Consider the following 288,358-nt stretch of genomic DNA (forward strand, 5'->3'; position numbering starts at 1 on the left):
CACATGTCACGGTATGATATGCAGTGAAATGCTTTTTGCGACTACTACAGACCACAGTATTGCAAATGTTGCAAGTAAACAATGAACCAATATGCAAATATTGCAAACATAAGTGGTGGCCTAACGGTTAAGGAAGCGACCCCGTAATCAGAAGGTTGCCGGTTCGAATCCCGATCCGCCAAGGTACCACTGAGGTGCCACTGAGCAAAGCACCGTCCCCACACACTGCTCCCCGGGCGCCGGTCATGGCTGCCCACTGCTCACTCAGGGTGATGGGTTAAATGCAGAGGACAAATTTCACTGTGTGCACCGTGTGCTGTGCTGCTGTGTATCACATGTGACAATCACTTCACTTTATTATTATTATACTTTATAACCAAATATTACACTTTAACGTCTTTAACATAAAATATGTGTAACTAGTAGGGTGAAGGTGTGCAAACGAGTTAAAGACAATGTTTAAAGAAAAGAGAAAAGAGACATTTAAAAAAAAAAAAAAAAAAAGAGCGCAGAGTGATTTTGTGCAAAGTGATTTGGTGCAAAAGAGTCCGGAGTGATTGGAGGTGAAAGTGAAAGTGCTGGAGTTCTATGTACTGTTGTTGTTGAGAGCTCGGATAGCCTGCAGGAAGAAGCTCCTCCTCATTCTCTCTGTGTTGGACTTCAGGGAGCGAAAGCGCTTCCCTGATCGCAGCAGAGAGAAGTCCATTGTTGGGGTGGGTGAGGTCCTTCACTATCTTCCTGGCCCTGGTACAGCACCGTTTGCTGTAGATAGATTGAAGGTCAGGGAGCTTGGTACGGATGATTCGTTCGGCTGATCGAACCACCCTCTGTAGGGCTCGCCTGTCCTTCATGGTGCTGTTCCCGAACCAGGTAGAGAGAGCATCCTGACGGGAAATCTATGGTGCAGGAGTAGAAGTTCCCGAGCACCTTGGAGGGCAGTCTGAAGTCTCTCCGGTCTGAGGTGGTAGAGACGCTGCTGGGCCTTTTTCACCACGGTGTTGATGTGACAGGACCATGACAGGTCCTGTGTGATGTGAACACTGAGGTAACAGAAGTGGTCCACTCTCTCCACTGGGCTCCTGTTGATAACAGGGGTCTGGTAGTTCCTCTCCTGCTTTATACTGAAGTCCACTATTAACTCCTTTGTCTTGCTGACGTTCAGGTGGCGATTGTTCCTCTGGCACCAGTTCGCCAGATTTCCAACCTCCTCCAGGTAGGCCGTCTCATCGTTGTCAGAGATCAGGCCCACCACGACAGTGTCGTCAGCAAACTTGATGATGGTGGTGGAGTTAGTAGTGGCTGTACAGTCATGGGTGTACAGGGAGTACAGCAGGGGGCTCAAAACACAGCCCTGGGGGGCTCCAGTGCTGAGAGTGATGGAGGCTGAGACATGTCCACCCATCCTTACTGCCTGTGGTCTCCCGGTTAGGAAGTTTGAGATCCACTGACAGAGAGATGAGCTGAGTCCCAGGTGCTCCAGCTTGGTGGTGAGTGTGGAGGGGATTATTGTGTTAAATGCTGAACTGTAGTCAATGAAAAGCATTTTAACATAATTTCCCTTCCGAGTGTCCAGGTGGGTGAGTGCTGTATGGAGGAGATGTGAGATGGCGTCGTCTGTGGATCGGTGGGGACGGTACGCAAACTGTAGTGGGTCGAGTGTATCTGGAAATGAAGAAATGATTAAGTCTCTGACCAGCCGTTCAAAGATCTTCATCACTACTGAGGTGAGGGCTACAGGGCGGTAGTCGTTGAGGGAGGCAGGATGGGGTTTCTTGGGGACCGGAACAATGATGGACTCATTTACATTTACGGCATTTGGCAGACGCCCTTATCCAGAGCGACTTACAACGTGCTTTCAAGTTACCATCGATGAAGAGATCAATTCCGGTTCACTAGGACCCCAACTATGAATATATCTATTTTATTCACTCTGTTGTAGATTCTGTACACAAGTTTGACAACAAGAAAATTACAATTTAATCTAAATATTCTTTAAAGAGGAAGGTCTTGAGCTGTCGTTTGAAGGTGCTCAGTGACTGAGCGGTTCTGACCTTGAGGGGAAGTTCATTCCACCACGAGGGGCCAAGACAGAGAAGAGTCTAGATGAGCGTCTTCCTTTTACCTTCAGAGATGGAGGGACCAGGCGAGCAGTACTGGAGGCTCGGAGTATACGAGGTGCAGTGCAAGGTGTAATAAGGGCTGTGAGGTAGGATGGTGCTACTCCATGTTTGGCTTTGTAGGCCACCATCAGTATTTTGAACCTGATGCGTGCAGCTACTGGGAGCCAGTGGAGGGAACGTAGCAGAGGGGTGGTGTGGGAGAACTTGGGAAGGTTGAAGATTAGTCGTGCTGCTGCATTTTGTATGAGTTGTAGAGGTCCGATGGTACATAGTGGTAGACCAGCTAGAAGGGAGTTACAGTAGTCCAGTCGTGAGATTACTAAGGACTGAACCAGTAGTTGGGTGGCCTGGGTTGACCGATAAGGGCGGATTCGTCTGATATTGTAGAGAAGGAATCTACATGAGCGGAGTCCTAGAGTCACTCTGTTCGAGTTGCGACTATAGTTTCTTCCCGTAGCGCTGCTTCGCCTCCTTCACCGCTTTCCTGACACTGTACGACGCAGCCTTGTATGGTTCCATGTCCCCGGAAGCGAGCCCCGCGTTATAGATCACAGTGCGAGATGGTTTTATCCACCCACGGCTTCTGATTGGGAAACGTTCTGACGATCGTTTTCTGAACGGTGTCGTCCGTTAGTTTCCCATGAAACTCACAACCGCTTCCGCAAACTCACTGCTCTGGAACATGCCCCAGTCTGCGTCATCCAGTGCGTCCTGAAGAGCGGCCACCGATTGGTCCGTCCAGCGTGCCACCTCCCTCTGAACCGGAACTTCCTGTTTAAGCCTTTGTTTGTATTTAGGCATGAGGAAGCACCAACATCCAGTATGACTAATGCAGAAGTGTCTAGCTGCAGAAGCGAGCATAGAATGTGTTCAGTTCGTCTGCCAGAAAAACGCTAGCGATGCTACGCCATACAGCCGCGGACAGGAAAACACTGCCAGCACAGAAAACGTTTTCATAATCACCGAGCATGATGTGAGGAGAGCCTTCAAGAGTGAACTCCAGGAAAGCAGCAGGACCAGATTGCATCTCGGGGAGAAGCCTCAGAGATATTCAACCTCTCAACCAAAAATCTGGTTTTTAATCACCAGGTCCTACCTTGTCTGTAAGATGCTACTTTCCCAGCAGACCACACCATAAAAGGTGGCTGAGGCCACCACAGAGTCATAAAAGGTCTTCAAGAGTGAGCTCTTTACTCCAAAAAACCTGAGCCTCCGCAGCAGGTACAGCCTGCTCTGCTCTTTCCAGTGTTATAAGTCCAGTCCAGTTCATTGTTCAGATGAACAACCAAAAGTACCTGTAGCTCCACAGCCTCAATGTCCATACCCTGGAGGATGTTTGTTTCTGTGGAAGTCTACCGCCAACTCCTTGGTCTTTCCTGTGCAGCTTATTTGGTCTTTCCAGTACTGATCTGGATGTAGTTCTGTTGGCAGCAGTCCGCAAAGTCCTGGGTCAGATTTATGTGCTCCTTGTCCCCATTTGTGATGAGGCTGACTATTGCAGAGCCATCAGAGAACTTCTGTAGGAAACAGTTGCTGGAGTTGTAAGTGAAGTCTGCTGTGTAGATGAAGAGGAACAGTGTCAGAACCGTTCCCTGTGGGGTTCCTGTACTGCAAACTATCCGACACACAGCCCTGAGTTCTCAGATACGTGCTGTGATGTGATTTTATTATTATTTTTTTTTTTTTTCAATCCTGTGTGCTCCAGCTTGTCCCTCAGGATTGTGGGAACAATGGTGTTGAATGCATGATTCTCACAGTTGACCCAGCAGTCTCCAGGTGAGACTGGGAACGATTTAGGAGGTGAATGACTGCATCATTCACCTTAGTGAATGCAGAAGTGGGTCCAATGATGAGCTCACCAGGGGCTGAAGCTAAGCCAGCAAAAGGTTCTTTCTATAACCAAAAACTTATTATAGAAGATCCTTTTAAATTAAGACTTGAGATTAGAGGTATCAATATTAATATTATAATACATAATCACAGCTTTTACAGAGGTGTTAAATATAATCTCCAAGTACACGTTTACACATTCCCATAAAACTGTATTGAATGATAAAAATAACTCTGACATACCTAGACTATGTTAAACACAGCACTGGATAAAAAGACTGGCCGCAGCACGTGTGGGAGAGACTGAATACAGTGACTCCCCGAGTGGCATGTTACCTTCCATTTTGTATCCTTGTATCATCGATTCGGATCACCAATGTGAAAGAACATCCTCTTCCTATAGCAGAAATGTTTTAGATGCTGAGATGTTAATTATATTTTAGATTTATTAATCTTATCGGATAGAAGATATTGAGTTAATGGGAGTGAGACCAATACATACTGTACCCAAATCAATAAACCTTAAGGAACACTTCTGCTTCTCCCCAGAAGAAACAGAACTTTCCCGTCCTTGTCAGGCGTGAGGAGTCTGTGGGAGAGATCTTATTTCCAGGTTCTCGTGGCCATCTGGAAATGAAGTTTTGTGAAGGGGGGACCACCTCTGCTTCGGTCAAATGACCATTTGGTAATGATAGTCTATGGGACACATTACAGTTCCTGGTTCTCATGGTCCTTTGGAGGTGACTGAATGTGTCTCTCTGTGACTGTATTTTTGTGGCAGAAACCTTAAATTTGCACACAGTAAGTCTAAAATTTTATTGTCTGTGGTGGGGCATGCCACATACTGGATGAAGGTGGGTAGTGTGGAGTCCGGTAATGCATGCTTAAAATCACACAATATAAAAAAAGGACTCTTGGAGATTGAGTTTGTAGTCTGCTGACTACAGAGTGGAGAGAGTCACAGGCTGCCTCCGCATTGGCCAAAGTGGGGACATGCGCAGTTATCATGTATAACTGCAGCTGCAATCTGGGCAATGCCACGCTCGTGTCCAGAGATAGCGGTGTTAGCCAGGTCTCTGAACTTTCAATGGGGGTGGTGTATGTAAAGCAACCTTAGGCATGGCGGTGAAGTTCTCTGCATGTGGAAAAATAAAATCTTGAGAAAGTGACTGAAGAAAATTTACAGCAGTACAACATGCACAGAAATACGTCCCGAACTACTCTGTTTTGACTGCATAGTTAAGTAATAGAATTAAATAAACAATTATACAAGGGGAAATAAGGCTAGTAAAAATTTGCAAAAAAGTAGGCAAGCTATAACGCAAGCAAGATATTGTGTTCAATGAGAACATGCAGATATCATGGGTAGTGGATACGTGGATGTCAAGGTGTGAGGTGTGGTGGCCTGTCCTAAGGCTAGAAACTCCTCCTGAGTCTCTGTCATGGAAAATTAATTTAAATGAGGTGCTTTGTGACACTGTGCATTGTAAAAAGCGGCATATAAATAGATTGATTTGGTTGAGGGTCTTGAATTAGAACTTACAATCCAGGTATAGAAGAGGACTAGATGGAATTTCATTGTGTCACCTCTGAACAAATTCAGCTTGTAAGACATTCCTTTAGGGCCAGAAATCATTTATGTAGCCCTGTGTTGAACCCTCTTAAAACAGCAATGTACTGTAGCTTTTGAGGTAAGAGGACTACACATGGGAAAATGTATATAATGCATAAAGTGTCTGTACTTTTATTTTTTACTTCTTGCATGGATTCCTTTATCTGGCAAATATCACATCAGAGAGCCTGAAACATACCTATAATTTCTTGTTAAAACATTCCTCTTCACACATTTGAAGACTGTTAGAATGATCAATCTTTTTGAATGTTTTTATTATACAGTATGTTATTGCATTTGCACACTTTTCTGTCACAATCCAAGAAACTTAACATTTGAAATCAGCATAAACAGCACTTTTACGAACTGATTCCAATTAACTGATTACAAAATCAGCACTTTTATCCATATATTTAATGATTAGTATTTTGGAAGCAAATCTTCACTGAGGCTCCAAACCAAATCAGAAAGCCAGGATAGAGAGGTTGAGTAAATGTGGTCTGGACTTGGTGAAGGAGGGTCATGACTGCGTCTGAGACACTGTAGAAGGAAAGTGATCCGCCTCTTTGGTCTAGATAAACTCCTAGTCTGGACTCTTTTGGGATTATTGCAAGCTTGGTTACATTGTTTTTGTGCCTAAATGAGCACCAGTGCGGAAAACATTCCAGAGCCCAGGAGTATGGGTTGTTTCCAAACCTCTGCTCATATCCGTGTCCCTTCCTGCCAATGTGTTTGTAGGAGATGGCAACAGAAACCCCACCCTTCTCCTCCCATTCAATCTCCCAGTAGCAGCGGCCGGACAAGGCCTTGGCACCCAGCACCTGAGGAAGGCCGTCAAACCTCTCCGCATGATCTGGACGTGGCTCCACCTTGTCAACATGGGTGACCTTTGTGTTTCCCTCAGACAGGCAGAGATTCCGGTGTGCAGTGTTTGGATCCAAAGTGAGCGGACAGGAATCTGAGAGATGGAATAAAAATGGACAACTTCTTTTCACCCCAAATCTTAGTCTCTGTGTGTACAATTATGTATGTGTAAGTTTACTGCTTACATTGTAAAAATTCGTTTCTTGTTTTAGGGTCAGAGGAAAGAATGATCTGAACGCTGTTCACTGCAAAATCAATCAAACTGGCTGTAGTTTCAAATGTGAATGTAGTTTTCTTTACTCACCTGTCACTATTATACTATTATATATACAGTACAGGCCCACATTGGCTATTACATTGGTAGATTCTCACTGAACCCCACATGAACACATGTGAAGTTATGTACTTAACAAAAAGTGGAGACCCGGCCTCCAGTCACCGGACCTGAACCCAATCGAGATGGTTTGGGGGTGAACTGGACCACAGAGTGAAGGCAAAGGGGCCTAAAAGCGCTAAACACCTCTGGTAACTCCTTCAAGACTATTGGAAAAACATTTTAGGTGACTACTGCTTTGCACACTCTTGGCATTCTCTTGATGAGCTTCAAGAAGTAATCACAGGAAAGGACAACTTTTGAACTATTTTGAAGAAACTGGAATATAAAACATCTTTTTAGATATTTCACCTTTTTTAATTAAGTACATAACTCCACGTGTTCATTCATAGTTTTGATGCCTTCAGTGAGAATCTACCAATGTAAATGGTCATGAAAATAAAGAGAAAACAGAAGGTGTGTCCAAACTTTTGGCCTGTACTGTATATAATATATACATTAAACTTTACGTCTTTTTAACTGACACCTTTTATTGGATTCCTGACTTCTTCTTTCTTGCAGTAATCCTCCATGTGTTTCTTCAATTCAATGACAGATTTTATGACATCTCCAAAAGCAGAGTTTGGATTGGCAATGATGGGTAGGTCCTCTCGCTCACTGGGAGTCAACAGTTTTAGAAAATTCTGCAATGTGTGAACACACAAATATAAAGCACAACTTAATTCTTCAGCTGAGGACTTCATACATCTGCAACACACTTTGCTTTAAACTAGAGATCATCTCCAGGTCATATTTTCCAAAAACAATATTTCATTAATAGCAGCTGTGTTTTCTGTAAGCTAGATCAAAGACCTGTAGTCTTAAGTGAACAGTAACCTGGAGAAACTTAATGTTGTCTTCCGTGTGTGAAATCTGCTCCAGCTCAGCATCTCTCTCCCTCATCTTGATTATCTCCTCCTCAAGTCGCAACAGGTCTCCTTCAGCTTGAGCCACCCCAGCCCTCTCCTGATCTCGGATCAGTTCTATAACTTCACAGCGTCGTTTCTCAATGAATTTAATCAGGTCATGGAAGACTCTCTCACTCTCCTCCACTGCAGCCTGGGCAGAGCACTGGTGTGAAACAAGTGCCATTCAGTATCAGTATTAGACCAAACTTAAAGAAATGGATCTTTCTTTATCTTACCTTGAGACTCTTGACAGCCTCTTTCAGATCCAGAAGCGCCTTCTCCCGTTCCTGGATTCTCTGCTTAGATTTTTTTTGTTTTGCACACAACTGCCTCTGTAAAGTTGAGTTTTGCTATATTTGTCATGTCCAGAAATCGTCAGTTATACACTGAAATAGTCTAATGACGAGTTCATATAGCAATTACATATTTAAAAGCTCCTAATCATAAGAAAAATACTTTTTAAAATGGTCTTTGACTTATCAGTTCTAAATAAATATCCATTCCTGCTATTCTTTACTGTTAAATTTTTGTACAATATACAAAAAACTTTCTACAAAAAGTTACAACTGACCTTTTTGATGTACCTATGTATTGCAGTTTTAAACATAAAGTAATCCTGAACCCATTTTTAGGCTTGTGAAGCTGAATTGTGAAGGTCAGTGTTTAAATGGGAACAAAAAAACTAATTCTGCATGGTCACATTTACATTTACGACACTTAGCCAGAGCGGTTTACAATCAGCGGTTAAATCAAGAGCATCACCCCACTCACCTCTTTCTCAGTTCGTTCCGTTGTAACGAAACAAGTTTCATGGTCTTTGTGCTCCGTCACTTTGCAGCAGTGGCAGATGGACAGCTGGTCAGTGTAACAATAAAATTCTAGCGCCTTGCGATGGTGAGCACAGATCTTCTTTTGAAACACTGTCCCTTCACAGGAAGCCACAACTTTGCAGATTCTTGCCTTTGTGGTGCCAGAAGCTATTTTCCCAGGTTCAGCAGGTTCTTGAGACTGCATACTCTTCAGGTTCTCCACTATACCATTGATGAGGGTGTTTTTCTTAAGCACAGGGCGCAGAACAAAAGTTTCTCGACACTGTGGACAACTGTAGAGCCCATTCTGATTATCCTGGTCCCAGTAGCCCTTAATACAGTACATACAGTAACTATGTCCACATGGAATGGTGACCGGATCAGTCAGGAGGTCCAGGCAGATTGGACAGTTGAACTGCTCTTGATCTACAGAAACTCCTGCTTCTGCCATCATACTCAAAGGACAGAGAAAGACCAGACACAGGGCAACAACTCTGTCTGAACAGTGTTGTACTGGCTTTCTTATATCTTAGCCCTGATACAATGAACACTGATTTTTCCAGTTTGACCCGTTTGCTGTGCAAACTGATCCAAGATTGATAAACTAAGAATAAAACTTTAAAAGCAACATTTCACAATGATTCATCATTCTAAAGTCGTGGCTGTATGCTGATGTTATATTTAGTTTAATAATAAATAGTGTTTTTATATATTACTTCTACTAAGGAAGACATCAGTCATTAATCTAGAATTTCTGGGTTAACATAATATTTCAGGAAAACATTTGAGGTTACTATAGTTAACTGAAACAGAAAAACAGGGTTTTGATTTCAGCATTTTACTCCTACAACACACAGGATGTGAAACATTCAACATTTTAATGCGATTTTTGTTTGGGGGGGATTAGAATTTTAACTTTGAATGAGGCCGACGTGCTGAGGGTGTGAGAGTGCCTATGTCATAATAAGAAGGAGAAATAATGCTGCGACTATCAGTCACCTGTCATCGAACTCTGCTCCAATAACTGTCATTACTTGGACTTGTCCGCCCTGTCTACCCTGCACCACCACAATCCTTTGCCGACTTCCTGTTGATCAAATGTGTGTGACCTGAGCTGCAAGTGCATTATTCGGAACTCTGTGTGAACCCTTTTTGTTCCCTTCTGGATCTGAGACTGAGATTGTCTCTGGTCTTGTGGCCTTGACCCCATTTTATATTGTCAAAAAAAGTTTTTTCTTAACGCTTGCACCTGGGTCCTCTGTCTCCTATAGTGACCGGTATGTCAGCATTCAGCATGAGTTTGTATGCAATATGTGCACTGCTATGTGAACTACATTTTAAAATTGTATAAGTCTCCATAAACTGCAATGTCACAGAAAAATACTCATAAAAATGTATAACTAGTGTCTAATGTAGCAGTGTCATATATAAAATTAGTAATAATGATAATAATGCTAGAGAAATATTTCGATAAATTTATGTAAGTAAATTTGCCATTTAAAGAGCCAATGAAGTGTCTTTCTTGCAGGTATCTGAAAAAAATGAGAATTGGGTAGGTTAAACCTTTCAGAAAGCTGTTCAAACGATGGTCCACAAACAGATCTTTGCAAAGCTTGATGCCCTTATTGTACCATTCCTGAAACACTGAATCATGTAGAGAAGGTTGGAAGAGGTGGTTAGAGATTATAGGACTGGACAGAGAGAAGCCCAGAAGACCGTTGCACTCTCTGAACTGAGCCCATACTCTCAAGGTATGCCTAATAACTGAATTGTTGATTGATTTAATTGAGGAGATGGGTAGTGCAGATCCAAGGAGTGCCGAGACAGATTTTTTTTACAGACTTTATCTCCATTTCCCCCCAGGCAGGCTGATTAGGTTGATTATGAAAATATGCCCAAAAGATGACAGATCGAATGTTTGCTTCCCAGTAGTAAGAACGAAAATTAGGCAGAGCCAAGCCGCCGTCTCTTTTAGATTTTTGAAGTAAGGACTTATTCAATCGTGGATGTTTACCTTTGCAAAGGTAAGAAGATATAATTGAATCTAAAGCGCCAAAGTAAGATTTGGGAATAAAAACAGGTACAGACTGGACAAGATATAACATTTAGGAAGAGTACTCATTTTAACGTCATTAATGCGTCCCACCAGGGACATGAACAGTGGTGACCATTGTCCCAAGTCCTTTTTTGTTTGGCTCAACAACCTAATGAAATTTTCTTTGAAAAGGTGTTTGTTTCCTTGTTATTGTAATACCGAGATAGGTAAACTGATTTTTCACTATGTTGAAAGGAAAATTGTGCATTCCAGTTGTTAGTGCTATTATTTTGCAGAAAGAGTTCACTTTTGTGCAAATTCATCTTATATCCTGAAAAATAGATAAATTCTTTGAGCAATGACAGCACAGGTGGCAGGGAGGAGATTGGATTTGATATAAAAAGTAGAAGGTCATCTGCATAAAGGGAGGCTTTATGTTCTTCTCCCTGCCTCCAAATCCCAGATCAGGTCTGATAAGCACATCTACATAGAAATAATAAATTCTGGAAAAAGTATGAACATGTGAGAAAAAGGAGTGCTCTCTCTTTTTTGGATTAAGGAAGCGCCATATGTCAGAAATACCAAAGCTGCAAAGATAGGACTGAAGCAGCGTGACTGATTTACTCAGAGGTATAGGATTGGGAGATGACCTGTCAAGTGATGGATCTAAACAGCAATTAAAGTCTCCCCCTAATATGAGAGCGTATGAGCTCAGATCTGGTAGAGCAGAGAAAAAAATGTTCAAAGAAGGAGACATCATTATTAGTGGTGCATAAATTAACCAACACTACATTAGTATAACTTCCCTGAAACAATGATATAATGACCATGTGCATCCGCAATAACATTGTGATGCTCAAAATAAATGTTTGGATTAATGAGGATTGAGACACCCCTCGCTTTGGCCTGAAAGCTAGTGGTAGTGCTGCCCTCCCCAACGCGACATAAGATGAGAATGATCAGAACTGCGAATGTGAGTTTCTTGTAGAAATGCGATTGCAGTGTTAAGGTGTGAGAGCACCTTCCTTCTCTTGACCAGATGGTTTAAACTCTTAACATTCCAGCTCACAAAGTTTAAAGAACTATTCATTCTCCCTGAGAGGAGATGCAGGTAGATACACAGATAATAATGAAATGCCAGGCGTCAGCCTTAAAACAGAAGTGTATAACGCAGAGCAACCTATTGAAAATATACCATGTACACTGAACTAGCACAATACCGGCTTTGGAGATATAAAGTTATTGTAAACTAAAGATTTAATTTAACATTAAAGACGAGTAAGGGAGTTAAGAAATCAAAAATTGTCGGAGCATCCAGGTCACATGTCTACTCCATGTGGCTGCTAACCGGAAGTCCTTATGTAAGTATTTTGCTTTTATTAAAATATTTTTGTCATGCTTAAAACAGAACAAGGTACAGATCATGTCCCTGCAGAAAAGACTTCTGAAAACCAGCATATGATGATATCTAGTATGCAGAAGCATACCTCAATCTGGTCCAACAAGCTCATCAACCAACTTTAAGCTTTTCCTGGTATGATCAGCAAGAAGAACGCAAAATACACCTTCAACTAGATGGTCGTGTTTGTTTAAAAAAAAAAAAAAAAAAATATATATATATATGTGTATATACACACACACACACACACACACACGCACACATTATGGCAAGCCAAACAGGAAATAAATTATATATATATTGACAGGGAAGTGAATATATGGAATGAAATCTGACGTCACCAAGCCGTTGGCGGCATTTTGAGAATGTTAGTTCGCTAAACAGGTGAATTGTTCCTCACCACGAGTGATTCTGCACTAAACCCAGTGGCAGCAGTTTTAAGCAGCGACGACGTAATAAACACTCTGGCTAATGCTTCCTACCTACAACCTCCGTCCATTAATACGGAAACGGAGGTAAGTAAACTAACTTCAGCATTTTAAATCCGATCCTAGCGCGCCATGCAATGTTTCGATTCAGGCTGTACACACAAAGTTTATTCTATTCTATTTTATACATGAATGTAATCTGCACTTTTTAAAGTTAGCAGAACCTTTGTGTCTTAAATTAACTCACTATAGAGCAGAATCAGCCACAGGGACGATTTTACACAAATTACAGCGCGGTTTAGCGTGTTTGAGTTTATGGTCAACCCGGTGTAGCTGGTGAAATGTCGTTGGTACAGATTTTACACGTTGAAACGGCACCGGAGATACTCGCAAGGGCAGCGATGAGTATAAAATAAGTAAAGTGAAGTGATTGTCACATGTGATACACAGCAGCACAGCACACGGTGCACACAGTGAAATTTGTCCTCTGCATTTAACCCATCACCCTGAGTGAGCAGTGGGCAGCCATGACAGGTGCCCGGGGAGCAGTGTGTAGAGACGGTGCTTTGCTCAGTGGCACCTCAGTGGCACCTTGGCGGATGGGGATTCGAACCGGCAACCTTCTGATTACAGGGCCGCTTCCTTAACCGCTAGACCACCACTGCAAACTTTGTTGCATGGCGCGCTGGGATCGGTCAGCGCTGGTATATCGTATTTAAAATGCTGAAGTTAGTTTGCCCTGTAATTCCTCCCTGTTTACTTACCTCCGTTTACGTATTAAAAGACGGAGGTTTATGTAGGAATGGCTGTGGGAAGCTCGTCTGATATGGAAATATTGAAAAATCTCTTCATCAGTAGTCCTATGCTGAATGTTGATAGAATTATTAGCGGTGCTACTACATGACGTCAGATTTCATTCCATTTATTCAGACTTTCATTCCATATATTCAGATCCCTGTCAATATATATATTATTTATTTCCTGTTTGGCTTGCCATATATTAATCATAGTCCTCATGTCCATCATGGTCCTTTTTTATATAACATAGTAGTTATATTGAGCATATGAAAAACAATATACCTGACCTATTCACAATGTGTATAGTAAGCAATTACAGTTTTTCCTCAGTCGCTTTGGTGTGTTTCTTAGAACGCTATTACCATTTGCACAGCAGTTGGTGCATTTCTCAAAACAATTAGTGCAAACTGCAAACCTAGTGGATAGCCTGCAAAAGCACGTCACATGCTAAAAATTGATAATCCATTCCTCAAAAGCAAGTATTCATGTCAATGAAACAGTCAGTGCCATCAAAATGAAAAGTCTTGACACCGTCTTTATGAACAAGACAGTCAAATGGCTTTGTCATGTTTTCACTATGACAGTTTATAATTTCAGTGTTTTCCATTGCAAAAATATTTGGTGACACCTGAAAATGCCCAAGACAGCACTACAGGGAGTGCAGAATTATTCGGCAAATGAGTATTTTGTCCACATCATCCTCTTCATGCATGTTGCCTTACTCCAAGCTGTATAGGCTCGAAAGCCTACTACCAATTAAGCATATTAGGTGATGTGCATCTCTGTAATGAGAAGGGGTGTGGTTAAATGATATCAACACCCTATATCAGGTGTGCATAATTTTTAGGCAACTTCCTTTCCTTTGGCAAAATGGGTCAAAAGAAGGACTTGATAGGCTCAGAAAAGTAAAAAATAGTGAGAGATCTTGCAGAGGGATGCAGCACTCTTAAAATTGCAAAGCTTCTGAAGCGTGATCATCGAACAATCAAGCGTTTCATTCAAAATAGTCAACAGGGTTGGAAGAACCAAGGCGCAAAACCAAGGCGCAAAATAACTGCCCATGAACTGAGAAAAGTCAAGCGTGCAGCTGCCAAGATGCCACTTGCCACCAGTTTGGCCATATTTCAGAGCTGCAACATCACTGGAGTGCCCAAAAGCACAAGGTGTGCAATACTCAGAGACGCAGCCAAGGTAAGAAAGGCTGAAAGACGACCACCACTGAACAAGACACACAAGCTGAAACGTCAAGACTGGGCCAAGAAATATCTCAAGACTGATTTTTGGTTTTATGGACTGATGAAATGAGAGTGAGTCTTGATGGGCCAGATGGATGGGCCCGTGGCTGGATTGGTAAAGGGCAGAGAGCTCCAGCCCGACTCAAACGCTAGCAAGGTGGAGGTGGAGTACTGGTTTGGGCTGGTATCATCAAAGATGAGCTTGTGGGGCCTTTTCGGGTTGAGGATGGAGTCAAGCTCAACTCCCAGTCCTACTACCAGTTTCTGGAAGACACCTTCAAGCAGTGGTACAGGAAGTCTGCATCCTTCAAGAAAAACATGATTTTCATGCAGGACAATGCTCCATCACACGCGTCCAAGTACTCCACAGCGTGGCTGGCAAGAAAGGGTATAAAAGAAGAAAAACTAATGACATGGCCTCCTTGTTCACCTGATCTGAACCCCATTGAAAACCTGTGGTCCATCATGTGAGTCCAAATGTGAGATTTACAAGGAGGGAAAACAGTACACCTCTCTGAACAGTGTCTGGGAGGCTGTGTTTGCTGCTGCACGCAATGTTGATGGTGAACAGATCAAAACACTGACAGAATCCATGGATGGCAGGCTTTTGAGTGTCCTTGCAAAGAAAGGTGGCTATATTGGTCGCTGATTTGTTTTTGAATGTCAGAAATGTATATTTGTGAATGTGGAGATGTTATATTGGTTTCACTGGTAAAAATAAATAATTGAAATGGGTATATATTTGTTTTTTGTTAAGTTGCCTAATAATTATGCACAGTAATAGTCACCTGCACACACAGCTATCCCCCTAAAATAGCTAAAAATAAAAACAAACTAAAAACTACTTCCAAAAACATTCGGCTTTGATATTAATGAGTTTTTTGGATTCATTGAGAACATGGTTGTTGTTCAATAATAAAATTATTCCTAAAAAATACAACTTGCCTAATAATTCTGCACTCCCTGTACTGCACATTTCAAATGGCTGTACAAGTAGGGCATAAAGTTACTGTAGATGTTATGGGAGTTTTGGGAGTAACTGAGACACTGAATACATACATTTTACATTTTTACTGTATAGAAGTGTTTAATTCTACAGCATTGTGCAAAAGAAAAATATGCTACAGTCACTTGTTTACTGTAGAATACATGTAAACATAAAATCACCCTTTTGGTAGAGCCGTGCACAAATGTGAACAATATACAGTACATGTAACAGTACATACAGTATTGTACAGTACTAACATACAGGTACAGTAAATCATTCTGGCACATCCAGACGTTCCTGACTGTCCACATTTTCATCTACATTACAACGGATGTTATCCCTCGCAATGCATCTCCTGGAGTGGTGAATCCATCGTCTGCAGGACACTGCTGTGATGTTAAATGCTGCATCCATGGCTGCTAGCAGGACCATTAGCTCATGTGGATGCCGGTCATAAACTTTCCACCTCCAGGCAGAGAAAAACTCCTCTATTGGATTAAGGAATGGGGAAAATGGAGGGAGATATTCAACCAGCATTCTTTCATGTGCTGCAAACCACTCTCTGACCAGATGGGAGTGGTGAAAACGGACATTATCCCAGACAACAACATACTTGCTGAGTTGGCATCCACCCCTCTCATTCTCAGGGACTAGGTCCCTGTAAAGAGTGTCTACAAATGTCTGGAGATGTTTGGTATTGTATGGATCAAGAAGGGGGATATGGGTGAGGACGCCGTTGTCTGAGAATATTCCCTCCGTGCTGACCAGGGACTTCAGTGATTGCTCTCTGTCCAATGCGATTTCTTCCACGCCTTCTGCCTTTTGGCCAGATTGAAACCTGCCTCATCAACATATATGAATGTGTGCAGTGGTTCCCTGGCTTCCAGCTTCAGTACACACTTTAGAGAGAGACAGAAATGCAATGTCACAATTGTCCTGTGTACAGTAACAAACAGTAATGCATGCATTTGGTAAAACACATTGTAGAGTATGTTTTGTAGAATTGCCAGTGTACTGCATGAAACTACAAAGTACTGTAAAGCAGTTTACAGTGCTGACCATAGAAGACCTGCTTTACCTGCACATACTGGTGACTGATCTCCTTCACCCTTTCACTGTTTCGTTCAAATGGCACTTTATACAATTGCTTCATGCGGATTTAAGTTTTTTTGACAAAACTGTCAATTTTTGAAATTGAAACATTCAATATTGCCAAATACTGTGTTATTCTCTATGACAGCGCTTTGTATTTCTCTCAACTTTATTGCATTGTTTGCAATGACCAATGCACAAATGGCTTCCTCTTGCTGTGGGGTAAAAAGGGGCCCTCTTCCATCTCCGCAAGGTTGTCTTTCAATCCTATGTGGTGCAGAGTAAAATTACAAATACAGTACAGTAACATGAGATGGTACAGTACAGTAAATTACTGTATGCATACCTGTTTTCCCTACGGAATGTTTGAATGATTGAACTGACAGTAGTTCTTCAAATATTGGGTTGCACCCTTCGACCAGCCTCCTCCATGGTGAGGCTGTGATTGACAACATGGTCCACAATTGTAGCCCTAATTTCATTAGGAATTTGCCTATATCTGCCTCTTCTCCCTCTTCCCCTTCCTCCCCGCATCCTCACCCCTCTTCCATGATACTGACCTTCCATTTTGTGTCACAGAAGTGTAGAAATGGTACACACTAGCTCCTGCTCAGTTCATATATGCTTGCCAATTGAGGATTCACAGGATTCATCCATGATTGACAGTGAACAAGTTGTTTGTCATCGGTTACAACTACAATTTCACACACCTCCTTATGAGTGACAGCTGAAATTCACCTGAGATCAATTGTTCAATTTAGGAGACATTTCCAGGAAAAAATGATAAAGGTATAGAATTTGCTTGACAGATGACTAATATTTGACATTTGATAACTAGTTCAACAATTTTGTGTGTAATGATTCAAGCAATGAAAGTAAGACTATTAGTTTTATTGAGAGCGACTATTCAGCATCCATAAGTATAATTAATTTTGACTGACATGACATAAGCAAATGGAAATGTCAAAAAACAGCAGAGAAATGTATGAAAGCAACTGATACATGTCCAAAATCATTTGCAGTTTATTCAGAAAAAGGAGAAATTGCTACGATGTGCACAAATGACTAAATGTTGTGGAGGTTGAACTAATAGTTATGAGAATTTTAATTCTGATCTGAGAAACGCACCAAAGCGACAGGGAAAAACTGTATAATGTAATGAATTTCTCTGGAGCTTTGCTTGGTTTGAGGAATGGACCTTCAGGTAGTATTTGCCTGGAGACCCCACATTGCCTTGAAACAGTCCTGAACTAATCAGTTACTCTGTTTTCTTGAATTAAAAAAGTATTATGTAGCAGGCAAGGCTCTGGCATCTTTGACATAATGTCAGATTTGTTAACTAAAATTATTGAAAGAATAATTTGACATAGTTTTTGAAAACAAAATATTGTTCAAACCATGTATACGATTTGGTATAATTCAAGATGTATTCAAGATAAGGAAGAAGAAGCACATAGCCACACAAGGTATAGTCGCTATGATTTTATTGATTTGTTAATACATTTGTGTGAGTGTGTGCGCTGCACTGGCTGAATGTGGACCCATCCTCAGAGCAGTGCAGTGTTTTGGGTTACCTGGGTGATGCCCTGTATTGAGCCAAAGCACATGACTGCACAGCTGATTTATTGCAGGAAGAAACGAAAATTGTGAGAATCCGAGAAGATGGCTAAAAGGGGGGAGATTTTTGTATGTGTAATATTGAGGGATTTGTGTGTTTTGGAACCTGTGTGTGTTAGGGAGGTTGTGCTTGACATTGGTTTATGTGTTTTATGTGACTGTTTTAATGGAGACATCTGTGATAACCGATTTTCCTTCCAATAGTTTTGAGTAACCACGTTTGGAAGATTTCTAATCATTAAATGATCTATATTTAAAAAAGTCATGTACTGTCAGTATAGTTGTGGCCAAAAGTTTTGAGTGACACATACTGTTTTTCACAAAGTTTGCTGCTTTTTATTATAGTAATTTGCATATACTTCAGATAAGTTATAAAGAGTGATCACAAGTGAGAATGCTGACCAGCAAAAGGCAGGAGATCATTCTGTCATGCTGATTGATTTCAAGCATCATCCTCCTTTTAAAGCATCCAGTCTGCTATTCTAACTCATTGTTCTTCCTCTGTTAACCATGGTTACCTGCAAAGGAAACATGTTCAGTCATTATTGCATTGCATAAAAAGGGCTTCATGGGCAAAGACGTTGCTGCTACAAAGATTGCTCCTAAATCACCTAAATTTATCGGATCATCAAAAAATTAAAGGAGAAAGGACTGGGGTAAAGTCATTTTCTCTGATGAAGCCCCTTTCCGATTATTTGGGGCATCTGGAAAATGTGTTATCCGGAGAAGAAAAGGTGAGCGCTGCCATCAGTCCTGTCTCGTGCCAACAATAAAGCGTAATTGTGTGGGGCTGCTTCTTATCCAAGGGAGTGGGCTCACTCACAATTTTGCCTAAGAACACATGAATAAAGAATTGTCATGAAGCGAATTCGGTGACGCACTTGCAGACATGGTATTGTCTGCAAGGGAGAGGACACTGGACGAGCTGGGGAGGAGGACCGGAGGCGTTTGGTCTGTGAGGGGGAGGCTGGCGGTGAGTGAGGAAGCAGTGGACGCGCTGCAGTGCAATGGGGAGGGAGTTCTGGATCCGCAGGAAGTACCGGGCAGAGGAGAGCAGGAAGACGGCGGGTTTAAGGACTGTTCGGGAGCGTGGACTGGGCGGGAGGACGTCTTTGGCGGCAGGAAGGTAGGGGAGCATGAATTCACGTTTTCACACAAGGGGCAGGAAGGTTCAAGGTCAGGGACTGGCAGAAGTCAAAGTGATAAGTGGCTCGGGGAACAAAACATTGAAATTTTGAGTCCATGGCCAGGAAACTCCCCGGACCTTAATACGATTGAGAATTTGTGGGCAAACAAAAACCCAAAATTCTGACAAACTCCACACACTGATTATAAAGGAATGGGTTGCCATCAGTCAGGATTTGGGCTAAGAGTTGATTGACAGCATGCCAGGGCGAATTGCAGAGGTCTTGGGAAGAAAAAAGGGCCAACACTGCAAATATTGTCTCTTTGGAAAAATTCTCAATAAAAGCCTTTGAAATTTATAAAACGCTTGTAAATAAACTTTAATACACCACAGAATTAACTGACAAAAAAAATCTAAAAACACTGAAGCACCAAACCAGTATTTGTCATTCTCAAATTTTGGCCACAGCTGTAATTTATGGAACATTGAGCTGTCACTCAAATACATCTTTAGATGATTAGTAAGATGTCAGACCACCTTCCATCAAGTCTTTTGCAGGAAAAAAAAAATGTGCAAATGAGGGTGTCTAATTTATCAATACGAGCATATATTTGGATGTAAAAATCATGGTAGTTCCACATGTTATTCATGACCCAGCTGAACCTGTGCCTATACGTGGCTAACCTGTGCCTATCCGTTGATAAATCCAGTGTCCATAAACTCTCAGGGTGTGTTGACTTGTGCCTCTAACGTCGACAAACTGGCTTTTTTTCTGATTTAATCTCTTCAAGCTGAGACAGATGCTTGGCATAGTTCATTTAATATAGTTAAACTCAAACTGTTGTACTGGGAGGGAACTTTGTGTCTCTAGGGGTAAACAGGGAGTTTAATACATTATTAATACATTCAAATGTGCTTACGTGTGTGTTAATGTGTGTGAAAATAATACTAATGTAAGGTATAATGTTTGAAGATTACTAAAAAAAAAAATTAAGTCCTTTCTTGTGCAAAAGTCTATTTTTCTCATTTAATCTATGGTATTGGTTTTAAATATTCTAAAAATCAAATCAATGTTGATAACAAATGTACTAAATTATTGATCAGACTGGTGCTATTTATTATCATTTAGTGCAACAACTTCATAAAGAAAACAATGTTACTTTGATGGTTACAGTTGCAAACCCTCAATGCAATGTAAAGACATTAAGAAATTGCATGCGTTTCAGAATGTCATGTCCACATTCATCTTATAAATATGATATTTATAAGATGAATGTGGACGTGACATTCTGAAACGCATGCAATTTCTTAATTACATTAAATGAACATCTTCTTACCCAGCTAAACACATTGTCATGTACAAAATTCAGTATGTAAAAATAAATTATTGGTGGTATAATGTTCATTCTTCTGTGTAATGATGTAGGGATATACCCTATTCCTGCAGAGTGCACCTTATTTGCACTTTTTGCTGTTTCTTTGTGCGTGAGGCTGTGTGAGCTCTCTCTCTCAGGACACTCAGTTTGTAAGGACATTTGAAGTGCTGTTGAAGTAAAGGCTCTCTGAAGTGAAGGGATTAGGTCTTCATGCAGACCTGACAGCGGCTGATGACATTACCAGGACAGACTTTAGATGTCTGAGGCTGTGGTTTACTGTAGAGAGACAAATACACAATAAGTTAACAATTTTGTTTTGCAATCAAAAATCAGGAATTCCTGGAAAACTCAGAGCTATTAAAGCTGACACAACCTTAATCCTGAGATTTGAAATATTTGAATGAATTAGGAAAAAAGCAACATATTGTCCATCTGCACCTTCCACAGTATTACCACATAATTTGAGAGTCTAGGCAGCAAGACGAAGTGAACTGCAATGCAGTGTGATAACCAATCAGAAGCTAGTTTCATATGACCCATACAGACCCATTACCAATCACACACACACACACACACACACAACACTAACATAGATAGACTCACAGGAACAGCCAAAGAACACTCACCCAAACATGTTGTTAGCGTCCAGTGCAGCAAGCCAGTAGCTGTAAGAGTCTGTGTAGTAGTTGCACATCCCCCGGTCATGACACTCGATGAAGGGAACCTTGCGGAACTCCTCCAGACAGGAGCCAGGGGAAGCCAGAGGTTGACCAGATCCTTCTGCACCTGCCCCTAATTGCTATAGGGAGAAGAAGAAAATAATTTAATTGCAAAGTAAACAAAGTATGAGTTTTTTTTCATAATCATATGGGTTTATATGTGTACTGAATGCACGTGTGTAGCATTAAATTCTGTTGGTGAATTTTTTTTGGATTTAAATTTACCAGCTTACGTGAAGAAGAAGATATTTATATCCATAGTCATTTACCATGTTGGACGCATAGCCAATTTTACATATGTATTAAGCAGAGCGTGTGTGTAAGTGTGTAGATGTGCTCTCACCATGACGAATGAATAACCATGCCAAAGAGACAGCCACCCTGCAGGACACACTGGAATCTGGCTGGTCTGGCTGTGAACAGCAATGACGTTTGCTTTGGCCTCACACACTGAGCACCTGGCAGAAAGTGAACTTCTGTAAACTCGGCTAAGACTTAGCATGATAATGCAAAAATACATAAACCATAGAATGTTAGTGTCATTTAGACATATACTTGTTGTAAATGAGTACCGTTAATTAATGCAATAGGCCCAAACTATTTTATTAATGAGTTCCAATGTGATGTTGTGTTCACAAATGCAAGTCTGTTATTAACTTTCAATTATCCCGGTACAGCTGAATGCAGCTTCACTGGTTTAAAAACCAATGAAACTGGCCTTCACAATATATGGTACTTTCGATTTAACTTGTTTTAGCAATGAGGGCTGTGATTTGATCTGGGCACTTTCAACACAGTGGGGATTTTTTTTTTTTTCAAACTTCAGCCAACAAAAAGGTCTGGGATTTTGTTTCAGAGCATAACTGAAATCTGGTCCTAAGTGGGTTAAATTATTAAACGTGTACAAAAACACAACCGATTCCACCATGCCTTTCTTTTTAACAGAAAAATGTGTGCAATGTGCTTTTACTTTTTTGCCCTTTGTTTAAATTGCTCTCAGAGCCACAACTGCTGTTTTTCAAAGAATAGTAACTAGACTGGATTAGCCCTGACTGGTTTGTTTTATACCGGCCTATACCTCATCGGTGAGATGGCACACCTGCTGATATGTTTCACCAGTGACGTTTCGGAGATCTGGCCATGGTTGGCAGGCATTGGCTCATCAGTGGACAGCCAGTAAGAGTAGTCATTTCTTGAGGCATAACGGCAGGTGCTGTGGGTGTTGCAGAAAAGGAAGGGCATACTGGAGAATCGCTTTAGACAGCTGCCCATGGTACCTGGGTGCATGAAAGATACAGACATTGCAGAGTGGGCTGCACTTAGGCTGTATGCTCTTGATGAGCATTTTCTGCTACCAAAAGGACACAGTCTTAATCAATTTAGTATTATTTAAAGATTGAAATCAGTACACTAGAGCAAATCAAGCTAAAATACCACTTATGTATATTAAACATGGTTTTAAACATGACCTACCCAAATCTTGTCCATATCCTCTGTTGTTTCCATTGATGAACAGTAGAGAGTACCCAGAGTACAGTGGGGCAGTTCCCCCAGGGCATAGAGGGATATTCTGAGTCTGGCTGTGACGTGTGAACAGGAAGCCTTCAACTCCATTAACTTTTTCATTACAGGGTAAGGAAGGTCCTGGAGGACCCCTGAAACCCTTCTGACCCTTGGCACCCACTAGTCCCTCCAGGCCTAAAGGTAGATCCACACTTAACATAAATGTACATAGACATGCAGAATAGATAGATTCATGTGGATGTACACTCACTTGGACATACATACTAACAAAGAACAGGCTCCTCCAGTGCAACATAGTTTTAGGTGTATAATTTGATAGGCTTTTGGGGTCAAATGATTAACAGGTGAACTGATATTCACTACACAGCACCACTTTCTAATACCCGTATATGAAGAGTTAACTGTATACAGTTTATATCACTGACCACCTGTAAACTCACCTTGTTGACCAGGAAAGCCCATGTCTCCTTTCAGGCCTGCTTGGCCTTGTTGGCCCAGCAGACCTTTTATACCAGCTATACCACTGACACCAGGGTCTCCTGTCAGGAAGAAGATGGAGGATACAGACAGGACTTACTAATATCAACGGGGGGATCTGGATATAAAGCTTGCGAGTGGATCATTTCTAATGTGTTCATGTGTGTCTATGAACATGCATGTGACTTTGTATCACAGTACCTGAAGGTCCAGGCTTTCCTACAGTTCCTGTTTCTCCTGGCTGTCCCTTAGGTCCTCGGGGTCCTGGGAGGCCCTGGATTCCAGGCAACCTCTGCATGCTCACAAAAACATTTATCCCTTTCGACCCTGAAATCAAAATTATAAATGCAGCGTTGAACTACTTGGCCTATGTTAATTCCACTGTGATGGATAAGTATTAGGGTAGAATTTTTGACTCACTGCATTTCAAAAATGATGAAAGAAGAGTAAACTTTGAGCCTGGGCCTCATCTGTGACTAGAACTTCACGCCCAGCCTTGGCCACTAGGGCTACTATCCTATATTTGCTGTTCCTCATGCTAATTTTGCCAGCTATTTAACTTTGCACTGGCAAATCAATCCGCATGTCTCAGAAGTTAGAAAATGAGAATAAACATAGTGATCGATTTTGAGCGCACCTTTACGACCCTTCTCTCCTAAAGGGCCGAGTTTTCCAGGCTGACCTGGTTGCCCACTGTCTCCCTTCAGTCCTGCAACACAAACTCCTTACATTCAAAATCAAATTCAAATTTTATTTGTCAAGTACAGTCATACACTGTATGATATGCAGAGAAATGCTTTTGCATCTGCTATTGACCTCAATATTGCAAACATTATAATTTTATGTTTTTAAACAAAAAATGTGTAACAGGTAGGGTGATATATATTTGCACTGGAATTGAGTCCAGAAGTGATTGAAAGTGCTGGATTAGTGTTCTGTCCTATGAAATGTTGTGGTTGTTGAGAGCTCGGACAGCCTGCAGGAAGAAGCTCCGCCTCATTCTCCCTGTGTTGGACTTCAGGATAGGAAGCGCGTCCCTGATCGCAGCAGAGAGAACAGTCCATTGTTGGGGTGGCTGAGGTCCTTCACTATCTTCCTGGCCCTGGTACAGCACCGCTTGATGTAGGTTGATTGAAGGTCAGGGAGCTTGGTACAGATGTGTTTAGCTGATCGAACCACCCTCTGTAGGGCTCGTCTGTCCTGCATGGTGCTGTTCCCAAACCAGGTTGAGATGTTTCCTGTCAGGATGCTCTCTATGGTGTAGTAGTAGTAGAAGTTCCTGAGCACCTTGGAGGGCAGTCTGAAGTCTCTCAGGCGTCTGAGGTGGTAGAGATGCTGTCGTGCCTTTTTCACCACGGTGTTGATGTGACAGGACCATGACAGGTCCTGCGTGATGTGAACACTGAGGTAACGGAAGCTGTCCACTCTCTCCACTGGGCTCCTGTTGACAGGGATCTGGTAGTTCCTCTCCTGCTTGGTACTAAAGTCCACCATCAACTCCTCTGTCTTGCTTACGTTCAGGTGGAGATTGTTCCACTGGCACCAGTTCTCCAGATTTCCAACCTCCTCCTGGTAGGCCGTACAGTCAGCGATCAGGTCCACCACAACAGTGTCGTCAGCAAACTTAATGATTGTGGTGGAGTTAGTAGTGGCTGTAGAGTCGTATGTGTACAGAGAGTACAGCAGGGGGGCTCAAAAAAAACACAGCTCCACTGCTAAGAGTGATGGTGGCTGAGACATGTCCACCCATCCTTACTGCCTGTGGTCTCCCAGTTAGGAAGTTGGAGATCCACTGACAGGGAGATTTAATTTTATTTATTTAGCTACAGAAAACTGGTTATTGGTAGAACACAACCATTCTAGCACTGAAGCTGATGAGGTAAATTTGTTGAATTAACTTAGTGAAGAAACTGTAACTAATTTCTATACAGGGTGGGCCATTTATAAGGATACACTTGAATAAAATGGGAATGGTTGGTGAGATTAATGTCCTGTTTGTGGCACATTAGTATATGTGAGGGGGAAAACTTTTCAAGATGGGTGGTGACCATAGTGGCCATTTTGAAGTTGGCCATCTTGGATCCAACTTTTGTTTTTTCAATAGGAAGAGGGTTATGTGACACAGCAAATGTATTGGTAATTTCACAAGAAAAAACACAAGGTGGTTTTAACGTAACTTTATTCTTTCATGAGTTATTTACAAGTTTCTGACCACTTATAAAATGTGTTCAGTGTCACCAACCATTCCCATTTTATTAAGGTATATCCATTTAAATGGCCCACCCTGTACTTAGATCTTTGAATCATCTTAAACGAGACAACTTCAATTTGTCAAAATAATTTCCTCACTTAAAATTATTCTATTAGGCAAAAATATGCATTTGTGATGTAAATAAAGGTCTTTATTTCTTTGTTGTTGTCAAAAGAATTTAAATATAAAATTCCTAAGTGAAAAAAAACAACTTTCCAATCGTACTGCCTTAAGAATTAAAAAACGAAGTCTATAAAGGCAAGATATTCTAGACCAGGGGTCACCAACACTTATCTTAATTTAGCACACCTGATTCAACTTCTGTACTCCTTATTACTCAGTTCTAGAGTTGAATGAGGAATGATGGAACATCAAAACTGCCCTCCGGGACCAGGTTTGGTAACTCCGGTTCTAGATTATGTAATAGTGCCAAAGTGTGTGCAGATAAGTGATCAAGCATAATGAATTGATTCCAGGTAGACAAGAACTCAGGATTCATGTCAAAAGTATGCTATGGATTCCCCCTATACACTATACAGTGTACTTATCCCAGCACATGGTGACGCATTGGATTTGTTTTATCTTCTTTTCTTGCAGATGTAGAGGGTTTAACCCATTGCACCAGACGCAAACGAGATTAGTATTGGCTGGTAACACAATGGGGAACACAGTGGATCTTGCGAGGGCGTGGCAAACCTGACGAACTCCTGGAACACTGAGTGTAGGCCACAACCCTACAGCCCCTTGATTTTTTTTGATTCCCTACACCTGCAGCCTATGCTATAAAAGATGTCTTGTACCAGTGTTCCAGGTTCCAAAAGTAAACATGGGACCAATAAGTGAAGGGAGCAATTGTGTGCAGCCACTCCATTGATTTAAATCTTGGTCTTCAGGGGAGTCGGTGTGACCCCCTTTCTTGTATGTGGCATTCATTCTATGTAAAGGCTGAAGTGTACAGAAATATGCTGGTATTGACATTATAAGTTTGGTAAGTCAGTTCTTGGTTTCTCACCCTTTGGTCCTGTAACTCCCATTTGACCCATTTCACCTTTCTGTCCCATTTCCCCAGGAGTCCCAATCTCCCCCTGCAGACAGAGAATGGAAACAATCCTGGCTGAACTGAATTTGAGTTAATTATGTGAAACAGAATTTAACTCATAGCTGAAAGTAAGTTTATTTTATTTAAACCAAAATATCTACTAATATTAAAATGCCCTTTTCACTTTCTATCTATTGAGACGAACAACGTACATTTCTTCATTTACTATTTTTATGAACCGTGTCCCTTGTTCAAGCCTGAAACATGCTTGATTTGGATGTGACCCTTCTCACCTGCAAACCATGTGGCCCTTGCTCTCCTGGGTCTCCAGGCAAACCAGCAGCTCCAGGAGAGCCCATGCTTCCTTTATCCCCCTTCAAACCAAGCCCATAATCACCAGGAGGGCCCCGAGGGCCTTGGGGCCCTGAACACAAAAAGGGTAAATTTGTCTGTGTAAGCTTCTGAAGTTATTAAATTTCAAGTGTAGTTTACATGACTGTACTCACCTCTTGATCCTCTGGCACCAGGTCCTCCACGATCACCTTTCTGACCATCCACACATGTTCCCTTAGAACCTTTTGGCCCTACTTGGCCTCTTGGGCCTGTTTTGCCTGGTGGACCAACATCGCCTTCATCACCCATGGGGCCTGGAGGACCAAATGGCCCAGGGAAACCTATATCCCCACTGGGACCTGATAACATCATGCAAAATCACACAGAAGTGTAAGAGAAAATAGATTATTAAAGGAGTTTGGTCTATCACCAAACTACTGAGGTGCCTGACACAGGATGTGGCCTGGCTGACGTGCTTGATGTAATATTGCTAAACTCTCTGGTTCCATTTATATGCTCCACAATTAAATAACTCTTGATTTCAAATACAAAATGTCCATTTATTCCACTCCAGCACATAGCAGATATAACCAGTTAGGTCAGCAGCACAGCAAACAGTTCTCCTTTATGGGTTGCGTGAGTGTTGATGTAAGCTCTCATGCTAGCAGTCCTGTAAGCACTGACGTAGTGCTTTGTGTAAGCGGTCAAAAACACCTACCAACAACATAGAGCTTGCTACCTTTTATACCTGAATAGTTGCATGCTCCACCCTGAGTTCCACCGAGGATATTTGGCGCCTACATCTATGATTTAACTTCATTTCACAGTGTGTACAGTTACCATACAGAACATTGCTAAGTGTATTCTATGCATCTTAAAGCATTTGGTTTAGGTCTAGAAAAAAGTGAGTGAGACGTTTCACTATGGGAAAGTCACCCTGGATATTCTTGGGCAGGGGGACAACTGGTTTTGAACCAGTGAATTTGTGGCCTTCTGGTTCATGGTCGAATGTTAATCACTAGGCTACTATCCCCTTGCATGGCTATTTGCTGCACACTGCACTCATTATCACATCCCAGGTGCTAATCTTTACTTTGCTTAGCAGACGCTTTTATCCAAAGCGACTTACAATGAGAAGACACCAGCGATTCTCATTCAGTTTCCATAGATTGTGAGTTACAAAACTAAGAGCCCTGATAAGGCCTAACTTGTCAATAATATGCTAGGGAATTGTTAGGTGCTAGACAAGGTTTTTTTTGTGTATATGTGTGTGTTAGACTCGTTTGAAATACTTGAAAACAAGTGGGTTTTCAAACTCACCTACTAAGCCCTTCATTCCATCTTCACCTAGTAGTCCAATCCCAGTTCCTGTAAAGAGAAACCATAAATAGGATGTATCAGATGGTGTACATATCATAAGCACAAGCTGAACTTTGAACACTGGGATATTAGGCCCACCAGTTCCAGTGACTCGATATGAATCGGTGATCGTACATCATGTACACTATACAATACGTCGAGCACGACCAAGCTGCGAAATTTACCGGACTCAACGACTCATGAGTGCTCTAAAATCCCACGGTGTATGCCCAGCGGTAAAGTTGCTAAAACTGTAACAAGCAATGAAAAAAACAACTTCCAGGTCACATAAACCCATTATGAAAATCAAATTCAGTCTTGCGATCCATTTATTCATTTCGTAGTTTTGATCAAGTTAAACATATAATACTTTAACAATACTTTCTTTCTTTTTTTTTTTTATCTGATTCACAAATGCATAAACAGTTCCTTTTTTATTTTTGATTTTCAGTTGAAAATGGAAAGAATGAATAATACACGGATTATCAATGACCGAGGATGAGGCAGAGAAGAACACTGAGTTAGTCTCAAAGATGCAAAGTTGGTGTTGCAGCCTGGTGTGGGGGTTCTGCACACCAGTGGAACTGGGGTCCTCCTTAGCGGGCAGGGAGATTAAACATCTACCCTACAGGCAGGGGGGTCCTTAGGGATGGAGAATAGACCCAACCTGGGTGTCGATTGTTTTAAGTAATCTGGCAGTTGACTGTTGGGATTGGTGTAGTTTTTCCCCTGTGGTGGGGTCTGGAGGACTGACTTGGGCCCGGCGGGCCTGGTGGTACTGCTGCCATGGACCCCAGTCTGGATAGACCTAAGCTTTCCATTTCCCTCCCCTCAACACTCTCTGCTGGAGGATGATGGCCCTGACTGCTGGTGGGTTGGTGGTACCTGCAGGCCACCAACACAGCCCCCTGTGATCAAATTTTATTTGTCACATACATAGTCATACATGGTACGATATGCAGTGAAATGCTTTTTGCGACTGTACAGACCTCAATATTGCAAATGTTGCAAGTATACAATGAACCAATATGCAAATATTGCAAATATAACCAAATATTACACTTTTATGTCTTTAACATAAAATGTGTAACTGGTAGGGTGAAGGTGTGCAAATGAGTGAAAGACAATGTTTAAAAAAAAAAAGAGCATTAAAGGGCTACACAAGGGCTCACAAACACATACTCACAGACACATTGTATGGAGCAGCTAAAGATGTCTTGTATTATTATTACTATGTGCTGTTAAATAATGTTTAATATTCATTATTTACTGTGATTTATACAGATTTTGCTGTTTTTTTTTTTTCCCCGCTTCCCCTTCCAGGTCCATGACTTTTTGTCTATTAATGAATACCTCCACTTTATATCCAAACTGTGGATGACCACTGTCTTCCTGTATCAGGGGTTCTGTTTGAATAAGGCAGAAGCATCAAATGACAATCTGACTGGGCTGTGGCAACCACTTTGGGAGTCGAATGTCCAGTGTAATGGATTTTCTCTTCACTGCTGCCTACTGTCAAATTTGGTGGAGGTTCCATCATGATGAGGTGCTGTGTGGCTACTTCAGACACCGGTCTACTTCAGACACTTGTTAAAGTCCTATATCAACATATTCTTCAGGATAATACGCAAGCATATTATGTCACAAAAAAGTTGAAATTGGATTTTAATGGTGTTTGTGACTTCAGGTGAGCGCGGACTGAACATTGTAGCAAATCAAAGCATCTACACATGTGTACGAGACCTTAACTCTTGTATTTGAAAACATCATGTGACCATGTAGAAACTTTATGCCGTGCATCGTGATCGCATTGATAATCGTGAGACCAGTGAAGGTTCACATCTCAAATTATACGTCAAATAGCTAACTTTGACTAGATGTAATGGCAGGTATTTCTTACTTCCTTTTTCTCCTTTTTCTCCTACACGTCCTGGTATTCCATCTTTTCCCTGAGTTCCTTTGATTCCAGGAGGCCCATGGTCTCCTGGACGGCCAAAACTACCTGAGATAAAGACAGATACAGAGAGAGCAAAAACATCAGTACACATTGCACACTAAACATACCTATTCAAACCTTCAAATCCCACTTACTACCATTGTGTCCCTGAGACCACCTAAGTTGCAGGGGACTGTCCCTGTAACTACTGATTGTAATTTGTGCTGGATATAGGCGTCTGGTAAATGCTGTAAATGTAAGGTCCTGTTAGGGATTTTGCTGTAGGTGCCATTCCAACCAATAAAAAATAGACGTTAGATATTTAGGCACAGATATTTTATCTATTTTATCTAATAATGATGCCAATATGAAGTTGATAAAGGTCTGAAACAGGGGAGGTAAGGTCCAAACCACAATGGTATCTCATATTACAGATAGAAGAAAATAAAACAGTCATTAATATGGGAGTAGACCTGGTAAATGGAGGAGTAATAAGAACGATCTTTAGTCGTAGGGTAAAAAAAGCACCAATTTGATCAGCCAATTTAGAAATTAATCAGTCATTAACACTATACTGAATAACCAGATTACAGAAAGAAATTTCAGTGCTTGATTTTGGTGGTTAGTTGGATAGTAGTTTGGTATCCAGTACTAGTTGAGGAAATAATTGTTCACACCTGTTTCTAATGGGACTGGGCTATTTATGATGTTTGGAACCTCTGGGGTGCCTCTTCCTTTTTTTCCAAATAATTTTTAAAGTTTTTAAATTGTCACCTTGTGAAGTACAATATTTGCACACACTGCCTTTATGCATTTTTAAAAAGGGATTCACCCACCTGGAGGGCCATCTGTCCCAGGAAAGCCATGTAAGCCTGCTAGACCATCCATACCATCCTCTCCTGGCTTCCCTGGGTCACCTAGGAATGAAATGTCACAGTTTCACCCCTAATTTGTGTGTATTTACATTGGTAAGTGTGTTTATAAATCAAGTTGTATGTGGTACCTGGAGGTCCAGCTGGTCCCTTGACACCTGCTTCTCCTATGATGCCTTGAAGGCCCTGGGCTCCTTGGTTTCCTAAATCTCCCCTAAGACCTTTAGGACCCCTATGGCCAGGGACACCTATAAGACCCTATTCAAAGTAAAATTGCATCATATTAAAATAGTGACCAGTAGAAGAAGAAGTAAAAAAAAAAAAATGTATATATATTTTATTTATTTATTTTTTTTCTAAAAGGTGACCATAAAGCCAAAGAATCTTTTTTCTTCATAACTGGATTTTAGAATTACATAAAGTTTGAATGAATATGTAGGTCCTGTACCTTGTCTCCCTTATCTCCTTTTGGTCCTATGCCAGGGTAGCTGGTATCACCCTTCTCGCCCTTAATTCCACATGGCCCTGAACTCCCAGGTTTGCCTTTAAGACCATGAGGACCCTGGACACCTTTAGGACCCTTCTCACCTGTCAATATTGACCATTTCTAGTTTGACTAATGTACATTAACACATTAGCACTTCCCAAATAAAATATCTCTACCTTTTTTCAATTACATTACATTGACATGACTTAAATAGCACAGTTATTTACCACAGTAAAATAAACCAAATTACATAGGAAATTCACAGGTGAACAATCAGTATTATTGAAAAGTCAAATGTTTAAGGACATAAAGCCCCTCCCAAACATACAATAAACAGTCAAATAAAATATATATAAAATTATATATATATAATATATATAAAATTTTATAAAAAAAAGAGTACACCTTATCTTCTCAACTTTAACAAAAGACAGAGTATCCTTAATCCATGAGGAATGAGAAGTGGGAACAGAAGGCTTCCACCTCAATAAATGTCTAGCTATTAATGTAACAAATGGCACAAAATCTGCTTCATATTTTGGAAGCAAAAAAAATTACCCACAAACAATGCTGTCAGAGCTACTGGTTCAAAATGACTCAAAACAAAAATAGTAATGGAACAAAATATCTGCAAACAATAATCATGTAAAGAAGTCCCCCTCTCACCGAGCTTTAACATTATCTAGAGACGATGTGGACGAGCTTATATAGATGTGAAATCAGTCCCTTCATGGGAAGAAGTGGGGTCCCCGGGAGACATGGAAAATGAAAACTTAAATTAAGGACATAAAAAAATTGTGTACTCCAATAAGAACTTTTGTGAAAGCTGCTGAAATTATGCAAATGTATTATTGATATACAATAATGTCCAACGATGGAAATCTTCCTGAATCAGAGTTATTAATGGAACAAAATTGGAATGGGACTAAACTTATATTTGGCTCTCATCTGAACACCTAGGTAAAATGAATATAATGAAACACAGGAAATTAGTCTGAATGAGAGTTATAACTTATAACTGATGCCATAGGGGAACAGAGGTTATCCAGGAAATTAACCTCGGACCAAACCCAATTCGCTCCAATATATAACAGATAAATCCACTCCACCCAGTCAAAGGCCTTCTCTGCATCTAAAAAAACCAGGGCTTCAGAACCAAATGAAACTGGAACATTATACTCCGGAGGTTATGAAAAAAATTTGTCAATTCTGAATAAGCCCTGTTTGGTCAGGAGAGATATACAACAAAATAGCTTCCAAAAGCTAATCATTTCGATAAGTGTTGCATCCACTAACTTAACAGCCTATCTAATAGGGCAATAGTTTGAACACAGCAATGGGTCCTTGTCTTGGTTAAGTGTTGGGGGCAATTTAAGCAACCCAAACAATTCATTAAAAATTTCAATCAGAAGATTTATCTAATTTATCAAAACTCCACAAGAAAACAATCCAGACCTGGACACTTTTCAGTTTGCACAGAGAGCGTGGCTCTTTTAAGCCCATCCAAAGTAACTGGCTCTTCCAGCCTCTAAACAGAGACCGTGTCCAATTTGGTCAAATCTAGTGAATCATAAAAACTGTAATATGAAGATGGACTGGCTTCAAGCCCTGAGGTTTATAAAGAGGAGTAAAAATGTTAATTCATTTCCAATGGATCAGTTGTTAGGCCACTAGACATATACATTTGTAACATTTGTTGAGAGGACGACACCTGCCGCAGCTGATGAGGTAGGAGTTTGCCGGATTATGAACATGGTGACCAATGCAGGTTTTCTTAAGCTAGTAACAGGTCCTCAACTTCATTAGTAGAGAGAACTCGGCTCGGAGAGACAGAAGACTTTGAAGTTTGAAGATGGAGAAAAGGCATAAATATTATCCAGCTGACTAATACACTGACTTAATTCTCCTTATCTTAAAACTGTAATATGAGAATTTCACCTCTTATCTATGCCTTCAACGTTTCCCAAAGCAGAGAGTCCTATTAACAAAAATGTAAATTTGAGTGGAGATAAAATTAACAAAAGAGTATTGTCTTCCAGATGGATTAAAGAAACACCAAGGATCGGAAACAGAATACTCATCCATAAAGCGATATATAAAAATGTGCACAGTAATAAATAATAAAAATGTATTACTGTCTGTGGACACACGCTCGAGTACCGTGATGAGCTGGTCATGAGAACAGAGGTTTTGCTGCTCAATGGCATGTCTCAGCTCCTCTCTCACAGAAGAAATATCTGCATGCAAATCAGACGACAGTCTACCTTGCTGCAAATGTCGTTCTTCAGTACGTCCAACATGGAGCTTTAATCCAATTTGCAGCTTTAGTCCAGTTCTGACCAGAGGAAGACTGGTTCCCCTTTCTGATTCTTATTCCTTTGGCTTACATATTAGAAGCCTTGAGCACTGTTCTAATGTGAGGTGCTTTGAGTCTATGTACATTGAAAGAAGCGCTGTATAAATAAAAATGTATTAATCTATCATTCTTCTTGACCAACTCAAACGTATTTCACATTGTGTAATTGTATTGAAAACTTATTCTAACTGAAGATGTTGTCACGTGTTCATCTTTGGAACACTAAGCAGACTGTGCAGGAATTTGTTTAATTCGCTAAGATTTTTTCCTAACATTAATTCGTTAGACTTCCATAATCAAGAAATTTATTCTGAATACTATGTACTGTTCCTATCATACAAAATATTATGCATATTATACAGAATATTTTGACCAACACTAAATGTACACAGAGACCAAACCAAGCAGTAAGTGAAAGGAGCTGAAGCCTGTATAAAGGCTGAGCACAACATAACCCTTCAGTTCATATGAGTTCATCCCCTTTTCAGTTCATATGAGAGATGGTGTTACCTGGAATGCCTAAGCCTCCAGTGGCTCCAGGCTCTCCTGGAAAACCTGGATTTCCAGGGGATCCAGTTATGCCCTGTTCACCAGGTGGTCCTAAATTGAGGAGAGTATGGTGTATAACATGCATCTAAACTCTTTTGGCTCTGTGCACTGGGCTTGTGCCAGAGATTCAGTAGCATCCTGGTTACCTTGTAGGCCAGGAGGTCCGGGTTCACCATCTTTGCCATTTGGTCCACAGGAACCTTTGCTCCCCATGTACCCTTTGGCTCCAGCATAACCATCATTACCTTAAAGCACAGAACAATAAAGATACAGAAGAAGACTTCACTCACATCAAGAGAACTGAAATTTTGCATCACCTTGTGGTCCAGGTTCTCCCGGGTCTCCGACAAAATGAACATCCGTTCTGGGACCTTTTGGCCCAGGGTCACCAGGTTCTCCTTGTAGCCCTTGGACACCACAGAGACCCTGTGTTCCATCGTTACCAGTTATTCCTGGAGAATGAACATTATTATTAATATGCATTTGTATTCAGTATCATTTCTAGCATACTTGCAGTATTAGTGTACAGCACAAAAAAAGCAACAGGGTGGGGTGTGTCTCACCTTTAGGTCCCGGTGGTCCTGCTGATCCTTGATCTCCATCTGGTCCAGGTGGTCCACAGGAGCCTTGAGGCCCATCATCACCCCGTGCACCTCAAGAGCAAAAAAGCTAACAGTACATCAGCAGTAGAGGAACAGGCACAATGTCCATCCTGCTGCACTTACTGTGTGCATGTGCAAGTTCAATATAGAGAGTGAGAGAGTGTGTGTCTGTGTGCATTAATGACTACCTGGCATTCCAGCTTGGCCATCATCACCCCTGAATCCCTTTGTTCCTTTTGCACCTTTTGGACCAGAGTAGCCAGTGCTCCCTGGATCTCCACTAATACCTCTTACCCCAGGACCACATTGAGCTGGATCTCCTGGGTGTCCATCTGCACCAGCTGGACCTTTCAGTCCTGAGGAGACATTCAATTTAATTTTGGATAATTTTGGTTCACAGTCATTTGAGATCTGAGCAATAAAGATATTTACTTTTTCCACATTTCTGAGAATAAATGTCTAAGGATTCCTCCAGGTTCGAGTACCTGCCACTAAATGCTTGTTAATTTCAGGAGCACTCTGCTTGTAAAATGCTGATGGTGGGTGTTATTTTCAATATTTGGACCCTGGGGCTTCTTCTCTCTTTGTACTGTACAACAAATGGGTCAGCTGAAAAAAGGACCCATTTGTGTCAATAAACGAGCAACTACTAATTTCTCAAACTTCTTTGGTGCCATGTCTCTGCTTGCTTAGGAAACATCAGAAGGTCAACAATGATCTGTGATGTCCACCCTCCGTTGATTGGTTAGATAACGTAGTCTTTACAAACTGTTACCTGGGGGACCATGAGACCCTCTACCACCAGGACGTCCACGCTGGCCTGGGCTTCCAGGTACACAATCCCCAGGTACACCAAACAATCCATTTTCCCCATCTGGGCCAGGGTCACCTACAAAGGAGATAAAGGGCACTGATTCTGAGTGTGCTCTTTTTATATATACAGTACAGGCCAAAAGTTTGGACACACCTTCTCAGAAATTAGAATATGTGTATAGTGCCAAACACATTATTACTGAAGTCAAGCTTTCCTATATATGAGAATATAAATAGGTTTTCAGTTATTTCACCTTTTTACCACCTTAGTACCAACTTTTGGCCTGTACTGTACACACACACACACACACACACCCACACACACATCGATAAGACAATGTTAGATAAGATTCTATTCTTTCAAATGTTTAAAAGTCTGTCTGGTATAATAACTTTACTTTACTTTACTTTACTTTATTTAGCAGACGCTTTTATCCAAAGCGACTTACAATAGGAAGACACCAGCAATTCTCGTTCGATTTCTATAGAATATCGAGTTTACAAACTAAGAGCCCTGATAAGGCTTAGACTTGTCATTGAAGAGCGTGCTCGGAGATTGTTGGGTGCTAGACTAAGAAAAATTATAATGTATTTATACATTTTGTATTTGTTTGTTCAATGTGTACGCATGTGCTTGTGTAAGTGTTAGATTTGTCTGTAATATTTTTGGAATAAGAGGGTTTTCACCTTCTTCTTAAAAGTGGTGATGGTCTCGGCTAGTCGTGTGGAGGAGGGCAGGTTGTTCCACCAGCCAGGGACAACAACGGAGAACAGACATGATTGGAATCGGAGACCCCGTGAAGAAGGAATTTTTAGTCTCCTTTCGTTTTCCGATCTGAGAGAGCGTGCAGGAGTGTAGCTAGGTAGTAGTGTGTTGATGTAGGAGGGCGCAGTTCCATTTACAGCCCTGTAGGCAAGCATCAAGGATTTGAACTCAATGCGAGCAGCTACCGGGAGCCAGTGGAGGGAGGTAAGAAGAGGTGTAACATGGGTGTATTTTGGCTGATTGAAAATGAGACGGGCTGCAATATTTTGGATCATCTGGAGTGGTTTTATGGTGACTGCAGAGGCTCCAGCCAGGAGAGAGTTACAGTAGTCGAGTTTGGAGATGACCATTGCCTGGACAAGGAGCTGCGTAGCTTGTTGTGAGAGAAAAGGCCGAATCTTGCGAATGTTGTAGAGAGTGAACCTGCAGGATCTGGAGATCGCAGCAACATGATGGTTCAAACTCAGTTTGTTATCTATCAAAACTCCAAGGCTTTTTGCAGATGCCGTGGGTGTTAACAATAGCGATCCAATTTGAATTGAAAGGTTTTGCTGAGGAGAATTGTTGCCCGGAAAGATAAGAATCTCGGTTTTGGATAGGTTGAGTTGGAGGTGTCGCTCAGACATCCATGCCGATATGTCTGAGAGGCAGGCCGAATTTTTTTTTTTAACTGACATTATAGTGGTGTCAATTTCCAGTTTCTGTAGATAAAGGCATTTATTTCATACAACAAAAGTTAAATTTTACTAAAATAATGTCTTTTTTTGTGTGCCTGGCAGACAAAATGCAAGCTTTCAGTTGCAATAAAAAAAAAAAATCCATGATTTTTATATCTATACTTGATGACTAAATAAAAAATACGAAAAAAATTTTGCCCCATTCACAAGATTGAGTGATGTGCAAGGATAAACCAGCATTTATTAATTGTTACATAACACACACACACACCTCTAGCTCCCTGTGCGCCGTTTTGTCCTCGTCTCCCAGGGCTTCCATCAATCCCAGGATTTCCAGGGTCCCCCATAAGACCAAGCTTACCAGGATTTCCTGGGAGCCCCGTGCTGCCCAACTTCCCTTGTAGACCAATTCCTGGATCCCCCTGAATTGCAAAAGCCAGAATAGTCTCATCGTTATGCTAACCACACTTAACCCCATAATAACTTAACACACTCAGACGACCTGCTCTCCTGGCATTCCTGGATATCCAGAAGATCCTGGTCGTCCTTTACTGCCAATCACACTCTCACCCTGAGGACCTGGCTGGCCCTTGATACCTGAATGAGGCAGGAAAGATCACATCCACACATGTACATCAAATATACAGTAGCACATACATACACTATATATAAACATGCATGACTGTAAATTGTGCACACATGCATACGATGGTGTTTCTGAAATACCTTTTTGTCCTTCTTTCCCACTGAGGCCTGTATTGGAATTTCCTTTTTCTCCTTTCAAACCACTCTCACCAGTATTACCCTTATCACCAGAAAAGCCTGTCACACCTGAAGAGATACTGCACTGTAATGATTTCTGTACATCTGGTGCTGTATCATGTTTACCTTCTTTTATCAAAGGAAACCTACAGCAATATTATAATAAATTAATGATGACTACATTTATTTTACTGTATTGAGCTCAAGGGGACATCAGTGGCATCTTGGCGGTTCAAGATTTGAACCTGCAACCCTTCGGTTAAGAGTCCACTTCCTTACCCACTAGGACACCATTGCCCCGGTGAATAAAATCTTTTGTGAGTGTGTGTGTGCCGAGGTTATAAGGTTGTTTCTGCAAGAGTGCCTCTCACCTGAGAGGCCAGGGGTTCCTATGCTACCTTTCGATCCAGGTAACCCCCTATTTCCAGGTATGTTAACCGCAAGACCAAGATCACCTTTCTCACCTGTCCGATAGAATAGAAACATAAAAAGCCTGTGAGATGTGACAGCGTATCATTAGTAAAATAATTAAAAAACAAGCATGACATGTTTTTCCTGGTGATCATTTTTTTGTCTTGTGTTGCTGATTGTGTTCATCTGTTGTCACGTGTATAAATGTCTTGTCCTCGTTTGGTCGAGCCCAGTTTATTTCTTGTTAAATCCCTGTGTTTATGAGTTGTGCATTTGCATAATTTTCATTGCCTCACATTCCTGACACATTTTATCTCCAGTAGTGTAGTGTCACTGTAGTGTCACACCGTAATATTAATTTTTAAGTGCAATGTGCTACAGGGGCAGTGTCCTATTGTTTGCAAAGACTTCATTCTGAACAAAAGAAAAAGAATGAATAAATCATGCAAGAGGATTTTTTTCCAGGGCAACACAACTGGGATGCATGAGTTAAGCATTTGACACAGACACCACTCATTGGCACCTCAATGTTTACCCAGTCATGAGTGTGATGGAAACCCCAGCAGCGGCACAAGATTCTCACCCTTCCATATAGTGAAGTGATTGTGTACTGTGCTACAGTGTATCACAAGGACAGTCACACAGTGAAATGTGTCCTCTGCATTTAACCCATCACCCTTGGTGAGCAGTGGGCAGCCATGACAGGCGCCCGGGGAGCAGTGTGTGGGGACCTTGGCGGATCGGGATTCGAACTGGCAACCTTATGATTATGGGGCTGTTTGCTTTAATGGCAGGCCAACCCTGGGGCGCAATGGTGGCCTGGCCCCGAAATCAGAAGGTTGCCGGTTCAAATACTGAGCCACCAAGGTGCCACTGAGGTACCATTTAGCAAAGCACCGTCCCCACACACTGCTCTCCGGGCTCCTGTCATGGCTGCCCACTGCTCACCAAGGGTGATGAATTAAAAGCAGAGGAGACATTTTGTTGTGTCACCGTGTGCTGTGCTATGTATCACAATGACAATCACTTCACTTTCACTTCACTCTTCACCCAAAACGTGTTACAATTTCATTCTGAAAAGTAAACCACCTCCACCTAATGTTTTCTAGTTAGTCTGTGGGTTGTGTGAATAATCCATTATATGACATTTAGCTGAATTCCCAGCATACACTCGCCTCCTAGTTAACATCGGGACACATATGCATGCAGCTACCCTGGACTCGTACATGCACACACAGCCACTGTTAATAACACTGTTGTTATTTAATGCTGTTGTAAAAATTGTCGTGCACTTTATTGTAACTGTCCTATATATGTGTCTTTGGAGTGCAATAACTTTGACCCAATTTATGTTTGAAATATACTAGACTTGTATCTTTAATTTAATTTCTACTTAAAATCTATTAATCTTTTTTGAAACCCTATTTTAAATGTACATTAGGCAGTATGTTATATGATACTTAATTTGATAATTGATACAGAATTGAGGAAAGAGACTTTGAATATGGGCAACTGGAGAGGGAGCTGCTGATGTGAGAAGAGAAAAAAGGTTGATATACCGTGTGTGCAAGAGACCTTTACATTTACACAATTTATCAGGCGCCCTTTATCCAGAGTGACTTACAATCAGTAGTTACAACGACAGTCTCCCTGGAACAATTTAGGGTTAAGTGTCTTGCTCAGAGAAACAATGGTAGTAAGCGGGATTTGAACCTGGGTCTTCTGGTTGATAGGTGAGTGTGTGATAGGCTACTGTGAGGTTGAGTTCAAAGAGGAGTTAATGCAGGCACAGGGTGGCAGGGCTTTTACCAGATAGTTGGACAACTACTGAAGAAGTGGTGAGGAAGACCGCTAGAAAAGTGATGCCTGGAAAGAGCAAAAGGAAACCTGGTGGTGGAATGAAGTAGTAGGACAGTATCCAAAAGAATATGCTGGTGAATAGAGAGAAGGTAGACAGGAGTAGAGAGAGATAATCAGTCAGACAAAGAGAGATGGTGAAGGCTGAAGCTCAGGCATATGATGAGTTGTATGAGAGGTTGGAAACTAAGGAGGGAGAAAAGGAACTGTAGTGTTTGGCTAAGCAGAGGGACTGTGTTGGGAAAGATGTGCAGGGAGAGTGTGCTAAGCAGATGGAAATTGTACTAACGAATGAAGATGACTTTTTTTTTGCTCTCAGAGTGTTAATAGATGAGAAAAGATAAGATCAGAAAGGAGCTGCACTGTGTCTTTATGTGCTTAGAAAAAGCATATGACAGGGTGCCTAGTGAGGAGCTGTGGTGAGGTGAAGCAGAGAGGTATGAGGGCAGTGTGACAGCGGTCAAATCCGCAGTAGGAATGACCAATGTGTTCAAGGTGGAGATGGTTCTACACCAAGTATCAGCACTGAACTCTTTAGAGTTTGCCATAGTGATCGACAGTTTGATTGATTAGATCAGACAGGACTCCCCGTGGACTATGATGTTTGCAGATGAAAGTGTGCTCTACAGAGAGAGTAGAGTGCAGGTGGAAGAGAGGCTAAAAGGCGGAGATATGATGGTGGAGGAGAGAGTGCAGGCAGAGTGGAAGAGTGTAAGGAGTGATTTATAACACCAGAGTGTCTCCACATTTATGTGCAAATCCTCTTCAACACAGCAGATGAGATAAAGCACAGGTGCATTGCCCAACAGATCAGTTATATAACTAAACTCAATTCTCGGTCTATCCATCCATGTTGTTAACCATTAATTACATTTCATAAATTGGTAACAATTCATAGCATTCGGGTGAAAATATAAGGACAATGGGAACCACAGTAAAACTCCATATAAGAAAAATGACAAACTTTCATCACCTACCTGAATCACCAGGTGGTCCTCGAAATCCTGGAATCCCAAGGTTGCCTTTTGGCCCTGGAAGCCCTGGCACCCCAACCCCAAAAGTGCCTTGGATACCATCTGGCCCTTGTGTTCCTCGAACTCCATTTCTGCCTGGTTCACCGGGGTCCCCATTTGGTCCAGTTCTCTGGAGAACACCTCAAATGAAGCCTTTGTCACCATAACTACATAGACCATTAAATCTGTTACGAGGTGTGTTGAGAGGCCAATTATTATAGTAATTTAATTTAGTTTAAATTGTTGTTTAATTATTATTTAATTTAATAATTCTATAATAAAAAAAAAAATCAATATTATGATTATCATTTGGTGGCCAGATAAAAAATCTGTACTCTCTGTCTTTTGACTTAATGCACTGGTTTCGGGATTGTAACCTTTGCTACTGACCGGATCACCCTTTGGGCCATGTGAGCCTCTCAGTCCACCTGATCCAGGGGGTCCACGTAGTCCATCAGCCCCACGTGCCCCTGGTTGTCCTGGTGGTCCCATTACTCCTTTGTTTCCTATGTTGCTGGTGAAGCTATGATCTCCTTTTGGACCTGGAGGTCCTCTGACACCTGGGGTCCCTCTATGGCCCTAGTGACAACAAATTCAGTGTTACCACAGATATATCCATAATTATATTACAATTTAAATTTCAAATACAATTTTACCTTTTATTACTTTAAGTCCAAATATCTTCACTTTTATTAGCTAACGGTCTAACAAATTTAAAGGGCTCAAAAAGTATGCAAAAGCATCAAGAAAACACAAACACTCCCCCCACAAAGCACCACTAGTGACTAAAAACTATTCTAAAATCACTATACGGTTTACAAACTACACTCCAAATTAGAATAATATATGTTTTTACAAAGTTTACAATTTTATAAGGTGGAAGGGAACATGCACACCCAGGTTTCACCTAACCACCCAAACTCTATAAATTTCACTCTTGGCTAGTCTTTTCCTCAAATCTATCACTAGCCAATCCAAAAACATACATACAACTATGATGGCTTCATACTTTTGCATAACATAATAAGGTCGCTAAGAAGAAAGAAAAGGTGGATAGAAGGAGAGGTAAAAAAAATAAACTTGGTCATACATTGTGTGATTTGTAGGGAACATGCACATGATTTCATGACTCTGTAATGGATTAAAAATTACTCCACTAAGCATTGAATGTTTGAACAAAGCCTCCCCATCTTGATCAGAGAACCAAAGGTAAGGAACCAGCCTTGACCTATCTCTTCAGACAATTAACGACTCATGGGACATCCTGTGGGCGAAGGGTAAAACTCAGAGATGAACATCACATGAACTAACCATAAACAGATCACATAAGATAACGGTAGAAATCCTTCCTTCCGCCCGTTTTGTAGTATGCCAGCAAGGAGAACTTACACTACAGACCCTCATCATGATCAGATCTTCAGATCTTATTTTGTGCTCAGGATCACTGTGAATAGTGTTTTTATATAACTGAAAACAATCTTACAAACAGCAATAATAAGTGAAAAATATTTTCATGAAAGTAAGGAATAGTGAAGAGCTAATGTACAAGAAATGTTTATGAACTCACTGGAAAACCACGAGAACCAGGCAAGCCTTGGTCTCCCTGGCTACCTTTAATTCCATGGAGTCCCAATGGGCCTGCAAACAGACAGATGAAATGCATATCACAGTATAAGAAAAAAGCACTAAAAATGCTGTTTTCTCCTATTCTACCATCAAGTCCAGGTGGGCCAGGATCTCCATGTGGTCCAGGAGGTCCAGGCTTAGTTGGAAAACAAATTCTGCATGGTACACCCTTATCACCTGAGTGAAACAAAAGATAATAATACTTTTAAAAGGTTCTTGAGACAAAAAAAAGAAAAAAGAATAATTGCTCTGTACCTCGTTCACCCATATCACCATTAACTCCTGGTGAACCACTTAAGCCCTTCAGTCCTTTTGGCCCCTCATTCCCATAAATGGCATCTGGAAGAATACATAAATTCTGTAAATGAGACTGAATGAGCCTTATCTGGGTTGATTTGATCAGATGCATCTTCCTGGTGCTACATTTTCCATATGGCATGGGGCTCCAGATGTGAAAGCTGTGTTATGTGATGGGGCAGAGCGCCGCTCACATTGTGTTTACACTTTTAACTTCAACAGAACAGTAGCAGTCATTCAAATGGGCACAGTACGTTTGAAATACCAGAGGTTAATAAATGTCTCCTTCTGTCCATAGTCCGCGAGAACTGTTGCACCCCTAATTCACCAGTGAAACATATGATGCCACACCTCACAATTTTTTTATTTTTTTTTGTTTTGTTTCTTTCTTTGCTTTAGCACCATTTATGTTTCCTGCCACGTTTCTTGCACCTATATATAAATTGTAACTAAACTTTTTATTAAAAATCTTAAGTGCTGTGACGAGACGAAACAGCTAATGTCGGGGGGTGTAACCCAATTGCGAGGCAGTTGCACCATTTGATCTGTGAGCGTGATCATCTGTTGTGGTCCTGGATGTCGAGCTACACTGTCACCCACCCAGAATCGCTGTCTGACCAGGTGTCGCCTGGAGGAGGACTGAACGCGGTTTGGCGGCAGCCCCGAATAAGCTGATGGTCGGAAGGGGTCCTTGGAGAACCCATCCACGATGGTCAAGATGGTGTTGAGGCACTCCGCAGCCTGCAGACCAGTGACTAAATTCAGGGAGATGTGAGTCCAGGGACAACAAGGTATGGGTAGAGGGAGGATCTGCTGCGAGTTCATGTTCATCTATTTGCGCTAGACTTGGCCTCACACAGTTTAAGATCTTACACCGTTCATATTACACTAAGGTGCGGTTGTCACGAATCTATGAGGGCATCATTACATTGTGTGACCGATGTCCAGATTTTGTGGGGGAAATAATAGAGCCCAACCCACTTGGGGCATTGTTTGGGGTTTTCTCCTCGCCTCCTTCACTATCTGCCCATCAAAGGGATGTGCTGACCTTTTACTGGCAAAAAGCTTAATTACGATGAACCGGAAATCCTCTAAACCTCCCAGCCAAATTCACTGGATACGAGATATTCTTTAGTTCGTTAAACTGGAAAGGATAAGACTTTCACTTAGGGGTTCCCTTATAAGACATTTAAAAAAATTTTGGGTTCTTTTTTTGACCTAGTTAAGAAGAAGAATTTCCCTTCTGTTCCTGGGTGATACAGTTCATGCCTCGGTGGTGCTCTGCAGTGGTGGTTTTTTATTTATTTATTATTTATTTTTGTATAGGTTGATTGTTGGGGTGATTATTATTATATTTTTTGGTGTAGTATTTGTATGTATATATTTTTTATTTTCCTTTTGATCAGTTTTGTTTTTATTTATTTGTTTGTTTTTTTGGGGGGGTTATTATTGGGGTATAGACTGGGGATTGTTTGAGCTGTTTTCTTTGGTAACCTTTTGAGTATTGTTATTGCTCATGCTCTAATTCCAATAAACAAAGTTAAAAAAAAAGGGTCAGTGGCCTGTGCTTCCTGGATCCAGGTCTCCAGAGACCCAAGAAAGGCCCCATGACACTTTCTGGAGGGAGGACAGGAGATGAATTGAATGGAGAGTCAGGAGTTGGGCGAGGGCATCGGCCCTTGGTGTTTTAACTACCAGAGCGAAATAGACGTGGAAGCTGAACTAGCACCCATCTGGCCTGTTGTCACACCTCTAAAGACCACTTTACCACCAACAGCTCACGGTCCCCCACCCCATAACGCTTCACCCCATTACAAGAGAAGTAACAACTCTGATGGAGCTTCTGGTCCAAAAATGAGTGTTCTGTTCCAGTGAAAATACTGTGTGACACTGGAGTCATGTAGTCCTTAATTTTTCAGTTTGTCCAAGAAAATGCCTTGTGGGACATTTGCTTTGTTTTGAGGTTTGAAATATCTACAACCCTCACATCCACCACCATTATTCCCCCCTGACCCTAGAATTTAGTTATTTCTGAATAGAAAAAAATGTGTTACTGCTTTTAACTACTTTGCATTATGCCAAATACTTTCCTTTTTAATCCATGACCAGATAACAGGTCAAAACTACGAAGTGTGAAGAAAGTTCCGTACTCTTCTGAGAAAATACATGTAGTTATGGTTCATATTTGAGAATGACACAAATACTGGTTTTCACAAAGTTAGCTCCTTCCGTTTTTATTATGGCAATTTGCATATACTCAAGAACGTTATGAACATTATTTGATTAAGTTCATTTTCATGGCAAAGAGGGAATTTGCAATTAATCCCCCCAAAAAACTTTCCAAGCACAAGGCTGAAGATCATTCAGTCATGCTGATTGAGTTAGAAAAGCAGACTGGACGCTTTAGAGAGTGATGCTCTCTAAACCACCACCATTACAACTACAGCTTCAGAGATCTTCAAGTGGACCAGTAGCATCATTATGGACACGTAATCTAGACCATGACACTGGACTACATTCTGGACTTCTCCAACCCTACAACTGTAGGACTTATTATTATATGGTACAAATCATCACCAGCCCTGCACTGACACCATTTGCAGGCTCACTCTACCCTGGAAGGGGGTCCCTCTCTGTATCACTCCTTCCCAAGGTTTCTTCCTTTCTTTTTTTTCTTGTGTGCAGAAGGGTCAAGTGTGGGGGGTGTCAACGGTAGGGCCTGTCAAAGCCCATTGAGACATACTGTATGTGATTTTGGGCTATATAAGAAATAAATGTTGTTGTTGTTGCTTGAAATCATTGTTCTTCCTATGTTAACCATGCTTCCTGCAAGAAAAACATCTGCAGTCATCACTGCATTGCATAAAAATGATTAGATAATCATAAACTTCAAGGTAAGAGGTTCAAGTGTTGTGAAGAAGGGTTCAGGCTGCCCACAAAAGTGCAGCAAGCGCCAGGGCCATCTCCTAAAGATGATTCAGCTGCAGGATCGGGGTACCACCAACGCAGAACTTGCTCAGGCAGCAGGCAGGTGTAAGCGCACAGTAAGGTGAAGACTTTGGGAGGATGGCCTGGTGTCAAGAAGGGCAGCAAAGAAGCCACTTCTGTCTAAGTAAAAACATCAATGACAGACTGATATTCTACAAAAAGTACAGGGATTGAACTACTGAGTACCGGCATATAGTCATTTTCTCTGACAAAGCCCCTTTCCGATTGTTTGGGGCATCTGGAAAAATTATTGTCTGCAGAAGGAAATGTGAGCGCTACCATCAGTCCTGTCTCGTGTCAACAGTAAAGCATCCTGAGACCTTTCATGTGTGGGGCTGCTTCTCTCCCAAGGGAGTGGGCTCACTCACCATTTTACCCAAGAACACAGCCATGAATTAAGAATGGTACCAAAACATCCTCCAACAGCAACGTATCCCAACCATCCAAGAACAGTTTGGTGAGCAATGTCTTTTCCAGCATGATGGAGCACTGTGCCATAAGGCCAAAGTGAGAACTAAGTGGCCCGGGGAACAAAACGTTTATATTTTGGGTCCATGGCCAGGAAACTCCCCGGACCTTAATCTAATTGAGAACTCACCCTGGTCAATCCTCATACAAAAACCCACAAATTCTGACAAACTCCACTGATTATGAAGAAATAGGTTGCCATCAGTCAGGATTTGGCCCAGAAGCTGATTGACAGCAAATTGCAGAGGTCTTGGAAAAAAAGGGCCAACATTGCAAATATTGACTCTTTGCATAAACGTTATGTAATTGTTAATAAAAGCCCCTGAAACAACTGACAAAAATTCTCTAAAAACGCTGCAGCAGCAAACTTTGTGAAGACCAGTATTTGGGTCATTCACTAAACTTTTGGCCACGACAGTATACAAATGCAAATTAAATTGTTATTCTCATGTGTCTGAAATTAAATAAACATCAGCAGTCAATGTGATTTTATGTTGATGCACAACAGAAGCAATATAATAAGAGAAAACCCCTTTGTGAATAGGTGTTTAGTCTAATCTATAGCAAGAAGATATAAAAAGATTCACATGACCTAAAACAGGTTTTTCCCCTAAAATGATTTAAGCAAGAATAAGGTTATAAAGATAATAATATACGTGTGTGTGTGTGTGTGTGTCTATATATATATATATATATATATATGTAATAGGTAATTATCTTTTTTGCCATTTGATTACTATCACAAATATGCATGTAGAAGCTCATAACGTTGCAAATTTTTAATGACCCAAACAATTCTAAAAACACAGCCAGACACGTCCGAGGCAAAAAGGGGATCTGGTCACACTAACTTAGCTGCGCACAACTTACTTTTAAGTCAACATATGCAAATCATTAAACACTAAATCTTGCATCTGTTTACTCACCCCAAGAGGCTTCAGATTTTGCAACGCTACTCCAATTGAATAAACCGATTAACAACTCTGGCAGTCTTTTGTGACATATTTTGAGCAACAAAAAACACATTGCATTTTATTATTACAAGATCTTCAAATTTTGAACTACAATTAAAAAATAAATACAAATTTATTAAACAAATATTTATTTATTTATTTTCCAAAGCCACAGGAAGCCACAGTGTAAAGTTTCTGATCCCTAGTCTATGGCATCTAGTTATGCATAAAATGAGAAACATGCTGTAGAGAGATCTGCCCGAGATTCAAGCATTAAGACACTACCAAACACTTGGTGCTGCTATAGGTAGGCCTCTTTTTCTGTGTGCTAGATGACCTCTCAATATGACTGAAAGAGAATATTCTTATTCTTTATTCTATTCTTTATTTATTTTAGAAAATATATATTGTTTACCAGGAAGTATTAATGTTGGAGACAAGAAAATCTCGAAATTTCTTACGAGAGAGGTTTCTGGTGTGGTACTGCCCTATTTGATGCAGTATAAATGATGCCAAAATTGCACTTAACCTTTAAGTAAAGCTGGACAGAAGCATAGATCCGTGCAGTTTTGGTTCACATTTGATGACTTCAGTACAATCATAAGGTGCATACAATGTCACTAAAAGGCACAACAGGCAGAGTACCTAGTTCCCCTTGAGGTCCAGGATCACCAGGGGCTCCAGGGTCTCCTTGTGCACCTTCATCTCCTGGGGGCCCAACGTAAGTGGGGCCAGGATCCCCCCTGTCCCCTTTCAGCCCAGTGGGTCCTGGGTGACCAGGCCAACCCTTGTGACCAGCCAGAACAAGGGCTAGAGAAAGACAGTGTATACACAGCAGCATTTGTTCAAAACTGTAAAATAGACCTAAAATAAGTGTTTTTTTATCACTGGCTTTCCTAAATGTCTTGGAGAGATTGAAATTCTTTAGTTTCTCATCATCACCTGACAATTCTACAGTCAATATACCGTCTTGGTGTTTTGATTCTGTAATTTTTTCAGCACGGTTTACTTTTTACCTGAAAGATCAATGAACCCAGGAGGGGGTGTACCTCGAACCGGACCTAAAATTGCTGAAAATACATGTAAGACAAAATTGTAAATTGAAAAAATATAAATATATATTGGTGTAAAATATAGTATAAAGCATCACCTGGTTTTCCCTTCATTCCAGGGAATCCTCTAAAACCTAGTTAAAGAGAAAAAAAAAAACACCAATTTCACATGCAGAGCAACTCACATTAACACAACACAACTAGTCAAAGTCAAGTTTATTGTCATCTCAGCTATATACATACATACATACATATAGGTGGACGGAATACCATGGCTCCAGATTTCAAAGTTACAAAAGATTATACATATGAAAATAGAACTATATATAAAACTCTAAAGTACAAGAAATGAAAATTACAAGCTATTGTAAAGACCCAGAATTTGTGCAAATAGTCTAGTGGACAGTAGTCAACTGAGAGCGCATTCCTGCAGTGGACCTGTGTTCAGTCTGATGGATATTTTGTTGGTGATACGGATGAACTCAGGCCTCTCTGACAAAGTCCAGGATCCAGTTGCACAGAGAGGTGCTCAGACCCAGTTTGCAGTTTCAAACTTTTTGGAGATTTGGAAGATTCTGATGTAACCGTCTTGCTTCTCTTGGTGAGATAAGGATGTCTGCCAGTCTCTCTAAGCCCTTTATGATGACAAGGGTTAGTGAGACAGGACATTAATCAATCATTCAAGCAGGTCACTGAGGATTTATTTTGTACCAAGGTTATGGTGGTGGACTTTTTGGGACCATCCTCTGGCAGAGTGAAGATATCTGTAAAAACCTTGGCCAGCTTATCAGCACTGTCACTGACCAGGAAAGCTGTCTAGTCCAGCAGACTTTTATGGGTTGATCTTGGTCAAAGTTCACCCCTCCGGCAGCTGTGGGCAGATGATCTGGTCGGATGTGGGAGGTGTGACTTTCCTCAACAGGCTCTTTGTTCAGTGCATCAAACAATGCATAGAACCTGTTCAGTTCCTCAGGGAGTGCTACTCTGTGAAGGCCTGAAAGCATGAATGCCTTGCCATAAGATCCGTGTCTTCAGTGTTGTGGAATCATGCTTTACCTGTCTGATGGCATGAGAGATGTTGGTCCTAGCTATCCTGAGAGCATCTCTCTCGCTTAGCCATGCATGAACCTTTGCCATGAACCAGGGCTTTTTAGTTGGCTTTCCGTAACTGTAACGGCCTCTATGCATTTGCTGATGACCAAATGAATGCAGCGGTTGTAGGTAGCATTGCAGTTGAAACAGCCCTGAAGTGCCACTTGGTCAGACTGATGGTTTTCCTTTCTGGTTGTGTGTTTTTGAAAATAGAAAATGAAAATTAAAATGTATATTTGGTGCATTCTGGAATGCTGGGACCTGGACCTGGGACCTTGACCCTGTGATCTTAGAGATGCATAGTGTGTTTAGTGTAGTGTGTGTAATTATAAATGCACATACTAAATTCATTATTCGACATTTACTGGATTTTCATTCCAGCTATTGCTTAATTAGGATCAGGTGTTCATTAAAAACCTAATCATGTATGTTTCAGGTTGAATGCATGCATTTTTGATAAAAAAAAACTAATATCAATGAACAAGTCAAATTTAAAATGTGCATAAAAATATCAGTAACTACATAATTTAATATAGCTAATTTAATAATAATTTATTATACTGCACAATCACTTTCATATTCATATTAAAGGGCAGTGGTAGCCTAGCCACTTTTCATTTACTTAACCCATTTCACTGTTTAGCGTCTCACAAAGCACAGTAAATACTGGCACAGTTAACCCCATATTTAACCCAATACATACACACAGTAATTCAGAGTTTAGAAAGAGTGATGATAATGATGATGATTATGATTTCTACCTGGCTCTCCGGGTTCACCGGGAACCCCAGGAATCCCTTGAGCTCCTTGTTGTCCTTTATAAGGTACATATTCTTCAGCCAGCTGTATTAAAGTGCAGCCAGTTTGACAGAGAAGACACACAATAAGAACAAGCTGTAGCTGCTATAGTTACAATATTATTAGAAAGATTTTATAGATGGCTGGTTATCAGTCATGAGCATGATTTGAAATTCTGCTCAATTTTATTTGAATATTCAACAAAACATATTATAGTTCATATTCTTCAAAGTTGGATGTACTTACATCCCCAGGAGAACCAGGCAGGCCCCTGTCACCTTTTTCTCCCTAGAGAGAGACAGAGAAAGAGTTGGAAAGGACAAGAGACTAATCGATGGACTGATGGATGATTTCATGGACACGTGTAAACTCTCACCCTTGTCCCATTGATGCCTGGAGGTCCATAGATCCCAAAGAGCCCTTTATCTCCCTGAAGAACAAATCGGTTACAGTTTGTTTTTATACACAATGGTTTAGAACACAATTTTTTATTAAACCTAAAATTTGAGAACGTTTTTTTAAAAATTGAGAAAGTGGAGCAAAAAATCATTTGGCAGCCACCGATTGTGAACGTTACCCCACTTAAAAAGATGAGAGGTCTGTAACTTACATGTGAAAGTCTCTGTCTTTCATAGTTTATTACTTTTAAATAATTTATTTGTATATGGTGCAGAAAATAGGTATTTAGCACTTTCAAACAAGCAAGAATTCTGTTCCTCACAGACCTACTCTATCCACTCGTTCTATCCTTCACTTGTTACCTGTATTAATGGAACCTGTTTGAACTGGTTATCTGTATAAAAGACACCTTCCCACACCTTCAAACAGTCAGACTCCAACCTCCACCATCCAGGATTGGGAGAATGTCATGTGATCAGATGAGACCAAAATCGAAATCGTGTTTGGAGGGGGAAGAGTTGCATCCCAAGAACACCATACTCACTGTGAAGCACGTGGGTGGAAACATTATTCTTTAGGGGACAGGATGACTAATCCGTATTAAGGAAAGGTTGAATGGGGTCTTGTATCATGAGATTTTGGGCAAAAACCTCCTTCCATCAGTGAGAGCATTGAAGATGAAACGTGGCTTCCAGCATGACAATGATACCAAACACAATGCCCTGGCAAAAAAGAATGTCTACGATCTGCATGGAAGAATGCAAAATAGCAGCTTACAGTGTGTGCAAATCTGGTGAGGACCTACAGGAATTGTTTGACCTGTCGTTGCCAAACAAGAAAACATTACAAAGTATTGAAATTTGCACACTCTTCACTGTGTGCAAATTTCACTTAAAATAAATTTATTCATGACACAGTGTATCAAATTTAAGACGTTTGCAGAAAGTGAAAAGAAGCACAACGCTCTCTTATTTGTGTGACAATCTAGAGGGAAAATCATGAGATGAATAGCTCTTCAGATAAAAGATTACAGTGAAGGTCTTCTGGTAAAATTCTTTGCAATGGTTGACCTGACCTTGGGGAGTGATGCCAACAAAAGAAGACACCAGGTTGACAGATTTGTTGTTACACCACCGGACAATTGTCGATATTTTGGTTCACATTATGATCCATAGACTTTTTCCCCTGTTTGAGGTCTTTTTCCTCCATCATCTGCCAGTTGTGTACTGAGTGGATTTACCACTAAATCTCCCTTTATAGCGGCTTCATACATTTTGATACAAACATTTTCTGCTCGATTTTACAACATTAAAAAATGTAATGTAAATCTATATGTTTTGAACAAAGTAAGTGCTTATTTTAAATTGATAGACAAGCATCAGTTAGTACACAAAAGGGATTTATGCAAAGTGTATTTCTCATGGTAATGAAATGGATCTTGGAAATGCATTTGTCAAATATGACATATAAAGGGTTAAAACAGAGACTTCATAGAATGGAACACCATGAAAGAGGCTCAGTAGAATGATTCCCTTCTTTAATGAAGGAATTGTATTTTGTGCAGAATTGTCTTAGTCAAGATTCTGCCCATTATGTGTATATGCTTGCAGGCATGTTCATAGAAGTAATCAGTTATTTTAAAGCCATTTAAATGGTAGCAACAATGCGCTCAAGGACTCACAATAAAGTTTATCAAATGTTCTCACTATGATGATGCTACAAAGAAAAATATAATGACAACAACCTAATAAACTTAAGTTTACGTATAAACTTAAATAAGTTTAACTTATAATAAACATACACCCAGGTAACAGGGGATTAAAAAAAGTTACCTTGAAACCCTCATTTCCACCGAATCCATTGCTTCCACTTAGCCCCTAAGTGACAGAAACAGCATGTAAATATTTTTAGAGCAGATATCTAAAGTTTTGTTTAATTCGGTACAGCAATTCAATTTCAGATATTTGCATACAGGGAGTGCAGAATTATTAGGCAAATGAGTAGTTTGTCCACATCATCCTCTTTATGCATGTTGTCTTACTCCAAGCTGTATAGGTTCGAAAGCCTACTACCACTTAAGCATATTAGGTGATGTGCATCTCTGTAATGAGAAGGGGTGTGGTCTAATAACATCAACACCCTATATCAGGTGTGCATAATTATTAGGCAACTTCCTTTCCTTTGGCAAAATGGGTCAAAAGAAGGACTTGACAGGCTCGGAAAAGTTTTTGCAGAGGGATGCAGCACTCTTAAAATTGCAAAGCTTCTGAAGCGTGATCATCGAACAATCAAGCGTTTTATTCAAAACAGTCAACAGGGTCGCAAGAAGCGTGTGGAAAAAACAAGGCGCATAGATATGTGTGTCTATAGATGTGTGTCTATTTTACCTGACTGCCATGGTCTCCTTTGTCTCCTTTCTCAGCAGGCCTATTACATTGTCCTATAGCACCCTGTGAACAAAGGGTTTGTCATTCATTTACATTTACATTTGAGGCATTTGGCAGATGCCCTTATCCAGAGCGACTTACAACGTTGCCAACCACGCATTAAAATAAACAGGCTACAGGCTGTGAATTTGAAAGTCACAGAGAACTGTATGAAATTAATCTGTACAATGATCTGTGCAAAAAAAAAGAGGCTCTAAAATTGTATAATATCATTTGTAAAAAGTACCTTTTTGCCGTGACAACCAACTTCTCCAGGCTCCCCTGGTTCCCCCTGCAAATCAAATGAATGTATTGTTAATATTTTTATCATTATTGACTAGTACATTGTATACTCTCAGCATCAAAAAAGAGTGACTGTGGGTCTAAATGTGTCTATATGTGCTAACCTTCAGTTCTTTAGGTCCTTCTGCATATAGCTTTACACCTTTGTTACCAGGTATACCGGGGGGGCCACTGTTGCCCTAACAAAAAAAACGGCATAATGGATCACCCATTATTTAGTCAAAATTTACATAAACTTGCATACCACATTAGCATACCACATGTCTCAGGATGGAAGTGATAGAAAAGAGGAGACCACACCTGCAAGTGTATAGAGGGGAAAGAAAAGAGAAGGACAAAAAAAACCTGTGCAAATGCTGACCTTTAGGCCTTTTCGACCTACAGTAGAACGCTGACCCTCTATACCCTGTAGGACAACCAACAGTGTCAGCAGTGTCAGACACAGATGCACATAGACTCTCTCTCTCTCTCTCTCTCACACACACACACACCAGAATTTGAATTTGAGCACTTGAATTTGAGTACTGACCTTCGGTCCCATTGGTCCTGAAAATCCCAAATTCCCCTGAAAACACATGAAAGCAGTGGCATGAAGTAAACAACAAATTAAATGTGAGCTAGACTGAGGTCTTACACATTTCAGAATTCAGGAATTCTTGATGGATTTTTCAGGTCCATCAATTTGTATTATATTTATAGAACAAATAAAATGTTTTTCTCTGTGATTCCAACTTCTGTTTATGTGTGTAACAGAGTTATGTATTTTGAATGATGGGTAATAAGAGGTTGAGGTTCAACATATTGCATTAATACGTAGTTCTTGATTCTTCAATTAACCCAGCCACTGGGATGCATGTGATCGTGCATTTCTTTATGCCCGTCGCAGAACCAAGTAAATGGGGAGGGTTATGACAGGAGGGCTATCAATTGTGCAAACAGACCAGTTGATCTTCTGTGGCAAACCCTAACGGGAGTATGCCGAAATATGCAGAATTAGTAGCTGTTGATGCTTCAATTATTTATTATTTTCAGTACCATATTTTAAATATAATTTTTTTTAAATTTATTAAATGTATTTAAATGTCTGCTAAATAAAGTAAAGTAAAGTATTAATTTATCCAACTTTGTTTATTCACTCTTTATTAATGAAACCATTGTTTTAGTCATGCAGAAAGGTATATAAAAACAAAAGTGAATGTAAACTGATTTTTATTAATCTAGATTGCTCAATAAGAAATTCCATTACTTTTTAAAGACTAATGGTAGTGGGTGGTAGTAGCCTAATGGGTACTACAGGTTCAAATCCCACGTACTGCCATTGTGTCCCTGAGCAAGACACTTAACCTTAAGTTGCTCCAGGGAGACTGTCCCTGTAACTACTGATTGTAAGTCACTCTGGATAAGGGTATCTGATAAATGCTGTAAATGTAATGTCATAAATGTAATTATCATTTTCAGTATGATTAGCATGATTATCATAATTAACATTTCACTCAGCATGACCTTGTTCAGTTTAATAAATTATTAATTAAAACAATGTATTCCATATTTTCTTCCCACCAAATCCCACCAAATATAATTGAAAATGTTTTTTTACAGTCTTGGTAATCTATGAAATTGAGTGGATGCAAGACAAATAGTATGACAAAATAAAAATAAATAGTTAAAATGTCTATGCAGAACAGGTGACGATAAACAGGATGAAACAAGTGAAAAAATAAACAAATTTTAACCACACACCGTTTCTCCACGTTTGCCCTGTGATCCAGTCAAGCCTGGAAGTCCCAATGACCCTATCATCCCCTAAATCCAAGAAATAAATTATTCACAGGATTGTCATACAAAAAAAAAACAAAAAAAAACCTAACCATTACATTGAAATTTGATATTAACAATACTTTCAGTTCATAAAATTAATTGTTTTAGTTTGAATTCATATAATGTTTTAGAAGTTAATCTGAACTTCCATTGATTGAAAGGAAAAGTGGATTCATTAAAATCGTAGATGTCCACTACTCTTCAAAAGGTTGGATGCACCGAATCATTTATTAGTCTAATTTGTTTTTAATATTATATAACAAAACTGAAGACACAGGACTATGAAATAACACACATGAGGTTATCTCATAAACAAAAACACAACAAACAAGGCAAGTCTCTCCAAATCAGAGAGCTTTTGCTGTGATGGCAGCATTTCACACTCTTGTCTTCTCTCCAGCACCTTAAGTTGGACAATGGGGACAGTTTCCAACAGTCCTGAAGGTTTATGCTAAACACTTTCTTATCATTCATTCATGTTTATGAGCATTTATGAGCATCATGATTGGCTTTTTTTAATGATGACAATACTGAAAAAAGCAGCTATGAAAGTAAAAAGACATCCTCCTGCCAAACTATGTTTCTTCCATTGGCTTCATCTTAGTCTCCTTAGCCACCACAGAGTAGGTGCGTCCAAACTTTTGACTGGTAGTGTACTTTAGACTTTTTTTTTTTAATGACTACAAAAGGTACGTAATGCAGATTCTAGAACAACATATATTTACTTTCAACAAACTAACAACAAAATATATTTACTTTCTCCCCCTCTATGCCTTGGAGCCCTCTCTGTCCCTTAGCTTCTGGTGTATATTCATCAATGCATTGCTCTCCCTGTGGATGTAGACACATACAACACAAAATAATTTAAAAAAACACATTTAAAAAGTATTAGGTATTAAGTATTAACTAATCAGTTATTCATGATCTGCCTGCACAAACACACATCTATTCCTGGTTCCCCCTGTGGACCCTGAAAAAAGAGAGATAGACAAAAATGATTTTCCCCATCTTGTCTGAATATTAATGCATTTGTTTTAAATTAATCACCTAAGAGAGACAGAACTATATTTTGTCAAATCATTTTTGGTTTTCAGTGCTTTTGTGACCAAATTCAATTAGTCAGTGCTGACATTACTAAATTGAAGATTCAGTTCTTACTGGTGGGCCACAATTCCCTGGTATTCCATTGACTCCTGGGGATCCTCTTTCACCCTAGACACCAAAGAAATTATGAATGTACAAAATATCGTAATGCACACATTGTAAAACTATTATAGTTACATCAAACTCAACAATATCAATATGAGGGAGAACACCGTCTGGTCCAGGAAATTGCTTCTGTAAATACTAACTGTAAGTTGTTCTGGATAAAAACATAAAAACATGCTAGATAGTATTATATAATCGTGAGTAATTTATCTATACTTCATAACAAACGTGTCCTGTTTCTCTGTATGAGTGTTGTTGATCTCATGTGTGTTGTATCGTTCGGGTGTTGAGACCCACATTTTGGCTCTCCGGCCCTATTTAAGTGGAGGGCACTTGTGCCTGATGCCCCCCCTTTTAGCATGACAAAAGGAAGCAACATTAACATACTATGAATTTTAATTGAACAAAAAGACCTTATTTTATTACTGTATTGCAGCTTAGTGGGTAACACACTTGCATATAAACCAGACAGCCACAGCTGCAAGTCCAAAGCAATTGATCCCTGAGCAAGATGCTGGACCTGGCGTAGCTCCAAGGTGGACTGTCCGAGTACCTAGTGCTTTCAAGCTGCTCTGGAAATGTACGCTAAATATCACAAAATCTAATCTTTTGTTGTAATGCAAAGCAATAAAATAGTCATCTGTTTCTAAACCAAACAGATTAGTAAAACTATCAAGATGATGATGGTATTCTGACAGCAACAATTACACTGTCCTACTGCTGACCTGGATACAGCTGCTATTCTAGAAGTAAGACTTATGTAAAATCATAGTTATGAAATTACATACCTTGGTGCCATTGCATCCTGGGGTACCAGGGAGCCCTCTTGGTCCCTCATGTCCAGGGATACCCTGAGAAATAAAAAATCAAAGCATATAAATAAATCACATTTCATTTTTTCATTTATGGTATTATCTTTTGGTTTTGAATCCAACTGAGAAAATGTGTCTTCCAATAGAACTAATGGTTTTCTGATGCATAAAGAATCAGAAAACCTTTCTGAGTGTCAGAAAACCTTTCAGCACTGTACAAAGAATAGGCATCTATACAGTCCAAATTTAAGAAAAAAAACACAACATTGATCTACCTCATTTCAAACATGCTAATGAATGGTCAGTATAGAAGGCACGCTTGGTTCCGATTATTAAAGCTAAGGAAACAGTATTTAACTTCTAATTTTAATGTCAACTTATGTTAATACATCAGTGCACATCAGAATAGTGTGCTGAGTGCAACATTCCTGACAACACACAACATTGAAAATGTCTTACTGGCAGTCCTGGAGGTCCAGGGAATCCTGGGGCTCCTGAAGGACCCTACAGAAATGTAAAAGAAGAGCTTGTTATTTAACCATTTCACAGGTGTGGGTGTGGACAATCCTAATATTTTATGTCTCTTAGGACATACATTTTCATTTTAAAATGAAAGTGAACACATTGTCACTTGTGATACACAGCAGCACAGCACACGGTGCACACAGTGAAATTTGTCCTCTGCATTTAACCCATCACCCTGAGTGAACAGTGGGCAGCCATGACAGGCGCCCAGTGGGCAGAGTGTGGGGATGGTGCTTTGCTCAGTGGCACCTTGGCAGATGGGGATTCAAACCGGCAACCTTCTGATTTCGGGCCACTTCCTTAACCGCTAGGCCACCACTGCCCAAAGTATTTGAAGGCTTCAGTGAGATTGTAGAGTCATCATTAATTCTCAACAGGGTCCCAGTGAAGAGAGCCAGTACTGGTGAACTATACTCAACAAATGTCAAAGAGCAGAGGGGCAGTGGTGGCCTACCGGTTGCCGGTTCTAATCCCGAGCTGCAAACGTGCCACAGATTTGCCCACACACTGCTCCCCGGGTGCCTGTCATGGCTGCCCACTGCTCACCAAGGGAGATGGTCCTTGTGTGGACTGTGTGCTGTGATGCAGTGTATCACAATGACAACTACTTCACTTTCACTTTTCACTTCAGAGTACACCAGGGCAGTGATGGCATAGTGAGTAAGGAAGCAGACACATCAAAAGGTTGCAGCTTCAAATCCCAAACTGCCACTGAGTTACAGTCCTTACACACTGCTCCCTGGGCACCTTTCATGGATGCCCACTGCTCACAAATTAGTTTTTGTCATTGTGAGATCAGCACAATGAAGGGCATTACATGCAAACATGCGAACCTTGGCACAGTTTACTGTTGACACATGCAACTGGCATATTTGTACTTTAGAACTGTATACTATATTTTACTCTCACATTTAACTCACTTTTACAATCTCAAAACCTGTTTTCTCTGGCTTTTTGTTAAAGTCCTAGACACTCATTTCACTTCACTTGGACACAGTGTCAATTATAAAGTCCAGTTTATCACAGAGTCCCCCTGTTAGACACAGACAAAGTTAAATTCACTCTAGTTAGGCTGTCCTATTTAGGGTACCAGGCCACTGTAGCACCAATATACCACTATAACCACATATTTCAGTATCGGTCGTACAGTGCAACCGTCTGCCGCTGCTTCTGTTTGTTTTCTCCGAGACACGGAATCAAGCGCCCAGACTAATGGCAGACCCCAGTGATCAGACCAGCAAATAAATCCTGGTTCCTGACAACTGCTAAATGAGGACATAGCATGAAACGAACCAGATGGTCACCACAGCCACCACCGCCATTACAGCTACAGCTTCAGGGATCTTTGGGTGGACCAGTAGCATCATTGTGGACACGTGGTCTGGACCGTGGCACTGGACTACATTCTGGACTTCTCCAACCCTACAACTGTAGGACTTATTATTATATTGTACAAATCATCACCAGCCCTGCTCTGACACCATTTGCAGGTTCACTCTACCCTGGAAGGGGGTCCCTCTCTGTATCACTCCTTCCCAAGGTTTCTTCCTTTCTTTTTTTTCTCTCTCCTAGAGTTTTTTTGTGTGGAGTTTTTCCTTGTGTGCAGAAGGGTCAAGTGTGGGGGGTGTCAACTGTAGGGTCTGTCAAAGCCCATTGAGACATACTGTATGTGATTTTGGGCTATATAAGAAATAAATGTTGTTGTTACTGCCTGGTGTGTTTATATTATTATTATATTTTTAATATCAGTTTACTTGAGTTAATTAGAATATTACACAATGAAAAGAGTTATCCAAGAAAAATTACCGGTTAAAAAAAAAAAAACAGAAAAATCCAAACTTACCCGTGACCCCTTCAGACCAGGTACTCCGGGACGTCCTCTGTTGCCCTGTACAAAGCAAGCAAAAAAGTTACATTGCTCCATGGTGAAAATGCTGGTGTTGGTAATTGTTGTTGGAATGGTTGCAGATATTTTATTGATATTTTTGACTCCGTAAACATATGAAACATCTAGCATATACATAGGAAATTAGTATATTTACAATAATAATAAATTAATATTTCAATGTATGTTGGCTTTCCTTCTTACCATACTGCATCCCAGTGCACCTACACCTATCAGCCCTAATCATCCCTTGCATTACATGGCACCTCAGTGGATTTGAAGACTGGCTTTGTTCAGTTCTGGGCAGATCGTTGTTAGTGCCATATTTGTCAAATTTTTGCATACATGTAAAAAATATGAGAGAAACCTGTGATTCCTGAGAAACCTGCGTTAAGGACCTATATCTCTTTTTGGCTTTTAATAAAACATTCCTTTGTTCAAGCATTCACACTTGGGTCCTCCATTACCTGTCCCGTGACAGCTACAGTAGACCCATCTGTCTAACCGTCACAATTTCAAATCAGTGAATGCCTATAACTTAAAGTAGTGATACTAACAAATGTTACTTTTAAAAACTAATCTTAGTCGTGAGCTTGTACTGGTGATTACTTGAGGGCCCCCTGTGTTTTTGAGGCTTTGGTGTTTCTTTGCCCAAAAATGGTTTTGACATGTTACTCCAACATGTCACAATAAAATCAGTGTGGTATGTCATGCAGTTTGATAATCTGGTGAGACTGGTCAACCCCAAACGCTGCTCCAGGATATGTTCAATGCATACACTCATAAAAATGACATTTTGCACACACCTGAGGTCCTTGTAGCCCCGATTCTCCATCAGGTCCTCGAACTCCTGTAAATCCTATAAATCCAGGATATCCTTTCTGTCCCTGAGAGAGAGAGTGAGAGAGACTAAAGGTCCATATTCGGCCATATCACTATTGATCATATGCAAAGCCATTTTCCTTTAAAAAAATGTTATCGGCCCCCTTCTCATTCATTCTTTTACTAAAAATGGTCAGCAGTGTGTGCGAGATGGCTGTGTGGGGTTGTTTATGTTAGAAATGAATAGAACTGCATACCCCAGACTCCTCAGACATCCAATATTTTTGAAATGGAATGAATAGTCTTTGGCCACACTTGCATGGCTGCACATATCTACACACTCCTCCCATGGACACATATACACACACTAGCAGGTGCGTGACCGCTGCTGATTTTTGGAACCAGCACCATGAATGTGCTTATCTGATAGCTGCCCTCACTTGAGGTCCCCAGCACCTGGGTGGCCAGTCACTAAGCCGTGGCCACACAGGCCTTCAAACTCACAGAAAGGGTCAGGTAGTGACTTCAAAAGATCTTTGCAGAGGTACAAAAAGACTTGAAAAACAATTCATTACATTCTTTAAATTATATATAATATAATTATTAAGCTTTAATCATTCAAATTGTAATTATCCCAGCCACTGGTACGAGACAGTGTATTTCTTGGGTCCTGTCCAAATCCCAAGTAAATGAGGAGGGTGCTGCCGGTCACATGCACACAAGGGTTCTAGTCACCCCCAGCTGATGATCGTTTGGCATGGGTGATTAGAACCCTTTTTATGCGGGTTTTCTCTCTCACTCAATGTTTCGCCATTGTTCTGTTCAGTTTCTGGCCATCGTGCGGTGTCTTTGTTTTTCTGTTTGTTAAACGTCACATTGCATATGTTGAGAGTTTGTGCCTCCTTCACACCCCGTGGCATTACAGAATGCAGGACTTCTTCAAAGATACGCAGCTGACGGCGGAGTGACCAGTGGAGATCAGGGAAGACTAATTTCCCTGGTCTCAGTATGGATTGATTCCAGAGGATTGCCCGGTGGTGAGGGTCAAGCCGCAAAGATGCGAACCACACCGCTGCTACACCCCGCAACTTCATCGCACCATGGGCATGTTTTTTCCCATGGGTGGATTTCTGGAAGTACGAACCTGACCGAGACCACAGTGAAGAGGAGGCAGCTTGGAGAGACTATGGCGGTGCAACAGTGACACCCACTTTCTCACACTTTCCAGTCAGGAGTTGTGCGGCATCCTCCTGAGAGCTCCAAGGACGCAGGAAGGGGCTGAGAGCTGGAGGAGTCCAGCAAGAATGAGGAGTCGAGTAGTAATGAGGTAGATTGGTGGTGACCAAAAGAAAAGATCTCCTGCCCACTGCTCCACACCCAGCCTCAGTTGAGCAGCCCTACCACCCGAGTGCTCCCCAGCATGTCCGCAGCGTGTTTCTAGCGCCACGTCTGACCATAGCGAGCCTACGGGTCCACACTGGTTACAGCACCGAGGTGCCACGAACTGCCCGCTTCTGACTCTCCAAGTCCAGAGGAGCTGACTGTGGCCACCTGAAGCCACTACGCTCTCCTACGAACCAGCAGAGTCGAGCCAGCTCCTCAGCCAGACTCGTCTGGAATGAACTAGGAATGATCCAAAATTACCCTTTTTGTTTGTGTTTTTTAATTAAAAAAAAAAAATAAAATCCTGTTCCTCTCTTCCACATTTTCTGAAGCACTGACTGAGTATTTGGGATTCAGCCTTGCAGTCTGTGTATTCATGCTGTAATACCCCAACACGGCAGCAGGGGGCAGCAGATACTTCACAGCCATAGACAAAGCACCACCCATTTGGAGATTTCCACTCATCCTCAGTGGACAGACCTTTAATTTGAATAAGGAAGAAATCTCCAATTTTTGTTATTTAATTTGAACTGGATAGGTCAACTTACAAAATATGGGGACACATATTTTGCATGTACACTAAATTTAGTTCTTGATGAGACATGGCTGCCGAAGTGCTTGAAAAGTGCTTGTGCGATCACAAAAATGCACAGTCACATGACAAATTAAATCAGGCTTCATGTGGTGACATGTAGTAATACTGTGATATAATAGTAAAAACAGAGAATGCATGTTAATTGAATTCGTGAGAGTGATTGGGTGTCCCCATATGTGACAAACTAGACTACAGTAACTGACTTGGATGTAGGCGGCATGTGGGAGAGTGTGTTTGTGCCTTTGTCTTACCTTATCGCCTCTGTCCCCATAACAGAGGCACCTGGAGTGTCCGTTACAAATACACTCCTGAAACACAAGACAGAATGTCAGTCTATACACACACTCTCACACACACACACACACACACACACACACACACACACACATACAGTACTTATGAGAAGATAACTGAAGCTTGCATTTTTCCAATTACATGAAACACATCATGATATCTGTTGTTAAAATGTATCTTTGACATTCACATTCAAACTGAACGTTTTATTGCATTTACATTTATGGCATTTACCAGACAACCTTATCCAAACCGAATTACAATCATTACTTACAGGGACAGTCCCACTGGAGACACTCAGGGTTAAGTGTCTTGCTCAGGGACACAATGGTAGTAACCTGGGACTTCTGGTTGATAGGCAAGTGTGTTACCCACTAGGCTACTTCCACCCACATTGCACTAAAAGATGTGGTATAAGCAGACTCTTGCTTATGCTATGTGAAAGTGACACACCACAGCACCCAGCACACACAGTGAAACCCTGAGGGATGGGCGTGCAGCCATGAAAGGCGCCTCAGGAGCAGTGTGTGGGGATGGTACTTTGCTTAGTGGCACCTTAGTGACACCTTGGCAGTTCGTGATTTGAACCCGCAAGCTTCAGATTACGAGTCTGTTTTCTTACCTGTTAGGCCACTGCCCAATCACCATAAGCACAGTGTTTAAAAATTCACAGGATAGCAATATAATGCAACATAATATAATTTCCCAACATGCATCGAGATAAAAACAACCTGAATGCTGTTTTTAATTAAGTTCCACCCAGTCGGAAAGGCGGAATTAGACGGATTAAATTGATGCTGCATGATATTGCAAAAGATATGCATTTAAATCATTTTCCTCAAATAAAGCTGAAAAATGCAGGACTTAGTTTATAAACCTGTCAAATGCAACAGTGGTCCCGTCAGTCTATCTAGGACGACATAGATGAGATGTTCAGGACAGTGTGTGTGCATTTAATTGTGATTGAATGCTTAACTAAAAAGGTGTATCATTCTTTGTACCAGTAGGAAAATTTTAATTTAATTCTCATCCAGGCCAGTAGTCTATTAGCAGGTCACTCAAGTATTCTGGAGCCAACTCCCATAAATAGGCAAGATGGCTGTAGCCAGCCAGCTCAGTCATTATTGGGGCAGTGGTTGGCCTAGCGGTCCTGCTCATCCCACATCTTGTTTTTTTCACGTGACCTTCAACATATGTGGATGCTGTGGCTCATGCCTTTCTCACATTTGCAGATCAAAGTGGGGGAAACTCGCCGATTTCCTTGAGTCCCTCTGCACCGGGGTTATTGTTTCTACCTACACGCGCTCACTGTCCTGTTCTGCCTCATTGTTGTGACAGTTTGTAGTTCAAAATTTTACAGGTAACGGGAGTAATGTGTCCAAATTTTCTTTTTCCTCTTAGGATTTAAAATATTACTTAAATCTACCAATGTAAATGGTCATGAAAATAAATAAATCACATTGAATGAGAAGGTGTGCCCAAACTTTTGGCCTGTACTGTATAGTGAGTATGACTACTGCATGTGTGAAATGCTTACTCGGCACACCTATTCTACTGGAGGCTGCACACTGGTCCCTTTACACACCATACTGGTTGCCTTCAATAACCCTAATATGAACCTGAACACAGCCATATTGTGTCTTCTAAGGGTTTGTAACCAAAGCTAGTTGTTTGCTTGTAAAAGCTCAGAATTTAACCCAACAGAATAGTGGAACCTCATATTGCACAGGTCACATCAGAGTACTAATTTGATCTTTTTCCCCATTCTTGAGTCTTCACAAAATGATTCAAAAGTGGGTAGTTGAGACAGAAGATGTAAAGATGTCTTGCTCCCCAAGAAAGATCTTTATCTTGTTTTTTTTGTTTGTTGTACCACCCCTGTCTTGTATCTGTACCTGAATGCATACAATCCTTTTTCAGTGCTGCAGACTGCATGGCCCTTCCTCTGGAAGGGGGACAGACACAACAAGGATGCAGACAATCTTATATCAGGCTCTTGCAGGAGCTGTCTGTAACAGAACTGATGCCTTTGTTGGCGGGCTGTTACTAGTTCTTGACGAATGAACTCAGACAGCGATATCACGCCCTGATGTCGTTATTGCCCATGGGTGATGATCAGAATGGCCTATCATGTAGATGTTCCCCGATAGACACTTAGACACTTGGTCCACATCGGTTGTTTGGGTTTTAGCACTATCAAGGAATGAGAAAGAGAGAGAAGGGCACTGTAAGCCCCAACACGTTTAAGCATACACAAGCATAAGTAATAAGCGGCCTTCATATTTTACAGTCACAACCCAGAAGGGCTAGAACTCAAAGTATCATATATTTTGATTTGTACATCATATATTTGAATTTTCAATTTCAAAATGAATGAACTTATAGGAATACAAATGAGCAATGATGGCCTAGCATGGGCAGTGGTGGCCTAGCGGTTAAGGAAGTGGCCCTGAAATCAGAAGGTTGCCGGTTCGAATCCCGATCTGCCAAGGTGTCACTGAGTTGCCACTGAGCAAAGCACCGTCCCCACACACACTGCTCCCCGGGCGCCTGTCATGGCTGCCCACTGCTCACTCAGGGTGATGGGTTAAATGCAGAGGACAAATTTCACTGTGTGCACCGTGTGCTGTGCATCACATGTGACAATCACTTCACTTTTTTTTTTACTTCTGCCACGATTTCCAAAGCATATTGTATGCAACATACAGTGCATCCAGAAAGTATTCACAGCACATCACATTTTTTCCAACTTCTTGTTCTGTTACAGCCTTATTCCAAAATGGACAAAATTCTTGTTTTTTTTTTTTTTTTTTTCTCAGAAGTCTTGACACAACACCCCACAATGCCAATGTGAAAAGTTTACTTTTGGCAAATTTATTAAAGAAATCAATTCACAATCTTTGCCATGAAGCTCAAAATTGAGCTTGGGTGCCTCCTATTTCCTCTGATCGTCCTTGAGATGTTTCTGCAGCTTAATTGGAGTCCGGCTGTAAAAAAAACTGGACCTTATTTGGAAAGACACACACCTGTCTATATAAGGTCCACAGTAAGGTTGACAGTTCATGTAAGAGCTCAAACCAATTATGAAGTCAAAGAAATTGTCTGTACACCTCTGAGACAGGATTGTCTTAAGGCACAATTCTGGGGAAGATTACAGAAATTTAGTATCACCAGGCCACTACCATTCCTACAGTGAAGCATACTTTACTTTACTTTACTTTACTTTATTTAGCAGACGCTTTTATCCAAAGCGACTTACAAGAGGAAGACACCAGCAATAGTGGTGGCGAGCAGCTACCGGGAGCCAGTGGAGGGAGGTAAGAAGAGGTGTAACATGGGTGTATTTTGGCTGATTGAAAATGAGACGGGCTGCCATATTTTGGATCATCTGGAGTGGTTTTATGGTGACTGCAGAGGCTCCAGCCAGGAGAGAGTTACAGTAGTCGAGTTTGGAGATGACCATTGCCTGGACGAGGAGCTGCGTAGCCTGTTGTGAGAGAAAAGGCCAAATCTTGCGAATGTTGTAGAGAGTGAACCTGCAGGATCTGGAGATCGCAGCAACGTGATGGTTCAAACTCAGTTTGTCATCTATCCAAACTCCAAGGCTTTTTGCAGATGCCGTGGGTGTTAACAGTAGCGATCCAATTTGAATTGAAAGGTTTTGCTGAGGGGAATTGTTGCCCGATTGTTGCATAGTGGTGGCGGTATCATGCTGTGGGTTTTTTTCAGTTGCAGGAACTGAGAGATTAATCAGGATAAAGGGAACGATGACTTCAGCAATGTACAGGATGAAAACCTCTTAAACTCAGACTGGGCCGACAGTTCATCTTTCAGTAGTACAACGACCCTAAGCACATAGCCAAGATATCAAAGGAGTGGCTTCAGGACAACTCTGTGAGTGGCCCAGCCAGTGCCCAGACTTGAATCCAATTGAACATCTCTGGAGAGATCAAAAAATGGCTGTGCACCAACACTTCAAATCCAACCTGATGGAAATTGAGAGGTGCTACAAAGAGAAATGGGTGAAACTGACCAAGGATAAGTGTCATTATGGGGTGTTATGTGTAGAAAAAATGCACTTAGTCCATAAAAAATGTGGAAAATACTTGTGAATACTTGGGGTAGTAGTAGCCTAGAGGGTAACACACTCATCTATGAACCAGAAGACCCAGGTTCAAATCCAGCTTACTACCATCGTGTCCCTGAGCAAGACATTTAACAGGACTGTCCCTGTAACTACTGATTGTAAGTCGCCCTGGATAAGGGTGTCTGATAAATGCTGTAAATGTGAATGTAAAGGCACAACTGAGTGATTATTTCTAAAGGTGCACATGTAGCCTCAGCTGCACCTTCTTGAGCAGCATGCATCTGTAACATCAGAATGTAAACTTCCACATTCCGTCACGGGTGAAGGGTTGGGATCAATCTCGACTCATACCTGGCATGTCTCTTTAAATATCATTCTCCCTCATTACTTTGTTCACAGTCACGCCGTGACACGACAAGCTGTTGCCTGAATGATGGAGTTTAGTGACAACACCAACAGCTGGATCACATGTTAACTATTTCATTACTGGAAGCAAAATATGAAGTTTAATACAGGTTTATTAGAAGTTCTTCATGTCTCAGCAGTTCTAAATGAATATTAATAGGTAAGCAATTGAAGGCTGGTGCCTTGAGACAGACACATGGGGTGGGGTGGTCTCAGTATACTTCATTTTCCCATTATGATTACAGCATGGTGTGGTTTGTGGGCCTGTGTGATCCTTGTAGCAATCTTGTCTGGAGCTCCTGGCAGGTCACATATGTCAATCTGGTCTGAGGTGGGATGACAGACCTCTGGACTGAGCTCCCTACTGGACAGATTTATATCTCCAGATTATCTGGGGTACCCCTGATAATGAACCATTTCAGCAGTTCCCAGAGAATCTCAGTGTGGTTAAGATTGAGAGACTGTGATGGCAAATCCATGTTAGACTGATGTCTAATGCTCCCTCAACCGTTCTTTCACAATTACAGTCTGATGAATGCCTGAGAAATCAGGAAAAACTATCAATAGCAAAGCATGTTCTTTCAGAATATACAGTACAGGTAGTCAAGTGACTTCAATGAACCTGGAAATTAACAGTTAAAGCAAACATAGATCATAACACTGCATCCTTATGTTTGTACAAAAATGAGTAGGCATGGTTATTGTTCAAGTTCAGATGTTCATTTCGTGAGCTTGGTGTGTCTCAAAGTGTCATCAGCGGACGCAGCAAGACACAGAACTACTGGCAGAGTACATGACAGACCCAGGAGTGGAGCCCCACAATAGTGACCAGTACGTAATGTCCTGTGCACTAAGACATTGTTATGCAACTGCCACACAGCTGCAGGCCCGTTTACGAGATGCGAGAGGTACCAGGGTTTCCAGACAAACCATTCGCAACCAACTCCGCCACTTTGGCTTGAATGCCAGATGACCATTGCAGGTGACTCCACTGACACCAAGTCACCGCCGTGAACGTTTGCAGTGGGCACAATATCATGTGACCAGGACAATGCAGCAGTGGTCTACTGTCCAGTTCACTGATTAGTGTTGCATCAGTGTTGCTGGAGAAGGCGAGGTGAGCGATATGCTGAGGAAAACATGGTCCCCAGGGATTGCTTTGGTGGAGGAGGTGCAACAGTCTGGGCAGGCATAACCAGTCAGTGCAAAACAGAAGTGCATTTGACACTTGTGAAGAGTGGAACACATTTCCTCAGAAGAACATCATGAGGCTAGTGAGGAGCATTAGAGGTTGCTGTCATTGGTGGAAACAGCCGCTACTGACATTGTCAATTTTTGTTATTTGGTGATATCCCTGTCATTGTTTACTTTTTTGGGTAATAAATATTAAATTAATATTAAACTAATGAAAATGGTGTTTCTTGACATACATTATTAGTAATACTTATTTAATTAAAATTCACCTCAAGAATTTGCAATAACCTCTTCAAGAAATCAAGTGATTGAAAGATTGTGCAGTACAGGCTGTGGTTTCATTCTTATAAATAACAAGACAACAGTGTGGATCACAGCACCATGGAATTCATGACAGATGTATTTACTTTCCCCATAATTGTGTGGATTTTTTTTTGGGCCACAGGATCAGTGTTTAACATTTATAGACATTAATAGATACATAATTGCTGACTCCTAAAAATAAGGTCAACTTACAACATATTAAATAGTGCAGAGCCTTTACCTTTTAGCAATAACTAATTTCAACAAACCTAAACCCAAAACTAAGTTCTGCAGTAAAGGTAAACGAAGGCACCTCAAATCATGATGATTTGATAATTTACAAAGATGCATGCCTGGCTGAAAGGGTCACGACTTTTACATGACAATTTGACAAATGAACCCTAGTCAAAACCAGACAACATGTTGTGAAGTGAGATTCTGTCTGTCAAGAGACAAAACACATACAGACTGTTCAACATCAAACTGCTTCAGAATTCAGTGTACATTCCAACAGGTAAACTCTCTCTCACACGCACGTACACATGCACATTTTTAAGTCATAATAAGTTGACAAGACATTCAACTGACTTTCTTATGTACAATTCAGCAATATAGAGTCAAGCAGGCTTTATGAAAAATGAATAAACATTTTGAACTTAGAACTGATTAGATCAGATTACAAATAACTATCAATGAAAGACATGCACACAATCATGCTTAAAGACACACACTCATACACATGCTAGAAGAGAAAGTATTTAAAATACCTTCTTAACTATTTTTGACCCAGATGTGCCTGTCTAGACACAACACTAAGCAGGCACAAAAGCACACAGACACATGCAAACAAGTGTCATTTAATATCTCCTCAAGCCTAAATACATAAGAGCAGGCATCAATAAAGAGCCCAGAATGGGGACACAAGGTTCAGGGTCTTCTGTTCAAAACACAGTAAAGGAAGCAGCTCATGGACCTACTCTGCCCTTACACTAAATCCTGCTCCTGAACACATTAAGATGAACACTACGAATCCACAAACAGATCAATCATAATAAGAAAAAGTGAAGTGATTGTTACTTGTGATACACAGCAGCACAGAACACGAGAAACACAGTGAAATTTGTCCTCTGCTTTTAGCCCATCACCCTGAGTGAGCAGTGGGCCGCCATGACAGGCGCCCGGGGAGCAGTGCGTGTGGACGGTGCTTTGCTCAGTGGCACCTCAGTGGCACCTTGGCGGATCGGGATTCGAACCCACTTACGGGGCCACTTCCTTAACTGCTAGGCCCCCTCTATCTTGAGTTTGTTCAGCTTTAGATTGTTCTGACTACACCAGTCGTTCAATCTCCTGACGATTTACTGACTCATCACCATCTTGAATGCCCAATGGCTGTGGTATTACTGCCCTACACGAGAATTATGCTCACAAGATTCTTACTTAATTGCAATGAACAAAATCTCAGCAGGTGGATGAGCTTTGTGCTACAGGGCTGAGCTCGCTTGATTTGGAACAACCTTCCTGCTAATATTCGCAACTCAGATACAGTGTCAATATTTAAGTCCACGTCTTTTAATATTAAAGACACATCTTTTTAGCCAAGCATTCCATAACAATTCAAACTAACAAATACTATGATGCTCAACTCACCTAGAATGTCCTGGTTAGTCTACCATGGCCATTGTTGTACTCAACTAGTACACAGACATCTACCATAATCATACAGTCCCATCCAGCCAAGTCTAATCTGTTTCTCTCTGAGTTACTCTACATCCTGGTTCCTGGTAATGAGTAACGACCCAGCATGAAATGTACCAGAGGGTCACCACAGCCACCAACCGTATTTAAAGCTTTAGGGATCTTCAAATAGACCAGAAGCATTGTAACGGACATGCAGTGTAGACCATGACACTGGAGTAAAAGCTACGTCCAGTACCTCCAAACATGGACAGGTGGTCTATACTATACTTTGGTTTAGTATAGAGCACCTTTGGTTTAACACCTGTTTGCCTTTTATTCTTTTCTATACCAACTCTGCACTGACACCAATTTCAGGCTCACACCGCTCTGCATCACTCCTTCCCAAGGTTTCTTCCTTTCTTTTTTTTGCTCTCTCCTTTTTTCCCTCTCTCTTCCATTTTTTCTTACACATCTGATTGGTGAGCATGACTGTCTATCATACAGGGACAACACAACATGATCCCACTATGAGGTTTCCCCAGGACACATCGCTTAGGTGTCTGCAGCTTTAAATACTAGTGAGGAGGAGAGAGGCGGGACGAGGAGGAGAGCGGCCTATAGAAATTGAGCAGGCATTCGTGGAAATGACATCAACACCATTCACCAACCACAATGTTAAGCAAAGACAGAAAGTCATGTCAAAAATAATGCCCCTTGTGACAACATAATGGGCTAAATTCCAGATCTGACCGTCTGAGCTGCTGCTCACTTAACGGCGAAGCAGAATGGCCAAAGCACTCTTTACACCTATTGGCTAAGTGAACTTGTAGTAATGTTAAATAATCTAAAAAATGTTCATGTCAGGGGACATTTAAAACTGAGGAAAAAGGTGGCAGTCCCAAGAAGTTGGAAGGGAGAAGGGCAATAAATAAATAAATAAATAAATAAATATATATATATATATACACACACACACACACACACACACACACACACACACACACACACACACACTCCTCTCACTCCTCTGTATCTCTCTATCAAACACACACACACACACATATTCTGCCCTGACTTCCTGGCTGTCTGTGATCCTGTGTGTGTGTGTGCCTATTGATTGGGTAAATCACGCAGAAACAGAGCAGACGTGGCGGGCTCAGCCCGGACCACTAAATCCCCCCACAGCAACGCCAGAGCGGGGGGCTTAAACTAAAACAACAGTCTCAGCACTGCAAAGACAACGGGCCAGCAGCAGTGCTCTGAACTTGTGTGTGTATGAGAAAGCGGGTAAGAGAGAGGGTGTGTTTACAAGACAGGGGATTACAGACAGACTAAGAGTAGAGCGGAACAACTCTACAGAAATGGAGACCAACAGTGGGCTAGCAAGATTAGTCTTATAGACTCGCGTCTCACTTTCCTCAAACTCATGAATAGGTGTAGATCAGTGGCATTCATGGACCAAAGACTGCAGACACTGTGCCATGTGAGCGCAAATGCATCCAATGCACTGCCAAGACTAACACTGAATGAAAATCATTAATTACATCAAAGCAGCAGTTTATGGTTTTAGAATGTAGGTTTGGAATCAGTGGCATAGATTAATTATGATTCCCCAATGATTATTCATGCTTAGATTGATCAGATTTATAATTATAATTAAGTGATTTATAACTTATAATTAAGTGTTGGAAAGATGGATGTGGAAGACCAAAGAGGTCACTACAGTGCAGGATCCCTCAATGTGTGTGTGTGTGTATGTGTACAAGCCTGGGGGATGGCTACAGATGAACGGGATTTATCCACACCAGACTCTGGCATTTTGCTTCTGACTGAATGACCTGACTGAACTCGATACTTTTAAAGTCCAGCCATTCCAAACAACAGAAAAAAATGAATCCTGACCACAGGATTACCTTTGCAAAACTTTTGCAAATTGTACTATATATTATTCAAATAATATGATGCACTGAAATGTGCAACTCAAGACATGAACCTTTCACTGGATTTTCATGCACTTTGACCTCAGAGTGCCCATTGTGCTCAATTCAATGTGACTTCAAAGGATACACACATTCCTCTAAACTGTTGTGTGTTGAGTAATCTAAAAAAAAAAGAAAAACTTTTTTACCTACATATTATAAAGCTGTGTAGTTTGATAAATGTTGTCCTGCAGCCCATGTTTTTGAATATATTCTCATGATGTCCTCATACACATACACACAGGATTTATGAATTTAATAGCATGAGGTGTTGAAAATACTAATGAGTAAGTATCCATCTTCTTGCTCTCAATCTAAAAATGAGCCAGTTTTAGACAATAATACAGAAGCAAAAAAAAAAAACATCAGCTTTCACAAAGCATATCTGTTTGCTCCTGCCTCAGGGATGGTTTTCTGAGTTCATGTCTGACAGCAGAATGTAATTTCCTTTTTGAGATTCCTCAAGTTCTTCCGACTTCAGATCAAACTACTGAAGATATAGATCGAGACAAGATCTGACACTCATGAGCCTTACTGTCGATGTACACTTTTTATATCCACTGTATGACAAGGGTAACTGCCCCAATATCAAGAACCCTGTTGGGCCAAATGGTCATTACAGTGCTACAGATTACCTAATCAATCAATATGACAATAAAATACATTGTTCTATCACATAGTGGTGCGGTGGTCAATAAGTTAAGGATATGGTTATTTACATGAGTGCTTTTCCTATTTGCTTTGAAATAAGTAAAACGTTCCCTTTGATATTACTAATACATTTCGTTGCCCTGTACTTGTACATGTGTAATGACAATAAAGTTGAATCTAATCTAATAATGTATGAGAAAAAACACCATTTTCATTAGTTTAATATTTATTACCCAATGAGAGCATTACACGGAAAACACAAAATGAGGTGTGTCTATCACCCCATTAAAACTACCTACCTAAACTAAATCTCTCACAATATTAATTTATTGTGAGTAGTGTAAATGCTGTTTACATGTGCAATAGTCACTTAATCACTCGAACTTTGTATTGAATTTCATAATGAAACATAATAAAAAAAATTACAATTAGTCAAAATGTTATTGTTCAATATTGGTCAAATTTACGGTACATTTAACTCTATGATAGCACATTTTCTTGAAAAGTATAGTACAATGAAAAGTATAGTAGAATACATACTAAAATAGTCCTTCAAGCAAAAATAATTTAATTCCACAAAATCAATATTATATTTCTGTGATCTTCAGGTGTCACTGCAGGTTTTTGTCACATAAATGATTGCATGGGCCCTGGAACACTTTCAGAAATCAGAGTGAACACAGTTCTTAGTGCAATCCACAAACAAACAGAACTAAAGCTGTCATTCAAAGAAAAAGCCATTTGTGTTCATGATCCAACACCATCTGCTCAAAGATAATTTAAATGATTCAAACTCTGTCCTGAGAAGAATCTAAATTTGAAATTCATTTTGGACATCACAGTGACTTCAGGACTGAAATGTTGGGACCTCCCAGCTTGTTATCAACTATAAAGTAAGGCTGCATGATGTTAGCGGAACAACAAAAATTCCCTCCCATCAATAGTACAGGGCAAAAGTTTGGACACACCTTCTCATTCAATGTGTTTTCTTTATTTTCATGACCATTTACGTTGGTAGATTGTCACTGAAGGCATCAAAACTATGAATGAACACATGTGGAGTTATGTACTTAACAAAAAAAGGTGAAATAACTGAAAACATGTTTTACATTCTAGTTTCTTCAAAATAGCCACCCTTTGCTCTGATTACTGCTTTGCACTCTTGGCATTCTCTCGATGAGCTTCAAGAGGTCGTCACCTGAAATGGTTTTCCAACAGTCTTGAAGGAGTTCCCAGAGGTGTTTAGCACTTGTTGGGGTCCAGCTCACCCCAAACCATCTGGATTGGGTTCAGGTCCGGTGACTGTGGAGGCCAGGTCTCCAGTTTTTGCTAGGTACATAACTCCACATGTGATCATTCATAATTTTGATGCCTTCAGTGAGAATCTACCATGTAAATAGTCATGAAAATAAAGAAATGAGAAGGTATGTCCAAACTTTTGGCCTGTACTGTATACTGTAATACAAAAAATACACTAAATTATAAAAAATGTTATCAGCTAACTTGAAAAGCTCCATCTAAAGATAATTCATTTTAAAATATTTTCCTGATAAGTTTATATAAATGCAAAATGTGAAAAAATACATTTAGTCTTAAGCCTTAATTAGAAGCAACTGGTTTGGAGGGGTGTGCTGATTTACCATAACATTAGTCAGGATCTATGATAATATTATTAAATAGTAAAAATGACTATGTTGCTAAAATAACAGGGCAATTTTCATTTTCTTTTTCATCAAATAGCAAAAAGGATTATTATTTCGCTGTGACTTCCATGTGGGGTACATTGCGATGGTGCCAAAACAGCCTGACTACAGGGGATCTTTTTCAAGGAAGGCCTTGCATGTTTCCATAAATTGCTAATTAACAGTCAAGTCCTTTCTCCGGGCATCAAATGCATCAAATTCAACATGACAGTCTTACAAAGATTTGATTGTTTTCTATGTTCTAGTGTGAAAAATTCCAGTGTATGCGATTTGCAAATCACTGCATTCCGTTTTTGTAATTGGGGTTGAATTTTTCTCCTGAGTCCCCCCTGCCGACCCTGAGTGTTTTCCGCTTTTATGACACTTGTACAAATCACCTCATGGGAAGTGGCATACATGCACTGCTTGAAAAATTTAAGTATTAAAGTTTAAAGGTGTGTGCGTGTGTGTGTGTGTGTGTGTGTGTGTGTGTGTGTGTGTGTGTGTGTGCGTGAGTGCACGTCTAATTGGCAGAAGGTTGAAAGACAGAGACATGACTGAGCCTGCAGTGAGGCCACAACAGATGTGTACCTGAGATAACTATATCTGTAAATCACCACAAACAGAGAGGGGTACAAAGTGAAGACACCAGCAAAACCATGCTACACACACACACACCAAAATCACACATAAACCCTTTCATTAAACTGTCATTACAATTATTTACAATCAGTCTCGGCATGATGACAAAATAACCCATCATTAATCTTCACATTTCCTCCGTGTTTTACAGTTATGACAGGTCAGATTGAAAGGTGCTTCTTCAAAGTGTGTCTTAGGCTCCTCCTTGTCCGAGCCACCCCACCCACACACACTCACACCCTTCAAACGACAAATCCCCCATACATGACATGCACGCTCAAACTCAGCCTTAAAGTGGCTTCCACACAACACATCCTTACAGCCCAACACATGCACAGTTTACCTGGCCACTTTATTAGAAACACCATGTTAAAGGACCCAGACCGGACCGCCCGTCTCCCATTTCACTGAAAGCACTGCTGTGGACTCCCAACTCATTCTTCATTATTATTCATTAACTCGCATGGCCTAAATCTACAAACACAAGCAGGGAAGAGCGGAGGAGTGGGACATTTCATTACAAGACTTCTGGGGACCCCTGACCTCCCTCAAATTCTTCTCACATCCCTTGAGACAACGTGGGACCTGACACAAACGACACAAACGACACCTGACATGCTCCAGGAGAATTACGCATGAGATACGCGTACTTCAGGAGAATTACGCATGAGATACGCGTACTTCAGGAGAATTACGCATGAGATAGAGACCCGAAAGCGTTGGAGACGGGGGTCATCCTGTGCGTAAAGTACACCGTTATACTCACGCCGTTAGTCCAGGCCGGGGTCAGCAGCACGACGAGCAGGGTCCCCAAGAGCGCATCCCGCTGGCTCCACGATTCCCGCATCCCAACACCTGCCAGGTGTCTGTGGGCTTTCCACGCGTCCTCCTGTCCTCAGCCGTGAACGCGTCCCGCCGCGACAGGGTCCGGGGGTCAGCGAGGTGGCTCCTCTCAACGCGATGCCCTTCCCCGAGCCAGGTAAACTCGCTGCCGGGAGGAATCAACGCAACGCATCCTCCACGCACTTTCCACGCACCGCAAATAGGCTGCAGGGCGCGCAATTACCAGGCGCAGGGCTCCCGTTTACCGTAAAACACGCTGTAGGCGCCCACGTAAAACTCTGCCGCCCGGCGCGCACCGGGCGTGAGACGGGGCGCGGGGCCGACGGCAATCCGTGGTGCGCCGCTTTTAGGGGACTTACGCCGGCGCGACGCGAGCCCGTGCTCTCGGGGGGACTCCGCTCCGAAGCGCAAAAAGCCAACCGAGTGTCGCCCGAGGTCGCCGCGCCGCCGCTATGAGGCCGGTGTAGCGCCGTCAGGAGCGTCGGGAGCGCAGGTAAGCGCTGCTAATGTCCTTCCTCACGACCAATAAAACCACGTTGCGCGTTTGTCACGGCTGCGCGCCTTTTTTTTTGTCGTTCGTCCTGTCTGCTGACTCCTGGACAAGCTGACCTTTTTTTATTTTTTTTGTCCTTATATTTTGGTGGCATTCGCTTCTGCAGACATTCCGCTGCCCGTACGCATTTTGCTCAGTTGAATAAGTTTTGCGTAAGCTTAGCAGTGGTCTTTTGTAGAGTTTAGTAGAGTTTTAGCAGAATTGTCCACTTGGTTGGATTTTGATTTTCTTTTTTTTGTCCGGTCGTGGTTGTCGCAGTATGAAGTCCCCGTTGGCCTGGTTGTGATGCGCTGGCCTCTTCATCCTCAAACAACACTAATACAGTTCGTGGTTCGAGGAACTTGTGCATTGCACTTGCCCTTGAGGTCTGTGTGTGCGTGTGTGTGCGTGTGGGTGTGGATTGTGCGTCTTCTGCCACTGGATCTTTCTGTCCCCTCAACATCAGTCTGTCCCCACAGTCGGGCTGACACTGCGGCACCCGAGCCGCATCCCTGACCCACCAATCAGAGCCAGACCGGGGCAGTTGTGTAGGCCACCTGCGCCCCAAGGGGCATCCTGGGAATGGCGAAGCCCCGCAAGAGTCCCTGGCTGAGCCTTCCGCTGTGGTAAGAATCGTTGTAGCTGTGTAATAGATGTGTTATTGAGCCTTTGTCACCTAAAGCCCTTTCCTACCCTCTGTCCCCATGTTGCGGTAAAGAGGTTTCAACGTGTCCCTGTATCATTAATAATGTATAAAAAAAACTGAGGCACTGGCAGGGGTGTAGACATTGTGAACAGTTATTTTCAGATGTAAATCCGATGCTTGCAGGGTAAACAAATGTGTAGGAAAAATAAATGTATTGTAAAAATTGTGATTGTACACCTTCCATCGACACATGGAAAAGTCACAGATACAAAGATGTAGTTATATGTAATTTTTACAGCTAGCACTTGTATATAAACTAAAAAAAAATGTAGTTGTGGCTTAGGCATGACGTTGAGAGAACTTTTTTTCTTTCACAGTGTACTTAGTTATAAGTCTTTCCAAGCATGGGAAAACTAAAATGAAACCTCAAAACTATAAATGACAAGTTAGTTAACATAATATGAAACAGAGCAAAATGTTTAATATTTTCACTGTGAAGGAGAGAATTTAAAAATGTTTGTCTGACAATCGGGATGGTTTTCCAACAATCCCGAAAGAATTTCCAGAAGATGGTTACAATGATCAAAATAGCTTGCAAAGCAGATATGAAGATAAAAAGGCTCCTGATTCATACTTAATAAAAATACTGCTTTTGGTTTTATAGTCTCCATAGAGTAGATTTCCAGAAAATTTTGACAGTTTTTTTCTGCTTAAAAGTACATGAAGTTTGTAACTTTTTTTAAGGCTTAAGTCAAACCCATTGAGAACTAAATGTGGTTTGGTGTCACATGAAGCTTCAGCAGGCTTTAAGCTGGTTAGTAGCTGGTTAGCAGTCTACACTGACTGACTGTTCACTGACTGATTTGTCCTCTGCATTTAACCCATCGCCCTTAGTGATGGGTGGCCAGCCATGACAGGGGAGCAGGGCAGCAGCTTTGCTCAGTGAGTCCTCAGTGGCACCTTGGCGGACCAGCAACCTTCTGATTACGGGGCCAGTTCCTTAACCGCGGGCCCACTGCATTTGTCATAGATCGACCGAGATTATTTCACACTGTCAGATGGCTTTCACCATAACACAAAGCAAATGTAAATGTTCACATTAGCCACTGTATCTAAAGCTAAAAACTTCATTTTCTGTGATTGCAGCTGTCTTTTCATGGCACATATATCCGGACACACAGTGCTGGGGGTGAGTAGACGTTAAATCTGATCGGACCTTTTCAGCTACATGCACACATACTAATGGAGTGTGTCTCTCCAATACAACACGATCTGTTGTGAATCTATGAAACACATTTTTTTCAGGGAACAATTCAATTTCATTCAAATCATTTTAATGTGATGTCTTACACAATGGAATTTGCTATTGAAGACAATTTATCCAAGTGAGACACTGAGCAGGCCAGTAACATAGCAAATATATTAAATTGATTCATAGCTTTGTTGTGGTCCAATTAAAACAATTGGATTGGTTATTTGTTAAACATTAAACATCCGTCTTTATTCAGAATCAAAAGGTTTTACATTTGAAATTGTTTAACCGTTTGTCTATGTGCTTGTCAGAATGTGTATATTTCCGAGTCAAATCAGGCCTGCTCACTACCCTTACTTGATTTTTAATGTGAAAATATTGCTGCATATTTACACAAGCAAATATAAAAAGAAGGTTATCAGTTTTTATTTAAATAGGAGAGTAATGATCCAATACATGTATTGGATATCGATCAGTTAATTATTCAAATAATTGGACTGGGTCCCTGATCCTTAGTGATGTTGCATCCTTTGGGTCTTTTCAGAAAAGGTGTTTATACTGACGGATCATGTGACATTTTGATTGCACAAATGTAGATAAATGTTATTACGTGATTAAATGTTTGCACCAAAACCTAGGAGCTTCAAAATGAAGGGGGTGAATATATATGCACACCAAGTTAGACTATTTTGTGTAATTCATCACATAAAATAAGTTGCAATAATAACAGTTCAGTTAGAAAATAGGTAAACAGCCAAGGGGGATGAATACTTTGGCAAGTATGAACTATCTAACAACCAGCAAGGCAGGAATAATGCTGGCAGTATCAATTATGCTGCCTAGTTCTTTTTGTTCTGGTTCCTGGAACCCCCTCTGTTGCCCCATGGTTCCCCCTCTATCCATGGCTCACAGTTTGGCTCATGTCAAGAGTTACTGAAATCATATTAAAATATTGGCCCTCTTTTTCCCCCAATGCATCAACTGGAATTGCTGAGCCATCCATCAATTGTGCTGATTTTATGGTTCATTTCAACAAATAATCATTAAATTACACCTTATCAATATTTGGTGTGACCCCTCTTTGCCTTCAAAACCGCATTCATTTTTCTAGGAATGCTTTTAGAGTAATGCTTTCTAGAGTAATTTCTTAATGGTGTGGCTGAAAAAATGCTACCAATGCAATGACCGGCCATTTGGGTCTCTGCAACTCTCACTGTGGTTCAAACAACAGACATATATTAGGCCCATATCGTATTCTAAACCAATCAAAGGTGAATGGTGGAGCCCGCTTCTTGAAAGTGTGCGTGCGGCAGTCAGACAGAGAAGTGAGTAGCCTGGACCAGTCATGGATTAGAGCTTTAATCAGGCCTTAAAAGTCAGACCCAAGACCAACATATTTTAAAAGACATTATTGTGGTGGCGGATGCCAGCCAACATGACTGTACCAACATGCTTTGTGCTGGTCTTTTATGCATTTTTTTTACGTCATTTTTCATGGTCCGCACCTCAGACTTGCTGGTAGTGCAAGCTAGCACCCGTCTCACCTCCACAGCATCCATTTTCACGCTAATCAAAACACATCACCTGACCACTTATTTACCACCTGAACATGAGTAAAATGCACAATGCACAATGCATTTACAGTCCCTGACAAAAGTCTTTTTGTAGAAACACCTGCTATTAATCTGACTTTTAATTAATCAATTGGTGTTAGAAATAGCTCATATGAAAAGCTAAAACCCTACCAAATTATGTTTAATGCATTGAAGTGAATTAGTTTCACTGAAAAAATATAAGACAGAGAGGTCCAATTTTGGCAAGACAAATTTTTTTTGTTTTGACAAATTTACTGCAAACACAAAAATATATCAGCAATTTAAGTAGTGGTGCTGTGAGATCCAAATGTAATATCTTGTATGACTTCCATGAGCTTGAAAGACTGCATCCTTGCCGTTTGGGGGTTGAAGTCATCAGGAATAGCAAAGAAAGCAGTCTTGCAGGCTTCCCAGAGTTCATCAATATTCTTTGGTTTCATCTTCCATGCTTCCTCTTTCATCCTACCCCACACATGCTCAATGATGTTCATGTCTGGTGACTGGGCTGGCCAATCCTGGAGCATCTTGATCTTCTTCGCCTTGAGGAACTTTGATGTGGAGATGGAAGTATAAGTGATCAAGTGAAGTGATTGTCACTCGTGATACACAGCAGCACAGCACACAGTGCACACTGTGAAATTTGCCCTCTGCATGTAACCCATCACCCTGAGTGAGAAGTGGGCAGCCATGACAGGCGCCCGGGGGACGGTGCTATGCTCAATGGCACCTAAGTGGCACTTTGGCGAATCGGGATTCGAACCGGCAACCTTCTGATTATGGGGCCGCTTCCATAACCGCTAGACCACCACTGCCACCACATACAGTATGTGATGGAGCACCATCCTGCTGCAGAATTTGGCCTCTATTAGGGTTGGGAATATAAAAAGATTTCAGACTATTGATGTTGCCTTCTCTCGCACACCCCCATACTGGATGTAACCCCACACCATGATTTTTCCTGCACCAAACGTCACTGTTGTCACTGTAGGTCCCCTGCAATATTTGCGGCGACTGTGGTGTAATTCAACAGAAGATTCATCTGAAAAATCTACCTTCTGCCACTTTTCTAGCATCCATCCTTTCAGCAGGCTGTGGGCCTTGGCAAATGCCACACAGTTTTTCAATTGTATTTTGTTTAGTGCTGGTTTCTGGGCACTGATTTGACCATGGAGTCCATTTCGAGACAGAATCCGACAAACTGTTCTGGTTGACACAGGGACTTCAGGTGACCAGGTCTCGTGGAGCTCTGCTGCAGTGGAAAATGGCCTTGGATTTTCGAGCCAACAATAGGTCCTCTTGAGCAGTTGTCTTGCGGGGTCTGTCTGACCTGGGCTTGTCAAAAATGACTCCAGTCTCTTCAAATCTTTTTTTTTTATCCTCTGTACTTGACTCTCAGACACATTGAAGGTGTCTGCCACATCAGCAGTGGATCTGGTCTTCAGCCTCTTGATAATCAACACCTTAGTCTCAGGGTGAATCTTAGGCCTGTTTGCTGCAGTCTAGTTGCAGTTGATGTGAAGGTCTAGTGTACTGGGGTTCTTTTTATACACACCTGAGACCTAATTTATCCATTATTAGTCACAGGTGAAGCTCATATGACAAGGCAACAACACTTATGTCTTTGCAAAAATGGACTCAATGGGCTTTACCAAGCTTTGAGTATTAGAAAACTTTTTGACAGTTTTGGACTGGCCCACTGTTCCCTGCTGCTTTTCAGCAACAGGCAGCAGCAAACACATCATCAGGCCGAGATGATAATCAACTCCAATGTGTTCCTACAATACTGAAAAGACATTGTTCAGTTTGTAGCTCATTTATTTTTTCTTTTTTTTTTCATCTATCTTGTTGTTTTAATTTCATCTCAGTGAAGCACTTTAAGCACCAATATAAAAGTTACTTTTCTTGTAGATTTCAAGAAAAGAATCTGTTAACCATTTACAAGTCAATAATGCCTATATGGACCTGTAAAACTGCATTGATAAATGCGGTGCTGTCAGAAATTTGGTGCCCCGAACTTTTGGTGCACCAGTGCAAAAAGTTAGGAGCCCTTATCCAGACCAACTTACAATGAGTAGTTACAGGGACAGTACCCCTGGAGACACTCAGGGTTATGTGTCTTGCTCATGGAAACAATATGGTAGCAAGTGAGGTTTGAACCTGTGACTTCTGGTCTTCGTAGGTGAGTGTGTTACCAAATAGGCCACAACCACCCTGAATCTAATCATGCAAAAATTGTGTCCCGATGCTGGTTTGAAGGGAAATAACACCAAATAATGATTTTACTTTCCACCTCCCTTACTCTCCATAACATGTAGTCATACTCAGGGACACTGGGTACAGGACAGGGAAGTTTTCTTCACCCATGCTACAGTGCTGGAGTTGTTGTGTTTCATGAGATGTTATGTTCTGGGGTAAATGCAGAGAACATGCTGCTGGTGAGAGCCAGGTATGGGGCTCTGGGTTAATTGCTTTTCAGGGGCGTTTGATGTGTAGACATAGGGGTATGTGGGTTTAAAAAAAAAAACACCTTTACCAGCCCTTTCCATGTACCCCTCTTATACCTTTAACTGAGTTGTGTGTAGGTGTCAAGTGGGATATGGCAAAGAAAGTATAGAGAGTAAGTTGAATGGTGCAGTGTGTCTTGTCCTGTGCAAGTGTGTGTGTGAGTGTGACCTACAGAACATTGCATATCGCTCTGCCATAACTTATCAGCCATCAGATGTACATTCTTTTCCTGCAAAATAGGAGATGGAGATAGAAGGGAGAGGGGCGGAGAATGAGGGAAAGAGACTGAATGAGAAGATAAGAAAAGTCTGTCTGTTAAGGAATGCTTATACTAAATACAAAGCATATACATGCAAATAGATTTTTTATTGAATGCTTGAAAGAGGCAATCTGTTCCCAGTTATCAAGTCCATACATGCATATAAGGCTGACATTGCAACTGCAATTTGATTTGTCATGCCACACAAATTTTGATTTACAAGAATGACCAGAGTACAGCCAAAAATCTATTGAGTGTGACTACGGCTGCGGTATAACGGCGTAAAAGGTATGCAATATGAATTTGGCCAACGGTAGAGATTTTGATCATTACGGACTACCACAGAAAAACTCCCTGCTCCCTGCAAAAATTATAAAGTCGTTTGACATGCGCGAAACCACACCTACACAGCACGAGCCATTAGTTTTGGGTGAGAGCAGGTTCCTAAATTCGAATTTCCAAAAAAAAATGTCTTTAAATATCATTAAAAATGACTAGTAATCTTTACATCTAGAATTTAAAGTTCTTAAAAATACTACAGACCCAATAGATAAAATTAAACAAGCCTTCAATCTGTCAGTAATCTGCCTTTTTGGTGCCCTGTGCAAAAAAGTCATTATGATTTTAAAAATCAGAGTAAAATCTTGGAATCCTGGAGGGACTGCATGATAAAATATGAACAAGCATAGTGTTGTTTAAATATTTTCTGACAATATTTGTAATGTAAACTCTACAGCTAAATACAGTAAATGGTAAAATTTTATATAATCACTCATACAAATAACTGGTATTTCACTGGCCTTATGGCTGTGACAGAAAGTCCACTTTTAGTAGAATTGCCCAGATATTGTTTCGTCTGGTATATGGTTATGCCATATGTTGATGTTTCTGTTGCAGTGTCTTTGCTATGGACACACTTTACCCTTTCAAAAACAGTTATATTCCAAATTATATATACTGTATGATTAATTAGACTTTTTATACTAATACAACAGGTGATAACACCTAACATGCGATGGACACAAAAACAGCAGGAAAATCTGGCCTAGAGTGCCAGGACTGGTTCCGGTCATGACAGATTTTGTTTTAATGCAAATGAATCATATACAGTCATCAGTTAAATTACTATTGCTGTCACTCAAATTAAACGGTAAATAAAATGTCTGAGGAGACGTCTCCTTGTGTACGTTTTGGGCTGGGAGCTGAGCAGGTTGTTAAATAGTTTTGGTAGGTTTAAAAATGAAAGTGAGAAAAAAAAGTTTTTAATGGTTTTTACTGGCAAGCTATTATACAGGGTTCAGAAAAAATACTATTTGATTTGCAGCTTTTGGCACATTCTGGCTATGTGTGTGGTTGTTCTTGTTGTTGATTATGTGTATTAGTTATTTGCATGTACAGTTATACAGGGTACAACATGAAGTGAAATGTATCCTGAACCACTCTTATTGGACGGTGCAACTCCAAATATGCACAATTTAGTTAGGCTAGATTTGCTTAATTCACTCATAAACTGGATTAAGACAAATTAGATAGAAAATAAGTAAAGTGCAAGTTAAAGAACAAGCAAGAACTGTATTAAATGCAGTGATTAGCAACGTCCAGTTTGAAGAACTGCAGAAGTATGTGGGGTGTAGAACAGCAGTGTGTGTTCACGTCAGGATGTGAGGTGTGGTGGCATGTCCTAGTTGAGAAGTGTTATGGCCTGAGGATAGAAACTCCTCCGGAGTCTCTGTCCTGACCATGATGCTTCTTAGTTTCTAGCCTGATTTCAGTTTGTGTGGGATCTGTCTTGCGATCCTCTGGTCCTACATCTCCTGGTGTAAATGTCCTGCAGAGATGGGAGAGGTGACCTGCAGTAACATTCTGGATCACTCTCTGTAGGACCAAGTAGTTACCAAACCAGGAGGTAATATTTTGTGTCAGGATGCTCGCCACAGCACCCGCATAGAAAGTCTTTAGGATCTCAGAGGAGACCCCAAACTTCCTCAGCTATCTTAGGTAGTACAGACGTGGACGGATCGGGACACCCAAGCACTGGGTGGAGAGTGTAAGTGTGTGTGGGTGAGGGTGTCTGGTATGCATGTCAAGCACCTGTATTTTCTGACACCTGGTCATTTTGCCTAATGTTTATGACCACTTCACCTCACCCACCTTTTAACTGTCACACACTCTTTCCACAGCTTAGTACTTAGAATATATTAGTTCCTGATCTAGTAAGGCCTTTCAGCATACTCATCATCTAAATCCCTAGAAAAAAACACAAGATCTCTCTCACACACACACACACAGTCCCCTCATATACATATAGAGTGTAATATTTATTTTCCTGTCTTCACTAACATACCACGTGCACTGCCAGCAGCTATAAAGTGCTGCAATCCTGTATTGAATTAATAAAATGTTAACTAATTGCTAAATTGTTGACATGGAAACTATTTAATAATTCAACATCATTTTATCAAAAGACATGCATTTCTGTTGCACTAAAATGGAAGGAACAAACTACGGCTGAACGACATGCCGTAATCGAACCGAAATCGTGATTTGAATAAACGCAACTTTATAAATCGCAACGGCGTGGTTTTGCAGCCCCAGACTCCATCGGTTAATGTCAGGGTTGCTGCGAGAAGACGCATGTGCAAACATGCTGCTTTGGCTGGAGACAGTCAGTGATCGAGAGGCTGGAGCGCTGGTGACCCCCTGGGGCGTTGGAGAGGAAGGCAAAAGAGAAGTGAGCTGCAGCGATGGCACGGTGGGGAGAACGGGACTGAGCGAATGATGCCGAATGGGCATAGTATAGGCAGATGACGCTCTGTCTGTCCAAAGTTAAGACAGTAAAACAATGTTTGCCTCACTCTCCACAAGATTTCCTGTCAAAATTCAGCAAGTGGCTCAGTGCAAAAAATAGGTGCGGTTTTCTAAACTCCATAATGTGGTGTTGTATATCTCTGGACACTCAGACACTGATAATATCCATTCCTGCTAGGATGTGTGTTTCGGAGGGGAAGACCACACACTGCCCGCTTCGACGCTTTGGTTCTGTTTGTCACGCAAAAATGCGTCACAGCATGCAGTGTTCACAGATAGCAAACTATATTGCTATCTGGGAACTGGGTCTAAATCCATACAATACAGACTCTCTGCAACGCTTTTCTCCAAAGACGTATTCTCTGTTTTTACTTCCTGCCTTCCTTTAGAAACCGCATGTCATCATAGCCATGATTAAAACCCACCTATTTCAACTTTGACCGTGGTGAGCACGCAAGGGTGCGGAGTGGTGCACGCGAAACCCTAACCATTGCGCATGCATGCAACTGATTGGGCAAGTGTTTTGAATTTGGCACGGACAACCGCTCTTGCTAGTATGGAAGCATTGAAGTAGAAGACTGATTGTAACTGCTGGATGTACAGTGGATACGGAAAGTATTCAGAGTATTACATTTTTCACTGTTTTGCTCAAATCATTTAAGTTTATTTTTCCTCATTAAATGTACATACAGCACTCCATATTGACAGAAAAACACATAATTGTTGACATTTTTGCAGATTTACATGGTCTTAAGTTTTCAGACCCTTTACTCAGTATTTAGTAGAAGCACCCTTTTGATCTAATACAGTCTTTTTGGGAAAGATGCAACCAGTTTTTCACACCTGGATTTGGGAATCCTCCTCAAAATTTGGAAGGTAACGTTGGTGGACAGCCATTTTTAGGTCTCTCCAGAGATACTCAATTGAGTTGAGGGCTCTGGCTGGACCATTAAAGAACAGTCACAGAGTTGTTGTGAAGCCACACCAGTATTTTAGGTGTGCTTCAGGTCATTTAGGGTCACCGTGGGCAGTGGTGGCCTAGCGGTTAAGGAAGCGGCCCCGTAATCAGAAGGTTGCCAGTTTGAATCTCAATCCGCCAAGGTACCACTGAGGTGCCACTGAGCAAAGCACCGTCCCCACACACTGCTCCCCGAGCTCCTGCTACACTGTATCACATTTACATTTACAGCATTTATCAGACGCCCTTATCCAGAGTGACTTACAATCAGTAGTTACAGGGACAGTCCCCCCCCAGGAGCAACTTAGGGTTAAGTGTCTTGCTCAGGGACACAATGGTAGTAAGTGGGATTTGAACCTGGGTCTTCTGGTTCATAGGCGAATGTGTTACCCACTAGGCTACTACCATCCTCTACCTACCATTGTGGCTACCATCACAATGACAATCACTTCACTTTCACTTCATTTCATAGTCATGTTGGAAGGTAAACCTTAGGCCTTAGTAATCCTGAGCACTTTGGAGAAGGTTTTTGGCCAGGATGTCACCCAGTTGTCCCGTCCCTGCAGCTGCAAAACACCCCCACAGCATGATGCTGTCACCACCATGCTCCACTGTTGGGACTGGATTGGACAGGTGATGAGCAGTGCCTGGTTCTAAGCAGTGCCGCTTAGAATTACGGCCAAAATGGCTTCCATCTGGCCTCTCTGCCATAAGCCCCAACTGGTAGTGATGGTTGACTTTCTACAACTTTCTCCCATCTCCAGACTGCATCTCTGGAGCTCAGCATCAGTGATATTTGAGTTCTTTGTTACCTCTCTCATCAAGGCTCTTCTCCCCCAATAGTGCAGTTTGTGCAGTAACAAGGGTTCTTGTCGTCCCAAACGTCTTCCATTTAAGGATTATGGAGGCCACTGTGCACTTAGGAACCTTAAGTGCAGCAGAATCTTTTTTGTAACCATGGCCAGATCTGTAACCATGGCCAGATCTGTAACCATGGCCAGATCTTTTGGGGCAGTGGTGGCCTAGTGGTTAAGGAAGCGGCCCCGTAATCAGAAGGTTGCTGGTTCAAATCCCGATCTGCCAAGGTGCCACTGAGGTGCCACTGAGCAAAGCACCGTCCCCACACACTGCTCCCCGGGCGCCTGTCATGGCTGCACACTGCTCACTCAGGGTGATGGGTTAAATGCAGAGGACAAATTTCACTGTGTGCACTGTGTGCTGTGCTGCTGCGTATCACGTGTGACAATCACTTCACTTTCACTTTCACTTCACTTTCAATTCTCTCTGAGCTCTTCAGGCACTTCATTTGACATCATGATTCTCATTTGCTCTGACATGCAGTGTGAACTGTAAGGTCTTATATAGACAGGGGCGTGGCTTTCCTAATCAAGTCCACGTCTTATATAGACAGGTGCGTGGCTTTCCTAATCAAGTCCAGTCAGTATAATAATAAACAGCTGGACTCAAATGAAGGTGTAGAACCATCTCAAGGAAGAAATGGACAGGACATGAGTTAAATATATGAGTGTCACAGCAAGGGGTCTGAATACTTAAGACCATGTGATATTTCAGTTTTTCAATGCTAATATATCTGCCAAAAATATATATTTCGATTGTTGGCAAATCTTTGAGTTTTGTCGAAAACTCACTCATCTTCATGAGATACGGGTCACTTGCAATATGTTTTTTAATGAACTGCTTTTATTGCTGCCTAGATATTGGGTTTCCTCCATAGACTTATTCTCCATCTTTGCTTCCTGGCCTCCATTACAAATCGTGCTTCATCCTAACCACAAAACTAATACCCTGCTATTGTCATTTTTAAAAAAATATTAGTAATGTGGGTGGAAGTAGCCTAGGGGGTAAAACACTTGCCTATGAACCAGAAGACTCAGGTTCAAATCCCACTTACTACCATTGTGTCCCTGAGCAAGACACTTATCCCTGAGTGTCTCCAGGGGGTGATTGTCCCTGTAATTACTGATTGAAAGTCACTCTGGATAAGGGCGTCTGATAAATGCTGTAAATGCATGAAATTAATAATGTCCTCATATGGACCATGTAATTTAATTTATTGGACTGTGTCATCATTCTTAATCTGGAAACATGAGGTAATTGTGGATCAATTACAGTTGCAGTCATATCTGAAGCATGGTTACAGTTTTGGGAAGGGCCTATATCTGTGCCTAACATACTTAAATTGACCTTAACCATGCTTTGACCTTTGCCTAACAGACTTTGTGACTATAATTTGTGTATTTATGTGTTCCAGTGAACTGATTGCATTACTTGTGTGTCTGTGTGTATTATGCCAGGTTATTTGTGAAGGCAGTAAAAGCATGTCTGCTAGTGGTACGTGAGGCCTCAGAACCCTTGTTTTCTAGGCATGCGGCACACTCAGCTACCAACTGGCCAATCAGCACTCTCATCATGTCTCCTCCACCAACGATATCAACACCCGGTGCTCTTTATACATACACCATGCATACACATGCTCATGTGTATTGGTGTATGCATGAATAAGCATGTGTGAATCCACTTCTATTATGCTGTGTGCCAAACCCTAAAATATTTAGATTTTTCTACAAAAATTGTAACTGGACAGTAGTGGATCAGTAAAAAAAAAAATAAAAAAAAATATTGTATTATTGTATTGTATTGTATTAAAATATTTTGTATTTAATTCAGCAAAATCCCTTTTTCCTTCATGTTATACAGGGTTACCTCTGATCTTTAAAAAGTATGGAATTTCATTTTCCAAAATGAAGGCCTTAAATATCATTAAAAATGTCTAGTAATCCTTAAATCCAGATTTTAAGGTCTTAAAATACCTGCAGACCCAAGTAATCAAATGAAACCAGCGTTCAATATGTCACAATCTGCCGGTTTTACTATCTGCCCGTTTTACATGCATGGAAGTGACCAGGGACAGTCCTAGCCTGCTTGGTGCCCGCTCAGCAGCAGGCATACATCACAAATGGAGGGTGAGGGTGCATTTTGTCTCCCGCTAATGAGCAATAGAAAACACTCGGCAGGGGGCAAGGATGCGGGTCCATAATCGTTACTGAGGTGCCACTGAGCAAAGCACCGTACCCACACGCTGCTCCCCGGGGGCCTGTCATAGCTGCCCACTGCTCACTAAGGGTGATGGGTTAAAAGCAGAGGACACATTTCCTTGTGTGCACCGTTTGCTGGGCTGTGTATTAATATGACAATCACTGCACTTTCACTTATCTGACGCCATCCGAATGCACAGCTGACCAAACGCTGGTGCTGAACGCCATGAAGACACTTTGATTTGCTCCAATGAGCAGAAAAACAACTGCGTTCAGTCCGCGCTCACCTGATACCACGAACAGCGGAAAAACACCCGGTTGGGTCGTCCGAGGGAATGAGGCCTTAACACTCATTTAAAGGATACATGGAAACATATGTGAAGTAATGTAGGAAAGTTGATGGGACGCATCAAATCTAAAATAATACTATACTCTGGGAACTCCTTCAAGACTGTTGGAAAAGCATTTCAGTTGACGACCTATAGTGTGCAAAGTAGTAATCAGAGCAAAGGGTGGCTATTTTGAAGAAACTAGAATGTAAAACATGTTTTCAGTTTTTTCACCTTTTTTGTTAAGTACATAACTCCACATGTGTTCATTCATAGTTTTGATGCATTCAGTGAGAATCTACCAATGTAAATGGTCATGAAAATAAAGAAAACACAAGAAGGTGTGTCCAAACATTTGGCTTGTACTGTGTGTGTGTGTGTGTGTGTGTGTATGTGTGTGTGTGTGTGTGTGAATATAGTATTGCTCCCTCTTTTTCCAGCATACAGTCGGCCCCTTTTGAGGATGTTTGAGGTTAGAGTGGAAACACAATGCTTATCAGAACTACTAGATGAAATGATTATGTAAATGATGTGTCCTTCAGCTACCTGTACTTAACTTAGCACCTATAGAAGATTTTGGATCAATGTCAGCATCTTCACCAACTTCAAAACGCCCAAAAAAACTTTTTCTAAGAATGGTGTCCACCCCTCCAGCAACAGAGACTGGAGAACAAACAGCACTGAACTGTTCTGGGTGCTCACGTCTCTACCTGTGGGGGTTTTGTTATAATGGTACGGCAGATCGGTGTGTTGCATTTGGCACGAGACACAAGACACTGAATTTCTGTAATTATAATCACTGTGTAAATGACTCTGTTATTTTCTAGCTTATGTGTGGTCATTGTCCTCTGCAGTCTTACATTAGCACGCTCATCAGGTGCCTAGCGTCATGCAGCGGCTTATTATAAACCTTTATCTACCTTCATTCCCTGTTAAACTGTTGTGTGCAGGTTTTAAAACAATGTGTGTGTCTTCTGCTCATGCCTCGTGCTGTAATTAGACTGGCATTTTGCACGGTGGGGTTGGCCCTGCCTTGTGTTGAAATGCTGGCAGTTTTTTCCTTGATTTGGCATAAATGGTTATATTAGAAATGAATAAAAAAAAAAAAAACCCTGCTGCCATATCCAGTCACATGCATGAGAGTCCATGTGTCAGCTTAAGATTCAGTGTATGCGTGTGGTAGTGCTTGGACAGCAGGGCATGGTTATTAACTTTTTCATGCTACTCTGACATTATTGCCTGCCATGGAATGACGGTAAACAGCAATTAACCAATCACAAGCAGCCCAGCAGGTTTTATCTTTGACATACCCAGTGGCTGCTTTGCATTTACAATTTCTTGATGAGTTCAAACATGTTTAAGACAGAAGAAAGGTCTTAAACATTAAGTTAATGAAAATGCAGTGTGTTATGTCATTGCATTTCTTTGGTAAAGGCTGTAGTAAATATTGCAAAACTGTATATTTGTCACCTTGTCATCCACGTTAACCTTTTGCAAGGATAAATGGACAGTTAGTGACTGATGTGTAAGCATGCAGTCCAGGATAAAATCCTTCCAACCAGCCCAAAAAAACATCCAATGTGCGTTTTACCTTTCTGTTCACTTACTTCACTTGCACACGTTGTATATGCGTGTGTGCGCAGGTCTGGGAATGTGTGTGTTAGTGAATAGACTGTAATTGCAGGCAAGTCTTATCAGACGAACACTGCCATTAACATTTTTATCTCTTGGTTAACTGCATACCCAGCCACCTCCGAGAGACATAACATACACCCCCCGCAGCCCAAGTTCTTATCACATGTGTTTTACTACACACATAGTACACGTAGGTTATTAACTAAGGCTTGATGAAAAAATATCATTTGTTGATATAAAATTACAATTAAGGCACCTCATTTGAAATGCTGGATATACTAAAAACATGTCAAAATTCTTTATACCAACAAAAGTTTAAATGAATGATTTCTGGGTTTATTGCCATATCTAGCAGTGTAGCCTTTAATTTCAAAACATGTTTTTATATACTTGTACTTTTATGTATCTTTATATGTGTACTTGTGTTGCAGGGGGGTCTTTCAGAAGACTGTGGGGGAGTAAACTGCGATGGATGCCGATGTTTTCAGGTTAAAGGAGCCAGGGTAAGTCCTCTCTAGCACATCTCATCACAGTGATGTAGATATTGGGGCAGTGGAAGCATACTCGTAATCGAAACAGCTACTTTCACTTTTATACTGCTTTTTGGGCACAGTGGAACATTAGAGGGGGTGCCACTGACTTCACACGCGTCGGAACGCCTTGTCCATCACATACACAACACAGCTCTGTGCTCTGATGTCATATTTCATGATCAGCGGATTTTCAGCAGTAATAGCACTTGCCTTATCATGACATCATGGTGCTGGCATTGCACGTGAGAGAACATGATCCCCCAAACTGATGTGGAGATGAAAGAGAGGGAATGGAATGAGTGGCACAGAAAGGGATGTGACAATTCTGTAGCTGGGTTATTTAGTCTGCTCTGCTGATTTAGAGTGATCTGTCATCTCAGATATAGAATTTCTACAATAGAAAAAAATGCTCTGCCTGGTGAGTGTACAAAATGATATCCTGAATTTTATGGCTTTCACTCTTAATTTTTCCTGCAGACACACACACACACACACACACACACACACACAGCACACCTGTCAGATGTGTACTCTGTAATCTGTGTGTTATAGATGTCCCCCCTGGGGGGGGACCTGAGCTATCCTACTAATTCCTGGAATGTGACAATCGTAATTTATTAGGATGCCATGGCATACACCCTCTCTCCCTCTCTCACACACAAACACACTTACACACTGAAAGACTCCTCCACACTCTCCCTCTCCACATTATTATTGCTAAAAGAGTCTAAAGTAATAAAGTTCATTACCTAATGAATAAGATGCCAACTTTATTACCAGCTCTGAACTTAATTACCAGCTCTAGATGAAGTGCTTATGGATAGTGACCAGCGAAATCTCCTAATTTTACAATATTTCTCAGCAATACGTGGTCTTAGTTTGCAGAATTTATCTTGACAACTTTTACTGGTTGGCTTCTCTCCATGACGCAGCAGACTAATGCTAGTCTTGGCAGAAACAACGCAGCCACCACTTTAAACCATTAAAATCAAACAGACAATATAAAGTTATTGTTGCTAAAACTGTATTACTGCTTTGAGAGAAAAGTAAGTGCTAAAAGACTCTTAATCAATATTTTGAGGCTGTAATGCATTTTGTAACCAGCTGTATTGGGAGAGCAAACTTTTGCTTAATTAATTCCTCATAGGAACAGGACAAATTAAGTGCACACATTTGCATGCCACCGTGTTGATAGAATTTCAGTTTTCAGAATTTCAGTGTTTTCTGTGGTTTGGGCCAGTTGGTTTTGGGTCTGTGTCCGTGCAAGACAATTATTGAAAAGGAGGTCACTTAACCACAGAGTTAAGACCACAGTTGTAGCTTATGGAAGTGTAAAAACCATTAATGTCAACTGTTGACTGACTGATGGATATGAAAAAGAGTTTCAGGAATTTACAAGGACAGGAGTATGAATATTCGGGAAATGCTCTGAAATACGGATGAATGTGCACTGCCAGTTCCTGCTGGCATGCTGTAAAAACTGCATCCTGATAAAATTGTGCAATAATGAAGACATAAAATAATAAAAATCCTGTTTCTTATAGAGCATAGATAATGGACATTGACCACCTACCAAGGTCAGACGTTGAGAATGTGTGTGGGGCTGCAGATGTGACAAGAGCATCCTCATCACCGAGACACACGTCTCATAAATGTTGTGCTATGTGAATTCTAATGGTTGAATGACCTTATTATAATATTTTTTGCTTTTTATGTAAAATTAATGTGTGCATCTGTGTTTAGAATACTATCACTGATCACATCAGAGACACAAAAATGTTTTTTAGCAAGTCAATATTCAGTGTTTTTCCTGACAGCATGTAGATGTACAGATATAATTGCATAGTCAGTAATAGAATCATGTCTCATTCAGTAGTTCATCGTTCAGAATTCTGGAATGAAAGTTTGAATAATTTATCTAGAATGTTTGGTTTGGTGCTGGGCGTAGTGCCAAAAGGACAACAACTGAGATGGTGTTTGTCTTGTCCACTGACCCCCATGAACAAGGTGCATTGCCAGAATTGAGGAGAGGGGCGTATGTGATGTATTGAATGTCTTGAGGCTCCATTCATCCAGAATGAGGGAGTAGGGTGAGTGACACCTGTCAGTCATCGGTATGTTCTTCTCTCGTTTTGAACATCGTCAATGTTAGTTAGTTAGTTCCTCGTCTCCAGGGTACAGATAGTTGACACAGACAGTTCTTTCTGGTTTGGTGTCTGTTTATTTCTGAAAACCCTGAAGCTGTACATGATGTGACATTAGCAAATTCTTCCCATGTGCTTATATAGCACTGCAAAAATCTTGTGTGTGTGTGCGCGTGTGTGCGCGCGCGTCAGGCCATGTCGAAAGTGGCAGTGACAGTCTGTGATCTCCCTGGGGGCGGTGGGGCTGGGGGGCTTTCAGAGCGCCTGCTGTGCTGTAAAATTACTAAGACCTTGGATTCCCCCAACGTCACACACACTCAGGCTCACCAGTGCTTTTGTGTATGAGCAGCCAGTCAGAGAGGGACGGTGCTGCCCACCAACTACAGCTGTCTAAATAACACACACACAGTGTCACAGAAGGACACAAACATGCTCTTTTTGGACATACTTTTCTTTTGTGTGTTTGTTAGGACCCACTTAAAAAGAGAAGTGTGTATCTGCTCGCTAACAAGACTTTTCTCAGCCTAAACTTAACCAGATATCTAAACTTTTTCACTTCTATTATGTAAATGAGGATTTGATTTTATTGTATTTGAAAGGACAGTCAGCCTTTATTAAAGTATGAAGTCGCATGCTGGTGCACACACTCATCATCGAAATAGTCACACAAGTACATCAGCGTACACACACAGAGTTGTATGTATTTACAGAAAGATGCAGACAGGCCTTCCTGCGTGATTAATGTCCCGGATCAAAGTCAAGACCACCTCCTTTCACTTGGTTTCAGTTAGTTGTGTGTGTGTGTGTGTGTGTGTGTGTGTGTGTGTGTGTTAGGATTAGCAGTCGTGTTTTACTACACTTACTGCCCTGACCTAGTGACCCCTGTGTGTGATTGTGTGTGTCTCTGTGTGAGAGGATGAGCCCTTTCGTCGGAAAGGACGTGCTCCTGGTATTTTAATTGCACTTTGTAACTGTCTCAAAGCAGCTGGGGGAACGTAAGCTGTTAACCACATTTTCTTTAGTTTTTTTCTTCCCCGTGTGTGTGGCGTGTGTGTCTTATGTGTGTGTTATCCACAGATCGCCACATTTCCTGGTAACTACTGTTGTCTTAGTCTAATCTCTTTTTGAAAGTCAATCACAAAAGTCTCCCAGCTTTCCCCCCGTTCTCACGCATCGAGCGGACAAATATACACAAATATTAGTCATCATGCAGATGTGGGTTCAAAACGCATACATAACTGATAAATTATCCAAAAAAGACTTTAAAATCAGACATTTCTGGAGCACAAGATTCTTCAATAAAGCTCTCTGGTGCCATCATGTGGCAAGGCTATGTTACAACATTTAAATAAAAATAATAAAAACTGTCCATGTGGCTGTCCATGTGTTATTCAAAATTTTAAGTCATGGAAATAATCCGATGTTTTAAGTACTGATGCCATCATTGTGTTGAAACAGGGTGGTATTAGCCTAGTGGGTAACATATTAGGCTATGAACCGGACAAACCATTGTGTCCCTTAGCAAGACACTTAAACTTGAGTGTCTCCGGAGGGACTGTTCCTGTAAGGCACTCTGGATAAGGGCATCTGGTAAATGCTGGAAATGTAAATGTAAAGTAATTTGGGCATCTTTAAAAATTACATTATATCCCTCACAGTTGCTTTCTTGACACTGAACCTTAAAATCATATTGAAAATTGATTCAATTTACTGTATCTGTCTTTTCAAGGGACATCCTGGGGAAACTGGAAATCAAGGAAACCCAGGGCTACCAGGATCTCCTGGGCTGCATGGTCCCAATGGAGACAAGGGTCCTCGTGGCAGTGAGGGTCACCAAGGGAACCAGGGCCAAAAAGGAGATATGGTAAAAGGACTGTGTTTTAAAGGTCACACAAATACTGGTTTTCACAAAGTATCCTGCTTCCATTTTTATTATGGCATATACCCCAGAATGTCAATAAGAGATGAATTGCAAAGTCCCTCTTTGCCATGAAAATTAAAATATTTCCACTGCATTTCAATTCTGCCACAAAAGGACCTGCTGAGATCATTTCAGAGATCTTCTTATTTACACAAGTGAAAGTGGAGATCATTCTGTCATGCTGATTGAGTTAGAAAAACAGACTTGATGCTTTAGGGTGGGTGGGTGACACTTAAAATCATTGTTCTTCCTTTGTTAACCATGATTACCTGCAAGAAAACACATGCAGTCATTATTGCAGTCATTAATATCAGGGAAAGGATATTACTGCTTCAAGTGTTGTGAAGAAGGCTTCAGGGTGCCATAGAAAGTCCAGCAAGCATCAGGACCATCTCCTAAAGATGATTCAGCTGTGGGATCAGGGTGCCATCAGCGCAGAACTTGCTAAGGCAGCAGGCAGGTGTAAGTGCATCTGCACGCACAGTGAGGTGAAGACTTTGGGAGGATGGCCTGGTATAAAAGTCTTTTATTTTTTTTTTTCTAATGAAGCCCTTTTCCGTTTGTTTGGGGCATCTGGAAAAATTATTGTCCGGTGAAGAAAAGGTGAGTCATCAATCCTGTCTCGAGCCAACATGAGACCATTCATGTGTGGGGCTGCTTCTCTCCCAAGGGAGTGCACTCACTCACAATTTTGCCTAAGAACACAGCCATGAATAAAGAATGGTACCAAAACATCCTTAATCCTTAATCCAATCGAGAACATCAGGCCAATCCTCACAGGTGGACAAAAAAAAAACCTCAGAAATTCGGACAAATTCCAAGCATTCCAAGGAATGGGTTTCCATCAGTCAGGATTTGGCTCAGAAGTTGGTTCACAGCGTTCCAGGGCAAACTGAAAACCAATACTTATCATTCTCAAAACTTTTTGCCACGACTGTGGTCAAAGATGCATTGGTGGCCTAGTGGGTAAGGAAGTGGGCCCGTAATTGCGGGTTCAAATACCGAACCACCAAGGTGCTACTAAGGTTCCTTTAAGCTATTCATGGCTGCCCACTGGATTAAATGTAAATGGCACATTTCACTGTGTACACTGGGTGATGTGTCACATGTGACAATTAATCACTTTCACCTTTCATTTGGTAGAAGTACTAATTTGTTGCTGTTTTCTGCAGGGTGCTGATGGTTTGTCTGGCTTGTGTGGACTTGATGGGATTTCTGTGAGTACACCTTTTGTGTTGTATTGTATTTTAGCTGATTGTGTGTATGAGGTGGGCTGTGTTTGTATTTAGGGGCAGTTGTTTTTTTCTTAACTTTTCCTTGTTTGTCACAGGGTCACCCTGGTCCAAATGGTCCTCTCGGTTTCCCAGGATTAGATGGATGCAATGGAGAACGTGGAGATCCTGGTTCACCTGGGATTCCAGGTCATAATGGTACACCTGGGTCCAAGGTAAGAATCAAATACGGATATGGAAAAAATAAATAAATTAACACTTTTCAGTTAATTTCTTATTCTGCAAAATCACATCCTATGCACAATACAATTTACAATTAATCATTCACTTGTTCTGCAAACAATGTGTCCTTGCTGTCGTCGTTGTTTAGCTTTTTTAGGTAGTGCTGTTCAGGTCCTTGACGTGACCCAGGTCATAATAAATAGAATAAAATTGCATTCTGGTTGAAGATTATAACTTGAATTTCTTAGTATGTAATTAGTTATTGTAATATTTGTACTGCTTTTGATTGTACACATTCACTACTTGTTACTGAGAAGAATAACAGGAATGTCTTGAAATGCTCCTCAGTATAATAAAGCAGACATTTAAAATCTAGGACTGAATATTGAATTGAAGTTTGACTCATATTGCAGATCTTTTTAATAAAAATAATTAACCAGTGTTACAATTAAAATTATTAAGTATTCCACAATTAAAGGAGTTAACATTACAATTTAGCATTCAATTGCTTTATTTCTAAACGTCTCCACATTCAAATAAATGTATTTATCAAAATAAACTAATGCCAACATTTTTTTTTTATTTAGAAATAATGATCATGGGAGCAATCAAATTCCACATGATCTACAAAATTCTTAAGAATTTTTGATTGCTCCCATGATCATTATTCCCATTCAGAAAATGTTTTAATAATGCCCAACAATAATATTGTTTGTTGTTCAAAATGTTAATAGCCAAAAATTGATATCATAAATAATGGCTTACATTGATTAATTGATTTCATAATGCATTAAATGATTCCCTAAACACAGTAACAGGTGGGAACACTCTAAACGTGATTTAGAGTACTGTGAAATGAAACAATGCTTGTTTTTTTGGGTTATGTGCAATTTCACAATTTACACTTGCACAAAGGCATTTAATAGGATTATATTCACTCTTATGACCAATCGATTATACCAAAATTACAAGTTGATTACAGATTACAGTATTCAACACACAACACCCCGTAATGACATAGTGAAAAAAAGTTTACTTGAGGTTTTGGCAAATTTATAAAAAAAAAAATGAGTAAAAACAGTTGATTGGACCTGATTTGGAAAGGTACACACCTGTCTCTATAAGGTCTCACAGTTGACAGTTCATGTCAGAGCACAAACCAAGCATGAAGTCAAAGAACAGGATTGTCTTGAGGCAGAAAACTGGGGAAGGTTACAGCTCCAGAGGTCTAGAAAGACAACCATCTCTGCAGCAATCAGGCCTGTATGGTACATTTGCCAGACAGAGCATGCCTGGAGTTTGCCAAAAGGCACCCGAAGGACTCTCAGACCAAGAGAAAACAAATTTTGGTGTGAATGTCTTTTAACATTGTTTTTCATGGTCAAAGTTTTTTTCCCACACCTCAGACTTTGCTTTCATGGCCAGTGCCAGAATGTAATTGCCAGAAGATAGCGTCAACCAAAACTCTCACCTGACTGCTCAGCCAGAGTAAATTGATTAATTAAATGCTGAAAAAGCACAATGCATCTATAAAACACGCAGTGATAAATGTACTGGCTTATTTTCCCCTCTCCTCACTGCCTTTCAGCAGCAAACAGATGTTCAGAGTGAGGTGATAATCAACTTCAAGCCCTTAAAACAATTCCACTTTTAATTTAGATGTTCTTTTTATTTAATTTATCTTGTTTTAATTTCAGCTCAGTGAAGCACTTTAAGCACCAACACAATTTCAGTAAATTACCATTCTTGTAGAATTGTGCTTCAAACTAAGAACTACGATAACCAGATTGTTAGTTAATCATTTTAAAGTCAACACTGTCTATATGCACAGCAATTTAAAATAAAAAAAAGTCAACCTGTAAAACTGTGTTGTTAAACGCTAACTTTTGTGCTAGAAAAAAGCTAGGCACACCAGTGCAAGAAGTTCTTATTCATTTCTCACTAATCACTAATCACTAGTCATGTCATAAAAAACACCCAGAAGACCCAGGTTATGTGTGTGTGTCCCTGTCTTAATAATGTGTTCCATTGTCTGTGTTATCTAAGTTTTCTGCAGTTGATTACAATGTATCAAAGGCTGCTTTAAATGATTCACACTCACTCCCACAATTCTAGCTCTGTCACGTCAGTAAGCTGACAGGGGAAGGAAGCGCAGAGGTGTGATATAATGTAAACAATGATTTATTAAATGGGAATCAAATCCAGGCTCGATATCCAAAAACTGGGGAAACAAAAGGGGAAAAATCTAGAAAAAACTAAAAAACGAGAAAAACCTAAATTTAAGTGTGCTAGTTTAATGATTGTAATCACATTGCTGTTATTATAACACAACTCCTGGCTGCTGAGGCCTGGCCAGTAAACAGTTCTTATCATTAAGCATTGTGCACCCATCTTGTGATAGTTGGTCATACCAATCCTCCCCATAATTTACTGGACTTTGCTGGGCCTTGATGGCCTTATCTCATTTCTTCCCATACCTCCCCTACCTTGGTTGGCCTTCAGTGTTCTGTAGGTGTGCATGTGAGTGGATGATCGAAAAGGCATATAAGGTTTTAGACTGAACTTGGGTGGAGGCCCTGCTGCAAAGGCCCACAAACATACAATGTTATTCAAAAATATACCATAATGGTATGGTATATTATGGTATATTATCAGGATTGATTGCATTAAATGCAGAACCATAGTCCAAAAATCAAACACAGTGCACTTGAAGCACTCGAAAACAGTGGGAACTATGAGAGAATGTTGAGTGAATAGCTATGGTAACGGCATCTTCTGTAGACCTGCCCTGTTTATAGGCAAACTTATATTGGTCAAAGCCAATATAAGCCAATATAGACTAGATGTTAATGCTAGTGCTCTATAATGGACTGCCAATGGTGTATTCTTTTAGAAAGGGAATGATAACTGCTACCTCTAGACAGAGTGAGACAATGGCTGGGTCAAGGACATATTGAAAATGTCAGTAAAAACAGAGCATAGCTGATTAGCACACGCTCAGAGTACCTTCCCTGGAACTCCATCCAGGCCAGCAGCCTTTCCTGTTTGTGTGTGTGTCTCACCTCATATTGCTGTAGGGTTCTGTAGGGTTTAATTGTGTCAGTAGATCTGAACAGGAAATTTTCTGCTCAAACAGTGCAAAGAACAAGTTCAGTTCTTCCTCAAGTGAGGCCGGTGTGTCAGTGGAAGTGGTGCTGCTGCCCCTGCAGTTTGTGATATGGTTTATATTCATACATCAAGGTTATACACAAGCTTTTTATATATCTGGGACCAGGTGCACAAGTTATGTGTTAAAAGTGTGTTGGGCACATAGCATCTTCACCCCTGCTCAGCTCGTGGGCATGGATTACAGATTAGTTCTGTAATCAGGTCCGACACCAGTATAAGGCACAAAGAGCCTCTGCACAGGCCATAGGATAGAGATACTTTTGTTCACTATTTTAAGGAAGAATTGTTTGTGACCCTGAGACAATATGTTCACTACAATAATTAATAGTCATTGTAGGACTATGCCATATACACTGATCACATTATGACAGGTGAAGTGAACAATATGGATGATCTGATTACCAACCTTTCAGTGGGTGGGATATTTTGGGCAGCAAGGAAAGCAGAATGTTTGTAGTTTTCAGGATCTACCAGCAGTCATTTCTTTTATACAAGTGTCATTGATGTACATAATAGTATTCCCTAAAAATACAGTATAAAAACTTATATGTATGTGCATCCTCAGGGTCCACAGGGGCTGCCCGGAAGAAAAGGCTGCAGTTGCACCCGGATTGTTAATTGTCCGGGCCCTACAGTGAGTTCACAATGCACAGCACAATGTCTATAAAAAGAAATGATGATATTGATCAAATATCTGTAACACTTTTTAAATAAGCTATTAGTACAATTAAGGCTGTTTACAATTCTATAATATACAATGGTTATCTAATTTTAGCAAACCCTGTCAGTGCCATTATTTACTGAACACACTAGTGCAAGAGACTCAAGTCAGTGCTTTGTGTTCTCTTATAAAACCTGTGAGTTTTGAGTTAAGATTTATTTTTAACTTTGTAGTTGACTTGTTAATACTTTATTCATTTGAAATGCAGATATCTTATTTTTTTCAATTTGACATATAGTTAACTTAACATTTCACTTAATAGTAAAAAAAACCCTTTAAACTTGACAGAAATTGTTGTCGTGTTTAAAAGAAGATATATATCAGCATCCTTGATATAATATCCACCAACCCCAAACACAAGAAAACATGTTCTCTTAGTGATGCTCATGTGAAAGGGTTGCTCAGGGTTGAGAGTCACAGCAATCCTGTCAATCTAAGCACCATGTTTTATTCAGTACTGATAAAATTGACACTGACATGGATATTTTTTGCATGAATGCGTTGATGGGTTTTATCCAAATCATACATACATATAGACCCTTCTTCTTCCTTCAGCTGCTCCTGTTAGGGGTCGCCACAGCGGACCAGCCGGTCTGGCTGTCTGCACAATTGTCATGGCAAAAGTTTTACGCTGGATGCCCTTCCTGATGCAACCCTCCCCAGGCACCAAGAAATACACTGTCACCTGCATCCCCAGTGGCTGGGTTATACATACATATAGACCAGTTTTCCAAATGAACAAGTCTAGAAAGTAAAACTTTTATTGCTATATTCATCATGAAAAAAGAGTTGAGGGGTAAGTGCCAGTGCAGTTTACTTTAGTGTGATTCACTTTGTGTTCAACAGGGAGACCCAGGAGCACGTGGTGAACGTGGAATGCCAGTGAGTGTGCTCACTATACTCACACACACAGACACAAACTCAGTTTGCATCAATTTCTTGTTTTTCAAAATGAGTAAAGATCATTCCACTATAGAAAAGAATGAATTGAAAGGCAAAATTACCACAACAGTTCATATCCACAATGAAATGATTTTGGCAGCATTTGGCAGATGCTCTGATCCAGAGTGACTTATATGTGTGTATGTCAAGTGACCACAACTGTATAAAGACACGTATGTGTATGTCCATGTCAGGGCAGTCAAGGTCTGTCTGGTCCACCGGGCTACATAGGACAAGACGGAGAATACGGAATGCATGTAAGCTCTATCTTCCAACGGCAATTTTTCCTAATAAATGAGAACAGTATGTAAAGTACTAATTAAAGACATTTGACCAAATAGCCTGATCTCAGAGCATGTGCTGTTCGTATGCCTTAGCTAAATCATCCTTATCCTCACTTCACTTGTGTTCAACAGGGAAGTCCTGGTAAACCTGGTGAAAGAGGTGAACCTGTGAGTACACACACACACAGTACCACAGATGCACCACACACACTCACACCTTTTGTTTTGTTTTGTTATTGTTTGTTTGTACTCTTTTATAATTTTATAAGAATACCTGAACAATGAACAATGAATTACTCCCAATGAGCAGTATGAAGAATAGCACGTTGGTAAAGAGGAGGAGCCAAAGATATTTAAGCCGTACCTTTTACATGTTGCTCACCTTCATGAGTCCTTGGAAAAAAAATTGTATGTTATTGTTTGTAGGGAGTAGAAAATGCAACAGTGTTCACTAGAAACTTGGATCTTTTCACCACAGACAATTCAGAAGGTTGTTTCCGATGACCTGAAGTTTGCAGTTGTGTTTTTTGCTTAAAGCTATTGGCTGTTTCAGCTTACTTCAACCCCTGCTTACTTGGAGTGCCCATTTTTCTGAAAGCATATATATAACATAACGTAATGATGTACATTATTTTTTCAAAACTTGAAGCCTTTCAGTCAGTGTTACGATAAAATACAAGATGAAATTGTTTATTGGGTAAGGACCCGTAATTCGAACTACCATGGTGCCACTGAGGTCCTTTTGATCAAGGAACTATCCCCACACTGCTCCCCGGGTGCCTGTCATGGCTGCCCACTGTTCACTAAGGGTGATGGTTAAATGCAGAGGACATTTCTTTGTGTCACGTGTGCTGTGCTGCAGAATTTTTGAACTTGCATTTGAATTTCATCAAGATCGCTGAAAACGTAACATGTCACCATTTAGACTTATGAATGGTGACCTTCAAATGTATAAAAACTAAAGGACAACTAATTTTGGCATAATTGATATCTTGCTGTATTTTTCCTGACAGGGTGACCCTGGAAGATCATTACCTGGATCTCAGGGAGATGAGGTCTGTGTTAGTTGATGTTGTAAGGTTTTATGTGATTTTGGTCCTTGTGTGTGAGATATTGTTCTGCATCTTATCAGGGTGAGCAGGGAACTCAAGGACCTCCAGGACCTTTTGAGCTTGTAGAACCTCCAGAAGATCTTTTTGTTAAAGGAGATAAGGTAATAAGGAGAATGATGGGAAATGAGTTAAATGTATATTTAAAAAATAGCACATTCTTTTGTTTTTAACCTTATATATGGTGCTGTGAAAAAAACCTTTTAAGGACCCCTGACATGAAAATTTCACTTTGCCATATAATTTAACATTATTACGTTAACATTATTAGTCTGTCTATGGTCTTGCCGTTCCTAGAAATAGCAATAGGTGTAAAGAGTGGTTTGGTCATTCTGCTACGCCTTTGCGTCAGTTCAGATGGTAGGATTTGGAATTTGGTACATCCTGGGGAAATCTCATTGTGGAACTGGCTGTAATTGTGCATCAAGGAAGAAGAGACTTCAGATACAATAGGGGACTACTATTGTACTACTACTAAGACCTATATAAAAACAAAAAAACAGCATGTCAGGGGACCTTTAATGGCTCTGTCTTTGTTCTTGGCACCTCACAGCCTCCAGAGGGCATTAACTGCATACAGATAAGCTCTTGTGTGTAATGTAAATTTTGCCATAGATAAAGTCTGGTTAATCAAAAATAATAACTTATCTACAAGGTATCAAGTGCAGCATTATGCCCTTCTCATTTCTCGCTTTCAGGGAGATCGTGGTTTGAAAGGCATATGCGGAACAGATGGGCTTCCTGTATGTAACTATGGGTTTCTCTGTCTGTTTGTGTGTGACTCTTATTTTGTGTTTGTGTGTAATATGTCTGTTTAGGTGTTCATGTAAGTGTGTGTAAGTTAATCAGGGCGTTTGTAATTCCTCAGGGCTGTGAGTGTCCACCTATACCAAAAGGAGAAAAGGGTCCACCTGGGTCTCCTGGTTTCAGGGTAATGGATACAAGCATGTACACACCAAACCTCACAAGCATGTACACACCATGAAATACGCAGTGAGCTGGACAATACATGGAATGAAAAAGATGTGTTTCAGATCCCGGAGTGTACACTCAATTTGACTATCTACAGCTTGATTTATTAACACACTGCTGCTCAGTGTGTGAATGATGTTGTCAGTATTGGTTATTGTCACATGAAAAACACCTCATGACTGAAAATGTATCTTTAAGAAAAATGTTGAAATGCATGTCAAAATATTGAAAAATTCTAGTGTGGGGTGACTGGTTGTGTGTCACCTTTGCTTTCAGGGCCACCATGGGCAACCTGGCTTTGATGGGATCAAAGGATTTAAGGTATGTGTGGTGCATTCATTTACAGCATTTATTAGACACCCTTATCCAGAGCACATTACCATCAATAGTTACAGGAACAATTGTTCAGGGGCACAATGTTAGTAAGTGGGGTTTGTACATGTGACTTTGTGGTCTTCCTGTTCATAATTGAGCGTGTTACCCACTAGACTACTACCCCATTTATAATATATATCATGCTTGTGTACAATGTATGTGAAATCTGTGCTTTAGCATCTTCTCTCTCATTATTAGGGTGCTAAGGGAGTGGAGGGTTTACCTGGCCTCATAGGTCAGCCTGGCCTCAAGGTTTGTGCTTCTTTTTATGGACAGGTCTTTTTTTATACTCTATTAAAATATATCCAACGCAAATTACAACTCTGTGTGACTGTACCACAGGGTTTTGAAGGAGAAGAAGGCACCAAAGGTAGCACAGTGTTCAAGTATTTAAAAAACCCAGGTAAGTGCATTATACACCCATCTGCCATAACAAGTGAATACCTGCCTAACATTAAGTATGGATGGATATGCTGTTGGATATGCTGTTGTATCTGGCATCTAGTCTTGAACCATTTTTTGCAGTGTGCCTGGATGTGTAGGGCACTGCCAGCAAGTATGATGTGAACCCTGACTGGTCTGTAGCTATGCTGCTCAATAAAAAACTAATTTTGATGCAGTGTTTTTCTGACACCTTTCTGCTCGAACCAGCATTTTTTTTTTTAAAGAAAATGAACTTTTCTTAGAGGCCTCTATGGGATCACAGATTATGGGCCAGCCTGCTCCTGCTGTGGTGCCATTTGGATGGTTGAAATTGAAATTTGATGGTAACACACACACACATACGCAGAATTCAAAATATGATACCAAATATACAATTAAAAGGTGCGGTAGAAACCTTACTGCACATGAAGAAAAAGAAATTGAATTGGAGGTGGAGGCTATTTTACTCAAGCTTGCGGTTGCACGGGCTTGGAGGAAGAAACACTGTTGAAACACGGTTTAAAGGTCCACTGATTCACTTTGTGAGATTATTTAACATAGCCTGTCTATGGTCCTGCAGGGTCTAGAAATGGCGATAGGTGTAAAGAGGGCTTCGCCATTCAGAGAGCAGCAGCTCAGACAAATTTCCCCTCAATCTACAGACACTGAAAGGGCGCATCCTGGGGAAATCTCATTGTGGGAGAAATCTCATCTCAAATTGGCTGTAATACTGCACCAAGGCTGAATTTCAAGAGATACAGTATTAGGGGACCACTAAGATGGATTTAAAAGCAAAATGTCATTGGACCTTTAGGTTGAGCTCTTCAGGGTTGTATTAAGTTTAGTTTTAAGGTTGGCTTTTTGTGTTTTTTTTTCCACATTTGCACAGGAATTTCAGAGAATATATGGTCATGAAAATTTGCCTTAGAGTAACTGTAAAGTTATAGAAAAGTAAAAATGTGTAAGAACCCTGTATATACTACTCACTGCCTGTCATTGTGACAGGATCAATGTAAATGATCTTTTGTTTTTGTACATGTATCTGTTTGCCTGTGTTTTGTAGGGTCACCTGGTAATACAGGCTCCCCTGGTCTATATGGCCCCAAAGGTGAAATAGGTGATATGGGTATGCATGGCCCAGAGGGTCCTCCTGGGATTGCTTATCCAGGTATGATACGTATGTTTTAATGATGTGGATGTGTTTTTTCCATCAATAAAATAACATGCATGTCCCACTTTTCTCACACACAGGAGAGGATGGTAGCCCTGGGTTTCCAGGGGTGGAAGGATATAAAGGAGTTAAGGGAGAGGCAGGTGTTTGCCCAAACCGCACACCAGGAGAGCCAGGTAAACAAGGATGTCCAGGATTGAAGGGAGAACAAGGACTTCCGGGCTGCAAAGGTACTAATTTCTTTCCTTCAGAATTGGCTTGCATTAGTCTAATTTAATTGAGCCGTTTCCATCACACCAGGGGTTGTTTTTTCTGTCAGCATTCTTATAACTTTTTTTTTTTACATATATTTATGTATTTATAAACATTAGTTACTTCAGATATCTTATAATGCCATCTTGCATTTACATTTACATGTACAGCATTTACATTTACATTTACATTTATGGCATTTGGCAGACGCCCTTATCCAGAGCGACTTACAACGTGCTTTCAAGTTACCATCGATGAAGAGATCAATTCCGGTTCACTAGGACCCCAACTATGAATACATCTATTTAATTCACTCTGTTGTAGATTCTGTACACAAAGTTCGACAATAAGAAAATTACAATTTAATCTAAATATTCTTTAAAGAGGAAGGTCTTAAGCTGTCGTTTGAAGGTGCTCAGTGACTGAGCTGTTCTGACCTCGAGGGGAAGTTCATTCCACCACCGAGGGGCCAAGACGGAGAAGAGTCTAGATGAATGTTTTCCTTTTACCTTCAGAGATGGAGGGACCAGGCGAGCAGTACTGGAGGCTCGGAGTAAACGAGGTGCAGTGCGAGGTGTAATGAGGGCTGTGAGGTAGGATGGGGCTGCTCCATGTTTGGCTTTGTAGGCCAGCACCAGTATTTTGAACCTGATGCGTGCAGCTACTGGGAGCCAGTGGAGGGAACGTAGCAGAGGGGTGGTGTGGGAGAATTTGGGACGGTTGAAGATTAGTCGTGCTGCTGCATTTTGTAGTAGTTGTAGAGGTCGGATGGTACATAGTGGTAGACCAGCTAGAAGGGAGTTGCAGTAGTCCAGTCGTGAGATTACTAGGGACTGAACCAGTAGTTGGGTGGCCTGGGTTGACAGATAAGGGCGGATTCGTCTGATATTGTAGAGAAGGATTCTACATGAGCGGGAAAGATTGCTGATGTGAGTTGAGAAGGAGAGTTGGTTGTCTATTGTTACTCCAAGGTTGCGGGCTGTTGCAGAAGGAGAGAGCTGCGAGTTGTCCAGGTAAATAGCAAGATCCTGATGTGGTGAAGAATCTGCTGGAATGAATATTAGTTCAGTTTTGGTGGGATTGAGTTGGAGGTGATGGGCTGCCATCCAAGACGAGATGTCTGTTAGACATGCAGAGATTTTGGAAGCAGCATGAAGATCAGAGGGAGGAAAGGAGAAGAGGAGTTGTGTGTCGTCAGCATAGCAGTGGTAGGATAATCCATGTGAGGAAATGACCTCACCAAGTGATCTCGTGTAGAGGGAGAAAAGGAGAGGACCTAGCACTGAGCCTTGAGGGACACCAGTGGAGAGTCTACGTGAGGTAGAGGTGGATCCTTTCCAAGTCACTTGGTAAGATCGCTCATCAAGGTAGGAAGCAAACCACTGCCATGCTGAGCCCCGAATTCCAAGCCTCTTCAGGATTGACAGGAGAGTCTTGTGGTTAACGGTGTCAAATGCAGCAGATAGGTCGAGGAGAATAAGAACTGATGACAGTTTTGCCAATCTGGCTGCATGTAGCTGCTCGGTAACCGCCAAAAGGGCAGTCTCGGTGGAATGAGCTGTTCTGAAGCCAGACTGGTTAGGATCCAGGAGGTTGTTCTGTGATAAATGGAGTGATAGCTGGTTGTAGACACAGCGCTCAAGGATTTTGGATAGAAATGAGAGGAGGGAAACTGGTCTGTAATTGTTAATGTCTGTAGGGTCAGCAGTGGGTTTCTTTAGGATTGGAAGAACCCTGGCTGTTTTGAAGGCGGATGGTACGTGGCCAGATGAGATTGAGCTGTTTATGATATAAGAAATGAAAGGGATGAGGTCAGGGGAGATAGTTTGAAACATTGCAGAAGGTATTGGATCTAGTGGACAGGTGGTTGGGTTGCCTGTGGATATAATCTGAATGATTTCATCAGATGTGATCTTAGAAAATTGATTTAGAGTAGTTGTCGAATTTTCAGAAGGAAGAGTAGGATTAGTGGTGGAGAATGTCTCACAGATTTTTTCAATCTTCCCTGTGAAGAAGTTGGCAAAATCATGAGCTGTTAATGAAGTTGGGGCAGGGGGAGTCGGAGGGTTGAGTAGGGATAAGATGTTGTGGAGTTTTTGAGTGTTGTGGGCAGAGGCTTCTAGTTTTGCTTTGTAGAAAGCAGTTTTAGCAGTAGTGAGGTTAGTAGAAAATTTGCGCAGAAGATTCTGGTAATACAGTAGGTCTGAGTCAAGTTGAGATTTCTTGTATTTTCTCTCCGCTGCTCGAAGAACTCTTCGATTGCTACGCAATGTATCGGAGAGCCAGGGCGCAGGGGGAGAAGTCCTTTTGGGTTTAGTTGATATAGGACAGAGTTGATCAATGGAAAGGGAAAGTGAGGTGAGGAGAGAGTTAGTAGCGGTCTCTAGTGGTAAGGAGAGGAATGAGTCAGAGGTTGGGAGATGTGAAAGAATGCAGGAAGATACAGATGAAGGTGAGACAGTGTGAAGGTTTTGTCTAATGAAGGATGGACGGGGGACAGTTGTGGATCCTGTAGGTACAGTGAGTGTAAAGGTCAGGAAGTGGTGGTCAGAGATGTGAAGGGGAGTGGAAGAAAGGTCAGAAGTTGGAGAAGGACGACTGAAGACCAGGTCCAAGACATTCCCTCCTTTGTGTGTGGGAGAGATGTTGCTGTTGGTCAAGGAAAAAGAGTGGAGAAGGGGAAGAAGGCAGGATGATTGGAGCTGGGCTGATGGAAGGTTGAAGTCACCAAGGATAGTTATGGGGGTTTCTAAAGAGAAAGTGCTGAGGAGAGTGTCCAATTCATCTATAAAGGGCCCAAGTGGCCCTGGAGGGCGATATAAGACTATAAGAATGATGTTCACAGGAGAAGAAACGGAGACTGCATGGAATTCGAAAGAAGAGATGCTAAGATGTGTCAGAGGCATTGGTGTGAAGGACCAATTTCTAGATATTAAAAGCATTTATCAGATGCCCTTATCCAGAGCAACTTACAATCAGTAGTTACAGGGACAGTCCCCCCCTGGAGCAACTTAGGGTTAAGTGTCTTGCTCAGGGACACAATGGAAGTAAGCAGGACTTGAACCTGGGTCTTCTGGTTCATAGGCGACTGTGTTACCCACTAGGCTACTACCACTACTGATACTGATATTGCATTAATAAAAACAAATAAAAACAATAACAGTATGTAGCAAGACAAAAAATACAGTGCAGGTTCTAGTGCACATTCCCCATATTTAGTTACATATTTTTCATAGCCTCACTCTCCCACTACTTGCTAACTAGTAGAAGTAGTTCCAGATGCTATAAAATTCAGGAGACCTTCCAGCATAATGCAATACCATTCTATACAAGATCTGGGTAGATGCCTAAAATACATAATACATAGGACATGTAGGCACAGGGGAAGATGTGGTCTGAGAGTATATTTTAAATGAGCACCACAACTTCCACAACTTCGCATCATTAAGTTAAATTGTATAATTCTCAATTGTGTTTTGTAGTTTGACCTTAACCATATTTTACTCCACTGAATGAGTGAAATTTCTTCTTGTAAGTCTCAAGTCCACTGCAGTCCCTTACGGTGTTTGTTTTGTCGTTTTTAATTTTTTTCTCAACCAACATTTTGTGAAACTGTTATGAAGTGTTACTTGAAGTGTTTCTGTGGTACATCAAAGTTTGCCATCAACTCAATGAATGACATTAGATTGTGATCCTTATATACATAAGATCCTATTATACCTATGCCCTTATTTACCCCAGGTCGGGGAGAAACAGGACAATCCAGATGGGATTGATTTTTTTTTTCTATTTCTTAATTGTTGCTGAATATAAATACATATTCAGTGCCAGAGCTTTCATGGACAGTTTTTCAATTTCTAACCAAGTTATAATCCTTAGAAAACCAAAACAAAATCAAATGAGCAGGCCAATAATACCATTCTAGATTTGGCAATTGTAGCCCTCAACTTACATTGGGCAAATACAGAAGAGAAAGTCTGAGTTTTGGCTTCCTGTTGTTCCACATGAAATTAGAGAGAAGCTTTCTGGTCATTTAGGAAACGTTTCTCCAAAATTCTTGTTTTAAGATGACCCTGATCTTGCTTGCTTTTTGGTATTAAAGCATTGTTTTATGAAGACCTCTACTATGAGGAAAATGGATGATTGCTTTTTTTTTGTTCTGCATAGTTTTCTACAGTGTATTACTACAGTAATGCATTCAACACCATAGTTCTATCCAAATGGATGTTTGAACCTGTTTGGTACCTAAATTTCTACTGGATTTTACTAGGTTTGATTTCCTGAAGAATACAAAGCAAGAATGGACAAGTACAGATTTACTACGTTAGATCCAGGACTAAATTAAAATGATGATAACACTTGTGCACTCTGAGGTCAGGTCTCTCTGCAGTCCAGCCGTGACAGATGCACACACCTTCAAATTGCGAAGCATAGAATGTTACTATGCTTCTTTCTGATAAATTTCATGTTGCAAGGTGATGTTAAATGAGTAACTCATACCATTTTCATTACATTGACATTTCTTTAGAAATGGTATCACGATTTTAAAAGTATTCTAATATGTGTAAACAGCAAGGCTGTACAGATACAGAGTACACTTTCTTCATAATACCAGTCATATGACAGGATTCTAGTATATCATTTTGAGCATTAAGTGACTCCTCCCCATGAGTTCTTATCAGTTTGCTACATATCTAAAAGGCATGAATGCTTTATGCCTGCTTGTCATTTCCGCAAGACTACAGGGAGTGCAGAATTATTAGGCAAATGAGTATTTTGTCCACATCATCCTCTTCATGCATGTTGTCTTACTCCAAGCTGTATAGGCTCGAAAGCCTACTACCAATTAAGCTTATTAGGTGATGTGCATCTCTGTAATGAGAAGGGGTGTGGTCAAATGACATCAACACCCTATATCAGGTGTGCATAATTATTAGGCAACTTCCTTTCCTTTGGCAAAATGGGTCAAAAGAAGGACTTGACAGGCTCAGAAAAGTAAAAAATAGTGATATATCTTGCAGAGGGATGCAGCACTCTTAAACTTGCAAAGCTTCTGAAGCGTGATCAAGCGTTTAATTCAAAATAGTTAACAGGGTCGCAAGAAGCGTGTGGAAAAACCAAGGCACAAAATAACTGCCCATGAACTGAGAAAAGTCAAGCGTGCAGAAACTAATGACATGGCCTCCTTGTTCACCTGATCTGAACCCCATTGAGAACCTGTGGTCCATCATCAAATGTGAGATTTACAAGGAGGGAAAACAGTACACCTCTCTGAACAGTGTCTGGGAGGCTGTGGTTGCTGCTGCACGCAATGTTGATGGTGAACAGATCAAAACACTGACAGAATCCATGGATGGCAGGCTTTTGAGTGTCCTTGCAAAGAAAGGTGGCTATATTGGTCGCTGATTTGTTTTTGTTTTGTTTTTGAATGTCAGAAATGTATATTTGTGAATGTGGAGATGTTATATTGGTTTCACTGGTAAAAATAAATAATTGAAATGGGTATATATTTATTTTTTGTTAAATTGCCTAATAATTATGCACAGTAATAGTCACCTGCACACACAGATATCCCCCTAAAATAGCTAAAAATAAAAACAAACTAAAAACTACTTCCAAAAACATTCAGCTTTGATATTAATGAGTTTTTTGGGTTCATTAAGAACATGGTTGTTGTTCAATAATAAATTATTCCTCAAAAATACAACTTGCCTAATTCTGCACTCCCTGTAATGCTGATGTCTGACACTCTTATGCTGCATTCCCGTTAATGGGCTAGTTACTAGTTTGCACTACTGTGATATTGAGTACTGTATTTGAATGTGTTTTTTTTCTTTGTGTGTTTGTAGGCTATTTCTGTGTACAGGGTACACATGGAGACTTTGGAGAAAAGGGAGGCAGAGGGCCGCCAGGCTTTTCAGGGATTACAGGACGGAAGGGTCAGTGTGTTTTACAGAGGTCAAGTTTAATTAAAACAATCTTTTGAAAGTGGCAGGAATGCTGTACCAAAAAACAATTCCATTTTTTTGCATGATTTAATATGCTCTGTTGTCATATTACAGAAATCATTTATTTTAATTTTAAACCTAAAGATAAGATAAGCACAAACTTTATACGTTCTTAGTAGTACAGAATCAAATCTTATTTTTCATTAAGGATTAATAATAAAAAAATCAAATCCAATATTATCAATTTATATTTGTAACCCCCGGAAAATATATTCACAAAACGTATTCACTTAGCTCATTTTTAGTTTCACTTTGTTTAATTCACTCTTATATCTACCAGTTGCCTTGATAATGCCTTGGAATCCCCCATGGCTGATTTGTGCCTGCATATACTCTCTCACCACAACCATAAACCTCCTTCTAGACCTTCCTCTTTTTCTCTTGCCTGGTAGCTCCATCCTCAGCATCAGTTCCCCATTATAATCAGTAGGAGTGTTAGGAAGTATTCTATACAGCATTATATCATGATATTTAACATCAGTGAGAAGGCCACATTAATTTCCTGAACAGTAGGGCCTATGGTTGTCCAAGCCTGAATGATCAATACAGAGACAACAAAAGTCAATATTTCTGTATACAATTTGGTCCACCGGGTGGTGCTGTCGTGCATTTTATTCGGTGAGCATGCGACTCCTGTAGATGGCGCTGTACAACTGGGTGCTTCAATACTGTTTGCATTTCCAGCAGAGTGAAATCACAAAACATTACATTTTCAGTGAACTGTAGAATATTGCAATTATATTGTGATACGTATCATGACCAATGTATAGTGATATGTATTGTATCGTGAGAAAACACACCCCTAATAATCAGTATCTCTTATTGAAATCTGATTGACACATGAATATATATAACGAAGTTCATAGTTCCCGTAAGACTGCACGAGAAACACGAGAAACTACAACATTATAAACTAGCACAGGTCTATTGTATTTCTGCTTACTTTATATAGTGAGAACCACATCACTGCGTATATAGTTTCCGTATTACAGCAACTCCGCAGCTGTGTGTGTCCTTTTTAAAAGTCATGTAAATTACAGCTGATGATCAGCGCCCAAACGTGATTGGAGCCCGTTTTTTTATTTGGTGTCTGGCCTGCTCAAACTTGGAGGAAGAAATACATTTTTTCAGGGTTGCCAGAAGTTTAGTTTTAACAATTTATTGATTAATTGGAGTTTTTGTGGGGCTTTTTTTCCCTCACATTTGCACAAAATTTTTGGAGAACATATGGTCATGAAAATTTGCCTTTGAGTAACTGAAGTCATGAAAATTCTTTTGTAAAATGTGTAAGAACCCTACTCATAACATGCACCCAATTTACCCCATCCACCCCATTAACCCCTGTATAAAACAATCTGAAACCTCCTCCAATACACCTAGGCTTACTTCCATTCCATCTGGTCTCCTGCACACACAATATATCAACCTTCCTTCTCTCCATCCTATCTGCAGCTCTCCTTGTTTACCAGTCATGCTGCCTACATGCTGTCTTCCAACCTTCAGACACGCCTTTCCCCAATTAAGCCCAAATTCCACTAGCATTTTGTCAGCTAACAGTTCTGGTGGTGGTTGTTGTTAATACAGACCTCAACCGGTTTCCTGGTTAACTATATAATGGATATGGCCAAAGTTTTACCCCAGATTCCTGATGTCACCATCCCTATTAATCTGGGCTTGGGACTTGGGCTGAGAAATAGACTGCCGTGTGCATGCCTAGTGGCTGATTTAAATGAGAAATGGCACTAAACTAAACTAATTCACAGAACTGGGCTAAAATAACCACAGCAAGGAGAGGCTCATGTTACTAGGTTCATGAACCTATTTACCAGTATGTTATCAAAACCACAATACCCTGTTAGGGTCATAAGCCTCTCAATTAAAAAGCTGTGGGTTGTTTAACATGTTAAGTTTCAACACAATCTTAGATTATTCATGCTAATCATACCAATTGCTATAGAATAGTGCCCCTCTTTGTGTGATATACATGGTCACTAAGATTTGTGATGGATAGATTGAATGCCTGCAGACTGTTTCCTACTTTTAACCTATAAAGCTCTAAATGGTCTCGCCCCACAGTACCTGAGTGAACTTTTGGTTCTTTACGAACCGCCACGCCCCCTTCGATCAATGGGTGCGGGGTCACTACTGGTACCAAAGGTGCAGAATGTCACAGCTGGGAGCAGATCGTTCTCCTATAGAGCTCCGCAGATGTGGAACAGCTTGCCTGTCAGTGTCCGGGACTCAGACACAGTCTCAGTGTTTAAATCCAATCTCAAAACCTATCTGTTTTCTCTGGCTTTTTGCTAAAGTCCTAGACCCTCATTTCACTTCACTTTGACGCAGTGTCAATTATAAAGTCCAGTTTATCACAGAGTCCCCCTGTTAGACACAGACAAAGTTAAATTCACTCTAGTTAGGCTGTCCTAGTTAGGGTACCGGGCCACTGTAGCACCAATATACCACTATTACCACATATTTCAGTATCGGTCGTACAGTGCAACCGTCTGCCGCTGCTTCTGTTTGTTTTTCTCCGAGACACGGAATCAAGCACCCAGACTACTGGCAGACCCCAGTGAAGAGACCAGAAAATAAATCCTGGTTCCTGACTGTAGGACTTATTATATTGTACAAATCATCACCAGCCCTGCACTGACACCATTTGCAGGCTCACTCTATCCTGGAAGGGGGTCCCTCTCTGTATCACTCCTTCCCAAGGTTTCTTCCTTTCTTTTTTTTTTCTCTCTCCTAGAGTTTTTTTTTGTGTGGAGTTTTTCCTTGTATGCAGAAGGGTCAAGTGTGGGGGGTGTCAACTGCAGGGCCTGTCAAAGCCCATTGAGACATACTGTATGTGATTTTGGGCTATATAAGAAATAAATGTTGTTGTTGTTGTTGTTGTTTGCATGATGTTTTACAGCTTGTGTTGTACTTTTTGGTGTTCATCAATATATAGTGAACTAAAATTATAGTGGAGATTTCAGACTGCACTTCAATATGGCTGATTCACTCCAAAGTGCAGTATATAGTGAATGAGTAGACATTTCAGACACGGTGCATCTGAACCTTAGTTTTTTTTTTTTGGGGGGGGGGGTTAGATGTTTCAAATGTATAACAATTATTAACATACATTTTGCCCGTTGTGCTTTTTAAATGCATTTGAAACAATATATTCACAGTCATTCACTAATTGGAGGCAACGCATACTTCTGTGCACGTGTCTGCAGGTGAAAATGGTGAATGTGGATGTTCCAACCCTAAGGATATGCCTGGTGACTCTGGACCCAATGGAGCCCCAGGTCCATCTGGTAACAGAGGACAACCTGGAAATGCTGGCCTACGGGGTGACAAAGGTTTCATGGGTGACATGGGTGGAATTGGGCCATATGTGAGTGCACTGGGCTACCTGGACCCTTATAGAAATCTACAGATTCTAATGTCTTAAGTTGTAGCTCATTTGAGTTCCGTAGTTCAGCCATCAGTTTTATCACATTTTCAACTTATTATTATTACCATTTTATATTCGTTTATGGATGTTAGAGGACTAAAGAGTTTATGCCATTTAAATCATTCAATTCAATTCATAGAAAAGATTAATGCAAAAAACTTAACAGCAAATCAGAATTGAGTGTATGCGTGTGTGTGTGTGTGTGTGTGTGTGTGTGTGTGTGTGTGTGTGTGTGTGTGTGCGTGCGCATGTTGTAGGGCTTTCAAGGGCTCCAAGGTTTGCCAGGAGTGAAAGGTCAGAAAGGTGAAACCAACGTGACGGACATTAAAGGTATACGCATGTCCCCTTTTATACCTATACACACACAAACACCTACAATGCATCCAGAAAGTATTTATAGCGCATCACTTTTCCCACATTTTGTTATGTCACAGCCTTATTCCAAAATGTATTAAATGCAATTTTTCTTCACAGTTCTACACACAACACCCAATAATGACAACATGAAAATATTTTACGTTGTTTTGGAAAATTTATATTAAAAAAAATTATTCACAAATTGAGCTCGGGTGCATTTTGCTTCCCCTGATCATACTTGAGATGTTTCTGCAGCTTAATTGGAGTCCACCTGTAAAAAAAAAAATAAAAAATAGTTGATTGGATTGAAGAAGTCACTCTATCAGAGCTCAAGAGGTCTTCTGTGGACAGAGAAGAACCTTCAAGAAGTACAACCGTCTGCAGCAATCCACCAATCAGGCCTGTATGGTAGAGTGGCCAGATGGAAACCTTTCCTTAGTAAAAGGCATATGGCAGAATACCTGGAGATTGTCAAAAGGCATCTAAAGGACTATCAGAACATGAGAAACAAAATTCTCTGGTCTGAAGAGATAAAGATTGAACTCTTTGTCACGTTTGGAGGAAACCAGGCAGCGCTCATCACCTACAGGAACTGGGAGACTAGTCAGGATAGAGGGAAAGATGACTGCAGCAATGCACAGAGACATCCTGGATGAAAAAATATTCCAGAGCGCTCTTGAACTCAGACTCTGGCGATATCAAAGGACTGGCTTCAGGACTTCAAGTCTGTGAATGTCCTTGAGTGGTCCAGCCATAGCCCAGACTTGAATTCAATTGAATATCTCTGGAGAGATCTTAAAATGGCTGTGCACCGACACTTCTTATCCAACCTGATGGAGCTTGAGAGGTGCTGCAAAGAGGGATGGGCGTAACTGGCAAAGGATAAGTGTGCCAAGCTTTGGCATCATATTCTAGTCTGACTAGTTGCTAATATTAGATTTAACATTCTTATTCCTCTGTCCAATCCATTCCGGTCCAAGTCCCAATCCATTCATACCGTCTTCTCCTTTACTTTTGGCAACTTTGAGCCAGTATCTTTTGAAGGTCTTTCTGATAGGGTCGGTGTTAAGAAATACGGCACTTCAAGCACTGTATTAAAACACTTACTCATATGATGTTACCTGGCTTGAAAGAGGTTATAAGAATAAACGGTTTCTAATTTATTAACACCAGTAGATTACTGTTGCAGTTACATGTAAATATTGTATGTAAAAAAGTACCAATGTTACAGAAAAACTCAAAATAAAAAAAGTAGAAAGGGTTAGAGGAAGAGAGAGAATGGAAGTCCCTCCCAGTCCACAAGAGAACATTCTTTTATACATTTGGCTCCCAAAAAGTTCGCAACCAGGATTTGTCCATTGATGTTTCCACCCTGTCTCTCATCGTAACACTGGCTGTTGACGACTCCTGCTTGAGGGGTCACAGGTGACAAAGACACAGGCGGGGGACCCCCACGATAAACAAAAGTACAGAATGCAATGGACCTGGGAATTCCCATCTTACATCAGTAAACTTGTCCAAATGACCCTGTCCCTCCACACTTTAAGGAGGTGTGGACACCCATAGGCCCTACTGTTCAGGAAACTATTAACAGCAGCCTTATCACTGGTGTGGCTCCTCCTTGCCCTCTCCCCCAGGAATCAATTCTCCCTCTTAGCTTTATCCTTAAGAAGCACGGCATACAATATCATATCTATCATCCCTGGGGTTCGGCTCTGCTGCTGGGTTGCCATCTGGTGGACATAAAGAGGGGGCGACATACGGACACCAAAGACACGCACACAGACAGAGACAGACAGAAGAGAGGGTCATCTGGTTTCCTCTCTGGGCTCTCCGGGACCTCCTCAGAGGGCACTGCCAGGATCACGGGAGGCGCGACCCTCTCACCGCCCGCCAGGATTCCTGCACAGGATACTGGGTGTGCTGGTGGGGCAGGGTTCGATCCCTGGCTCGGGCTCTGGCCAATCGAACTCCGCCCTCAGTCTCTGCAGGAAGTCCCGAAAACCCATTCCGTCTGTCTCTCCTCGCTGCCATAGGGCTGCGCCCACCCCCACACTGACCCAGTCAGATCTTGGTTATCTTGTCAGCGTCTGAGAGGGATGGAAGAGCAGCAAAGTACACGCCACAGGATGTTATAAAGGAGTGTCATGTATCTGCTGCTCCGCATAAGGGTCCATCATGGGTATTTCCCCCAGGGGGCAGGGGGCATGGTGGTGGGTGTGTGACATGGAGGTTGATGGACGTCCTTTGCAGTAGGCTGCTGGTGCTGCGTCTGCGTCTCTGCTGCGTCCGCGACCAGAGCTGGAGAGGCGGATTAGTCTGGTAACATCAAAATACAAGTAATATTGCACCATGGACCTCGCTACACAAAAATGATGAGCTTTTTATATATCTGGGCCCAGAGACCAATAAGGGTCCTCCTGTAGGGCATGGGAAAAAAAGTTCAGGCTCATGAATGTTTTTCACTATCACCCCTGGTATTATAAAGAAAGTTGGATTGGATAATCAAAAATTGACATTGTAATTACTGTCTAAAGGTGCATCAACAAAGTATTGAGCAAAGACTGTGAACACTTGTACATGTGATTTCTCGTTTTTTTATTTTTAGTCAATCTCCCAAAACCTCAGGTAAGCTTTTTTCGTGTTGTCATTATGGGGTGTTGTGTGTAGAATTTTGTGGAAAAAATTTTTTTAATCAATTTTGGAATAAGGCTGTAACAACAAAATGTGCAAAAAGTGATGTGCTGTGAATACTTTGCAGATGCACACACAGAGGCATATGAGGACACAGTAATCTTTGCTTTCTATGAGCATGTGACAAATAAACTTCCATTCTTTAGGTGTGAAGGGTGACCGAGGCCCAACTGGACAGTTTGGTGTGCCTGGCTTCAGTGGGCTGACTGGTTTTTGTGGGAGAACAGGTGAACCAGGAGACCCTGGTCCTTTGGTCAGTCATATTACAAACTGATAAGATCACAGATTTAATAAATCTGTCTTTTTTTTTTCATTTCTTTCTACAACCCATATTAAGCATAATTGGAGTACACAATGCAAACAAGCTTTTACTCTTGTTGGGGCCAGAACTGAGAGATGTCTGAATCACAAATTTGTGATTTTTTATCCCCAAAATAGCAGCAGCTTTAAAATATAGTTTATCATAGTTTAATCTAACAGTGTTTTCATTCCAATTATTACTTTATTAGGACTGAGTGATCAGGTAAAGCCTTGGTGTCCTCCAGGGATCAAAAGGAGGCAAAACATTGTGTAAAAGCCTTTAAGCACCACATTGCATCGGCCGTAAGCCGAATTGTGATGGAAAAAACTTAACACAGTAATTATAATTGCTAATATTTCAGGGTGAAAGTCATCCAGGATGTACTGGTGCAAAAGGGAGTCGGGGAAATGTTGGTCTCAAGGGCATCACTGGGTTTGATGGACCCCCTGGAATTGGCTATATTGGAAGTGAGGGAGAGAGGGGGCACGCCGGAAATTCAGGGCCCAAAGGACTGGTTGGACCACCAGGATTTAAAGGAGGCCATGGCAAGTAGACAAATTTTTATCTTTCCCTGGCAGACAAGTGCATAACCAAGTTCATTATCTCCTGGTGATTACACATGTGACATGGTTTTTAGCTTAAGGTATGTTCACGGCCAGAGAAAATTAGGAACTACAAACTGAGGGTGATTTTTTGATTGATCAAGCTGACTCTCTCTATAGGTGACACTATGCCATGCTCTTCGAAGAGTCCTGGACCATCTGGTCATAAGGGGGAGAAAGGGAATCAGGGTAAGTGTTAGTTCATGTATCTGACGTTTTCAACTGAAATAGCGCATACACATGTAATTCTGATCTGCATAGATTTGTTTCATACTGAGAGGTAGGGGTCAGAACCCGGCAAAGATGAGTTACACCAAGACACTTGGTGTAACAATTCACAACATATAGGAGTAGACTTTAGGAAATGTGGAATTGGACACAAGGAAAGGGAAGAACAGCACTCTCACAGGGAACACAATGCACACATTGCACTCCCATGGCACAGCGGAGAGCGTGACAAAGACATGAAAAGAACACACACAACAATTAACAACTCAGTGTTGATAAGACATTTTTAAAACACAAGCGGAACCCGTAACATTCATATCCAGAGTTGGAAAAAATATTTAATAAAACTTGTAAGAGTGTGTGCTTTCTGAACAGGCCATGATGGACACCCAGGCCCCTGTGGCATTAGGGGACCAATAGGAGAGTGTGGGCCTAAAGGAGACAAGGGTGATGAAGGGAACCCAGGACCGACCGGACATAGAGGTGCACATACACAGCAGCACACACATGTGTTATTACATATATGAGTAAGTTGTATGTAGCTGGTGTGTGAGATGTTGCCTAAGGTTAGTCACCCCTCAGGATTTGATGGGACTCAGGGAGAAAGAGGTGACCCTGGACCAGATGGATTAAGCTACCCTGGGACCCCTGGGACCCCTGGCTACAAAGGATGCAGAGGACTCAAGGGTCAAGTTGGAGATTCTTATTCAGGCAGGCGTGGACACATAGGTACTCAAGGAGTACCAGGACCATGTGGACCTAAAGGGGTTCCTGGATGTACAGGGACACCTGGTAAAAGAGGTATGTAACTCCAAACTATTAGATCTTATCCAATGCTAACCAACTCCTCCTCTATTTACATTTTCCTGATTACCTGAATGACCTACCCTAAGCAGCCTTAAATAAAGTGATTGTCATTGTGATACAAAGCAGCACAGCACATGGTGCACTCAGTGAAATTTGTCCTCTGCATTTAACCCATCACCCTGAGTGAGCAGTGGGCAGCCATGACAGGCGCCCGGGGAGCAGTGTGTGGGGACGGTGCTTTGCTCAGTGGCACCTCAGTGGCACCTTGGCGGATCGGGATTCACACCGGAAACCTTCTGATTATGGGGCGCTTCCTTAACGGCTAGGCCACCACTGCCCCTCAGAACTGTCAGGTGCCCAAGAAAATGTAAATGCTGCTCAGTCTGAAGATTCAATACATTTTCTGTAAGCGAGTCATGGGGAATCCTATAAACTGATGCAGAGACTTGCAGTGGGTGTTATTCCTTGCTGAGGATGGTGAGAATAACAGAGTGAACACTAGTTTTTTTGTGGCGGCACTGGTGATGGTGTTCAGAATCCAGCTGAGGTTTTCTGCTATATGCACACCCAGGAAGTGGGGTGGTGTGTTAGGGGCAGGTTCTTCTTGATAGATCCTTCATCTAAACATCTCCTTTGTCTGGTCATCGTTCAGGGACAGGTTGTTCTCACAACAACAGTCTACCAGCAAAACACTGTCTTACGCAACAGCCAGTCATACCTCAGATATTTACCTCATTTAAGGTGGGCAAAGCCCATGAAGCTGAAAGTGACTACTATTGTTTGAAATGTTCCTCTGTGGCGGTGCTATTGAATGATGTTCACTATAAAAAAAGCCAATTGGGTGAGTTCACCTAGGGCATTTTTAGCTTTAGCACAGACACTAGGTGGATGTAAAGTTTGTGGTATCAGTTAAGTGGGTTGGAGCTCCTCCATTTTTTAATAATTCCTGTTTTAACTAATATCAATGTTAATGAGACCTAATTTTTCACTTCACAAGGTGCCCATGGAACACCTGGAATCAGTGGTGAAATCGGAGAGCAGGGGTTACCAGGCAACCAAGGACAGCCAGGACCACCAGGGCCCTCAGCAGAACAGTGTCCTGAGGGACTGATCGGACTAATTGGAGACTCAGGACCTGAAGGTTTCATAGGACCACCAGGTCAGTCACCCATCTTTCTCTTCATGGGTTTGTTCTGTTATATTTTCATGGCATTAATTAAAAATAATACATTATTATTTGCATGTATGCTTTAATTTTATTTTTGATGTCAGTCCCTCAAGGATTTCGTGATAAACTTTTGTGATTGTTGCTATCTAAAATGCCTGAATTTTGCAGCTACTTTAGTGCAAAGTTGTGACAAAAGTTGCGGTGTTTTTTGTCCTGGGGAAGGTTGCTGTGAAAGTGCTGAAATACGTGAGACTGTTTGTGCATGTCTTCACCTCTCTGTGAGTGCTTGGTGATAGAGAACTGTTTTTTAATTGACTCATTTTGTTTGTGTTCCACCACAACATTGCATTCAGTACAAAATCATCTAATGGGAAGTGCAAGAGTAATGATGGCGTAAGCCAGTTGGCGTGCGGTGGCCACTTAGTATAAATAGTTTGCTGGCCCTGAAATTGAACTGCACCATGCAATTTACCAGTACGCCCGGTAAACCCAGTGAATATCGGCCTAGCAGCTATTACTTGGAAATTGACCCGACATGTACAGCTTTTTTAAAGGCTGCAAAAAAAGCTGCACAAGGAAATGTGTGGGAATATGTATCAATATCGAGTTTGACCCACATGGACAAAGTGAAACACACACAAAATGTCCCAAACTGATCATGGCAGAAGGACAACCAGAGACAACAGACAACGGGACCCAAAAGATGCTAAAGGAGAAATCCAGCGCAGCCAACGGGGGGTTACAGATTCTATGTGGGCAACGGGGAGGGGAGGGGCTGTTATAGAGTGCTTATAGAGCTGTTATTCACCACTTAAGGCATGTTTTCTAAAATACATATTTACACAATAAAACGTCCTAAAAGACCAGATGTGCGTGCGAGTGGACCTCTGTGGATTGGTATGTGAACATGCTCACCTTTTTGCTGATTCATAATCTGTTAAAGCTAGACTGGTTTAACATTTTCTTGTTTTGTTGTCAGTGCATTTCAGTTAAGGATTTTGGCAGCAACAGCTGTGTTACCTATAGATGTGTACAGCGATTACGTTTATTTTATTTACACATTTTTATTTTCCTAACTGTCTGAAAAGCTGCAATAAATTGCTTCTGAAGTTCAAAACCTTTATATAATTTGTTAATGTGATTTATATATGTAAATATAGTTGTGAAATCATTTTACATTACATTTACCATTTAAGGCATTTGGCAGACGCCCTTATCGAGAGCGACTTACAACGTGCATTCAAGTTACCATCGATGAAGAGATCAATTCTGGTTCACTAGGACCCCAACTATGAATACAATCTTTTTATTCACTCTGTTGTAGATTCTGTACACAAGTTAAAAAAGTTACAAGTTAATCTAAATATTCTTTAAAGAGGAAGGTCTTGAGCTGTCGTTTGAAGGTGCTCAGTGACTGAGCTGTTCTGACCTCGAGGGGAAGTTCATTCCACCACCGAGGGGCCAAGACAGAGAAGGGTCTAGATGAGCATCTTCCTTTTACCTTCAGAGATGGAGGGACCAGGCGAGCAGTACTGGAGGCTCGGAGTAAACGAGGTGCAGTGCGAGGTGTAATAAGGGCTGTGAGGTAGGATGGTGCTACTCCTTGTTTGGCTTTGTAGGCCAGCATCAGTATTTTGAATCTGATGTGTGCAGCTACTGGGAGCCAACGTAGCAGAGGGGTGGTGTGGGAGAATTTGGGAAGTTTGAAGATCAGTCGTGCTGCTACATTTTGTATGAGTTGTAGAGGTCGGATGGTACTATCAATTCACATAAAATAATCATGAAATCGGGAATACTACCAGAACGTGTACAAACTGATGTCGTGACCAATGTTAAATCACCCAGAGAAATCTAAAAATCCTGATAGACGTGTTCAGGAAAATGTGTCACAGTGTCCGGGTGACCTGATGGACACACTCACGTGGCATATAACAAATTTATATTTAAAGCATTTGGCAGACGGCCTTATCCAGAGCGACTTACAATGTGCTATCAAATGGGAGTTTATAAAACAGAACAGGATTACACAGCAATACACAACAGACCCAATGAGGACATGGCACAAAAGGCACACAGTCAGGATAAAGGAAAACACAACCACAATGAAACTCTGGCCCGAATCACAGATTCGTAATCCATCCGCACGGTCAGTCCCAGAAATAAAGATTTGCGGTGTCATTTATAACCATTTCGTACGCACAAAACAGGACCTAAACGAGGTGTATGCCTCATTTATAACCATTGCATACGGACATTTATAACCATTGCATACGTACCTAAAAGATGCATACACCTCTTCCTATGCATACTTTGCAATCAATACAAAAACAACTTGAATGTGTGCATATTTACGCAAACTCTGACCCATGAGTTCAAACATTTTTTGGGGGGAAGAATGTACTGATGTGGGTTCTTCTTCTGCTTCCGATGAATTTGTATTGGTCATGATGTGTGAGCAGTCAGGTTGCATAGGACCATACAGTGCGCATGTTTTCATGAATCTGACATTTTCTTTGGGTTTGTCATTTTCGTCTTTTCATCATATGTATGCTTTTAGTATGAGTTCTACACAAAGTTTTATAAATGAGTAAACATTAACAACTGGTAAACATTACTCTAATTAAATAAACTGATTAACAGCTCTGGTGGGGGTGGCATTCTGTCAGGCTCAGGCTCTAAAGTGGAACATAAAGATCAAATGGTGATTGGTAGATTGCTAGGTTATAGCTTCTCCAGTTTTTCTGGGATGTTCCTGGTCAGCAATGGTCAGGACCTACCAAAAGTGGTCTAAGGAAGAAACAGCAACAAGCTCATAGTTGGTAATGGCTCACTGATGCATGTGGGGGAAATAGGTGAGGCTGGTGCTGTTTGAGCCAAGAGAAAATCTGGTGTACTTCAAATTGATTAAAAGTTTATGTTGAATCTGATTGAAAGGTGTCAAATATAGTTGTGTATAAGGCTGATAAATAGTGCCCATGTCCCATGTGCCATGTTTGTCCACCGGCAAACACACCCAAAGTTGGCATATGACCATTAGAACTGGACCAAGGAACAATGACAGAACTTGCTGTCTCATCTAGTATTTATTTATGTCCTGGCTGGACTTGGGGGATGCATGTGCAGACATTGTGGAGGTGCTAGCACTGGCTGAGTGACGTGTCCCGAGAAAAGGGAGGCTGGAGCAGGAGTGGGGAAGAGTTGTCCGGGGGTGTGGTCAGACGAAATGGGTCATTTAAAGCAGGGTGCGGCAAACAAAGGGAGTAGGCAAAAGGGGGACGGGCGTTTGGTTGGGACCATTGGGGAAAAAAAATAATTAAAAGAGAGCAATCCAGGCAAAAGACTTAGCAACGAAAAACAGGATGAGCCTTGAATGACGAGCAAGCAAAATGCAACATGGTCACTGGATATTTTTAGTGCACTTCTGGGTCGGCGTCTCTGTGGAAAATCATGTGCCAAGAGGATTGGTTTGACTTGGGTCCAAATTCTCCAGATCTAATAACATTCCATGGAGGCACCATTAACTGAATTAATGTTGTATACATTATGTTGTTAAGGAATGTGTAAGTATTTTATTTATATGTGTGATTTGCATAGGTTGTGCTGGTGAGAAGGGTTCAAAAGGGACAGAGGGGCTGAGCTGTATAGGAAATAAAGGACAAACTGGGGAACGAGGGTTACTTGGTATGTCTGGATGCCGAGGAGACAAAGGAGGCACGGGGAATAGAGGTGATGATGGAAATGCAGGCCGCTCAGGACAGAAAGGTGAGTACATTTGAGAATTTATGTAGAAATCTTGCGAATATTGAATACGTCACATACTGACAATAATCACAATAATGAAATGTATCTAATATTCTGCACCAAAACCTTTGTTGGTGGTAGCGTCAGGATACCTCCTGTTTGGAGAAACTAGATGCATGCATTGCTTAAGGGTTATTTTGGCCCATTCTTCCACATAGTCTTCAAATCTTGAAGGTTCTGTGGTCCCTTTCTATGCTTTTAGATTTTCTATAGCATTCAGGTCAGGTGATTGGACCATGATGTTCCCAAATCCAAACTTTACTGTTTGTATGATGTTTTTGCAGTGGTATGCCGCAGTGACATTCAAATGTTCAATATAAATATTGTCTAAATATGTCTAAAAATATGTCTAAATATTGTTCAGCAAACTTTAGACATGCTTCAACATGCTTTAGCAATGGAGTCTTGTGTGGTGAACATGGGTACAAGCGGTTGAGTCTATTATTTACTGTCTTCTTTGAAACAATTGTACCTGCTAATTCCAGGTCTTTCTGAAGCTCTCCACAAGTGGTTCTTTTTTTTAACTCCTCTGTCTGAAATCTTGCAGGGCACACCTGGCTTTGGCTGGTTTATGGTGAAACAATGTTCTTTCCACTTCCAGATGATGACCCCAACAGAACCTGCTCATAGGATTCTTTAGTAGTTTAAACTTGGCATCAGTATATTTTGCAACTTTAACATTGCAAAGTTCATGAGATATTTCTTGTGTAACAAATTGGTAATGAGGCATTTGTTATAGGCCATCAGTTGGGACTGAACCTGCAGTGTTGCCTTCTAATTACTGATTGGTTTCAGATGGTGTCACAACTTCTCATGGGCACATATTTTTCCATGCCTTCTTTCTTCATGTGTTCCATGCTTTTTTCATGTCATTCCATAAATTATTACACATATTAGACATCGATTTAAGGACAAGGTTTGATTTCTTGATGCAAATTGGGGACTTGTTCAATACAAAATGTACCTGTTGTGATATCTGGTGGAGTTAGGTGATGACATGTGTTGATGTTTCATGATGTGTTGATCCAGGTGAGCCTGGATTAAGAGGGAACTGTGGGAACCTTGGAACACCAGGAAGTTTAGGCCACCAGGGACCTCCTGGTTTAACTGGAGAAAGAGGTGATCCAGGACTGCCTGGAAGACAAGGACAAGATGGGCCTATGGGACAAAAAGGTATTGTTTTTTTTGTGTTGTCTTGTTTTTTATTGTTTTTTTCATAATGTGTTAGAATATCTTGACCCTAATTGTTCTTTGTCAGTCTTAATAGATAAACAAAAATTGACCCTTGACTGATGTGGTAGTAGACTTGACACGGTGGTAGTTGCCTATGAACCAGTAGACCAGCAAGACACTAACCCTAAATTGCTCCAGGGGGGACTGTCCCTGTAACTACTGATTGTAAGTTGCTTTGGATAAGGGCATCTGATAAATGTAAATGTATTTGAAATAGAACAATCATATGCACATAATATTACCACACAACAGACTGCTGTCTGCTAAATCACTCTGCTCCTTCCAAGATCAGCACGCAGTCTAACGGCAGCACAAATGTTAGCTCATCTCGAAAACTAGGCATGTCTCTTCAGCAACTTAGAAGTGGTTTGGATGGCAAATCTGCATAACATTGGCTGGCGTTTGAGGAGCAGATCAGCAATCATTTGTTGTTTCACATCTCTTCAAATGATCGACCTGCATTTAATCTAGTTATCTCGCATAAACAGATTTCATTGGCTGGTGCTGCTCCGCACATGAAAACTTGAATGTTTAACTTTCTGCGACAAGTAACGTGAAGCAACAAAACTATAATTAATTTTGGCAGTACATGGGAAATACTCCGTTTATGTCTTCATCACATCCAGGTGACCCCAGCCTGAAAGATGCTAGTGGGCAGAATACGATAAAAATGGATCCTGGTGGGAATAAATTGCAGATGTGCTGGAAATACGTTTTCAGCTAGCAGTTGCTCCAAAAGTATCATATGCAAAACTGTCCAACCTGGCAACATCCTGTCTTATCCTTTCCACTTCTGTTAATCTCTGGTATCTGTTAATGCAATTAAACACAAAAAAACTATGTAAACAAACTGTTATAGTCATCTCTGCACCATATCTGATACCAAACGTGCAGATTTATTCCTTTATCTAGTCAACTAATGAATCTAACATTTCTTAACTGAACTGAACTTAAAATATTGAGTATATTACAATTCTGAGTAATACAGATTTCATCTTTGCATTTTTAGATGTACTTTCATTAATAACATTAGATTTCACCAAAAGTCCTCTGAACTTTCAACCATTTCCAGGTGATTCAGGACATCCAGGATGCCCTGGCGACGTCTTCCCCATCCGTATCAAAGGACAAGTTGGATTGCCAGGTCTTTCAGGCTTAGAGGGGGCAACTGGTACCAGAGGTAAAATGTGGAATTCCAGTAAAAAACAAACTATACTCAGTACTCCAGTTTCAACTCGCAGCATCATATACACAAGTCTAAGGCAGGAATCTTCTTAATTATATGTCAGCACTGTACAATTGCCACAATTGGTGTTTAAAATGCATTTAAGTGAAGATAAGGCCATTGTGAGTTCTCCAATATACTTAATTGTTTGCCACAGAATTAATAATAAGTGACCAGAAACCTGTTTTACTATAAAAATCAGAAGTGTAAATCAACTACAACTACTGCAAGGTTATCTTTAAATACATTATTTGGATGATTTATTAAATTCAGAATGGGATTACGTGACTGACACCATCTGAGTTTTAATGCATGTTTTCTGCTTTTTAGGTGACCCAGGTGGTCCAGGATGCAATGGTCTATCAGGTCAACCTGGTTTCATTGGATTCCCAGGGCCACAGTGTGGTCCGGTAGGCCCCCAAGGCCCAACTGGTTTTCGTGGCATGCCTGGACCTAATGGACCTCGTGGTGCTCAAGGCATCTCTGGCTTCCCTGGAAACTGTGGAGATCAAGTGCGGGGAAAAAAATCATTCTCTTACAGACAAAAGATTAGAGTGCACAATTTGAATGCATACGGCAAATACGACCACATTAGGACACATTACACAAAGCTATTTAAAAAATGAGGTTAGAAGAAAATCCTAGAAATGTAATAGTAGTACAACTGTATAGAGTTGCCTGTTATAAAGAAAACTCCCAGCATTAAGACCTGTATCTAATTTCCTCTTAATCAGTCTCAAAATTTGTGAGCACGTGTTTGATATGTATGTCTTGAATTGCTGTACTGATATCCAGGGTGAACCTGGAAACCGTGGTCCTGCTGGAGATAATGGATGCATTGGATGCTTAGGTCAGAAAGGTAGGTGTGTTACAGTTGAATTTATACATTTACACTACATTGCACATATGATCAATGAACAACTATTGCCCTTATTTTTCATTAGGGGAAAAGGGTGACTCTCCCATTGAGCCTGGACTACCCGGTGACCCTGGTCATCATGGAGACAGTGGACAATGTGGTAAGACCCCATCATTTGGGCATTTGTTGTGCATACCGATTTTAAAGCATACTATGTAATAATGAAGATGAACAAAGTTATGATGAACAAACACTGAATACTGAAGTGCAAAGGTAAAAATAAAATTAACTATCTGAATGCATAAAGAAATAGATGTATTGGGGGCAATGGCAAATGATTTGTATTCTGAATCGACCCTAAAACTCCTTCTCTGTCAGTCTACATCTTAATGTAGGGATTGTGTCTGTCTAGAATCAATTTTTGCATCTGTGTTATAAGCCAGGGCCACACAGGAAGTAAATAAAAATATGTTCCACAATTCCACATATTCATGTTTGAACGGAGGCATCACTGGGATGTGGGATAGGAGACTAGACGATGTGGACAGGCTTGAAATGTCTTCATCAGGCCACCTACAAATGTATTTCTGTTCACACGTAGGTCCTCCAGGAGAACAAGGAGATAAGGGTGAACAAGGAGAGAGCGGAAAAAGTGGGCCATGTGGGTATGCAGGTCCCAAAGGACCTTCTGGTCAACCAGGACCACCGGGTATGACAAAAGCCATCTCTATCTCTGACCTTATAGATCTATTGATGTCTGTAATGCTGACACATTCCTGCAAGCTGAGCAAGAGAAGCAAAACACCCCCCAAAAATTGTCTCATATCAGCAGGATAAAAATATCTCCAAATTTTGCAGGTTGCACTGGCCCCCAGGGGCAAAATGGAAATAATGGTTGCGAAGGGCCCATAGGGCTTCCTGGTCCTCGAGGACCCCCAGGGAACCAAGGATCCAGCGGCCTCCAAGGTTTACACACACGATCACACAAACCATATGTAAATAGTGTTTAGGAATGGGTGCATATGCCCAATTGAACTATATATACAGTTGAAAACAAAAGTTTACATATACTGCATATAAAGACATTTAACTTTTTTTCTTACTATTAAATCATACAAAAACCCTTTCAGTTTTAGGCCCGTTCTATTTGCTAAATGTCAAAATAATGTGTGATAATTTTTTTGAGATTTTTTTATTAATTTCTTAAAAGTCAAAGTCAGTTTACATACACTAAGGTTACTATGCCTTTAAAATATTTGGGAAAGCCAATATGATGATGTCATGGCTTTGGAAGCGTCTGGTTAACTGACTGGAGGCACACCTTTGGATGTAATTAAAGGCACACCTCAACACACTGCTTCCTTTTGAGACACCATGGGAAAGTCTAAAGAAATCAGCAAAGATATCAGGAAGAGAATTATGGACCTCCACAAGACTGGCTCATCCTTAAGAGCAATTTCCAGATGCCTGAAGGTGCCATGTTCACCTGTTCAAACAATTGTACGCAAGTATAAACAACATGGGAATGTCCAGCGATCATACCACTCAGGAAGGAGACAGCTCCTGAAGCCAAGAGATTAACAGTGGCAGTGATTAACTGGGGCAGTGGGCAGTGGTGGCCTAGTGGTTAAGGAAGCGGCCCCGTAATCAGAAGGTTGCCGGTTCGAATCCCGAGCCGCCAAGGTGCCACTGAGGTGTCACTGAGCAAAGCACCGTCCCCACACACTGCTCCCCGGGCGCTTCTCATGGCTGCCCACTGCTCACTCAGGGTGATGGGTTAAATGCAGAGGACAAATTTCACTGTGTGCACTGTGTGCTGTGCTGCTGTGTATCACATGTGACAATCACTTCACTTTATCTAACGTGTTCTGGTGCAGAATGTGCGTATCAATCCCAGAACAAAAGCAAAAGATCTTTTGGAGATGCTGGCTGAAGCTGTGTAAGAGTGTTTCACTATCTACAGTGAAACAAGTCCTGTACCATAATGGCCATAATGACTATCGTCATATTTGGAGGAAAAAGGGAGACGCCTTCAAGCCTGAGAACACCATCCCAACTGTGAAGTACAGAGGGGGCAACATCTTGTTGTGGGGGGTGTTTTGCTGCAGGAGGGACTGGTGCACTTCATAAAATAAATGGCATCATGAAGAAAGAACAGTATGTTGAAATATTGAATCAGCATTTCACGACATCAGCCAGGAAGTTAAAGCTTGTGTGCAAATGGGTCTTCCAAATGGACAATGACCCTAAGCATACTGCAAAATTGGTTACAAAGTGGCTTAAGGACAACAAAGTCAGTTTTGGAGTTGCCATCACAAAGCCCTGATCTCAATCCCATAGACAATTTGTGGTCAGAGTGGTCAAATTTTTCAGAGTGGTCAGACGCGAATAGAAATTATTTTGGGAATCCGAACGGGCCTAAAACTGAAAGGGTTTTGTATGATTTAATATCAGACAGTAAGAAAAAAAGTGTATGTAATCTTTTGGTTTCAACTGTATTTCTGTTCTGTCAATTGTAAAAGTCACTAAAATTCCTTTAATGACATTGCTGTTGCAATATATACAGTGCATTTTAATTAAACCAGTTGGTCACTATAAACATGATGAATTATATATTTGGATTAATTATGGTGGTCAAATTGTGGTACATTGTGGCTTGATGGTTTGAATCCTAGTTATTCTGGGTTCCCCAGTGAATGGTGTCTGTGCGTGTGTGTATGTGTGTGTGTGTGTGTGTGTGTGTGTGTGTGTGCATCTGCGTGGCTTGGGTAAGTCCGTGCCCTGCACCCAATGTCCCGGGATGATCCATAGAAATAAGCGTTGATGGATAGTGAATGCTTCTAGTGGCATCCAAACTGATCTATGGTAGACATCTCACCATTATAGCAATTAAGAAGCTTTATCTACACTTTAAATGGATTTCCCCCCATCCTTTGAGAGTATGAAATGTTGTATGTGTTGGTTTAACTTAATATTGATTGCATAATCAGATCAGATTTTTTTTGTGAACATTCACACATAATCACATAATTCCACATGGTTATAACAATCAATTTCTCACATTACATCACACATTGCACTTTACTAAAGACTTGATCTGTATTAACTTGTATTAACAGGTCCTTCAGGCCCAACAGGACTACATGGTCTAGATGGATTAAAGGGAGAAAAGGGTGACAAAGGAGGGAGAGGTAAGAGGAAGAGAGAGTGTTGTTTAGGTGTCAGGAACACACAGTTCAAAGTTTAAGATCATTTTGAATGTTTTTATTGAATTAAAAAGCCATCAAATGGGTAAAAAAATGTGTTTGCGGGCACTTTAAAAGCTTATCATAAAAACCCTTTAAATGATCTTTGTATTGTTGAAAACTGTGCACTGATTAAAGAGGCAATACAACAGGTCTTCCTCACACTAGTAGAGTTTCTAGGTGCATCAGCAAATGAGGATTTGACTACATTATTTCAAAATTTGTCAATTATTATTTTATATATATATTTGCATGGAAAAACAAAAAACGGTAGTGTATGCTGTTTGACTAAATGCATATCACACCAGGCACTGGTGCCTAGAGCTTTTTTAAAATAATCCATTCTGAATCCAAGTGAAAAAAAAGTATATTAGTTATCATTTTAAATAAGCTATTCACAATAAATTCGAGCCGCTGGATAATCTTCACAATTAAACATAATATATATATATAACTTTTTCTGATTTGTTTCATCTGCTTCATGAACCTTTAAATCACAGTGTGTGATTTCTGAACAGGACTTGGAAAACTAGGCCCCCAGGGACAAAGTGGCTCTCCTGGTGATAAGGGTCCCAGAGGAGACTGTGGGCCCCCAGGAGCAACCCAAAAAGGCCCACAAGGGCCTAGAGGCCAATGTGGACTCCAAGGTTCTCATACAGCCATATATAACATACATACATAATCTCTGTGAACTTGTGGTAAAAACATGATTTTGAGGTACATGTCCAAATCTACATAGGTTACATCCTCTGTCACACTCATCTTACAGGATTTGCAGGACCACCAGGGCCTCAGGGATTCCCTGGAAATGACGCAGAAGGCTGCAGACCTGGCCCATGTGGACAAGCTGGACCTCCCGGTCCAGATGGGCCTCAAGGTCTGTATGTGTCTGTGAATGAGCGGTTTTGAAATCCAACAACATTAATGTGAGTATTCTTACATATTGCCTCAGGGGTACAAGGTGAAATCGGAGACCCAGGTTCCATCATTCCAGTACGTGGAGACCCAGGAGACCCAGGAGATTTAGGCTTTCAACCCCCTCAAGGACCACCAGGTCCTCCTGGACTCCAGGGAATACAAGGGACATTTGGACCTCCAGGAGAGAAAGGTTGAAAATATATGTGATCCATAACAATTGGAGAGAAATTGCATATGCTTTAATATAGCAAAAAGAAGAAACAGAATGATATCTATCTGTCAGGTGAAAAGGGAGAAATTGGGCATATGGGGTCACCTGGCCGGGATGGTAACCCTGGCAACAGTGGTGCCCAGGGATCCAGAGGCAGGAAAGGTGAACAAGGACCTAAAGGTCAGTTGTGTTGTCTGTAAATGTATGCGATGCTCATTTAATATGTACCCCTCTGGTAGTTTTTAAGAACTGTCAACCTTTGTTCCACTCAGTCTGTGTGTGTGCCTCTGTCTTTCACAGGTGAAAAGGGTGAGCCTGGTTCAGTGCTGGAGTCTCTAGAGATTATGCAAGCACCACAGGGGTTGCGGGGTAAGCCTGGGCTCCGTGGTGCTGCTGGCGAACCTGGTCCCCAAGGATTGAATGGAAGAGAAGGACTTAATGGTACAGTTCTACATAGACATACAAACACACATGAAATTGAACAGGTACAAAATTATGCTTGGACAGAGGAGAGGACAAACAGAGGTTTATGAGGATGTATTCAACATCAAGTACTAAATTGAACAATACTGGGGAAAACAAAAGTGCATTAAAAGTACAACAATATTGTTGTACAATATCTATAGATTGCTTTACAATTGAAACACAGACACACAAAACTGTCCCTTCACCATCCTTCACTGACTAACACAGAAACAATGCAGTCAATTATATTACCATTATTAATAAAATGGGTAACAGTGCCATATTTAAGAAATAAAAAAGGATGGGGAAGAATCATAGTTAGAGGAACTGAGCTTTCAACATTATTTTATCTCAGAGTTACATTCCATTACATTATTAGAAGAGGGTATTTCTACCTTCCTTACCTACAGTCAGTCAGGAAGTTTAAATAAATAATTTTACTTTCAATATTCAAGATAGCTGTCAGTTCAGTTATCCAATATGACTGTCATATTGGACAATATCTGCTGAGATAATTCTGCTGAGATAATGCGCTCCATCATCCTTCCAGGTTATAATAACTGAATCAGTTATCAGGACACACATGCTTCCAAGATTTTGTGCTATGCCCCGCCTGTAAAAAGTCATAACTTTCTGCTAACATTGTTGATGTGACAATCTTTAATGGCAACAGTGAATGGTGAAACCTGTGTCTGTACCCCGCAGGTCAGAAAGGCTCCAAAGGTGCACAAGGAGTCAGAGGAGCAGAAGGACCTCCTGGACCAGAGGGAGCTACTGGAGATCAGGGGACAAGAGGAGAGCGAGGAGTGCAGGGGCAGCAGGGTGAGAGTGACTGTTTCATGCTTGTTGGGGCAGTGGTGGCCTAGTGGTTAAGGAAGCGGCCCCGTAATCACAAAGTTGCTGGTTCGAATCCGCCAAGGTGCCACTGATGTGCCATTGAAGAAAGCACTGTGCCCACACACTGCTCCCTGAGCACTTTTCATGGCTGCCCACTGCTCACCAGAGGTGATGGGTTAAAAGCAGAGGCATTGTCACCGTGTGTTGTGCTGTGTATCACTTTCATTTTCACATCAAATTCACCCTTGATCTGTGCTTAACCTGCGGCTTTAGGCTTCTTTTACTATGCAGCTGAATGACTATATTCAGTTTAGACTTGTGACCTTAACAATAAGTTTATATTTATCTGTCCAATTCTGTACAAATGCAGCATCCATCTGTAGCTGTCAAATTGTTCCTCATATTTCAAATTTTTCTCAATAATCATATTTCATCTCATCTGCTGGGCAGCACTAATTTGCTTCTTTTTTTTTTTTCAAGTAAAGCAACTTACTTACTGCTTTTAGACTTCTGTTAGTTGGAAGGAAATAGGTTCCATTTAGAAGCTTGATGTAACGTATGGTTGCACCATATCTCAGTGTTGCTGGCCCTTATTATCATTGCAATGTGTTTCCAATAATCCTAATTAACTCTATTGTTCCTCCTTCCTGTTGTCACTTCTGACTTGTCTACAAATGCCTATGTGTGTCAAGTCCGCGAGCTGACGGTGGAATGAAGCGCAGAAAAAGGACATAATGGGAAAAAAAGATTTATTATACATTTACATTTACAGCATTTATCAGACACCCTTATCCAGAGCGACTTACAGTCAGTAGTAAGTCGCTACTAGGGATAGTCACCCCCTGGAGCAACTTGGGTCTTGCTCAGGGATACAATGGTAGTAAGTGGGATTTGAACCTGGGTCTTCTGGATCATAGGCGAGTCTGTTTCCCACTAGGCTACTACCACCCTGATACAATAAATGACAAAGAGCCGAAAACAGGGGAAACAAAAGGAGAAAACACAAACTAACCTGCAGGTGTTGGGCCGTACGGTTCAGTTAAAAATGTCGCAGCCTTGGTGGGCTGCTCAACAAGTCCTTATAACCAGGCTTCAGTCATGTCTACCTAATTAACCACACATGTTCCATGGCTGGAGCCCAGATGTCAAGCAGATTGGTGGCAGGTACGTTTCCAGGTCCACTCAATCGTGACAATGTGTACGTATCTGCTGCTTCCATACAGTCGAGATTTCGCCACAGAGCATTGTTTCGTTTGTTGAATAGGTTTGAAGTGATATTTATCTCTGCTCATTCCTCCCCACATCAGGATCTTAAAATCTGCAACTGGATGAGAGATACAGGAAACAGAAACAGTGATATAATAATGCGATTAACGTGAGGAAATAATGTCTCGTAAGAGACATTTTAGTATAGTTTTTATCTGGTAAACCATATGTAGTCTTATTTATTACATGATATATATTACATGATATATTTTGTTATAGTTATTGTCACATGACTAGCATTTAAAGCTTGTCTTAATCACATCAAGTCAAATCAAATCACAAAGGTGTGTAGACGGAGATATTTTATCATCAATTTTGTTGACAAAAAGAAAATGATAATTTTTCTCAAATACAATGATACAATGGTACGATACTTCAATATTTAGGATCTGACAACACTGATAGACACTAGGCAAAAGTGAGGAAATGAGAGGAGAGTTCCTGGTCAGAATGCATAGAGGATGAAGAAGCCAGGGTCGGAGAATGGCTGGTTTGGTTGTAATCCCTTCTCAATGCAGTGTATACCGATCGTACAAGTAACGCTGTGTGTGTGTGTGTGTGTGTGTGTGTGTGTGTGTGTGTGTATAATCGTCTTGAAACTGTCTGTACACGCATTTGGTTTGTGTGCTAAATAAATGTGGCTGCCTCCGGGACATGACCGGCCCCATGTGCGTTAGCCTTCTATAGCCTCCAGCTGCTACACAATCCCAGCTCGGGAAATGCACCGCATTCTCCGGCCAGCACAGATCTGTTAAAATCACTGTTTTAAAAAAAAAAATTGCAGTATGTACGTAGTTAAAAAAATATTTCCTGTAACATCTTGCTTCATTAATATCTCATGTTAAAAATGTGCACACTGTAAAAAAAAAGATTGGCTATTCCAACTAAAAAATAGCCCGTAACCTGTTACTTTTAAAATGTTTAGTTGGTTGAATTGGAGATGTGCAGACTAATTTGTTTTTGTTGTGCTTATCATGTCTACATGTAGACCTAAGTGAAAATATAACATTGTCAATTAAACGTTCTATTTTGATTAAACATGTCTCGTTAGACCAACAAGCAGACTCAAATTTAAATATTATGTTGAGTCGATTAAATGTTCCAAGGTGACTGAACATTAAATTTTGATTTGAACTGCAAAATCATTCTGGTTACTCCAACTGAAGCCTGTTTGGTGACCCGTTCAACCAAAGTTTTTTAGTTGGTTCAATTGAAGTTGTGTAAACTAAATGTTTAAAAAGTAGGGCTGCAACAACGAATCGATTGAATCGATAAAAATCGATTACTAAAAGAGTTGGCAACGAATTTCCTAATCGATTCGTTATGTTATGCGCGACGCGGAGACGTTTGATTAACAGCGTGGCGCAAAAATAAAAAAAAACAAGCGGAGGTAGAGGGAAAATACATGGCGGAGGCAGAGAAATCTGCGAGAAAATATGCAAAAGCGACATGGCATGGCACGGGAGCACCACGGCAATGATCCTGCACCTGAAACGCAAACATTTTGGAGTGTTTGAGGAGGAAGAAGGGAGTTCAGCAGCAGGGTAAGTTGCTACAGAATCCTACTTTTGTTACGTTTTGAAGTGAGGAACGTAATGTCCCTGGTGCTGGTGTTTAACTCACCGCGGAGGAGAATCTCATTAAGATTAGTTTTCTTACCCCATTGGCAGATAATTTTGCTTGTTTTAAACAATCAATTTTGAGAAGTTTTATCAGAAAACAAGACATCATTTCTTATGCTATTTCATGTGTCTAGTAAATGTATCTTGATTTAAGATTTTTTAGTGATTTGGACTACTAAGTTAGAAAAGCATTTTTTTGCAGTGTGTGTGTGTGTGTGTGTGTCAGTGTGAGTTTGTGAGTGTGTGCGTCTGCGAGTGTGTGCATCTGCAGTGTAGTGTAGAGATCAAGTTCTGACATTCAAACAAATCCTGTTAAATTTTCTGATTTGTATTGTTCTTTATTTTTTTATAAATTATTTATCGTTCTGGCAGCTCAGGTGGCACTTTAATAAAAAAAAAAAAAAGTCTATATTTGGCAGATGTAAAGCATTCATTGTATGTTTTTTGTGTTAGTCATTTTTTATCTTATTTTATTATTATTATAACAGCTCAAGGAGCAACATGTTTGTGCACTTTCTAAAGATTTTGGTTCTGTTTTTGAATAAAGGGTTGGAAATGAATGCTTTTCTTGTTTTTGTTTTTCTTATCCGATTCTACGATTAATAAAAAAATGATCAACAGATTAATCGATTATTAAAATAATCGTTAGTTGCAGCCCTATTAAAAATATTAAGGAAACACTTAAACAACACAATATAACTTCAAATCAATCAATTTTCTGTGAAATCAAACTGTTCACTGATGCCAGTATGCAGAGTCCATTTTAATTGAACATAACTAATGTATTCTGTAAGGTAGTACCAAAACTACAATGTTAGATGTCTGAGGTAGAAATGAGTTGTGAGAACATTCATTTTATAGACACAAATATTTGTGTTATGCTGTTAAATTAAAAGATGGGCAGGACCTAGCTCCCATATTAATACTATTTACTATTAGCCATAGCTGCTACTCTAATAATAACTGTTAATGAAGCTGTGCATGGTAATGATGCCACTGTCAATGTCAATAATGTTCATTACTGAATATCGAAATACACACATTTTTTATGTTGATTTATATTTGAGTATTGATTATGTTTGGACAACCGTAGTCTTGACTATATAGTTTAACGTGTGACTATTTATTTAACATGAGGTTGAATGGATGTCTGCTTCTTTGTACAGCTTACTGTTATCTTCTTTCCCACTCTTTAGGTCCTGCAGGAGAGAGAGGAGACCCTGGCTTTCCTGGAGCAGTCTCAAGATACAACTCTGGATTCCTCTTAGTAATTCACAGTCAATCGGATTCAGTTCCAGTATGTCCAACACATATGAATGCCCTTTGGACTGGATATAGCCTCCTTTATGTCGAGGGACAGGAGAAGGCACACACCCAAGACCTGGGTATGCATAATAATAATAATAATAATAATAAATTTTATTTAAAACATATTTTATATTTTAGCTGATGAAGATTGTATATTAGTGTTTTTTTTTTTTTTTTTTTAGAAATAATGTTTTGTACGGATTGGCAAGGGCCCATGCTTACAGAATTAAATTTTCTCTAAAACTTCTTAAGCTAGCAGGCTAACATCTATTGCTAACTTTAACATATTAACCACGGTTGGCAAGAGCTTTCTAAAATAGAAAGCAATTTTACATTGTCTTTACTTTGTCATTGTGGAATGCCTTTAGATGTCTTTTAAAGTTTGTGGTGTTTTTTCACCATATTTTGTGGCCTCCCTTCTCCCCATGTTTTTGCGACCACACATTCGGTTTTCTTTTCCACTTCATTGTAAAGAAAATGCGTCCAAAGTTTGATTTATCTCTTTTTTCTCAGCCATCTGCTCACCCTCCAGAATTATACCAAAAACTAAATAACCCTGTGAATGGGGATTTAGTGAGTGACATCATCTGTGCAACTGGATGGGAGACACAGGAAACAGAAATAATAATCATTAAATGATTATTATGCAATTAAATGAGAGGAAATTATGTTTTATCTAGTTTTGTAATCTTGTTTCAGTCACATCAAAGGTTCATTGACAAATTAATTTGTCAAAAATGTTGTTGACAAAGACAACACTAGTTACCACTGGTTTCCAAAAGAAGGGAAGATACTGGGGTGAGATTCTGCAAAATGGTTTTATGGTTTTCTTTGGGAAAACACTGAAGATATGACACTACAATGTAAAGTACTAGTCAGTGGCCAGCTTCGATATTAGTGTAATTAAACAGTAAAACCATTAATGTCTAAACCCCTGTAAATAAAGGTGAGTACACCCCTAAGTGAAACTGTTTAAATTGTACCCGATTAGCCATCCCTCCCTGGTGTCATGTGACTGGTGACTGTTAGCTTAGCGGGTAAGGAAGCTGACCCATAATTAGAAGGTTGCTGGTTCAAATCCCATCAAGCTCCAAGCCTTAAACCTCCCTGGTAGGCCTGATTTGTCCACCTGACTCAACCATTCCTCCAGCTCCTTGCTGGATTTCTGGATGGAAGTAGAATATTTGAGGCTACAGTCAAAGTGTCACAACCATGCGGGCATGACGAGGCAAGTGCACGGAGAGGAGGACTGAGAGGTGACGAGGAGACGAGGAAGGAAGGACGCAATCACTGACATCACGAAACCGGGGTTTAATAGAAGCACAAGACAGGGGAGACATCCGAGACACTGGTGAACATGGAACATAACTTCAAAGACCTGACGGCGAACAGAAACGAACAGGGCAGCGTTATACAATTGACACAGGTGAAAACGATTGGGGAACATTTCCGGATCCCGGACCGGAGTAACCCCTTTCGGACCGGATCATGACACAAAGTGTTTCCCCAAGGCTCTTTACTGGCTGCTCTTTGATGGATGGACTAGAGGCTCCAGACACTGAGAAGTGGAACTTGTCCATTACTTTTCCTCTCTTTAGCACTGGAGACCTTGATTGGTTAAAACCTTGCACAGGTGATGAGTTTCTCTAGACCTTGGGGGATCGATGAGGTTTTAACAGTCAGGTCTCGACGACTAACAAATTTTGGTTTCCTGTCTGGGCTTCTCCTGCATCTCACTAAGGTCAGATCCTGTGCATTGCAGGACAGGAAATAAGGAGATTGCCAACAACCTAAAACTGAGCTGAGGCACAGTGGATAAGGCCATGTGTTGGTTTAACAGGAAAGGTTTTTGATGCGTGCCTCTGAATGTCTTTCCGTTCACAACCCAGAAGTATATGCAGCCAGGGTCGGCATGCCACATAAACTCTGGACAACCATCTTCAACATCGCTTGCTCATTGTCATTTATTGCTTTGCTGCTAAGCTTTTCCAAAATCATTGTCTGATCTTGATCAACACCAACTACCTGTTTTCAACACTCTCTCTGGATTACCCTTGTCTGCCTTTTCTCTGCCACAAATGTTGCCAAGTAACTGCTCCGACCCGAACTATTCTGCCTCAACCTCCGATGTACCTGATCAATCCCTCCCCTGACCCACCCAACCTCTACAGCCTGCAGTTAGTCCAGTGAAGCAGACACATAATCGGAAGGTTGCCTGTTCGATTGCCGAGCTGCCATGGTGCCACTGAGGTGACACTGACCATCTCCACACACTACTTCCCAGGTGTCTTTTATGGCTGCCCACTTCTCACTAAGGCAATAAATGCAGAGGACACAATTCATCATGTGCTCAGTGTGCTGTGCTTGCTGTGCTTCACAATGACAATCACGTCATTTTCACTTCACGTTGTGATACAGCTACGCCATGGTAACCCCTGCTCTTGCTGTCTCCTCAGCAGCATAAAACCGGCATCAGCATTTGAAGCACACCACTCCCATGAATGGCCGTATTCATGCCAGCGCTCCCCTGCTCTGCTGCTTCTCTGCTGTCTCACAAGTGACTCCATCTCACTGTCCCCAGCACTCATGTGTTTTGACCTTCACCTCCCGCCATGTCGGCGAGTGTGCCATCCGGGTCCGCCATTGAACGTCAATACATCAGTAAACCTCAATAACTGCATGTCTGGAGCTTGCGTCTTATCCGCATACACCATTAATCTGCTACACCCACGGAACCAACAAAGTGCTCTCCTCCCAAACTCCCAAGTTCCACTTAGAACAGGTCTCACCATGGTCCACCAAAGAAGTCATATCCAGAGGTTGTTTTTTGAAAATAGACATATGAGAGCTGCCAGCATTGCTGCAAAGGTTGAAGGGGTCAGGGATCAGCCTGTCAGCTCAGACCATACGCCACACACTGCATCAAACCGCTCTACATGACCCTCATGAAGGAATCATCTTCTAAAGATGATGCACAAGAAATCCCCCAGTCAGTGTGCTGAAGACAAGTAAACTACAGAAATGGATACTTTAACCATGTACTGTAATCTGATGAGATAAACTTGTCAAGCATGTGTGCTTTTTGGTGGCCTGTCTTAGTTTTATTTTAGTTTATTTTATTCAATTTTTTGCGACTAGCCATGCGTCTTTGTCAAGTCCATACTCATTTTAGTCAAGTTTCAGTCTACAAAAAGTCTGATATTTTGTTTGTCAGGGAACAGACAAAACCAAAATTGTGTTTTAGTCAAGGTCAAGGTCATCATATTTTTATATTATGGTTACCTTATAAACTCAAGAATACTCAACATCAATTCCAGACACAGAAGACACTCTGATTTGTTCCATGTTTTTTACCACACGTTCTGTTTTCTTTTCAATTTCATTGCAATGAAAGTGTGTCTAAAGATTGCTTTGTTCATTCTCCCAGCCATCTACTAAACCAATACAAGTTATTGAATTAATGCTGCGATTGCATATTGCAGAACTGATGTCATCTGTGTGACCGGATGGGAGATACAGGATGGGAAAAACACAATATAATAATGAAATTAAACTATAGGAAATAACTTGTTTTTATTCATCAAAAATATTACATATTATTACATAACATAATATGTCACATGACCAGCATCTTCATCATGTCAAAAAGGTTAGCTGATGACGATATCATAAATTTCGTTGACTAAAACAACACTAGTGGGAGTGTCTGGTTTGGGGCTCCATGAGTGCTGAGCATGAGTGCCAACAGGTATTGTGACATACAAGATCCACTCTCTTCAGAAACCGAGCCGCATTGCTGTATTCCAACATGATAAGACCTAAACTCTACCGAGTATCTGTGGGTCATTCTCAAACAGAAGTTGGATCAGGGCAAGGTCCCTAACATCTACCAGCTCTGTCATGTCATCATGGAGAAATGGAAGAGCATTCCAGTGGCAACTCTAGTGAACTCCATGCTATAGTCAAGGCACTGCTGGAAAAGCAGTGCCAATATTTTTGTGGCTGCAGAAAATATTGACCCTTGGGACACAATTTGGACATTTTCACACAGGGGTGGGCTCACTCTTGTTGCCAGCGGTTTAGACATTTTGAGGGGACAGAAAATTTACACTTATACAAGTTGTACACTGACTACATTGCATCCCAAGGAAAGATATAATAAAATATTTATAAAAATCTGAGGGTTTGTGATTACTGTATTTAAACAATAAAGGTCATCATATGTTATTACTTACACAAACACTGTGTTCTCTCAGGACTTGCTGGATCATGCTTGCAAATCTTCAGCACCATGCCATTTGCCTACGCCAGCATGGCCACCTGTGACTACTCCAGCCGCAATGACAAGTCCTACTGGCTGTCCAGCTTAGAGCCAGTACCCATGATGCCTGTAGCGGGGGTAGAAATTGGCCGCTTCATCAGCCGCTGTGTGGTGTGCGAAGCCCCAGCACCCCCTGTGGCGATTCACAGCCAGGACACCCACCTTCCATCTTGCCCTCAGAACTGGAGGAGTCTGTGGGATGGTTATTCTTTTATCATGGTGAGTATGTGTGCATGGGACTAGATTTTATTGCATATATTTGTTCATGTGTGAAGTCAGTCCTTCCAGTCTTTTACGATTTTGCAATTGCACTAAATCCCACAAAATTAATTGATTGATTGATTGCATGTTTTCATGAAACTGCATATTTTCAATCCTATTGAATAAGGGAGCGATTCACATGCAATTCACATGGTATTGTTTTTCTCACATTTTCATAAAACTCGCCACAAAATCTGTCATTTTGATCACTAAAATCACCCCCAAAATTTTTGAAGTTGTGGGGGCCATTTGTGTGATGACTTTGATAAATAAAAACTCATTGTGTTTGGTTTCTGTTAGCGGCATTTAAGAGGGTGAATTAATTTTTGAATCTTTTATCTGGGTTCTAGAAATATCCCAGATGCATACAACTGATGTGTAACCAATTCTTTTTTTTGCCTCTCATCAGAAGCAGATCATAAGAAGGAATTATCATGGTTCCAACTACCTTTTCAAAACACAGTGTACAATGGACTTTATGGTCATTGAAAAGTGTAGCTTGGAAATTGTAGATGTTGCTTTGTGTTTGTTGACTAGCAGACTAAGCAAACCCGTTGAGCCTCCAGTGTTTGTTGCTCAACACTAAAATATGAATCAACATACCTCTACATCCATTTTCATTAATCTGGTTTGTGTAAGATTACTGAATGAATTGATCCATTTAATCATGTAAACATATTAATGACTACCTTTTGGTTGATCTGCATTTGGGCATGTTTGTGTGTGAACTAGCAACCTGCATCAGCAAAGTTTTAATGTTTCACTCTTGTAGCCATCAGGAAATGTTCAGTAACATTTTGGAGAAAAATTGGAGAAAATCTGTTTAGCATCACAAGGACACAGATGTAGACACAGCAGTGTAAAACAGTCTGTTGGTGAGACTTATATCACTGCCAAATCGACTTATCAAATGTTTAACTTGGTGTGTGTGTGTACCCCAGCACACAGGCACTGGTGATGAGGGTGGAGGTCAGTCTCTGACATCATCAGGCAGCTGTCTTCCGAACTTCCGAGCGCAGGCCATTGTGGAGTGCCAGGGACCCAGGGGCACCTGCCACTACTTCTCCAATATCTACAGCTACTGGTTGACTAGTGTGGGTGGTGATGAATTTGAGACAAGCCCCAAGTCAGCCTTACTGAAAACGGCGGAGGAGCACAGACAAATGACCAGCCGCTGCAGAGTCTGCATGAAGGATTAGCCACGTCCATCGCACTGAACATGCACACTGATTGGTCCCATTCGAGGGAAAGATGGATTTCATTGGCTCCAATGGCGGGAAAAGATGAAAGAAGCTGAATTGTCAGCGTTTTCTTTTTCATAAATGCAGCAGAAAGACTATGAACTTGATCCTTTATGTATTTTCATTCAACAATGCCTGGTATATTTACTTGATCAAATAACCTTTGACCTTTTGTAAACTTAGATTTGTTAAATATTCTTCAGTGTCTGTAACTTGTACTGCTATTCACTGAATCAATAGCATTTTTATTTTTCCTGTCGATTGACAATAAGTCGTGAAGTATTCCATGAGTTTTCCATTCTCCTCTTACAACATCAAATGCTTATCGGCCGGGGAAAAAAACCTGAAACAGTGGACCCTGCTAATTTACAGGTCTGGTGCCACTTTATAGCCCTCTGTCTGCAACCATCACACAGGACCCACTGGAAGCCCAGAATATAATAGGGTGTTCCCTGAGTTATTGAACATTTATTCCACGCTGTGTATGAGTAATGAAAAACATTAACAGATGTTACAGTTCACCGTAATAGTGCACAGCATTTATAACTAACCGCGGTTTGTGTTGATAGTCAAATTAATGCACTGATATCATTTAGATAAACCTCCCCTGTGTTCAGTGCACATCCATAGGTCTCCTGCTTTCTCCATTCCTTCAACTCGCCTGCTGTCTGTGTATTTTATGCCTTCCCCTGAGTGTGGTGCTTATATTACAGCCTATTTTTATTGTATGGAAACCAGCCTGTGTGTAAAACAACCTCTTCATTTAGCGTCAGTCCATTTGCTGGTGTTTGTTTTTAGCGGTTTGTTACAATGAGAGTTTGTGTTGTGTGCCTCTCTCCCCCCTCTTAACTTAAGCCATGAAATGGTACTAATACACAGACAGGCGTGGGCCACATACCCAAGATGTGCCACTTATTCAGTGTACAATTAACACAATCCAGTGTCCTTTACTCTACTCTGCAAAGTTTTTAGGCATAATTATATATTATAATGTATGTAAATATGTTTGCACTGTCAAAAAACAGGAATGCTTTATATTTTTACTGTAAATGTTAAGAGTATTTATTTAGCTAGAGATTATTTTTGGTGCTATTTTGAGGAAAACAAAATATGAAAGCACAGTTTCCCCATTGTTGTATGTAGAGACTTTCATCTCCACAATTTCTATGAATCTCTCACCATTATCATTAGCAGGCTCTGGATGAGGAGGAAGAACACACACACACACACACTTACCTTTAATGCAGCAGTTTATCAAATTTACAGCTACTAAGCATACCTATCTTTGCGCAGTATTTGGTATAGTAATGCCTGCCCTGTTGTCATGTGCCTCTTTATATCCAGTGGCTTGGATGGAGCATTTTAAAAACGTAAAGGCTCCTGTTTGATCTGATTTATTTCCAGTCCCCCCAGTGCTTTGACCAGTGTTGTTTTGTGCAGGGATGGACTCAGTATAACTTTTTAAATGTAGCTGAAGTTAACATTAGGGGTGCGGAGTAGGAGCGTACGTGAGGAGACACTGCTTATAATTATCTATGCTCAGGTGGCATAGAATACAGCAAGAGTGTAGATGTTCCTAGCATCCTTGGCCTGATTTCTAATTCTTCTTTCTTTTTTTTGTGGACGTGTGATTTGTCCTATATCAAGCCTCAGAGCTGCCTCTATCCCCCCAAGAAACATTTACATTTACATTTACATTTACGGCATTTGGCAGACGCCCTTATCCAGAGCGACTTACAACGTGCTTTCAAGAAACTATTTCAGTTGTTGGAAACTCTGTCTCTTTCTCCTTTTTCATTGGGTAACACTGACTAACACAATCATAATTCTCTAAGCACATATCAGTATTCTGAAGAAAACTTTATATGTGGACTGTGTAAAGGAATCAATAAATGCATTGAATTTCTGACTGCTGCATTTGTGCTGTTATTTTCAAGCACTACTGTCAGAGTCAAGTGAGCAGTCAGTCCATCGCTGTGTGAAGACTCAAGAGGAAAAAGCTCATTTGAGAACAGTTGTGGATACACTAAATGCAACCACTGCCAGCCCAGGTTGTTCCCTGGTGTTGGGTATGGCCAAACACCTCCATGCTGTTCCACGCAGTTGTACTTTCTCTGGCCTAACGCTCTGTAGCAAATCTCTGTAGTCGACGCTGGCGAATTTCTTCTAAGTTGGGGTCGGAGGCGACTCTGAACCCATATGTCTGTCTGCCCCCTTTAGAAAACAGAAAAAGTCATGTTAAAAACCCTTCAGCCTCTTGTCCTTGCCCTGCTGCAATACATGAGGAGAAAGGTTGGCCTCCAATTTGCTAATTTAATGCACCAGGACAGCCACTAGGTGGCAGCCCGTTCCCAGCCTGTACATCAACTTGGAGGTAGATTTACACTGACAATGTAAAATAAAAGCCTATTTTGCATTAAAAAAACAGACTGAATATAGACTGAAGTGAACTGTTTCTTAACATGTAATATCATATTTTCCAACAATCCAATCATAATAAGGCATATACAGCACATAAATTCATGCAAACAAGGATATAGAAAAACACTCATTTTATTACAGATGGGAAAAAACTGGGATACTGGATCATCCGGATCATCACAATCTTGGTATTTCAAACATGGAAACACAGCATCATTATTTATTATTATTATCAGCATTTATTATTTTGCCCCACAGATACTTTTCATATGTGCTTGACGAGCATTTAATTCCTCTAGTTACAGCAGCCTCTGCTCCACTGGGAAGACTTTGCTCTACAGTTTGGAAGTATTGATAGTGAATTGTTTTTGATCTCTCCTGGCGTGCTGACGTTGCTTCCACAGACAGTTACGAACTGTTGTTTTGTGCATATGTGTGTCTTAAACATACAAATGTATGAAATGTGTATGCCGATGTATTTCTCTGTTTCTAATATACAACTAATATTTTCACAAAGTTCCTGTAGATTTTAATTTGCTGACAACCTTAGGCCAAATAAATAGAAGTAGTGCTGGGGTCATGGATGTCAGTATCACTGCTCGTTGGAGAGTGGTTTTCTTAAATAGATGAAAATGGAAACTCCTCTTGTATCCATGCACACAGCAGTGCAGAAGGTATACCTTATGAAGTGGTAGGTGCGTGTGCTCACCTCTGTCATTCAGGCTGGCCCTAACAGCGGCATCATACTGCTCCGCATCAGACATCCCTGCGGTGTACGGGTGTTGGTAGAGAGGCTGTGGGTATGGACCGGTGTGAGGCTGCCCATCACTCGAAGGGTAATAGTGCGGGTTGTACCTCCCACTGGGCCCTAGAACATCCCACACAGAGATACACACAGTCACCAACATGCAAACAGAACACAGAGCTGGTGCCTTGCAAAACACACACATACACACCCGAGGAGTTGTAGTACACATGGGAAGGTCGACTGGATGTCACAAAATCTAGGAAAGAAAGCCCATAATTACAACTTAATCATGTCTGTACACACACACTAGGGCTGCATGACATATCAAACCAAGACTGGCTGCTTGTGTTTTTACTTTTGTTGTGTAGCAATATTTCAGCTTCAGATGGACTGAAGAGGAGTACAAATATGCAGTCAAGTTGCTGAAGCAACACCACAAATTTGTATCTGGACCTAAAATATGCCATTTATATCCAGCAGTTACTTTTCAGAAGTTCCTGTATGTAGTACATCTTTCATCAAATGTACACGTCTTTTAAGAAAAAAATCTTTCTTATTTATTTTTTAACATTTTCAGTGATGCAAAGACTTTTTGTGATTAATTTAGTAAAATAATGTACTTTGAAAGCACTGGGTATTTCAAGTTTCTATAAGTAGTTCGTATGTTTCACTTTGAAATTAAAAATGTTGTTATAGTTGATCTCAGTTATTGTAATACGTGTAATCATGCAGCCCTAACACACACACACACACACACAAACATCAAATAAACCATGCTTTTTTATCACAGTTTCTGTCCAACATACACACAGTGTACAATAGACACCTGCACATGTCTTCATGACTTTCTTCAGAGGCCCAGCTGTGTACAGTAGTCCCACCAGGATTCCTGCCAGGTGTCCCACAAATGACGTCCTACAACAAATGCAGAGGAAAACGTGTGTGCTTGCTTAAAGCACAGACTGTAATTTTCAGTTTCAAACTTCTCACACGCACACAAAGTTCCTGATGATGTCAGCTGTAATTATGAATATGAGCACCTGCATGAACAAACACACACATGTGCACGCACACACACACACACACACACACACACATAATAACAGAGCAAAAGGAGTGGTGCCCTATGAAATACAATTTTGTCCATGGTTCTTCCTCTCTCTCTCTCTCTCTCTCTCTCTCTCTCTCACACACACACACACACACACACACACGCACACACTGTTTTGTCCTCTTTGTTTCCGAAGTTTCTGCTTCAACTCACCCTGGTGACATGATGTGGATTAGCACTAGCTCTACCCAGCATGCATAGCGGTTGGAAACAAGAAAGCCCATGACATGGGTGACTCCTCCAGGGTGGTAGTAATTATTTACTACTTTAAGGCCAAATAACACCCCTGGAGAACAAGAAAACACAGGGATTATTACACATATTGGAAATAAATCTAGTACCACGGTAGAGAGTATTTCTCATCTTGCGTAAGTAAGTGGGAGAATTAACTAGATCACCGATTACAATTCTTTAAAGCACTATCTGCATTGGTTTGGTGGGGAATGTGGTCAGGTTTGTGATAGATGTGTGTGGTCTGTCAATTTATACTTTTTCAAAAATAACAGCATCAAAAATCTGTCAGAAATTGTTACACACAAATGGGGAGTTAGTTTCTCCTCTCCATGATACAGATAAGGAGAGCTGTAAATCCTGTACACATGCTGTAGGATAATACACTGCTCAAAAAATAAAGGGAACACCATAACAACACAATGTAACTCCAAGTCAATCACAAACTGTCCACTTAGGAAACAACACTGACATTTTCACATGCTGTTATGCAAATGGAATAGACAACAAGTGGAAATTATTGCCAATTACCAAGACATCCCCAATAAAGGTGTTCCTATGCTTTCTGGCTGACTTTTGAACGCTGGCGGTGCTTGTCACAGTGATTGTCACATGTGATACACAGCAGCACAGCACACGGTGCACACAGTGGAATTTGTCCTCTGCATTTATCCTGCAGTGGGCAGCCATGACAGGCACCCAGGGAGCAGTGTGTGGGGACGGTGCTTTGCTCAGTGGCACCTCAGTGGCACCTTGGCAGATCGGGATTCGAACCGGGTGATAGTAGCCTAGTGGTTAACACACTCGCCTATGAACCGGAAGACCCAGGTTCAAATCCCACTTAGTACCATTGTGTCCCTGAGCAAGACACTTAACCCTAAATTGCTCCAGGGGGACTGTCCCTGTAACTACTGATTGTAAGTCGCTCTGGATAAGTCTGATATCTGCGGTAAATGGATTAGAACAGGCAACCTTCTGATTACAGGGCCGCTTGCTTAACCGCTAGGCCACCACTGCCCCAGTTGCATGAGACAAGTTTACAAGCAACACAAGTGGCTCAGGTAGTGCAGCTCATCCAGGATGGCACATCAATGTGAGCTGTGACAAGAAGTTTTGCTGTGTCTGTCAGTGTAGTGTGATGGAAATGCCAGGAGACAGGCCAGTACATCAGGAGACGTGGAGTGGAGGAGGACGTAGGAGGGCAACAACCCAGCAGCAACCCTCCACCTTTGTGCAAGGAGGAACCGGAGGAGCACTGCCAGAGCCTGCAAAAGAACCTCAGCAGGCCACAAAGGTGCAAGGACATTACATCCAAGTTGGATCAGACTGTGACTTCAAATCCAGACCTCCATGGGTTGAGTTTTTGTTGTCAGCACATTCAACTATGTAAAAAACAAAGTATTTAATGAGAGTGGCCTGCTGAGGTTCTCTGAAGGTAAAAGGAAAACATTCATCTAGACTCTTCTCCGTCTTGGCCCCTCGGTGGTGGAATGAACTTCCCCTCAAGGTCAGAACCGCTCAGTCACTGAGCACCTTCAAACGACAGCTCAAGACCTTCCTCTTTAAAGAATATTTAGATTAAATTGTAATTTTCTTGTTGTCGAACTTTGTGTACAGAATCTACAACAGAGTGAATAAAATAGATGTATTCATAGTTGGGGGTCCTAGTGAACCGGAATTGATCACTTCATCGATGGTAACTTGAAAGCACGTTGTAAGTCGCTCTGGATAAGGGCGTCTGCCAAATGCCGTAAATGTATTTGATTCATACAGATTTAGGATGTCTTATTTTTGTGTTTCCTTTTTTTGAGCAGTGTATATTGGCCAATACTCCCCATGCACTAAATTTATTATAGTGGCACAAAACTCAGGCCGTGGAAGGCAAGCATCAGTTAGCAGTCTGACCGCTGGCTGAATATTGCTTTTTAGCAACAATACAAACAACCAGTTCATATCTAGACCATCAGTATTGTTGTAACAGACAATACATTTGCATTTCATGTATAGACAACACTGTAAACTGTATTTTTCTCTGCAACTACTACAAAACATTTATCCAAACACACAGAGAAGCGCACACTCCTCTCACCAGAGAAGCCCACGGCACACTGCATGCTGTAGCTGCCATCGCCTGTGACCTCTGTAAGCACCGCCTCCAGCAACAGATACATCGATCCAGTGAGCAGGGAGAAGACAGAGAGCAGGTATGCAAACCAGGCCCCGCCCAGTCTCCGCTCCAGCTTGATGCCCTTCCAGAGCAGCGATGCCATGTTAAAGTACAGGTGCCAGTCGTCGACATGATGGAAGGGTGACAGGATCAGTCTGCGCCAGTCCCTGTGCCAGTAGGCTGTCTGGACACTCACACAGGCACTCAGGAGGGGCGCGGCCGGGAACAGAAACAGGTAGACATTCACGCCCAGAGTTGCCAAGGTTACGGGTGGGATGTTGTCCAGGCCTATCTGGAAAATCTGAGAGGCCAGGAGGATGAGGCCAAGATTAGACCCTCTGTGCCTGCGTTGCATCATCTGAAACATCAAAAATGTATAGAGAACATCACTTTCGAAAAAAAATAATGCAGTCAAAGACACACAACTCAAACGGATACTTTTTTTAAAAAGGTGCTAAAACAAGATTAAAAGCCATTAAACAACATAGGAAGACACACACAATAGTGGACAGAAGAGTACTGAGTTTGTACACAGGTAAGAACAATGTTTTTTTTCAACGCTGATGTTTCAGTAATGAGATGGTATCATTTTTAGAATTGAGAATATTACGAAAACATAATACACTGCAGTTCAGGATGCATGTGGGACGCTGGGATGCTCTTCGGGAATGCTGGTCGGAAGAACTGGGGCCTTTGTCCGAAGGAATGCCTCCCACAAGGGTTAGCCCGTGTCTAGCAGTGGGTCTGACTGATCCAATGCGTGTCTTACACATGGCTCATTGTAAATAATGCCACTGTGACTTCCCAAAAGCCCCAGCTGTAGGGATGTGGGGTGTGCCAAAGCTGTGAGAGGAGCGCCTCCGGCAGCAGATACAAAGATCCAGTGAGCAGGGGGAAGACACAAAGTAGGTCTGCAAGCCAGGCCCCGCCCAGTCTGCGCTCCAGCTTGATGTTAAAGGACCAACATTTGTGCCCACAGCAAGAGAGAGAATCATGGTACAGTGATGCATAAATGTAAGTACCGCAGTAGAGAGAGATCCACTCAGGAACCTTGTGCACGATTTTCATGCATGAAAGTAACCTTATGCAGACTGTCTTAATAATTTAGTGGGGCTGTGAGTGTCACACCAGTTAACAAAACACTCATAAGAAAATACTCATTAGATTACATCTTTTCACTTTGATCCAAAGGCTGCTTGTAGCCTAGTGGGTAACACACAGGTTCAAACCCCGCCTACTACCATTGTGTGACAATGTAAAGCTGCTTACTGTCAGCAGTTGTAACAGCACCCTTGTGGGCTACTACCATCTTGACACCAACAAACATAACTGATTCCAGAAAGCCAGGTCGAGCCCACTAGTGTCACTCGGGGCACTGAAAGAGTGTGTGTAAGTCCAGACACTGTAGTACAGTAGATTACTAATAGCAGTAATGCCTAACAATATTCTCCTTTGTTGTCCCTGGCTGGTGGAACAACTTGCCCTGCTCCATTCGACTAGCCGAGAGTACTACCACCTTTAATAAACAGTTGAAAACCCAGTTGTTTAAAAGTATTTCAGACGAGTCTAACACTAAGACACGCACATGCACACACACATAAAAAAAATCGTCTAGCACTCAACAATTCCCTGGCATGTTCTTTTCCTGACAAGTTAGACCTTATCAGGGGTCTTCGTTTTGTAACTCAAATCTATAGAAACCGAATGAGAATTGCTTTCGTCTTCCTCTTGTAAGTCGCTTTGGATAAAAGCATAAGTAAAGTAAAGTAAACTAAACTAAAGTAAAGTAAAGTCTTATGAAACTTTACACGTAATTTACAGCACAGCAAATACATACCAATAATGTGAAGTGAGAAGGGAGCGTCTGACCGGGTGTAGCGCTGGAGGACAGGACCATTCATGAGTTTCACACGCTTTCATCAGTTCGGAGGACCAGTCGCCGGAAGAGAAACTGAAAGTCTCCCGCAGTCACGTGACAACCAAGCCCCCTTTTTTTCGACTGCAGGAGTTTCGGAGATTGTTTACCGCGACCCAGCTACCGAATAACCGCGTCGACCTGTTGGGACATCAATATACACGCAGCACGGGCTTTAATATATGACAGTACCGGCCACGGGCTGGGGAAACACCGCTGGATTTCTTTAAAGCCGCTTTAACGTGGACTTCTGTTATTATAGCGTGTACATCTGTGGGCGCCGCCATTTTGTGTGACGTCAGACGTTATTTGCGTGACGTTCTTTTCTGCAGTTTTTGGTTGTCTGGAGCTCAGCTCAGTTGTGGTGGTAATAGTGAACGATAAAAATCATACTATTTTAAACGTTTTAACTAGCTATTATTTTCTTAATACAACACTATTTAATTTTGTATTGCGCTTTCTAATTCAATGTTATGTTACATTACATGGCATGTCTCAGTAATGTTTTCATGTTCGTTTTGTTTCTGTTTTATTTTATTAAAATAAAATAAAATAGGTAAATAACATTAGAGAACAAGAAATAAATAAGAGAAAACATTTGTCTGCATGAGGCCAAAAAAGGTCACAAGCAAAAGTAAGAAGATGCTACTATAGATGCTACTATGCTACTATAGCAACAAAAATTTCGGCCTGCCTCTCAGACATATCGGCATGGATGTCTGAGCGACACCTCCAACTCAACCTATCCAACACCGAGATTCTGATCTTTCCGGGCAACAATTCTCCTCAGCAAAACCTTTCAATTCAAATTGGATCGCTATTGTTAACACCCACAGCATCTGCAAAAAGCCTTGGGGTTTGGATAGATAACAAACTGAGTTTGAACCATCATGTTGCTGCGATCTCCAGATCCTGCAGGTTCACTCTCTACAACATTCGCAAGATTCTGCCTTTTCTCTCACAACAGGCTACGCAGCTCCTCGTCCAGGCAATGGTCATCTCCAAACTCGACTACTGTAACTCTCTCCTGGCTGGAGCCTCTGCAGTCACCATAAAACCACTCCAGATGGTCCAAAATATGGCAGCCCGCCTCATCTTCAATCAGCCAAAATACACCCATGTTACACCTCTCCTTACCTCCCTCCACTGGCTCCCGGTAGCTGCTCGCATTGAGTTCAAATCCTTGATGCTTGCCTACAGGGCTGTAAATGGAACTGCGCCCTCCTACATCAACACACTACTACCTAGATACACTCCTACACGCTCTCTCAGATCGGCAAACGAAAGGAGACTAAAAATTCCTTCTTCACGGGGTCTCCGATTCCAATCATGTCTGTTCTCCGTTGTTGTCCCTGGCTGGTGGAACAACCTGCCCTCCTCCACACGACTAGCCGAGACTATCACCACTTTTAAGAAGAAGGTGAAAACCCTCTTATTCCAAAAAGATTACAGACAAATTTAACACATACACATGCATACACATTTAACAAACAAATACAAAATGTATAAATACATTATAATTTTTCTTAGTCTAGCACCCAACACTCTCCGAGCATTTTCTTCAATGACAAGTCTAAGCCTTATCAGGGCTCTTAGTTTGTATACTTGATATTCTATAGAAATCGAACGAGAATTGCTGGTGTCTTCCCATTGTAAGTCGCTTTGGATAAAAGCGTCTGCCAAATAAAGTAAAGTAAAGTAAAGTAAAGTAAAGTAAAGTAAGGTAAATGTGTAGTCTACAATTACATTTCAGTTACTTTTTGGATTGAAAGAGTGTAAAGACACATTTCATGTTTATTTATTTATTTATTTTCATAAACTACTTTCAGATTGCGGTTAATACCTTCTAAGTCATTTTCTTGAAATGTAGATAGCTATAGAATAAATCAGCAACAGACCAGTGTTTTTTCCCTCTATGCTCTCTGTTTTGTTGAGGGCCAGGGATGTGTCGGTGTTTGTAGTCAAGTTTGTAAAAAGGGAGAGGAGCGGAAGGCTCAGGATCATGAGCTCTTGTGGTGCTGATGATTCAAGGAGACGAGATTCTGTGTCTGTGTTTTGTTTTGGGTTGCCACAGAGATAGCTGGGGGGATTAAAATGCTCACCAGGGAAAAGAATCCTGGAGATTGCTCTTAGTTCTTCTGTCTATGAGATAAGATAAAAGGAGTGATAGATGCGCTTAAAAAGTGGGGTGGCTGGTGTGTGTGAGAGAGAGGGAGATGGAGCCTGTGTCTGTGTTTGGGAGGCAAACTGCACTCTCTGAACCCAGTTGTCGGTGACGTCAATAGCAATAGGCGTCGGGAGGATCTGTACTCTCTCTTACCCAATCTCACCCTTTAAGCCGCTGGGGGGATTATGTCTGCACATCTGAAGTTTACTTGAAATCCCTGGAGAGCATGGAGGGAGACGCACACAATCACAAACAGGGACCGTTACATCACCTGTGGCTGGTTTTATAAAGCCTTACTAAGGAGCTTTAATATGCCTTCATTTAGCAACTTTATTGACACCCGTGTAATATGTATTTGCCGCAAAGATTGGACTCGATTATTCGACTACAACCGGAACGTCTTTGTTGTGTTTTACTGCTTTAAAGCCCTGGCCGCAGACTGGGGATACCTTGGTGCGCGTTACGACTTTTTTATGCAGTTTGCGAACGCGCAATTCCAGACGACAGGCGGCAGCGTTCCTCAACTAATAATCACCGCGCCAGAAAGGTAGCGGCGCGGCTCTCATAACCTCGAACCCACCTGACCTTTCAAGCCTAGTGGAGGTCGATTTGCTTTTCGGGGCAAATGCAATGTTATCTACGCCATCATCTAAGCCATCGGTGAGCGATAAACTCTCAAGGGAGATAATTTGATTTTCACGCAGGTGTGACCAACAGGAGGGAAAGCAAATGAATATTTATTCGTAGCGAGAATAAAGTGTTCACAGAACTGGTTACGTGAAGGACTCCTAATTGTTTCAAATGTAGTAACACCTCCTAAAGTGGATTTACTGGCTTAAAATGATCGTAGTTTAGTGGCTTAGAACGCCGTGTTGATATTTATTTGTGTCACACTCGCGACTACGTTTAACCGTTTCCTCATTGGTCTTCAGAGTGACTGGCGCTGGATATGACCAATCAAATGACCGTTCGGCGACTGATAGGCGAGATACCTGAGCCGGCGTGCTGTGATTGGACGGCCGAAAGGTTCACGCACGGAGGCTTCTTTCTGGCAAGCTGGAATCGGCTCTTCACACGTTCAAACACAGACTCGACTCCTTGTTTGGATCTACAAACCTTTTGGATGTCGGGGCCAGAACCAGCGAGCCGCGCCGGGTCCGGACTCCCGCCCACTTCTGCGGACTTATTACCGACAACGTGGAGTCGGATGCATTGATTTGCCGCCGCCTTTTTTGTTGTTTGCACTTTTTCCGCCGCAGGCTAAATGGCTCCGTGCGGCGGCTGCGCCTGGTTCGACGGGGCTTTCGGGACGCCGGACTGAAGTTTTTCCACGTCCCGTCAGAGTCGTTACTACTCCACCCATGTCCAGGTCCAGAGAGTACCGGCACGTTTACTGTTCACTTGGGTTCCGGGTGCAAATGCAAGATGCTGCTAAAAAAGATCCGCCGGCGCTGTTAGCCACCAGGCTAATTTTATATCCGAAGCAAAATTAGCCAGTGTGATGAGAACAAGCGGTGGAATAAAAGGAACTATCTACAACGTTGTGTCAATGGGAGAGCTGGACACCGGCCGCCCCATCTGTCTTCGTTTCGGGATCAGATGAAAAGAAGCCACGTTTAACTTTTTGATCTGCGTATAATTTAGTCTAATTTTTTTCCCGAGATGGCGAGCCCGACTGCGGAGCACGGCAGTTTCTCGGACGTGAGGAAGGTGGGCTATTTAAGGAAGCCCAAAAGCATGCACAAGAGGTTCTTCGTCCTGCGGCTGGCCGGCGCCGGTGGCCCGTCCCGCCTGGAGTACTACGAGAACGAGAAGAAGTGGCGACACAGGTCCGTGGCGCCCAGGAGGTCCATCCCCCTGGAGAGCTGCTTCAACATCAACAAGCGCGCCGACTCCAAGAACAAGTTCCTGCTGGCGCTGTACACCAGGGACGAGTACTTCGCCGTGGCGGCCGACAGCGAGCAGGAGCAGGAGGCCTGGTACCGGGCCCTGGTGGACCTCCACAACCGGGGGAAGGTCCACCCCGCCGCTGCGGCGGGCGAGGACGACTACAGCGAGGTCTCGCCAGGACCGGCCTTCAAGGAGGTCTGGCAGGTTATTTTAAAAGCGAAGGGACTGGGCCAGGCAAAGAACCTAATTGGGATTTACCGACTGTGCCTGACGAACAAAACCATCAGCTTCGTGAAGCTGAACTCGGACGCCGCTGCCGTGGTCCTGCAGCTGATGAACGTCCGGCGGTGCGGTCACTCCGAGAACTTCTTTTTTATTGAGGTGGGCAGATCTGCGGTGACCGGACCCGGGGAGTTCTGGATGCAAGTGGAGGACTCTGTGGTGGCGCAGAACATGCACGAGACCATCCTGGAAGCCATGAAGGCCATGAGCGAGGAGTTCAGGCCGCGAAGCAAAAGCCAGTCGTCCTCCAACTGCTCCAACCCGATTTCTGTGCCGGTGCGCAGGCACCACCACACCAACTTGCCCCCGAGTCAGGTCGGACTGGGCCGGCGCTCGCGGGCGGAGAGCGTCACGGCCACCTCGCCCGCCGGTGCCGGGCGGCACAGTCACTCGTTCCGAGTGCGGGCCTCCAGCGATGGAGAGGGCACCATGTCGCGCCCAGCCTCGGTGGATGGCAGCCCGGGCTCCGGCGCCAGGACGCAGCTGCGCCGACACCGCGCCGGAGGTTCTGTCCGACTCCACCCCCCGCTCAACCACAGCCGGTCCATCCCCATGCCGTCTTCCTGTTCCCCCTCGGCCATCAGCCCAGTCAGCCTCTCCTCCAGTTGCACCAGTGGCCATGGCTCCACCTCAGAAGGTCTGTTCCCACGCCGATCTAGCACCTCCATCTCTGGATCGCCAAGCGACGGTGGCTTCATCTCCTCTGATGAGTATGGCTCCAGCCCCTGCGATTTCCGCAGCTCTTTTCACAGTGTGACCCCAGACTCGCTTGGGCACACCCCCCCGGCCCAGGAGGAAGAGCTCAACAATTACATCACCATGGCGAAGCCTGCTGGGGATGATGGGAACAGCAGCAACCCTCACGATAGACCAACGTTGCTTTTGGATGAACCAGACGCTGAAAAATGCTTCAGAAAACGGACTCACTCATCGGGGGTGTCACCACCAATTGTCTGCCACCAGAAGACACCGTCGCAGTCTTCAGCCGCTTCGCTGGACGAGTACACGGTCATGATACCTGCCTGCGCCTGTAATCGCTCTGTGCCGTCCTTGTCTTCCTCGACCCATTCCACATTCGCCAGTTTGTTCCCTGAAGAGGTCCAGGATGGGCCTGCGGTGGAAGGCCAGGTTGCCGATGGGGCCGTAGGCCAGAAAGACGATGGCTACATGCCCATGTCTGCTGGTGTGGCCCCTGTGACCTCATTAACCACAGCAAAGGTCAGTAAAAACCCTGGGCTTGACAACGGAGACTACATGCCCATGAGCCCCAAGAGTATTTCTCTGCCACAGCAGATAATCAACCCGCTACATCTTTCCTGCCGAAACGTCGACTCCAATGGCTACATGATGATGTCACCAAGTGGAAGCTGTTCACCGGATGGTTCTGCCAGAAGCAGCTATGGGAAGATCTGGACAAACAGTGCAAATGCCAAACTTTCAGGCCAGAGTGGTGATGGAAAGGAGCCTCGTTGTAGTGACTACATGAACATGTCTCCAGCTAGCTGCTCCAACACCAGCACGCCCCCTGACTGCCTCTTCAACCCTCTAGACGAGCCCCTGCACAGGGCTCCCATGTACGCCTATTTCTCCCTGCCACGCTCCTTCAAACACGCCCACAGGAGGCAGCAGCATGACCAAAGCCCATTACGGCTGTCACTAGGTGCAAGTGGAAATCCATACGCCGAGTCCTCCTCTTCTTCTGCCAGCAGTGACAGCCTTGGAGGCAACGGGAGTCAGAACAACATCCTTCAGCCAACGTTTCGATCTACACCGGCCTCTGAGGGGGAAGTCGGGCCGACGCGGCCCGTGCGCCTGTCCCTTGACATCGGCAAAGCCAGTACCCTGCCTCGCATGCGCGAGAGCCCCTTCCCCCCAGAACCCAAGAGCCCAGGCGAGTACGTCAACATTGAGTTCACCGACAAGGCAGTCTCCTCCAGTCTGGCATCGCTAATGTCCAACAACAGGGCCAACGTTCCCTCCTCGTCCTCAGAATACATGAACATGCAGCTCGGTCTGGGAAAACCTCCCAAGCGTCCAGTGGTCACTCCAAATCCAGCTCTGGTCTCCTCAGTGGTGCCGTCATGCGAGGGACTCCGGCATGACTACCTGAGCATGCAGTTTGGCTCAACCTGCGCACCACTCTCTCGGTCGCCTGCGTCTCGCCCAAACATCTCCGCCCTGTCGGAGGCTCCAACTTCTTCCGGCTGTGTCTCGGGCGGTTCAGAAGGGCCGGACTTTGGTGCCGTTTTGATGGGTTCTCTGTCAGGGATTAGCGCATTCACACTTGTCGCCTCTTCAGCGGCCTCCATCCGGAATCCAGGCGCTAAAGTGATCAGAGCCGACCCTCAGGGCCGCCGACGCCACAGCTCGGAAACATTCGCGTCCGTGTCCACCAAGGGCGCGGCGTGCCCAGCGGCTGCGTCCGCGTGCCCGGCAGCAGATGAGGTGAAGCGCCATAGCTCCGCGTCCTTTGAGAACGTGCGGTTCAGGCCCGCAACCCAGTCAGTTTCCCTGCCCACCCCACCAGCACCCGTCCCGACCGCTCATACCCGGAAAGGACTTAACTACCTTGACCTGGACTTGGCTGGTTGGAGCGTGCCCAGTGGGATGGGAGCAACTTCTGAAGACGTGTATGCCAGCATTAACTTCCGCGTGCCGCAGGAGAACCGCGAAGGTAAACTGTCCGAGTTGTATTGTGTGTGTGTGTGTGTGTGCGCCCGTCTTGGTAAGTGAGTCACTAAACCGTATCAGATGTGGGTATTGTCTGAACGCACACCGAGTCATGTTTGTGTCTGTGTGAGACCCAGTTGTCTAGTTTTTTTTTTTAAAGATAGAGAGCGGGAGATTGGTTATATACGAGGAGGACGTGTCCTCAGTAAAGTGACTTTTTTTCTTTTTTTTTTCTCCCCATCTTTGGCTGCATGTGTATAGATGCCGGACTCTGCAGTCAGTACTCCTAATTACTCCCACATTACTCAGTTGCGCTGCCACTTCAAAGGTCCAACCACTTCTGTGCTTGTGTTGTAAATGCCTGATAGAAATGGTGTACTTTGTTTCAGTACTGGGGTTCTTTTCTCAATTTCTGTTTTTTATCAGTTCAGGGCTTATATTAAAAATTCACCTCAGTTGAAGCTACTCTTTAGGTAGTGTGACAAGAATCCCAATTTAAAGCAAAACCCGGAACCTTTTCCATTTGTTGTCATATTATTATTCAAATATAATTTTTTTTGTTTGTATCACGATGTTCTTGTGTCCTTGTGGGATGCGGTGTAGTTGTTACAAATCAGGCCCAGGTTCAAAATGGTTCTCTGGTGATTGGGTGGTAGCAGCCTAGGGGTAATACACTCGCCTATGAACCAGAAGACCCAGGTTCAAATCCCACTTACTACCATTGTGTCCCTGAGCAAGACACTTAACCCTAAATTGCTCTGGGGCGACTGTCCCTGTAACTACTGATTGTAAGTCGCTCTGTATAAGGGCGTCTGGTAAATGCTGTAAATGTAATGTAATGGTGCGTGGAGCCTTCCGGAACCAGACCTGAAAGAGTTTCTTGCTTCAGGAGTAGGAGGCGGGTTTGAGCCCTGCAGTAAATATGAATGAAAGGAGAGGGAAGAGCCTAAACCGGCTGTTCTGTGTTTTTTCTTTTCAGTTTCTGCTTTTCTGCTTTCTGTTTGAGTGTGTATATGCTTATTCACATCATCAGAGTCATTATTACAACACCTGTCTGTGTTGGCCTGGGAGCTCCAAGCAAGCAGCCAAACCCACAGCTGGTGCCCTCAACACCCCAAACAATATCCTCCACACCCCACAACACGCCACCAGCCCCAAACAATGTCATATTCTCAATCCGGTCCAGTAAAAAAGCCTGGAAAATAAACCTACATAACCTCCTTTGTGGTGTTCTTCTCTTCAGACCAGCATCAAATTATTCATACGATACAAATGTGGATGCGTTTAGTATTGCGATCAGGAATACATGGAGGTGTGGTCTGTCTGAGTTAGTAGGACAGGGAGGTGTCCTACTAACAATTCATGTTCCAGCACAATGCGCTATTCATACAATGTGCTAAATGGTAATCACTCTAGACAAGAGAGTGAGAGAATGCAGGAACAGTCAGTGTGTGTGTTGGCAGGGGCATTCTTACTTCTTTACACCAGTGTTTCCTACACATTGCAGATGTTCAGCCTACTGTAGTTTGCTTATACTGGATGCTTTAGGGGGAAAAAGGAACGTGTATGGGATGTATACTGATATCAAATTTGACTGGATTTATTGTAACCCCGAGTTACTGTTTTCATATTACTCAGGTGCTGTTTAAAATTGGTGAATCTATGATTTTGTTAGAAACCATATATAATCTCACTTATGTGTCAGTTTGGAATAGTGATATCTCCAAATGTTTCCATTATGACCACTGAGAACAGTTTGTGATCCTAGACGTTTTTTTTTTTTTTTTTTTTTAATATTTGACAGACGGCCCGGACCAGCACCATATGCATACATATCACACATGAAAACATAAACCATCTTCATATTTACACAATCAGTGACGCAGAAAATCAAGGACTGATCTCCTATACTAGTGAACGCCGCCACAGGTTTTTAATTTTGAAGTGCTAAAACGGTTTGGTAAGGAGAAATAAACAAGTGTATCCCTTTGTACAGGTAACCACTTAAAACAGGAGTTTGGTGGCAGCTGGGGGCATCATGGAGATTATTGGCCCTTACAAGCCAGTGTAAAAACCCTTCGGGTTCGGACGGAGATCTTGAACTCTATCTGGGCCACCTGGTGTAACGCCATGTATTACAGGAAAACACCTGGGTCCATAGCAGATCAAGCCATGTTTAAATCCACTTTTTGTAGGACGTGTAGTGAGGGAATTGACATGGTATTGTTTGCTTGAAGGTTGAAATGGATTCCTGAAGTGGGTGTGTGTGGATGTGTGTGGATGTGTGTGTGTGTGTGTGTGTGTGTGTGTGTGTGTGTGTGTGTAAACTCCTGTCAATGTTTTGTGATAAATGCTTGAACGCTTAATGGAGCTGAACCTTCAGCCGGAGGCAGTAGGCCTATGTACACTCAAATTGTGTGTGTGTGTGTGTGTGTGTTACACATGATGTAAGGATCTGGTGTTCTCAGTCTTAATGATTAAGTCTTCCCTGTAATCAGGTAATATTTTGACTCCATAACATTTGCAAAATGAATGACTCTTTAAAAACTTTTTTCTAGTTTTATTATCAATCTAGTGACACATTTACATTTTAGGAACACTTGTTGGCCAAGCTTAGCAGGTAGAGATTAACCAACGTAACCAGCCATACCCTTTGAAGGGATCTAGACTTTTAAACTTTAAAAGGTCCCCTATTATTAAAATTTCACTTTGTGAGATTATTTTAGATTAATTATTATTATTAACATTATGTGATTGTGTTTGCTTCGGAAATGTAAGACCTTTTGTTTTCTGGTGGTTCACTTCGGTTTTCTGCATCTCATTGGCTGCCGTTGGCCCATGTCCCGCCCCTGCCGAGCTCCTGTGTGGTCTCCATAGCTGCCTGTCTTCACGCTTGTGTTGGTCGCTGTGGTGCTGTTGTGGCGTGTTGTAGTGGGTTAGGAGGCCAGTGGCTGAGGCACCAGGGGTGACTGGGCGCTATGATGTGATTGGCCAATGGCTGGAGTGGTAGGGTGACTGGGTTTATAGGTGGGCGGCCCCTTCAGATTGCTGGCCATTATGAGGTCACGCTATTTGGTGGTCCTTCTTCTCCACCCCCAACACACACACACAGGGATGTGCAGTCAGACTGGTGCCACTTCTCTTTCTTTGTCCAACAAAAGTTGTCTGTGTGTCCTGCGTTCTGCTTCATCTTTATCCAGCTTTGGAGAGGGGAGGTGTGAATGGATGGAGGCATTGAAAGGAGTGTGCAAATTAAGAAAAAAGGGCGGGGAGGCCATGAAAGGCGTGGGGGGGGTTGCTGTAGGTTCTAGTGATCTGTTCCAACCAATTGGACTGATGGATGATGGATGAAAAGTGAGGAGAACACTGGCACATGGAAGTTTTTCCATTGCCATGACAGAGACCTTCACAGACCGAACTCATTCAGCACGGGAGCTGTGACTCCCATTGTTTTCTATGGGATGCGCACATGAAGTGCGTCTTTCGCTGCACCCGACAGAGCAGCCTCTACAGACAAATATTGTTGAACTTTGACCTCATAAACTTGCAACCAACAGAAAAACAGCAACCACGCCTACTTTTTGAGCATTTGGTTCAGCTATTGTCTTTAATCCATGTTACTACACCGCTGGTACTGTTTTATTCATCAGTAGAGTATTATTTTGTATGTGTGGAATATTTGGGGAAAGTCGAGTGAATTACAGTAAGGTCTGGTCCATTGGGCTATCATTTGGATTTTGTACTTTTGTGGACTGTTCTGATTTTCTAGTGATTTATAATGAATATAATGCAAAATATGTTTTGGGTATAAGAAGTGTGTGTGTTTGTGTCTTCATTTCTATGAATGCTTCTGTCCATGTTTGTGTTAAGTGATGGAGAGAGAGCTGTGATCTCAGTGGAAAGTTTCTGAAAGTGCATCTGCTCAGGCATGCTCATGCCTCAAGCGTGTGTTTGTGTGTCAGGTGGAGGTTCTTTGTTTTTCTTTCTTCAGCGTTCTGTCAGCTCATTGTGTGTCCGTGTGTGTGTGTGTGTGTGTGTGTGTGTGTGTGCACCTCTGTTGTCTTCTCGTCATACAGAGGTAATACAACACTCATTCATATCTAACCATCTTGTTTGGAAAAGCCTCTTCTGTGTGTGTGTGTGTGTGTGAGAGAGAGAGAGAGTGCTGCATGCAGGGGATTTTACAGCCTCTGTTGATGAGGGTCTGAGAAGGGAGGAGTAAAAGAGTGTGTGTGTGTGAGTGTCTGAACTTGCTGAAGTAGACAGAACATCTGGTGTGTGTGGGAGAGTACATGGAATGGTATTTGGGCCACTCGTTCCCTCCCACATCAAAGGAGCAGTGATACAAGCACTTTGTTTTCTCAGGACCCTAAAAAGGTGCCCTATTATTTTCTTGTCAGAATAAGGTGGCGTCATGATACCTCCTCAGCTCCATCATGTTTTCCAGTGCTTCTCCTGTGGCTAATTGTTTTACGCTGGCAGCCTGTTTGCAAAAACGCAGATTTTCTCATTGCTTGTGGGACTGGGACAGATGAGCTTGTGTTTTATCTACACTTCAGATGTGGTGTGTATCATGTGGATTTATGTCTTAATGTGGGCCACATGTCTTGAAAGAGATACTAAAACCTGAGATGAATAATTAGTAAAAATGGGGACCAACATAAAAATGGGAAAACAACATCTCTGTATACCTCATATGGACTATTTTCATCTTATTGTGTATGTGGACCAGATAATGTGTGCTTTATATATGGTGTTTTGATATTAGAAGTTGGGATGTTTTTTCTGGTTGACTATAAAAATAATGTAATGTGAAATATAACAAGGCAACTGAATTACGAATATATCTGTTATTAGAAAACATAAGTGTGCACTAATAATTTGTTGAAAATTGGATGCTGTAATGTTTGCCCACTCTTTCTTGCAAAAGCATTTCCAAATCTTTCTGGGCTCTGGTTGTGGTCCCAAAACTTTTCTGTGCTGATTTGGGTGTATGCTTTGGGTCATTGTCATGTTGAAAGGTGAAATTCAGGTATTTGAAACTGCTCATAATTCCCCTCCATCTGTTCTTAATCCCTCCATCTAAACCATCTGAAGAAATTACCCACAGTAAAGCATGGTGGTGGCAGCATCATGCTTTGGAATTGTGTTACTTTGGTGATGTTAAGTGTACCTTTTGGAATTGTGAAGTTAAACTTTTGTCTTGTCTGAGTGTAGCATAGGGCTAAGGTACACATAGGGCTGGGCGCTTATACAATCATGAACAATGGTCGTGATAAAATTCAGCATGATCTCCATGATCAGTTTTGGGCATTTTTGACTTTTACTAAGATAATGGCAGATATTAGCATATTTTATATACATTTAATAATAGACAAATGTGGCGGCGAGACATCCCAAGTCTGCTGCATATTTATATCGGCTCCCTGATGCCTGCAAATTTTGTAAAATATCTAGGAAACCAGAAGAGGCAAACAAAATGAAGCAGTAGCGAGGACATCGCGCACATGACAGCGCAAACCATGGAACGAGGGAGAAAGTCACATACTGGAATTTCAAACGTGATACTGATACTAAGGATTGTAATCCGTACACTTTGACACTACAGGCCAAGAAAAAAACATACATAAAAATGTGTAACTATATATATACACAGTACATTCCAAAAGTTTTGACACACATTCTCATTCAGTGTGTTTTCGTTATTTCCATGACCATTTACGTTGGTAGACGATCGACAGCACCACCCGGTGGACTAAATTAGCATGCAATAATATCAATATTTGATGTGCCCTTTATCAATACAATATCACCAAGGATATATATGAACATATACATATGAGCGTGTTGATTTCACTGCTCTATAGCAGTGCTAATTGATTTTAAGGATCAATACCAGTGCTATCGATTGCCCAGGCCTAGTTACACAGGATAAGGTGCCCTGCCACACTGCAAAAATAGCTGAAGAATGGTTTGAGGAACACAGCAAGTTCAAGGTGTTTACTTGGTGTCTAGATCTCACATCTGTGAGACGTTCTGAAAAAACAAGTCCAATACATGGAATCACCACCTCACACTTTTACTTTCAAGGTCTAGTGCAACAAAAGATTTAGGCTTTTTTTGGCAAGTGACTATAATGTTATTGCTTATTGGTGTTTATCTATTTATTCGAGATTTTATTTATGTTGCTAAGATGAGGTTTAGAAGCATGGTTATGATTGGAAATAGTTTGGATTGATACTCTTATTACACAGTTGTTTGGTGCTCACGAATACTTACAACCAATTGTGTGTGTGTGTGTTATAGTAAAGGAGCTCTGCTCCATGGTTTATGAATATGACCTACCTTCTGACGTTGGTTGGAGAGAATCTCACACACATCAAGAGTGTGACCGTAATGTTATCTGCGTGTGTGTTCTAAAAGTGTCCCCCTTCGCCTAGCCTGCTTGTCATTGGTGGCGTGCATGACGTTAGTTCTTTGAGGCAATGGAGGATTAAGTAACATCCCACTCACATGTCCTTATAAGGAGTACGTTTGCACAGTAATGCCACAGTAATGCCATGCTCAGGTCCCGTCTGTGTGCCCGCGCACAGTCTGTCTATACTGTAGTCCTTTTCTTGCAAATGAACTTGTGATCCCAGGTTTTGAAAGGGATTTGCATACATGAAAGAATGAACACATACACACACCATTTTTAATGTTTCATTAGTGGTTTTGAGCATGTGTGATTTGTATTATGATTTCAGAGTAGCACATGGGATTGCTTATTAATCAAGTCTGTAAGATTTCTATTGGGATCTTTTTATATTCTGTTCTTTACAGTAAACATTCTGGTTTGGTTAGTTAAGCTGCAAGATTGAAACATTTCTGATCTTTAGAAGTTGTTGACGTGTTGTGCACTGCTGTACTCTTTCATCGGCAGCGTGCTGTGTGTGTGTGTTTGCATGCGCGCAACCACTGCCCCTGCAGTAGTATATTTAGCTGAGGTTTCGTTGAGCGGGAGGGAGTACTTTGGACCTTCGCTTTTCCAGTTGGGTTCCCCTTGCAGCGGCATGCCGAGGCCCAGTTTCCTGCTTCTGTGTTGCACCATGCTGGGGCTCGTTCAGTCTCTCAGCACACGATGATGGGTCTCCCATTTTTTGTCACTGAAATGGGAACATTTGTGCCTCTGCAACTGAACATGGTGCAGTGTAATGATACCTTTCCACCTCCATTATTGATTATCATAATCTCTTAGCTCTGTCAAGATATGAACAGGTCTACTCTGAAGATATTATGAAGAATAACTGTACTTCATTAAAACACTGCAGCCATAAGTATTAACAATAATCTCACAAATGGCTTTTGGATTTTGTATTAAGCGTAGTTCAAATTGTATAATTTATACGTAGTGTATAGATAATATGTATGACATTAGCAACAGCTCAGAATGTACCTGTTTGTACTAACTGTGGCAACACAACGGTCACACGCTTCCTACCCATGATGCACCTGACCTGGATTCCAAGAAAGCAGCTGTCAGAAAAATGTCCAGTGAGATGAGAGATGGAACACTGTGTGCCAACCCTGAGCTCTGGACAGTCACGTCACCACATTTTCTCCATGAAGTGTAAAATAAGCTTTTCAACATAAACCAGGTTTATCGGATTGTATGTGTAACTAAAAGGTTATTGTTCTGAATACAGTAACTGCTGGATTAATGCAGCAATGTAGTAATGAGATGACTGATGGTACAAGATATAGGACAAGGATTGCAGTAGCCTGATCTGCTTCATCTATTTAAAATATAGATGATCTGAATAACATCACCCCAGCTGAAATGCTGTTCAAAATAATAAAAATCAAGCAACATATGGAATCTAAATTATGTCCTCCACAAAGAAAAGCCTCCCAGAGACTCAGACACAATCTCAGTGTTTAAAACTGAAAACACTACCTGTTTACTCTGGCCTTCTGTTACAGTCCCGGACACAGTGTCAATTACTAAGTCCACTTAATTACACAGTCACCTAGTCAAACACAGACATTGTTAAATTCACCCTAGTTAGACTGTCCTAGTTAGGGTACCAGGCCACTGCACCAATATACTACTATCACCACATATTTCAGGATCAGTCGTCATCTGCCGCTGCTTCTGTTTGTTTTCTCCGAGACACGGAATCAAGCACACAGACTACTGGCAGACCCCAGTGAAGATACCAGCAAATAAATCCTGGTTCCTGACAACTGCTAAACAAGGACATACCATGAAACAAACTACAGGGTCCTCACAGCCACCACCACCATAACAGCTAAAGCTTCAGGGATGGACCAGTGGCATCATAATGGACATATAATTGATGACCATTTAAAGTTTAAAGTAAAGTGATTGTCACATGTGATGCACAGCACATGGTGCACACAGTGAAATTTGTCCTCTGCATTTGACCCATCACCTTGAGGGCAGCCATGAAAGGCACCCGGGGAGCAGTGTGTGGGGACGGTGCTTTGCTCAGTGGCTCCTCAGAGGCACCTTGGCGGATCGGGATTCGAACCGGCAACCTTCTGATTACGGGGCCGCTTCCATATTTTTTTTCACTTTCACTAATTGCCTTAAGAGCGTGCATATCATGAATGCTGTGTCTTGTTTGTTGTCTGAGAATCTGCTGCACCTACTGGTAACTTGTTTGCAAAATAAACTTTAGGAAATAAATGTTGTTGAAAGAGAGCGTCTGTCTGATGACTGTGTTTGTGTACTAGTTTGTGTTTTCTGGTGGTAACATGAGCTTAATGTGAGTGGAAATGTGTGTGTGTTATATATAACACACATATATACACATACACACACACACATGAGTGTGTATTATCTGTGGAGGGAAAGACATGTATTTACTCTTCTTTCTCTCTCCCCCAGAGTGAATGGAGTGGATTTGCCGGTGTGCTGTCTGCCTCACCCAGCACCAGTTCCGTTGCGATAAACTGGACGTGTGAAACTACATACGCACAAACTTCAGCAGGGCAGAATTCACCGAGCAATAACCCGGACCTCAGCACAGAACACTCCTCACTGGAACTTCAGCAAAACTCTTTCACAAACACCGGCGGGACCTTGCAATATCATGGAGCTCAGATTGACCCTGGGCTCCTGCTTCCATTGAGCATTGGAGGATTCCCAGTGATGCAACAAGGCTTGCGCGCACACAGCAGAGCTTTATGACTGTGTGTGTCTCTGTGGGTTTGTTAGCAGTGTCAAATGTAGCAGTGAAGGTTACAGTACTGCTAACTTGGGTGACAGCTAGAGCTGGGCAATAAATTGATGGGCCATCTGATCCCTGCCTGACCAAGTCACTGCATCAGCTCATGAGCTGCCTGGGTCTCCTCAGGTAATTGTAAATTAAACAAATTATGGATTGCATTGTGTGTGATTCTAAAGTCTTATTTAGATTTTCTGGTGTGGGGGGAATGCATTTCAGGTCTGGCCTTATTGCCCTGCTCTAGTTAAGCATTCATCCGGTTTCACCTCAGGATTCCCATCTCTGGTTAAACACCACCACACACACACACACACACACACACACACACACACACACAAATATCCTCTACCTGTTAGCACTGTGATGCCTTAACCACCTTACCTATTCTACCTAACAGAAGGTTCTAAAGCATGAAGGCCTGTCAAAACTTCTACATACCATCCAGTTCCTCTAGTCAGTCTCTCACAATGTCTATCTTGGTCCTGGAGATCTGATCAGATTCAGATTTTTAGATCACGCCACTTGAAAATAGTGTAGACATGGAACAGAAGATTACTCAATTACAAAATGCTATTGGCTTCATCATTAAGAAACTATGTGTCAGTAACTGTAATGCAGACATAAAGCTGAATGCTGTTTGAAGCAGTGCTTTTCTGCAAGAAAATGAAATACAAACGGCTGGCAGTGGACGTTTGAACACCACATTTCATAAAGACCACCATTGTCATTGTAATGGTCACTGACATTGGTCAAAATTGTACTACATTTTCATACAGGTTCCGTTTGCCTTCCTGTTGCAATATTAACATGTGTTTGCTGCTCAAGAATACAGTGGGAGTAACAGTCACTCTAACACTTGGGTATGACATACATGGTTTTTCTGGAATCAGTTTTTGGTACGGTGTGTATTCCTTAATAGTTGAGTCATGGTACACTCTGATGATCTCTGGTGATAGCTGGCCGTTATAGTGTCTTTAGCACATGACACAATTCAAAATATGAAACCATTGCTGCAAATATATATAAACACAGACACACAATTTCCTCACGCCACTTCCCGCTGTTTTGTTTTTTTTAAATGAATTTTTGTTCAGCTGATTTAAAAAAATAGCCATAGGAGCTGGTGACATGTCTATGTACGGTGAAGAACAGATCTTGAGAACACGAGTAAAAAAGCCTAGCCATTTCACTATACCTATGGTGCGGAGACTCAACACAATGTTTACGTTGTCATGGCAACTGAAACATACCGATATGAAATGGTACACACGGCACTGCAATCCCGGCATAGAAGCCAGTTTAAAGAAAATGTTGCATGCAACTTGATGATATTTTTTTTACTTTATTTTTTGCATTAAAAAGAAGTAAAAACAAAAAAAATTGACCTGCCAAAGAGGTCATTGCAAAAAACGTACGACAAAAATACATTTTGATGAGGTCACGAAATGTCACACTGCTGCTGAATACATTTGATGAACAATCTGTAAATTATTAAATATAGACATTGTTGGTGTGTTTGTTTTTTTGTGTTTTTTTTTAACTGAGACTGCTTTTTGTATTTTTCTTGCTGCCTGAACTGTTCTGTTGGGGGTGACTAGCATGTAAAATAACTTTATGCATTTAGAGACTGTCTTCTCTGAATGCTGCAAAGGACATTGGGAACAACCCCCCCTTTCATATGCAGTTGGTAAAGGACTGTTAATGGGCGTGGCAGTGCCCCACTCCTCTGTGCTCATTCAACTTCTTTTCTCTGTAATAAATTTGAAATTATTAACTTTTCACAGACGCCATCCCTGTGTTCTTATTGGCTAATCGGTGACTATGGGAAGTGTGTATGTGTGTGTCAAATTGAAGAGCAATTTGGTAGGGGTTTTTTTTGTGTTTGGGTACCGTCCAACACAGACAGAGCAGTTTATGTTGCAAAGTGTTTTTATTTATTTGTGTGTTTTAGAATAGATTGCAGACAGACCGAAAAACTGGTCATGTATCCATAATGCATCTCACTTGACCGAACAGGCACAGGGACACTGGACATGACACTCATCAGTAGGGGAAAGCACTGCTGACACAAGGGGTAGGCGGAGGGTTAATATCACCTGACAATCTTTCATTTATACTATTAAAAAAAAGTAGAAGGTTGAAAAGAGGCGGGAAAAATGAGGATTAATAAATGGGGATGTAGTTGGGACAAAGAATGAGATGGTGCCAATAGGCGAGTGATGTGTGGGGTGGGGGTGTTTCTTGAAGGGGCCCAACTACAGTCTGGAAATAATTCAGACCAGATGTGTCCTTATCTGACTCGGCGAAGGGTAGAGCGGTATAAAGATGAGGGGAGGCTGGGAAAAAAGAACAAAGAGTGTTCGCACGCCCTTTTGTCCTTCCCTCGGTGTAGAATCCACTGAAGACATCTTTCAGGGTGAGCCTTGACTCTGAAATGTCTAAAAATATTCTTCATCCCCATCACAAGGCCTGAGAAGCCCTTGGGACAAGAGAGATTTCTGTATGCTCTCAGCTTCAAGATTTTGGAGGCCCATGAAAGACCAGAGTTTGTTTGAAGGGAACACCTTGTTCTGGGTGCTCTTCATTTAGGCAAATGTAGCGTGCAGTGGCTGCAGTTTGACAGTGTGGTTTCAGTTCCATTTCCTTGGGAGCTCCACTCTGGCCTAAATTTAGGCATTCTGAGCTCCCAATAGAAGACGGTCTGTTCTTAATAAAGCAGCTGAAACAGAGAGATCCTGAGTGGGCAGGTCATGAGACACGGCGTGAGTGGTGTGTAGATGAGATTTGATTCACTTTGGGGAAGTGTGACTCAGATTAAGCAGCATGTTGGTGATGAATAATAAATTACAGAGCACAGGTTACCTTGTTTGCCCAGCAAACACAGACCTGACCACAGCGCAGATCTAGAGCAACATGAAGACTACAACACACTTTCAGGTGTGTGTGTGTGTGTGTGTGTGTCTGAGATTCTGTGCAAACCCAGCTTTGAAGTCCTGATGTTGTGCTGTTTGATTGAACCTTAAATACACAAATCAGACCCTAGCTATAAGGATGTCATCTTAGGACACGACAGAGAGCATGTGGGTCTGGTGACATTCTGTGTAAGTGTGTGTTTGTGTGTGTGTGTGGCTGCATATGTGGCTTTTGTTGAACTGGATGAGCTCATACTCACAGCTGTATCACAGCTCGACCGAATCAGGGTGAGAGAGAGAAAATCCGGATTTGTGACAGATCACTGCAAAATTACGACACTAGGACACATGAAAGCACATTGGCCCAGCAGCAATTCTATAATGCTACATTTCTATTCGTGGGGGTGGGGGGTTCAGATAGGAGGGGTCTGGACTCGATCCCGACTGACTTCATTCAGCACCTGTAAGGAATTCTCAGGGCGTGTGGAAAGAGAGGAACTGGGAGGGCTGACATCATTCACAGATGTTCAGCTCAAACCTTCACCAAAGCTTCGCCAAATGCCTGGGACTCAAACTCAAAATAGATTATGATGCATTATGGGATTTTTAAATCATGGTAAAATAGTGATATGGTGTTTTGATGCTGGTTGTAGAATATTTCAATCTTTTACTTCATCAATCCAAACCGAGACATTTTATTGATTACATTGCATGTATTCCACAGTCGAGTGGTAAATAGTTAAAGCTGATTTGCTACAGAAGATGATTTTAAAAAATTGCATTAAATTGCATAAAGATGATGGAATTTCTGAGAGTGTGATAGAGTCATGCGATTGGCCAGGGTTAAATAGATCTCTAGGCCAGCTAACAAGTTAGCCAACTATGGTGGAGCATTGCGTAATTACATGTTGCTATAGCAACATGTGAAAGTAAATTGTAAACTTGTTGGGAAGAATGGAAAACCCCACTTCTTACTAAACAGGAACCTGGGCTTCAGCAGCATATCTTCTTTTAATCTCTAGTTATTATTCGAACACTGTTTTTAAGTCAAAGTTTTTACCTTTCTTAATGAATCTTTCCTCCATCGTTGATCTAATAAATTGGTTTTACAGATGTGTTCTCTTTATAGTTTACCATGTAGCCTCTCACACTTCATGTATGTAGCATACGACCCAGAATGCACATGGACACACGGCTCATTCCCACTGGAAAGTTGAATAATGTTGATGCTGGTCAAGATGGAAATTTACAACTGGACTGTGATTTGGGTTCATCCACACCTCTAGATATCTGAAGAACACATCAGGTCCTGCTGGAGGTCTTCCTCCAGTTTCTGACTGTTATGCGGACTGGTCATATGTGGGAGTGAATTCTGCGTAAGCCCACGTCCTGAGAACATTGTCCCAGGATAGGACATTGTGTTGGACTCTGGCAGTAGTTATGTAGAATGAGCGTGTGAATATTACCCTATGAAATAGATTTTCTAATTCACTAAAATTCCCCACTGCAAAGCATTTCAAATACACTTAAATCATTTTATACACCATCTAATACATCATATTTTACTCACATTCATACAATACATGGTTGTGTGTATTCACTTTGTATGATTGATCAGTTAATCAACTGAAGAATGATACTGTCAGTGTTTCCGGCTGAGCCAAAAGACACCCAGAAAAACGTGAAATGAAAACATCAGATCGGAATGAGAAGTATGGATGCAGGGTCAGTTGTGTTGCTGTTATCTATGATAAAACATGAAGTCAGGTGCCCTTCAGTATCACATTTTGTCCCTGGCAGAGTTAGAGGACACACACATACAATGTCCTCATCGGTCCTCCCACTTTTCACACATCCCAATGCTTTCATCGCTCTTTCATTTGCTCAGGTCAGCAAGTGCATGATCAGAGGCAAGCTGTCACATGATCCACTCCCCCAGTAACACCACCCTCTTACACACACACACACAAACATTAGTGAATCATTTGTATGTGGAGTGTGTGTAAACTGGCTTGAGCTGAACTTTAGCAGCAGCTTGTGGTCTGGCCTACTGACCTTTTTGAAAACCAGTCCAAGATTTCACTCACTGGAGTCATGTGTCCAAATGTTCTCAAAAAACGTGATAGTTTAGGGACAGAAGTAGGATTAGAAATGCAATTCTTCACAAAACTATTCAAACAAATGTGTGTGTGCTCAGGACATGTGGGAAGAGGGATGGTCCCTTGTGCGTGGCTGAGAGCAATTGTGATCTTTTTGATGAAAGCGCGACAACATTCCTCACTTCTGTTAAAAAATCTCACCTCCTGCTTGTCCAGATGTGTGTGGCCTGTGGAAGGAATTTCACTGTGTGTGTCTGAGGGTTGCAAGATCATTTGGAGCTGTGTGTTTGATACACAAATCTCTGTGGTATGTGTGTGTGTGTTTGTGGGCTCTGTGGTGGGTCCTGCACTGCCGGAGACTACAGCACAAGTTCCAACCTAACGTCACATAGATCCGAGTCGAAGCGAGTGACAGCACAGGCTGTAGGTAACCGGTGCAATCTGAGCCCCAGTGGTGTAACACAAGCCCACAGAAGCCCCCTGCTTTTGCGTAAGCAGTCACACGCTCACACACACACCTGCTGGTGAGGCTCTGTTTCATTGGAGTCTCCAGGGGCTTGGTGCCACCACACCTCCATCTGACTATCTGTTACAACTCGAATTCAGGGAAAGTTGGACGCTCTTGAAATTTGAATAAAATGAACACTAATCCAGCAATATCTTATTCACAAAAGACCAAATGTACACAAATGGACACAAATCAAACTTGTTTCAAATTTGATGCATGTTACAGGTCTCAAAACTGTTGGGAAAAGGGTATGTGTACCATAGAAAAAACATCTCCTCTTCTTTTCAAAACGTTTGAAGAGTTTTGGTGTTGGAATTTGGACCAATTCTTGCCTGATATATGTTTGCAGCTGCTGAAGAGATTGTGGTTGTCTTTGACTTGCTTTTTGTTTAATGTTGCTCCAAATGTTCTATATTGGTGAAAGATCTGGACTGCAGGCAGGACAATTCAGGATTTCCCAGATGAAGTCATGTTGTTGAAATTGCTGCAGTTTGAGGTTTTGCACTGTCATACTGAAATATATAAGGTCTTATCTGAAAGATGTTGTCTGGAAGTGTGCATATGTTGCTCTAAAACCATGTCAAATTTGGACTTATCTGACCATAAAACATTTAAATTTATGGCATTTATCAGACGCCCTTTTCCAGAGTGACTTACAATAAGTAGTTACAGGGGACAGTCCCCCTGGAGCAACTTAGGGTTAAGTGTCTTTCTCTGGTAGTAAGTGGGATTTGAACCCGGGTCTTCTGGTTCATAGGCAAGTGTGTTAATCCACTAGGGTACTACCACCCACAAACACTTCTACCCTTTTAAATAGGTGTATGTAAGCACTTCTGGACCATATTTAAATATGGCCTCCTTTCTGCTTTATAGAGCTTTAGTTGGCTAGACAAAGTCAAGTCAAGGGAGCTTTATTGTCATTTCAGCTACATATAAGTTAGACAGTACAAAGTGAACTGAAACAACGTTTCTCTTGAACCATGCAGGTGTTACAGTGTGGCAGGGAGGGCACGAATGCTTTGGTGCCTTTTTCCGGATGGTAGGAGGGTGAAGAGTGCATGTGAAGGGTGTGTTTAGTTCTTGACAATGCTGGTGGCTTATCGGATGCAGCATGTTTGGTAAATGTCTGTTTAGCGATTATCTTTTCAGCTGTCCTCACTAGCCACTGTAGGGTCTTGCAGTCTGATACGGTGCAGTTCCCAAACCAGACAGTGATGCAGCTGGTCAGAATGTTCTCAATAGTCTCTCTATAGAAAGTGGTGAGTATGGGTGGTGGGAGATGGGCTTTACTCAGTAAAGACACCGTTAGGCTTTCTTTCTTAACAAGCTAATGTTGGGAACCCAGGAGAGGAACCCAATAAAGGTCTTCTATCTCTGCTTCTATCTTTACTGCTGAAAGACTCTATGTTTCTAAGACATCCGTTTTATTTTATATAGCTATAAAATAAAACGGATGTCTTAGAAACATAGAGTGTTACAGACCTGATATCAATAAAACTAAGAATTTGCTAGATGTTCTCCCATCTGAACCTTTTTAAACTTTCTTACTTTTTCAGCCATTATATGCCAATTTATAAAGGGACCTGTAGCAGACGGGGCCTGGTCAGTTCCTGTATGAACCCCTGGCAGCCATTGTGCTAGATGCAAGGCCCCGGCCATCAGAGTATGCGCTGGAAATCACCAGGCTCTGCAGACCCGACTTCCATGCAGGTCACCTCCTACCGGGTTTGTCAAGTTTGTCCAGACAAAAAAAAATGACAGTGGCCAATTTGATCAATTAGCTGACCAGATGCGCTCTGGACTAGGCAACACTGAGCAGCAGACAGAGTTATGCTGCTCCAAGAGCAATCAATACTTTCCTTGACATGTAGTGTTTCAGGGGGCCTCCAGTACTGCTCGCCTGGTACCTCCATCTCTGAAGATAAAAGGAAGACGCTCATCTAGACTCTTCTCTGTCTTGGCCCCTCGGTGCTGGAATGAACTTCCCCTTGAGGTCAGAACAGCTCAGTCACTGAGTATTTTCACAAGGCAACTCAAGACCTTCCTCTTTAGAGAATATTTAGATTAACTTGTGACTTTCTTATTGTCAGACTTCTGTATAGAATCTACAACAGAGTGAATAAAAAGATTGTATTCATAGTTGGGGGTCCTAGTGGGGCAGTGGTGGCCTAGCGGTTAAGGAAGCGGCCCTGTAATCACTGCTCCCCGGGCACTTGTCATGGCTGCCCACTGCTCACTCAGGGGTGATGGGTTAAATGCAGAGGACAAATTTCACTGTGTGCATCGTGTGCTGTGCTGCTGTGTATCACATGTGACAATCACTTTTTTTTTTTAGTGAACCAGAATTGATCACTTCATTGATGGAAGCACGTTGTAAGTTGCTCTGGATAATGCCGTCTGCCAAATGCCTTAAATGTAAATGTAAATGTAATGAACAGCAGCGGAAACACCCCTGGGCCATGGCTCTCTGCCACCCATTGCATTGTTCCAATCACCATCCACTGGGCTACAACACACCTGGTCAGCACCAGCGGTGCGCACTTGTGGACTCAGGAGTGGCCATGAACCTGATCGACATTGATCTGGCCACACGCCTGAACCTCCCCTGTTGCTCCCATTGCGGCACCCTTCTTTTTGGGGGGCAAGAAAGATGGGGGGCTTAGAAGTGCATCGATTACCGGAAGCTGAACGTGGTCACATCACTTATGTCTGCACTGTAAGTGCTGATGTGATTTGGAAGTATTTTAGTTTTTATATTATTGAGAGTTAAGGAATGTCACAACTTTTCCAGAATGATGGGTTAAAAAACCAAGTAAATTACCTTGAGATCATGTGAGTCATGTTTATAGGTACACGGAGCATGATGATGTAAAGAAATAATAAGCTGAGGGAAGTATCTGCTCTTATGTTCAGCAGATAAGTATTAAGCAGTAATACACCAGAGAGAGTGTTCTACTTTATTATTGCCAGATTTGCCATTCAGATGTATGTAACTTTTTCAAGATTCATCCATATATGTAGGTACATTCTACATTTTCATTACACTAGATTCCACTTTGCTTTCTCTGTTTGCACTCCTTGTATTGTTTGTTCATACTGAATACATTCATCGCCTGTTACATCAAGTTTCTATTCCTTTATAGTTTTAATTTGACACAATTTCATATAGCCTTGTCCTTTAAAGGTAAAAAGGTAAACTTCACTCAAGTTAAAGGGAAAAACAATGAGCCATGAAACATTAAAGTTGAGTAACTTATTGACTTTCTTCAGTCTTTCCGAAGACAGTTATCAATACTGCTGCTTGAATTTGTATATCTCTGGATAGTGTTACTTCCATCTCAGCCAACCAAAATTCTTTAAAAGACTATACACTCTAGTGATAAGTGCAGTGATATGGTGGTTTGATGTTCAGAAGAGCATGAGCCTCAGGCAAGAATGTCTTTCCCAGCCCACTGCTGCAGGAGTCTATGGTTTCATGACTCCTTGTGTAAACATGTTCACCAAAGTTCTGGTACACAGGTCACATATCTTCCAATCCTAAGAAAGACCTTGATGCACCTCTGATCTGACCTACCATAGCGGTGCCACCTGCACTTTTTATAATGGTCCAGGAACCATAAACAGGAAGACAGTTATGGCTTACTGGCGGCAGAGAAGAGGGCTCAGCCCGCAGCCCTCTGACAAGTCAGTGAGTAAGAGTGAAGTTGACTGACATCTTTATTGTCACTCAGACCACAGAACCAGGGATGCATTGCCTGTAAAAAAAATATAGCAGCGATTTCAATTGTTTACTGACCAAGTATGAGTGTACTGAATGTCAAATGGAAATACGAATTGCTGATAAGAGTCACAACACTGCTTGTTTTATAGTGATGTTTGAGAGACATCAACGAACTGAATCAGATTCCATGTGTTCGCTCAAATATTTTTCCAATAAACACGATTCTGATACTAAATCTGATTCTGATGTCTCCAATTTCAAAAGAACTCTTCCACTCATGCAACCTTCTTCCTGATTCTGGATGATTTAGACACATTCAGGGCAATTTATCACACAGCCTCCCCTCTTTACTCTCCTAAGGCTCCTTGTCCACAGGGAAGGTCAGCTGGCACTGCAAACACAATCAATCAACCAAGCCATGTATGTACATTATCAGTGCATTCCAAGCATTCCTGTACTGCTGAATGGGCCATCAGTGAACACGTCTTACATGCTAAATCTTATTGGGTGTTGGGAAAATCCATCCCAGAGCCTCTAATTTTACCTAGGCACTTTTTTGTGAAAGGGTGAATACATGTGTTGGATGTTGAGCTCCTTTAGTTCATTAGGCTGATGAACATCCTAACCTGGTTTTACTCTTAACCCTTGGGTAATGTTGTTATAGTTAATTGAATAAGACCAAGAACATACTGGCATACCCTTATTTCTGGACCATAGGTATGCTCTGCATCAAAAATATCCAAGTCCTTGGGAAACAAGTAGAACCTCACAGTGCAGTTGATGAACTCGTTTCCATGCTGCAAAGGCTTAGCGCTAATGCCTTAGAGCTGCAGAGTTGGAGCTAATGCCTTTGACCTGAGAGTAAAGTGCATTTGGCCTGAATTGGCTTGCACCGGCCCTGAACCCACCCTGCTCAGCACTTCCCCGGCAGTGTGTTAACACAGGGAATCAAGGGTAGCTGAGGTTGAATGAGGAACTTTGTGTTTGTGTGCCACCTGCAGCTGTCGGTTATGCTGGTCTGCACTGTTTGTGTGGGTTTGAACGAACAGAATCCTTTTCTGACCGGCAGAAGATGAAAGAAAGGCCAGCTGTGTGTGTATATGTAAGGAGAGTTGTTTTTGCTGAACTGAAGTAGAAACTGAAGTAGGTTATCATTAGAGCTACAGCATGGAAAGAGAGAGTAATAAAAGAATAGAAATAGAAATTCAAATTTAACCTTCTAGTTTAATTGATAAGTATAAAATCTTGCTGTTGATGAACTCTATACATGTTTGCATTGAGTGTTTGTGTGTTGCATTTAAATATCTTATGAACACATAATACTGTATGCATGGTTGTGCGCATGTGTGCATGTGTGTATGTGTGTGTGTTTCACCCACATTTTCCCACACAGTTTCCAGGGTGACCAACAGATATGTGGTAACACTAACCCCTATTCTGAACCCCTCTCCAGTGTGTGCACACACACACACACACACACACACACACAGCCCCTTCTTCACTGTGGCCCCAACAGGGACAGCAGGTCTCAACATTCCTCTCTTGTTTCTATGGCAACCCATATCAAAAGCATACTCAGCCTCTTTAACCCTTCAGTGACCTTTGGCTGAAAAAACATATATATCTAAATCCTACCCCAAAATTCTATGTTTGCAAAAAAGCATTTCTGAACACCTCTAAGATGGAAACACAAGGCACATAGACAATCAACATGCATACCTAAAAGTGGTCATCTCTGTACCAATGGCAAATTCAAAAGAAACATGTTTGACAGATTAATTAATTGGAATACAATTAGAGATGATGATGTGGAATGTCTTTATTTTCCTTGCTGCAATCCACGATCCAATGAACAATGTGTAAACAACACAGCTTCTCTCTTATTTACATTGATCCACCATGGTTGTTCCTCTTTAAATGTCAGTAATAGCTGACACTTTTATTTAGCAAGTGTACAATATGTGTGCATGTGTGTGTGTGTGTGTATATATGTACATATATATATATGGAGAGACGGTGAAGGTGTAGTGGTGGTCTGGGTACTTTCAGAATGCACATGTCAGGTCAGGTTCCTGTTCAGCATCATATTCCCACACAAACACACAGAGATACACATATCATGCCTGCTCTCGTTTTTATCGCATGAACACACACAAACACACACTGCGGCGCTGATAGACTGATAGAGCTGAACACACACAGTATCACAGCGAGACTGCAGATAATCAGTTGGAGTGTGTGTGAGAGCTGAAAAAGGGTTCATGGTTTGTAAAATGACAGAAGCTGTGTGTGTGTCGTGTGTGTGTGTGTGTGTGTGTGACTCTGGATGATGCAATGATGTAAAGCAGAAACACCAAACACTGAGATTCATTAGCAAGTCTGATGACATCACTGTTTTACAGCTGACCTATAAACACACGCACGCACACAAAATCTATTTTATTACATAACACACAGTGTTTATACTCAAACATATGGCAGTTGGGTCAGGGGTAGGGGTGTTATTTACACAAAAAGTTTAATGGAAGAATAACAAAAGGAAGTTAAAGTACAGAGAAATGGAAGACGGAATGAGGGTGGACAGAGAAAAGTGTGTGTGTGTGTGTGTGTGAAGCTCTGTGATCTGTGAGAATTTTTGGAGACTGACCCCATTTTTCTACGTGATGAGTGCATGCAGGAGTCGTGTTGGATACGGGCGGAGGGGTGTGCAGGGGTCATTAGCTCCCCCGCGGTATTCTCTCTGGGGTCATTACCTCCACTCACAGCATTGGACACAGCAGAGTGACAACCTATGAGATCAAAGCACCCACCCATTCAGACCTCCACACCAGAGATAAGCAGTGACAAATAGAGATCTGAAATGTGCACAATATATTATGCTACAGTCATCTGTAGTTTTAAACACAGTTTTCAATAGGTCATGAGTGGATGTGTTTTAATTGCAACCCACACTCATTTATGGTCCAGCAATCCCTCTTGAGTATTATTGCTTCAATGTCTGTTTAATGCACCTTTGATTAGGTTTGTAGATGCATTTCATGTTATTTTAAGTTGGAGTGGTGATGGCATACAGTTGGAATGGAGTTTACCTTATTTTACCTTACATGTGTTAGCCTTTAGAAGAGTGCTTTGGGGTCTAAAAGGTAAGTCCAGCGGTGAAATGATGGTAGACGGGCAGTAGATTCAGCTTTAACAGGCTATAGTACTGGCTTTTACCTGTTCTGAGACAGCAGTACCAGTACAGAAAATATAGCACCCAATAGACACACACTCACACAGACGTACACATACACACAGTGGCGGTTGGGAGGTGATCTCATGGGGGTGGAATGATTATCCCTGCCTGTGTTCATCCTGATAAATGGGTGGATTAAGGGGCCGTAGCACAGGCTGAATGAAGATTTTCACTCCATCTGCGTGTGTGTGAGCAAGATAGATAGTTTGGATTTGTAAATGTGTGTGTGATGCTCTGATTTGGAAAAGATGAGAATATGGACCTTCAGCTGTTATGATACAACATGATTCCAACTCAGACGTTCTCTTCAGCCCCCAGGGCATTATAAATGTGCATACTTTCCTGAAACCAGTGATCGCAGTCTTCATGCTAACTTTTGTTTCAAACATACACACACATACACTACTTTGTCTTAATTGTTTGCAAGAGTAAAATATATCAAAAGGCAGACAGAGAGCTGGAGAAGCAGAGTACGGATATTTAAGGGAACATATGGAATACTTTATGATCAGTCTATCCTGGTGGAAGTGTGCACTGTGGAATGTTCTTGTAAAGTGAATAACAGTCTTTACTGGAAGAGGGGTCTCTCTCGCTCGCTCTCTCGCTCACACACACACAAAACTGAACAGTCAAACGCAAGTAATATTGCATGTGCAAAATAATGTTATGCACTTTATGTTTCAGAGACAAATGCATGGGCATTCAGGACCTTCTTTATATTTGAAAATTTGTGTGTGTGTGTGCAGGATAAATAAATACATTGGTCGTGAGTTGTTCATCATGTCCAGAGAGGGTCTTAGTATGAGGGATGTCATCTGTAGTGGCTGTTAGGCCCATTGAGACATACTGCTTGTTGTATTGGGCTGTAATAAAATTAATTGTGGTTGTTATAGTAATTTTATTCTCTCTCTCTCATGTGCTGGATCCCTTCAGCCTGAACAGTGCACAGTGCCACCTAGTGGTCGATAGGGCTTTACTGTAAATTCAATGTGAAATAGGGCTTACTTGAAAAAAATTACATTTACATTTATATTTACTGAGAGTGTCTAGACACAGGCACATTGTGGATACACAGCGAGTTCATTGGTCCATGTTGGAGTGGCAGAAATGTCGCTTCATTTGAAAACAACTCGAATGGTCACACAAAAACTGTTGACCTAGACAGAGAATAGGAAGACAGAGAATCAGACAAACAGAAGGCAGCAAAGTGAGAGAGAGACAGAGACAAATCACAGAAAACCAGACATTTACATTTACGGCATTTACCAGACGCCCTTATCCAGAGCGACTTACAATCAGTAGTTGCAGGGACAGTCCCCCCCTGGAGACACTCAGGGTTAAGTGTCTTGCTCAAGGACACAATGGTAGTAAGTGGGATGTTAGTAAGGCGTGTGTGTTACCTACTAGGCTAGACACAGTGAGAGAAAGAGAGAGAGAGAGAGAGAGAGAGATAGAGAGAGAGCACTAGATGTTTTATATATTTATTGATCTAAATCCTTTGACCTTAGACTAGTGAAGACTAGTGAACAAGCCCTGTACTTAGTACCAGGTTAAAAACAGTGCATATAGAGCCAGATGTGCGGCAAGACAGAGACAGGGACAGGAAAAATCCAACTGATCTAAGGGTGAGGGTTTGCCAGTCAGAGACCCCAGACATTGAGCTGCAAAAACATATTTATTTCTCCCCAAAAAAAATGCAGTGCTACAGTAAGCATAGTCTCTTAATCTCTTCTTTCTGAACACCTTGAGAAAATAAACACTCAGACCCTCCCAGTGCAAGAAAGACGAAGACAGTGACGTCACTGTGCGTGAGGTACGAGGCCAACAGTGTGACACATCATATATACACACCAACACCTGCTTTCTCTTCTTTACGTTGCTTCCATGTATAATCTTTCCTAATAAGGGCTCTTCAAGTTCAACTGAAAAACATTTTCTTCGGACATTTTGGTTTCAAACAAATAGCCAGAATGTGTGATGTAGTGCAAACTGCTGTTCCGCTTTTTACTCCCAGAACTCTACGTGTAAACATCGCCCCAGAACTGTTTCACACAGGATGAACATTCTGCAGAACTGCATTGTTCTCCACAGCTAACTGTAACATATGGAACACAGAAAGATAGAGTGAAGACATACTACAAATTACATTTCCTCTCCACGGTATCGCTTGTGTGTGTGTGTGTGTGTGTGTGTATGTGTGCAGCACCACATTAGAATAATTCCATATTCGTTTATTCACGACAACTTAATATAAACCTCTTGCATCTGAGGTTGTTCCTTTAGCCCCCCACCCCCTTTCCCTCAGTCATAAACATTCCAGTAAAAATCAAGAACAAATATATCATAAGTGCCACCCACATTAGCAAGCACTAATACGCATAGAACCGCATAGCGCATAGAACCACGCAGACAGTGGGAGAGGGGAAGATGGCTGCATCAGCACAACAAGTGAATTGATTCTGTGGTGTTAACTTTTATACTACGATGATGTAACCCACCCTTCTCCCACCCCCACAGATCTCTTTTAATAAAGGGTCTTTACATTTGCCATACTTCCTGGGCTATGGGAGCCCTCAAAACCTCCCAGTTCCTGTAAATGGCTGTGTCCATTCTGTATGTCTTTGTTGAACATTCTGAGCATCCTCCTAAGACATAGGCATTCTTTTTCTTCCTATGTAAGAGACAGAATTGACACCTTTTAAATCAAGCACCATGGAAGCAACCTACTTGAGGTTAACTGCATTGCCAGTGGGACAACCTGGGCTTTCTAGTGTTGTCACAATTGTGGGGTAGTAGCTAAAAAAGCCCATACACTTTCTTTTCAAACTGGCAGCACTTGGATTTCTATTTTATGGCAAGAAGGAAAGCAAATTATCATAAGTTTACAAATACGATGTTTCTGTAGGTAAAAGTGATTCTTCAATATCAGAACCATAAATTAAATCTAGCACCAATTTAGATATTCTTAATAATTTCAGGTTTTATTCAGAATCCTTTGTAGTGGCCATAAAGACATCAAGGTGCAACCACCTTTCCATAACTGAGAAAGCGTTGGGCAGAATGAATGCGGATCAATGAACCAAACAGAACCAGAGGTGAGAATAGTCATGAAGTGTTGAGGCCCGGCAAAGACAAAGCTAATGTCCAAATCCCCAGACCTGGAATAAAACAAATGATCTTTCCTCACCAAACTCAATGTACAGTACAAGGAACAGACAAGAACAGATAAATAAATAAATACAATTCTTTTGAGAAAAAATGCTGGAACATGTTTCTTTCAGCCACAATAAATAACATTTTAAAACATTTTCCTATTAAGAGAATAAATAACAGTATTTCCATCAGCATTTGTAACAGCATTTTTTCATGCAAACATTTTTATTCCGTCAAAAAATGAACCTGAGATTTAGTCCCCAGGCCACTCACTTTCAACTTTACTGTATATCAGTAATGAACCAGGTCCCCTGCTTCTACCCACAGGATTCCTTGTTAAAGTAAAAAAATATATATAATAATTTAATGTGATAGCAGACATATTTAGTTTCTTTATGCTTTGAATGTATGGTGATACTGGCAAAGAATTGCATTAATAACCACATGTCTTATACAACCTTTGACCCTGGCCCTTCCCTCCTCCTGCTCTCAGATTTGACATCCATTCTTAAGTCACAGTGAACCCTGGTCTCCAAGGCAACACGTCCAATTTGTCTACTGGCCAACAGCAAGTACGTATCAGTTAACGTTTACACTTCATTTACAGTGCCTATATGTAGGTGTATGTGTGTGTGTGTGTGTGTGTGGGAAGGGGGGGTGGTACAGTGTGCTAAAGTGTCATACAGATGAAGTGCCGCAGAGTTTGGTGAGTTCATTTCATCTCATTTGGAAAAGTGTCAACGCCCCTGAGCATTCTACATCACTCGTTTGCCTGTCATTTGCCAAGGTGAGTCCCTTGCCTACAAAAGTATAAAAACCTGGACACAGCAGTGTGTCAGTGGCTGGCGTGGGACACCACAGTTACAGGACCGGCCTGGAAAAACACACAGTAGGAATTTTTCTTCTTCGACAGGACTTTCTTTTGCTTAAAAGCTTCATGATCAATGCCAGCTTTCCACCACACCCTCATTAAACAATTTTTCATATTTAACTATGACTTGGCGTGCCTGAGAAATTGTCAGGGTACACACCAGATTGAAAAAAGAAAGACAATACAAGAGCTTTGCACATTAAACGACTACAGAAGGATCATCATACAGCTTTGGAGCAGAAAACCTAGTTGCATATACATCATATCTTACAATTTTGATTGAACTGGCAGGTAAAGGGTTGGAAGATATCAGAGCACTACTGCGCCCATGTTTTCAAAATCACACTCACAGCAGACATATGTAGTGGGAGGCTGGCATGAGAGAGGAGATCAGATGTGAATCACCAGAAAAATATTTTTGCCATGATCAACATCAACAACAACAAAAAGGATTATGGGAAATGTATTGGGATGTAGAGATTTTGGTCCCTCTGAACACTGACAACCAGCTGCAGGGAAGCCAGCCAATCATCATTCAATGAGACTGGCAAATTAGGTCAAGTCCAACGACCATGACCCATGTTCCACAACATGTTCTATTTTGACTACAGCTCCACACCCATTCAAACAAAATGTCCCACCATCTCCTCTTGCCTCAGCATCTTGCCTCGTTTTTTTTTTTTTTTTTTTTTGACGTCATTTGGTGCACTGTAAACAGGAAGTATGCTTTATACAGTATATGGCTCTTAATGACTCTGCTGCTGAGGCTGACTGAGACTGAGACCAGGTTGATCTGGATGCATTGGCCTGGCACAGGCAATGGAAAATCCAAAGCTTTATCACCCCTGTTGAAATGCCTCTATTTTAAGGTCCTTATACATACTTCACACTCATACTTCACATACAAACCAAAATTCCACTTTAAATTAAAATTTGCTATCTGTCACTGGTGCCTTTCGGGTGACCAGTGAACTCAATGTATCATAACGATTCATGTCTGTTTTCAGCATGAGGTTCATGCAGTGTGAGGTGAAAACAAGGTTTGCCCACAAAAAAGTAATACAGTAGATTAACTGAAACCATTGGTATCTGATTCATGAGGATGTTTAAGAAGACAAAATTGTCATATGAAGTATTTCATTTAGATTTTTTCGGACTGAATCTATCGAAATGCATTTAGGTAAAGTTTAGCCCACCAGCGTTTTTGCCCATCAAAGTTAGTGGGCTACTTCTTCAAAAACACAGACTTATGCCACCTAACAATTATGGCTTTTAGATGTGTTTATACCATTTATACCATTGATTGGTGTTGTTTTTGCTAATGGCACAGTGACCATGTACAGTCTATGCACTTTCTGTAAATTATGCTTGCATGTGGACATATTTAATTCCACATGTGAGGAGAAGTTAGAAAAGAAGACCTTTGACCTTGAATGAACTGTTCCTTAATAACCACCTGCACAGATGTATTCAAATATGCATGAAATATGCATCAAAGCCACGAGTGTTAGTCTCGCATGTAAACCTCATGTTGAAGCTCAAGCAGCACTCAACCCATGAGCCCTGCATGCCAGCTTCAGTCAGACCTACAACAGTTTTACAAAGGCTGGGGCAAAGCAGCTAAGTGCTACCTGAACGGGGAACAGCACCAGTAGTTTGGCCTTGGTTAGCTGATATGACTACGTGTTTGTGTGCACGTGTGTTTAAAGCAAGGGAAAGACCACCCTCTACCTCGCACAGAGACCACGGCAGCATCCAACAGCGACTTCCCAACCAACATCTGATGCAACATGCCAAAATATACTTCGTTGTTTAAAATAGTGCTTCTTCTTTTAAATCCACATATGAAAAAAATTATATTTAACATCCTTTCTCATATACAAAACATCTGTGCACTGACTGAAATAGGCTCAACATATTTCACCACAGAGATTTTTTTTCTTCACAAACAAGTGTCACTGCAATGTTTTTTTTTTTTTTAAATGACCCCCCACCAAAAAAAAAACATAATTTAATCTACAATTATCGCATAACCTCTATATTTTTCTTTGATTATAAAATATCTATTTTAGTGCTTAGCATATTTAATATTTAAGACAATAATTCCCATACAAAAATATTAAGTATAAACAACAATAAGAAACCAAGGAGATTGCCTTTAAACATATTTTGCTACAATGGTCCTGCCCCTTTCTACGCTTTTATTGGCTGCAGGACAGCTTTGGCCACACCCCTCAGTGAAGTGGGTATGTCCTGACATGGAATATCTCTCAGACTTGTGCAGGTGTGCGTTTGTTGCCATAATTGGGATTATGCCATGAAATCAGATCGCAGTGTCCCAGAAGACGGTAGTCTGGGTGGAGTAAGGGGGAGGCCCGTACTTCTTGCCCCCGTTTGACTTCTTCCAGCTGGGTAAGATGGGCATGCTCTCCTGCTTACAGAGGCCCTTGTCCAGAGGTCGGTGGCGGGCCTTAATCTCCATGCACAGCGTGCGCTTCTTCTCAATCATCTCCATCATGGTGCTGTCGCCGCAGGCCAAGCCAAATGGTGGGATCTGGAGGTGGAGTCGGGGGCAGATGATGTTGGTTCTCCTTCTGGTGTGTGTGTGCATATGTGTATGATGACTACATATTTATAAAATAACATTTATGAACACCAATGAGAAATTGTGTGGGAAAGATTTTTTTCCTTTGTGTCATTCACACACACTTGATTTCACCCATGTTCTACTGACAGTGTCACACACACACACACACACACACACACACACACACACACACACACACACACACACACACACAACATAAACGTGCACAGAAAAAGCAAACAGATTTAACAAGGTTTTATTCTCCACATTGGGGTTAGTGTCAGATTTAAATAAATCCATCTGGCTTTCAGAGGAGTTCAATTGGTTAGTATCAAATCTAGCCACTGAACTAGAGAGTGAGATGTGTGTGTGTGTGTGTGTGTGTGTGTAGGGTTTTATGGAAGTAATACATAAAGGCCACAGATTTAGACATGGGATTACAGGAGTGTATGTGTGTGTAGTTGAATCCTCTCCCCAGTTTCAGTGGTGTTTTCAGCAGAATGAGAAAAGGCTGTCTTTCAGCCAATACAAAACCATATGAAAAATAAAAACTTGTTCATATAGCGACATACATGGACAAAAGAGGCAAAGGACAGGTCATCAATAAGAAGACCACACACAAAGCATATGCAGCAACCAAGTATATACATACATCAAACGTCTTTTTTTGAACATTTATTTAGTATCTTATTCAGTAAGATATGTTTAGTATCTTAACATGGCAGCTGAAGTGTGGTATTAATAATAGGGGTTTACAGAAATATTAATATTTAACATACATTGACATCTGTAGATACACACTGATTATTTGATGATAATTAATATTTACATAAAAAGTGATTGTTTTTCGTTTCATAGTGGTTTTAAATCTCTTTGAATTCATATATTTTAGGGAGCCAGAGAAAAGAGTTAAAAGTGGACTGTCAAATACACCAAGTCGCAGTGTAATGCCATGAAGTACAAAATGTAGGTTACTTATGGTAAGTAAGTGGGTACGTTAGTATGAATGTTCCATTAACAACCATTGTTAATGTTTGTTCATGGAAATTACTGATGCAAGGAACTTTGAGGTTTTATATTAACATTATAAGAATTCATTGGAATATGAACCACAGTGAAGCTTTTTTATCTGTTTAAAATGTCTGATCAGATCACAGCTTTAGGGGTGGCCTAGTGAAAGCAGAGAAGGCAGATTTTGAGAATGGTTTCTCATTGATTTGCAAACCTGAATGCTTGTTAGTAAGTATGAGAAGGTTAGCATTACAATGAAGAGGTTAAAGGGTTATTTCCATTTTGAAGTGGCTGTTAAAAGATGTTTGATGTTTGTATATATGTGATTTACAGATACCCATAATCTGACATTCATTATATAGCCAAAAGAATGTGGACAACCCCTATACATTTTGAGTTGTATCATTGTAACAAGTGTACAGAACAGGATCAGCTCGGCATTAATCTTTTGAAGAAGGGCTAATCAACAAGCATTTATGGGTGTTGGGCTAGGTATACATGCTTTTGGCCATATTGCATATTACAGAAAAAATAGAACACAGAACCAGGTTCAAGCTGCCCTGATCAAAAAGAAAAGCCATTTTACCAAGAACAAATGAACAAGGAAACAAAAACACTACACACAAAGGCCAGAGGTTAACATGGTCACAAGTTCAAAGGTGAAAGGTCAGACACACACATATGAGCCTCCACTCGCACTTGTACTTAATCAGGCAGGCAGGGAGACGGTACCTGACTGGCGAGCGGGTCCAGGGACGCATGTCTCTGCGGGGTCCCTGCTGGCGAGGGGACTCCTGATGTGGAAGCAGAACGACCAAGCTTACAAACCACCTTCGGTTCTAAAGAACAGAGACAATATTATTATTTAAACAATATTCAGGGTTCGTCAGATGATCAGTCCGCAAATAAATCAATTTTGCTCTTTATTTTATATTGCAAAATGATCAGTTGCAATTCTAAGTTCTAATTTTATTTGGTAATCCATTTTCAGAACTGATTAAATTAAAACACATGAAAGGGGTGAAGTTTATCAGGCTCAGATCAAATTGTTTATTGTCACATCACTTGTCACTAATACATAGATACAGAATATGGATCCCCAAATTCAGGTGTAAAGAACTTGTTGCATCTTTCACAAAAAGACTCATGAATGTATTAAATCAAAAGGGCGCTTCTATTAAAGACTGAGTTCTGAATACTTAGGACCATGCGATATTTAAGTTTTTCTTTGTTAATAAATCTGCAAAAACGTCAACAAGTGAAAAATTTAAGGGGGTCTGAATACTTTCCGTACCCACTGTATTATAAGAACAGGTAGCATCTTATAATATAACAGTGTTGCTCAATGATGCAGTTCTGATGGTGGTGTTTATGTAACTTGGCCGCTTTGACCAGTCTGCAGCTGCAGCTGATCTCTGTGAGTTGTGTATTGTGGCACTTTTCTGTATGTTTTACCAGTTGGTGCTACAGTAGCTCTGATGTGGATTCATACTAGTCCAGCCTTCAGCCCTTCAATGATCCCTGAACACCAAGACACAGGCTAATCGGTTTCTATCCTTACCACTGTATACCTGGAACACCCTGTGAACATACTGTGTCTGAAATGACTAAATTAGAAACTTAATTTCTTCATCTGTCGTACCTGTTGTACCTTGCGGAAACTGTCACAGACACTGAGTAGCACTTTTTTCTACAATTAGCAGCACATCAACACTTGTATTTCAGCAAAGGTAAATAAGAGTTAGAATATGAACAATGTTCACTATTGTCACATAAAATATTCTCATCTCTTCCAAATATGCAGAAATAAATAGTTAAAAACATGAAAGGTCTGGCTTGCTAGTGTAGGTTGTCTTAATTATAATTTTAGACCAGCCTTTGTGTGAAGCTGTCATTTAAGTCACATCCATACTCATTTTAGTCTAGTCAAGTTTCAGTGGATTAGACCTTAAATTTAGTCCATTTGTTCCAGGTTTTTTTCGACACACTTTTTTTTTCTCTTTTCCACTTCATTGTAAAGAAAGTGCATCCAAAAGACGCTTCGCCATTCATCTCGCAATCATCTGCTAAACCATCACAAGTATCCTGAAATCTAATTAATGCTACAATTGCCTTTTGCGGAAGTGATGTCATCTGTGTGAACAGATGGGAGATACAAGAAACTGTAATAAAAAAATAAATAAAAATTCAATTAAATGATAGGAAATAATGTCTCGACTCGTTTTAGTAAACGAAAAATAAGAGACATTTATAGTATATAGTACTACATATATACTATATAAATATATAGCATGTATTTTGCTTTCTTTTTTTTTGCAATTTGCTTTATAGTATAGTTCTTATCTTGTAAACCATATTTAACCTCACTTTTATTCATCAAATATATTACATGATTTATTTTGCTATGATTATTGTCACATGACCAGCATTTACGTATCATGTTGTCTCATTATTAAACAAGATGGTAGAGATACAAATAAAAACAAAAGTGAGAGACCAAAATATAGGATGCACCAGATAATGCAGTTGTGCAACTGGCATGTCAGTGATTACATGAATAAAGTATCGGAATGATATTATTTAGCAGAACACACAATTAACAGAATTAAAACTATGTATTGTCCATTCATGTATTTCAGTACATCCCAAATCTATAATGTGAGGTCATATAGTAATATGCATGGTATGAAGTGTAAGATGGGACGTTGCAGGGCCATGACGTTTCTGCACCTTTGTTTTGCGTAGAGGTTCAACACCTCCGTTTTCCATATCTTTGTCAAATGGCAAGAGGTGTGAAATCCCAGCCACGGGTTTTTGCGATACCCTGCCCTGCCTTTGTCTGCCCCAGACGGGGCACTGGGGGCGGGACAAGACAGAAACAACAAACTCTGATTGGTCTGTGACAACTTCCTGTAGGTCAAATGTATAAAGGATGTTCACTTGTGGTAGCTGGGCTCTTCTTTTCATCTTCTTTTCCATTGGGAACTGGGCCTTCCAGCTCCTGAGTCTTCTCTCTACCCATTTTTCTACCCATCAGGTGATGTCTCTGAAGCTTGGTTCAGGCTTTTCTGTCTTTTTTCTATCTTTTCCTCCTGTCTTTCATTTTGGTTTTCTCTGTAACATTGGTACCTTTTTTACACACAATATTGACATGTAACTGCAATAATAATTTACTGGTATTAACAAATTAGAAACTTTTAACCTCCATTGTGCCATGCCTCTTTCTGCCAGGTAACATCAAGTTGAAGTTGTTTGAATACAGTGCTTTTGTGTGTAGAGAGTGTTTTTACTATTCTCTACGGTTTTACAGAAGTAATGTATGTATACATTCTTATACCTAAAGGTAGGTTCACATAGGACACAATATAAGTTAGAAATGCCAGTGGTCCAAAGTCTTTAAATACTCGATTTGTGATTGAAAGCCTAAACACATATATTTCAGGTGTCTTATTTAATTCATGAAAATGGTAAATGTAGGGGAGTTTATTTTTCACTCTGCTCACCTGATGCTCCTCCTCCCAGCATGGTGGTTGGACTGATGGAGGATCGCCCCATACGAACGGGTGTCGCTGTGGGTGTGGCTGATTGTCCTTGCTGGCTGTCCCACTCTGCGGGCGTGGACTGGGGAGAGTCGCGGCTAGAGGCAGAGTGGGCGCGCTCTTTGCGATCGCTGCTGTGACTGCGCCCCTTCTCACCTGCAGTGATGGAGGAAAAACAAATAAATACAAAGGAAATGGGTGTGTATTCATGGTGAGAAATTCATGTCTTCTGGACATGCGGACAAAATAGATAAAGACTGGTATGCTATATAAGAATATCTGGGATAAGAAGAACTAGTGTCTTAACCAGTCACTTTATTGTTAACCGTTGTTAAATAATTCCCAAAAATTTGAAGACATACAAACATCTAAAGGAAAGAGCACCCTACTTAAGAACATCGAATACTGGTTGATTTACACTCATAGTTTATCACCTAGAATAACAGATCTCCCTCTTTTCCTTAATTATAAATTTAGGGGTGTTTCTTTTCACTGATGTCACCATTTAAAAGTGCTAATTTGTGATAGTTCTCTCGGCTTTGATGTTTGGTTGTCACAGACACACACACACGTGCACACACACACACACACACACACACACTCACAGTATGTAGCAAAATTAATATCTCCGCTGGACAAACAGAACAGGGTCAGAAACATACACAATGAGAAGCAGTTCAGCTGAACGTCCACTGGGTGTCACAGTAGATCTGACATTGGCAGATTAGCCACTAATCTGGTCAGAACTCTGAAATCCACCAGTCACTAAACACAGTTCCATAAAAAAAAATCCTGCACAAATAGCATTTTCATGTGATGATTTAAAATGCCTGCAAGGTTTACACTTAATACAGATTTTTATTATAAATATAGACCTGAACCTGATTTTTAGGAATATTGGAGTGGGCTGTCTCTTCATTTATAGTACTCATTGAGTGAGATTACAATTGTATGTTCTGTTCTATTCATTTTAATTCATGGAACGTTCATATCATCAGCCAATGAGTTTATGCCAAATTAAAATCTTTTAATATTTTAATGAATATGCATATAATGTGATATATAGGGATATTAGATGGTGACTTCTGCTGAATTCTCAAGCTATTCTACCTCTGGCAGATGCTGGCAGCACTGCTCACATCACTTCATTAATGAAGGACCTAATTAAGCAACAAAACATTTCCTTTGAAATTCTGGTACTAACAGCTTGTGAGGAACCAAATCCCATTTTGCTGTTTTTCTCTCTTCTCTTTCAACACCTTCATCCTTCAGACCCCACTTTCCTCCATGTGTCTGGCTCTGTAACTCCTGCTCTGTCTTTGCAGGGCTACATTTCAGCACACATTCATCATGTCTTCAGCGCGCTCACACAGCATCAAGGAAATTGCTTTACTAACAGATGAAAGCTTTTCAATTATTTCTGCCCGCAAGTGTGTGTGTGTGTGTGTGTGAGAGAGAAAGAGAAAGAGAGAGAGAGAGGGTTCTCTATGTCGAAATGAGTACTCTACCAGTACTTTTTTTTTTTTTGCTCATTGCTCTTGTTCTGAATGTAAACCCAGCCACTGGGGATGCAAGTGACAGTGTGTTTCTTGGTGCTTGGTGTTTTTTGTAAAATGAGTGATGTGTCCTCTGCTTTTAACCATCACCCTTGGTGAGCAGTGGGCAGCCATGACAGGTGCACGGGGAGCAGTGTGTGGGGACGGTGCTTTGCTCAGTTGCACCATGGCGGCTCGGGAATCGAACCGGCAACCTTCCGATTACAGGTCCACTTCCTTAACCGCTTGGCCACCACTTCTTGTTTCTTGTTCCGGTGGTTTCTTATATAGCCCAAAATCACATACAGTATGTCTCAGTGGGCTTTGACAGGCCCTACAGTTGACACCCCCCACACTTGACCGTTCTGCACACGAAAAAAACTAGAAGAGAGAGGAAAAAAAAGAAAGGAAGAAACCTTGGGAAGGAGTGATACAGAGAGGGACCCCCTTCCAGGGTAGAGTGAGCCTGCAAATGGTGTCAGTGCAGGGATGGGGATGATATAATAATAAGTCCTACAGTTTTAGGGTTGGAGAAGTCCAGAATGTAGTCCAGTGTCATGGTCTAGATTACGTGTCCATAATGATGTTACTGGTCCATTTGAAGATCCCTGAAGCTGTAGTTGTAACGGTGGTGGTGGCTGTGGTGACCCTCTGGTTTGTTTCATGGTATGTCCTTGTAAAGCAGTTGTCAGGAACCAGGATTTATTTGCTGGTCTCTTCACTGGGGTCTGTCAGTAGTCTGGGCGCTTGATTCCGTGTCTCGGAGAAAAACAAACAGAAGCAGCGGCAGACGGTTGCACTGTACGACCGATACTGAAATATGTGGTAATAGTGGTATATTGGTGCTACAGTGGCCCGGTACCCTAACTAGGACAGCCTAACTGGTGAATTTAACTTTGTCTGTGTCTAACAGGGGGACTCTGTGATAAACTGGACTTTATAATTGACACCGCATCAAAATCAAGTGAAATGAGGGTCTAGGACTTTAGCAAAAAGCCAGAGAAAACAGATAGGTTTTGAGATTGGATTTAAACACTGAGACTGTGTCTGAATCCCGGACACTGACAGGCAAGCCGTTCCACAACTGCGGAGCTCTATAGGAGAAGGATCTGCTCCCAGCTGTGACCTTCTGCACCTTTGGTACCAGTAGTGACCCCGCACCCATTGATCGAAGGGGGCGTGGCAGTTCGTAAAGAACCAAAAGTTCACTCAGGTACTGTGGGGCGAGACCATTTAGAGCTTTATAGGTTAAAAGTAGGATTTTGTAGTCAATCCTAAATTTGATGGGTAACCAGTGCAGTGATTGTAAGACTGGGGTGATGTGGTCAAATTTCCTGGTTCTGGTTAGAATGGCTGCAGCATTCTGTACTAGCTGGAGTTTACTCATGCACCTACTAGAGCATCCAGACAGTAATGCATTGCAGTAATCTAACCTTGATGTAATAAATGCATGGACCAACTTTTCTGCATCATGCATTGAAATGATATTTCTTATTTTTGCAATATTTCTAAGGTGAAAGAATGCTATTCTAGTGACATTATCTTCGTGCAAACTGAATGAGAGACCTGCATCAGTGATGACGCCTAGATCCTTCACTTCAATACTCGGTGTGATAGAAAGGCTATCCAGTGTTATGATGTAGTCAGACAGCTTATGTCTGGCTGCTTGAGACCCAAGTACAAGAGCTTCTGTCTTGTCTGGGTTTAACAGGAGAAAGTTGGTGAGCATCCACTGTCTAATGTCCTTCAGACAATTATCTATTTTGTTCAGCTGCTGCCTCTGATCTGGCATTGCTAGTGCTACACTACACTATTCCCACTTCTCGTCTATGTCTACACTTTGCACACAAACTCCCACACACTCTGCTTGCAGCACACGTCTGCTGAGGCTCTATTTAAGAGCATTTAATTAGCTTCACACTAACGTCCATTATGGGTCTCCATAATCACCCTTGAGAGGACTCAAACATAGTCAAACACACAGGATGAGCAACAATCTGTGAGGCGGGGCTGTTTTTTTTTTTTTGTTGTTGTTAGTAATACAGTTTTTTTACATTTTTGAGACACTATCTGACAACAGATCAGAGCGTGCAGCCAATCAGAATAAAATGTCAAACACTTCAGACAGTTGCAGGAACACAGGAGGAATACAAATTCATGCACACATTCAAATAGCACATCTTCAACTGTTTTAAGCAAAGAAATCAGTCACCAAACCAACCTTATTTCAAATTAAACATTAGAAATATGAGCATACCATTTATACCGTATAACATTTTTAAATACAATATTTACATGTAACTGCAACAGTAATCTACTGGTGTTAAAAAATGAGAAAATGTTCATTCTTGTAAACTCTATTGTGCCATGCCTCTTTCATGCCAGGTAACATCAGATGAGTATTTTAATCAGTGCTTGCTTGAATCTGTTGGACACTATTAAATCATAGACCTGTTTAATATGTGCAGCACTTGTCATATAAGTGCTTTCTAAATGCTTGGATACCTGTGTCTGTGCATAGTCTTTTTCAATTGACAAGAATTTGAATGGTAGAGAAGTGGGAAGCTCTGTCCTACTGACCTTTACAATGACCTTTTGCAAGAGCAATTATTGACTCTGACTTATACTCTGCCTCATCAGGTAACCTGTCTCACAGTCTCTCACCAGATGCCATTCCTGCCAGCCTGGCATCTGCTTAGCCTGCTGATGCCACCTGTGACCGGCACAGAGGAACTGTGGCAGAATGTATGAAGGGGTGATGGAGTGTTATAACCAGGACCCCACATTTATGGAATTAACGAGATGAATGGACTACTCCCTTGCTCTTTACGCGCACTACAAGCTATGCATTGCACATTTGTGTTAGAATAATAATTGTATTAAATGTTGTTTTCCAGTCCGGCCAAATGCTGAACAATAATTCATTATGTTAATGTGATTTTGACCACAAATTCTGCTGCAGACTAATTTGGTAGTAGGGCAAAGGGTCAAGCAAAGACAAAAACAAAACAGTAACATGAGTTTAGATATGAGATTTCTGGATTATTATTTCCTCCATTTCAGTGACTGGTTTACTACTCTGGACTGAAACCGGACATTACAAAAGGAAATAAAACATTTCTACTTATTGCATGGGAATTCATAGAGCCAAACCGGTTTACCCCAGAGTAGCATTTCTGATGACACAGCTGCTGTGTGGCCTGCTGCGTTGCTGTAAAGAAGCCACACTGAGCTCAGTGGCTATGTGACATTACAGTGTTCTTTTTTCAGCATTTTTAGTTGCCATACGCATACCTCAATGAGCAGCTCACACACACACACACGCACACACACACACACACATACACACACACACTTACTGAATCACCTTGTGTAATGGAGTCTTGAACACCTGTCATGTATGTGTTCTTAAACACAATTCTCTTTTATATATTTGGATACTGAATATGAACAAATTTGGTTATTTTTTGGTATTTGCTTTTTTTTGGGGTGGTAGTAGCCTAGTGGGTAACACACTCGCCTGTGAACCAGAAGACCCAGGTTCAAACCCCACTTGCTACCATTGTGTCCCTGAGCAAGACACTAAACCCTGAGTGTCTCCAGGGGGGACTGTCCATGTAACTACTAATTGTAAGTTGCTTTGGATAAGGGCGTCTGATAAATGCTGAAAATGTAAATGTTTTGCATGGATTGATCCTCATAGTCATAATTCACACAATGAATGATGTCACTTTACAAAATACACAAATCCTTTGCAAATTTTCTCTACCACATGCACAACTCTGCATATGTGGAACAAACTTTAAATGCAAATTTACAAATTTTAACACTGTAAAGACTACAACCAGATTGAATGATTGCCAAATGTTGTGCATTTTGTTTGCAATCATACTGAAATAAATAGTTATTTTGATATTTGCCATTGAATTTGCCAGTAGAATAAAATTATCATCATCATTGATTACAATTTCAATAAAAAGACAGAAACCTAGAAGGTGGCGTTATTCAGGACAAAGGAAAACTAGAAATCTGACAGGACATACGCATTTAAGGGTCTTGCATCTTTTACATTCTAGAACAAACCTGAACACAGAACTGTTAGGTTTAGGGCTGCAACAACGAATCGATTAAATCGATAAAAATCGATTACTAAAAGAGTTGGCAACGAATTTCGTAATCGATTCGTTATGTCGCACGGCGCAGAGACGTTTGATTATTTAAAAAAAACTTTATTGAGCGCGGAGCGGAGTGATCACACTCGGTCTCTCTCGCGCACAGATACTAGCAGAGTTTGGCGCTTCATAGACAGCGCGGAGCAAAAAAAAAAAAAAACGAGCGGAGGTCGAGGACATATACATGGCGGAGGCAGAGAAATCTGCGCGAAAATATGCAAAAGCAACATGGCACGGCACGGGAGCACCACGGCAATGATCCTGCACCTGAAACGCGTGTTTGATGAGGAGGAAGGGAGTTCAGCAGCAGGGTAAGTCACTACAGAATCCTACTTTTGTTCCGTTTTGAAGTGAGGAACGTAATATCCCTGGTGCTGGTGTTTAACTCGCCGTAGAGGAGATGTAGGACGGGGACTTACAGCGCCACCTACAGGTGTGGAGGGGGGATGAAACAGCGTTCGGACTGTTCTCTGCGTCTCCGCGTGGACGACGGAGGGTGGTACTAGCCTAGTGGGTAACACACTCGCCTATTGTGTCCCTGAGCAAGACACTTAACCCTAAGTTGCTCCAGGGGGACTGTCCCTGTAACTACTGATTGTAAGTCGCTCTGGATAAGGGCGTCTGATAAATGCTGTAAATGTAAATGTGAATGTTTACCCGTCATCCAGCTTGACAAGCATGACAAGTTAGCGTTAGCTCATTAATAACAGTAGTAAAGCAGGGGTGCTATAGTTACTTTGCATTAAAAGACTAAAGACATGTTTTTATTCCCTAGCCTTTTTTGGACCATTCATTTTTCAATCTGTTGTCATGTATAGATACACTGCAAAAAAAGCTTTTCTTACCTAGTAATTTTGTCTCGTTTCCAGTCCAAATATGTAAAAAATCTTAAATCAAGATTACTAGACAAGAAAAATGGCATGAGAAAATTAAGTGTTGCTTAAAACTTCTGTTTGAGATTATATCTCATTAAGATTAGTTTTCTTACCCCATTGGCAGATAATTTTGCTTGTTTTAAACAAACAATCACTTAAATTTGAGATATTTTATCAGAAAACAAGACATCATTTCTTATGCTATGTCATGTGTCTAGTAAATGTATCTTGATTTAAGATTTTTTAGTGATTTGGACTGAAATCAGGACAAAACTACTATGTTAGAAAAGCATTTTTTTGCAGTGTGTGTGTGTGTGTGTGTGTGTGTGTGTGTGTGTGTTTGTGAGTTTGTGAGTGTGTGCGTCTTTGAGCGTGTGCATCTGCAGTGTAGTGTAAGTTCTGACATTCAAACAAATCCTGTTAAATTTTCTGATTTGTATTGTTCTTTATTTTTTTTATAAATTACTTATCGTTCTGGCAGCTCAGGTGGCACTTTATTAAAAAAAAAAAAAAACATACATGTGTATGTTTTTTGTGTTTGTCCATTTTTATTTTATTTTATTATTATTATAAAAGCTCAAGGAGCAACATGTTTGTGCACTTTCTAACGATTTTGGTTCTGTTTTTGAATAAAGGGTCGGAAATGAGTGCTTTTCTTGGTTTTTTGTTTTTTATCCGATTCTACGATTAATCAAAAAACAATCAACAGATTAATCGATTATTAGTTGCAGCCCTAGTTGGGTTATAAGGTAATATTAAGGAAATATTCAAACCCCTGCCCAGCATTTAATACTCTTGTCTTCTCTCCACCACCTTAAGTTAAACCTCCAGGTCTGTTGGAAACCGTCTGCGTTGTCTATGCTGAACACTTATTGTTCACTCATGTTAATGAACATTTCATCAAGCAGCTTTTGATGATGTGAATAGTGAACAAACCAGCTATGAAGGTAAAAAGAAACAACTCTGAAAAAACAGATTCATCAAACATCCTTCACTTTCTCCTGATACAACAAATACTAAATGTGTTTCTTGCATTGGATTCTTCTATAACCACCACAGTGTAGGTTTGTCTAAACCTTTGACTGTAACTTGCATCCTCACATCATCTAATTATCCATTGCAGAGACCGACATTAAATACACAGCTCACCACCAGTCAATGTACCTTGGTTATTTTTTGAAACCTGCACTAAGCAGGAAATTGTGGGGATGTTTTATAAGCATTGTCATTTTCCATTTATCTAGTTCCGTTTATTCACTATGCAACACATTCACAAGTCAACAAGCTCAAAATTAGGTAATATAAAAATGAAACAGTCACTATAGACCTGGGTCACCAACCCTGGTCCTGGAGGGCACTTGTCCTGCACATTTTTGTCTTTACCTTCATTCAATCCACAAGATTGGACCTCTGGACTTGTTATCACCCAGTTCTTGAGGTGTGGTGGAACATGGGACGATCTAAACTGTGCAGGACTCGTGCCTTCCAGACCATACATTTTGGAACCCTGCTCTAAATGTTGTTGTTCACCAAGAAAACTATTAATTTAAACTCAATATTGTGTTTTTGACAATCAATGTAGTATTGCAAATATTTTTCTTTTAAAGCATTTCACTGCATATCATACCATGTATGACTGTGTATGTGACAAATACAATTTTCATTTTGATTTGAAATATGAATAAAGTGTATTGATTTTTTTGTATACCCACTCTTATTTCTAAAGACAATTATTTTTGGTTTTCCAAAGGGTTACCAGACTGGGTACTGAGTTTTGTGGTGATAGATTTCTTCAGGGTGTTTTATTGAATAAAAAAATGACCAGATAATTTACCCTTCACCCCCCTGATTTATTCACTGCAAACACATATTAGATTTTTAATTGATTGACAGCCCTAGCTAATACATTAAACAATCCTGAGTGTATTTAAATTAAATATGCACTACTGTGTTTATATGGGTTTATAATGGCTGTTGAAGTGCCACTCACCCTCAGCAACCTCCTTGCCCTTCCGTCCAGTGGAACCTTTTTTCAGCATGTTACGTCCAGAGGTGAACAGATTGCTGAGCTCATCCAAAGGACTGGTGGGGGTCCGGGAGCCACGTCCACCACTGATTCCTCCCCCTCCGGTTCCAGCTGAAGCCGTGGAAACGTTCTGCATAGAACCCCCATGAGTGCTGCCCGAAGCAGCTAGTTTGGCTCCCCCATGTGGTGTGGTGGAGGCACTACGGGGCATACTGCCTGTGTGGGAGTGGACCAGCAGAGCATCGTAAGGTGGTGGGCGCTTCAGAGTCAGTGGGGTCAGGGTGCGACCCATGCTGACTGGGGAGGGGCAGGCAGAGTGACTTCTGGGATAGCCATGGGCAGAACTGGGGGCCTTGTAGAGAGCAGAAGGGAGGGGAGGTGCAGAGGAGCGTCCTGATGCTGTGATGGTATGTGTTGATGAGGAGAGGTCCTTACTCTCTGACTTGCGGTGGTGGTGGTGATGGTGGTGGTGGTGGTGGTGATGATGAGGGTGGGAGGAAGTGGAAGATGAAGAGGAAGGCTGTGATTGAGCAGTTCCACCACTTCCACTTGCTTCACCAGTTGTTGCTGTGGGGGACGTTTCCTCAGGTCCACTCCCTTTAATGTATGTGGCATTATCGAGCATGGGAAGTTTGGCCACCTCCAGGGGGGTGAGGGGCGACTCATCAGAGTTTGGGGAACACTGGGCAGGTGCTGGAGGAAACACCAGTAGAGGAGGCCGGTGAATCAGCAAATTTGGGAAAGGGGCAGGTATATCCACCAGAGAACCCCTTGGAGTGCTGGATGCTGAAGAAGTCTGGGGTCGGGGTGACAGCATATCATTAACCATTACAACCGAAACAGGACCATGCTCCCAACGTGACTGGGGATGGTCGGAGCTGGGATCATCTGCATAGACAGGATACTTCATCTCCTCATACACGCTCTCACCTGGGTCATCGTCATTGTCACCACTGGCCCCTTCACTGGCCCCAGTGATGGATTTAAAATCACGGAGAATGTTACCAACCATCTCGATGTACACAGGTTCATCCTCATCTTCTGTGTCGATGGCAGGGCTCTGGGACTGGGAACATGACTTCTCATGGCGGGAAGACGGCTTCTTGTTGCTATGGTTGCGGATGTAGGACTCATCAAAAGAAGTGCTAAGCTGTGTGTTGGGATTACGCTTGGGCTTTGGAGGAGGCATGCGTTTGTACTCCTCACTGCATGGACGTGTCTTACCTGTTACAAGAGAAAAAGAGAAAGAGACAAAAAGAATTATAAAGACGTTTGATGAATTATTTGACAAACTAGGCATTTTATAGGCAAACTATACCCATCTATCTAACTTGCTGAAACCATGTAGTGCAGAAGATCTAAAATATTTTTTGTCAACCCTAGAATTTTCATTTTAGTGATGGAATATTGAGGTACAGAATATTGAAGTCTATTTTAATGAAGTCTATTTTATGAGAAAAAAGCACTACCTTGAATGGCTTTAAAAATCCAGTCCTATTGTGGTGGGTGTGTGAGCATGTATGTGTGCATCCCACAATCCTGTGTGTGTCCCAATCCTGGACTGCTGTCCTAACCATATGCAGAAGTATTTTTGTCCTGGAAAATGTGAAATATCAGGTTTGTATGCATTCAAGTTATTTCGAAATATATTTTTTTGTAGCACTGATTTCTGTTTCAGTGAATGACAGTTGATTGTTACAAAATTTTTCTGTAATGTTTCATAATGTACCATTTCATTCATTTCCATATGTGCGCTAAATGGTCATTAGTCAGTTAAATTTCATCTGAATGGCATACCAGTATTAACACATCAGTTTACACATGCAGTCTGTGTAATTTCTAAGAACTGTTGCTAATAAATGTTTGTGACCCTCCCTAAAATAGGCATGAGAGCATCAGCATGGATTACAGCAGCTATTGTTATGTGCTATTGTGTTGTTACGAATCTTGCACAGGGCTGTATTTTCAGTAAAGTTGTACATTTATGCACAGTGGCATGATATTTAATGTCTTAGCAGTAGGCCATCTGAGCTGTACTGAACCACAGTAAAATGCTTGTTATTATGTTTGAATTATCGTGTGTTTCACCATGGATCTCCTTCACTCCCCCCCTTCCCCCAGCTGGAGCACAGTCTATTCCCCAATCCCCCTGTGGATGTCTGTGAGTATGGATAGCTAATAGGCTACTCTTGGGGCATAAAAAATAGGAAATTTAACACTGGGATGCTGATGAGAAAAAAACTCAGTTCTCCCCTATATAAAATTAAAGTTTTGTCTCTATTTTGTCTCTGATTTGGCTTTAAACACATCTGCCCAGCAAGGTTACGATAAAGTAAGATGTACTGATACAGAGGGTTATCATCAGCTGTAAAATGTGATGCAGGATTTGTCTGAAAAAGTTAAATAACATTCACTGCTGAGAGAAACCTTTTTATCCAAGCAATGCTATGCCACTACTGTGTGGGGAAATTGCTGCTCAATTTCACACACTGCGTCTCAACTGTCCTGCAAAGGACACCCTGACCGACATTCTCCACAAGAACTTGATCAGTGTGTTTGTGTATTTGTGCCTGGAGGATCAGATAGGGCTGCTGTGGCATTATGGACGCTGTCTCTCTATGTTTAATCCTACTTCTGAGCCCCACCCTCCCCAAAAAGATTATGTCATCCCTGCCAGGAGTGGGTACTGTGTGTGCGTGTGTGTGTGTGAGTGTGTTATATAAATTGTGCAGATGGCAAAGTTCCATGTCAGCTGTACAGGGGACACACAGACACAGATGTGAGAAAGTGTGTGTGCAACAGTGATAGACATGACATCACACAATTCTCTCACTAAATCATCCTGTCCCTATATCCTCTGTCTGAGGGAGAGGGAGTGTCGACAAATAGAGGATAAAGAAAAAGAAGCAGCATTGCCCTACCCTAACCCTGCAACAGAATGAGGACACACTTCTCTTTGTCTGTTAGCAGCCCTACCACCCCCCCCCCCCACACACACACACACACACCTCTCTTTCACCTCTGCTTATCCACCTGTCACACCAACTTGTCACCTTGAATTTGTTACCAAACCTCCTGTGATCTTCCAAGTGTAGCTATATGTTATGTATGTGTGTGTGCGTTTGTGTCTATATATAAGGTTTGCTCACATTTGCTAACACAGATCAAGACACACAAAGAGAGCTGGATTGTGTAATGACACACAAGCTATTTATTGAAGCCATTTTTTAATATTCGTTCTGGGCTATCAATATATAACAAATTTACATGCCTAATGTTTGTGATTTCAGTTGGCCTTAAATGTAATGTGGATTCAAAGACACAAGATGAATATTTAACCTTATATATGCAGTTTTCTTACATATGCTGATATATAATTTTTGAAAATGTATGTACAAAATAGGGATCAATTGAAGCCTCTGAACTACATGATAACAACATGTACAAAATTTACAACAAACACAGATGCAGGGCTCTCTAATGATGGGCAGGAAATATCAACATCCAATAGGAGAGGAGACTACAACATACAACATACATGACATGTCCTACTCATGATTGCCTTTTCTGGCACCTTCAGGCCTAATTGTAGAAACCCTGCCTTTCAACATCAGAGGCATTGAGGTCAATTACCAATATCAACCAAGAATAAATTATTAGGAAGAACAGTGCCATAAGTGCTTAACTTAAAATAATGTGAGGCCAGTTTGGCATAGGCCATACATTACAGTTATGTATAGTATGTGTGTAATTCAGTTTCCCTGAGTGATATTGAACATGGTCTAAAAATATAGTAAGGTAGTGTTTAATCCAATTTGATCTGTATGTGAGTGTAGCTGCTTTCCGTTGCAGGACCATAACCTTGTGTTGAGTGTATGTGTGTGTTTGTGTGTTGTGCTTATGACCCATCATCTGGCCTATGGCATCATGTCATTTCAAATAAGAGAGGCCATGCTCTGATTGTCCTCATTCATAAGAAAGCAAGGGCTGTCATGTGACCTTGGGGACCCTGCCTAGGCACGATGCTCTGTATCTGACTTATAAATGATGACCAAAGGTCAGCTGAAAGTTGTTCCTGGAGAGATGGCTCAACTAAAAAAAATCATTTTGGTACAGTTAGTCATGGATGAAATCTGTCAATAGCTATGCCTGTGTTGGGTGGTAGTAGCCTAGTGGGTAACACACTCGCCTATGAACCAGAAGACCCGGGTTCGAATCCCACTTACTACCATTGTGTCCCTGAGCAAGACACTTAACCCTAAATTGCTCCAGGGAGACTGTCCCTGTAACTACTGATTGTAAGTCGCTCTGGATAAGGGCATCTGATAAATGCTGTAAATGTAAATGTAAATGTTGGGAGCATGAAAGTTTGGTCAATATTTGATTTAATTCTTTATTTATGTCATTCGTTCATAAACAAAAACAATGAATAGTAAATTAATAAAGATTCTTCCTCTCTATTCATACTGTAAAACATGTCTGTCTATGATTAAATTAGCTATCTGCATAAAAATGATCTTAATAGCTTAATCTTAACAAATAATTATAATATATTACAATTAATAATAATTGTATTAATAAAATTATATTAATGCCTCCAAATTTCATAAATTACATACTGTATTCTGGCCAGAATAGAATTTTACAGCAGATTGAAGACTGAAGTAATGATACTGTAATGGAGAGCACAAGCCATGTGTGAAAGTGTTTCTTTTACTTGCAGACATACTGCACTCACCATCCCCTTTGTTAACTGTCTCAGATGACATGCTCAGTTTTGTGTTGGGGTCCCTCTTCGGTTTGGGTGGCGGCTGCTTTCTGGAGGTGGGGCTTCCTTCTTCTTCAGTCCCACCTACTGAATGAAGTGACTGGGAGCGGACAGTAAATCCCGGTCCACAGGCGGCAGGAATACGGTCCTGAGGTGCAGGCATTGTCATGAAACCCATTCGAAAATGCTTGCCTGGGTAAGCGCCTCCCTCGGTTGAACGGGCAACATCATCACCAATCCTTTAGACAAGGAAGGCAGCCCCACATGAAAGAAAAAGAGAGGTACAGGGAATTTAAAATTTAAAACAATAATACAGAGGTGCAGTACATACAGTATTCTATCTTTTATTTAAAGTTATTTTTTCAATTTTCCTTTTGATGTGCTATCTGTCACTGTTAAAATAAACCTACCATTAAAATCATACGGTTCTGAGACTTTTCATTTCTTTGTCATTAGACAAAATTACAAAATCAGCGAGGGGTCAAATAACTTTTTCCTCCACTGAATGTGTATTAAAATAAGCAGTTATTAAAGTATTATTAAGTAAAGTGATTGTTATTGCACAGGACACGATGTGCAAAAAGAATTAGTCATGGTTCTAAGCAGTTCTAAGCGACCCCCCGGGAGACCACCTGGAAGCAGTTGTGGATGAGGTCGGTGTAGCCTATAAAAGCCTGGCCACCATCTTGGATGCTCGCCACTCATCATTCGTGGTCTTATTTCCTGAAAAACCGAAAACAAAACCTGCTAGGCCACCCCTGCCCCCACTGCCAATGAGAAACTCAACTTACAATATATTAATATTTTGATGGATGCATATTAATGGATGGCCCAAGAGAGAAATTCACACTTCAATATGGCAGGAAAGAGTTTTTCTGGTTTAACTGGAGTATTTTTGAACATTTTTTTTATGTAGTATTAAATTTCAATATATCATCATGTCCAGCTATAATACATGTCTGTTTATTTAGGTTATGTCGTGGATTGACTCTGGAGAGGGCACTCCAGCTCTCCGATTCGAGCCAAGCCGGACCGTCGTTGTGCTTTGTTCATTGTTATCCTGATTGTGTGCAGCTGTTGTGAGTGTTTAAATGTCACCTCTCGTATCACCTTCCTGTCGAGTCTTTAATCTGTAAATCCTGTTCTGATGTGTGTACCTGTTTCATGTAATAAACCCCCCCTAATTAAAAAGAAAACCCAGCCAGATGCGAAAAGACTTGGTGAAAAAGTCAAAGACCCTATGAAGAGGTCACTACAACAGAGAAAAAGAAGACGCATACAATGTCATTTGTAATTGAGTGTGTTTGTTTTCTAGTTTATTGTCTGGCCGTGAATGAGAAATTATTCACTGAAGGCCTAACTTAACTATTAAATAATTTTCATGTTGATCATCAGTAAAATGGCTCAGAAAAAATCCATTGTGGGAGATGTTAAGTCACAGGTCATATTCCTAATTCCATGTGGAAATGTGCATCACAAGTCAGGATCTGAGCAGAGGCTGTATGGAAGTCCATCTGATGGAGCTGTGAGCGAGCTTTGCCTTAGATATATGGTCCATTAATATAAGACTAAACTGCAGCTCTAGCGGCACTGAGAAGGTCCGCCACAGACAACAGCAGTTTCAGTAGTTTAGGGGATCCATCTGATTTGAGGCAAGAAGGCCATTCTAAAAAACATTTATTATTGCCTTTGATTAAAATGAAAATAATGGCGATATTCAATTTTAAGTAATTGTAAGTGAATTTATGTATTCTTACATTCTCTTTAACACCATATTTCCAAGCTTCAAGCATTATAACTATAACATATACTGTTCAATAAAGTTTTTAATCTATCACAGTCTCTCAATAAAGTCTGACAGTTAATTAACGGCCTCTTTGGGGCATTTAAAATATTAAAATCTTGTCTGTGGTTTTTATGTTATGGCACTCCTGCATGACAATTTATAAGTGTCTTTGAGTTAAATATTCTCTGGAAACATGAGCCAAGTATAGCAGTAGAATACTATAAACTATAATATAACTCTATAATATAACTGCTTTTTACTTATATCCACCAAAGGGGGAGACAATTGAACAGTTGAACACGATAACTTTGCTTTAGGTAGGAAACTCACACATAAACTTGACCTACAAAGGCCTTTTCACTTGTCATTGTTGATTATGTCATATCATGACTCATGGTCACAGGTCATGCTGCTAGCCATAGAAATCTTGATGTAGAAGCATCTTCAGATCTACATCTTTCAGCATCAATTGGAGTAAAAAAAAAAAACGAGATCTGATGCCTCCAACTGGGTCAGACTGTTCAGCTGTGTTTTTAGCATGTCTACCAACAAAATGAATGTCAGATTTCAGTGTAAAAGATGCTAAATATATATTTTACGTTTATTAAAGACATTTGTTTATGAATAATATGACACAAGATGAAACTGTTCACTACTGTTGTTTTTGGCGACCTGTCTTAATTTTAGTTTTAGTCGAGTCTTTGCATTAAACTGCCATTTTAGTCATGTCCATACTCATTTTAGTCTAGTCGAGTTTCAGTCGACAAAAGTCTGAGCATTTTAGTCTTTTTTAGTCAGAAATATCCATGACTAAATAGTCAATGAAGTTTGTTTACCTTCTGGAATCAAGAACACTCTACATAATTTCTGTGGCCACATTTCTCTTTGTGTTCTTCAAACACATGTTCTTTATTATAAACTTTATTATAAAGAAAGTGTCCAAAGGTTGCCGTATCTTTTTTGCCAAGCCATCTTCTAACTGACCACCAGTTATAAGAAAACTAAAACGATTGAGGAAGTGATGTCATCTGTGCAACCGGAACAGAGATACAGGAAACAGAAATACTGCATAATAATAATAACAACGCAATTAAACGAGAAAAAATTATGTCTCATATAATTTTCATTGATAAAAAGGAAAATACATTTTAGTGTAGTTTTCAATTTGTAAATGACATTTAGGCTTGTTTTTATTCGTCAACAATATCTGATATATTTTGGTTTTGTTATTGTCACATGATGTCATTTTGTCTTGTTTCCGCCATGTAATAAAATATTGTTGCCAATGAGATTCCGTTGTCGAAAAAATAATTTTGGCAGCTGAAGACAACACAGGTATATGTTTCACCAAAATGTATTTAAACACACAGCCTTTTAGTGAAAAAATAAGATCTAATGTGATCAGCAATGAATGAAGAGACATTGTGATAAACAAGGTCCTGAACATCGTCCACAAGCACTAGACACTAGAGGCGTGTGATGGGAGCAAGAATGTCTATAATCCACAATGTCTATGCTTTGGAAAGAAAGAAATAATGAGGGCTGATGGAATTAGATGAATTGCTCCTCCAAATGTTTCCTCTGGCATCATTCACACAAAGTTACACATTATCCTATCCTATTTAACCTCTTAATTAACCCTAAATTCCAGACTCATTAGTGAACATTGCAAAACATCTACAAATTAAAGGTTTAAAACATATCAGCATCCATCCATTCAATCCAATATCTGCAAAGCAGGAATTTTGACATAGAGTCATGCTCAAAAAAACTAATCATGCTAAAGGGCAGACAGGATTTACTCACATTGACTTTCAATCAACCCTCTTTCTTTCTACTCACTCAGTTCCACACTAATACACTAAGAGAGCTCTGGTATGATGAATTATGATAGTAGGTGATGTCTGATAACGGGTGTAACTGCCTGCTGTTTACTGTTCCTTTCATTTTCTCTACCTCCCTCTCTCTCTCTCTCTTCATTTCTCGTCCTACCCTCAATGGAATTGCTCTCACTCTTCAATTTGCTGTTGCTCACCAGCCTGCTAACACAGCCTCTCTCACATGAGAAATCTAATACAGGCCTACACATTTCAGACAGGGTGTCAAACCACCTCTCCTTCTTTCTTGCTTCTCTCTGATGAAGACCTCTCTTGTTTCTCTTGTGTATTTTTCCTTCACTTTACTCATTTACACTCTTGACTAATTTCCCATAATTACCTTATAGCATGTGTGTTTCTGAATGCCATGTTTGAGTTTTTCTGATAGTCTATGTCTTCTGTGGATATATGCGTGTTTGTGTGTATGCACACACTTATGGTGGTTGTAACATTTCGGGTGTGCCGTACAGATGGCAGGGTTAATTATTAAGTATTACTTAAAATTATTTTGAACTGAGTTAGTCCCTAATGGAGCAAATACGGGGCTTGAGAAAAAGAGAGAATTTCTGTCTACCCTCTTGTCACTCATCTATTTTCTAGAAACACCTGCTATTAACCTGACTTTTAATGAATCAATTGGTGTTAGAAATAGCACATATGAAAAGCTTAAACCCTACCAAATTATGTTTAATGCGTCGAAATGAATTAGATTCACTGAACATTTGAAGGACTGCATCCATGCGGTTTGGCAAGGATTCATACAATTTATTGATGAAGTCATCAGGAATAGCAAAGAAAGCAATCTTGCATGCCTCCCAGAGTTCATCAATATTCTTTGATTTCATCTTCCATGATTCCTCTTTCATCCTACCCCACACATGCTCAATGATGTTCATGTCTGATGACTGGGCTGGCCAATCCTGGAGCATCTTGATCTTCTTCGCCTCAAGGAACTTTGATGTGGAGATGGAAGTATGTGATGGAGCACCATCCTGCTGGAGAATTTGGCCTCTTTTATGGTTGGGAATATAAAAGATGTCTTGGTGTTTCAGACTATTGATGTTGCCTTTCACCCTGCAGATTTCTCGCACTCCCCCATATTGGATGTAACCCCAGACCATGATTTTTCCACCACCAAACGTGAATCCATGCGGGCTCCAGTAGGTCTCCTGCAATATTTGCGGCGACTGTGGTGTAATTAAAAAAAAGATACATCTGAAAAATCCACCTTCTGCCACTTTTCCAGCGTCCATCCTTTTAGCAGGCTGTGGGCCTTGGCAAATGCCACATGGTTTTTCAATTGTCTTTTGTTTAGTTCTGGCTTCTGGGCACTGATTCGACCATGGAGGCCATTTCGAGACAGAATCCGACAAACTGTTCTGGTTGACACAGGGACTTCAGGTGACCAGGTCTCGTGGAGCTCTGCTGCAGTGGAAAATGGGCTGACTTTGGATTTTCGAGCCAACAAACGGTCCTCTCAAGCAGTTGTCTTGCGGGGTCTGTCTGACCTGGGCTTGTCAAACACATCTCCAGTCTCTTTAGATCTTATTTTATCCTCGGTACTGGAGTCTCAGGGTGAATCTTAGGCATGTTTGCGGCAGTCTAGTTGCAGTTGATGTGAAGGTCTAGTGTACTGGGGTTCTTTTTATACACACCTGAGACCTAATTGAGTCACAGGTGAAGCTCATATGACACTTATGTCTTTGCAAAAATTGCCTCAATGGGCTTTACCAAGCTTTGAGTATTAGAATACTTTTTGACAGTTTCGTTTTGTACAGAAACATTATTAACATTAATACAAAAGCTGTTGGGAATAAAATGAGCCATTTCTTGTAAAAATCTTGTTTGTACACAAGCTTGGTATAGCTTTTATTTTATTCTTATGTTTTGTCTATGAATGTATGGAATTTACATAACTGACAACTGAAAATTATGAAATGTATATATCATTTTAGAAAAAAGGCCAGGAATGTTCTATTCCTAAAATCGTAAGCAATACTCAATGATTAATGAACCCAATAAACTCATGAAAATGGACTAAAACAGTTTTTTTCATTGAATGACAACAGGACCATCTGAATTATTATGTTGCACTGAATTATTTCCCAGCCCCAGTTAAGAAGTCAAATTTCATACAATTGTAAACAATTAACATTTTTACTCCATACATCTTTAGTACTTTAATACAACACAATACATAACCTGTACATCAACCAGAACCTGAGCATTGGTTAACTAGTTTAATTGCATTTACATTTATGTCATCAGACACTTTTATCCAGTACGCCTTACATCCAGTAGTTACAGGGACAGTCCCTGTGAAGCAACTCAGGGTTAGATGTCCTGCTGAGGTGGTAAGTGGGGTTAGCATCTGTTCGCTGGGACATTCAGAGCGTATCCTTCTCAAAACCACCCTATTACCCCATTGTTACAGGGTTAATGTGTTTATATGCATTTAAAAGACTGTTGGTGATTATATTTCAATATAATCTGGATAATTTATACTCCGCTGTATTGTATCAAGGCAAGTAGTGCTTTACTAGTTTAGGCTAAAAATGGATATATATATATTTCTCACAGCGGCGTAGGGCAGGTAGGACGCACACTGGGATTTCATAATGACACATGGTACAGAACCGGAATAATGCACACTTAGGCACACAAAAGGTACGGGACACCAGGGAAATCTGGCCCGGAGTGCCAGGCAATGTTCGAATCATGACAGTATTAGAATGATAATGAAGTAGTTCTTTTAGAAAACAGATTCCTGTCCTGTGAAGGTGAAGGCCCCACCTACAGTCAGTTTTCCTAAGAATGATTAAAGTAGGATTAAGACAGGAGTGTGCTCCAGGTACCCCAGCTTCATTTTCTGTTGTCCTATTGACAGAAGTTTGGGAGAAAAAAAAAAATAGTCTAGCGTTTCAGACATAATTGTAGATTAAATGTAATCTAGAATATGGGACAGAGTGTGACATATTTATGAATATGTCCACTAGTGGAATCTTAAAATCTGTGCCCACTCTTAAGACAAAGGAGTTTTTGAAGTGGGATAAAAATCTGCATGGTGAAGTATAGACAAGGCAGTGATGCTGTGTTGTCTTTGTCATCACACCTTTGTCATGCCTATTGTTTCAGAAGACCTGAAAATATAGATTAGTGTGACTTTATGTGTGGCAAAAGGGGTTTATAGAAGTAGCTGCACATTTCTGACACATTTTAATGCATAACTTCCGGTCCCCATTGTCTTCGAAAATACAGAGGTATTTGTGTTACAGATATGTACAAATCTTACATTATGGGTGTGTTATAAAGTCACAAAGGGAGGACCTAGTCACATGTACACACCTTTCAGGCCTGTTTAGACTGCATCACCAAAGAATAATCTCCCAGAATCCAGTCAGACAGACAGAAAGCAGTGGTAATCCACAGGAGCAGCCTGACCCTCAACGTGTGATAAATGTGTATGTGTGGGTGCAAAATGAAAACTTAACGAAAATGGCTCTGTAAAAAGAGAGGGAAGGGAGATTCTTCATTATGAGTGTGTGTCTTCATGTTTGTATGCTTATAAGTACCAGCTGTTTGTGTGACCAAAGTCTATATTTAGAGAAAAGGGAGATTGAGACCAAACCCTCTGTTGCCATAGTAACTCTACCCTCTGTCACCATAGAAACCCACCCCTCAGGCCAGGGAGCTTTATTCTGGAGGAGGCAAAGATTAACACCACCCACTAGAGATGGGTTTGTTATTGTTAGTATATTTGTGTGTTTCTCATACATAAATGCACAGAACACAGTCCTACACATTCACACACGCTTACCCTGTCACCTGGTACAGTGCATATGCCCCCCTTTCCCTGATTTGCACTCACGCACGTGGGTGTCTACGCCTAGTATATCTTATCATGCTGAGACCTTAGTCTTACAGATTTCCACAGGACCGAAGACCATGCTCACTCCTGTTCATAAATCTAACCAGGAAAGCACAGTACATGAAGGCACATTTGTAAATAAGTTCATGCATTATTTTCATAGTGTAAAATGTCAATTTGGGTGTATAGTCTCTTTATCAAAGTCAAATATGATAGGAGATATGACTGTGTGTTAATGAGTCTTGTGTCTACAAGTCGAAATGTAGCATCTTTTGAAAGAGAGAGGGTGTGTGAGGAAAAGACATTGTAGAAAGATGGTTAAATTGTGTCTATAAACAGGTATAGATTGATCAAGATTGATCAAAAAGATCATTTTCAATGCTTCCAGTACATTCTTTCATGAAGTCCTTGTCATCTGTGTGTCTACTGTAACCAGCAGCAAGTGGTATTTTCACTCCATTGCATGTGTGTAAATTGCCATGGTAACCATACATGGTGTCCAAAGTCTTTCACAGTGCACAGTGTGGCAAGGCCCACCTTTTCTTGCCATGTGATTGGCTGCCTCCTGTAGCAGCAATCACCAGGCAAACGGTTAGGTTACAGCCTATCTTTCATCTTTCCTGAGTAATGTCTTCACTCCCACTTCTCTATCGCTTATGCTTATCTGCCGTGTCTCTTTCTCTGTTCACAGTAATAAAATCAGTAACCCCTCACCCATCTCAAATCACTAAACACCCAGAGGAGCAGAGAGAATCTTAAGCCAATAACGATCACTTCCACAATCCTCAACACTGTACCATAGACTGCACACTTTCTGAAGAATGCTTTATTCCACCTGACACCAGCTATCCAACGTTTAAGTAACGCTTGCAGAACATTACGTATCTTTCCACAGATATTTTACTAATATATTTTGAGAGCATCCGTTTATTTTCAGGATCGATCTGAATGCCGTTACTTGTAGTGTTTCAGTTAATTTTTGTAAATCCTGAAGATATTGTCAATGTGACATTATCAAACATTTTCCATAGACTGTTTTGAGTGGTTTTGATTTACCTTTTAATGGCTTCTTCTTGACGACGCTTCTTCTCATGTTTCTCTTGTAGGTAGGTGAGATGGGTGTGGTTCCGCACACGGTCATTCTCACGTGCAATGTCAGATGCATTCTGGATGACCAGGCCGTGGTATGCTCTCAGACCACTGTCCTCCACAAACTGCAGGAAGTGCAGAGATCTCTCTTTCTCATGGGAATCCATCATCACACATGCACTTGTGGGACCTGTAGAGAGGTAAAAGATAAGCAATAAAAAAGGTGGAAGTAGCCTAGTGGGTATGAACAAGAAAACCACAAATTCAAAGGTTTAGACCCCACTTCCAGGGGAATTGCTATTATGACTACTGATTGAATGTCACTCTGGATAAGAGCGTAGGCTAAATGCCATAAGTGTAAATTAAATTAGCACAAATACAAAAGCTATGGAGAGAGGGGTCGTACCAGAGCTACCAAAGTTAAAATATCATACTAATACTAACATTTATTCTACACTCTTCTACACTTTGTTTTCTATTTGTGGACGTGGAATCTGGAAACAAAGGAGATGTTAAAAGGTTCAAAGGTTTTTTCTTCAACCTTTGTGACGCTTAACCTTCATGCAATATCATCATTTATTCTTATGATTGGTTGGGCCCTTATGAAGGTGTTGACCCCCAACCCACTGAGCGCTGATCTCAACATCACCAAGTTTGTGCAGAATTACACAAAGAGACAGAAGGACTTGAGTAAGCTTCCAGGCACAAAAGATATGTACATTGTTGTCCAAGATGTTTCGACCAATTTACAAGCAGAGTTCCTTCAAAAACTGTGCGGAGGCGTAACTGATTTGATTTAGTTTTCTGTTCATTCACTGCATTTTGTAATTGATGAAAATATACTATTAAAGCTAGTTAGTTTTCACACCTGCCTACAAATTTTCCACAATAATATATGTCACAAATACAAACTGCAGAGAGACAAGAGGGACTAACAGATTTGTCTCTTACACAACCACCTGTGGGCAGTACATGCATTACATTTACTGCATGCATTTTCATACAGACATACTTACAGACATAATATACGCATGCAAAGGAAGTCAAAGATAGGTGCTGTATGGAAAATGCAATGTGCAAAGCAACATTGGGCTATGATAGACTATCCAGCTAGAAAAAATTCTCATTAAATATCTCACTGCTACAACTGGTGTCATAGTTCTGATGGCAACAACCCAATGGAATAATAGTGCTAAAAGCTTAAATGCACTGAAACATGTTCACTAATTGTCACTCAACTGTCATATGTTTTAAAGATCAATGACGCAATCTAATTTAAAGAGAAAACAACCCACAAACTGCAGTACAAATGCTGTAATAATAACACCTGGCATCTCTTGAATTAACACAATTAACACAATGTCAAACACAATGCAACATTTTTTTGCAAACAATGATTTACTAAAACAGAACACTTACTCGTTGAATTAAGTTCCATTGTCCACACAAAAAGATGAACAGACAAAAGCGCTTATCCTGCAACCTGCCCTTAGCATGCAAATGCTTGCAAAACAGATTTGAGTGTAACCGGTTTTACATGCACTTCAAGGTTTCGTGTGTGTTTGAGTATGTGCTTCTCTTAATGAAAATGTCCTCACAACAGAAATGATGCAAAATTTTGCTGTTAAATTAAGGTACTTGCATGTTTCTAATAATATTTCGTAATACATATATGTAAACCCATGTCTTCCCTTGTTTTCCTTAATGCTGTTCCAGAAAAAAAAATTCCAGGACTGATTTCAACTGTAATAATTCGATTAAAGACTGTATCATTGTCTGAAAGAAGCACGAAAAACAGATGGGTGTCCTTTGTGAAAACTGTGTGAGTGTTGTTGGGGTTTTAGGCAGGTCTCTCTTCTCCAATTATCCACAGTGGGAGCCATGTAGCTTTCTGATTGGCTGACCTAGCACATGCACAGTGTAACAGTTGCATCATGCCAGAGACAATTTCCTTTTCCCTTTTCTGCTCACAACCCTTAAGAATTTCATCTTCCTTTTTCCACCTTCTTTGTCACATTTGCCTGTTTCTTCGATTTCCTTCCTTTATCTTTTATTCTATTCTATTCTTTTATTTCTCTGTCTTTTACCTGAAGGCTCCTGTGACATTAATCAGCACAGGTCATTGATAATCTATACTAATCTGTGCCATGCATTCACCCACTATGACATTAGTGTTAACATAAGATATCTAATTTTTCAATAATGTTTATAATAATGTCATACATTAGGCATTACATAACTGCAAGTCTTAAGATATGCTCGTACATGTAGTATATAAACCACATTTATAACAACTGGGTGTTTAAAGTTATCATAATATTAGCTAATAAATGATGGCCCTCGTGCACAGCTGAGGCATGCACATGTTCGTAAATCGCTGCTTCAACTATGAAGCTTTAGAACATAAGACACTTCCACCACAGGTCTGTACAAGAAGCCGGCACACACATGCTTAACCACAAAGCAAATTGACAGCAGTAAATACAATCTGTGTGTTATTTTGGTCTGTATTTTCACTTTGCCTTTTTCCCTACATCACCAGCTATCTCTTTCTGTTCTTCCATCCCTCCCTTGCTCACACACACACACACACACACACACACACGCATGCATACACACACACACACACACACACACACACATAGACATGCACACAGCTGCATTCTAAAAATGGATTGAGAGAAAATCGTACAGCAGCAGCGTTTCTAGGCAACAGTGTAATGTCGAGAGGGGTGACATAATGCAGGAAACGGGGGATCCTAATTCAATGTGTGAGTGTATGTGTGTGTGTGTAATCCTGCTTCAATGCTGAGAGTGCATTTGTTTTGCTAAACTCTGTTTATGTGTGTGTGTGTGTGTGTGTGTGTGTGTCAATGTGAACGATGTTACATTCACGGGCCAAATTTATTCATACACTGTTCATTTTACAAACACACTCACACACACACATGCAGTCCAGGAAATGGGTCAATGAAATTGCATCCTGAACCAGCTCAGAACCAGGTCAATGCTAGCAGCTGTGAGAGAATAAATATGCCATAAACACACACACAGAGTATACATCACCAGGCAAGAGTATACATAGAGTATAAATGAATACATAACTCATTTCAACGTTTGCATAAGGATCATGAAAACGAATCAAAATACACGGGAGGTTGGAGGAAAGCCTCTCAAACGCCACCTCCCCATTTCACACTTACCTTGATACTGTCACGATGCAGTCATGTATGTGTGTTTAGCCTTCCTCAGCGTTTCGGACTAATGGTCACCCTTTCTTCCGTCCCTTTTCTTTTTACTGCTTGTTCTGAGTCTCACACCCCTGGGCCCGTAGATGCTCCATAGATTCACTGACACGCACACACGCTGTCGAGAGCAGGCAAGCCTGACAACGTCGCTCCACAGAGACCAATGTGAGGAAGACCAGGAGAGGAGGAGTGAGGAAGATGCCCATGTTTGTCCTGCTGAAGCCCCCAGCCCCAAAAATCCTCCTGCAGAAGAGGCCGGCGTTCACCAGACGTCAGCCAGCGATGAGCACCCTGACCAAGTCTGCGGCAGTGGAGCCCCCACCCCCCTTCTCACACAGAGGAGAATGTCTCTCACACAAGATCTGTGCGCTGTGGCGGCTGCCTCATTGGCTCATCTCACACACACACACATATACACACACACATGCACACATGTCTGCGAGCGAGCGTTGCCTCAGATGGGGGATGAAAGCTGCAGCTCTGCCTCTTCACTTGTACAGCAGGACGTCAGACTCCTGTTCTCTCTCTCTTTCCCTCTCCCCCTCCCTCTCTGTATCTGTACTGCACGGACACGCTGCCCCACCCACACAAGTCTTTCACACACATACACACACACACACATTAGCAGCTGGCTAAGGGGTCACCAGCAAAAGGTTGAAAGCTGTCTTTCTCACCCTTCTCTAGCACCATGGATAGCTACGTGAAATAGAAAAAGGATCACAGAAGCGTGAGTGAGGGACAATATGCTCCTAATCCTCACCACGTAAACCAGCACTTGCCACGGCAACAGCATTTAGCCCAAATTCATCTGCTTCCCACCTTGTCTGCAGCTAATTACAGTGTGGTTTCCCCACATGCACACAAAATTACAAATGTGTGTGTGTGTGTGTGTGTGTGTGTGTGTGTGTATATATATATATATATATATATATATATATATATATCCATATTTTACTCCATGTCCACTCTAAGCGCTGGAGTCAGCAATTGAGTTGTGAAAAGTTGTGCATGAGACACTGATCCATCACATGGTGCACTTACTTTGGACCAGCCCTAATTACACTACACTATCCCCTCAAAAAAAGACACACACACAAAAAAAAATTATTGGACGATAAATGATGTAGCCCCCAAAGCTTTGCCAGATCAGGTGAATGCCATTTGGATTGTGAAATGAAGTGGTGAATTTCAGCTTTCAATATTGTACTTTTGGGTGATTTCTAATCCCATATGAAGCAGACACACTGAGCACAAAGACTTAGAAGTGAGAAGATATCAGTATTGCGAGGCTGATAGGTACCTTCTACAGTTTGAAAGGTAAGAATTTAAATGGCTGTGGGCAAAGGTAATTTGTGGCTAAAATACATAGTAGTTACATTTATTATTGAACAATATAAGTCAGGCCAGCCAGCCTATTTAGATGACAAGCTGTGTGCCAGGGCGGAACAAAGGAACACAGATGTGTCTATAAGGCAACCTGAGTTTGTGGCTGAGGCCCAGAATCTATGACTAGGTCCCCTCGTGCAGGAAATGGCCCAGAAGTTAGAAACATTAGAAAAAGAAAAAAGGTTGAGTGATTGTCAATGTGTAACACAGCACACAGCACACAGTGCTCTACTTTTAACCCATCTTATTGAGCAGTGAGCAGCCATGAAAGGCACCTGGGGACTCGGACCAGCAACCTTCTGATTACGGGCCTGTTTCCTTACCCACTAGGCAACCACTGCCCCATTATATCTGACAGGTAATATGGGGTTAGATTCTTTTGAATCTCCTTACATATAACATCCCATTTGATCAGCATCACAGCTTGAAGGTTTTCTGATTATAATAATAGATCTTTTTGAATGACAAACATCAGAACATCTTTCAAGTTGTTGTCTGTTCTATTATGCGATGTATGTTTGTGCCCTTTGGAATGCACTGCTTCTGTGAAATCCTTACATTTTCTCAAATGTGTATTGTCAGGGGGCTGTGAGGATATTTAATTAATTATTCATTGTATTAGCTAAGGCTCTTGCCTATTTGGTCATTTAAATCCAGATTGCTACTTTTTATATGGACAATGTGTGTGTGTTCTTGTGTGAATGAATAAGTGGGTGAGGTTTGTGCGTGTAAATGTCTGTCTGGGTAATTGTGGCCATCAATGACCGTCTGCTACTTAGTGACTAAATGACATCACCAATTCAGTCAAACACACATACACACACATACACATACACACCCACACACTTTTCTTTTACATGACCTCTGCTTGAAATAGGCTGGAATACAGATTGAAGTGTTCACTAATACTAATCACAATGATATGACTTAAAATGAGGCAATTTGTCTCACATTTTCAGGTTTAAAATACTCAGGCTGTAGATTGACAATAAAAGCCACTCCAACCCCTAGGCAAAGGCAGTCTGGCTGGGAAGCTTCCTTTGTCGACTGAACTGCTAATATAATGAATAATTTGTACATCAGCCCAAGAGGCAATTAACACCTGGTGGTGCAGCACAGCAAGTTCTTTGCTCCCTCTTTTACACGACTGCTTGCTTGCTCATAGACTTTTGCTTCAGAGTGTTGGTGCACACAGTCTTGAGGCACACACACACAAACACACTCATATTAACTTAGATCACCTCTTCAGGATAAATATGTTGAATAATTTTGAGTGTCAAAAGAAAAAATATTTTTCATAAAAAGGACTAAGTCTGAAAATAACCAAAGTCCAGCAAGCTTCTTTAATTACTTTTTTTTTTTTTTATCAGTAGTAGTCCCATGGGGGCAGTGCACATCACTCATTACCATATTAATTAGCATAGATACATCCTACAAGGGGCATTCTCCCAATATTTCAGATTTGTCCAAGATCATGTCCATCCCTCGTTGGGTTGGCTACTAATATTTTTAAAGTGTGATCGACGGACATTGACTCTCAGGATCATGCTGCTCATGTGTACAAATATGAAATCTGACCCAAAAGAAGAAATGTTTATGTGTGATTGCTTAGTGAATCTAAAATTGTCATCAATTGTTCGCCATATAATTAAGCGAAAGGTTCGAGTACAGAAAAATGAACACTGGGAAAAAACACAATGAACACTGGAAAAGAAGAACTGGTACAGAGGTCCAGGGTCCCAGTGTGGTGCATAAGTTATACTGTACGGCAAGAACCACTTTCTGGTAAGAACCCAGACAGTTAACTTCATTATAACATCATGACAACATCATAAGTACTGCTGGTCAAGTGCACAAACATAATTAGTTTTGTACTGGTTACATAATTCAATTGATACATTCTAGTGTGTAGCCTACTTTAAATTTTTCTTCTTCATATTATTTGAAAGCCCAAAGCTAAATGTCTCTTCAGTTATATATCATAAACATATATTGTTTTTTTCTATTCCTGTATACATATTCCTTCTGTTGTGCTTTGGTCATCCTACCTATTTGTTTTCCAAATATATGTCCACAAAAGGCTGAGTCCTTGTCCTGTCAGCAGAATTTGGAGGGTTTTAATTACTACAACATATCAATCATTGATCTGCCAGGAATGTATAAGTCCCTATAAAGGAGCATTTCATGTATGTACTTTTTCACACTGTTGTATATGGAATGTGAATTATTTACTCTGTGAGTTACTTAGGATATAAGTGAAGTTTAAATGAATCACAAATGGCTTTAATCTTGTAAAACCCATCCAACATCTCAGAAAAAACTTCATCTAAACAGTTCGATTTATAAATTTCCATTTTTTTTTTTACACTGATGCCTTATTAAATGCACCTTATACCCACAGCAGCCTTTGTGGGTGACATATGATTAGAGAGTTTTATTTATAAAATAACTAGGATTGTGGAAGCAAAGGTTGAGTCAGGGACAGCATCAGTGGGGGATTGAGACAATGCTGGACTGAACATCTATTAATGTTGCACTCCCCAACAGCAGCATGTGGGCTGCGGCGGACCTCACTACTGTTTGTATGAAGAAGAGAGCCACCAAAAAAACGTCATCAGCCAGCTGCAGCAAAGCATGGCTGATATGATCTCACTCCATCAACTGAAGAAACAGTTCTGGGAGTTTGCTCAGACCTGCACTCCAGAGTCACCAGCTCCGCCCACACCAACAGCCACTGCTTCAGGGGGGTTACCACTACATCAGGGCACTGGAGCAGTACAGTTTAGTGCCCGCAGGCTGCTGCAGCTTCCTCCTTCATTGCAGGTGGTTTTTCATCACCAACCCATGTCTGAAGAAGATTGTTGCAGGAGGTGGTGCTGTAGGTGTATTCTCTCTAGCAGAGCAGCAACATGGTTATACGGTCCTATAAAGGTTTTGAGAAGATGTTTTGCAGGCTCACCATCACCCCTCTCTCCATTGCCACTGCTATAGAGCCAATGGAGCTGGGAACCTAAATTAGGGGGTCAGGTAGTCATCACCAGGCCTCTGCCTGAACTATGAGTAGGAGAGACACACACATGACCACTTTCTGCCAAGGCCCCAGCAAAGGTAGGGGTTGGACAAAAGTAGGAATCATCTTATCGCCCAAGGTAAGCCCATCCACCGCACACAAAACATTTCCAACCTATTTGCATAAAGTGGTCGTGCTCCACGACTGTCAGGAACTTCCTCTCCTGAAGGACAGCCTGCAACCTCCAGGTTTCGCTGGCTCGAAAGACCTATCTTTGTGTAGGCACTGGATAAATGTCTCATTAGAGATGACAACCACATGGAATGCCTCACCATTTTTCTTTTGGACACGAAATGCTATGAGGTTAAACAAAGTTGCTGGGAAAGATTGTGGTGGCCATCCTGGAAGCCCCTTGACCCATCCTTACCCTAGAATGTATCTTGGTGTCAATCCTGTGGAACATGCACAAGGACATTTGACAAGTGACCCAACAGAAACAGAAACAGAAACAGTGTAGTACAGAAACAGTGTAATGGCACCACACTCAATAACAAAAAGAGAGACAAATAACGAGAGAGAGAAGAAATGAGAATAAGACATCTGTCATGGTTTTGAGTCTGGGGGGTGCTCCGGCTCTGTGTGTAGGTCTGGAGTTTCATGGTGTCTATGTCATCAACCTAATTTCTGCGACCACAGGATGTTTTGTGTACAAATATAGCCTTGTGTTCTTTTGTCTAGTTGGGTCATTATTTGGGTCTTTTGTACTCTGATTTGTATTATGTGAATTGTTAAGTAAATCCCCTGTCCAGTTTAAGTCGAGCGAATATAAGATAAGTTAACATAAGATTATCTTTTATTAGTCCCACAAGTGGAAATTTTACATTGTCAGAGGCAGAAAGTGGGCAGTACAAGATAACTGCAGCAAAAAAGCAACAATATGCCCACTGTATAATATAGTTTAATGTACAAATAAATAGTCATAGAAAAAAAAATGTGGATGTGAGTTGTGAAAATAAAAATATCCCACCAGTCTCCAGGTGAGAGAGAGAACAATGTAGGAGATGAATGACGAATGACATCATCCACTCCAGTGATAGGCTGGTAGGCAATTTGAAGTGGGTCAGTGGATGAGCTCACCAGGGGTCGAAGCTGAGCCAGGATCAACTCTAGGGTCTTAATCAGGTGGGATGTCAGAGCCATTCGGCCTGTAGCTGTTGAGGTTGTGGAATCTTTGGTATTGGTACCACACAAGAGGTTTTACAGAGCTGTGGAACTCTCAGGATGTGTTAATCCTCCTCAGTTCCCTATCGACCTGGGTGGTTCTTTCTTCCTGCTCTGTCCCACCACCATGACAGAATGAACCAAACATTGTTAGAGCAGCCAACCTCCCCCTGATGCTGCCTTTTCACCCGGTCTGCAGCTACACTCTTTAGGTGATTGTCAGCTATGGACCCAGCCTTGTTCCCGGACTTTCCCTGTGTGTGGCAAGACCATGAATGCCCACAAAAACAACCATGGGGTCGAGGAGACCTGTCACACTGCCAAGGCAATTTGGGACCTCAATGGCCTATGAACCCTGTCGTGCAGTCCCTGTCTATCCTAAATGTAGCTAGTTAACCCTGCCAGTATATGGTTCCCAGTTGTATGTCTGAACTACCTGATCACCCACATTGTAAAGACATGGCACTCCTGTAAGTAGATGTTCAAGCTTGGTTCAGATCTCACCTTGCTCAAAACGTCAGTAAGACTTCTTACGAGCTGCTACACTGAAAGAGTTTGATGTCCTGCTGATTTTGCCTGGTAACATAGAAATTATTAGTCTTTATTTCAATCGTAGGTTTATTTGAACAGTGAGTGACAGTACAATAATAAAAAATTCAGAAAAATTATTTTCAAAATAGTTAGAAATTCATTTTTATATTCATTAATGAATGTTCCCTTTGCACCACTTCTCTTTGCAGTTCCTCTCCATGCTATTTTATCCATTGCCTTTGCTAAGGGAAGGAGGTTCACACCCAATGCTACATGTCCCCATCCATCCTTTGTCAGGTCTCCTTTGCGGAAAAACACTCCTAAAGCATTATATTTCCACTTCCATATTTGATGGTTTGGATGGTGTTCATCCTCCTTAAAACAAGTGTAACTAATGCCAACACTTTCAACCAGTCCTCCTGTGAAACATTTAGATGTTCAGTGGCAAACCTGTACACATGCTTTTATTAAGCAGGGAGACTTTACAGACACTGTAGGATTTCAGTCTTTCACAGCATTGCATGTTACCAACTGTTTTCTTGGTGTTCCAAGCTGCCTTGATGTCAGTGACAAATTCCTGAGTAGTTCTGGGCTTGTTCCACGCCATTCTCATTATCATTGGAACTCCAAGAGGTGAGCTCATGGCGCTCAAAATAGAGGGAGATTGTGGTTATTCCATTTCCAAATAATTGCACCAACAGTTGTCACATTTTAACCCAGCTGCTTGGTGATCTCCAGCCTTGTGTAGGTCCTCAATCTTATCCATGCCATCTTTGGAAAACACTTTGGTGTTGGCCATAGGGCAAGAATTTGGAATCTAGATAGATAGATCGGTTCTATGGACAGGTGTTTTTTATACAGATAATGCCCCTCTTCATACTGTCATATACATACTGGTTTGTGGTGGTCTACATCGACAACGTTCTACCTTAGCATGTGCATCAGGTACTTAATCAACTGCTGAAACACCAACTATTTAGCAAAGCTAAAACTGTGAGTTCCACAAGATAGTGTCTGGATACAACCTGCAATGGGATGGTAGTAGCCTAGTGGGTAACACACTCGCCTATGAACCAGAAGACCCGGGTTCAAATCCCGCTTACTACCATTGTGTCCCTGAGCAAGACACTTAACACCTAAATTGCTCCAGGGAGACTGTCCCTGTAATACTGATTGTAAGTCGCTCTGGATAAGGGCGTCTGATAAATGCTGTAAACGTAAACGTAACGTAAATGCAATGGTTTTTGGGGTTTGCTAACTGTTTATAGGTTCATACAAAATTATAGTACCAATGCTGCCCCCCTAACAAATCTCTTGAAAGGGAAACCACCACTGAAGATGCCGGACCAAACTAAACTCTTCAGTGTGGAATTGGATGCCTCAAAGACTGGCGTGGGATCAGTGCTCTTACATTACACTTACATTACAAAATTACAACATTGGAAACAGATAACTGCTGGTGGTCAGGCTCACAGTAGAGGAGTGGAGGCACTGGTGGGAGGAGCAGAATATCCTTTCCTCATCTATACTGACCATAGAAACCTAGAGATCAACAGAACCTTGAATACTGTCAGACCCAGGCAAAAAAATGGGCCCTGTTTTCTGCTCTCTTTGACTTCACCATCTCCTATTGTCCAGGTTAAAAAAACATCAAAAGTCCATTCTGCATGCAGAGCGCATCTTAGCTTCCATTTACCAGGCGACGCACCAGCTGTCAGCTGTCCCCGAGTGTCTTGACTATTCTCTCTCCCTCACCCTTCATGGCACATTTTGGGAAGAAGACAACCTGCAAATTTCTGGAGGCTGGAAGTGCAGTTGAGGCTAACCTCAGACAATACCCAGACAAATGGACAGGCAGAGAAGATGAATCAGCATATGAGACAATTCCTTAGGGCAAATTTCCAGACCAACTCTGTGGACTTGGCAATTTACATGCCCTGGGCACGTATGCCCAGAACTCCCTGAGGAACGTGCCCACAGGCTTGACAATGTTCTAGTGTGTCCATGTATGTATCACAGAGCTCATTTGTTTAAAGAGAGAACCAGCAGATTGCCGGAGGCATTACCATCCCAACTACCAGCCTTGAGAGTGTGGATCTCTACCTGGGACCTCAACCTTCGCCTGTTTGTTGTCAGAAGTTGCCAGAGGGTCTTCTACCAAGCCAGGAGATCGAGGGGGAGCCAGTGTATGGGTTCTGTTTAAAGTGTACAAAGAATCAGGGAGAGGCATAAAAGATGTACGTTCACTCTGTAAATTCAGGTGCAGTTGTGGTGGAGGACTGAGTACCCATGTGCTAGTGTGTTTTTTAAAAATGGTTCATTTACTGGAGGCTTAGTGGTTGCAGTGATTAGAAATTTAGCTGGTATAATTATATTTGTGATTTCATGATTGTCTCGATTATTTTACTTTAATTGATTTGCCAAAAGTTTGGACACACTCTCTCATTCAATGTATTTTCTTTGTTTTCATGACCATTTACATTGGTAGATTCTCACTGAAGGCATCAAACTATGAATGAACACATGTGGAGATATGTACTTCTCAGGTTAAGAACTAAACCTGAGAAGCTATTTATTGCAGTTTTTCAGACAGTTAGAAAATATAAATGTTTAAATTACATAAATTAATCTCTGTTCATATCTATAGTTAGCACAGCTCATTTGATGCTGCCATAATCCTTGACGTAAATGCAGTGACAATAAAAAAAAACCAAGATAATAAGGCTAAACCTGTCTACATTAGCCATTTATGTTGTGTATTACAACTCCAACACAAAGACCAGCAGATATTGTAGTGTTTTGAACTGATCCACATTCATAGATTAAAAGAGAAAGACTCACTGCCTTTTTTTGCATTACTGCAATTGGGTTCCTTCGAAATGCTGACATTCTCAGTCCAGTGCTGAAACCCTGGTCACCCACGACAGAGTGCGTGTAACCGTGGGTAGCGGTGGCTGGCAGGCAGAGTGCCCTGGTAATCTCACAGACTGAAAGGCATAGTGGATTGGTTATTCCCCTGGCATTTTTCCCATTTGAATTTTCACTACAACCCTCGGAGTCCATCGTTTCCTCTCTCTCCCCCAAGTGCAAACCAAGTGTTGAAACAAAAACAGATCAGACATGTTGGATCAGGTAGAATACACATAGACAAATAAGAAAACAGAATCAGAATTGGCAGAGGAGTGATAACTTCTATATTGGTGGTTGTGCAGGATATTGAATTAGACAGAGCAGACAGGTGCAGGTGTTGTTGGAGTGGAATCAGAAAACAGTTATGACAGATAGCATTCACTAGAGAGCTGAAAGATGAAGTCAGAATTTTTAATCCAACCACATCAGTCCAACAAACAGCATTATTAGACTGAGTTACAATAAACAGTAGTTTCCGAAATCCACATATCATGACTGTACAATCACATTTCTGTTACATTCTTAAAAATGTAAAGCTTAAATGTGCACAAGGAAAGCTAGTGGACTCTGTTAAACTTTGTTTCCCTCTTTTTAATTGTCATTCAACTGTGGCATGTGCCTAATCCCTGGCTCTGCATAACGAGTGACATCGAAAGGAATGGGTGACAAGTCCTTCACTGTCTCAGGCTTCTTCACTGTCCTAGTATCCATGCACTAAACCAAACTGTTCCACAGTTTTTGAACTGTACTTCCCCTCTTTTTTAATATTTTAACATATGTAAAAAGTGAATTGGTGTTTCAAAATTGGTGTTACAAAAATTCAACTGCATACTTTTTTATACTAAATCTACTAAATATTACCCACTGATATTATTTAACAATAAAGAGGGGGCACTTGGTAGCATTCATTTGTGTTTTAGCTCATTATATTGTTCTACAGCCAGTCTCCATTCTTCAATGTCATGGTGGTTTTCAAGAGGACTGCAGCGCAGGTGGTGGCAGCGATCTCATCACTTAAGTGTGTATATATATATATAATATATATATATATATATATATATATATATTTTTTTTTTTTTTAAGAGAAGTAATATGATGCACAAGGTGCTACGTGTGTCCTGGTACTGAATAAATGTGTGTATGTGTGTGTTTGGATGTGTGATGGATTAAGTGGAACTGCCTCTTTACTGACTGCTGTGGTAGATTTGTGTTTGTGTGTGTGTGTGTGTGTGTGTGTGTGTGTGTGAAGGCAGCTCTAATGAATTGTTTATGGTTTAGAAATCTTTCTCTGTCACCATGGATCATCCCCAACAAGGCTGTGTGTGACTGTGGGGGGAAGGGAGCCATCTTGCTGCTCAGTGGCAACGGTTAGTCCCATGTTTCCAGTTTGAGCCATGCATGCAAAATGCCATGTATTGTGCACAAACAATGATTAAAATATATAATTTATGTATAATGGAATTGTATTAATTGACTCCAGTCAGTTCTGCGGTCAGTTCTGTCTATTTCATGTAATCACATACTGGCTTTACTATGTTATTAACTGTGTTAATAACATGTATGTGTTTGCTTTAGTACAAAAGTTGCTTGAGTTGTTGAGTTGTCATATGAATGATTTAGTAGTTATAACAAGGCTTGGGTAGAGATGGGAACTGTAAGTATGTAATAATGTGTAAAACATCTATCTTCATTTCTGAGTGGTGATTCTCTTCTGCTCCTGTTTACATTAATCTGTTTTGATGTGTGGATGAACTGTGTCATTGGCAGAGATGGAAGATCAGTTGAGAAACATAATCCACCAATCCCCTTTCTTGTTGATGTAAATGCACAATGATATAGGGTGAGAGTGTCTGGTGATCGTGTGTGTAGGAGTGTACCTGGGTTTATGGCCTCTTGATGCTAGGATTATGTGTGTTACAGCCATAGCTGATGAATCACAGTTTATGTTCAGGGACCCACAGCATGTGTGTCATCTGCCAAGCATGATGGGAAATCTCCTTCTGTGTGGTGCACATTCATCTTTATTTGCCATGCATAGATTAAAGTGTGGCCATGCTCAAAGAACATGCCCTGAAAGGCTTTTTAAACGACTGGGCGTGTTACATCGGATTATATAGGCACACCCAGACTGATACTCCTGCAATCGAGGAAATGAGCTTTTCCTACTGACACTAAGCAGCTACGGTTTTATCCGACAGCACAGCCTTGTGCAGCCGCAGTTTGGCTCTTTCCAAGTGTGGCTTGAGCAGGACAACATATGCTCCCAGCTTTGTCTTGCCTGTGTTCAGACATAGTTTGGACCACTGAGAGATGTCATTACATTATGTAAAATGAATATTTACACTCATAGTTATTCAATATTTTCATGTGATGCATAACCTAATGTAGAAAATATTTACGTGCATGTCTATTTTGCAATTTCCATGGTGAAAAAACTGAATTCATGCTAATGCAAAGATAGTCTGAAACTGTTAATTATAATGAGATGTGTTTTGGCACATGGCACATCACCTCATCTTCAAATATCAGGGGATCTAAGGGCGATTGCTATTATAATTTGTTACAGTCCGAACAGAAAACCCAGTGGATTACAACCCTGAAAAACAGATGTGGGCATGATCAACCTTGGCTTTAAAGGCCGGCAGCCATCTTGACTACTTGGCCGCTCAACACTCAACACTGGTAGTAGCCTAGTGGGTAGAACACTCGCCTATGAAAAAGAAGATCCAGGTTCAAATCCAACATACTACCATTGTGTCCCTGAGCAGGATACTTAACCCTAAGTTGCTCCAGGGAGACTGTCCCTGTAACTACTGATTGTAAGTCGCTCTGGATAAGGGCGTCTGATAAATTCTGTAAATGTAACACTCATGGAGCTTTGCAAGTGCTGCTGCGAGCTTTGAATGAGACTAAAATGGCTTTAGAATAACACTTGTTTTTCTTGTTTTGACTATGCCCTTGCCAGTACTGTCACCTGTATTTTTCCATGTTGATGACTTTTGCCTGAACTAGCCTCATCCTTTTGAACGCGCCCTAACTGTGCTTTTGCTGATCCTATTCTCTCCGATCGACTGCCTTCCCATCTTGACTCTCGTGAATACTCCCCCACCTAACAAAGCTGTCAGATCTAGCACGTTCCCAGACGTTCCTCCTGAAGCCGGCTGCGTTTTGCTTCTCATGCCACGGTAAAGCTATCAGTGTCCCCGCCTCCTTGTGCGCATTACGCTCCCAAGCGGGACACCACTGCAGCTCTCCTCTCCACCGCTTCCCTGCAACTGTTATGTGTTGTAATGTTTATTTAAAAAATAGGAAAAACTACCCGCCACACTGCAGTACATACACTCACCTGATACACCTGTTCAAGTACAACCACAAATCAGAAAAAGTTGGGACAGGGTGGAAAATGTGAATTAAAAAAAGAAAAAATTAATTCATACATTTTCCTCAAGTTGTATTTCATTGCAGACAGTATAAACATAAAATAATTCATGTGTTTTTCTTGTCAACATCATTTGATTTGTAAATAAATATCCATTCTTGCCATTCAGGCTTGCGACACATTCCAAAAAAAGGATCTTGCTATTTACCTGGACAACTCACAGCTCTCTCCTTCTGCCACAGCCCTCAACCTGGGAGTAACAATAGACAACCAACTCTCCTTCTCAACTCACATCAGCAATCTTTCAGCAACCTCACGACTGGACTACTACAACTCCCTTCTAGCTGGTCTACCACTATGTACCATCCGACCTCTACAACTCATACAAAATGCAGCAGCATGACTGATCTTCAACCTTCCCAAATTCTTCCACACCACCCCTCTGCTACGTTCCCTCCACTGGCTCCCAGTAGCTGCACGCATCAGGTTCAAAATACTGATGGTGGCCTATAAAGCCAAACATGGAGTAGAACCATCCTACCTCACAGCCCTTATTACACCTCACACTGCACCTCGTATACTCCGAGCCTCCAGTACTGCTCGCCTGGTCCCTCCATCTCTGAAGGTAAAAGGAAAACATTCATCTAGACTCTTCTCCGTCTTGGCCCCTCGGTGGTGGAATGAACTTCCCCTGGAGGTCAGAACAGCTCAGTCACTGAGCACCTTCAAACGACAGCTCAAGACCTTCCTCTTTAGAGAATATTTAGATTAACTTGTAACTTTCTTATTGTCGAACTTGTGTACAGAATCTACAGAATCTAACCTTACGATTACGGGCCACTTCTTTACACGCTTCAGAACATCATGAATTGATTTAAGTTATTTTGTCTGACGTAAACAAATGAGGGATTTCACGGATGGATATTTTAAACCACTTATGTTGGTCCCTCTGGATAAGAACGTCTGCCAATGCTGTAAATGTAAATTCTGTCAGTCGGACCCATCAAAGTAAGTATGCAGGACTAATGCTGATCAAGCCTGTGATCTTTTAAACATGGCACTACTATTCAAGACAACTACAACAACCTTAATAAATTCCACTACATATTCAGGTTCAGCATTCCTTGCCTTGAAGTAGTCTGCTAATCCTACAATGTCTCTTACCATCTCTGCTGGAAAATAACCCATGGATAATAGCGGATATGGATAATGTTGGAAAGGACACAGCTTCAAACCAAACCAATCACCTGTACAACATCAGGCTAGATCAGTCGTAGTGAAATATTTAAATATTTATGTCACATCACATTGAATTAATTTATGATGTTTTAATGTCTGTTTTAAATAATTAATTATTTAAATAACGCATGTTATTATTTAATTATTGATGTATTTATCTATTCAATTTTGACACTCATACCTTTCCATGTTTGTGTGCTGTGTCATTCCACAGACTGAATAATAGTAGGCTTTTCTTATTGACAAGGACTTTTGGCTTCAAATTGATTGCTACTAATGTGGAAAGTATGTAATCATACAGTGCAGACAGTCTGCAGTGCATTCTGGGTAACAGGTCAGCAGTGATGGAGTTTGCTCACGTGTGTAATGTTTGAAGGAGGGAGGAACTGAGTGCAGCAAGGCAGATAAATAATTGAGTCTGAGTGCTTCAGGCTTCCATTGTCCCCAGGGTCAGTTCTGCTCTTAACGCCACACACGACGGCCATTGTTGATTAAAAGAAGTCATTGAGAGAGGGAAAGAGAAAGCAGTGGAACTGATGTAATTGATTAGCTAAACTTAATTCTAATTTTGCTCACATTTGATCTCATAACCTCGCTACCTCTCCATTTTGGGCCTTACAGAGTACAGCCCCAACCTGACTGGCTGACAAAAACTGCCCTTTAATTGAATAATGTATTGTTTCACTTTTTCTAAATTTGGAATATGCAAATAAAATAGCAGGCATTTCAGCATGTGAGATTAGAAAGAACTGAGGTGATTTATAAGGATGGATACTTTTAATTTTTGAGTAAAAAAAATGTCTGTTACTCTCAGGCATGAGAGTATGTCTGTGTTTCTCACAAAAATTTTCTTGCAGTTGGTGACATGCAGTAAACCAACGTAAGTCCACTACATGAGGGTTTCTCGGATTAAACACTTCAGGGTCTCTACTGCAATTCATGCACATTCATACAGACACAGGTTACCATGGAAATTAGGTTCTGTAATCCCACATCATTCCTTTCATGCCCCTCTTCATTCTCTCTGTTCTGCTGAAGCGCATGGTGGAGGAGGTGTGCCGGATATTTAATCGAATGATGAATGAGAATAACTGGCACAAAGGAAAACATATTTTCCAAATGGATAGAGATAGTGAGAAAAAAGAAATGCTAATTAGTTTTGAAATTGTTATTAAAAAAACAGCCTGTTTGCTGACCTAATTTACGTTTTAGCTCTGCCAAGCATTTTGTCAAACTGGTTGAGCTGAAGGGGTCACTCAGATGACATCAAAATCTCAAGGACTACTCAAAAAGATATGTTTCTATATCAGGGGTGGACAACCCTTTTAGCTCAGGGGCCACATTGTCTTTTAAGACAGATGCACACATATGCAGCACCAGATGCAGACAAACATAAAAAGGCATTACATTGTTAATATTTACATACACTTTTAGTGGGAACAGTGTTGCTGACCAGCCTTCATTTAGGAAAAATCCTTGGTGGTAAGGAAGGAAATGTACAACTGGTTGTAAGTCAGGGCATTTCATAATTTAGTGTAGGTGGGTGGTTCAAAAATTCACCCAAAAGCTACACATTAGTGTTATGGTAGAGGAAATTGTTTCAATTAATGAAATTTAAATGACCCTAGAACAGGGGGTCCTGATTAAGAGCAAGTGTTCTCGTCTGTCAGTAAGTAAAAAGTGGGAGTGTGGTATTGTTGACTCCATCTACCATATTACAAATAAAAAAGCTGTTATTCCAGCCAGAATGAGTGCCAAATGCTTCTTCCTCCTGGTTTGGCAACAGCGTGCTACATTATTCAAATGTGCGCATGTGCACAGCTCTTTTGCTTCATGTCAAGAAAGAATAATTTCAACATTTTGTCCACACTCTTTTTGTTGCCGGTGCAACCAAAACGTAATCGCCTCAGCATCCATTTTAACATCTTTCTTGTAATGATCAAAACGCATCACCTGACCGCTCATGCAAGCCTGTGTAAAAATGACAGAAATTCAGATCTTCAGCTCTATCTGTTCCTAGTGTGCCACCTGGTGGAATGCCAGATATTATAGGACAAGGTTAAATAAATTCAGTTATAATTATGGGATTTGATTTGGGCAATTCTGTATGTGTACTGCTCCCCGGGCGCCTTTCATGGCTGCCGACTCTAATGTGGCCCGCAGGCCATAGTTTGGCCACCTCTGTTTCATACACTAGCTCATGTAAGACCCTAGCCTGTTTATTTGTAGCTTGTCCATTTTGAGCTTTGCTCCAGGGTAATTTCTAAACTGAACAGTAATAATGTGAAATAAGAACTCTCTGTTCCAGGGTCCATTGGATTTCATTAACTGAACCAATGATTTCCACTACCATAACAGTAACGTGTAGCTTTTATGGTGAACTTTTTTCTGCCTTTATGTTGCCTATATTGTTGAAATGTCTGGTCGCATGAGGGGCCTATAGATCAGTTACAAAGCAAAAATCAATGAACAGGTCTATAAACACACCAACTGTACCCAATCCATGACATAACACATTTATTTCCTTGTTTATGAATTTGAATGTTGTTTAGCCACACCCATCTAGCAAGCTGCCTCATTTGCATGCCACCTTTTGCTCATTTGTTAAAAAAAAAACTTTTGTTTAATACTTTAATACCTACCCATTCTTTGTATTAGAATGTATATTGCTATTTTATTGGTCTTCACTTTTTATTGTTATTCACTAGAAGTCTATTGCGTATATCCAGAGGGCAAGCTCTGTTCAAGGATGCCCTCTAGTGGAGTGAATGGAAGCAAAGAGAATGGTGGCTAAGCAGTCATTCCTGTTGGATAACATCTGCCAGCCCATGCAGAAAACTCAGATGGCACTGATCAGCTCCTTCAGTGGCACACCCCTGCATCCACGATATGGGAAGAAGAAATTCAGAGGGTCAGATGGTTCTTCCAACAGCTGTCATACAGGGTGGGTAACACACTCGCCTATGAACCAGAAGACCCAGGTTCAAATCACACTTACTACCATTGTGCCCTGAGCAAAACACTTAACCCTAAGTTGCTCCAGGGGGGACTGTCCCTGTAACTACTGATTGTAAGTCGCTCTGGATAAGGGCGTCTGATAAATGCTGTAAATGTAAATGTATACACAGTTATTTCCAGATTTATTTGTAAATTGTACTTTTTATATTATACTGATGCCATGCTATTTTATCTTTATGCTATTTATTTTTTACTGTTCTTATCTAGTACAATCAACTTTCTGTCTTGACAATGTAAATGTCCCGCTTTTTATGACTATTAAAGGATTATATTATTTTATAGGAGGCTGTTATTTTTTGCAATATACATTAACAGAATGTACATCTTTTCCTTGTTTCTCTTCTCATGCAGGGTAACAGCAAGAATTCCAGTGAACTTGTACTGCAGTGTTCTTCTGCAAATGGCAATAACTCACTTATTAACTTTGATAACCACTCATTTCAGAACAGGATCACTGCAGCAGGAGCCAATCCTGGGACACTGGGTGCAGGCCGGGGGTGGGAAATGGCAATAAAATCTATTCTATTCTAACAAAACAGTGTTTTGACAATAAATACATTTAAACAAATGTATCAATATCAGTTTTGTTGAGCACTTCAAATACTTAACATTAGGTGGATTGGTGGCTCTAAATTGTGGTCCCCATAAGAGTCCTTGCCTTGCATCCTGCTCCAGCAAGCTGTGAATCTGCATAGGAAGCAGTTATAAAAAGTGAGTGAGAGACATGGAGCAACAATTAGCCAAATATTTAATATTAGTATAATTAATATGTAATTTACCCAATATAAATTCCACAAACCTTAACCATCTGAATGCACATTCATGCACACAAATGACTCCAAGCATGGCCTTATAGGGAAAATATAAAGGGAATGGGCATTGACAAGATACCTCTGGTGCTGTTGTGTGGTGCTCTGTAGGGCTGCAAATGACCGCTCCCTTCATGTGAAACCAAACATGTTCTACGCCTTGGAAGTATTGATCCACTTGTCCTTTCTGTTCCACACAATCCTGTGTGGCACAAATAAACAAATGGGGAATGGGGTAACTCGCGGGCTGCGTGTTGGAGAACCGCTCTACTCATCCACTGTGCAGCCTGGTGATAGTGAGCCCCAATCACGCAGGTGGCATCAGCGGCAGATGGGCGCGTTTAGGGCCCTATCTATTGCCAAGACAGTTTGTGTCCCATTTTGTGTAACCAGAGCATGGTACAAAACAAAATTTAAATTTACTTAGTTGTGTAGTGTAATTAGCTATAATAATTGTATTATAATTGTATGACTTTCACAGTGATTCACAGTGGTAAATATTTGATACAAATGATTGTTTTGTCTAAGCAACTGCTTATCAGACGCCCTTATCCAGAGCGACTTACAATCAGTAGTTACAGGGACAGTCCCCTATGGAGCAACTTCAGGTTAAGTGTCTTGCTCAGGGACACAATGGTAGTAAGTGGGATTTGAACCTGGTTCTTCTGGTTCATAGGCGAATGTGTTACCCACTAGGCTACTACCACCCTACCATATATTAGAATCAATGTGAAATCTGTCAAATCTTTGAGGAAATCACCTGCTCTAATTTTCTTTCATTTAGATGTCATTTGGCCAATGGTGCCCTCTATTGGTCAAGTTATGCAGTTTGCAGATGAAATCAGATGTCTAATGACATCTTACTGTAAATTTCTGACATTTCACCAAAACCCTGATTACAGACTCGACACTACATCACCTGCCACTGAAAAATAAAGACACTGCATGGAGTTTAACCTTGTCCTGAAGGTGCCGCCATTGGAGCCTTTGGGTTTGCATTAAGATAAAAAACCTAGATAAACAAAACCTCCCACCATATTCACTACCTAAAACTGCAATGGTACACTAAATTATAATATTAAAGAAAGATTACATTCAAAGATAAGCTTTAAATAAATACCAATTAATGTATTATTTTCTAATATATGCCTCATGTAATAAGTGAAAAAGTGAAGTAATTGTGAAACACAGCACAGCACAAAATGTGTCCTCTAGTTTTAACCATCACCCTTAGTAAGCAGTGGGCAGCCATGACAGGCGCCCAGGGAGGAATACAAACCGGCAACCTTCTGATTATGAGGCCACTTCCCTTAACGCTAGGTCACCACTGCCTAGCAGTGATAGAAATATGCTGCAAGATTTGCATGTCTTCTTCCTGCTAAAGCACTAAATGACCTCTTCCTGTTTTCTGACCACGATAATATCTTTTGACACAATAGACCACAGTGACTAGAGAATGTAGTGCATCTAGGCATGTAGGGGTCAGCAATCTCATGGTTCAGATCCTACACATTTACATTTACAGCATTTATCAGACGCCCTTATCCAGAGCGACTTACAATCAGTAGTTACAGGGACAGTCCCCCTGGAGCAATTTAGGGTTAAGTGTCTTGCTCAGGGACACAATGGTAGTAAATGGGATTTGAACCTGGGTCTTCTGGTTCATAGGCGAGTGGGTTACCCACTAGGCTACTACCATCCTATTCATCGGACCGTTATCACTTTAAGCAGTTTGAGATTAAGCAGTGATTACTCAGTAAAAACCAGAGTTAAATATGGAGTCCCACGGGGTTTAGTGCCGTTCTGTTCAGTGTTGTTCTCACTATAATCACATCACATTCACTTTCACTATACATGCTGCCTCTGGCACAATTAATCAAGCCGGATGAATTTCACCACCTTCACCTAAACTGGGAAAGTGTATAACATCAGAGACTGGATAACCTGCATCTTCCTCATGCTCAACTTGACCAAAGTGATTGTGATTGGTCATAAAAGGGGCTAGATGTTGGAATTGAATTGTGTTAGTTGCTCAGTCATTCCTAAAACATCGGTAAAGAATTGTCACAATCTGAATATTTCCACTACAGCCTACTTCGACCTAAGAAATACTTCAAAGGTTAGGAAATTTCTCTCTACTGCTAATGGAGAGAAATTGGTACATGCTTTTATAACTTCTAGACTGGATAGCAACTTTCTGTTTTCTGGTTTTGTTTTCTCACTGATCACACTCCAGTTTGTTAAAAATCTCAAAAAGTATTGTCTTCCCTGGACTGGCTTCCAATTAAATACCTTATTGACTTTGAGATCCTTCTTCTTAATTATAAAACCTTGCATTATCATGGTCCAGAATACCTTAGTAATGTAATAGTCTTGTATTACACATCACAATTCCTTCATTCAACAGGTTGTAATGCATGTATGCAACAGATGTAAAAGAGCTTTTTCTTACAGAGTACCAAAACTATAGAAGAAGCTTCTTATGAGTATTCAAGCACCAAAAACAGTCTAAATAGACAAATATCTAAGACAAAAACTTACCAATAAAGTTAATATATTAATCAACACTCCCTTTATGATTAGCAAAGCTGCATTAGCTATTGCTGCTGGAAATATAGTGCATTACTTGTGCAATAATGTCTTTTTACACATGTTTGTTATTTTACAACCTTGCACCAATTACTCCCTTTTAATTTCACCTGAGAATATCCTGGTGTGGGCTGACCAAGCACCAAGCAACATCTTTGGCCTCACATAATCTTCCTGTTTACATCTGCATGATCTGAAATTGATTGATTCATCTCACACTCAAATTAACACTGTAATACTGAATTGCATAGATGCCAGGTGGGACTGCGGTTTTGTTAGTGTACATAAAATATATATGTATAAAAAAAAAACTTTCAGGGCAATGCAAGCTTGCAGACTAGGACCAGCTGACACAAGAACAGTTTTTTCCCCCTCGCTATCACCCTCATAAACAACTGAAATATAGCACAAATTGCAACTGCACTTTATTTACACTTACAGTTTATGTACACTTATTTCTGTAATCTTTGTATTTTCTGTATCCGGAGAGGACCCAGGATGCGGTGAGGAGGAAGAATGGGTTCGGGGTCAGACGATTGTGAGTCTGGTGAACCAACATGATGGTTCAGACTCAGTTTGTCGTCAATCCAAACTCCATGGCTTTTTGCAGATGCTGTAGGTGTTAGCAGTAGCGAGCCAATTTGAATTGAGAAGTTTTGCTGAGGGGAGTTGTTGCCCGCAAAGATCAGAATCTCAGTTGTGGATAAGTTCAATTGGAGGTGTCGCTCAGACATCCATGCTGCTATGTCCGAGAGACTGGCCAAAATTTTTGTTGCAATAGTGGTATCTTCTGGTGGGAAAGACAAATAGAGCTTGGAGTCATCAGCATAGGAGTGAAAGGAAAAGCCATGTGATTGGATGATGTGATCAAGTGAGCGAGTGTATATTGAGAAAAGAAGGGGGACAAGGACAGAACTTTGTGGAACCCCTGTGGTTACCCTAGAGATGGCAGATGTCTCTCCTCCCCATGATACTTGAAGGACCTGTCTCAAAGATGTTGGGATTGGACCACTTTTTGCATGACCACGTCAATGGTCTGGGCAGATGTTGGTAGGTGGGGCAGGGCCACAATATGGGCTGTCTTGTTAATTGATCCACTAAAACCATGATAATTGACTGTCTGATGGGCAATCTGGAAATAAAGTTCATGGAGATGTGTGGCATTGAGGGCATTGAGTGTCAGCACAGGGGCTGCATGACTACAGTATATTGGTATCCTGTCATGTCCCCGCTGCAGGTCAAGGCTTTCAGTTCAGCAATGTCTGCTGTGTAATTTGCTGCACAATTTTAGTAGAGAGAGAATCATCAGGGGTGTGCAAGGTTGTTACCAGAAATCTTTCAGAGCCACCCATTGGGCCACCCAGCTGCTGGAGACACACAACCCCATGTGCTGCTCTGTGGATGCCTTCTTAGACAAATTTAAGACTGTGTTACATGGGAGTGGCATCCCTCTGCCTCATGATTCTGCGGCAGGGTACGCACAGCATGATGGATTATGCCATTGAGTTCCAACAACAGGCAAAGAACAGCCAATAGACCAATGCCTTTTACCGGGGGCTCCATAACGTAGTAAAGGGCGAGATGGTGAACTGGAACTGGGGACCCACTCTGGACAGTGTGATCCAGCTCGCCACCTCTATTGATAATCGTCTGACTGAGATAAACCAGGAATAGCAGCAACACGGCATCACTCACCAAGGCCAGGGAGCCCGCTGGTGAGCCCTGTGAACCCCCCTCGCTCTGCAGACCGGTGTACACTCCAAATGACCTCTTGGACAACATCATGCCCTTTTTAATACCAGGGGCATGTAATGGTGGATTCAGGGGCTGCCAAGAATCTGATGAACGTTAATCTTGCCACCTGACTGCAACTCCCTGTGACATGAAGTGACCCACCTAGAGCTGTGATGGGATTGGACAGACGCCCCTTGGAGGAAGAACAAAGGGCGCGACGCAAAGCGGCGACCCTGGGGGAAACAAGCTGGGATCAGGAACACCTTTGCCTAGCATCCTGCTCACCAATGTCGAGGCCAGGGTAAAGTTCCAGAGAGACATAGGGGACTGCAATCTCCTCTGCAATCTCCGATACATGGCTGAACCCAGCGGTGCCAGACCACACCATCCAGCCGGCTGAGTTCTAGGTTCAGTGCATGGATAGGACACAGGACTCAAGGAAGTCAAGGGGAGGCAGTGTGTGCTTCATGGTAAACAACAGCTGGTGCAACAGCACGAGCATTGTTCCTCTCACATGCTCCTGCACACCCAACCCTGCAATACTGTCCATCAAATGTTGTCCTTTCTATCTTCCTCGGGAGTTCACATCGGTCAACATCAGTGCCGCTTACATTCCACCGAAAGCAGACACGGACACTGCCTTATGCGAGCTGCATGAGGCACTCATACAGCACCAGACACAGCATGCTGTGCTCATTGTGGCGAGGGATTTCAACAATACCAGCTTCCATCAGCTTGTCACAATTGTTACACAACAATTAAGGACATTACAAGGCACAATCTCATCCACTGTTTGGGAAAACCACACCGGCATCTTCCTAATGCCTAAATACAAAGAAAGGCTCAAACAGGAAGTTATGGTTCAGAGGGAGATAGCACGCTGGATGGACTACAGGCCGCTCTACAGGACGCACTGGATTAAGCAGACTCAGACATGAGTACGAAGACATCAACATGTTTACGGAAGTGGTTGTGAGTATCCTAAAGGGAAAACTATCAAACTGGTTCGGGAACAGCACCATGCAGGACAGGCGAGCCCTACAGAGGGCGGTTTGATCAGCTGAATGCATCATCTGTACCAAGCTCCCTGACCAGGGCCAGGACGATAGTGAAGAACCTCAGACCCCAACAATGGACTGTTCTCTCTGCTGCAATCAGGGAAGTGCTTCTGCTCCCTGAAGTCCAACAAAGAGAGAATGAGGAGGAGCTTCCTCCTGCAGGCTATACAAACTCTCAACAACCACAACACTTCATAGGACAGAACACTAATACACTCCAGAATTTTCACTTTCTGGACTCAATCCCCCAGAATTTTTTATTTTCATTTTACTCATTTGCACACCTTCACCCTACCTGTTACACATATTTTATGTTTTATGTTTTATGTTAAAGACATAAAAGTGTAATATTTGGTTATGTTTGCAATATTTGCATATTGGTTCACTGTAAACTTGCAATATTTGCAATACTGTGGTATTTCACTGCATATCATACCGTGTATTTGACAAATAAAATGAACAATTTGAAATGATGGCACAGTGCTATTATGTTGGAAAAGGCATAGTTCTAGGATGCTTGGGAGAATTTGCTGTCGGAGGATGATTTGGTACCATTCTATATTCATGGCTGTGTTCTGAGGCACAATTGTGAGTGAGTCCACTCTCTTGGATGAGAAGCAGCCCCACACGTGAATGGTCTCAGGATGCTTTAATGTTTAATGCACAAGACAGGACTGATAGTAGCGCTCACTTTTTCTTCTTCAGACAATCATTATTCCAAATGCCCCAAACAATTGTAAAGGGGCTTCATCAGAGAAAACAACTTTACCCCAGTCCTCAGCTGTCCAATCACTGTACTTTTTGCAGAATCAGTCTGTGGATGACATTTTTCTTGGAGAGAAGTGGCTTCTTTACAGCCCTTCATGATTCTTCCAAAAGTCTTCGCTTCACTTTGTGTGCAGATCCACTCACACCTGCCTGCTCTGCACTGGTGGCACCCCAATCTCACAGCTGAATCATCTTTAAGAGATGGTCCTGGCGCTTGCTAGACTTTCTATGGCACCCTGAAGCCTTCTTCACAATTCTTGAACATATTTTGTTGAAGTTTTTGGTCTAATAAATGGTTGATTTAGGTGCAATCTTAGTAGCAGCAATATTCGTGTCTCTGAAGCACATTTTATGCGATGCGATGAATGTGTTTCCTTGCATGTAACCATGGTTAACAGAGGAAAGACAACAATTTCAAGAATCACCCTCCTTTTTAAGCATTTAGTCTGCTATTGTAACTCAATCAGCATGACAGAATGATCTCCAGTTTTGTGCTTGTCAACACTCTCAAGTGTGTTAACAAGAGGATCACTGAAATTATCTCATTAGGTCCTTTTGTGGCAGAGCTGAAATGCAGTGGAATATTTGGGGGGGATTTTCATGGCAAAGAGGGACATTGCAATTCATCTTAATCCTCTTCATAACATTCTGGAGTATATGCAAATTGTCATAATAAAAAAGTAAGCAGCAAACTTTATGAAAACCAGTAAAAGGTACCTGGTGGACTAGTGGTTAGGATTCAGCACTCTCACCATTATGGCCCGCGTTCAGTTCCCGGTCAGGCAAGGTTTGTAAGATTTTTAGGGGCAGTGGTGGCTTAAGGAAGCGGCCCCGTAATCTGAAGATGCTGATTCGAATCTCAATCCACCAAGGTGCCACTGAGCAAAGCATCGTCCCCACACTTCTCCCCTTTGTTGCCCTGCTCACCAAGGCTGATGGGTTAAAAGCAAAGGACTCATTCCCTTGTGTGCACCGTGTGCTGTGCTTTTGGTTACGAGTGTAGTTCCAACTGTTAAGGTGTTCGGTAATATATGCACATAAGCTCTCTCTTTAATTTGTACATTAAATAGGAAGTACCGAATCCATGTTCCGCCTTATATTATTGTTGCAAAGACACAACAAACAGGCGACGAGAACGAACCTGCATGTGAATAAGGTTCTCTAGCTGCACTGAAAAGAAAATGTAAAAACATCAAGAATGGTATATATTTGCAATATAGATAGTTTGATGGCATGAATGAAGACTGGGAAGCACATATTGAGAACTGTATTTCATGGCAAATGATAATGAGGAGGAAAAAAAGTCCCCACACCCTTAGCCTCGTAGGTGCCAAAATTATAGCCAGTTCAGAAACGTATTTACCCCAGAAAAGCATGCCACAAAGACAGTCCAAAGCAAAGTAGACCTTTTAAAAACCCACTTGAGACCCTTTTCATAACATTAATCAGTATAAACATAAAAAAGCATCACTGAGTTTATTGCTGAGCTGCACAATCTGACTAATTTCTGTGAAATGGGAATTGGACTTTTGATGCACTGCGTGACAGACTGGTTTGTGGGAAGCACTGGCAGTGGTGGCCTAGTGGTTAAGGAAGCGGCCCCCTTAATCAGAAGGTTGGCGGTTCGAATCCTGATCTTCCAAGGTGCCACTGAGGTGCCACTGAGCAAAGCACCGTCCCCACACACTGCTCCCCGAGCGCCTGTCATGGCTACCTACTCAAGGTGATGGGTTAAAGGCAGAGGACAAATTTCACTGTGTGCTGTGCTGCTGTGTATCACAAGTGACAATCACTTCACTTTCACAGAAAAGTCTCTTGTTAAAAAAAGGACCTTACTTTTGGAGACTACTCCCAAAGATTCCTTGGAGCTACAAAAAAGAGGTGTGAATTATAGTCTACATACAATGTCAATGAATAATGTCCAAAGACATAAACAGAAGCTGAATCTGTTCATATTTGTAAAGACAATGCTGGGCATTGTGCAATATCCACTGCTTCAGCGCCCGCAATCTGGCAGTGAACGATTGATCTGGTGCTACACAAGATATTCCAGGTAAACAGTATTACCTCAAACACACCATTGTGACCAGCAAAAAGGACAAAGAACATCTAACTCAACATGAGTTTGGCAGAATGCTAGGAAAATCAAATGTGATTTTTTTTAAGACTGAGAATGGAATAAGAATAAGAATGGAAAAGTCAAAGCAGGACTCCACTTGCTGGTGTCTTCCTCCTGTAAGTCGCTTTGGATAAAAGCGTCTGCAAAATAAAGTAAAGTAAAGTCTCCAGGCATCAAAATCAGAGAATGTGTCGCAACTCATGTCCTACTTATGTCTTGTGAATTACTGCTGAAAACTGGAGTGAATTGGTCAAAGATATGTGACAAAACATTACTAGAAATAAAGAGACTGATGACATTAGACAAACTCCTCACATCACAACCAATCACCACTTACAAAGATGGTGGCGCGATGCTAGCTCCAAAATTCTGTACTATGTTGTTTCTCAGCGTGCCAAAAAAGGCCCTAATGGCCTAGCAGGGCAGTGGTGGCCTAGTGGCTAAGAAAAATAATTGGAAGATTGCCGGTTGAATCCTGAACCTCCAAGGTGCCACTGAACAAAGCACTGTCTCCACACACTGCTCCTCACTGCCTCTCATTTCCACTGCTCACTAAGGGTGATGGGTTAAATGCAGGGTACATGTTTTGTTGTGTGCACTGTGTGGTTCCCACTGACAATCCCTTCACGTTCATGTTCACATTAGGGAAAATAAGGTCTATGTTTACAATCAGAAAAAAATCTTTGCCATCCTACTAACCTGCAGAATGATCGGCAAAACCAACTATGCTGTGGAGAGCAGGCCTCCAGGAAAGTGGTGACAGACTTCCGCTAGACAGGCTTACTGCATTTAGTGCTGACAGGAATGCAGTGCTGTGTGGTAAGACTCACAGCAGTAGATTACCTTTTTATTTACCATGGGAATTCAGCTCAGTTTTCATTATTGGAGTGTACATTCCACCCAGCTTTAATATGAAGGAGGTGCTATGTGTGCTGCACGGAAATATAAGCAATATGCTAATGCACACTGACAGACTGTTCGTTGTCTCTCTATTTTTTTTTTTTTTTTTTACAGCATTTATCAGATGCCCTTATCCAGAGCGACTTACAATCAGTAGTTACAGGGACAGTCTCCCTGGAGCAACTTAAGGTTAAGTGTCTTGCTCAGGGACACAATGGTAGTAAGTGGGATTTGAACCTGGGTCTTCTGGTTCACAGGCGAGCGTCTTAACTAGGCTACTACCACCCTATCCATCATGAATAAAGTGCTTCAAGAGGCTGGTCATAAAATACATCAAGACCCTGCTGCCCTCCACCCTGGTCCCACTGCAATTCGCCTATTGTCCAAAATGCTGTCATCGCAACCACCCTGCATCTGACCCTCAACATTTGGATTTGCACCAATGCTGTTCAGTTCAGCATTCAATACCATAATTTCTCAGCATCTGACTGAAAAGCTGGGCCTGCTGGGCCTGAACACCTACCTCTGCAACTGGATCTTGAGCTTGTGACTGAGTCTGTCTAGATCGGGAACAGCATCTCCAGCACCACCACACTGAGCACTGGAGCTCCTCAGGGCTGTGTGCTCACTTCAGTGTTGTTCGCCCTGCTGACCCACGACTGTGCAGTGATGCACAGCTCCAACCACATCATCAAGTTCAGAGTCTCATCAGGAAGAACGATGAGTCGGCATACAGAGAGAGAGGAGGCACAATGACTGACAAACTGGTGTTAGGTCAACAATCTGTTTCTGAACGTGGACAAAACAAAGGAGATGATTGTTGAATTTAGAAGAGAATGGAGGGACCACTCTGCACTGAATATCAACAGATCTTGTGTGGAGATTGTCAAGAACACAAAGTTCCCCTGTGTTCATCTAGAGGAGAACCTCTTCTGGGCTCCTCTTCAGGGACTATTAAGCACATTCTGACTAGCTGCATCACTGTCTGGTTTGGGAACTGCAAAATTGTAACGCATGTTTGGGATGAATGTTCTGTTATAAGTATAAGTGCTTATCTAAGCACTTAGTGACATTTACATTTACAGCATTTATCAGATGCCCTTGTCCACGACTTAAACTCAGGGTTAAGTGTCCTACACCTTGGTAGTAAGCGGGATTTGAACCTGGGTCTTCTGGTTCATAGGCGAGTGTGTTACCCACTAGGCTACTACCACCCTTAGTGTAGTGTATGGACTACTTTCCTATGCAGAGAAATTACATCTGTATTGTAGAGTTAAGGTGTTCAGGTGAACACTTTTAAGGTGTTCAGCAGTATACGGGCATGATATAATATGCTGTTTTGCAGTTAAAAAGGATCTACCAAGCAGTCCGTATCCACTCTCCTGTAAAGGGCCTGAGCCTCTTATGTGTCATCTTCATGTCCTGGGGTAGAAAAATTTATGGGCATTTATGTGTTCCTCTTGTATAACAAAATGTCCCATATCTGTGATCTTAGATTGACCATGATTGCAAAATTCTGTATCCCTAACATGATTACCATGATTTCATATGGTATTTGTAGCACAGAGAGAGTTAAATGATGCTACTGGTTAATAACTACTGGTGCTAATAAGATTTTCCCTAATTGTATAACAGGGTGCAGCAGCAGATAACTTATTTGGTGAGGAAAAAGAGGAAACAGTGTTTAAGATAACTGTGTACAATCTGACTTGTCTCTTTGTGGTTTTTATTAATCTCGGATCCAACAACTCAGTTGATTTTCTAATTAAGTATCCCTGACTATCCAACCATTTGGCAGGAGCTACCTTGAGAAATATTTTCTCAAAAACACGTAATTTAATACAATGAACTAACTCTGAATCTTAATTGTTCCCTTAGGTATTTCTGCAAGACTATTGTTTTGTGAATGATATGCAGATGGTTACTCAACCTATAATGTAACCTCACAAAAGCATTACTTGTTGTGATTCATTTATTTTTTATTTAATTTAAACACATAAAATAAATTAACAGTTTTGTTAACTTCCTGTATGGGAACAGGCCAATAAGTAAATCACCTGATTAAATCATTAAACACACAGTTTTGGGTGCATTATCTTAAATGTAAAAACTTTTATCCCACTACATTTACTTTCAGAGTGTTTTTTTTTTTTTAAACAATGACCAGATCATATCACCACTCCCTGTCTCTGCCTCTTTCATACTTTTAAATATGAATAATAGCAACCTTTAGTTTCAATAATTAAATGTTACGTAATTAATTACATATTTTAAAATCATAATTTATCTCAATTGATTCACTGTAAAAATACGTGATTAATTAGTGTTTTAATTGGCAAACAGTCCTATAATATAGATATGTGTATGTGCATCTGTACAATATGTTTATGCCTTGTTTAGTTGGTTTACATACATAGATGGTTATTTGGGCCTTCCAATGAGTTCTTAAAAGTGTGCTTTAATATGGTGAAATGATCTATAACCATTTTAAAACTAATTTGCACAAAATCAACTGTTATCTGTTATATGTGCATGACATCCTTCATGGTTTCAGTTTGTGTGAAAAGGTTAAATGCTGGACAAGTATATAAAGGATAGTTAAAAATAAAAGGAGATGAGAAGTGGTTGGGAGAGAAGTTTGGAAAAGAAAATCTTTATGTCCTTCAATAAGATTTTAATACATATTGAACGGGTGGAACAAAGGTAACATAAATTACATTGCAAAGATAATCAATACTGTTGCTAATTTGTAGACGTACAACCTAATTTAGTTAAATGGATCAACTGCACTGTTACAGTCTGGCCCTTGGCCACTAGGAACTGCGCAATTGGACTAATTATTGATTGATTTAGTTTCATTAGGTTCACCTGTGTAGGCTCTGTTCGATTTCACCTGTTTCTTGTTTCCCCTCATCCTTTATAAATGTTCAGGTGAGGACTCTGCATGGCTGAGCTTTGCTTGTTTATGTGGCAGTTTAGTATTGAGCTGTGCAGATATCATTTGTCCTGTTTTTCCATTTTCTATGTGTATATATATGTGTTAATTATTGTATCACATTGTTTTGGTACAATTTTTTTCACCGCAAACTTCATCTCATCGCTTTTCTATTGTAATAGGTTTCTTTGTTTTTATTGTTGTGGCTTGAGTATATGATCATGCCTTTTTTTTTTTTTTTTTTAATGGATTTATTTGTTTCATACATGTGTCCCCATTGCGCTTTACAGATTATCTTAGTGAAAGAAATAAATTTAAGGATATTCATATAAAAAAATATAACCAGTGCAAGTGTATGTAAAACAAGTGTGGCTTATGTCATCATTTAAAGCAGGTGAAGTTACACTTAATGCTGAACAGTGCAAATAGCAGTAACTGAGTAATCTGAGGCTAAAAACAATGTCTATATCATTATTCTCAGATTTTGCTTTGCTTTGATTTGTCCAAATCCTTCTCCTTCCTAAGTGCAGAAGTTGCAAAATATAGATATGACTAGTCCTTTAGAATCTGGCTAGCTTTAGTGGACCTACAGCAGTGTTCTGCTGTAACGGATCACTCTCTGAAGGGCTTACTGTTAAAGCACAGCTATTCCCATACCAAGATGTGATGTTCTGCTCACCACAATGCCAGTGTAGAAAGTTTTGAGGACTGGGGGAAATCTCAAACCTAGGTGGTTTAGACACTGCTTTGCCATTTTTGCCTGAACACATGTGCTCAGTACATTTCAGGTCCTCAGAAAATGAGTGTGCCAAGGTATTTGAAGATGCTCACTCTCTCTACTGAGTTTTGGTAATGGTGAGAGATTTGTGTGCATGTTGTCTCTTGCTGAAGTCCACCAGCAGCTGCTTAGTCTTGATGTTTAGGTGGAAGCAATTCTCCTGACACTATACTGCCAGTCTATCCACATCATTGTTGATTGAACCAACACCAATGTCACCAGCAAATTAACAATGGTGTTTGAATCGTGAGTGGCCAGTCCAAAGTGTAGTGAGGTACGGCAGTGGAGACAGTACGCACCCTTGGGGAGCTTCTGTGTTCCTGGAAACACACCTTCCCACTCTCAATACTTTAGATCCAGAGAGAAAATCCAATCCACTCATACAGTTTGTCCAGTCTTTGGTCTCTTATCTTTGTGAAATTGTTGAATGCTGAACTAAAATCAATAAACAGCAACCTGTTTTTCTATCAACGTGGCTGAGTGGTGTGCAGAACATGGCAGATGGCATCATCTGTAGATTGGTTTGGGCATTAGGAAAAGTGAAGCTGGTTTGAGCTGGGGATGGAGGTGATTTATTCTTAAGTAGTCTCACACCTTCCTGACCACATGTTAAGGCTATAGGCCAGTAGTAGTGATGGTGAGATGAAGTAATCACACCACTTGAGCCAAATGGTTTGAGAGGGTTAATTTCTCAAAGCTTCATGTGTACCACCTTTTGGCCAGGTGTATAATTACAACGTATGACCAAATAATTGCTTAACATAAACGATAACATGCCTATAATTATTTATTTATTTATTTATTTTTTTGTATTCTGTGTGGATTATTTTCACAAAGTGGTAGTATTTATATGATATGGCAAGTTGTGTATGGACAATGATGTACAGAATAGGGGAATTTTTATGAATTTTTCAGAAATCTGTTTCAACATTTTGTGTGCACAAAAACGCAAGGGCAAGATTATACAAACTGGGTAGTCCTTTTTGCCTCTCCCAGTACTCCAGAGGGTTTTCCAGCCTGCTTACTTAGCTCTGAAAGGTAGTGCTAGACCTCCAGTGGCATCTGCTGTTACATTCTGTGTCTTCTGTGCCTCCATGATGCTGGTGTCTAAACGATGCCAGTTTGTTATCTAAGAGGAAACCACAGATCATGTTTAGTGAGGTGTTCTAATAGGAATAATTGTTCTCAAAATCTAGACAAGTAGCCTCCGTTGCTTATGTTTGGCTAAAAAATCCTTTATTTTTTTTTCTATCCCCAGATAAGACTGCACTTGTGTAAATTTCATTAAAGATAGATGAGTAGGCCATTAAACCACTGCAGTAGGAACACAATTTTTTTTTTTTTTTTTTTTTAAACTAAACAGTGATATTTTTTGAAAAGCAAACATTGTTAGATTTATTTATTTATTTTTTAGCTTACCTTTTTATGAGTTATCTGCTCAATGTTCCCACACAAGGGAAATCCTCCTTCCTAGCTGGCTCCATCCTCTTACCTCATTCTCTCCTCACTCTCATAAATCTTAACACTCATCAGTATCTTTACTTTACATTTACATCATTTATCTGATGCCCTTATCCAGAGCGATTTACAATCGGTAGTTACAGGGACAGTCCACCCTTGGAGCAACTTAAGGTTAAGTGTCTTGCTCAGAGACACAATGGTAGTAAGTGGGGTTTGAACCTGGTTCTCCTGGTTCACAGGCGAGTGTCTTACCCACTAGGCTGCTACCACCTCATCTCCCAACTATCAAAATGCTATTCAAGCATGAGTGCTTGTTCTTGGGTACAAGTGTGTAATCGAAGTTTTAGAAAGACACACAATGTTATGATATGAGCTCATGTAACAGATTTCTGCATTTAAGATGCGTGAAATGTTATGTTTACCATCAGACACATTGGTTTCATTCCATTATGGAAGAGAGATAGATGTTAAATGTTTACAATACCTCAAATTAGTGACCCGGGAAAGTTTAACAAAGGTTTTCAAAATGTAATGAAAAGACACTGAATCGACCATTTTGCCACCGGTTGAGAGCTACCATGATCAAATATTTTAACAGAACCTAAGGGTAGAATGTGACTACAACTGACATCGTTCCATTCTAAAAGGTATATAGACGTACTCACTGACTCAATAATAAACTCCATACAATGCTAGTTACCACCGAAGCATTAGGATGAGACTTGTAGATGTGTCCTGTTCACGCCATACAATGAATTGAACACCTAGCTCTTAATTTTCAATGCGAAGCAGAAAAATGTTACAAATTTGGGCAACGTTGTACATTTTCTAAAGCGAGAGGTGCGTTCACAAATGGATATGAATAAAACTACTGCGGATTTATTTCCTCGATCAGCCTGTATCCTGTCTACAAATTGAAAATTATGACTAGACTTTTTTTTTTTTTTTTTTTTTTTTTTTTTTCTCTTTGGAAAGCCGTAGATGTTAACAGTCTGTGGGCAGGGTGGGAGGAGTCCTTAAGAATACTGCGAGCGTGACTCAGGCAGTGCTTCCTCTGGATTTCCTCAATGGATGGTGGAGTCCCTGTGATGCGCTGGCCAGTTTTCACCTCCCGTTGCAGCGCCTTACGCTCAGCAACAGTGCAGCTCCCATACCACAATGTGAGACAGCTGGTTAGCATGCACTCTATTGTAGAGCGGTAGAAGTTCACCAGGATGGTAGTGGATAGCTGGTTCTTCTTTAATGTTCTCAAGAAGAGGTGCTGGTGAGCCTTCTTGACCAGGATGGAGGTGTTAATGCTCCAGGACAGGTCCTCTGAGATGTGGGTCCCCAGGAACTTGAAGGATGTAACAGGCTCCACAGTCATCCCATTGATGTGGATGGGATCATGCAAGCCTCTTCTCCCTCCTGAAGTCCACAATGAGCTCCTTGGTCTCTGTGTTAAGGGGCAGATTGTCTGTGCACCAAGAGGCCAGATGCTGGACTTCTTTCCTGTAGGCAGTCTCATCGTTGTCAACTGCAAACTTGATAACGGAGTTTGATTCATACACTGGTCTGCAGTAGAGGAAGGGGCTTAGCACACAGCCCTGTGGTACACCAGTGCTGAGCATGACTAGTGTAGCTGATGTGGCCTGACCTTACATGCTGTGGTCAGTCCATAATCCAGTTGCAAAGTGAGGTATTAATGTCCAGGGCTCTAAGTTTAGAAATTAACTTAGAGGGGATGACAGTGTTTAATGCTGAGCTGAAATCAACAGCATCCGTGAATAGGTTAAGTCCAGATGTGTTGGTGGGAGTCCTTCAGATGTGAGTAGTGGTATGACACGATATCAAAAATGATTGTCTTATCACTATAAGGTTAAGCGTGTGGGTTTTTTTTTTTTTTTTTTTTTTTTTTCTCCCCCTCTTTTTATAATGACCTCTTCCCCTGGACACCCTCGCATTCCGGACCTTTCGCTAACCCACCCACCCCTCCCTGTGTGTGTGTGTGTGTGTGTGTGTGTGTTTACCACGGTGGCATAGGGTAATAAGAGGCGTAGGTTGTCTCTGAACAGATTCTGTTACAATGGCCAGCCCGCTTGGTGCAGCTATGAAGAGACGTATTACGCCTACGCCTGTTACAAACAGCATAGTTTGATACACCATTTGCACCAAAAAGGAGAAGGCCTCGATCCTTGGTGAATTCTTCAGAACCCTGGTGGCTGTGAAGAATATGAATGGATGTTGTCCGATGGACGTGTCGGCGGTTATATTTTTGACAAGAAGGAGCGTCATGTGAGACTGTACTCGGTGGACACGGACCAGGAGTTTACACCGGACGACCAATTGTGTGTGTCGTTTTATGCTGAAGACTGGGGTTTGTTCAAGAATAACGGGTGGAAAAAGATTGAAGATGTAAATACGGGGCCTTTCTACATATCGTGGGCCGGTGCTATGGATCAAAACCATTACTACATGTGTGGTGGATGTCAAGAGCGGAAATCAGAGTCTTACATTTACGTGTGTAGTGGTAAGAATGTCAGTTGTGTGGTGCCAGACTGTGAACGCCATGTGTATGGATCGCCACAGTATGTGAAAGTGATGTACCCGTGGATAGATGTGGGCATACTTCACAACGTCTTCAAGAAGATTGACATTGTTTAAATGGAGCGAGATTTTGGCCGGATACAACGAAATCAGGGTCTGCCTTTTTCATGAGGTGGAGTGTGACAATGCAGCATCACACCCTGAACCACTGCCCACGCCTGCTAACCATTAAAAAGCAGAACAGGCCCTCAGACCCCAACGCAAGCTGATTGATCAGATTCTGTTAAGCCATAGCTGTAAGACTGAATGGTGCATCTGGTACTGATGAAGATGGTGGTTGGATCGACAAACTGGCTGACAGTCTGGGGCTGCAGAATTTGACATACATATCTGGACCGTCGGTAGACAACCCGCCGTTACAAACCTCTGATCAGAAGCCACCACTGGCAGCGGCACATGAGTGTGATTCCTTAAACCCGTGGGGTGGCGACGAATTGGATTGACACTAAAAGCTTTTAAACTCAAAGGTTTGCGTGTGCAGAATCCTCCAAAACATCGTCGGTCGATTGCTACGGGAGACCTGTTATGGCTGCATGGCGGACCACCCAAGTCAGACCCAACATCCATGTCTCTATGAGCCGGAGGGGTATTTCTACACTACCAACATGGACAAGATAAAACAGACTTTTCCAGTCGGAGACTCATCACAAGCATTCTAAGATGCGGTGTTGATTTTTCTATGTACATCCTCAGAAAAATCAACGGTGCCGTGGGGGCGTTCGCCTGCGAATTAGAAGATGACCCTTTCATTCTTCAGAGGTTGGCTCAGATAACTGAGGCTTGCTGACTCACAAAGTGCTGATGTGATTTATGAAAAGCTAAAGAGTTGGGGTGAGAAGTCTGTTTTGTAAACTGGGTTTCGGTCAGTCAAAAGATTGTTAAATCTGAACTAACATTACATAATGTTGCAGATGAAGTGTATGATTTTAACACTTATTTATGTGACATCTAGCATACGCTTGGACAATCTTAAACACTATGTTAGCCAGAAGAATTTCTATAGTATGGTGTAATCTTGTACATGTGTGTGAATGCTGACTGGTGGTCTATATGTAGGATCATAAAGCATGTTGTGTAATTAGTTTTAAAACAGGCCACATCATAACGCTGTGTGCTTACGTAACCGATGTCTGTATTGTTAAACTGCGTGAAAATGTTATGAATGTTTATACCATCGTCAAGACGATGGTTTCATACCTTTTTTTTTTTTTTTTTTTTTTTTTTTTTTTTTTGAGAGAGATTTAGATATGTGAATTTTTACAAAACCTCGCCAACGCATAATTCTTTTTAAAAATAAATGGTGTAACCAAAACAGACTGTCATTATTTCACGAAGCAACCCATCATGACGGACCTTTTAAAAACGTACTACTATACGCCAGACAGCGAGGGTTCCTTCGGTGGTAAAACAAGGTAAAAAGATGCAGTGTTTAAAAATACAGGGGTCAGACTGTCTAAGACTGTTTCTGAGTGGTTATCAGGGGAGGATGCATACACGTTACACAAACCAGCGCATTTAAAATACAAGCGGAATAGTCATGGTGTACAGTATAGACAATTCCAAGCAGATCTTGACATGTCGTCTATGTATTCAAAGTAAAATGATGGTTATAAATACATGCTAATGTGTATAGATGTTTTTAGTAAACACGCGTGGGCTCTTATTTAAAAAAAAAAAAAAAAAAAAAACAAAACCTGGAGCTGTATGCTCTGGAAATGAAGTACTAGTATTTAAATCATTGTACGTAGTGAACGATGCAAAGCAGAAAAATGTTACGTACAATTACAAAACAGGCGACATTGTAAGAATTTCTAAAGCACAAGGTTCATTCACAAAAGGATATGAACAAAACTACACAAATTAATTCACTATCAGCATGTATCCCGTGTAATCCACCGGTCTACAAAATGAGATTATGACTGTGATAAAATAGACGGTACCTTTCATGAAGAATTGCAAAAGATCAAACTAATCAGTAATAAACCGTTTAAAGTTGAGAATTTTGGAAAGGAAGAACGTGGGGAAAAGATATATGGTCTTTGTGAAGTGGTTTGTTCCAGAATCAGTCTTTCACATCCGCATTTCAAACACCATGGGGGACGAGGGCTTTTATGTAACCCTGCTGAGTAACGCCTCCACAGATGTTTACCCTGATAATGCCATTTCAAAGTATAACTTGCGAGGCCTATCATATTAAAGGGCAATTGGGAAGTGCCGTTGATTTGAATTCCAGTACCCGAGAACCTGGGTGACTTTTGGAGAGGATATCTATCATCTTTTTGACAAATATAACTGGACAGAGAACGGGTATTAAAATACGTGTAGGTTATTAAAAAAGTATTATGGATAATCAAAGAGATCAACAGCTACACAATGGTACACTGTTTATTAATAAGGGTTTGTTGTTCGGACAAACCTGTCACCATAGTGATCAGGCAAATTTAGGATTATTTTAGGTTTCAAGACAGAGCACACTACGTACGTGTTTCGAAATCACACATCAGCGATTATAGTTGAAGTGAAATCAGATCAGAATCGTGCCATACCATTTAAGTATGGCAAGGAGGTGACAAAACTACACTTCAGACCCACAAAACACTCAAAGAATTTGAGAAACTATGAAGGCGTAATCCGTACATGAGAGACCCTCATCGTTATGTGGCGTATTATCAAAACCAAGCGGGCGGTGGGATTCCCAGTTTTTACGGCGTGCCTTCAATGTACGGCACAGGGCTTGGTGGTATTTTTCAAGGTCTTTTTCGAATGCCGTTACCGCTATTGAAGAAAAGTTTCGCTATAGCAAAGCCCCATCTAAAATCGGCGGCGAAGAACATTGTAGTAACGAACGTCATGAGACCTAAACATGGGTGGTAGTAGCCTAGTGGGTAACACACTCACCTATGAACCAGAAGACCCGGGTTCGAATCCCACTTACTACCATTGTGTCCCTGAGCAAGACACTTAACCCTAAGTTGCTCCAGGGAGACTGTCCCTGTAACTACTGATTGTAAGTCGCTCTGGATAAGGGCGTCTGATAAATGCTGTAAATGTAAACAAAATGATAGTGGACAAGATGGTTCGGGAATGATGGTAATGAACAGGCGATATGAACACAAACCACCGGGTGTAAAGCAAATCACACAAAGTAAAGAAACAAAACTCAGTGTCAAAGAAACTTGAGGGCTGCACAAGTATCGGACTAAAAGAAATTTAAAAACCATATATTAGTCATGGCATTAATACATGGGATGTCCGATGAATGCGTAAAGTCAGAGCTGGATTTGTTTGGTCCCTGTGACTCAGCTGTCTATAGGCGGTACTTCGATGTATGTACTTTTTTTTTTTTTTTTTTTCTATCTCTGCACTGGCTGACTCTGAGTTTTTTCATAGCTGGAAACGGTGAAGACTATATTGATTTAAACAATACACTTTTAGACAAGGCTCAAGATCACTAAACCGGATGGCACATACATAGATGGTGCAACAGTTGGGAGCTACAATATTTTCGCAGGTCGACGTATCCCTGGGGGATCTGTTGATCTCACAGAGTTCAAATACATACCCGTACAGCAGTATCATAGTGTTTGATAAATTTATGATCACCACACCCTGGAAACCTTTTTTTTTTTTTTTTTTTTTCTCTTCAGGCCTATTTTACAAGGATAATGCGGGTCATATGGATGCTGCAGATCCGACTGGAGCAAACCAGGGATTGAACAAGAGGGCCACATTCACTAATGCTAGTAGCATTGTTGAATTATTATCTCCCATACACAGCTAGCTTTTTTTTTTTTTTAAGAAACTCATGTTGAACAGCGTTGATATAAAAATTCGATTAACACGTGCTAAAGATGAATTTTGCTTAGTGCGCAGTGACAATTTGGGGTATAAAATAAACATACTAGCAGCATCCATGTTTGTTAAAAAGGTTTCGGTGTAACCAGCTGTCAGGTTGGGACACGCGCAGGCATTACTCACAGCAACAGCTAAATATCCTATCGACAGGGTATACTTAAATTTCTCTGTGCCCACCGGAACACGTATCAGGAAAACCTGTTATTGGGGACACTACCAAAAGCCATTGTGATTGGGATGGTTGATAATGACTAATTTTCAGGATCTTTTGCCAAAAACCCTTTTGCATTCAAACATTATGATTTTAGAATTCCTAGCAGTATATGTGGATGGACAGCAATTCCCGGCCAAGCTGTTTCAACCACAGTACACAGAAGGTTCTGCTAAAAGAGTTTTCAGTTGGCGTTATCAACTGGCAGACATTTAAAAAAAAACGGGCATTGTATCGACAGAGGATTTCTTGAATGGATACACACTTTACGCGTTTGACCTCACGCCGGACAAGGAATGCAGCCAACACAAGTCATTAATTAGATCAGGGAACATCAGGTTGGAAATGTGTTTTAGACAAGCGCTTCGAATCACTATTAATTTAATAGTCTACGCTATATTTGATAGCATAATTGAAGTGTCCAATTGCAGGCAGATTCTTGTGGACCGCTACTGAATTAAATAACACCATTCAACGATTAAATATTATGGACTTAAAAAAAAAAAAAAAAAAAAAAGTGACAGTTTTGGAAACAAACCAGACAGCAAGATGTTTCCATCAACTATTTATGAATTTCTAAAAACTACATGTTACAATGTACAATTTTCAGGTTCAGGATTTATCATTGTTACATGCGACGATATGTTAAAGGGTTTGTGCTATTAAGACTAAAAATGATGGATTTCTCGTTATTTGTGAAAACACCCGCATGCCTATAATTGTGATATGTATACAATCTGGTGAGGTGTTTATGAAAAAATCTTATTCTAAATGAATGAGTCGAAAAACCAAATACATGTATCGTCGAGTTTGTCATTACATGTTCAAACACACCAGTCCAGCTGTCGCTGGCGTAGCAAATACATCTTTTCAGTGTGTTCCATTACCACCCCCCCCCCCCCCCCCCCCCCCCCCCCCGTCTTGATGCGTATAAAGGGGACAGCAATGCTTAACAGAGGTAAAAGGAACCCAACCTCTTGATATTTCTTTCTTAATACACCCTTTTTTTTTTTTTTTTTTTTTTTTTCTCCCCCAACTTTTTATATTGTGACTGTCAATGGTATTGTACCGCTGAGCACGTTCAAAGCCACTTCGCATAAGGCTAGAATTAACTCATTCGAAGATTCTTGTAAAATGAGATGTCTCTGCATCGGCTTAGCCTTAAGAGTTTTAGAAGCGGCAGGTTTCTATAAAGACAATTTAGAAGTCAGCTTTTTTTTTTTTTTTTTTTTTTTTTTTCTTCTCTCCCCTTTCTTCCCCCTTCTCTCTGAACACAGACCACCGGATACTCTGAAAGCAGATCGGTTCTGAGACTAAGCGTGTCGATAATTAATAACGATGGTTTGGTCTGTGGCAAGAGTTGGTCATCAGCTAATGTGTCAGGGATTCCTTCTATAAAATTGATGCTCCTGATTTTTTAACTAGTCTTAAAGAGGTTGCCAGCAGTCGTAAATGTAGACTGTTTTCAATCGTCGTAGATATTAAGCGGTCTGCCTTGGCTATTAATGTTTTCACAAAAAACGTTTTCCCAGCGTTTGTCCGCTTACTATACACGAACGGGTGTTGCAATCTGAGGTCTAATCCTGAGAGAATACACAATTTTTATTGTAGAAAATAACACAAGCATATAATAGAATAATATATATATATATATACATTGATAAATCACACAGATACAAATAATAGAAAACTGCATATATTTAAATGTTACAGGGATAATGATTAAAAAAAGAAAAGGTTTTTACATAGTTACCTGTGACATCTCTCAAAGTCATCTTGTCAATTCCCATAGGGGAGCGTTGTAAAGTCTGGGAGCAGGACTCGTTTGGTGTACACAACTTTGAGCCTTTTGACATCTGATTTGTTATGTAATGTGAGGTGTCTTATTCCTGGTAATTGTGTCTGTGCGTGTTAAAATATGTTGCGACCTGTCTCTATCTGTTACATAGCTGTTGACCAGAGAGCGTAGATTTACAACTTTTGAATTTTCAGCATTTAGTGATTTCCCTTGGCCTTCATAGATGTCTTAACATTAGCAGTGATGTAACCATATGTTTTTTGGACCGCCTGAACAAAATTCTGTAATCCCGGGGGCCTATCTCGTCAGTAAGATCGCCCAGATATGGACCTAGGGGCGGCTCCCAGTCACCTTCTTTTGAGACAAAGATTAGACTGTCTGTGTCGCTGTACAACAGACGATCACCCAATTTCTCAATCACAGAATATAATTCTAGGCGTGCATGAGCAGTTGTAAATGCTCCAAGAAACACAATGTCGCGCATTTGAGCGCCATAACCAATGCCACTTCGTCAGAGACAAATGTAAAATGTGTGATTTCACGACCACCCCCCCAAAAATGTAGCACGCAAAGTCATCAGGATCTTTCAACAGCTCTGTGAAGGGAAGGTTTTCCTGCATTAAAAAGTCCCTAAAGTGAATTCAAAAGGAGCTAGTTTCTATTTCTCCTTGCAGGGTTTGAGCAGATTGTTTCAGGATTCAGACGGATACCCTGTTTTTGAAAATCTTCGATGTAGGCATGCTTTTTAGCATCAGTCACAACCCCTGCTGGGTACCCGCTGGCTTCCTGCTTGTATTGTAGAAACGTTTTCACATAATCTGTAAACAATGTTTCTGACCTATGTTCAAAATGCCACACTTCATGAATCTCAGCCAAAACATAACCCATCTGTACAGCTTTCAACAATTCAATGCTAACCCAACAACCCGAAAGAGATCTGTCAGTATGAGTACATGGTGACATTTGATTCTCAAAATGACAACATGTTCTACAAAGCGGGAACATTAGTTTGCCGCCACATCGGTAAGGCAACACAGGGAATAAGTGACCCCGTGGCGGGTACACCGTTGCTTTAATCAATCCATAGTAATTTTCGAGACTATCAAAGTCTTTCAAAATGATCTGCGGGTGGCCGATCGGATATTCCTTTAATTGACAAAATGGGTAGAGACTGATAATCAAAGTAACGAATTTTTTCACCGACAGACTCTCGGCTTTAAACGACTGGGATGTGTTTGTTGACATGAACTCTGACTGATGGGTCGACTTGTTTTAAACAACGCCACTGGCAGTCCCACAACTTCGACCTTTTAAGCCATACACCTTGGTGAGGGTTTCAATCTTATCAAAACTCCTTCTTAAACCACTGTATGGCAGCCTTGACAAAGGATGGGGGAAAAAAAACAAAAACAAAAACACCGCAAGCCGCTTCATTGTACCAGTCATCAAATTCACGTCTGCCAGCATTAGACATGTTGTCATATCCATAAATGGACTTATCCGGATACGGGACTATGTAGTGGTTATTCGCGCGTGTGAAACTTATGTGGGAAATAACCCTTTTCTGTGGTGGTGAGATTCAATGCCGCTGTTTTTGCCAAACTCTTTGGTAGAAAAGAATAGCTATCGATAAAACGTTGCTTAAAACATATCATACGGCATCCAGTCATTGTCACATTTAGTCTGATCCTTGTTTTTGGTATAATATTTCAAAAGTATGAAATTGTCAAACCCTGCAGCGTTGTGTGCTAAAAATGTGAAACCTTTGAACCTTGGTTGATGCCGCCAAATCACAAATTCACACGCACAACCTTCACCCGTGAATTCCACACCTGTAAATGTAATTGCGCAAACTAAATTCAGTTCGCGACAATGAACACAGCGTGACATCAGACACCTTTGGGGTTTTTAAACATTAACATGGTAATGTCTGTTACAATTCTTACAAAATTTTGTAGGATCGCAATTTGATGCTACCACGCTAGGATCGCTCTTCATAGGATGGGGCTGTTTGTCAAAACAAAAAAGACTTGCAAAACCTCCCACAAATCGAGCGATATTTCGAAACAGTGGCCCTTGAAGGGCAGTCATTTACATTTACAGCATTTGGCAGACGCCCTTATCCAGAGCGACTTACAACGTGCTTTCAAGTTACCATCGATGAAGAGATCAATTCCGGTTCACTAGGACCCCAACTATGAATAAATCTATTTTATTCACTCTGTTGTAGATTCTGTACAAAGTTCGCCAACAAGAAAATTACAATTTAATCTAAATATTCTTTAAAGAGGAAGGTCTTGAGCTGTCGTTTGAAGGTTCTCAGTGACTGAGCTGTTCTGACCTCAAGGGGAAGTTCATTCCACCACCGAGGGGCCAAGACGGAGAAGAGTCTAGATGAATGTTTTCCTGGATGGAGGGACCAGGCGAGCAGTACTGGAGGCTCGGAGTAAACGAGGTGCAGTGCGGGGTGTAATAAGGGCTGTGAGGTAGGATGGTGCTGCTCCATGTTTGGCTTTGTAGGCCAGCATCAGGTCTGATGGTATATAGTGGTAGACCAGCTAGAAGGGAGTTGCAGTAGTCCAGTCGTGAGATTACTAAGGACTGAACCAGTAGTTGGGTGGCCTGGGTTGACAGGTAAGGGCGGATTCGTCTGATATTGTAGAGAAGGAATCTACATGAGCGGGAAAGATTGCTGATGTGAGTTGAGAAGGAGAGTTGGTTGTCTATTGTTACTCCAAGGTTGCGGGCTGTTGCAGAAGGAGAGAGCTGCGAGTTGTCTAGGTAAATAGCAAGATCCTGATGTGGTGAAGAATCTGCTGGAATGAATATTAATTCAGCTTTGGTGGGATTGAGTTGGAGGTGATGGGCTGCCATCCAAGACGAGATGTCAGATATGCAGAGATTTTGGAAGCAGCATGAAGATCAGAGGGAGGAAAGGAGAAGAGGAGTTGTGTGTCGTCAGCATAGCAGTGGTAGGATAATCCATGTGAGGAAATGACCTCACCAAGTGATCTCGTGTAGAGGGAGAAAAGGAGAGGACCTAGCACCGAGCCTTGAGGGACACCAGTGGAGAGTCTACGTGAGGTAGAGGTGGATCCTTTCCAAGTCACTTGGTAAGATCGCTCATCAAGGTAGGAAGCAAACCACTGCCATGCTGAGCCACGAATTCCAAGCCTCTTCAGGATTGACAGGAGAGTCTTGTGGTTAACGGTGTCAAATGCAGCAGATAGGTCAAGGAGAATAAGAACTGATGACAGTTTTGCCAATCTGGCTGCATGTAGCTGCTCGGTAACCGCCAAAAGGGCAGTCTCGGTGGAATGAGCTGTTCTGAAGCCAGACTGGTTAGGATCCAGGAGGTTGTTCTGTGATAAATGGAGTGATAGTTGGTTGTAGACACAGCGCTCAAGGATTTTGGATAGAAATGAGAGGAGGGAAACTGGTCTGTAATTGTTAATGTCTGTAGGATCAGCAGTGGGTTTCTTTTAGGATTGGACAGTCAGTCATTACAAACATCACTCCTATATTTGAAACCATGGTTTCTGAACAAAGTGTAACCGGTGTAGCAGAATTCACAGACGTATGGCACCCTCATGAACGCATTGATGATTAATATTCCATAATAATGGTTTTCGTGTATGTATAAGAAGGCTGTTTTTGCATGCGGTACAGTGCTAGTTTGAAATTTCTGCAATACCCCGGCATCTGATCTGTTAAAAAAAAAAAAAAAAAAACACAATCTTGATGTCCAATAAACTGACTTTATGGTGAATAGGTAGACCGCACCACGTCTGAAATATGGCAGCCAATTTTTCTAAATGTTTGCAACATTTACAGGACAGAATAGATTAATCCTGTTCCTGCTTATTATCTGATCATGAGCCAAATCACATAATTTACGTCGCACACCCCCATCACGACCTCTAGCAATTGAAACAGTCAGGTGTAGTGTCTCATCACCTTTTTTTTTTTTTTTTTTTTTTTTTTTTTTTTTTTTTTTTTTTTTTTATTGCTTTGATTTATTTAACAGCATCAATCAGAATTTCATACGAATGGTTATTCGCAGGTGAAAGGATTGCATTAATGTCTGAAAGGGCATCACCGCTCAATGTGACATCAAAAACATCGCTCTGACCAGCCAGTGTGTGAAATTTTGAAAATATCACGGATGTGTGAAATGTATGATGCTATGTCGCTACTCGACACGGATCTGAAATTAATATCACTATGTACAATCACCCCATTGAAATGTGTTCTAGGTGTGACTTGGTAGCAGTCTGACACCACCCCTTATAGACAACAATTCTAAGGACGCTGGGTCAGATGCAGCACCACCACCATTTTGAATTTGTTGTAAAACATCGTTAAACAAGTCAATCCCCCCCCCCCCCCCACGTCTCGATGTTTAACATATAGTGTAGTGTTTTATTAAAGTCTGACACCGCATCCCCATCCGTACATCGAGGCTTAGACAGCTTCATTATGAATGACACAAGTTTAAAACCACCCCTTACACACGTGAAATATAGACGTAACAATACCTTTTGCTAACAACGGGCAATCCACACGCTTCAGATCTGATATGTGATCTACAGCCTTGGCTAAGATCTCTACAGCCTTAATCACCTTCTCTTGCAATGCATACACTTTAACAATGTAATCTGACACACACAGCATTCAGAATGATTAGAATATCACTGGTACCTCTGTGGGGTGATGGTCTGTGTATCTGTAGTCTCATCCGCTTTATCAGTCCGTGTGGATACGTCTGATTTGTCAATCTACTGCATCCCACGCTATATAATCGGTGTTTGTCCAATCCGCGACAAAGTTGAGATTTACGGGTTTTCTACCTAGAGCAAAATCACACAATGTTAAAATAAACATTTTTATTAAAATAACAAATGTGTTAAAACCAGTGTAAATACATACCTTATGGCTTTTCCGCTTGCTTGAAATCCGTTCTCGTCTTTCCTGTTAGAACTATAAAAACCTGATTTGTCAATATTTTATTAAAATAACAAAATCACGTTTAAACACGGGAGCCAGGTGTTTCCGCGTAGCCTTCCGCCCTGACTGTCGACCCCTGTATTATCGAGGCCTGGTTGGGAATGGTAGCCACAAGCTGTCTGATGGTTGCTGTACATAACAAGAGATATTACAATCACAACCACATGACGAAAAAAAAATGTATTAAAACCATAGAATAGACACCTTTTTGGAGAATGGCTTATTCATAAAACAGCATTATGATTAGTTTATTTATCAGTAGTGGTATGAAATTAACTTTGAAAAGAGGAATTCACTCTCCACTCTCTAGAACTTTATTTAACTAGAAACTATTTTAAAACATATATCATTAAAATAAGGTTTCTGTTTTAAACCTCCTGCATGATGTTTGGTTCCGTTCAGAATATGTTAGATAATGGTTTAGGAGGGATGGGTCATAGGCCATCGGTGATGGACATAGTTGTAAACAAGTGATAGGCTTATTTAAAAAAAAAAAAAAAAAAAAAAAAAAAAAAAAAAAAGTCTTAAGTGTTTTTATATGATGTCTGCGACACAAAACTCAATGTTCGAGAAAAGGTCACAGAGGTTGTGTGAGAATGTGAGAGGATGCGCTGTTAAAAGCGTGTGTGTGTATATGACATTTGTAAGGCCATACATTGATTCAGTGTTTGCGAGAAAGGGGTAGAGGTATACCGGCTTATGACCTCTCCCACACTAAACATAACCATAGTTTGTAAACAAGTGATAGACAAGCTTTAAAAAACAGATGTCTTAAGTGATTATATGACATCTGAGTGTGTGTGAGAGGATACGAGGGTGTCCAGGGGGAGAAAGGGGATAGGGAAGGAGTTCATAAATCACACGCTTTACCTTATATCAATAAGACATCATTTTTGACAAAGTGTCTTATACCACTACTGATGTGCCACAACTAACTGCTCAAAGCACTTAATGATGAGGGTAAGTGCTACAGGGCTGTAGTCATTCAGGCATGTGGACTGAAAACAATTCCCGGCCAAGCAGTCTCAACCGGAGTACATAGAAGGATCCACTATAAGAGTTTTTTACCAGTTGGCATTATCAACTGGTAGACAAAAAACTGCTTTGTCGATCGACAGATTTCTTGAATTGATACAAGCTCTACGCGTTTAACCTCACGCCAGACGAGGAGTGTAGTTGTTGTGCGGTTCTCCCCCCCCATATAGAGGAGTCTAGATTAGTGTCTTCCTTTTACCTTTTTTAGCAATGGATGGACAAGACGAGCACTACTGGAGGCTCGGAGTATGCGAGGTGTAATAAGGGCTGTGAGGTAGGATGGTGCTACTCCATGTTTGGCTTTGTAGGCTAGCATCAGTATTTTGAATCTGATGCGTGCAGCTACTGGGAGCCAGTGGAGGGAACGTAGCAGAGGGGTGGTGTGGGAGAATTTGGGAAGGTTAAAGATCAGTTGTGCTGCTGCTTTTTGTTGTAGAGGTCGGATGGTACATAGAGGTAGACCAGCTAGAAAGTTGCAGTAGTCCAGTCGTGAGATTACTAAGGATCTGAACCAGTATCTGGGTGGCCTGTGTTAACATAAGAACGGATTCGTCTGACATTGTAGAGATGGAATCTACAAGAGCGAGAAAAATTGCTGATGTGTGTCGAGAAGGAGAGTTGGTTGTCTATTGTTACTCCAAGGTTGTGAGTTGTTGAAGGAGAGAGCTGTGAGTTGTCCAGGTAAATAGCAAGATCCTGATGTGGTGAAGAATATGCTGGAATGAATTTTAGTTCAGTTTTGGTGGGATTGAGTTTGGGGTGATGGGCAGCCATCCAAGATGAGATGTCAGATATGCAGAGATTTTGGAAGCAGCATGAAGATCAGAGAGAAGAAAAGAGAAGATTAATTGTGTGTCGTCGGCATAGCAGTGGTAGGATAATCCATGTGAGGAAATGACCTTACCAAGTGATCTCGTGTAGAGGGAGAAAAGGAGAGGACCTAGCACTGAGCCTTGAGGGACACTAGTGGAGAGTCTGCGTGAGGCCGAGGTGGATCCTTTCCAAGTCACTTGGTAATATCGCTCATCAAGGTAGGAAGCAAACCACTGCCATGCTGAGCCCTAAATTCCAGGCCTCTTCAGGATAGACAGTCTTGTGGTTAACTGTCAAATGCTGCTGAGAGGTTGAGGAGAAAAAGAACCGATGACCGTTTTGCCAATCTGGCCGCATGTAGCTGCTCTGTAAAAGCCGGAAGGGCAGTCTCAGTAGAATGAGACGTTCTAAAGCCAGACTGGTTAGGATCCAGGAGGTTGTTCTGTGATCGATGAAGTGATTTACAGTATTTATCAGACGCCCTTATCCAGAGCGACTTACAATCAGTAGTTACAGGGACAGTCCCCTGGAGCAATTTAGGGTTGTCTTGCTCAGGGACAATGGTATTAAGTGGGGCTTGAACCTGTAACTCTGTAGTCTTCTGGTTCATAGGCAAGTGTTACCCACTAGGCTACTACCATCCCAGCTGATTGTAGACACAGCGCTTAAGAATTTTAAAAATAAATGAAAGGAGGGAAACTGGTCTCTAGTTGATGTCTGTAGGATCAGCAATGGGTTTCTGCCTTTAAAACCTTAGCTGTTTTAAAGGCACATGGTACATGGCCAGATGACATTGAGCTGTTTATGATATAAGAAATGAAAGGGATGAGGTCAGGGGAGAAGGGATTGGATCTAATGGACAAGTGGTTTTGATTGCCTGTGTAATATTATATGAATTTCATCAGATGTGAGCTTGTAATCTTCAGAGGCTAGATTTTGGATTTGTGGTGGATTATTTATTTTTTCTCTTCAATCTTACCTGTGAAGTTGGCAAAATCAGCTGCTAGGTACGATGGGGCAGGGAGAGTCAGAGGGTTGAGTAGGGATAAGAATTTGTTGTGGAGTTTTTGAGGGTTGTGGGCAAAAGCTTTCAGTTTTGCCTTGTAGAAAGCAGCTTTAGCAAAAGTGAGGTTAGTGGAAAAAATGTGCAGAAAATTCTGATAATGCTATAGGTCTGAGTCAAGCTGTGATTTTTTTTTTTTGTATTTTCTCTCCGCTGCTTGAAGTACATTGTGCAGTAATCAAATAGTATCTGAGTCAGGGCGCAGGGGGAGAAGTCCTTTTTGGTTTAGAAGATTGATCGCCTCAGTCCTCAATGGAAAAGGAAAGTGAGGTGAGACTTGGTAGGTTGAGGTTGAAGTTTGTCATGTACAAAGTACTGCGTACAGAGCACAATGAAATTCTTACTTGAAAACCTCTCCCACATAGACAGAACATAGACATGATACATAGAAGGCAAAGTGCAGCAGCAATAAATAAGTCACAGGTAGCTGTCTCTAGTGGTAAGGACATTGAGATAGATCTAGGGAGATGTGAAAGAATGCAGGAAGATACAGATGAAGGTGAGACATTGTGAAGGTTGTGTCGAATGGAGGATGGATGGGGCATAATCGTGGATCCTGTAGGTAGACCGTGAAGGTCAGAAAGTGGTGGTCAGAGATGTGAAGGGGAGTGGAGGAAAGGTCGGAAGTTTGAGAAGGACTACTGAAGACCCAGGTCCAGGACATTCCCTCCTTTGTGTGTGGTAGACAGGTTGCTGTTGGTCAAGGAAAAAGTGGAGAAGAGGAAGCAGGCAGGATGATTGGAGTTTGGCTGGTGGAAGCTTGAAGTCACCAAGGAGAGTTAGGGGGGTGTCTAAGGAGAAAATGCTTAGCAGTGTGTCCAATTCGTCAATAAAGGTCCCAAGTGGCCCTGGAGGGTCTATTTTACATGACTATGAAAAGGATGTTCACTGGAGAAGAAACTGAGACTGCATGGAATTTGAAAGAAGAAATATTAAGCTGTGGGAGAGGCATTGGTGTGAAGGACCAATTTCTTTATATTAAAAGGCCAGTACCCACTCCTCTCCCAGTTTTTCTAGGAGTGTGGGAGAACGTGTAGGCAGAAGGGAGGGCAGCAGGTGTAACTGTTCTGTGGGGATATCCACGTCTCAGTTAGCGCCAGGAAGTCAAGGGAGTGGAGAGTGGTGAGGCCAGAAATAGTCATCTTTTTAACAGCAGATAGACAGTTCCAGAGCCCACCTACCATTCTTGTTTGAGAGGTAGATGACTGGGGGGGGGGAGGTAGATGAGGTTGGTAACAGAGCCTCTGCATGTATATGTTTTCCTGGGCCTGTAAGCGGTTACTGGAATAGGTTTCAGACACATTGTTACTGTGAGGTAACAGGCTAAATGGAAAAGGAGGATTAAGGAAAGATGCCAGGTTTGGATTGCCTGCTGTTGCAGAATGTGTCTGTAGCGGCGTGACCTTCACTATAAATCCCTACGTCTAGCCCCCTAATTTAATCATTCATTACATGAACTCAATGACTGTCAGGTCAACCTGTTTTTAAACACCACTTGCACTCCCACATGACATCTACTTCAAATTCAAATTTTATTTGTCACATACACAGTCATACACTGTATGATGTGCAGTGAAATGCTTTCTGCAACTGCTACAGACCACAGTATTGCAAATGTTGCAAGTAAACAGTGAACCAATATGCAAATATTGCAAACATAACCAAGTATTACACTTTTACGTCTTTGACATAAAATATGTGTAACTGGTAGGGTGAAGGTGTGCAAATGAGTTAGTTTTTACAATGTTTAAGAGAGAAGAAAGAGCCATAAAAGAAAGAGCAGTAAGGACCTAAAAAGCGCAGAGTCATTATGTGCAAAGTGGTTTTGTGCAAAAGAGTCCGGAGTGATTGGAGGTGAAAGTGCATGAGTTCTATGTACTGTTGTTGAGAGCTTGGACAGCCTGCGGGAAGAAGCTCCTCCTCATTCTCTCTGTGTTGGACGTCAGGGAGCGAAAGCGCTTCCCTGATCGCAGCAGAGAGAAGAGTCCATTGTTGGGGTGGGTGGGGTCCTTCACTATCTTCCTGGCCCTGGTGCAGCACCGTTTGCTGTAGATAGATTGAAGGTCAGGGAGCTTGGTACGGATGATTCGTTCGGCTGATCGAACCACCCTCTGTAGTGCTCGCCTGTCCTTCATGGTGCTGTTCCCAAACCAGGTTGAGATATTTCCCGTCAGGATGCTCTCTATGGTGCAGGAGTAGAAGTTCCTGAGCACCTTGGAGGGCAGTATGAAGTCTCTCAGGCGTCTGAGGTGGTAGAGACGCTGCCGGGCCTTTTTCACCACGGTGTTGATGTGACAGGACCATGACAGGTCCTGCGTGATGTTAACACCGAGGTAACGGAAGCTGTCCACTCTCTCCACTGGGCTCCTGTTGATGACAGGGGTCTGGTAGGTCCTCTCCTGCTTTGTACTGAAGTCCACTATTAACTCCTTTGTCTTGCTGACGTTCAGGTGGAGATTGTTCCTCTGGCACCAGTTCGCCAGATTTCCAACCTCCTCCAGGTAGGCCGTCTCATCGTTGTCAGAGATCAGGCCCACCACGACAGTGTCGTCAGCAAACTTGATGATGGTGGTGGAGTTAATAGTGGCTGTACAGTCATGGGTGTACAGGGAGTACAGCAGGGGGCTCAAAACACAGCCCTGGGGGGCTCCAGTGCTGAGAGTGATGGAGGCTGAGACATGTCCACCCATCCTTACTGCCTGTGGTCTGGAGATCCACTGACAGAGAGATGAGCTGAGTCCCAGGTGCTCCAGCTTGGTGGTGAGTGTGGAGGGGATTATTGTGTTAAATGCTGAACTGTAGTCAATGAAGAGCATTTTAACATAATTTCCCTTCCGAGTGTCCAGGTGGGTGAGTGCAGTATGGAGGAGATGTGATATGGCATCATCTGTGGATCGGTTGGGACGGTATGCAAACTGTAGTGGGTCGAGTGTATCTGGTAGTGAAGAAATGATGAAGTCTCTGACCAGCCGTTCAAAGATCTTCATCACTACTGAGGTGAGGGCTACAGGGCGGTAGTCGTTGAGGGAGGCAGGATGGGTTTTCTTGGGGACCGGAACAATGATGGACTCCTTGAAGCATGTGGGGACCACCGACTGAGATAGAGAGAGGTTGAATATCTCTGTAAACACAGGTGCTAGCTGGTCTGCGCAGGCTCTGAGGATTCTCCCCGAGATGCCGTCTGGTCCTGCTGCCTTCCTGGTGTTCACTCTCTTGAAGGCTCTCCTCACATCATGCTCTGTGATGACTAATGCGTTCTCGGTGCTGGCAGTGTCCTCCCGTCTGCAGCTGTTGGAGCCGCTAGCCGTAGCATCGCTAGCGCCTTTAGCTGCAGCCTCGAAGCGAGCATAGAACGTATTTAGCTCGTCTGCCAGAGACACGTCCGCGTTCGTCGTACCGGATGTTGGTGCTTTATAGTCCGTTATTGTCCGTAGTCCCCGCCACAGGCTCCTAGAGTCACTCTGTTCGAGTTGTGACTCCAGTTTCTTCCCGTAGTGCTGCTTCGCCTCCTTCACCGCTTTCCTGACACTGTATGACGCAGCCTTGTATGGTTCCATGTCCCCGGAAGTGAGCCCCGCGTTATAGGTCGCGGTGCGAGATTTCAGTTACCTGGACAATGAAATTAGCTGGCAAGACCACAGAGGAAAAAAAATGGACACTACAAAAAACACTACATACACAATATATGGGTACAAGAGACATAACCAGGATATTGCACAGGTCCATAGTCAATAGCAACAGTGAGATGACTGTACGGAAAAAAACTACATACACACATTCACTTTAAGAGCTCTGACTGCCATGGGTAGAAGCTATTATTTAGTCTGTTTTGCACCTGATTAATCTGAACCTTTTTCTAGAGGGCAGTATGTTGAAAAGGTGGTGGTTAGGATGCACGTGGTCTTTTATGATTGCTCTGGAGAGACATCTAGAGCTGGCAATGGAGTCCAGGGAGTGGACAGCCGATCACCTTCTCTGCTGTTCTGGTGACCTCCTGGCTTCTGTACAACCAGCGTAACACACAGGGAAGGTGTGCACCAGCACACTCTCTATTGTGGCTCGGTAGAAGGACAGCAGCAGGTCTGTCTGCAGCCTGGTCCATCTTAGGACTCAGGAAAGGGAGGCGCTGCTGGGCTTTCTTCACTAGGGCGGTTGTGTTTGTAGACCAAGACAGATCCTCGGAGATGTGATCATCTTTTCCAGGTTACCCAACTTTGCTACAAGGATGTCTAGGATTGTACTAAAAGCTGAGCTAAAGAAGAGCATCCTTACTGAAATCCTAGGATTCTCTAGGTGATTCAGAGCCTTATAGGCAAACTGGTGAGGGTCAAAGCTGGGGGAGCTTTATGTGCTTTTTGGACCAGGTTCTCAAAGCACTTTAGACACATTGTACTGACACCCATGGTTGCAGTCACTGAGGCCACTGATTGTGATGGACTTGGTGACTGGCACTAAGGAAACTAACAAAGAGAGCTGGTCTGCAGAGACTTTGAGCACACTCCCAGGAATTCAATCAGGGCCAGCAGCTTTCCTCTGATTTACTGCTCTGAACACATTGCAGACCTGGTGTTCTAGGAGGTTGAGTGTGTGTGTGTGCTGAGCTCAGAGGAGGCTATGGGCAAGATGGTTTGCAGTATAGGGGTGTCTACATTTTCTCTCAACAGGCAAATACGTGATTTTTGTTCCTCTGCTAATGTCTGCTAATGTTTCCGTATTTGTCCCTCTGCCTTTGCAATTGGTGATGTTTCAGGCCTTCCCATACCTTTCTGGGGTTGTTGCCTGAGAGGAAATCTGATAACTTATTTGAAGTTTTGTTTTGCTTCTCTGATCCCTTTTTTGGGGTCTGCTTGAGGTCTTGCTTTGCTGTACATATCCTGGTCACCTGGTTTGTATGCAGAGTTACGTGTCTTTAACAGCACCAGAACCTCACTCTTCATCCAGGGTTTACGGATCATCTCACTTTTGTTTTAAAGGTTTTCTCAAAGCTTGATAAAGCAAGTGTTACTTTAAAAGAAAGACAGGATAACACATTGTTCAATGTCATTAAGCTGCCTCACACATTCAGGAACTGGTGGTGAAGCACAGAGCTTGAATCCTTGATTTTCTACCTTGTACATTTCTTGGCCAGATTAGTCTAAAAGGATCTTGGCAGTTTATACAGTGCATGTAGTCATTTAAGTAAATTTTTTTTTTTTTTTTTTTTTTTTTTTTAATGATGTGGGACCAGTTCCACTTTTTCTGTTGTAAGAACTTGACACTTGTGCACTATTCCCCTTATTTCTTAATAGGTCCAAATGAATCCTCCTTTCCTTTTTGACCATTTAGAAAAGGGCTTTAGTCGCATACAATGAATCTTTGTGTTTTTTCAAGGTGCCTTGCTATTTGGAGGAAAGGTTTTAAAAATATTGTTTTTTAATTGTACAATTATAGAAAAGCCTGTAACAGATTAATTCATACACACATTCACACCTAATCATGAGACTAGTATAATGGCAAGATGGTTGCTGACATTTAACTAGGTATCAGGTTAAATCTTGTACAAGTGGAAGGGTGTTGCAGATAATTTTGCTCATTGCAACACAGCACCTTGCACGAATTGAGGCCAGATGCAACGAATACTGTTGTGAATGCGCTGCTGGGTCTGGTCCTGGGCCTTATTTACGTGGGTTGTGATTTGATTACTTTCTTCCCTGTAGTTCGATAGGGAAGGCTACAACAGAGAACCCAGGACCATGTGTTGTAATTCACAGATCACAGGAATTAAAATTTTTTTGGAATTTGTTAATTACCCGAAGAGAGAAGTTCGGGCCACCTGTGACCACCTGGTTCTGTGGTGTCAGGGGTCTTTAGGGCTCCAGTGCCATAAACCGTGGAAATGTGAACAAGAGGGTCTGTTTTAAGATGATTCAGCATTAAATGCTGAATCAGGCTATATGGTTTTGTACTCTAGCATCAACCTGAGTTTTTCCTACATATGAGTCTTTTGTCACCCTCAGTTGGCAATGTGGTTGTGCACAGGCTTATTTCATTTACATTGTCTTGTGCATGTACTGATAAGGCAGTTTTTCCTTTTGGACTGAAGCATAACTTTTTATCACTTGTCAAGTCATTTGAAATGTGGCCTGGTGAGGTTTGGCTCAACTAAAGAGGAAACACATACATTTGTAACAATGATTCCTTTTATAGACTACAGATAGGTTATATGCAGAGACTTACAAAACTCTCCTTTTTTTCTCAATTTAGGAACAGAAAGAAATCTGAGGTAGATTCTAAGATGGTTGAGCATCCTGGTAAAATAAAAAGGGTTAAAGCATTATTATTTCAGGGTGCCTTTCTAAAACCCAAGGTCACCTTACAGAGTAACTAAAAAGTAGCACAAAGAGCATGAATTGATGACAAAAACAGAGTTAAAGTAAACAAGTCTGTTTAAACAGATTTGTTTTGAGCTGTGACTTATACAGTATCTAGATTCTTCTGTTGTCAGGAGGAAGTGAGTTCCAAAGATGAGGAACTGAACTACTGAATGCTGTTACCCATAGTGATAAGATGGGCCCAAGGAGCAATAAGATGAGTGGCATAAGATGACCAGAGAGAGTGGGAAGCAGTGGCAATATGTAGCAGGTCATGAAGATGAGGAGCAATGTTATGGATTCACTTACATGTGAGGATTAAAAATTGTAAATGTATGCTAGCTGTTGGAGAACTGGGGTGATTTTGTTCTCTCGGGGGAGTATGAGTTATGACCCAAGAAGCAACAAATTTCTCAAGAATTTAAACAAATGGGAGGCTTATTAGATGAATGTTTAAAATTTATTTTTATATGTGCCAGGCTTTTGGAACCATTCAATAATCTCTGAAAACTGCTTCAGTTATTCAAATTTTCAGTGTTAAGGGAAGAATGGATAATATTGGTTATGAAAGGAACCAATGAGGAGAGACAAGCTTTGACTAACATTTGTGTTTGGTGTGAGCTGGTGTTACTTCCAATGACTTCCTGAATTTTGTCAAATTTACGAATTACTTAAACATATTTAACTGGCTAAAACTCTAACTCAACATAAGTTATGGCTTCCTTTTTGTAAAGTAGTCTCCTCGCTATAAAATACTGGTTGAATTGTTGTCCAAAGAAATAAAATGGACTTAATAACTGGCCAACATTTTGGGGGAAGCCTGGTCTTTTTGGGCGAGATAGTGGTCCCACCCAGTTGGGGTGGACACAAAGTTATCTAAAAATCTGGCTCAGTCTTAGTTTTGTTTTTTGGTTCTAATACTCCAGAGCTGAGACCAGGCGGCAGACAGACTGGCTGAGCAGAGCGTTTACCATTTGTGTTAGCAGCGTTAGCACTATTGCCATGGTGTCTTTTTACCTTGTTATATTAAAATGAGATTTAAAAAAAAAAAAAAAAAAAAAAAAATGGTAATAAATTGCTGAAACGGACACCCAGTCCAGCCCAGGGAACAGACATAGCATCAGCACATTTATTTGTTAAAAAAAATTTAAGATTTAATATCATTCCAACTGAACGTACCACCAGCACGTGCAATATAAGAATAGAATTATTAAATGTTAGATGTCACACCAAAAATGCTGAGGTTTGATGTATTGCGCCTGACCGAAGTTCCATTAATTATTTCCATTGATTATTTATAGACCTTATTATTATTATTATTATTATTATTATTATTATTATTATTATTATGATTTTAAACCTAGTTGTATCTGTGGATAAAGCCTTAATTGTCGGCGACTTTAACATTGTAAAACTGAGGAGTAAATAGTTTATAAAAAAAAAAAAAAAAAAAACACACAAAAGGACTGTATTCAAACCACTCCAGCTTGATGTTACCTGGCAGAAAGGCATGGCACAAGAGGTTAAAAGGGTTAACAGCTTCTAATTTATTAACACCAGTAAATTATTATTATTGGTACCTCTTTACAAACAATATTCATATGTAACTGCAATGTTACAGAGAAAACCAAAATAACAGTAGGAAAATATAGAAAAAAGACAGGAAAGCCTGAATCAAGCTTCAGAGAAATCACCTGATCCAGGAGAAAAATGGGGGGGAGACAAAAGACTCGAACTGGATGGCCTAGTTCTGATGCAAAAGCAACTGAGAGAAGTCCCCGCTAACTCATGTGAACAATCCTTTATACACCTGACCTACAGGAAGCTGTCACAGACCAATCAGAACCTGTTATTTCTGACGTCACGCCCCTGGCGTTTCCCATCTGGGGGAGACAAAGAGAGCAGGTGATCCGACGGCCGGCGCCTCGCACCTTTGGCTCGGGGGAGGGCTGCCAAATGCTGCAATGCGGTCTGACAGACATGTAAAACGGAGGTGTTTAATCTCCTTGCAAAACGAAAGCGCAGAAACTGCATGGCCCTGCGACGTCCCATCTTATAGAAGTCCGCTTGATCCCCTGGGGCACTAGAGTGGAGGTGGTAGTAGCCTAGTGGGTAACACACTCGCCTATGAACCAGAAGACCCGGGTTCGAATCCCCCTTACTACCATTGTGTCCCTGAGCAAGACACTTAACCCTAAGTTGCTCCAGGGAGACTGTCCCTGTAACTACTGATTGTAAGTCGCTCTGGATAAGGGCGTCTGATAAATGCTGTAAATGTAGAGTATTCAGGGTCCTTGGGGATCATAATTGGTTCATGATTGTGCATCTGCTTGTTCTTCCTGCTCCTTCCTGGTCAATTGGGAATTCAAATGTAGCCGATGGTGGTGGTTCTGTGTCCTTAACGATCTTCAGGTGTCTGATCTCTGTCAAGAAGGCAGGTTTCCCTGCAAGGGTGATCTCAAACACAGCAGCGTACATAGAATATTCAACTTGATCAAAGGCTTTACACACTTAATGGGGTTCATTGTTTGGGGTCTGATGTCAAAAGGTTGTAGTTTTGCATACAGATTGTACATGTAGAAAAACAGTGTTCATCGTACATTAAAACCAAACCAGAAAAACAAATGACAACAATGATCAGATACTGTAATGCAAAAAACATGTAAATATAGTGGGAGGCTTAAAATGATATCAGGGAATTCATAACTCCGCAGATTTGCACTGACTGAGTCTAATCAACAACAGTGGCCGGAAAAATAAATACAAATAAAGTCCCGCTTGTTGCCATGTGATTAGAGAATTACACCTTTATCACTAAAAGCTATTATTTGAGATAATGGCATTGTTGAGGTGTTCAGAGAGAGAAACAGTTTCACATAAATTTAAATTCTGATCCTAAACATGTTGATCATACTGAACATGAATTTAAAATGTAAACAATGAATTTTAACAGTGCAATTTCCAATAACTGATCAGCAGTTATCAAATTGTTCACCGTGGGACATAGTTTATGATGTTCAATGTAATACCGATAATCTAAAATGTCACAAATCCTGGTTATTACTGGTTACAGTTTGGTTTGTGGGTTCATCTATTGTGCCAGCCATATCTACATGCCACATTGTAAGTGATACAGTAGTTAGTCTATGTTCATTTTATACCTTGTCTGAGTGGATCTGGATTTAGAAATGCCTCGGTTTCTACAGTCCCGGGATTTTTAGGATCTGTAGATCCTTTTTATTTAAATTAAAGCACATAGATTCTATTCCTCCCTATGCAGTAAAATTCAGATAAAAGAGACTTACGGTCACAGATCCACATCCGAGCAAAGGTATCACGTCGGGATCACCATTTGTAAAAACAATGAAGACCATGTGGTGTTGGAGAGAACAGAGTGTGTAGAAAAACTCTTTCTCCCTCCACACAAAGCACTGTATTCAACCACTCCAATTTGATGTTACCTGGCAGAAAGAGGCATGGCACAATAGAGGTTAAAAATGAACAGTTTCTAATTTATTAACACCGGTAAATAATTATTGTAGTTACATGTGAATATTGAATGTAACAAGGTACCAAGGTTACAGAGAAAATAAAAATGAGAAGAAAGAGTAAAGAGGGAGAAGAGAAAGAGAGGGGGAGAGTCTCAGAAGCCTTCCGGCTTCCGAGGGAAACCCCCCTGAGCAAGAAGCTCAGAGGTCCCTTTTTTCCACATGTGAGCAGACTTTTATACCCCTGGCCTACAGGAAGTTCACCAGGATGGTAGTGGATAGCTGGTTCTTCTTTAATGTTCTCAAGAAGAGGTGCTGGTGAGCCTTCTTGACCAGGATGGAGGTGTTAATGCTCCAGGACAGGTCCTCTGAGATGTGGGTCCCCAGGAACTTGAAGGATGTAACAGGCTCCACAGCCATCCCATTGATGTGGATGGGATCATGCAAGCCTCTTCTCTCCCTCCTGAAGTCCACAATGAGCTCCTTGGTCTCTGTGGTGTTTAGGAGCAGATTATTTTCTGTGCACCATGTGGTCACATGTGATACACAGCAGCACAGCACACTGTGCACACAGTGAAATTTGTCCTCTGCATTTATCCCATCACCCTGAGTGAGCAGTGGGCAGCCATGACAGGCGCCCGGGGAGCAGTGTGTGGGGACGGTGCCTTGCTCAGTGGCACCTCAGTGGCACCTTGGTGGATCGGGATCCTCAGTGGCAGCTTCGTGGATCAGGAACCGCTAGGCCACCACTGCCCCCGGTGCTGGACCTCCTTCCTGTACGCAGTCTCATCATTGTTGTTGATGAGACCTATCACAGTGGTGTCGTCTGCAAACTTTGTATGGATCAAACTCCGTTATAAAGGTCTGCAGTCGTGGGTGAAGAGGGAGTAGAGGAAGGGGCTCACCACACAGCCCTGTGGTACACCAGTGCTGAGTGTGACTGTAGTGGAGCAGATGTGACCTGACCTTACATTTAAGAAATACTTAAAAAAAAGAACTTACACACTGCTTTGGCTTTGTACTACGTTTTTTAAACATTGTAAGCATGCAGTAAGATATGTTGCTACCCATTACATTAAAACAAATGTTTTTTTTTTGTTTTTTTTAATGTTAAACTATGAATTGTCAAACCATGACATTTTCATGAACAAAGTTTTAAAGTCTCTAGGTATTTTTTCCCAAAGCAGCCCAACAGATTGTTCTATAGGAGAACAATAAACTTTTATATCCTGATCAAGTTAAACAAAATAAGTTTAACCCATTTGTTATGGTTAATGGCAAGAAAAGGGTAGGCTTTTCCACTCATGCATAATGTACCTAAAGTAAAACTAGAATGATCAATACATCCCTGAGGCTTTAAAATAATAATTCAACATAAAGTAAAACTATTTTAACCTGAGTGTCAGCAAGTAACCCATTTTCTTTATAAAACCTTAACTCCACAAATGAGAGAAGCTATTTTTAACTATGCAATTAAATGAACAGGCAAAATGGCTATTGTGCTCTTTATGGAAAACGAATGTAGTGCTTCAGGGTAACCATACGCTTCCCTGAAACATGGTATGCTGCCATTGGGAAAATATCAGACAACTCACTTGACTCTAACACATTGTGTTTTCAAGCTCAAAGCTTCTTAAATGTTCAGAATACTATGCATTTAAACATTTCACAATGAAGCCAACCTTTCCATTTAAAACAATTACCTGAATGAGTTCTACAAAATCTAGCAGCTCACCCGTTGAACCATATGCCAAAATCATTCCAGTGGAGTAAGTAGTACCACTGTAAGACACTGTGTTTGCCCTCTGCACAAACGACTCACTGGGGAATGCTGTTACAAGGGTTTTACTAATGTCTACCTTTTAGCACGGTCACACAGTTGATGATTTTGTTGTCTGTAGAGACTGTTATGTGATTTGCATGTTGATTGTATGCAACCATTAACTGATGCTTCACTGAGAGAGAACAATGTTTTGAAAACTGTGGGTATGCCTCACCACGTGCTTAAAGCTATGCTTAGCTTCAAAGCACATAGTCCACAGAGAAACTAGTTGATTAAAAGATTTTATGAGTTGTGGGTAGTGCTCAAGAAAATGATGTTTTGGAGTAAGCCTTTCCTGAGTGAAAGCTTCCTGGAATTTGTGCCGATGCTCAGAAATCTTGCTGTCAAGAAAACAAATAGTTGAATCTATATGAACAGATGAAAGTTCAACTATATCCTTAAGGTTCAGAAGAACCAGCCATGTTCGTTCTCTGGTATTCTTTCTCATATTATCAGGGGGGAGAAGCGAAGCAATGCCCAATTTTCATGGGCATTCCCTCCAACTTTTTTTTTTTTTTATTTTTAAACTTTTGTATCCTTGTGTAGTGTGAACATGCACCCTATGTTCTTCCTTTGTCCTTGCACAAAATTTTCCACTTCTAACTTCACTTACTTGGATCTGAGATCGTTCTCCAAGACAGAACCTGCAGATATGTGAACTAGAGAAACTCTCCACAAATCTTCCGAGAGAGTGTGCGCCAAGGTTGTCTGCAACAACACATAAAACAGTTTGGTTATAGAGCTGTTTTTGAACCACTGCTAAAAGATCTGGTCAATTTAGAAGGACTTTACATTTCTTCATTAGATATGAGTCAAAGGCACTGTATTTTATCAGGAACTTTACTTTTATTTAGCATACGCTTTTATCCAAATCGACTTACAAGAGGAAGACACCAGCAATTCTCGTTCGATTTCCATAGAATATTGAGTTTACAAACTAAGAGCCCTGATAAGGCTCAGACTTGTCAGCGAAGAGCATGCTCAGAGATTGTTAGGTGCTAGACGAAGAAAAATTATAATGTATTTATACATTTTGTATTGTTTGTGCAATGTGTACGCATGTGCGTGTGTAAGTGTTAGATTTGTCTAATATTTTTTGAACAAGAGGGTTTTCACCTGCTTCTTAAAAGTGGTGATAGTCTCGGCTAGTCGTGTGGAGGAGGGCAGGTTGTTCCACCAGCCAGGGACAACAACGGAGAACAGAGATGATTGGAATCGGAGACCCCGTGAAGAGGGAATTTTTAGTCTCCTTACGTTTGCAGATCTGAGGGAGCGTGCAGGGGTGTAGCTAGGTAGTAGTGTGTTGATGTAGGAGGGTGCAGTTCCATTTACAGCCCTGTAGGCAAGCATCAAGGATTTGAACTCAATGCAGCTACCGGGAGCCAGTGGAGGGAGGTAAGAAGAGGTGTAACATGGGTGTATTTTGGCTGATTGAAAATGATACGGGCTGCCATATTTTGGATCATCTGGAATGGTTTTATGGTGACTGCAGAGGCTCCAGCCAGGAGAGAGTTACAATAGTTGAGTTTTGAGATGACCATTGCCTGGACGAGGAGCTGCGTAGCCTGTTAGAGAAAAGGCCGAATCTTGCGAATGTTGTAGAGAGTGAACCTGCAGGATCTGGAGATCGCAGCAACATGATAGATGACAAACTGAGTTTGAACCATCCAAACTCCAAGGCTTTTTGCAGATGCCGTGGGTGTTAACAGTAGCGATCCAATTTGAATTGAAAGGTTTTGCTGAGGGGAATTGTTGCCCGGAAAGATCAGAATCTCGGTTTTGTATAGGTTGAGTTGGAGGTGTCGCTCAGACATCCATGCCGATATGTCTGAGAGGCAGGCCGAAATTTTTGTTGCTATAGTAGCATCTTCTGGTGGGAATGACAGATAGAGCTGGGTGTCATCAGCATAAGAGTGATAGGAGAAGCCATGTGATTGTATGATGTGACCAAGTGAGCGAGTGTATATTGAGAATAGAAGGGGGCCAAGGAGCCTTGTGGAACCCCTGTGGTTACCCTAGAGAGGACCGATGTCTCACCTCCCCACGATACCTTAAAGGACCTGTCGTAAAGATAAGAGGTGAACCAATCTAGTACGGTTCCTGTAACTCCTAAATCAGAGAGTGTGGTGAGAAGAATTTCGTGGTTAACTGTATCGAAGGCAGCAGATGGATCAAGTAGGACAAGGACAGATGATCTGCGGGCAGCTCTTGCAGCACGAAGGTCGTCCATCATTGCCAGGAGGGAGGTTTCAGTTGAATGTCCTTTCCTGAAACCAGACTGAAAAGGGTCGAGAAGATCATGCTCGTGGAAAAATTAGGAAAGTTGAGCCAGGACTGCTCTTTCAAGAATTTTTGAAAGAAAAGGAAGGTTGGAGACTGGGCGGTAGCTATCCAGTAGAGATGGGTTTAATGTGGGTTTTTTGAGCAAGGGAGCAATGACAGCCTGTTTGAAAGCAGTGGGGAATGTTCCTGTTGTGAGTGAGGAGTTTAAGACGTGTGTCAGAGCAGATAATATGGTGTGCTGTATGGACTGAAGGAGGTGTGAGGGGATTGGATCCAGGGAGCAGGTGGTGGGGTGACTAGACTGGAGAAATTTAGACACGTCTGATTCAGAGAGGGGAGTAAAGGAAGACAGATTCCTGGTTTCAGAGGTAACAGCAGGACGGGGTCTGGGGTTAGGCAGGGTTTGCTAATGCCAGCCACCTTCTCTGTGAAGAAGGTGGCGAAGTCTTGAGATGAGAGAGAAGTGGAGGGGGGAGGGGGTGGAGGATTCAGGAGACGGTTGAAAGTCGAGAAAAGTTTTCGAAAGTCATTGCAGTTGCTTACTTTGTCCTGGAAGTATCTGGTCTTTGCTGTAGTTACAGCAGCACAGAAGGATTTCTGGAGAGATTGATACTTATTAAGTTGAAGCGGGCACTTGGATTTCCTCCACTGCCTTTCAGCTGCTCTAAGATGGGTCCTGTGGCGCAAACCTAGTCAGAGATCCACGGCGAGGGTGGAGTCGCACGTGTTGGTTTTGAGGTTAGAGGGCAGAGTGTCTCGAGGCAAGATGTTAGTGTGGAGCAGAGGATGTCTGTAGCACAGTTAGTGTCCTGAATAGAGAGGATGTCTAGGGGGGAGAGCTCAGAGGAAACAGCGGAAGACAATTGAGTAGGGCAGAGGGTGCGGAGATTACGGCGAAATTGTGTGAGGTGGGTGTGGTGCGTGCCAGGGGGGATAGTCTGAAGTGAATAAAAGAGGGATCGGATAGATGTAGAGAAATGACAGATGTGTTGGCTGTGGAGCATTTGCGTGTGAGTACGAGATCTAGTTGATTTCCAGCTCTGTGCGTTGCGGGCGTGCAGAGAAGTGTGAAGTTGGAAGCAGAGATGTAGTGTTTGAAGTCAGTTGTTTGTGGCTTGAGGAGATCGAGGTTGAAGTCTCCTAGCAGCACAAGGGGCAGTTCCTCATCTATAATTGAGGAGAGCGTTGTGTCTAGTTCCTCTACAAAGTTCCCCAGCGGACCTGGAGGACTATATACAGCAACTATGGACATATTTTTACTGGGTGTGTAATAGTTACTGCATGGAACTCAAAACTGGTTGTTTGAATAGCAGAAACGGGAGTGAATTTCCAGTCCTTGGAAATGAGCAAGCCTGTGGCCCCTCCCCTGCTCCCCTGTGTGGCGGGGGGTATGAGAGAAGTAGAAGTCTGTGGAAAGGGCTGCAGGTGTAGCGGAGTCATGGGGGCGGATCCAGGTCTCAGTCACTGCAAGTACTTGGAGGTTTCATTCTGTAGCAAAAGCAGGAATGAAGTCTGCTTTGTTGACTGCCGACTGACAGTTCCCCAGTCCGAACAAGTACTCAGGGTGGCAAGATGAGGCCTGGGCGAGTGTGTGCAGGTTGTGTGTTGCGTGTTCTGTGTATATTGAATCGAGGAGGGTGCCTGGAGTGAATGAGCGGAATGTTCTGGACGGACATGATTAGCAAAAAGTAGGAGAAGAACATGGGTGAATTTACCTGTATTTTGGTTTTACTGCTCGGTAGAGTCGCGCAGGATGAGTCGCAGGTCTTTACCCAAGTGGGTCTTCACACGAGGGCTGACGCTACCGTTGACGCGGTAGCGCGAGAGTAGTACCAGAAGTACATGTCAAATTGTGAGTGGCTACAGGTGCGTTCTACCGGTAGTGGAGTTGACTATAACCCGTTTCACGACTACACAAGAGTGGGCGTGTGCCTAGTTCGGGTGAAACTGACGCCGATTGACAATGATAGCGAAAGCTAATACATTAACTTAGCTCGCCTAGTCACGTCAACAAAAACACAAGCACTTCTTAAAAACAAACTTTGACTCTGTCTAGGGTTAGCTTATTTACTCACCTCTACAGAGAACCGCACTAGAAAGATTACCGCTGTGCTTTGCAGAGAATGGCTAAGTAGATTGATGTCAAAGATGACCTAAGCAATGGTGGTACATTAGCTAAAACCAATACACTGCTGTAATTGTGTGCTTTTTTGCCAAGTGGATTACACACTTCAAAGTCATCAACATACAAAATAAGAGAAATGGCTGGATTGTTATCTGAAAGCAATTTATTGCTTTTAAAATTTGTGCCATCACAAAATGACTTGTGCTGAGTTTCAGAGCTGCAATCTGTTTCAGAATTGTTTTTGAAATTTAGGATGTCCTAAATTTATTTATTTATTTTTCTCAAGACCTCAAGCAAGGACTTTAAAATAGGTATATATTTGAAGCTTCTCTGTTCCCTAGCACTGAGCAAATACTCTGTGGGTTCCACTAAACAACATTTATTTCTTATATAGCCTAAAATCACATACAGTATGTCTCAATGGGCTTTGACAGGCCCTACAGTTGACACCCCCCACACTTGACCCTTCTGCACACAAGGAAAAACTCCACACACAAAAAAAAAAAAAAACTCTAGGAGAGAGAAAAAAGAGGAAGAAACCTTGGGAAGGAGTGATACAGAGAGGGACCCCCTTCCAGGGTAGAGTGAGCCTGCAAATGGTGTCAGTGCAGGGTTGGATATGATATAATAATAAGTCCTATGGTTGTAGGGTTGGAGAAGTCCAGGATTTATTCAGTGTCATGGTCTAGATTACGTGTCCATAATGATGTTACAACTACAGCTTTAGGGATCTTCAAATGGACCAGTAACGGTGGTGGTGGTGGCTGTGGTGACCCTTTGGTTTGTCATGTTTTGTCCTTGTAAAGCAGTTGTCAGGAACCAGGATTTATTTGCTGGTCTCTTCACTGGGGTCTGCCAGTAGTCTGGGCGCTTGATTCAGTGTCTCAGAGAAAAACAAACAGAAGCAGCGGCAGACGGTTGCACTGTACGACCGATACTGAAATATGTGGTTATAGTGGTATATTGGTGCTACAGTGGCCCGGTACCCTAACTAGGACAGCCTAACTGGTGAATTTAACTTTGTCTGTGTCTAACAGGGGGACTCTGTGATAAACTGGACTTTATAATTGACACCGCGTCAAAATCAAGTGAAATGAGGGTCTAGGACTTTAGCAAGAAGCCAGAGAAAACAGATAGGTTTTGAGATTGGATTTAAACACTGAGACTGTGTCTGAATCCCGGACACTGACAGGCAAGCTGTTCCACAACTGCGGAGCTCTATAGGAGAAGGATCTGCTCCCAGCTGTGACCTTCTGCACCTTTGGTACCAGTAGTGACCCCGCACCCATTGATCGAAGGGGGCGTGGCGTTTCGTAAAGAACCAAAAGTTCACTCAGGTACTGTGGGGCGAGACCATTTAGAGCTTTATAGGTTAAAAGTAGGATTTTGTAGTCAATCCTAAATTTGATGGGTAACCAGTGCAGTGATTGTAAGACTGGGGTGATGTGGTCAAATTTCCTGGTTCTGGTTAGAACTCTGGCTGCAGCATTCTGTACTAGCTGGAGTTTACTCATGCACCTACTAGAGCATCCAGACAATAATGCATTGCAGTAATCTAACCTTGATGTAATAAATGCATGGACCAACTTTTCTGCATCATGCATTGAAATGATATTTCTTATTTTTGCAATATTTCTAAGGTGAAAGAATGCTATTCTAGTGACATTATCTACGTGCGAACTGAATGAGAGACCTGCATCAATGAGGACACCTAGATCCTTCATTTCAATACTCGGTGAGATAGAAAGGCTATCCAGGATATGCCTGGCTGCTTGAGGCCCAAGTACAAGCGCTTCTGTCTTGTCTGGGTTTAACAGGAGAAAGTTGGTGAGCATCCACTGTCTAATGTCCTTCAGACAATTCTCTATTTTGTTCAGCTGCTGCCTCTGGTCTGGCATTGCTGACAGATACAGCTGTGTGTCGTCAGCGTAGCAATGAAAGCTAATACAGAGTTTGCGGATGACGTCGCCTAAAGGTAACATGTATAGAGAAAAAAGTAATGGACCTAGGACAGAACCTTGTGGAACACCAAACTCTACTTTACTATGTGAAGACGAAACACCATTGATGTCCACAAACTGATATCGGTTGGTCGGATATGATCTGAACCATTCAAGGGCTGTTCCCTTAATCCCAATAACATTCTCTAACCTGGCAAGGAGAATGGCGTGATCGATAGTGTCAAACGCTGCACTCAGATCAAGCAGGACAAGCAGCGAGATGAGTCCCTGATCAGAGGCCAACAGCAGGTCATTAACCACTTTAACCAGCGCTGTCTCAGTGCTATGATGAGGTCTAAATCCTGATTGATATACTTTGTGGATATTGTTACAGTCTAGGTATGTGCTCAGCTGCTGGGCTACAACTTTTTCTAAGATTTTTGATATGAACGGAAGGTTGGATATCGGTCTATAATTTGAAAGCTGACTGCGATCAAGATCCGGCTTTTTAATCAGGGGTCTAATGAGTGCTACCTTGAACGAACTTGGTACGTGGCCGGTGCTAAGCGATGAGTTAACAATTTTGAGGATAGAATTTATAACATTGGGTGCTATTTGCTTAAGGGTTTTGTTGGAATCGGATCCAAAGCGCAAGTACATTGATTTGATGATGAGATTAATTGGATTAATTCATGCTCTTTAATAAAGTTGAAGCGTTCTAATCGGTGGTCGTCTATTAGATTATTTTCCATGCAAATATCGGCGGAGCTATTTGTTGTGCCTTTAATCTTCTCTCTAATACTAAAATTGTCGCAAATAAAGAAAATCATAAAAGCGTCGCTACTATGATGATATTGAGTGGTCGCATCCATTTCTGTCTTATTCCTGGTTAGTTTGGCTATAGTTTTAAACAGGAATCCGGGATTATTTTTGTTTTTGTCTATTAACAAGGACAGATACGTTGATCGAGCCGCGCTAAGAACCTTCTTATAGTTAAGTAGGCTCTCCTTCCAAGCTATTCGGAATATGTTTAATTTACTTTGACGCCATTTCCGTTCTAATTTCTGGGCGGTCTTCTTAAGCGAGCGCGTGTGATCATTATACCAAGGAATTAAGTTTTTATTTCTTACTATCTTCCTTTTGAGGGGAGCGACTAGATCTAACGTACTACGCAGTGTTAATTCTAGACATTTGGTCGCTTGGTCAAGTTCAGTGGGGTTTGACGGTGAGTTTATCAGCGTTGATAAATCTGGTAAAGTATTAATAAACCTCTGTGCCGTACTTGATGTAATTGTCCGTTTGTCTCTATAACGAGGGGGATTGAGTTTGTTGTGTCTGAGACATATTTTAAAAGTGATGAGGAAATGAATGATCTGAGATCATTTCAGATTGCGGAAGAGTAACTATATCTTCTATATTTAAACCGAAGGTCAACTCAAGATCAAGCGTGTGACCACCTTTATGGATAGTTGGAGTTAACCAACATGTAACAGGACCTGAGTCTAATAAAGACAGGAATGCGGTTCTTAGTGAGTCTTCTAATTTATCACAGTGGATGTTAAAGTCGCCGACAATTAGGCCTTTATCCACAGATACAACTAAGTTGGAGACAAAATCTGTAAATTCACTAAGAAACTCAGAATAAGGTCCAGGGGGTCTATAAATAATAATCAATGGAATGAATTTAGGATTTTTATTTTGTGAGACTACATGAGTTATATTGGTATGTAGAAACGAGTAGTAAGTTGCTGAAACAGACACCCTGTCCAGCCTGGGGAACAAACACAATGTGTCAGCATATTTATGAGTTTTATTATTAATGTTTCTTTTAGAATCTCTTGTATTAATAGAGCAAGGTAAAGACAGTGTCAATATTGTACACGCTGGGTGGCGACTCTACAAAACGGCAGGGACTCTGACTCGCCAGAGCCGAGACCAGGCAGCAGACAGACTGGCTAAACAGTTTTGTTTTTGGTTCTATGAGCTAAGTTTTTAGACAACTGAGTGGCGCCCGCCCAGTTGGGGTGGATGCCATCTCGCCCAAAAAGACCAGGCTTCTCCCTAAATGTTGGCCCATTATTAATAAAGCCCACTGTGAGCACTTTTCATACAGTGATTTTCGTGAGCTCTTGATGCTTGGAATAAGCCTGCATGATTATCTTCATTTCATCCTGTTGGTTGAGGAGGTCAGTAATTTCATGCTCAGGTTGAATTTAAATAATGTACTCAATGCAGCTGTACTCATTGAACGGGATGTCCATGTTAGCATCCCATGCTCTAAGCAGATCAGCATTAAGCGTAATCCCAAGGACTGTTGGGTCAATGGATAATCATAAG

The 288,358-nt window shown here is 41.4% G+C and overlaps 6 protein-coding genes and 1 long non-coding RNA gene across 14 annotated transcripts; 3 read left to right on the forward strand and 4 right to left on the reverse strand.

Annotated features, from left to right (window-relative positions):
• Positions 1–5,975: 5,975 nt before the first annotated feature.
• Positions 5,976–8,994, reverse strand: LOC114768815 (tripartite motif-containing protein 16-like protein). 2 transcript variants are annotated; one of them, XM_028961118.1, is made up of 6 exons: positions 8,479–8,994; positions 7,944–8,039; positions 7,637–7,858; positions 7,287–7,443; positions 6,612–6,671; positions 5,976–6,520 (listed from the first exon to the last, which is right to left on the reverse strand). In XM_028961118.1, the coding sequence occupies exons 1-6, from the start codon at positions 8,968–8,970 to the stop codon at positions 5,976–5,978; spliced, it is 1,572 nt and encodes a 523-aa protein (XP_028816951.1). In that variant the 5' UTR covers positions 8,971–8,994. The 2 variants fall into 2 exon arrangements, with proteins under 2 accessions (XP_028816951.1, XP_028816950.1); XM_028961117.1 differs by having other exon boundaries at positions 7,637–7,870.
• Positions 8,995–12,353: 3,359 nt separating this feature from the next.
• Positions 12,354–27,469, forward strand: LOC114769150 (uncharacterized). Of its 2 annotated transcripts, none has more exons than XR_003743191.1 (5): positions 12,354–12,465; positions 22,961–23,033; positions 26,651–26,748; positions 26,877–27,059; positions 27,148–27,469. It is a non-coding gene; the product is annotated as an uncharacterized LOC114769150 (long non-coding RNA). The 2 variants fall into 2 exon arrangements; XR_003743190.1 differs by lacking the exon at positions 12,354–12,465 and adding an exon at positions 19,115–19,234.
• On the reverse strand, positions 20,516–76,839 carry col4a3 (collagen, type IV, alpha 3). Of its 2 annotated transcripts, XM_028961928.1 has the most exons (53): positions 76,545–76,839; positions 63,116–63,172; positions 60,871–60,951; positions 60,023–60,067; positions 58,114–58,158; positions 57,631–57,693; positions 56,792–56,845; positions 56,577–56,603; positions 56,390–56,464; positions 55,556–55,618; positions 54,345–54,380; positions 54,177–54,221; positions 53,920–53,994; positions 53,760–53,804; positions 53,474–53,536; positions 52,919–52,963; positions 51,064–51,117; positions 50,934–50,975; positions 50,651–50,732; positions 48,896–48,931; positions 48,762–48,815; positions 48,391–48,555; positions 43,295–43,378; positions 43,127–43,216; positions 42,981–43,051; positions 41,804–41,992; positions 41,378–41,543; positions 38,504–38,596; positions 38,097–38,201; positions 37,873–37,967; positions 37,642–37,792; positions 35,890–36,003; positions 35,303–35,470; positions 35,076–35,165; positions 34,830–34,964; positions 34,659–34,757; positions 34,474–34,563; positions 31,569–31,708; positions 31,252–31,378; positions 31,085–31,165; positions 30,213–30,314; positions 28,274–28,321; positions 27,127–27,312; positions 26,914–27,044; positions 26,594–26,666; positions 23,968–24,039; positions 23,532–23,657; positions 23,294–23,392; positions 22,803–23,027; positions 22,429–22,606; positions 21,673–21,787; positions 21,237–21,409; positions 20,516–20,886 (listed from the first exon to the last, which is right to left on the reverse strand). In XM_028961928.1, exons 1-53 carry the CDS (start codon positions 76,623–76,625, stop codon positions 20,811–20,813), a joined length of 5,025 nt encoding a protein of 1,674 aa, XP_028817761.1. In that variant the 5' UTR covers positions 76,626–76,839; the 3' UTR covers positions 20,516–20,810. The 2 variants fall into 2 exon arrangements, with proteins under 2 accessions (XP_028817761.1, XP_028817762.1); XM_028961929.1 differs by lacking the exons at positions 20,516–20,886; positions 21,237–21,409; positions 21,673–21,787; positions 22,429–22,606; positions 22,803–23,027 and having other exon boundaries at positions 23,532–23,622.
• A 187-nt stretch (positions 76,840–77,026) lies between these two features.
• col4a4 (collagen, type IV, alpha 4) lies at positions 77,027–147,881 on the forward strand. Of its 3 annotated transcripts, none has more exons than XM_028961132.1 (48): positions 77,027–77,114; positions 77,433–77,539; positions 77,620–77,779; positions 78,946–78,988; positions 92,628–92,699; positions 96,603–96,737; positions 97,967–98,011; positions 98,125–98,241; positions 101,982–102,050; positions 102,984–103,019; positions 103,274–103,336; positions 103,496–103,531; positions 104,377–104,418; positions 104,496–104,576; positions 105,171–105,215; positions 105,341–105,403; positions 105,721–105,765; positions 106,018–106,071; positions 106,162–106,222; positions 107,306–107,410; positions 107,494–107,643; positions 113,515–113,604; positions 116,895–117,055; positions 117,373–117,445; positions 120,313–120,419; positions 120,829–121,012; positions 121,190–121,258; positions 121,673–121,780; positions 121,880–122,098; positions 123,102–123,263; positions 126,867–127,034; positions 128,103–128,246; positions 129,379–129,486; positions 129,862–130,043; positions 130,327–130,390; positions 130,476–130,550; positions 130,992–131,099; positions 131,249–131,356; positions 133,510–133,581; positions 134,154–134,282; positions 134,405–134,512; positions 134,588–134,743; positions 134,837–134,944; positions 135,065–135,205; positions 135,935–136,051; positions 140,151–140,339; positions 144,519–144,802; positions 145,786–147,881. In XM_028961132.1, exons 3-48 carry the CDS (start codon positions 77,736–77,738, stop codon positions 146,041–146,043), a joined length of 4,998 nt encoding a protein of 1,665 aa, XP_028816965.1. In that variant the 5' UTR covers positions 77,027–77,114; positions 77,433–77,539; positions 77,620–77,735; the 3' UTR covers positions 146,044–147,881. The 3 variants fall into 3 exon arrangements, with proteins under 3 accessions (XP_028816965.1, XP_028816964.1, XP_028816966.1); XM_028961131.1 differs by having other exon boundaries at positions 77,633–77,779; XM_028961133.1 differs by lacking the exon at positions 77,433–77,539 and having other exon boundaries at positions 77,042–77,114; positions 77,633–77,779.
• rhbdd1 (rhomboid domain containing 1) lies at positions 147,323–161,742 on the reverse strand. 3 transcript variants are annotated; one of them, XM_028961136.1, is made up of 7 exons: positions 161,586–161,742; positions 152,686–153,121; positions 150,519–150,651; positions 150,081–150,169; positions 149,463–149,510; positions 149,216–149,374; positions 147,323–148,299 (listed from the first exon to the last, which is right to left on the reverse strand). In XM_028961136.1, exons 2-7 carry the CDS (start codon positions 153,119–153,121, stop codon positions 148,205–148,207), a joined length of 960 nt encoding a protein of 319 aa, XP_028816969.1. In that variant the 5' UTR covers positions 161,586–161,742; the 3' UTR covers positions 147,323–148,204. The 3 variants fall into 3 exon arrangements, with proteins under 3 accessions (XP_028816969.1, XP_028816971.1, XP_028816968.1); XM_028961138.1 differs by lacking the exon at positions 161,586–161,742 and adding an exon at positions 157,962–158,022; XM_028961135.1 differs by lacking the exon at positions 161,586–161,742 and adding an exon at positions 154,601–155,303.
• irs1 (insulin receptor substrate 1) lies at positions 157,902–172,701 on the forward strand. The gene is made up of 2 exons (XM_028961134.1): positions 157,902–161,691; positions 170,581–172,701. Exons 1-2 carry the CDS (start codon positions 158,508–158,510, stop codon positions 170,583–170,585), a joined length of 3,189 nt encoding a protein of 1,062 aa, XP_028816967.1. The 5' UTR covers positions 157,902–158,507; the 3' UTR covers positions 170,586–172,701.
• Positions 172,702–185,057: 12,356 nt separating this feature from the next.
• nyap2a (neuronal tyrosine-phosphorylated phosphoinositide-3-kinase adaptor 2a) lies at positions 185,058–220,287 on the reverse strand. Its single transcript, XM_028962145.1, has 7 exons — positions 219,756–220,287; positions 216,520–216,742; positions 207,903–208,171; positions 203,129–204,388; positions 194,521–194,712; positions 191,750–191,856; positions 185,058–189,973 (listed from the first exon to the last, which is right to left on the reverse strand). Exons 2-7 carry the CDS (start codon positions 216,720–216,722, stop codon positions 189,743–189,745), a joined length of 2,262 nt encoding a protein of 753 aa, XP_028817978.1. The 5' UTR covers positions 216,723–216,742; positions 219,756–220,287; the 3' UTR covers positions 185,058–189,742.
• Positions 220,288–288,358: the final 68,071 nt, after the last annotated feature.

The sequence above is a fragment of the Denticeps clupeoides genome, chromosome 19, assembly GCF_900700375.1.
Source record: "Denticeps clupeoides chromosome 19, fDenClu1.1, whole genome shotgun sequence".
Lineage (NCBI taxonomy): Eukaryota > Metazoa > Chordata > Actinopteri > Clupeiformes > Denticipitidae > Denticeps > Denticeps clupeoides.

What these genes read in the sequence shown, in the direction of transcription:
- LOC114768815 (XM_028961117.1), bottom strand. Translation starts at nt 8,970, where the DNA reads ATGATGGCAGAAGCAGGAGTTTCTGTAGATCAAGAGCAGTTCAACTGT. An exon ending in ACAACATTAAGTTTCTCCAG is followed by an intron (nt 7,444 to 7,636) that starts GTTACTGTTCAC and finishes CACACATTGCAG; the next exon opens with AATTTTCTAAAACTGTTGAC. An exon ending in AGTCAGGAATCCAATAAAAG is followed by an intron (nt 6,672 to 7,286) that starts GTGTCAGTTAAA and finishes TTGATTTTGCAG; the next exon opens with TGAACAGCGTTCAGATCATT.
- col4a3 (XM_028961928.1), bottom strand. Translation starts at nt 76,625, where the DNA reads ATGCGGGAATCGTGGAGCCAGCGGGATGCGCTCTTGGGGACCCTGCTC. An exon ending in CGGACCTCCTGGCCTACAAG is followed by an intron (nt 34,564 to 34,658) that starts GTAACCAGGATG and finishes TCCTCAATTTAG; the next exon opens with GACCACCTGGTGAACAGGGC. An exon ending in GGGACCAGCTGGACCTCCAG is followed by an intron (nt 31,166 to 31,251) that starts GTACCACATACA and finishes TTTCATTCCTAG; the next exon opens with GTGACCCAGGGAAGCCAGGA.
- col4a4 (XM_028961132.1), top strand. Translation starts at nt 77,736, where the DNA reads ATGGCGAAGCCCCGCAAGAGTCCCTGGCTGAGCCTTCCGCTGTG. An exon ending in TGGCTGAGCCTTCCGCTGTG is followed by an intron (nt 77,780 to 78,945) that starts GTAAGAATCGTT and finishes CTGTGATTGCAG; the next exon opens with CTGTCTTTTCATGGCACATA. An exon ending in AGGGCCAAAAAGGAGATATG is followed by an intron (nt 96,738 to 97,966) that starts GTAAAAGGACTG and finishes TGTTTTCTGCAG; the next exon opens with GGTGCTGATGGTTTGTCTGG.
- rhbdd1 (XM_028961135.1), bottom strand. Translation starts at nt 154,660, where the DNA reads ATGGTCCTGTCCTCCAGCGCTACACCCGGTCAGACGCTCCCTTCTCAC. An exon ending in CTTCTCACTTCACATTATTG is followed by an intron (nt 153,122 to 154,600) that starts GTATGTATTTGC and finishes TTGATGTTTCAG; the next exon opens with ATGATGCAACGCAGGCACAG. An exon ending in TGTGTACTACAACTCCTCGG is followed by an intron (nt 149,375 to 149,462) that starts GTGTGTATGTGT and finishes GGGATGTTCTAG; the next exon opens with GGCCCAGTGGGAGGTACAAC.
- irs1 (XM_028961134.1), top strand. Translation starts at nt 158,508, where the DNA reads ATGGCGAGCCCGACTGCGGAGCACGGCAGTTTCTCGGACGTGAGGAAG.
- nyap2a (XM_028962145.1), bottom strand. Translation starts at nt 216,722, where the DNA reads ATGATGGATTCCCATGAGAAAGAGAGATCTCTGCACTTCCTGCAGTTT. An exon ending in GACAGTTAACAAAGGGGATG is followed by an intron (nt 204,389 to 207,902) that starts GTGAGTGCAGTA and finishes CTCTTGTAACAG; the next exon opens with GTAAGACACGTCCATGCAGT. An exon ending in GGGCAAGGAGGTTGCTGAGG is followed by an intron (nt 194,713 to 203,128) that starts GTGAGTGGCACT and finishes CCATCACTGCAG; the next exon opens with GTGAGAAGGGGCGCAGTCAC.